The sequence below is a fragment of the Choloepus didactylus genome, chromosome 4 (assembly GCF_015220235.1).
Source record: "Choloepus didactylus isolate mChoDid1 chromosome 4, mChoDid1.pri, whole genome shotgun sequence".
Taxonomy (NCBI): domain Eukaryota; kingdom Metazoa; phylum Chordata; class Mammalia; order Pilosa; family Megalonychidae; genus Choloepus; species Choloepus didactylus.
Window position 1 is genome coordinate 174,824,774 of NC_051310.1, and position 288,358 is coordinate 175,113,131.

At 36.4% G+C, this 288,358-nt stretch overlaps 4 protein-coding genes and 1 pseudogene across 22 annotated transcripts; 2 read left to right on the forward strand and 3 right to left on the reverse strand.

Annotated features, from left to right (window-relative positions):
- Positions 1-20,445: 20,445 nt before the first annotated feature.
- Positions 20,446-42,563, reverse strand: TRAPPC6B (trafficking protein particle complex 6B). 7 transcript variants are annotated; one of them, XM_037834882.1, is made up of 8 exons: positions 42,177-42,563; positions 39,116-39,312; positions 37,679-37,746; positions 35,689-35,806; positions 34,624-34,707; positions 23,872-23,965; positions 23,106-23,116; positions 20,446-20,779 (listed from the first exon to the last, which is right to left on the reverse strand). In XM_037834882.1, the coding sequence occupies exons 2-8, from the start codon at positions 39,212-39,214 to the stop codon at positions 20,777-20,779; spliced, it is 477 nt and encodes a 158-aa protein (XP_037690810.1). In that variant the 5' UTR covers positions 39,215-39,312; positions 42,177-42,563; the 3' UTR covers positions 20,446-20,776. The 7 variants fall into 7 exon arrangements, with proteins under 7 accessions (XP_037690810.1, XP_037690807.1, XP_037690806.1 ...); XM_037834879.1 differs by having other exon boundaries at positions 20,446-21,601; XM_037834878.1 differs by having other exon boundaries at positions 23,058-23,116; positions 42,177-42,562.
- A 2,103-nt stretch (positions 42,564-44,666) lies between these two features.
- PNN (pinin, desmosome associated protein) lies at positions 44,667-52,266 on the forward strand. Its single transcript, XM_037834884.1, has 9 exons — positions 44,667-45,188; positions 45,854-45,925; positions 46,512-46,580; positions 47,067-47,139; positions 47,228-47,322; positions 47,497-47,572; positions 48,695-48,850; positions 48,951-49,089; positions 49,780-52,266. The coding sequence occupies exons 1-9, from the start codon at positions 45,076-45,078 to the stop codon at positions 51,162-51,164; spliced, it is 2,178 nt and encodes a 725-aa protein (XP_037690812.1). The 5' UTR covers positions 44,667-45,075; the 3' UTR covers positions 51,165-52,266.
- A 33,383-nt stretch (positions 52,267-85,649) lies between these two features.
- On the forward strand, positions 85,650-208,018 carry MIA2 (MIA SH3 domain ER export factor 2). 13 transcript variants are annotated; one of them, XM_037834885.1, is made up of 30 exons: positions 85,652-85,897; positions 87,530-87,663; positions 89,548-89,634; positions 92,758-94,000; positions 121,219-121,419; positions 121,526-121,626; positions 137,499-137,630; positions 142,999-143,020; positions 143,104-143,192; positions 147,944-148,015; positions 149,894-149,920; positions 150,514-150,624; positions 151,258-151,329; positions 152,003-152,107; positions 163,925-164,047; positions 165,608-165,713; positions 166,850-166,896; positions 167,635-167,725; positions 170,660-170,798; positions 173,385-173,486; positions 175,163-175,223; positions 175,787-175,822; positions 178,308-178,375; positions 180,064-180,146; positions 181,738-181,866; positions 185,504-185,662; positions 194,864-194,986; positions 205,403-205,461; positions 206,120-206,354; positions 207,458-208,018. In XM_037834885.1, the coding sequence occupies exons 1-30, from the start codon at positions 85,783-85,785 to the stop codon at positions 207,625-207,627; spliced, it is 4,242 nt and encodes a 1,413-aa protein (XP_037690813.1). In that variant the 5' UTR covers positions 85,652-85,782; the 3' UTR covers positions 207,628-208,018. The 13 variants fall into 13 exon arrangements, with proteins under 13 accessions (XP_037690817.1, XP_037690813.1, XP_037690815.1 ...); XM_037834890.1 differs by having other exon boundaries at positions 85,759-85,897; positions 89,577-89,634; XM_037834889.1 differs by lacking the exon at positions 181,738-181,866 and having other exon boundaries at positions 85,650-85,897.
- Positions 208,019-227,554: 19,536 nt separating this feature from the next.
- On the reverse strand, positions 227,555-228,233 carry LOC119530783 (annotated as a pseudogene).
- Positions 228,234-244,236: 16,003 nt separating this feature from the next.
- FBXO33 (F-box protein 33) lies at positions 244,237-271,947 on the reverse strand. Its single transcript, XM_037834900.1, has 4 exons — positions 271,177-271,947; positions 248,868-248,978; positions 247,646-248,331; positions 244,237-246,285 (listed from the first exon to the last, which is right to left on the reverse strand). The coding sequence occupies exons 1-4, from the start codon at positions 271,788-271,790 to the stop codon at positions 246,014-246,016; spliced, it is 1,683 nt and encodes a 560-aa protein (XP_037690828.1). The 5' UTR covers positions 271,791-271,947; the 3' UTR covers positions 244,237-246,013.
- Positions 271,948-288,358: the final 16,411 nt, after the last annotated feature.

The following is a 288,358-nucleotide window of genomic DNA, read 5'->3' on the forward strand; positions in this document are numbered from 1 at the left end:
AACCCTATCAAGTTCAGCAAATGCCACGAGGCCAAAAACAACATAAAATTATAAAGCATATGAAAAAAACAGACAATATGGATAACCCAAGCCCAAGCACCCAAATAAAAAGATCATAAGAGACACAGCACCTAGAGCAGCTACTCAAAGAACTAAAGATGAATAATGAGACCATAGTACGGGAGACAAAGGAAATCAAGAAGACCCTAGAAGAGCATAAAGGAGACATTGCAAGACTAAATAAAAAAATGGATGATCTTATGGAAATTAAAGAAACTGTTGACCAAATTAAAAAGATTCTGGACACTCATAGTACAAGACTAGAGGAAGTTGAACAACGAATCAGTGACCTCAAAGATGACAGAATGGAAAGTGAAAGCATAAAAGAAAGAATGGGGAAAAAAATTGAAAAAATCGAAATGCACCTCAGGGATATGATAGATAATATGAAACGTCCAAATATAAGACTCATTGGTGTCCCAGAAGGGGAAGAAAAGGGTAAAGGTCTAGGAAGAGTATTCAAAGAAATTGTTGGGGAAAACTTCCCAAATCTTCTAAACAACATAAATACACAAATCATAAATGCTCAGCGAACCCCAAACAGAATAAATCCAAATAAACCCACTCCGAGACATATACTGATCACACTGTCAAACACAGAAGAGAAGGAGCAAGTTCTGAAAGCAGCAAGAGAAAAGCAATTCACCACATACAAAGGAAACAGCATAAGACTAAGTAGTGACTACTGAGGAGCCACCATGGAGGCGAGAAGGCAGTGGCACGATATATTTAAAATTCTGAGTGAGAAAAATTTCCAGCCAAGAATACTTTATCCAGCAAAGCTCTCCTTCAAATTTGAGGGAGAGCTTAAATTTTTCACAGACAAACAAATGCTGAGAGAATATGCTAACAAGAGACCTGCCCTACTGGAGATACTAAAGGGAGCCCTACAGACAGAGAAACAAAGAAAGGACAGAGAGACTTGGAGAAAGGTTCAGTACTAAAGAGATTCGGTATGGGTACAATAAAGGATATTAATAGACAGAGGGGAAAAATATGACAAACATAAACCAAAGGATAAGATGGCTGATTCAAGAAATGCCTTCACAGTTATAACGTTGAATGTAAATGGATTAAACTCCCCAATTAAAAGATATAGATTCGCAGAATGGATCAAAAAAAATGAACCATCAATATGTTGCATACAAGAGACTCATCTTAGACACAGGGACACAAAGAAACTGAAAGTGAAAGGATGGAAAAAAATATTTCATGCAAGCTACAGCCAAAAGAAAGCAGGTGTAGCAATATTAATCTCAGATAAAATAGACTTCAAATGCAGGGATGTTTTGAGAGACAAAGAAGGCCACTACATACTAATAAAAGGGGCAATTCAGCAAGAAGAAATAACAATCGTAAATGTCTATGCACCCAATCAAGGTGCCACAAAATACATGAGAGAAACACTGGCAAAACTAAAGGAAGCAATTGATGTTTCCACAATAATTGTGGGAGACTTCAACACATCACTCTCTCCTATAGATAGATCAACCAGACAGAAGACCAATAAGGAAATTGAAAACCTAAACAATCTGATAAATGAATTAGATTTAACAGACATATACAGGACATTACATCCCAAATCACCAGGATACACATACTTTTCTAGTGCTCATGGAACTTTCTCCAGAATAGATCATATGCTGGGACATAAAACAAGCCTCAATAAATTTAAAAAGATTGAAATTATTCAAAGCACATTCTCTGACCACAATGGAATACAATTAGAAGTCAATAACCATCAGAGACTTAGAAAATTCACAAATACCTGGAGGTTAAACAACACACTCCTAAACAATCAGTGGGTTAAAGAAGAAATAGCAAGAGAAATTGCTAAATATATAGAGAAGAATGAAAATGAGAACACAACATACCAAAACCTATGGGATGCAGCAAAAGCAGTGCTAAGGGGGAAATTTATAGCACTAAACGCATATATTAAAAAGGAAGAAAGAGCCAAAATCAAAGAACTAATGGATCAACTGAAGAAGCTAGAAAATGAACAGCAAACCAATCCTAAACCAAGTAGAAGAAAAGAAATAACAAGGATTAAAGCAGAAATAAATGACATAGAGAACAAAAAAACAATAGAGAGGATAAATATCACCAAAAGTTGGTTCTATGAGAAGATCAACAAGATTGACAAGCCCCTAGCTAGACTGACAAAATCAAAAAGAGAGAAGACCCATATAAACAAAATAATGAATGAGAAAGGTGACATAACTGCAGATCCTGAAGAAATTAAAAAAATTATTAGAGGATACTATGAACAACTGTATGGCAACAAACTGGATAATGTAGAGGAAATGGACAATTTCCTGGAAACATATGAACAACCTAGACTGACCAGAGAAGAAACAGAAGACCTCAACCAACCCATCACAAGCAAAGAGATCCAATCAGTCATCAAAAATCTTCCCACAAATAAATGCCCAGGGCCAGATGGCTTCACAGGGGAATTCTACCAAACTTTCCAGAAAGAACTGACACCAATCTTACTCAAACTCGTTCAAAACATTGAAGAAAATGGAACACTACCTAACTCATTTTATGAAGCTAACATCAATCTAATACCAAAACCAGGCAAAGATGCTACAAAAAAGGAAAACTACCAGCCAATCTCCCTAATGAATATAGATGCAAAAATCCTCAACAAAATACTTGCAAATCGAATCCAAAGACACATTAAAATAATCATACACCATGACCAAGTGGGGTTCATTCCAGGCATGCAAGGATGGTTCAACATAAGAAAATCAATCAATGTATTACAACACATTAGCAAGTCAAAAGGGAAAAATCAATTGATCATCTCAATAGATGCTGAAAAAGCATTTGACAAAATCCAACATCCGTTTTTGATAAAAACACTTCAAAAGGTAGGAATTGAAGGAAACTTCCTCAACATGATAAAGAGCATATATGAAAAACCCACAGCCAGCATAATACTCAATGGTGAGAGACTGAAAGCCTTCCCTCTAAGATCAGGAACAAGACAAGGATGCCCGCTGTCACCACTGTTATTCAACATTGTGCTGGAAGTGCTAGCCAGGGCAATCCGGCAAGACAAAGAAATAAAAGGCATCCAAATTGGAAAAGAAGAATTAAAACTGTCATTGTTTGCAGATGATATGATCTTATATCTAGAAAACCCTGAGAAATCGACAATACAGCTACTAGAGCTAATAAACAAATTTAGCAAAGTAGCAGGATACAAGATTAATGCACATAAGTCAGTAATGTTTCTATATGCTAGAAATGAACAAACTGAAGAGACACTCAAGAAAAAGATACCATTTTCAATAGCAACTAAAAAAATCAAGTACCTAGGAATAAACTTAACCAAAGATGTAAAAGACCTATACAAAGAAAACTACATAACTCTACTAAAAGAAATAGAAGGGGACCTTAAAAGATGGAAAAATATTCCATGTTCATGGATAGGAAGACTAAATGTCATTAAGATGTCAATTCTACCCAAACTCATCTACAGATTCAATGCAATCCCAATCAAAATTCCAACAACCTACTTTGCAGACTTGGAAAAGCTAGTTATCAAATTTATTTGGAAAGGGAAGATGCCTCGAATTGCTAAAGACACTCTAAAAAAGAAAAACGAACTGGGAGGACTTACACTCCCTGACTTTGAAGCTTATTATAAAGCCACAGTTGCCAAAACAGCATGGTACTGGCACAAAGATAGACATATAGATCAATGGAATCGAATTGAGAATTCGGAGATAGACCCTCAGATCTATGGCCGACTGATCTTTGATAAGGCCCCCAAAGTCACTGAACTGAGTCATAATGGTCTTTTCAACAAATGGGGCTGGGAGAGTTGGATATCCATATCCAAAAGAATGAAAGAGGACCCCTACCTCACCCCCTACACAAAAATTAACTCAAAATGGACCAAAGATCTCAATATAAAAGAAAGTACCATAAAATTCCTAGAAGATAATGTAGGAAAACATCTTCAAGACCTTGTATTAGGCGGCCACTTCCTAGACTTTACACCCAAAGCACAAGCAACAAAAGAGAAAACAGATAAATGGGAACTCCTCAAGCTTAGAAGTTTCTGCACCTCAAAGGAATTTCTCAAAAAGGTAAAGAGGCAGCCAACTCAATGGGAAAAAATTTTTGGAAACCATGTATCTGACAAAAGACTGATATCTTGCATATATAAAGAAATCCTACAACTCAATGACAATAGTACAGTCGGCCCAATTATAAAATGGGCAAAAGATATGAAAAGACAGTTCTCTGAAGAGGAAATACAAACGGCCAAGAAACACATGAAAAAATGTTCAGCTTCACTAGCTATTAGAGAGATGCAAATTAAGACCACAATGAGATACCATCTAACACCGGTTAGAATGGCTGCCATTAAACAAACAGGAAACTACAAATGCTGGAGGGAATGTGGAGAAATTAGAACTCTTATTCATTGTTGGTGGGACTGTATAATGGTTCAGCCACCCTGGAAGTCAGTCTGGCAGTTCCTTAGAAAACTAGATATAGAGTTACCATTCGATCCCGCGATTGCACTTCTCGGTATATACCCGGAAGGTCAGAAAGCAGTGACACGAACAGATATCTGCACGCCAATGTTCATAGCAGCATTATTCACAATTGCCAAGAGATGGAAACAACCCAAATGTCCTTCAACAGATGAGTGGATAAATAAAATGTGGTATATACACACGATGGAATACTACGCGGCAGTAAGAAGGAACGATCTCGTGAAACATATGACAACATGGATGAACCTTGAAGACATAATGCTGAGCGAAATAAGCCAGGCACAAAAAGAGAAATATTATATGCTACCACTAATGTGAACTTTGAAAAATGTTAAACAAATGGTTTATAATGTAGAATGTACGGGAACTAGCAATAGAGAGCAATTAAGGAAGGGGGAACAATAATCCAAGAAGAACAGATAAGCTATTAACGTTCTGGGGATGCCCAGGAATGACTATGGTCTGTTAATTTCTGATGGATATAGTAGGAGCAAGTTCACAGAAATGTTGCTATATTAGGTAACTTTCTTGGGGTAAAGTAGGAACATGTTGGAAGTTAAGCAGTTATCTTAGGTTAGTTGTCTTTTTCTTACTCCCTTGTTATGGTCTCTTTGAAATGTTCTTTTATTGTACGTTTGTTTTCTTTTTAACTTTTTTTTTCATACACTTGATTTAAAAAAGAAGGGAAAGTTAAAAAAAAAAAAAAAAGAAAGAAAAACAAGGAAAAAAAAAGATGTAGTGCCCCCTTGAGGAGCCTGTGGAGAATGCAGGGGTATTCGCCTACCCCACCTCCATGGTTGCTAACATGACCACAGACATAGGGGACTGGTGGTTTGTTGGGTTGAGCCCTCTACCACAGGTTTTACCCTTGGGAAGACGGTTGCTGCAAAGGAGAGGCTAGGCCTCCCTATGGTTGTGCCTAAGATCCTCCTCCAGAATGCCTCTTTGTTGCTCAGATGTGGCCCTGTCTCTCTAGCTAAGCCACCTTGAAAGGTGAAATCACTGCCCTCCCCTCTACGTGGGATCAGACACCCAGGGGAGTGAATCTCCCTGGCAACGTGGAATACAACTCCTGGGGAGGAATGTAGACCTGGCATCGTGGGACGGAGAACATCTTCTTGACCAAAAGGGGGATGTGAAAGGAAATGAAATAAGCTTCAGTGGCAGAGAGATTCCAAAAGGAGCCGAGAGGTCACTCTGGTGGGCACTCTTATGCACACTTTAGACAACCCTTTTTAGGTTCTAAAGAATTGGGGTAGCTGGTGGTGGATACCTGAAACTATCAAACTACAACCCAGAACCCATGAATCTCGAAGACAGTTGTATAAAAATGTAGCTTATGAGGGGTGACAATGGGATTGGGAAAGCCATAAGGACCACACTCCACTTTGTCTAGTTTATGGATGGATGAGTAGAAAAATAGGGGAAGGAAACAAACAGACAAAGGTACCCAGTGTTCTTTTTTACTTCAATTGCTCTTTTTCACTCTAATTATTATTCTTGTTATTTTTGTGTGTGTGCTAATGAAGGTGTCAGGGATTGATTTGGGTGATGCATGTACCACTGTGTAATGGTACTGTAAACAATCAAAAGTACGATTTGTTTTGTATGACTGCGTGGTATGTGAATATATCTCAAAAAAATGAAGATTAAAAAAAAAATAAAGTCTAGGAAGTGGCTGCCTAATACAAGGTCTTGAAGATGTTTCCCTAAATTATCTTCTAGGAGTTTTATGGTACTGTCTTTTATATTGAGATCTCTGATCCACTTTGGGTTAATTTTTGTGTGGGGTGTGAGATAGGGTTCCTCTTTCATTCTTTTGGATATGGATATCCAACTCTCCCAGCCCCATTTGTTGAAGAGTCTTACGTCCCAGTTCAGTGGCTTTGGGGGCCTTATTAAAGATCAGTCAGCCATAGATCTGGGGGTCAATCTCCAAATTCTCAATTCGACTCCATTAAACAATATGTCTAAGTTTGTGCCAGTACCATGCTGTTTTGACAACTGCAGCTTTATAATAAGCTTGAAAGTCAGGGAGTGTAAGTTCTCCCACTTTGTTTTTCTTTTTTAGGGTGTTTTTAGCAATTTGAGGCATCTTCCCTTTCCAAATAAATTTGATAACTAGCTTTCCAAGTCTGCAAAGTAGGTTGTTGCAAATTTATTGGGATTGCATTGAATCTGTAGATGAGTTTGGGTAGAATTGACATCTTAATGACATTTAGCCTTCCTATCCATGAACATGGAATATTTTTCCATCTTTGAAGGTCCCCTTCTTTTTCTTTTAGTAGTGTTATGTAGTTTTCTTTGTATAGGTCTTTTACATCTTTGGTTAAATTTATTCCTAGGTACTTGATTTTTTTAGTTGCTATTGAAAATGGTATCTTTTTCTTGAGTGTCTCTTCAGTTTGTTCATTTCTAGCATATAGAAACATTACTCACTTAGGTGCATTAATCTTGTATCCTGCTACTTTCCTAAAGTTATTAGCTCTAGTACCTGTATCATCGATTTCTCAGGGTTTTCCAGATTTAAGATCATATCATCTGCAATGACAGTTTTACTTCTTCCTTTCCTATTTGGATGCCTTTTATTTTTCTGTCTTGCCAGATGGCCCTGGCTAGCTCTTCCAGCACAATGTTGAATAACAGTGGTGACAGTGGGAATCCTTGTCTTGTTCCTGATCTTAGAAGGAAGGCTTTCAGTCTCTCACCATTGAGTACTATGCTGGCTGTGGGTTTTTCATATATGCTCTTTTTATCATATTGAAGAAGTTTCCTACAATTCCTACCTTTTGAAGTGTTTTTATCTAAAAGGGAGGTTGGTTTTTGTCAAATGCTTTTTCAGCAACTATTGAGATGATCATTTGATTTTTCTCTTTTGATTTGTTAACGTATTGTAATACATTGATTGATTTTCTTATGTTGAACCATCCTTGCATGCCTGGAATGAACCCCACTTGGTCATGGTGTATGATTTTTTTAATGTGTCTTTTGATTCAATTTGCAAGTATTTTGTTGAGAATTTTTGCATCTATATTCATTAGGGTGATTGGCCTGTAGTTTTCCTTTTTTGTAGCATCTTTGCCTGGTTTTGGTATTAGATTGATGTTAGCTTCAAGAAATGAGTTACATAATGTTCCATTTTCTTCAATGTTTTGAAAGAGTTTAAGTAAGATTGGTGTCAGTTCTTTTTGGAAAGTTTGGTAGAATTCCCCTGTGAAGCCATGTGGCCCTGGGCATTTATTGTGGGAAGCTTTCTGATGACTGATTGGATCTCTTTGCTTGATTGGTTGGTTGAGGTCTTCTGTTTTCTCTGGTCAGTCTAGGTTGTTCATATGTTTCCAGGAAATTGTCCATTTCCTCTCCATTATCCATTTTGTTGGTATACAGTTGTTCATAGTATCCTCTTACAATTTTTTAAATTTCTTTGGGATCCACAGTAATGTCACCTTTCTCATTCATTATTTTGTTTATATGGGTCTTCTGTCTTTTTTATTTTGTCAGTCTAGCTAAGGAATTGTCAATCTTGTTGATCTTCTCAAACAACCAACTTTTGGTGTTATTTATCCCATTGTTTTTTTGTTCTCTATGTCACTTATTTCTGCTTTGATCCCTGTTCTTTCTTTTCTTCTACTTGGTTTAGGATTGGTTTGCTGTTCATTTTCTAGCTTCTTCATTTGCTCCATTAGTTCTTTGATTTTAGCTCTTTCTTCCTTTTTGATGTATGCATTTAGTGCTATAAATTTCCCCCTCAGTAGTGCTTTTGCTGCATCCCATAGGTTTTGGTATGTTGTGTTCTCATTTTCATTTGTCTCTAAACATTTAGCAATTTCCCTTCTATTTCTTCTTTAGCTCACTGACTATTTAGGAGGGTGTTGATTAACCTTCAGGTATTTGTGAATTTTCTAAATCTCTGATGGTTATTGACTTCTAATTGTATTCCATTGTGGTTAGAGAATGTACTTTGAATACTTTCAATTTTTTTAAATTTATTGAGGCTTGTTTTATATCCCAGCAAATGATCTATTCTGGAGAAACTTCTGTGAGCACTAAAGAAGAATGTATATCCTGGTGATTTGGGATGTAATGTCCTGTATATGTCTGTTAAATCCAATTCATTTATCAGATTGTTTAGGTTTTCAATTTCCTTATTGGTCTTCTGTCTGGTTGATCTATCCATAGGAGAGAGTGATATGTTGAAGTCTCCCACAATTATTGTAAAAACATCAATTGATTCCTTTAGTTTTGCCAGTGTTTGTCTCAAGTATTTTGTGGCACCTTGATTGGGTGCATAAACATTTATGATTGTTATTTCTTCTTCTTGAATTGCCCCTTTTATTAGTATGTAGTGGCCTTCTTTGTCTCTCATATCATCCTTGCATTTAAAGTCTATTTTATCTGAGATTAGTATTGCTACTCCTGCTTTCTTTTGGCTATAGCTTGCATGAAATAATATTTTTCCTTCCTTTCACTTTCAATTTCTTTGTGTTCCTGTGTCTAAGATGAGTCTCTTGTATGCAACATATTGATGGTTCAATTTTTTTTATCCATTCTGCCATTCTATATCTTTTGATTGGGGTGTTTAATCCATTTACATTCATTGTTATTATTATGATGGCATTTCTTGAATCAGCCACCTTATCCTTTGTTTATGTTTGTCAGATATATTTTTCCCTCTCTTTCTTACTGTCTTTTAATGTACCCATACTGAATCTCCTTAGTACTGAATGTTTCTCCTTATCTCTCTCCTTTCTTTGTTTCTCTGTCAGTAGGGCTCCCTTTAGTATCTGAAGTAGGCAGGTCTCTTGTTAGCAAATTCTCTCATCATTTGTTTGTCTGAAAAATTTAAGCTCTCCCTCAAATTTGAAGGAGAGCTTTGCTGGATAAAGAATTCTTGGTTGGCAATTTTTCTCTCTCAGAATTTTAAATATGTCATGCCACTGCCTTCTCACCTCCATGGTGGCTACTGAGTAATCACTACTTAGTCTTATGCTGTTTCCTTTGTATGTGGTGCATTGCTTTTCTCTTGCTTTCAGAACTTGCTTCTCTTCTTCAGTATTTGACAGTCTGATCAGAATATATCTTGGAGTGGGTTTATTTGGATTTATTCTATTTGGAGTTTGCTGGGCATTTATGATTTGTGTATTTATGGTGTTTAGAAGACTTGGGAAGTTCTCCCCAACAATTTCTTTGAATACTCTTTCTAGACCTTTACCCTTCTCTTCCCCTTCTGGAATACCAATGAGTCTTATATTTGGACATTTTATGTTATCTATCATATCCCTGAGGTCTATTTCGAGTTTTTCAATTTTTTCCCCATTCTTTCTTTTGTTCTTTCATTTTCCATTCTGTCATCCTCTAGGTCATTGATTCACTGTTCAGCTTCCTCTAGTCTTGTACAATGAGTATCCAGAATCTTTTTAATTTGGTCAAGTTTCTTTTAATTCCATAAGATTGTCTATTTTTTTATTTACTCTTGCAATTTCTTCTTTGTTGGGGACAATTAAGGTAGCATGTATAAAATCCACCCTCAGCGATGCCGGAGATATGCAACATGACCGCTAGGGCTGATGCAATAGCGGCTTAAGTTGCCCTCAGCCTTCTACGGAAGTGATAGCCATTCGCGCCTAAGATTTGCGCCTAGAGTGCTAGCTTTACTACCTGCCTTCTACCCCAGCAACAGTAGCCACCAATCCTGTGCTAGCCTTACATCTGCCATCCGCCCTAGCAACAGCAGCAGCCAATCCTAGACTGCCACCCGCCTTTGCAGCCACCAATCCTAGGCCGCCACCCGTTCGTACTAGCCACTCCCTCTACCTTAGGGTATATATACCCTGCCTCTTCAATAAAGTTTTGCAGCTTGATCAGAAACCTGTCTTGCTGTCGTTCCTCGCGTCTCTTGTCCCATACCATTCCTCCCTCACAGGATTTGGAGCTTCCGTTGAACGTCCCGCCGGCCGGGACACTTCTTTATGCTCTTCTAGGGTTTTCTTCATGTCCTTTATATCCTGTGCCATGCTCTTCTTCATGTCCTTTATATCCTGTGCCATGGTCTCATTGTTTGTCTTTAGTTCTTTGATTAATTGCTCCAAGTACTGTGACTCCTCTGATCTTTTGACTTGGTGTTTGGGCTTGGGTTATCCATATCATCTGGTTTTTTCATATTCTTTAAATTTTTCTGTTTTTTTTTGGCCTCTTGGCATTTGCTTAACTTGATAGGGTTCTTTTAGGATATGTAGACTGATTCAAACACTTATCTCTAATTTGTCAGATCTACAGCTTTGTGGAGTACACTTTAACCAGCAGGTGGCATCCACTAGCCACCTATTCCCCTCAAGCCAGTTCTCCCCCACTTTGTCTTTGTGGTGAGTGGAGGTGTGAGTCTTGTGGGGTCCAATTGGTGCACAAAGCTTGTGTGTGTAGTTGGTGTTGCCCGCCCTGCATATGGGGCGTGTGTCTAAGCGGTTAGGGAGGGAGGGTGCCTTTAATAATCAAATCTCCCAGGTGTCCCTGGAGATTTAAAGCTGTTGCAATAGTCTAATCCTTCAGTTCAGTCTCACCACAGTTTATCTCTGTCGCTGACCCACAAGTCCTTGGTATTGGCATATCGTCCCTTGGACTTGCGAGTGGGTCCCTCTTTAAAGCCGTGCACTCCTAGGACCTCTGCTGAGGGATGACTGTGCTATGTCACAGGTGCATGCCATCCCCCAAGGGAGGTTCTGGGCTGCAGGGCTGTGTAGGGACATTCTCAGTCTGCTGAAAGAATGGCTGAATGGGGTGTGTTAATTTCCTCCTTTTCACACAGCTCCACCTTCCCAGCTCCGGGACAATTAGCTGATGGTGCGGGAAAGGCTATTGTCCACACCTGATATTGTGGTGTGTGCATGTGTCATAGGAAACACTTCCCATCATACAGGGTTGTTTGGGGTAGCTCTGGGCTGTGGTGCTGGTGCCGGGCAGCAGTGTTCCCAGCCCACCAGGAAGATAGCTGTTAAGGGGACGCCCCCCTTTTCTTGGGAAGTTGTGGTGTTTAGCAAATTTTCTCTGCCACCGGACTTATTGCTTTGTGTCTCAGAGCTCTCTTAGCTCTGCTCTTGTCTGGGCCCAAATTGCAAGTCTTTGATGCTTTCTGTAATGGGCTTCTTAGAGTAACTGTTTTTAAAAAAAGAGAAAAAGATAAAAAAAGAAAGAAAGAAAGAAAAAAAGAAGGGCCCTGCTTGCAGATCTAATGGGCTATTGAAATGCTAAGAGACAAGGAGATTAGGGCCATTAAGGAACAATCAAGAAAGCAGGGAAACCGGCTCTTCAGACAAGGAAACTCACTCTCTGGATTTGCATATGAGCATGATTCTGTTTGAGCCCTGCCCTTCTCCATTCTATGTTCACCAGAACTCCAAAAAGTCTCTGTTTTTATTTTTGTTTTTTTTTTGCTGTTTTTGCTAGCCTTATCTCCTCTTCGCCAGGCTGACTTCTCTTGGATTCTCCAGTGTCTGGTCTCTATCTATGTTTGGAGTTTGGATCAGCAGTCTCAGTTTTCAATAAGAGCTGCAACTGCAGTTCTCCCTCCTTGTTCCCAGCAACAACAGCCTCTCCTCCCATGGGACTGAGCCTGGCAGGGAGGGGCATGGGTCCCCTGGCCATGAGAACTTACAGATTTCACTGATCTCAGCTGATCCACGCATTCTTGAGTGTTGTATGAAGTATGTCCAAAGTCAAATTGCTCTTGGGGGTCCGGTCCATGCATTTCCTGGCTTTCTACCTACTGTCCTGGAGAAGTAACTAAAACCTACACCTCACCACTCCACCATCTTGCCCTGCCCCTGACCTTGATTCTTGAAGACGATTATATAACTTTGTAGCTTGCCCAGTATGACTGTGTGGCTCACATACCCTTTACCCAGTGTCTGGACAGATGACTGGGGACATGGGGACAAAAATTAGATGAATAGGGTGGGATGGAGGCAATGGAAAGATCTAGGTGTTCTTTTTTGTGCTTTTCTTTTATCTTGGAGTAAGGAAAAGGTTCAAAAATTGATTCTGGTTATGAATGTATAAATGTATGATGGTACTGTGAATAATCTATTGTACACTGTAGATGACTTAGGGTGGGTGAATATATCTCAGTAAAACTGTATTTTAAAAAAGTAAATGAAAACTGGGGGTAGGAGGGAAATGGGATGTTTCAGAAACTTTTATTTTAATTTTTAGTTCTTGTTTTGGAGAAATGAAAATGTTCAAAGATTGTGGCAATGAATGCACAACTATAAGACCATACTGTGAACTACTGATTGCACTTTGAATGATTGTATATTATGTGAATATATCTCAATAGAATTCCATTAAAAAAAAAAAACACATTATTCTGAGAAGGGGTCTATAAACATCAGCAGACTGCCAGAAAATGTTAGGAAAATTTTTTGGCACATAAAAGGTTATAAGATCCTACACTGACATCACACAAAATGACAGAACAGGAAGAGCTTTAGGGGTCGATCTCTCCATCTCTTGAGCTGGGAAAAATGTTTGGAATGAACTATTTTGCAACTCTGGAACATGATTAGACACACTAACCAGGGGAATGCTTTAGGAAGAGAGATGCTGCTAATGTTCCATAAATGCAGAGCCTGCACAAACCAGTGACTATTCCCACTCCTCAGCCCTGCCTTGAACTATGAGGACAGCATCCCTTGTTCTGGGTGTGGCTGGCAAGTGCCAAGACAGGTAGTAGAGACTTTACCCTCCAAAAATTGGGAGTTGTGCATTTTGGTTGGACTGGAAATGCCCTGAGGGATAGAAGCAGACATTTCCATTCGTTTCCACTCTCTGGCTACAGCAGCTTCCCCAGAAGCATCAATCAACAGGTTTAAAGATTAAAGAAGAGATTGTATGTGCTTGTTTGTTTTTACCAGTTTGTCCTTTCTGGAGCCAACATTTTAAGAAAATCTTTGTCAGGTCACTCACTAGCTGACTAACAGATATAACAGGATATAAGTCTTCAGAGATCAGAAACTTTACTTCCAAAACTGACTTAAGAACAAATAGAAAATTTGTTTAGACCTATAACAAAGAAGGAGGCTGAAGCAGTAATCAAAACCCTTCCAATACAAAAAAGCACAGGACAGGTTAGTTTTTATGGTGAATTCTACCAATCATTTAAAGATGAGTTAATACCAGTCCCTCTTAAGTTCTTTCAAAAATAGAAGGGAACACTTCCAAATGCATTATATGAAGCCAGCATTACCCTGAAACCAAAGCCAGAGAAAGATACTACAAGAAAAGAAAAACTATAGGCCAAAATCCCTTCTGAATACACATGCAAAATTCCTCAACAAAATACCAGCAAACTGAATTCAGCAGCATTGTAAAAGGATTATGCACCATAGCCAAGTGGGTTTTATTCCTGGAATGCATATGAAAGTCAAGCAAGGTAATACACCACATTAATAGAAGGGAGAAAAAAACCCACATGATCATCTTTATTGATTAAGAAAAAGCATTTTACAAAACCCAATACCCTTTCATGATAAAAACAGTAAACTAGTAATACAAGGGAATTTTTGCAACATGATAAAGGCCATATATGAAAAGTCCACAGCATTATACTTAATGGTGAAAGATTGAAAGTTTTTCCCCCTAAGATCAAGAAGACAAGGATATCTGCCTTTGCCACTTCACATAGTACTGGAAGGCCAAGCCAAGCAATTAACAATTAAGAAAAAGAAATAAAAAGCATACTAATTGGAAAGGAGGAAGTAAAATTTTCTCTCTTCCCAGAAGACTTGATCTTATATGTAGAAAACCCTAAAGACTCCAAAAAAAAAAAAGACTCTTAGGGCTGATAAACAAATTAAATAAAATGGCAGGATACAAAATAAACACACAAAATTTCACTTGTATTTCTGCTCTCTAGCAACAAACAATCCAAAAACAGTACCATTAAAAATAATATCAATTGGCTTGGTATATTCACATGAATAGTGACAGATAATCTAGCATAGGCTTGACTTCCACATGGCAAACAACCTGTTCTATGTGGGGTTGGGCTTAATGTATTACCCAATTGCCTTGTCCCTAACTCCAGACTTCCCCCAGGTGGTCCCTACTAACAACCTCTTGTTTCATGGCTGTACACCTGCTCCCAGTCAGCTCCCAGTTTATGTTACAGTGGAACCCTAGAACTCTGAAAAACATAGATGAAAATTCACTGGTTTATCATGTTTTCTGTCCCTAAATAGAAAGATCTTTATTGAAAACAAAACAAAACAAAAAAAAACAAATAATGTAACAATAAAAAGTCAAAATTGCAGAGAATTCCTATACAATTTACTTATAACTTTCCAATATTTTTGATACACTCATAGTCATGTATATTTATATATATTCACAATGCATATTTATTTATTGCATGTACAATATTCTGTAACAAACTTTTTCTCTCAATATGCCAATTAACATTTTTCTATGTAACTGCATGTAGAACTACTTCATTTTTTTAACACCTAGATAGTATTTCTTTGTACCATAATTTAATCAAGTGCTATCACTGAATACTTTTAACTTTAAAAACAGTGAAAATTCTTAAACATACAATTTTGCATATTCATTTATTTCCTTAGAAATACCAAGTTAAAGAATATGTACATTTTAAATTTATACCTGCAGATATTAGTTTTATCTCCATATTTTGTCTTCATATTGTGTGCTATTATTTTCAGGGTGTTTTCTGCCATGCAAACATTTTTCATATTTATGTTATTAGAGTTTTTTATGATATTCTCCTTTTTTTTTTGTTTTGTTTTGTTTTGTTAAGCCCTTCTCCCACAAGATCATAAAAGTAATCCCATATTTTCTTTAGTATTTTTACTTTCATTGTTTTACAAGTAAACCTTTGTTTCTGTTTTTCCTAGCAGAAAAAGTAAACTCAATTGTCCACTACCGTTTTTTGAATAGCATCTCTTCCCCTTGTTTTTGCTGAAATATCTTTTTTGGCTACAAATAACAAAACATGCAAGCAAAAGTGGATTGAGGGGAAGCGGGGCAATATGGTGGCACAGGAAGGTGTGGAATTTAGTTACTTCTCTGGATATATAGCCAGGAATAACCAGTAAACAGTCTGAGAACAACTGTTCAGGGACATGTGTGGCCGGACAAATGTCGTACACCAGTCTGGAATGGGTGGGATGGCTGAGATTGCAGCATAAGAACTGTAAGTAAAGCTCCCCAAACTGTGGAGCTGGTGTCCCTCCCCCACTGGCATGGCAGGCTGACAGAGAAGACTTCCCTGTGGGAAAAAGAAGCAGTCTACTAGGAGGAAGGGACAGTAGCTCAACCAACCTCCAACTGCAGTTTTAATTAACGAATCTGGACTACTGAATACAAGCTATCAGCACAGATAAACCCAGAACAAACAGGAAAAGAACCCAGAGGTTACTCCTGGCAGAGAAGAGGTGGGGCTGATGGAAAAAAAAAAATCCATAAATACAGAGGGTTTTGGAATCAGCTAAGCTCAGAACACTGGAAAAGGGCAGTGTCCCACGAAAAGGGGCACCAACTCTGGTTCTTCTCTGCTAATGGGGGGGGGGGGGAGGGAGGCCTGGGACTTGCTCTGAAAAGGGGATTTCTTTTTTTTTTTCTCTCTCAGTCTAAGTAGCTCATTAGAAAAAGCCTCAGGCATTTTCAATTGTCAGTGCTGACCCAGGTAAGGGTAGAGTTAAAGATAGTCAGTGAGTCCAAGGAAAAACTCAAGTGCATAAGATAAATCCCTAAAGGGCTTATCTTCCCTAAGAAAAGGGGGAGGCAGGGCCCAGTTCAAGTGGCTGCCCTCCCTTAGAGAACCTGGACCCTAGGGCCTGGGGAAGAAAAAAACAGAAATAGCTTAAGCTTGGCTTCTGACACTCTCAGCACCTGGCAGGGACACGGTCTACTGAGAATTAAAGGCAACACACATTTTTACACTGGTGGGGAGCTGGGAGCTGTGAGCTGACAAGTCCCACCTGCTGGGCAGCATAGAAAAAGCACAGCATGTAGAGGCCTCACAGGAAAGTCTGACAACTTCCTGAGTCTCACCCAAAAGGAAACCTGATACTGATGACACCCTCTTCCTGACACCTGGGCCCATCTGGTTTGGGAAAATCTAATTGGGGTAGTCAAGGAAACCAGATACATAGACAACAAGAAATTATGAATCACACTAGAAAAAATGAAGATACGGCCCAAAGGAATAAACTTACAGTCAAATGAGATACAGGAGTTGAAATAGCTAATTAAAGATCTTCAAACAAATATGCTAAATGAATTAAAAAATGAAATCAATGAGTTGAGGGAAGATATGGCAAAAGAGATGAAGGAAAAAGAAGACATGGAGAGAACATAAGGAAGAACTCGAAAGTTTGAAAAAACAATTGGCAGGACTTATGGGAATAAAAGGAACAACAGAAGAGATGAAAAACACAATGGAGGTACACAACAGATTTGAAGAGGCAGAAGAAAGGATTCAAGAACTAGAGGACAGAACATCTGAAATCCTACACAAAAAAAGAACAGATAGGGAAAAGAATGGAAAAATGAGTAGGGTCTCAATCATAACATGAAGTGCATGAATATATGCATCAGGTAACCCAGAAGGAGAAGAGAAGGAAAAAGGGGCAGAAACAATAATGGAGGAAATAATCACTGAAAATTTCCCATTTCTTATGAAAGACATAAAATTGCAGATCCAAGAAGTGCAGTATACCCCAAACAGAATAGATCCAAATAGACCTACTCCATGATACATAATAATCAGATTATCAAATGTCAAAGACAAAAAGAGAATTCTGAAAGCAGCAAGATAAAAGTGATCCATCACATACAAAAGAAGCTCAATAAAACTATGTGCAGATTTCTTGGTAGAAACCATGGAGGCAAGAAGGCAGTGGCAGATATATTTAAGATACTGAAAGAGAAAAACTGCCAATGAAGAATTGTATATCCAGCAAAACCATCCTTCAAATATGAGGGAGAGTTTAAAATACTGTCAGCAGACACTGAGAGATTTTGTGAACAGGATACCTGCTCTATAAGAAATACTGAAGGGAGCACTATAGGAAGATAGGAGAAGACAGGAGAGAGAGGTTTGGAGAAGAGAGCAGAAATGAAGACCATCAGTAAGAGTAAAAAGAGAGAGAGAAAATAAAAATAAGATATAATATATAAAATCCAAAAGACAAAATGGTAGACAATAGATACTACATTGAGTGAAATTAGCCAGAAACAAAAGGACAGATACTCTGTGGATTTACTAATATGAACTAACATTGACGAGCAAAATTTGAGAGTTAAAGTTGAGAACACAGGTTGTCAGGAGATAGAAAAAAGTTAGAAAATTGGGCATTTGATGCTGAAGGAGTACATAAGGTTAAACAGGATTGTATAGATCTAGAAATAGATAGAATAATACCATGTGATGGTAGCACAATATTGTAAGTACTCTGAACAAAGATGAGTGTGAGTATGGTTGAAAGTGGAAGGAGAGGAGCATGTATGACACCAGAAGGAATGACAGAAAATAAAGGCTGGGATTGTATAACTTAGCGAAACCTAGAATGGTCAATGATGGGTGATCAAATGTACAAATATAAGAATGTTTCTAAAAGAGGGAGAACAAATGAATGTCAACATTGCAAGGTGTTCAAAATTGGAAGGTATAGGGGAAAAAATACAAGCATTGCAAAGTAGTCTATAGCTAACAGTAACATTGTAAGATGCTTCTATTAATTGTAACAAAGTCAATATACCAAAGCTACATGTCTATAAGAGGGTGATATAAATGAGTGATATGGGATACTTGATGGTGGTCGTATCTTATCTTTCCATTGTATTTTATTTTTCTTATGTCTTTTATATTTTTACTTTTTTTCTCCTTTTCCTCTTTGTTTGCAGAAAGATGGAAATGTCCTCATATAGATTGTGTTGATGAATGCATAATTATAAACCAGGAATCACTGGTTACTTAGAATGGATTGTATGGTGTGTGAATAAAACTTGAAAAAATAAACAGAAGGATACAAATGCTGGAGAAAATGTGGAGAGAGGGATGTACCTAATCACTGTTGGTAGGGAACAGAATGAGGCAGCCGCCCATCTGGAGGGCAGTGTGGTGGTTCCACAGGAAGCTAACTATGGGGTTGCCATATGGTCCTGCAACATTGTTATTGAGCATATACTTGGAAGAACTGAGAGCAGGGACATGAATGGACACTGCACACTGGCATTTATGGTGGCAGTATTCATGACTCGCAATCGACGGAGGTGATCTCAGGGTACATCGACCAATAAACAGAATGGTGAACTATGGTGTACACATACAATGGAATATTGAGTGGTAGCAAGAAGAAATGAAGTTATGAGGTATGCAACTAGGTGAATGGGCCTTGAGGACAGTACATTGAGTGAAATAAGTTAGAATCGAAAAGAAACATTGCAACACCTCACTAATGTGGACTAACTATAATGTTCAAACTCTGAGAACTGAAACCGGGAGCTATCAGAGGAAAGCTTAGGGTAAAGTTTCCTAGACTGTTATCTCTTACAGCAGTCACATCTATTCATGAGTTGTAATGGTTATTTCTAAATTCTGAGATGCTGAGCTGTTTGTGTATAAGCTGGTTGGTCCCTGGAACTTCAGGTATCTGTGTGACACCTGACACTCAAAGCCAGAGTTCGGCAGCTATGAATGTCAGCATTACCCCATACAGCAAATGTTAAAGAAGCTGAAAAAGAGATTAGACGTTAATTAGAAATATGAACAAAATGGACTTGGTTAGGACTAAGGTAAACCAGATTAAAGGGAAAAGGATTATATTGACTGTGTTTTCAAACTTCGACCTCTGTGTGAGACCAAAGGAAGAGATACTTACTTGGTGGAAAATCTAGAGTTTCTGTAGCATGCTATGTAATGTAACTTGTAAGGTCAGTTTACTCAAACACCATAATTACATGGAATCTTGAATAGGGGGGCAGGATCTGGTTGGTTTCTACAGGTTAGCATGAAACACCAATACATCCCAGAGTAACATGGGCAGAGAATAAAAAGTATTTGCAAAACCCCCTTGAGGGACTGGGGGAAAATTGGCAATATTAAAGATCCCCACCTGGGGAATTCCTGATATTCTCGCAAGCATTGGGGACTTCTATCGTAGTAAGTCAAAACCTCAAACTTGGGGTTTGCCTGTATGAAGCTTGTTACTGCAAAGGAGAAGCTAAGCCTACTTATAATTGTGCCTAAAAGTCACCCCCAGAGAACCTCTTTCGTTGCTCAGATGTGGCCTCCCTAAGCCAACAATGTGTAAACTCATTATCCACCCACACCCCTGCCACTCCATGGGACATGACACCCAGGAGTGTAAATATCCCTGGCAATGTTGGACATGACTCCTGGGGATGCTCCTGGCCCCACATCGTGGGATTGAGAGAGCCTTCTTGACCAAAAGGGGGAAGGGAAATGAAATCAAGTTTCAGTGGCTGAAAGATTTCAAATGGAGTCGAGAGGTCATTCTGAAGGTCATTCTTATGCATTATTTAGATATCCCTTTTTAGTTTTTAGTGTATTAGAATAGCTAGAAGGAAATACCTGAAACTGTCGAACTGCAATCCAGTATCCTTGATTCTTGAAGACAATCCTATAACTATATAGTTTATATGGATGACTGTGTGATTGTGAAAACATTGTGGCTAACACTCCCTTTGTCCAGTATATGGACAGATCATTAGAAAAAGGGGGGAAAAAGTAAATGAATAATGGGGGGCGGCGGGGAGTATGAGATGTTTTGGGTCTTCTTCTTTACTTTTATTTTTATTCTTATTCTTTTTATCTTTATCTCTTGGAGTAATGAAAATGTTCAAAAAATTGTGATGAAGGCACAACTTTTTGATGATACTGTGAACTCATTGTACACTTTGGATGATTTTATAGTATGTGAATACATCTCAGTAAAATTGCACTTAAAAAAGGGGGATTAAACAATATGAGGGATTTACTATCTAATATAACAAAAAGTCCAAAGGTTAGCAGTTCCAGGCTTGCTTCATTCAGCAGCACAATTCAGGTACTTTCTACATGCATCCTGCTATCCTTCACGTAATGGTTTGCATCCTCATGCTTGTCCTTTTGTGGTTATTAAATGGCTGCTGCTCCAAACATCCATCATCACACGTCTTCACTGAGAAGCAGAAAGGGGGCAAAACCCTATCTCGTAACCATTTTTTTAAAGGCAAGAAAAAATTTCCTGAAAGCACTTCTGACTTTCCATTTGTCTCATTAGCCAGGCTTTCATTGAATAGTCATGGATAAACTAATTATCATGATTGACTTTGAGTCTAATCAAGTCACCATCTCTGGAACTAGGGAAGCACCGTCTACAGGAGAAGGCCATAGAGGGTTAACACCAAAACAAAAGTAGAGCTCTGTCAGCAGGGAAGGTAGGAGGAAATGGCTGAAGGCTAGGCAACTAAGAGTGTCTAACAAACCCAGTGCTTTGAAATACCACCTTTCTCATACACAAAATTCCTATATGCTATACTTGTTTTGTTCATTTTGAAGTTCTTTATTTTGTTCCATTTTCATTGACTCACATATCATTAGCAATTCCAGGGTCATTATGACCCCTTTTAATCACTGAGCTTTATATTTATATTTGTAGGGGCTTTTCCTGAATTTCTTTTTCAAAAATCTGAAAAAGAAATTATTTTCTTCTACATTATTTGAGAATTAGGATTACTTCAATTTAATAAAACAATCTGAATAAAACTGACATCTTTATAACACTGAACATTTCTATGAATGGAAAATGGTATGCCTCTACACTTGAGTTTTCTTTTATGTAACTAATGCAAATTTCTATAGGTTTTATTTCATGTTTTTAATATATTTCTGGCTCATTTTTATTACAAGGAGTTGCTCTTCTTAATATGTCATCTTAATGGCAGAGGACCCAGTGAAAACATCTTGTTTGGTGTTTCAATCACCCCCTTTTGCAGAGTTCCTGTCAAACAAATATATGCACAAGGGTAATAATTAAATGAGAAACAATGCACAGCTTTAATAATCAAAGTGCAGATACTCCAGCAGGCAGAGTCCCAACAAAAGCTGTATTGGAGATATCTGCTTAGGCCAGATCATTTAAGTTATGTAAGGTCTTTTGCTTATTCCTCTTCTCTAATTTACTTTCAAATCTCAAGAATGGGATTGGCATTATAATATGATTTAAGGCCAATCTGAATCAGACTGATGAGCAGCAGACAAAAAAGAATGAAGCTGACACCAAAAAAAGAGTAAGTTTGTGTCCAGTATCTTATAGAACTAAGTTAGGATTAAGCAGATCTAGGTTCCTTAACCTGGCTAAACTGCCTTGTAAGAGAAGAGAGAGCAGAGAGGAGATGGACAGCTTTCCTTCCCCAAGAAATAAAAAAATCCCTGGCCTTCTCACCACACAAGTAGCATAGATAGATCCTAGAAGTGAAAGAGTGGTTAAAAGAGACATATTAATTGAGCACTGACCCCAACCAACTGAGAAGATAATGGCTCAGTGAGTATCGGTCTGACTAATTCAATTATCCATGCTTCTTCCCTTGGGGAAGAGTGAATAAGGGAATAAATTTAAAGATGGAAGAAACTTCACCAGCAATTCCATGCACGACTTTCAAAAAAAAAGGTCAAGATTCTATAACAAGGAGTGAGAAATAAAAAATAAAAATCATTCCTAACATACCTAACATTCTTTGGCCACAGAGTTGCTGAATTCACATGTAAACTAATACATTTATTTTATATTTCACTTTATTACGTTAATAGAGTGCTCAAGGACTGAAATCTATTAAAGTGAAATTACGTTTTTAAATAATTTAGCCAGTCAGATATATATTATGTAATAACATGCATATGTAATGTATACATGAAATCCTTATGTAAGTATAAAAATTCTCTTCATAGAAATAAATTAAAAGCAACATAATAAAAATTAAGTTTCATTTAATTTGCTGCACTCTTTGCTTTTCCTGAATAACTAAAACAAACTGATACTTCATTATTCGTTAATTCTTAAACAAAGGATTCTGATTGATGCACACTTTTCTTAATGGCGATTCAACAAACCCTGAGTTTTGCTTCTCCATCTGTTGTTAAATAAATACACATCACTCTAAGTAAATAAAAATGTTTAAAATAAGGGTCCTATGTCTTCAGGTCTGGTTATTGGCAATAAGGTTTTCATTCTAAATAATATCAGTCAAGAGTATGTGATGGTAGAATGTCACACTATCTGCTTTAACTTGGTCTGTGCTAAACTGATTTAAAAAAAAAAAAAAACACCTTACTCCTGCTTAAAAGTGCATCTTTCATCACATAATGTAGCAAATAGCTTATACTAATACAAGCTTCCAACAATGTAATAAATTATTGCTACTTGAAATACTTTATACATGAATAATTTATCTCTTTACACTTTTGAAGTCTTGAATTTCAATGTTCTACAGCTTCTGTATCATCACCTGAAATTTGCCTAAAAAAGAAAACATGAAAAATCATTCTTTGATTTTAGTTATAAGAGAAGCAAGTCTAACATCAATTTTCTGTTTTATTTAGGAAGTAGTTTCAATCAAGAAACTTGCTATGTCAAACAACTTTTTATACTCTTAGCAATATTCAATAAAGTCAATTACATTTATATGTGATGCTTATCAGATTTGTAAGCAGACAGATGTCTGTTTTTCTTTGTGATTCCTACCATTTAGTTATTTCATTGCTGATTATCCCTGAATGGAAAGGAAATACAATTAATCTCATGTCAATTTTATTCTTGATTGGTAGCTTTGATAAAAAGACCTTTTGAAAAGAGTTTAGTGATAAAAGACTGAGTTGACCTTATCTGGTTTTACCATAATATATATATCCTGGAAAGCTTTTAAAACATAAAAACATTTTCAATGCTATAGGGAAATTTCCTAACTTAAAAGAACACAGCAGAAAATTTTCCTTTAAAATAAGAATCAGCCCTTAAGTTGATTTTGGATTGTAAATTTTGGATTGCTTAAGCAGATTTTCATAAATTATGGTCCATTTTGAATAAGAATTCATTGAATATAAATATAAGTAGGCTAAATATTACAACATTAAATGTTAAAACTGATAAAAGTAAACAAAATAGTTTGGGCATTTTAAATTTCCTTTAAATTACTTGAGAGACAGAAAGAGAGAGAGAGAGAGAAAGACAGCCCTGAAAAAAAATCCTTAAGAAGAAATGTGAATTCAACTTACAGGCAGGCATTGAAGACACTTCAGCTGTTACAATACTTTTTATCCCCAAGTTTGATAAGCCACCTCTGATTAAGCCACATGTAAATGCTAAATACTGAAAGGGAAAAAAATGTAAGAAATATTAAGGATTTACTAAAATAGTAAGGCTATTGATAAATATGACATTTAGCTAAGCCTTGCCGACTGTTTAAATAACAGGGGAAAGAACTGTTCAAATTATTGAAAAATGTGATTGTTAGATTTTGGTGGCTTCTATAGACATTCCTTCCAATTGCTCAAAATTCAAATGTCTTCCTATTATAGGGGACTTTCAAGATAGGCGGGAAGCAAAGCCCAAGCCAAGCTTCTCACTGATGGAAGCCATAGCTGTTAATGACATGGAGCAAATATTCTCTTTCTTAGCTCCTTGGAGACTAAAGTATAGACACACAAATTAAGCTGAGCCAACTGGATTCTCCAGCCCAGGATTCTGAATCTGGAGTTAATGACCCAAACAAGCAGAAAACTGGTTAGAATTAGTTCTGGAGGAAGCAAAGGTGGCTGTATCTACTGTCAGTGTTGCCTACAGAATTCTAACCAGACTCTCCCCGTAGGGTGATTTTGGCTCTATTTCTGGCTGCTCAAACTGCTATAAATTTGCCTATTTTTTGAGTGGTCCCTGCCTGTTTTCTCAGCCTGGTTCTTCAGCTTTCCAATCAATTCTGTAAGCTAACATTATTCCAATAAATCAGAGTTGGTTTCTGCTATCTACAATCAAGAAACTTGACTTGTTCAAAGAAACAGACATACAACTTCTAAGACGTATGTAGATCATTTTCCTTTTAAAGAATAGAGCCAATAGGTCAGAAATGAAGATGGGAAAAGAAAAAGGCTTAAGAAAACAGAGATAGAGTGAAAATGGAAGATAGATTCCATACATCAGTGGTTCTCGACTGGGATGAGCCCCTCACACCCACCCCCATCCCCAGTGGATATCTGGCCATGTCTGGAGATATTTTTGGTTGATACCACTGGAGAAAACTACTGGCATTGAGTGGGTACAAGCCAGAGATGCTGCCAAACATCATACAATGCACAAGACAGCATTACCTCCAACAAAGAATTACCCAGTTCAAAATGTCAAAAGTACCAAGGTTGAGAAACATATCATATAGAAACAAAGAAAAGGAATGGGACTGAGCTATAGCAAAGAAAGCCAGGACAAGAATGGAGACTGAAAAATGAATAATTCAAGGATTTTTTGATTATCCACATTTTGTATTGCAGGATTTCAACAGTGCCATATACTAGAAATAATATAAATTATTATTGCTAGTTTATAATTAATATACATAAATGTATATTGATAAATAATTAGACACAGATTCATTAAATTTTGGGCTGGAAAGGACCTAGAGATTATCTATCCCAAGAGTTCTTAACTTGGGAACATATGAACACCCTGAAAATCAAAATCATGTATATGTGCATATTTATAGGGAAAGAAGGTCCAGAGTTTTCATCAAATTCTCAAAGATGTCCACAACCACAAAATAAAAATCACTGACCTGTTCAACTTCTACTTTTCAGAGCTGAAGACACTAAGACCCCCAAAAGTTAAGTAAGACCCAAAAAGGTTAAAATGAGATAAACTAGAGGGAGGCAGGGAAGAAAGGAGGGAGGAAGGAAGAAGTATACATATTTACCATAAAAAAATTCCTCTGTAATTAGATCCTGGCCATCCCCAAAATACAGAAAATAAGCAATTCTGAATCAGTGAAACTAAATTATGAAAAGAAAGTTATCTCCATTCCATTAGCTCAAAGACATCTTACAGCCTATATAAAGAACCATTTAGTACATATATCCTATGTGCAAAGCACCATGGGAAGTACTTTATATATGTTTAAACTTCAAAACACCCTTGTAAGATAAATATTATTATACCCATTCTATTAATGATGGTATAAAGGTTATGTTACTCAAAGTCACAAATCTATAAGTTGTCAGCTTTCTTTAATACATCTGCCTACCTATTCTTTAATTCCTACATGAGATTAAAAAAAAACTGCACAAAACTCAGAAACACATAGATACCTAATACAAAACATGTATCCTTAAAAACAAATGTTAATTACATATTTTTAAAATTTTTAATCTACTTCAGGAGATCCTAAATAAAACTAAGGCAAATACATTTACAGAGCTAACATCAGTTTTATAAGCTTGAGTATATTTTTTGACATAACTATTCTATATTCAAGAATCTACCACAAATCTACAGCTCATTTTCAGTGGTAGCGCTTCTTTAATTAGTAATCATAAGCCGACTTAGCTATAGTAATGTTATTTTAATATGAACATCTGTCTCCTACTTCACTGGAAACTGTTTAAGAGAAAAGAACAACTTTAAAACCTATTTTTAATTCAAAAGTATATCATGTGGATTTTCTTCTTCATCCAGCCAGCGAAGCATCTACTGGGGAGTTCATCGAACACTTTCTTCGGAGTTGCCAATTCGCTGCCTGCTCTATGGAATTTGGACTCGTGCATTCCCACAATACACTGGATAAAGTTATGAGAAAGGGATGAGTTGAAGGCTTCAAATTTGCAACTAAAACTCCGTATCACAGATGTAAAGGTTTCCATGTGTGCCCTGAAAGATGTAAAGGTTTCTATGTGGCCACAGACTTGAGATCTCTGATAACCAGACCCAGAGTCTCATTGTGCAGGTAGCAGAGTTACAAAGTAAACTAAAATCTCAACCTCACAGTATGTCTGCTGTTAAAGTAAAGGCATTTATTGGAAAAGAATGGGATCCTGAAAATTGGGATGGGGATATATGGGTCATAATAATGGCAGTGGGGACACTGGAACCCTGGATTCTGCTGAGTCTGCTAGATATACCTGTAATGGTCTGTCCTGAAAAAACAGACCCCTACCACCAGTCTGCCCTGAGACTGCTACCCAACCTCCAGCCTGCCTTGAGGAAACAGCTTCATGACCTCCAGTCTGCCCTGAGGAGCCGGCCATCCAACTTCAATCCAAAAAGATTAAGCCTTCAGTGCCTTCTAAACCTGTAACCACCTCCTCTGAGAAAGCACCCCTCACTCCTCCATCTGGAGAGATTAACCTGTTTCACCAGATGAAATGACAATGGAATGTCCTGAGAGAACCCTAACTAATACTTGGGCTATTTGGGAAATGTAAATCAAAACCACAATGAAATATCATCTGACACCAATAAGAAAGGCTGCAATTAAACTAACAAGAATCTACAAATTCTGGAGAGTATGTGGAGAAATTGGAACACTTATTCATTGCTGGTGGGAATGTATAATGGTGCAGCCACTGTGGAAGACAGTTTGGTGGTTCCTCATATAACTAGATATCGAGTTATCACATGATCTGGCAATTCCACTTCTTGGTATATACCCAGATGACTTGAAAGCAGTGACATAAACTGACATTTGTACACTGATATTCATAGTGGCATTGTTCACAATTTCAAGAGATGGAAACAATCCAAGTGTCATTCAACAGACGAGTGGATAAACAAAATGTGGTATATACATATGATGGAATACTTTGCAGCAATAAGAAGGAACAAGGTATTGAAACATATGACAACATAGATGAACCTTGAAAATATAATACTGAGTGAAATAAGTCGGATACAAAACGAGAGATATCACGTGTTACCACTTCTATGAACTCCCTGAACAATGTAAAATCAATGTCTTATAATGTAGAATATTGGGGAGCTAGTGATAGAAGCTAGTGGAGGGGGAATGATAATCTAATATGTTCAGATATGTTAGTGATGATGAATTCAAAGGTATGGGAATGGATAAGGGTGATGACTGTTTGTTAATGGGATTATAAGTATCAGAGCTGTATTGAAAGTGAATAGGATTGAAAGGGGTTGTTTAAAGGTATGTATCTTCAGACCAGCACTACAAATATAGACAGATGCCTGCATGATATATTTCTAAGGTATGACAGTAGTACAGAGAGTTGACAACAGAAATGTTTATGGGAAAAATCTATCTATTGCATACTAGGGACTATAATTAATAGGGGTACCATACTAGTACCACACAAATACTAGGGACAAATAATTGAGAGCTGAAAAGAACTACGAGGTGTTTGGGTCATGAGAATTGTTTAAATTGGAGAGTGATGAGGATTGTACAACTAAGTGATGATAATGTGAGATGTGGATGGATTATTGTGGACATAACATATGCTATGTGAACTCAGGAACCACCTACTAAATAAGTCAAGCCCTTGATCTTGAGGCTTGCTCTTGTGAAACTAATGGTTGTAAGGGGGAGGCTAAATCCACCTATAATTATGCCTAGCAGTCACCTCCACAGAACCTCTTTTGTTGCTCAAATGTGGACTTTCTCTCTCTATGCCTAACTCTGCAAATAAATTCACCACCCTTGCCCTGACATGGGAAAGAATCCCCCCAGGTGAATGAGTCTCTCTGGCAACATAGGACTTGGATTCCGGGAATGAGCCTGACCCTGGCATCAAGGGTTTGAGAATGCCTTTTTGACCAAAAGGGGAAAAGAAAGGCAACAAAATAAGGTTTCAGTGGTTAAGAGAATTCAAATAGAGCCAAGAGGCTGTCCTGGAGGTTACTCCTATGCAAGCTTCAGCTAGATTTGCTAAATGACCACAGTATGATAAGCCTAAGTTAACAGTAGTCCCAAAAACCCTAAAGAATACCCAGATCCCTATCTGAGACTCTATAAAAAGTTTTACTCATTAAGTTTATTCTTCAGAAACTTAAATACTCCAAAGAACTCCTAGGCCAGCTAAGGCCCCAAACCCAAAGGCCTGTTCAAGAAAATCAACCAAATGTGTCCTCTTTTCCCATAATGTCAACACCCCTTATCAACATTGAACAAGTTAGGGTGGTCACAGCCTAGACATCCCTGAAGATCAGGAAAGTGATTAAATTAGAGGAAGCGGTAGCAACAGACAAGATGGAATTTAACAAAGGATTATAAATACTGAATCTCTATACAATTTTCTTCTTAGTCGCTAGGGTATTAGAATAGCTAAAAGGAAAGAATCGAATTGGTGGAGCTGTAACCCACAATATCCTTTGAAATTTGTTCTATACCTAGTTGCTAATTTGAAAGTTATTACCTTTTTGTATATATATTTCACAATAAGGAAAAAACTGAAACTATGGTACTGTAACTTAACATTTTTGGAAATTTACTATATAACTACTTGTAAATCATACTTTGAAAGATATTATCTTTTTGCATATCTGTTATATTTCACAATAAGGAAATAACTGAAACTGTAGAAGTGTAAACCATAACATTCTTTGAAATTTGCTAACTGCTTGTTAAATTGCACTTGGTAAGTTAATACTTCTATGTATATATATAAATTACACAATTTTAAAAATATGATTAAAAATGGTTTTAAATATACTCAAAGAGCTAAAGGAAAACATGGACAAAGAATTAAAAGAAATCAGGAAAACAACTGATGAACACAAAGAGACTATCAATAGAGAGATGGAAATTATGAAAAGGAATCAAACAGAACTGAGGCCACAGTAACAGAAATTGAAAATTCTCTTTTGGGGTTCAAAAGCAGATTGGAGCTAGCACAACAAAGAATCAGTGAACCTGAAGATAAGTCAACTGAAATTATTCAGTCTAAGAAGCAGAAAGAACAAAGAATGAAGAAAAGTAAACAGAGCCTGAGGAACCTGTAGGAAACTATCAAGCATACCAATATATGCATTGTGAGAGTCCCAGAAGGAGAAGAAAGAGAGAAAGGGACAGAGAGATCATACGAGGAAATAATGGTTGACAACTTCCCAAATTTAACAGAAAACACAAATACACATATCAAGGATGCTCAACAAATAGGTCCATGCTATGACATATTATAATCAAACTGCTGAATGCCAAAGATAGAATTCTGAAAGCCACAACAGAAGAGCAACGTTTCATATACAAAGGAGTCTCAATAAGATTAAATGCCAATTTTTCATTGGAAACCACAGAGGCAATAAGGCAGTGGGATAACTGACTAATTCAAAGAACTAAAAGCAAAAAAAGTGCCACCCAAGAATTCTATATCCAGCAAAACTGTCTTTCAAAAATAAGGGAGGTTTTTTTTTTTTAATTAATAATAAATTTTATTTTGAAATAAGTTCAATCTTACAGGAATAGTTGTAAAAACAGTACAAACCCCCTACATAGAATTCCATCATACCCTGACCCCCCTCCCCCAATACCCTGATCCATCACCTTTAAGATCCTGTCACACCACTCTTTCTTTCCCTCCCTCTCTCCCTCCCTCCCTCCCTCCCTAACATCCACCATCTATTGTTCTATCTTCTGAACATATGGGAGCAAGCTGCACATATTTTTGAACAGGCAATATAATTCACATATACCTTTCCCATGGACAAGAACATTATTTTATGCAATCTCATTAAACGCAGCTAAGAAGTTCAAGAAATTCAACACTGATATAAAGCTTACATTCTATATATTTCTTTTTTTTTTCCCTTGTGTCCCAGCTGTGTCCCTTTGAGCCTCCTCTCCTCCAGCCTCAGATCCCATCCAGGATCATCCTTGGGATTTAACTGTCATCTATTTAGACTGTCTTATTTTTTTTTTCAATTTTGGAAAGATATATATAGCCTAGATCTTCCTATTCCACCCCTCCCTAGCATTCCCTTAGTGGGATTAATCACATTTAGAATGTTGCAATGCTATCACCTTCCGACCATCCATTTCTAGAAGTTTCCCTTCACCCCAAACCAAAACCCCTACTCTCATTTCTTAACTCCCCATTGCTCCTTCCCCCACTTCTTGGAACCCCTACTCTACTTTTCATCTCTTTGGTCATATTCTTTGATACTTTCTTTGTGTTTACCATGGGGCTTAAATTTAACCTCTTAAATCTATAACAATCTTGTTTTTCTTTGAAACCAACTTAACTTCAATAGGACATGTAAACTGTGTTCCTATACTCCTCCATTCCCCCACCTTTATGTAGTTCTTGTCATGAATTACATATTTTACATTGAGTCCAAAACCACCGATTTATCATTACAGTTTAAGTATTTTAGATCCTGTAGGAAGTAAATAGTGGAGTTATAAATCAACCATACAGTAGTATTGGTCTTTATATCTACCATGTGATCTTTACTGGAAATCTTTATTTCTTCATGTGGTTTCAGTCAATTGTTTAGTGTCCCTTCCTTTCAGCCTGCTTAGGACTGATCTACTGGTGATGAAGTTCCTCAGCTTTTGATTGTCCAAGAATGTTTTCATCTCCCCCTCATTTTTATCTTTCAGGTGTTTGTGAATTCTCCAAGTCTCTGATGGTTATTGACTTCTATTTGTATTCCATTGTGGGCAGAGAATGCTCTTTGAACAAATTCATTTTTATATTTTTTATTTTATTGAGGCTTGTTTTTATGTCCCCGCATACAGTCCATTCTGGAGAAAGCTCCGTGATCACTAGTGAAGAACGTGTGTCCCAGTGACCTGGGATGTAGTATTCTACATATGTCTGTTAAAAGTCTCCATGTCTCTCTTTCATTTCTTTGTTTCTCAGTCAGTAGGGCTTGCTTCAGTATCTGAAGTAGGGCAGGTCTTTTATTAGCAAACTCTCTCAGCATTTGTCTGTGAAAAATTTAAGCTCTCCCTCAAATTTGAAGGAGAATTTTGCTGGATAAAGTATTCTTGGTTGCAAATTTTCCTCTCTCAGAATTTTAAATATGTCATGCCGCTGCCTTCTCACCTCCATGGTGGCCACTGAGTAGTCATTACTTAGTCTTATGTTGTTTCCTTTGTATGTGGTGAATTGCTTTTCTCTTGCTGCTTTCAGAACTTGCTCCTTCTCTTATTTGACAGTCTGATCAGAATATGTCTTGGAGTGGGTTTGTTTGAATTTATTCTATTTGGAGTTTGCTGGGCATTTATGCTTTGTATATTCATATTGTGTAGAAGGTTTGGGAAGTTTTCCCCAACAATTTCTTTGAATACTCTTTCTAGACCTTTACCCTTCTCTTCCCCTTCTGGGACACCAAAGAGTCTTAAATTTGGACGTTTTATTTTATCTATCATATCCCTGAGATCCATTTTGATTTTTTTCCATTTTTTTCCCCATTCTTTCTTTTGTTCTCTCATTTTCTGTTCTGTGCTCCTCGAGGAGGTTGAGTTGTTGTTCAACTTCCTCTAATCTTGTATTATGAGTATCCAGAGTCTTTTTAATTTGGCCTACAGTTTCTTTAATTTCCATAAGATCTTCTATTTTTTTTTATTTACTCTTGCAATATCTTCTTTATGCTCTTCTAGGGTCTTTTTTATGTCTTTCATATTCTGTGCCATGCTCTTCTTCAAGCCTTTTATATCCCGTGCCATGCTCTCTTTGCCTGTCTGTAGTTCTTTGATTAATTCTGCCAGGAACTGTGTGTCTTCAGATCTTTTGATTTGAGTGTTTGGGTTCGGGTTCTCCATGTTGTCTGGTTTTATCATATGCTTTAAGATTTTCTGTTGTTTTTGGCCTCTTGGCATTTGCTTTACTCGATCTTTAATTTGTTAGAATTGCAGTTTGGTGACATACACTTTCTCTAACTAACCAGCAGATGGCATCCGTGAGTCACTTATTTCCCTCAAGTCAGTTCTCCCCAACTTTGTGGTGTGTGGGAATCTGATTCTTTTGGGGTCCAATTGGTGCACTTAATTTGGGTGTGCTGTCAGTGCTGTCTGCCCTCAATGAGGGGCGTGTGCCTGAGTGGTTAGGGAGGAAGGGCAGGTTTAACAATCAAACCTCCCAGATGTTCCCAGAGATTTAAGGCTGTTCTCTGCCGCTGACACAAAAGTCCTTGGTATTGGCGTAGGTTCCCTGGGATTTCCAAGAGGTTCCCCCCACCGCTGTGCTTTTCCAGGACCTCTGTTGAGGGGGGGAGGGCCGTGCCACATCACAAGTGAGCGCCAGCCTCCAAGGAAGCCCTAGGCCGCTGGGCTGTGTAGGGGGGTTCCCAGCCCACTTCAAAGATGGTTGAATGGGACGTGTTAACTTCCCCCTTTCCGCACAGCTCCGCTCTCCCAGCTCCGGGACAATCAGCTGTGGGTGTATTCAAGGCCACTGTCCACGGCCGATACTGTGTCATGTGAGCGGTGCTGCAGTAAAGACTACCTGTCAGGCTGGGTTTCTTGTTTCGGTTCTGTGCTGTGCGCTTGGGCCCGGGCAGGAGCAGCCCCGCCCACTGGGGTGATGGCTGCGAGGCTGGGCCTCTCGGCTCGGCTCCGCGCTGCGCGCTCGGACCCGCGCTGCGCGCTCGGCCCCGGGCAGGAGCAGCCCCGCCTGCTGGGGTGACAGCCGCGAGGCTGGGTTTCTCCCCTTTGTTTCCCTGGACCCGAGACAATCTGCAGTGGGTGTGGGAAGGGGTATCCTCCGTCCCAGACACCGAGGCGCTACTCCAGACCGCTCCCGTCTTATCTGCAGCTGTTCCCGGGCTTCTCTCTTTTTTTTAAAAAAAAAAAAAAAAATGCCAGCCCAGCGTCTCCCCCCACTGCAGCGCGGCCAACAGATCAGCCTACTCACTCACTCGTTTCAGAATGCAGACTCCTGGTTTCACCAAACGCACGTTCCCTGTGGCTTTAGCAGAACTTGTCCGTCTGGTGCTACTTTGGAAGTGGTGTTCTGGGTCCTTTCTGGTTTTTTATCTAGTGTTTTCCACGGAGATGTTTTTTTCTCTGTCTCGCCTAGTCGCCATCTTAGGTTCCTCCTCATAAGGGAGGTTTTAAAACATTCCCATATAACAAAAGCTGAGGGATTTCATTACTATTAGACTGGCCTAAAAGAGGTGCTGACGAGAATTCTGCAGGTTGAAAGGAAAGGACAACAGACAATAGATCAAAGATGCATGAAGAAATAAAGATCTTGAGGGTAATGACATGGATAAATACAAATGCCAGTATTATGTATTTTGGTTTGTAACTCCCCACCTATATTTCCTACAGGATCTAAAAGGCAAATGCACAAAAGGTAAAGATAAATCAATGGTTTTGGACTCATAAAGTATAAACACATAATTTGTGACAAGACCTACATAAAGGTGGGGATACAGACAGGTATAGGAAAATGTTTTGTATATAATATTGAAGTTAAGTTGGTATCAAAGTAAACGAGATTGTTATCGATTTAGGATGTTAAATTTAAGCCCGAGAGTAACTACTAAGAAAATATTGGAAAATGTGCAAGTTCATAGAGGCAGAAATCAAGAGTACAAATTGCCAGGAGCAGGGGTGGGGGGAATGAGGAGTTAATACATAATGGGTTTAGGTTTCTGTTTGGGGTGAGGGGAAATTTATAGTAATGGGAGGTAGTAGGAATACCACAATATTGTGAAGGTGATTAATCCCACTGAATGGTATGCTTAAGAGTGGTTGAGATGGGAAAGTGTACATTGTATACATGTTTGAAAATCAAAAAAAAGAAAAAAAAAGAAAGAACAACTAAAGAGCCAATGACAATTAAATGGAATACATGATCTTGGATAGGATCTAGCAAGGGAGAAGAAAAGGCTCAAAGGGACATTATTGGTATACATGAAATAATTGGAATATAGACTTCAATTTTTGAAGTATTTCAAGTTCAAGTATGAACATATTTCATAATAAAAAGTTTAAAATAAGTCTCTTATGATCGGTATTGTATTTTCTACTCTTTCCTTAACAGAAAACCCCAAGCTTCTATTCCATTAAATACCTTAGATGCATGTTCTAAATATTGTTTTCCTGCAGACATCTGAGTAAGCAGACGAAATTTGTTGTCCTGAAGCACATAGATGCCCTGTTCCAAAAGCAGAAAAATCCAAGTCAATGTAGTTCATAGTCCTTAAAAGTTATCTTATCCTTACAAAATGCTTTTAAGAGATTTTTTTAAGTTATGAAAACTCTCCTTTCCATTGGTCAAATTTTTCTTTAAATGAAGGAAATTTGAAATGTTTAAGCTTAAGAGCTTTAGCTTCACTATTTCATAACACTAATTTTTTTAATCCTTTTAGACACTGAAGAGACAAATATACATAAGACATAGTCCCTATCCTTAAAGAAATCACAGTCTAGTGCAAGCAAATCAGTAATACATGTCCAGGCAAAATTAGCTGTCATATATTATTAAATCATCTCTAGAAAGTCAATAATCAGAGTCAATTCTTACCATTAGCATTTCAAGTAATTCCAAGCTAAGAATGGTACTGTTATAAGAAAAAATTAATTCTATTTGATCAAAATATCAAATCTACCTTAAGTATTTCTTTGAGTTTCATAAAATAAAATGAATCTATTTTAAATGCATACTTTTCTATGTGACCTATTAATTTTTAACATAACAATGTATTGTAATAATAGAAAATGATAGCAACTAAACAATTCAAGAGTTATTTCAGAGTCAAATATGCCCTATAAACTAGACTTTAAACATTACTCTAAAGACAGAAATATGATACATCTGTGATGCTGCATATTATCACAACTAAGTAAAAATAATTAAGGAACGAAATCCTGAAACCTGTATCATTTTGACATTTGCTACGTCTTAAAAATTTAAATAACTTATTCAATTGTGGAAAAGGAACAGCTACCATTAACTGATAACTGTCCCTTTGTCTTTATTTCCTATACCATATTAGAGAAAAAAACTAATGACTAATTAACAACTTAAAAGATAGGAGAAACTTCCAAAGTTCACCAGAAATTAAGTTTTAAAATATGTAAATCACAAAGTAGAACATATATATTAAATTAAAAGGACTTAAATTTAACTAAATACCTGGTGATTTGTCCTTAGATTGTCAATTTGTTTCTTGAATACTGTAGTCCAAAAATCTTTACAAATGAACTTCATGATATCCAACTCATCCTTGAATCTTGCAGTATCTTTTGTGAATCTAAAAAGATCAACTAGAAGTAATACACTATCTTTTCTCCAAAGAAAGCAAGAGGGGAAAATCATTAACAAATCTCCAAATGCTAGAAGAGCATTCAGCATTTATTTATAGTCATAAAGTGGTAAGCACCAAATGATACCATCTCTTATGAATTCATTATATAATTACGGAGCCTAAAATTAGTGACGTAGTACATTAGTCTAATGGTACAGCTTCAATTTCAGGTACAATTATTTCTACCACATCAAAAAGGAATAAAAAACAAAACAAAACAAAACAAAAAATAGCTGAACATGATCATAGTATTGTTATATAAAATATGAGTTCAATTAGTCAGATAATGAGAAAGAAACACTAAAAAGAATTGTTCTATAAATTGGAAGATTATTACATGCACAAACATATTGTAAGGCATTTCCATCCTTATGCATTTAAATAAAATTCCATTTGGGTTAAAGAACCTACTAGATGTTAAGTTAGGAAATGCAACAAGATTTTAAATATTTGTTTCAACACACCAAAGTTTGCAGAGAGATATTCCAAAAAATATGAAATACGTATTTTCTTCAAATATTAAAACATAAAAGTTAGATAAAGGAGTTAAAATAGCATCATGACCTGGGTTGAGCCCTCTACCATAAGTTTTACCCTTGGGAAGACGGTTGCTGCAAAGGAGAGGCTAGGCCTCCCTGTATTTGTGCCTAAGAGTCTCCTCCAGAATGCCTCTTTGTTGCTCAGATGTGGCCCTCTCTCTCTGGCTAAGCCAACTTGAAAGGTGAAATCACTGCCCTCCCCCCTACGTGGGATCAGACACCCAGGGAAGTGAATCTCCCTGGCAACGTGGAATATGACTCCCGGGGAGGAATGTAGACCCGGCATCGTGGGATGGAGAACATCTTCTTGACCAAAAGGGGGATGTGAAAGGAAATGAAATAAGCTTCAGTGGCAGAGAGATTCCAAAACGAGCCGAGAGATCACTCTGGTGGGCACTCTTACGCACACTTTAGACAACCTTTTTTAGGTTCTAAAGAATTGGGGTAGCTGGTGGTGGATACCTGAAACTATTAAACTACAACCCAGAACCCATGAATCTCGAAGACAGTTGTACAAAAATGTAGCTTATGAGGGGTGACAGTGGGATTGGGAATGCCATAAGGACCAAACTCCACTTTGTCTAGTTTATGGATCGATGTGTAGAAAAGTAGGGGAAGCAAACAAACAGACAAAGGTACCTAGTGTTCTTTTTTACTTCAATTGCTCTTTTTCACTCTAATTATTATTCTTGTTATTTTTGTGTGTGTGCTAATGAAGGTGTCAGGGATTGATTTAGGTGATGAATGTACAACTATGTAATGGTACTGTAAACAATCGAAAGTACAATTTGTTTTGTATGACTGCGTGGTATGTGAATATATCTCAATAAAATGATGATTAAAAAAAAAAAAAAAAGAATTATGGAGAAGTCACTGCCAAGACCAATCTTGTTTCACAACAATAGGACATTTTAATTTAAGTCCAAAGTCCAAAAGGATCAGTAATTATTCAAGTTAGACTAGAAGATAGAAAACAGACGGCACTCCAGGAAATACTGATAAATCCCGTCCAGATATATCAAAGTTATTATTTTTAAATTTATACCTTTAAAACAGAAGACTATGAAAGCGTAAAAGAATAAAGAGAGTCACAAAAAAAAAAAAAAAAAAAATAGCATCATGACCTAAAAAGAAATTTCAGCTTTTGAATTAAACAGAGAGGAATTTTAAAATCCGGGATTAAATTAAAATGTTTTCTCAGTTTTATGCAATCTTTTGAAATGGGTCATCTTTGTTCATAACCTACCTGGAAGAAAATTTTCAAATCCATACTGCTCACCTTTCTATCAATCCTTGTCCCACTCGAAACCCCATGTTTTCCAGCTTAGTAATACATCGTCCATTTTCCTATTTTAAAAAATAGTTTTAAATACTTAATTTAGAATGTCAGAATTTTAGTATTCAAAAATTTTTAAAATATTGCCTAAAAATATTAACGTAAATATTTATGCTTTTTTCACCAAAACATTTTAAGGAAATATGAATTTTTAAACATTCTTGAATTTTCTTAGTACTAATCATTTTCATAAGGCAATAAGATGAACAGGTAATTGTTGCTTATTATTCCTTTTCAGAATTGTAAAAGCCTCTTCCTAATCATTTCCCCATTTTTCTGTCCATTTTCAACCATTCTTTCTTTCGCCTAGTATATAAAACCTGGTATCACTTTGACTTTTTTTCTGTCAGTTATTCTCTTTACGTTGTCACTAAGCTCTATTGTTCCTTGCTTCACAATGTCTTAGTAATCCAAGCTTCCTAGTTTTCAGTGTATCTTAGTTGATGACCCCATCATCCTACATCTACAATCCTGTGATTGCTTGGCTCTTCCTTCAATAATCTCATCCTATCTGAAGACTTTAAATACCACCTCTATGCTGAAGATACCTTGAATCCTCTATATGACCTACAAAGGTCTACACAATCTGGACTATACATCTCTGGCCTTAGCCTTCTACTCCTTGTCACATTCATTTTGCTCTACCAAAGTTAAAAACACAACTTATCTAGTCCTGCCTTGACTTACTAAATCAGATACTCTAGGTGTGGAATCAGCAATCTTTTGTTTTTTTTTTTAATTAAATTCAGTTTTACTGAAATGTATTCACATACCATACAGTCATCCATGGTGTACAATCAACTGTTGACAGTACCATCTTATAGTTGCGCATTCATCACCACAATCTATTTCTGAACATTTTCCTTATATCAGAAAGAATCAGATTTTTTAACAAGCCCTCCAAATGATTCTGATGTCCTAGCCTACTAACCTGCTTAATATGTTTCCAAAGAACTTCTTTCCCCATTTAACATACTTTATATTGCATGTAGCCAGAGTCCTCCCATCCCCATCCTCTGCTAGAATACAGCTCTAAGAGAGCAGGGATTTTTACATATTCTGAAGCCTGTTGCATCTCCCTTGCAAGGAAGTGCATCATAGGCCTCATTATTTGCTGAACTCTCTTCTCAGGAACCATGCACTCCATTTATGGGCTGTGACTACTAAATCTGTATTTCAAATATAGGCATTGGACACAGCCATCTAGCTGTTCCTCAGCCTCCTTAAATTAGACATACTCAAAATGATATTCATTATCTTAGGTCCTTGGCCTACCTTTCCTCAAAAATTTCCTAGCTTCATTAATGCCCCCATCATTCACCTAGTTACCCCAACCAGAAAACTTCTATTTTATTCACTCCTTTGCTTCCAACCACCCACCCCGCAAAACACGGCAGTTTTGTAGAATCTATCTTCTACATATTTTTCAAAATCCATCTTCTTCTCTCCATTCCCACTGCTCAAGTTAGCCCTTGTCATTTTTGTCTTGGATTACTGCTACAGTCTTCAAACTGGTCTCCTTGTTTCTAGTTCTTCCCACCTTTGATTCATCTTCCATGTTCCTGGTAGAAGACTCTCTAAAAAACAAATCATGTTATTTCTTTACTGGATCTTTCCAAGCCCGCACCCCCATCCTCTTCTTCAGAATAAAATCCAAACTCAGTTTGGCATTGTATGCCTTTCCTTCAGTGGCCCGTCTAGTTAACCAGATTCACTAACAGCCATATATCCACAAACATACTTCCCTTCTACCGCTCTTAAATTTCTGCAGCCAACTCCAAAGTACCATCTCTCTTCTGCCTGCTGTTTTGCTGGTTCTGGGAATGTAAATCCTTTAAGAATCAGCTCAAGTATCACACTCTCCCAGAAGCCTTTCATGATATTCCTTGGGGCCCTATATTATCATAAAACTCTCTACATACATCTATTATACTTATCACTATCCCTGGTTTTTCTGTTATTCACTGTACTCATTCCCAAATGTGTTCAAATGGGATGGGTACCTGTAAGTCATAATGTTCTTTAAGGAACATTTTGCTCTTTGTAGAATCATCTGGCAACATATTTAGAAGCAGGAGATATGCACATATGTAGACATTCTCAAACTTGAACTATGACCACAAAGCTTTCGAAATTAACGCTACTAGATACCTTCTGATTTTGCTACTTATTCATTCACTCTGGCATTTGACTGTTTATTAGCAAGTACCAAATGTTAAGAAAAATTAAATTTGAGAAAATTTATCCAATCTTATTTCATCCGTTCTCCATAAATTGGAACATGCCCAATTATTCAATTTTTAGAGATTTAATTTCTCTTCAAGCGTAATTTGAAAGTCACTGATGTGAGGGGTGAGAACATTGGTTCTTTCCTTTACTTCATTTCAAAACGTATGACCTTATGTCTGAAAAGATATATAAAAACCATGTCTGGATGAGAAGATTTTAAGTGTCTTTCATCTACATTTTTTATTTCAAGCACAAAGTAGAGACAATAATATGATGAATCTGCACATACCCAGATTCAACAGTTATCAAGACTGCCACATAACTGTTTTTTTAAATATTTTTGCTTGTATGTACTTCCAATTTTTTTCCCACCATTAACAAATTGCAATAGGAAAAGAAAGTTACATTTTTAGTTTATTTGATCAAAACATATGGATTTCCTCTTATATGACTAGCACACTTCCTAAAATTATCAGCCATGATTATCTTGGGTTAATCCATTGGAAAAAAGAGTGGTACTCAAAAACCAAAGACAGAATTTCATGGGCAAGAGTTAGAGAAGGAAAAGGAAGTAGAGTGAAGAGAATAAAGAGAATTGAGTGCATACTTGCTGGAGGTGGGGGCCGGGGGGTATGATAAAGGACTACAAGGGGTATATTGCTAATTGCTCTTTGGGAAAAATAGTAGAGGGAAAGCTAGCTTTGCACAGACAGCAAACATCTACTACTCTGAAGTTAGCACAATGTCGTTTGTTGATGATAAAACCAAAGTTTGTAACTTGGAAAAATCTCTACTATAGATTGTTCTGAATAAAAATATAATTTGCTTCCTGATCTCTTCAAATACATCATGCCTATCTTTCTTGTAGTTTACATGCTGACAGCACCATTTCTTGGATATTCCATCCACCTCTCAAGCAAAAAAACCAAGGATAATTCAGCAGTCACTCACAAGCCTAAAAAAGACCTTTATTTTCTACCTCCTCTTCTCAAACTGTTCTCTCTTCTAGCTATCCCTGTCTTAACTCAGATCTTCATCATTTCCTGCCTGAACTCCTGCAATAATGGATCTTCTCAATGCAGTGATGTTCCCTCTCCAATCCAAATGCTAGTTATCTTTCTAACAAGAAAATGGGCCCATGTCATTCCCCTCCTTAAAAATCCAAAGAAAAGGTTCAAATTCTTTAACTTACCGTCTAAGGCTCTTTCTAGCCTCAACTCTCAATACTTCTCTCTCGACCTATTCAATCAGTTCATAATGAAATACTTGAGCATATTTAAATACACCACACTCTTTCATACTTCTATGCCTTCATGTTTGCCTATGATGCTTTCCTACCCCTAACCTCCACCCCTCTTTATCAATATATTGCATTATGGATAAGGATCTTGACTCTGGAATATTTCATTTCTAAAATTCCTTGCAACTCTATGATTCTATGCCTAATTAATACCAAATACTTTAAATATTCGTTAAATACCTATTTCCCAATGACTGTGAAGCAGGGATTTTATCATATTCATCTAGCATAGTCTAGCCCACAACACAAGATTAGTAAATGTTTTCCGAGGGAATTAATGAGTAAATGAGGCCTCTCAAATAAAATGTAACCTCCTCCAGGATGGAGTCATTGTTTCTTGTTCATTACTATATCCCCAGCACCTAAAACGGGCCCTAACATATAATGGAATCTAAATATTGTGAATCAATTAATTTGTATTTTCTCATTATCATAATCCCTGCAAACTTTCCTTACCCTCATCTGGTTTCAGCCCTTGCCTTGTGTGGTATGATAGAGGGAAGTGGGATGGGGAGGGAGGGACAGGATTCTCAGGCTGGGTCAGGTCTGGCACAGCTCGAATTGTTGGAAGTGCCAGCAAAAGGAAGGAGGGGTGCCAAAATCAACTCTGCATTAACCCTGCGGTAAATCATGGTAGGGACAACACTAAAAGTAGCTGTGGCCTGCAGGACATAGGTATACGAAAGGACAAAAAAGAATCAAATAGAAGACAAGAAATAGGAAAAGGATGAAAGACGGGAAGTATCAAAGGAGACAACCGACAGGTTTTAGGTCTTAGGATTCTAGGAGGCGGACCAGTTTGGCTACACCTCGGGAGGCATCTGTGACGACGACACCGGTCAGAGGAAAGAACTGAGGGAAAACAAGGACTGTCACCGCAAAAAGACCTCAAGAGCGTGTAGCAGCACTCACCACCTCCCCCTGTTCCGCGGACTTGTATACACCAGACACCATCTCGTTATGGAGAAGCAAAAACAGCGCCTCGTCCGCCATTTCCTCCCGATTCTTCAATGCTCCAGGTTTCTGTTCGTTTTGGGGTCAAGTCCGCCGTCCGGGCTCGCCACGGAGCGAATTGGCCGGCGCCGCTGCTCCCTCCGGCCGCGGCCCAGCCCTTCGTTGCTAGGAGACCGAGGAATTCACACTGATTGGCAGAGGCGAGTGCTGGAGTGAACCCAGTACTAGGACGAACCCACCCCGGTCCCACCAAGCCCACCGGCAAAACGTAAATCTGACAGCGGCAGCAAACCAGCCAGCCAGCCGAGCCCCGATCCAGCCCCTGGGCGGGGGGCGAAAAAGCAACTTCCGGTCTCCTCTACCCCCGCATTCCGCCAGCTCTATGATCGCGAACTTCCTTCACCCGGCGGGGAGTGAATGGGCCGGCGCGTAAATATGAATGTTCCTATTCCGTGTGAAATGGGCCGGGGTTAGGAGTAGTGGGGGGGAGGGCAGAGCGCCCGCTTTCATCACCATGTTAATTCGCTATAAAAGAATTAACAAGAATTTCCATTAGCTTCATCAAAAGCTTCCTTTTCCTGCCATATGTTCCTCAATATGAAAAGATCGAGTAAATCATCAATTTTAAACTGTAAAATTTTAGATCGAGATACTAAGAAATTATCCCAATCCATATTGGGTGAAGCCCGGATATGCAAAAACATTTAGAGCCATTTTGGCCACCAGGAAGTTTACTTTTACTGGGAGAGGGGTGTAAGGGCATGTGCAGGGGTGAGGGTGAGGGTGAAGTAAGAAAAGAACAAGGTAACCAGAAAATACAAATTAATCATAGGATTACCTGTTATTGAAAAATGCTAAAGAATTGAAAGAGTGACATAATTGTAGGATGGAGTTCATAAAGACTCTATGGAGGATGTGGAACTTAAATCCTACAGAGCTGCAAATATATGTGCTAGATTATCCTTACAACTTAAAGTTGGCAAACTCTAGCTTTTACATGTTGCATTGCCTGCAATTAGTTCTTCTCTCCGTCATTTACAAAAAAAAATTTTTTTGCAAATGAAATTCATTGCACCCCTCCCAAATTACTATATTAGGTTTTCTCAAACCCTTCAATTCTTCATGCCTTTTCACAGGAATTTAAGATAATGTTCCATAATTGTAATTATGGTAGGGTTTTTATTTTTACGTGTTCCAATGTTTCTCAGTTTATTCAATACACGTAAGTCAAGCATAAAAGTTCCACCTAAGCTTTTGAGAACAATAATGTAATTTTAGAGTGCTTTGCCACCACAATCTTATTTTTCCAGTACTAAAATTTGTCCAGATTGCATCCTCACTCATCATCACCGAAGAAAGCAATCAATCAGAATTTTACAGTTATTTGTAAGTCTCCATCCCTATTACCCAGCTCTACTTTTTTTTTTCTAGTAGCACTTCTTTCTTTCTAACATGCTAGATAATCTACTTATGTTTATTGTAGATTCTGGTCTCCCAACCTCCATAAGGGCAGAGATCTTTATAGTACACTGATGTACCCAAGTTCCTAGAACAGTATGAAGCGCATAGTAGGAGCTCAACAAATATTTGTGGAATAAAGGAATGAACTCTTGATGAATCTTTGCTCCCTTTAGGAGACTACGAATTTCACGAAGCTTGAAACCTCAAAGCCTGGCTTAATATTAAAACACAATAGGACCTTGAAAGGGTGGTTAGATGAATTAAAGTGCTTTGAAAACTGAAAGTTTGTGAGATAATGAAACATTATGGTAGCTTCAGTTGAATACACTTTGTGCGCTAATGCGTTGATCGGAGAGGATGCCGGGCTGAAAGGAGAATCCAGCGATTATTCATAATATTCTTTCTGTGGAGAAATGTTTTCTGGGATACAAAAAATTCCTGGAGATATGTCTTAATCAAAACCGCCCCGGCTTTGCGCTAAAAAGAGGATCCGGGCACCCCCAGCTAACGGGGAAGAGAGACGATCGCCTGGTTGGCCGTGGAGGTAAAGCAGAATCAGAATACCCCTGTCAATAGGGCTGTTTCCTCAGAGCCGGTCTTAAACCAACGAGCACTAGAACAAGGGTGGGCGCTTAAGTCCATCGGGCCGTGATTCTCGGCTGACGTGACTGGTCAGTTACATCATCTCGTTTCATACTTTCCTATCAGTAATAACCGGCATTTTACTAAAGCTTTTCGTTTGTAAGGAATAAGGCATGTAAAGCATTTCACACAGAGTCAAAAGCCAGGCCAGCCCATAATTATTGTTAGTTACTATGATTAATGACGTTTCCTATTTCTCGCTTCCTTGCTTCCCTCTGCTCACTTTAGTTTAACCTAATCAAGGGAGGCACGCGCCCGCCACCCTCTCTCTGAGCATGCGCACCAACAGAATGGCCACGCCCTCTCTCTAATCGAATATTTGGGTGGAGGGAAGGAAGGGAAAATAGACTCGTCTCTTCCCCACACTGATCTGATTAAGTGGTTAAAACGATGTCAACAGCACAGCTTAAAACAGCTGGAAAACTCTGCACTCTTTGCCAAAATACAAGGTTTTTGAGCCTACGTCCCCGAGGACGCAGCGCTCTCAAACCCGCCTCGGCTCTGCGCTAAAAGAGGATCCACGCACCCCCAGCTAACTGGGGAGAGACGATCGTCTCGCAGGCTTTGCATTGGCCCAGAGTCACAAAGGCCGGCAGCTTCTCCCCTCTTCCGGACGCTGAGTGGTTGAGGCCGAAAAACAACGCTTATAGCCATTGGCTGAATACAGCTGTCGCTCTTTACGTGTCTCGCGGCGCGGCGCGACATAGCCAGGCGCGGCCTATAGACCAGTCTCGAAGCCAGCTGCAGGGAGAAGATGGCGGTCGCAGTGAGAACTTTGCAGGAGCAGCTAGAAAAGGCCAAGGAAAGCCTAAAGAACGTGGATGAGAATATTCGCAAGCTCACCGGGCGGGATCCGAATGACGTGAGGTGAGGGCCGGACGAGCACTGCCGGTTCTGAGGGAGCCACCAAGCCGTGTACAGTGGGGGTGGGGAGGGCGACCATCCCTGAGAAAGCTGGAACCAGAGGCCTACCCCCCGGGCGGCGGTAGAACTCCGTCTTTGGTGAGGTGGGGAATTACCAGGCCCCCGCCGTAGGGTCGTGGGCTCAGGTACGTGAGGAAGGAGACAGCCCTGGGTATGCCGGGATGACTTTCCCGCCTGTGGTAATACCGGGACTGCGGATTCCCGCCCTCGTCCCCGCAGGCTCGGGACGGCAGCACAAAGCCCCCTTCCCCTATCGGCGGCCACCCTGCGGGGCCTGGCATGAAGACTCCCGGAGCGCGGTTCCGTCTCCACGTCCTTAGGTTCTTGCCCACGGGCAGCTCCTCGGGGCGAGCAGAAATAGGACCAGATCCAGGCATGTTTAAAGTGTGGTGGCATCGAGGTAAAAATAAATGATGTGGTATTGGTCCTGGGAAAACAGAAGTTCACCTAAAACAGTACTTTCTGCCCTGTTCCAAACACGTGAACTTGAAACCATCTTTTAGAGCTGCACCAATTATTTTTACTTTATGAGAAATACTATGATAGTATTTGGTTCCATTAGATGGGTCTGCATATGATTTTTGTATTGATTTGTAAATCTCTTATAGGCCCATCCAAGCCAGATTGCTAGCCCTTTCTGGTCCTGGTGGAGGTAGAGGACGTGGTAGTCTGTTGCTGAGGTAAGATTTCCTTACAACTTACCCACGTGTTAAAACTTCCGGCATTTTTATACGAAGTTAACATTTACTGGTTTAAACAAAATTTGTGATAGAGGCAATGTTAGAAACGTTTTGTTTAAACTTATGATTAGCTGTAATTTTCTGATTAAATCTAGCTGTTCTGAAACTCATTTGCCTGCAAACAGAACTTCAGGTTGAAGCATTTATCATTGACTATACACTTACCTCTTTTTTTTAACTTCAGCATATTTATTTTAGTTTCAAAAACATGATGTTCAACCAAGTGTCTAATTTTAAATGAATGCAATGTTCAATTTTACTGTATAGCCATATTATGTAAACTGCAACCAATGTTGCAGATCTTCTAAAAACTAAATTAACTTGCATACTTTTCTGATGTTTGAAGATTACAGCCTATTTTGTATATACTTATTGTTATTTAAAAATGCTATAGAAGCATTTTGAAGTGAATGCCCATTTAAAGTATGCTTTAATGGAAAGAGTTTTCTTTTTAATTCAACTGAATTCTTTTGCTAAATAATAATAACAATTTTAAGTGCTTTGTCTTGGACATTTTCATTTGCAGGCGTGGATTCTCAGATAGTGGAGGAGGACCCCCAGCTAAACAGAGAGACCTTGAAGGGGCAGTCAGTAGGTATGTTGGAAAGATGTCTGAAAGAATCCTATGCTCTTTATTTTCTAAATTAGTAAACAAATATAGATACTTAACCAGTGTCAAATTGAGTTGTATTAGAGTTGATACTTCCCTTGAGTCTGCTTGGCTTTGACTGAACTGAGACAGACAGTATCCCTCAAAGCTCAGTCCTTCAGTGATAACACTAAAAGTCATGAGAATAAATGAGATTAGGGAAAAAAATGTCAGTTTGTAGTCCTTTTTCTGTCCTGTACTACAAAAAGTAACCAGCTTGAGAAATATTTAGATATTATAGGAGATTGAAGTTTGGTTTGAGCATTGGTGACACATTTTTTCCTTTTACTGCCAGAGGAAAGAGTAAATTGAGATGGAGACTGATAGAATGAGGCTTTTGAAAATGAGTCCTAGAGAAAGGGGGTATTTGCCCTCAGTATGCACGTAAATCACATTCCACAGTGGTCATTGAAATTATTTTTTCTATGACAGGCTGGGCGGGGAGCGTCGGACGAGGAGAGAATCACGCCAAGAAAGCGACGCAGAGGACGATGATGTTAAAAAGGTATTGAGATTGAAAGAACTTATTACTACATTTAATAGAGCACCACCCATATGCTAGTAAATTATTGAGATTTTCTTTTCTCCCACAGCCAGCGTTGCAGTCTTCAGTCGTAGCTACCTCCAAAGAGCGTACACGTAGAGATCTTATCCAGGATCAAAATATGGATGAAAAGGGAAAGCAGAGGTATCTTTAGTACTCTTCTGAAGGAAAAAATTTCTGTCAAATTATGATAGCCATGCAATTTTAAGAAAAATTAAGGGGTTGTTCAAATGCCTGTAATATCTTTCTTTTGTAGAATGACAATTTTAAGTGAAGCAGATCCTATTTAAATTGAATTCTGTTTCTTTCTTTTTCAAGAAATCGACGAATATTTGGCTTGTTGATGGGCACCCTTCAGAAGTTTAAGCAAGAATCCACTGTTGCTACTGAGAGGGTATTTATGCTTTGTTTTGCCTGCCTGTTGCTTGAGTTGTCAAAGTAGTCAGTTACATGTTTTTTAAAAACTTACAAACTCTTTTAAAGACTTCATTGCCAGCCTGAAATGGAGCCAAGGACAAACTTTAAAAACTTCCTGAAGTTACTACATTAACTGATTTTTTTTGAGATTCTGTGAAGTAATGAGTCAAATCTCTTTGTTGTATGAAGAACCCTGCTCTGTGACTCACGAAAACCCAGGTTCCATGTATGAGCTCTTTAACAACCTTACTGTATGACCTTGGACTCTTGGACAAGTCCCTTTATTTCTTGAGTGCTTTCTCTCAAACAGGGAATTAGAATCCCATGATTCTTGCAACTAGTTCAGGGATTGTAATTTTTAAAAAGTTATTTACACACTCAAAGATAATACTTGTTTAGTACTCTAGAAGCAAAAACATAAACGTTCTCTGTCCTCCACCCTTGAACTGCATCATCTTTCTACAAGTTTCTTTTTCTTTGAAGCTACAAAATTATGCCTGTTAAGTTGACCCTCCCCCCCAGTTGTTTTGGGGGGATAACTATACTGGAAAGGGAGATAATTCAACTAGAGGAAATTTTAAAAGTGATAAATAAAATTTTTGTTTCAGTGATGGAGAATATAATGTCGATATATAAAGTTGGTTATTTTCTGAAGTAATGGAGAGAACATATGACTAGTTTGTTAGTTATCAGGACTTTGTTGATAAAGTCTGTCAAATTCTTTGACTTGGAAAGAATAACTGAAGATTGCCTGTCTTTTTTTTTTTTAGGTTAATTTTATAAAAGAAACTTAAATGTTATATTGGCATAGAACTATTGTTATGGCTAATGGCCTTGAAATTTTGATATATACATGGAAAAACCTTAAACCCCATTTCCTGAAACAAATTGCAACAGCTTCTAATGCTAAGTTTGAATTAGTTGGTATCCTGAATTGAAAGTGTGAAACATGCACATAAATTTGCTTAGTAAAATTGTGATTTTTCACGTAATCAGGATGTGCAGAAAGCTTTTTTGTTATAATTGAACTGAAAGCAGCTATGCCTTGGTTATATTTTACTATCAAGCATAAATATTAAAGAGGGTTACTTATTTTTAGCAAAAGAGGCGCCAGGAAATTGAACAAAAACTTGAAGTACAGGCAGAAGAAGAGAGAAAGCAGGTTGAAAATGAGAGAAGAGAACTGTTTGAAGAGAGGCGTGCTAAACAGACAGAACTGCGGCTTTTGGAACAGAAGGTTGAGCTTGCACAGCTGGTGAGTAGTGTTTCGGAATTATGAGATTAATAAGCTTTTGTGTTTAAGATTGATAATCCTTTGTGTTTACAGAAGCACTGACCTTTTACCTTTTCTTCAGCAAGAAGAATGGAATGAGCATAATGCCAAGATAATTAAATATATAAGAACTAAGACAAAGCCCCATTTGTTCTACATTCCTGGAAGGATGTGTCCAGCTACCCAAAAACTAATAGAAGAGTCACAGAGAAAAATGAATGGTAAGTGTACATGAAGAGGTTACTTGAAATTGTCCTAGTGGATAGGATAATGTACATCACACACATTTATTTTTTAATGTATTTGTGACTGTGGTGGAGTTGTCTTTCTTTTTTTAATATTCTAAGATGCTAATAAGTTTGGGATACAAGTATATTTGTTTAATAATGGAGTTTAACCTGAAACTTATGTTTTGTAGGTGGTGCATATGTATTTCTTAAGCATTTGAGTAAGATGACTTCTTTTTTGTTTGATATTCTTAGTAAATCATATCCTGTAAATGCTTATGAAGCAAGGGGGAGAAAAGTGAACAGATACAGTACATAAAGGGAGCACACATGGAAGGGTAGATACTGCTAAGATGGTGATCATCCTCCTTGGGATCAGAAAATTAATGCACGATATGTGATAGGATAAAATTGGTTGTTAAAAAGTTTTGTTTTTTTCATCTAGTGTAAAGTTGAATAGCAAAAGGTTGTCCTGTTCTTCCATCAGTTAGACAATGTATAGTTTTGTCTGCTATTAGTTTCTCGGTGTATAGTTTCCAGTAGATCTTTCACTTTTGTCGTTTTCTGTAATTAATTTGTTATAATCAGTTTTTTGTCATCTCTTTACAAAAAGACGTTTAGGTGAAGCTTAATGACACTTTGTGACCAGATGTAAACTTGTGATTCCAATTTTCTTGTTCTTAGCTTTATTTGAAGGTAGACGCATTGAATTTGCAGAACAAATAAATAAAATGGAGGCTAGGCCTAGAAGACAATCAATGAAGGAAAAAGAGCATCAGGTGGTGCGTAATGAAGAACAGAAGGCGGAACAAGAAGAGGGTAAGGTGGCTCAGCGAGAGGAAGAGTTGGAGGAGACAGGTAATCAGCACAATGATGTAGAAATAGAGGAAGCAGGAGAGGAAGAGGAAAAGGAAGTAGGTATAGTTCATAGTGATGCAGAGAAAGAACAGGAGGAGGAGGAGCAAAAACAGGAAATGGATGTTAAGATGGGGGAAGAAACTGAGGTAAGGGAAAGTGAGAAGCAGCGGGATAGTCAGCCTGAGGAGGTTATGGATGTGCTAGAGATGTTTGAGAATGTCAAAAACGTAATTGCTGAGCAGGAGGTAATGGCAACTAATCAAGTTGAAAGTATGGAACCTTCAGAACATGAAACTAGCAAAGAAATGGAGCCAGAGATGGAATTTGAAGTTGAGCCAGATAAAGAATGTAAATCTCTTTCTCCTGGGAAAGAGAATTGTAGTGCTCTAGAAATAGAAAAGGAGCCCGAGGAAAAAGAAGAAAAAGCATCTGATCCCCAGCCAGAGCCTATGGCTCAACCTCAACTTCAACCTCAGCCCCATTCCCAAACCCAGTCTCAGCCCCAATCTCAGTCTCAATCTCTGTCCCAACCAGTACTCCAGCCCCAGTCTCTCTCTCAGCCTGAGACTTTGCCATTAGCTGTTTTACAGCCACCACCTCAGGTTACTCAGGAGCAAGGGCATTTACTTCCTGAGAGGAAGGAGTTACCAGTAGAATCTGTAAAACTCACTGAGATGCCAGTAGAGCCAGTCTTGACAGTACATCCAGAAAGCAAGAGCAAAACCAAAACTAGGAGCAGAAGCAGAGGTCGAGCTAGAAATAAAACTAGCAAGAGTAGAAGTCGAAGCAGTAGCAGTAGTAGCTCTAGTAGTAGCTCAACTAGTAGCAGCAGTGGAAGCAGTTCCAGCAGTGGCAGTAGTAGTAGTCGAAGTAGTTCCAGTAGCAGCTCCAGTACAAGTGGCAGCAGCAGCAGAGATAGCAGTAGCAGCACCACTAGTAGTAGTGAGAGTAGAAGTCGAAGTAGGGGCCGGGGACATAATAGAGATAGAAAGCACAGAAGGAGTGTGGATCGGAAGCGAAGGGATACTTCAGGACTAGAAAGAAGTCACAAATCTTCAAAAGGTGGTAGTAGTAGAGATACAAAAGGATCAAAGGATAAGAATTCACGGTCTGACAGAAAGAGGTCTATATCAGAGAGTAGTCGATCAGGCAAAAGATCTTCAAGAAGTGAAAGAGACCGAAAATCAGACAGGAAAGACAAAAGGCGTTAATGGAAGAAGCCAGGCTTTCTTAGCCCATTCTTTGCAGCAGAAGATTTCTTGATGAGTAAAAGGATTACCTTTCCTTGTAAGGAGGATGCTATGCTGCCTTAAGAATTGCATGTTGTAAAAATTCTTTTTGGAAAATACAGACTGTTTGTTTACCAGACATTCTTGTACTTTTTGCATAATTTTGTAAGAGTTATTTATCAAAATTATGTGAGGTTCCAAATATGTAAAAATAATAATAATAAAAAAAGATTAACATCCCTTGTCATCTTTTTTAAATATCCTATTCTCGTCAGTAAGAATCTGTATATTTTAATAGGTAAATAAGTCTGTTCCCTTCTAATTCTGTATGATAAATTGCTTTTGTAGAAATAAATGTGCATTTCTTTCATTATTTTTGAGATGTCCTTGTTGACACTTGTATAATAAATATCCTCGGTATCATTTTCAACTTTTATCATTAGATACTGAACATGATTTGAATGTTTTTTGAAGGTTACCACACTTTTTTGCCTCAGATATTTTGCGTTGTTGGATCTTTGCAGCTTTGAGGGACAATATAAATTGTTCTCTTCTTTACTTTAAAAATCATTTTCCATTTTCTCATATCCCATGTTATTTAAATTTAAGCATTTTCCCATTTCTCATGTTTAAACCATATATTAAGGTTCAGCAGGTAAAACAATATGGTTTGGTTAGCATTTTCTTCCTGATTATGGGAACATCATTCTTTTGACTCCATGGTTGTGTGATACAGCTTATATGTCTTTTAACAAAAATAATCACTTTCTAGTGGAGGGAGGTAGAAAAATTTCTTCTGAACTTGGTTTTTGAGTTTGTGGTCTTGTCTTAACTTTTGTGTTGGTTCTAACTGGAACATGCCCAATATATGTTTTCAAGAATTTTGTTTAAGGAAGTATTGTATGGAAGTTTACAAACTGAGGGAAGTTCACCTAGACTTGAATATGTAAGCAACATAACACACAAGTGTACCAAGTGATTATTAACTTTGTTGTTTTATAAATTTGTATGAACTTGAAGTTATCTGTTGCCCATTGCTATATATGTGCAAATAAATGTGGCTTAGACTTGTGTGACTGCTTAAGACTAGTGCTTGTATTAACTTTTGGATGCTGTATATATGAGACTGTTTAAATAGCAAATGACCGTCTTTCAGTTCATAATTTGACATTTATTCTAGTTTTAGGTGTGACCTATTTATGCCTTCCCCTGACAAGTCAACATTTACAGTGAAAATGTCAATAAGTATTTCCGGTTCATTTTTATGTCTATACAATTCACTTGTACAAGTGTAAGTGAATGTGTTCAAAAAGTCAAAACAGTCCTTTCCTGGAGTAATTATTGAGTAGTAAATAAGCAGAGCTTTCATGCTGTGTAGAGCCACCTGCATCTCTGGACCTATTTTCCACCAAGGGTAGCTTCATCTAAGGCTTTTAATATTCTCCAGTTTACACCAGCATGCATTATAAATGTTATTTTCCTGTGTGCCATGATGGGGAAAAGATTGATAAACACTGATAAAAGGGATAACCATAAAATTAACCTAGTTAAACAAAAATCCTTATTTAATTAATCTAAAATAATAGTATACAGTAAGATTTTGCATATAAATTAAGTTTTGTTCACTCATTTCTGCTTGGAATTGAAAAACCATTTTCATGATTATGGAAAGATTAGTTATGGCTTTTAAACTTGATTATTGGTGATAGAATTGGAATGTATGGAAAAAAAGGAGACAAGGACTTGAGATGAATATTGAGTTGTGCTCTAATGTATATAGAAAGAATTCTAATGACTAATTTTACTAATATTAAGTCGCAGGAATTTTTAACTTTGAAGAGTCAACTTTTAAAATTCAGATTTTAGTTTTTTGGGTTTTCCCAGTTCTTTGTATTTATGGAAAATTTAGGAGTTTAAAGGAGGGTAGCACTAGTGACTTAAGGACTGAAAGCAGTTTGCAGTTCCATTAATAATTAGCAAACAAAGATATCTAAAGGGCAGTCAAAGAAGTACCTAGTTACACAGATCCCAAGGTTTGGACAGCAGCAGATTTAGAAGACTGATCTTCAATAAGCTGTTCCTCAAATCTAGGGCCCTTTTACTGTCTCTAGAACACTTTGGTAGCTATGTGACCTTAACATGGATTTGTAAAAATTCTTGAAATCAGACTGAATAAAAGTAAGTCTTAAACCGATTTCCTTTCTTGAGATAATACCATTAAAGCAGTTAGCCCAGAAACTATGTTACCTATTTCTGTGGCAACTGCAACTTGGTAAAAATAAACCTTGAGAATGTCTTTTAGCTTAAATGCTTTTCTTTGTCTCACCTAGCATGATCTATTCAAAACAAAAAAAAGAAAACACTTAAGTGCCTACAACTCTTGGCTTCCTATTGCTATTTTGACTACCCATTTAAATTTCTAACAACCATTATTCCTTCAATATTCCTTTTCCCTGATTTATTTTCTTTCATAACATTTAGAACTATATTATATAGTTGAACTTGTGTTTATTGTCTATGTGCCAATAGGTCAATGAGGGTGAAGATAGAATTCATTGGATTAAACAAGACAGCCACAGGAGATCCAAATAATGGTGTTAAGAGAGATGGGTTTTAGAGATAACCATGCTTAATACATTTGAAGAACAAAGATAAGACTGAGAATTTTTAACAGAGAATGGAAAACTATTTTTAAAAGACCAAATGGAAATTCTAGAGCTATAAGGCACTATATTTGAAATCAATGAATGCAAAACCTGAGAGAATTTTGAGTTTTTTTCCCCCCATTTCAAGTACTAGAATAAGGCCCTGCAGTAACAGGCACTCAAGTATGAATGAAGGATGACAAGTCCTTAACATGGCTTAGGAGATTCATCTTTCCAACTTTTTTTGCCTCTCTCCAAGCAAATGCAAATATGTGTTTGAAACAGTGAATCCAGTCTTAGCTCCTCGATTTTGTCCTCATGTCAGATTATGAAGATAAGTTTCTGTGCCCTTTTTGCAAATAGTTTATATACCTTGTAATTAAAGGGTGATTAGTGCTCCCTGTTAAACAAGTACATAGTATGAATCTGAAAAGTCAGAGTCCTCTGGGACTTCTTAGCAAATTACCAGGCCTTTTTAGAGATTTCAAATACAGCCCAATTCCCTTTCAGAAATCTGTTGTCTTAGTGAACCAATGCTAACTCTTTGCCCTGATACACTCAGACTATTTTTATCCAGGTACCTAGCTCCTCACGTCACACTCCTCCCCTCCAGGTTTCTGTATTATCTCAAGACCTGCCAGGTATCTGTGATGCCCTCATCAAGATATTTTGATTCTTTTAAAAGTTTGCATTTTGATACAACCAACAACTTGACTAAAAGGAATGGCCTTTCATAATGGAATTAGTATGCTCCAGACTTGTAGGAATCCTTGGGGGATGGGCCACAATATACAAGCACCCTTCAAATTAGTTCTTCTATTCTGTGTATTTGGGGTTTCCTCTTACACTATTTTGTATGAACTTCTGCAATATTTTGGATACATTTCCACAGAGTGGTTATGTTCGAGACTACTTACCTTTGTGTTAAGAATACAAAGCTCTAGTCGAGAAGAAATGATAGAAAAATTGGGTCATAGAAAAGGCTTTGAAAATGAAGTAATCTTGAAGAATAAAGAGAAAGGAAAGGCTGTTTGTTCAATAATTATTGAGCATATGCTGTACGCCAGGTGCTGATCTAGGTTCTGAGTTAACTGAACGAAAATCCCTGTCCTTGGAGGGCTTACATTCTGGTAAGGGTTTCCACATTTAAATAAGATCATCAGGGACACCCTCATTGAGGTGACATTTAGAAATGTGAAGGAGTAAGCCATTTGGATGTTGGGAGAAATGAAGGTGTAATGGCAGTTGGACATGTTTAAGTTCAGGAGAGAGTTCTATGCTGCAAATAAAAATGTGAGTCTTCTGAGCGTGTCAATGGTTAAGATCACCATTGAGGATGAGGAGCTGAAAAGAACCAGCAAAGGATGATGAAAGCAGCAATCTGATAAAAACAAACCAAAAGAGTGGTTTTAAAGGTAAGGGAAGAAAGTGTTTCCAAGGAGCAAGGTGTAAACGTGCCAGTAGGTCAATGAGGGTGCAGATAGTATTGACCATTGAATTAAGCAAAACAGGTCATTGGTGACCTTTAAAAGAGCAATTTCAGGAAGATGATGGGGGCAAGAGCCTGAATGGAGTGAGTTCAAAAGGAGGAAAAGTAACACTGAAGCTGACCTCTCAGTATTTTGTAGCCTGTTGATTAGTTTCAAACAGGTTAAAAAAATGGAGTTAAGGGTCACTTTCAGTTATGGTGGATAATTTAGTCTACTCCACTGAAAGCAACTGGAAAATAAATTGGGGGTGGGGTGTGGCAAATCTGAAGGCTTCCGAAAGAATTACAGAAATAAGTTTTGAGAAAGGAGGAAATTTAAACAGACATATGAGCCTATTTTCCTCCTACAGCCTATTATGGAAAGGGTTGTTGAGAAGCTGAAAACTGAAGAAGAGTTGTTTCTACAGAATCAAGGGGCCAGGCAGATAAATTTTGGAGTTGAGCAATTGCCAAGATGCAAGCCCTGTAACCTGGCCACCCACGTGCCCTTCAAGGGGCTCCCACATGCTCCTGAGGTGTCGTGGCCACACTTCAGCCTCCCCTGAGGTTTGGGGTTGGACCCCCAAAGTGCTGCATTCTAGGAATAAGGATGAACTAGAAATAGACCAATCTTGAAAGGGACTGACTGAATCCTGATTACATTATTGTATTATGAAATTGGTAATATTTCTGGCCTGTCTACCCAGGAGCAAAGTTAAATTTTCCCAGGAAGATGACGTCACCCTGAGTCTCAAATTATCACTACAATTTTTCATATACAATCAATCAAATACAACCAGGAGTACAAAGAAAGAAGACCATGTCACTGATAGGCAAGAGAATAGGCAAAACAGCCACAGGAGATCCAAATAATGGTGTTAACAGACAAGGATTTTAAAAATAACTATGCTTAATATATTTGAAGAACTAAAAGATAAGACAGAATTTTAACAGAGAATGGAAAACGATTTTTAAAAGACCAAATGGAAATCCGAGAACTAAAAGGCACTATATTTGAAATCAAGAATGTAATGGCTGAACAATAGATCAGAGAGAGTTGATTAATGACTGAGGATTTTCCATTAACTGAAAAAAACATAGTCAAGCCCACAGCCTTGAACCCCAAGTAGGATAAATATAATAAAAATCTATTTGGGCACATTATAGTAAAACTTTTGAAAACCAAATACAAATTCCAAACCTGGAGATTTTCTAGTTACCTTTTACCAAAAATTGATTGCTAGGTTAAGTTCACTATGGTCAAAGAGCATTAAATTTGTTAAGAGTTTCTATTAGGCTATGCGTATGATTAAGTTTGATAAATATTCCTCGTGACCTTGGAAAAAATGTTGCTTCTGTAGCTATTATAGGCAGTTTAGTTTATGTCAATTAGGTCCATTTTATGACGTGTTCAAATCTTTGGTATTCTTATTGATTCCTTGCTTGTTCTATTACCAAGAGAAGTGTGTTAAAATTTCCCATTATTATTGTAGACTTGTTTTTTTTCCTTTCAATTTTTATCTCTAAGAATGCTTTTGTCTTAAAGTCTTCTTTGCCTGATATTAGTATGACTGTACCAGCTTTCCTTGTGATAGCATTGTCATAGTTTATCTTCTTCCATCCTTTTACTTTCATCCTTTCTGTAATTCTTAAAGATGTATGTTATATGCAGGGTATTATTTTTTAAAACAAATATAGCAGCCCTTTTTCATTTGTTTAATTTAATTATAGACATATATGCATTTAAATCTGTTGCACTAATTGCCTTCTATTTTTCTATTCTATATTCCTTTTTCTTTATTTTCTTGCCTTCTTTTGAATTGAATGAATCATTTTTAATAATCTGTTATCCCCCTCTATTTTTTTTTCTGAACTCAGTGCCTTCGAATAGGCCATGTAGACCCCAGTCATCCTGGAGAAGAGTCAAGAATCAAGCATCTAGACTGCATTGTGGTTTTAGCTGCTACAGATTTTTACAATTTTTCTATTACAAGAATATTTACTAAAGGTTGCATCATGAAATCAGTTTGCCATATGATAATAGTGTTCATTTAATGAATACATTTTTTAAGTTCTTATAATGAGAATTAATTATTCTATGCTGAGAAACTTTTTTTTCAGTTTTACTGAGATACATTCACATACTATACAATCATCCATGGTGTACAATCAACTGTTCACAGTACCATCATATAGTTGTGCATTCATCACCCCAATCTTTTTTTTTTTAATTTTATTTTGAAATAAATTCAAAGTTATAGGAACAGTTGCAGAAACAATACAAACCCGATACACAGAACTCCAGCATACCCTGACCCCCCTCCCCCGATACCCTGATCCACCAACTTTAACATGCTGTCACTCCACCCACTTTAACATGCTGTCACACCACCATTTCTCTTTCCCTCCCTCCCTCCCTCCCTCTCTATCATCCATCATCTGTTGCTCTGTCTTCTGAACATATGAGAGCAAGCTGCACACATCCTTGAACAAACACTATAATTCAAATATACACTTCCCATGAACAAGAACATTCTTTTATGTAATCCCATTAGGCGCAGCTAAGAAGTTCAAGAAATTCAACCTTGATACAAAGCTTACATTCTATATTTCCTTTTTTTTTTTTTCCTTATGTCTCAGCTGTGTCCCTTTGAGCCTCCTCTCCTCCATCCTCAGATCCCATCCAGGATCATCCTTGGCATTCAATTGTCATCTATTTAGACTGTCTTTTTTTTTTTTTTTTCCCAATTGTGGAAACACATATACAGCCTAAATCTTCCCATTCCACCCCCTCCCTAGCCTTCCATTAGTGGGATTAATCACATTTAGAATGTTATAATGCTATCACCTTCCCACCATCCATTACTAGACATTTCCCTACACCTCAAAAAGCAACCCTACACTCATTTCTTAACTCCCCATTGCCCCTTCCCCCACTTCTCATAACCCATACTCTACTTTTCATCTCTATGGTCATATTCTCTGATAATTTCTTTGTGTTTACTGTGGGGCTTAAAATTAACCGCTTAAATCAGTAACAATCTTGTTTTTCTTTGATACCAACTTAACTTCAATAGGACACGTAAACTATGTTCCTATACTCCTCCATTCCCCCCACCTTTATATAGTTCTTGTCAAAAATTACATATTTTACCTTGAGTCCAAAATCACTGATTTGTCATTAGAGTTTGTGTATTTTATATCATGTAGGAAGTAAATAGTGGAGTTACAAATCAAAAATTATTGACTTTTATTTGTATTCCATTGTGGTCAGAGAATGTGCTTTGAATATATTCAATTGTGGGTTTTTTCATTTTGTTTTGTTTTTCATTTATTGAGGCTTGTTTTATGTCCCAGCATATGGTCTATTCTGGAGAAAGATCCGTGATCACTAGAGAAAAATGTGTGTCCTGGTGACTTGGGATGTAAGGTTCTATATATGTCTGTTAAAATTTTCTATATCTCTCTCTCCTTTCTTTGTTTCTCTGTCAGTAGGGCTCCCTTTAGTATTTGAAGAAGGGCAGGTTTTTTAATAGCAAATTCTCTCAGCATTGTTTGTCTTTGAAAAATTTAAGCTCTCCCTCAAATTTGAAGGAGAGTTTTGCTGGATAAAGTATTCTTCGTTGGAAATTTTTCTGTCTCAGAGTTTTAAATATGTCATACCACTGCCTTCTTGCCTCCATGGTGGCCACTGAATAGTCACTACTTAGTCTTATGTTGTTTCCTTTGTATGTGGTGAATTGCTTTTCTCTTGCTGCTTTCAGAACTTGCTCCTTCTCTTCAGTATTTGAGAGTCTGATCAGAATATGTCTTGGAGTGGGTTTATTTGGATTTATTCTATTTGGAGTTCACTGGGCATTTATGCTTTGTGTATTTATATTGTGTAGAAGGTTTGGGAAGTTTTCCCCAACAATTTCTTTGAATACTCTTTCTAGACCTTTACCCTTCTCTTCCCCTTCTGGGATACCAATGAGTCTTAAATTTGGACATTTTATTTTATTTATTGTATCCCTGAGATCCATGTAGATTTTTTCAATTTTTTTCCCCATTCTTTCTTTTGTTCTCTCATTTTCCGTTCTGTGGTCCTCGAGGAGGCTGAGTTGTTGTTCAGCTTCCTCTAATCTTGTATTATGAGTATCCAGAGTCTTTTTAATTTGGCCAGCAGTTTCTTTAATTTCCATAAGATCTTCTATTTTTTAATTTACTCTTGTAATTTCTTCTTTATGCTCTTCTAGGGTCTTCTTTATATCCTTTATATCCTGTGCTATGCTCTTCTTCATGTCCTTTATATCCTGAGCCATGCTCTTGTTGCCTGTCTGTAATTCTTTGATTAATTGTACCAAGTACTGTGTGTCTTGTGATCTTTTGATTTGGGTGTTTTGGTTTGGGTTCTCCATATCATCTGGTTTTGTCATATGCTTTAAGATTTTCTGTTGTTTTTGGCCTCTTGGCATTTGCTTTACTTGATCCCTAATTTGACAGAACTGCAGCTTGGTGGCGTACACTTTCTCTAAGCAGCAGATGGCGTCTGTGAGTCACGTATTCCCCCCAAGTCAGTTCTCCCCCACTTTGTCTTTGTGGTGTGTGGGGGTCTGATTCTTGTGGGGTCCAATTGGTGCACCAAGTTTGGGTGTGTTACTGGTGCTGTCTGCCCTGAATGTGGGGCATGTGTCTGGGTGGTTAGGCAGGCAGGGCAGCTTTAATAATCAAACTCCCTGGTGATCCTGGAGATTTAAGGCTGTTGCCAGAGCCCAAGCCTTCATTTCAGTCTTTCCACCAATTGTCTCTGCCGCTGACCCACAAGTCCTTGGTATTTGCATAGGGTCCTTGGGAGTTCCAAGTGGTTCCCCCTTCTCAGCTGTGCTCTTCCAGGACCTGTGCTGAGGGAGGGCCGTACCACGTCACTAGTGCATGCTGGCCCACCAGGGAAGCCCTGGGTTGCTGGGCCCTGCAGGGGCGCTCCCGGCCCGCTTCAAAGATGGTTGAATGGGATGCATTAACTTCTCCTTTTTCGCACAGCTCTGCCCTCCCATCTCCGGGGCAATCAGCCATGGGTGTATTAAAGGCCACTGTCCACGGCCAATATTGTGGCTTGTGTGTAGTGCTGTGGGAAAGATTCCCCGTCACACTGGGTTTCTTGGCGCGGCTCTGGGCTATGGGTCTGGCCCCGGGCAGGAGTGTCCCCTGCCCGCTGGGGAGATGGCTGCAAGGAATGCAGTTTTTTTTCTCCTTTTGGCTTCCCTCTGCTCCCCTGGTCTTGAGACAGTCAGCAGCGGGTGTGGGAAGGGGTATTCTCCACGCCAGACACCGAGGCATTAGCCCAGCCCACTCCCGCCGTGCTTCACTGCGCGGCTCTCCCCGTCGTATCTGCAGCCACTCCCAGGCTATTTTTTTTAAAGAACTAGTCCATCTCCAAACACCAGCCCACCATTTCCCCACACCGCAGCATGGCTGCGGAACTTTCAGCCAACTCACTCACTCATTTCAGAATGCAGGCTCCTAGTTCCACCAATGCACGTTCCCTGTGGATTTAGCAGACCTTGTCCAGCTGGTGCATCGCTGGCAGTTCTGGGTCACTTTCTGGTTTTTATCTAGTATTTTTCACGGAGGTGTTTTTTTGCCCTGTCTCGTTTAGCCGCCATCTTAGATTCTCCCCAATCTGTTTTTGAACATTTTCCTTATACCAGAATCAGAATAAGAATAAACAATAAAAATAAAAAAGAACGCCCAAATCATCCCCCCATCCCATCCTATTTTTCATTTAGTTTTTGTCCCCATTTTTCTACTCATCCATCTATACACTGGGTAAAGGGAGTGCGATCCACAAGGTTTTCTCAAACACACTGTCACCCCTTGTAAGCTACATTGTTATACAATTGTCTTCAAGATTCACAGCTATTGGGTTGGTGTTTGGTAGTTTTGGGTATTTACTTCCAGCTATTCCAATGCATTAAAACCTAAAAGGGGTTATCTATATAGTGCATAAGGATGTCCACCAGAGTGACCTCTCGACTCCATTTGAAATCTCTCAGCCACTGAAGCTTTATTTTGTTTCATTTCGCATCCCCCTTTTGGTCAAGAAGATGTTCTCAATCCCACAATCCCAGGTCCAGATTCATCCCCAGAAGTCATATCCTTCATTGCCAGGGAGATTTACACCCCTGGGAGTCAGGTCCCATGTAGCGGGGAGGGCAGTGAGATCACCTGCCAAGGTGGTTTAGTTAGAGAGAGGGCCACATCTGAGCAACAAAGAGGCACTCAGGGGGAGCCTCTTAGGCAGAATTATAAGCAGGTTTAGCCTCTCCTTTGCAGTAACAAGCTTCATAGGGGCAAGCCCCAAGACAGTGGACTCCGCACGTCAAGCCATCAGTCCCCAGTGTTTGTGAGAACATCGTATGCTGGGAAGTTTTTGAAAAAAGAAAAATGTGTTAGAATTTTTCCTTTTGGAAGAAGTAAATTGGGGAGATAGAAGTTTCACAAAAACAGATGTATATATCTTCAGAATGTGAAAAATTTATAAATTCTAAGGATGTGAGCCAAGCCTAGAAGAGTGGGCTGAACTTAACAGATCAGAGACAGTCAATAATTAATGACTGAGGATTTTCCATAACTGAAAAAAACATAGTCAAGCCCCTTCCAGCAGAGGTACCCAAGGTCAAATAATTACTAATTGGCAGAGCAAAGGCTAAAGCAATTTTTTATTCTTGAGCGGATACTGTTGTCTTAATACTGAAGCTTTATATTAAGGCTCAGTATCACGAATAGCAAATTCTCCCACCTGATTTTTCTTGACTCTCCAGGTTATGCTTGACCATCTGCATTTAAAAAGTTTTAAATTTATCTGACATTTATTTAGTTTATATATAAAGGTGGAACTTTATTTTTTACTTCAAATTGCTATTAGTTGTCAGAACAATTGTATAACCTTTGTCTTCTTACCTGAATTGAAATGCAACTACACAGCAAATTACCATATGCCCTTGGGTATATTTATGGGCTCTAGTATATTCAATTGAGTGGTATACAGTATTTATTAAAGTTACCTTATAGTATACTAGTTTTACCATCTAGTGTAATAAGTCCTCCTCCAATTATGTTTTCTCCCAAATTTTCCTAAATATAATTACATGTTTATTTTTAATCAAAACTTTAGAATCATTTTGTCAAGTTCTCCCAAATAGTTGTAATTTTGATTGGAATTACACTGACTTCATAGATTAATTTAGTAATAATCAACATCTTTAGAATATTGAGTCTTTATAAACTGAAACAAGAGTATCTCTCCATTTATTCTAGTCATCTATATTCCTTGGTAATATTTTATAGTTTTCTTCATTCAGGTCTTGCACAGGGCATTCTTGTTTCATTCTTACTCACATATTCCTCATCAAACATACTTTCAGTCATTTTCAAAGCATTGTGATGCCTGGGTTTTCTAGCCCAGTGGGATAACCGGCCCCTTTTCACAATGTCCATTGGGCCAGGAGGAAACACACCTCATTACTGTGTCATGTAGTGGGAACATGGGCTGATGTGGTACCCGCCCCCCACCCCCATCCCGCCATCCAAAACTTTCTCTTTCTCTTCCTTTATTTTTTCTGGTTAGCAGCAACAAACCTGAGACATTAGGCCTTCTGCTTCTTCTTGATTCAGCAATTTTTAAAAGAGAAGAGATTACCAGGTCCTGATTTAATAGAGGGGGTAGTTTGAATATCCCCAGTCATAAAGCAAGGGGGAAGTAAACTGAATGGTGAACCACCTGCATGTCCCATCCCTGTCCAGGAGGAGAGTGTGAGAAGAGATGATCACCATCACCGTGAACTTTGTGGGCCACCTCCCTGAGCTGGATTTACAGAAAATCTTTACAGAGGTTACTGGACTCACATTGTCAGTTTTCTGGCATTAGAATGTGAGAATAAGCACCATTTTTGTTCTCAGCTGTGGGTTCTGTTAGGAAATTGATGGAAATAGAAAAGAAATTGTTTGACATATTACCATGTTGCACATATAAACTCAAGAAATGTGGGAAGCTATAATATTGCCATGGGTACAAAAGAAGAGTGAAAGCTAGTCAGTAGAGAAAGAATACAGCCAACTAAAAATGAAAGAAACTGTAGAAAGAATATTACTTGAGTTACTAATGGCTTTTCAGCTTCTACTTCAAGTTCATTATTGCCCTTGAATTCTATGACACTTCTGATCCTTATAATAAATTGCCCTTTTTTGACTCTTAAGTAGCTGGACTTAAATTCTGTTACTCATGGTCAAAGATTTCTAACTAGTATAGTTTTGTAATTCATCATCCTACTAAACTCTCTTATTTAAAAAAATAATTGATTTTCTTGGATTTTTCAAGGAATGGAATCATATCATTTGAGAAATAACAATAATTTCACTTCTTCCTTGCCACTACTTAAATTTTATTTAATTCTCCTATCCATTTGCATTGGCTAGTATTTTTTGAATAATTAAAATTCCCAGGCCCTTCTAGTCCTTAGCTGTAAAATGGGCTTTCTTCTAGGCTTCATCCATGCCAGTTGGGAACAGCCAGGAAAAAAAATAGCACTGCTTAGTTTCTAGCTAAATTACATGTTTGTATACCTTTAGATCCAGAAAACCTAGTTCTAGGAATCTGTTTCAAAGATATGCTAGCAAAAATATTTAGAAATTACATATTCCCAGGGCTAATTGTTGTAGCACTATTTGTAATAGCAGTTCTTGGAAACAATCCAAATGCTTATGAATAAAAGACTAAATGAATAAACTTCATACATCCATATGGCAGAGTGAAGTGTAGATACAAAGGGAATGAAGATTACTTTATACTGCTATGGAGTGATCTCCAGGTGTATTAAATGAAAAAAAACAAGGGGCAGAAAAGGGTGTAGAGTTTAGAGACCATGTGGGAGGGTGGGGTGAAATAAGATATAAATAAATAAACACACATATAAACATTTGCTTATATTTTCAAAAAAATTAATGAATAAACCAAAAATTAATAAAATGATTATGGGAGGAGAGACAAAGAGGGATGAGACTTTTCTTGTTTTATAGTTTTGACATTGGAACCATGTAAATGTTTTGTATAATTAAAATGCTTAAATCAAGAAAAAAAATTCCTAAAAATCTGAAACTTAGGGAAACAAATGACCCTCAGAGTATATCAAATTGATGGCAAAGTTATGGCACAGAAAAGAATTACTCAAATGGCTTTAAGACACAGCCATTCAATATCGTTTCCTAGTGGAATGTATCCTAAGGAGAAAAAAGAACCACATTGAAATCTTCAATTTGCAATTGGTAGTTCCATTGTTAGTAGTAATAGTTACTAGTAATATGGGTTTTGTTACTATTTTACATATAATATATATTTATATATTATATATACAACTGCATACACAAATAAGTAATTATGTTAATGTTATTAGAACTGATATAAAAAGAAAGAGGTCAAAATATAAAAATGAAAGAATTTAAGGAAAGATGCTACACTATTTCAGTTGAATTGGAAAATCCATATGAATGAATGATATTTCCTTTCTAAAATTCACATATTTCCTACCGCTAGCTACTGTAAAGGTATAGAAGCAATGACAGTCTAGTAGTGATGACTACCCCATTGCCAAATGTAGTCTCTAAATGCTTTTTTCCCAATAGAAGAAAGCAAGGCTTGAAGGAATGGCTGATTCCAGCTTTGGGGCAGGAAAAGAACAAGATGAGCTTGGGACATCTTTTCCTGACAGAAAGCAAGGATCTGTGGACACAGGGGCCAACTTTAAGGAGTTCACACTTGCCAAATTCGGGACAAAAAGAATAACTGCTATGTATTAAAACATGAAATATATAAAAATCCATGTGTTCTCCAAAAAAAAAAAAAAAAAAAAAAAGACACCTTTAGCGGTTGTTGTTAGGATACTAGCTCATTTTAAAAATTGATAAATAAAGGAAATGAAGTATTTGTTTTGCTGCAGTGTCAGCCATGTAGTAAACAAAGTATATGATGCAGCATGATTACTGTTGGTAGTTTATCAGATTTGCGGAGAAGAATAGTTTCTCTTGTCATCAAAAGTAAAGAAACTCTGGTTCAAAGTGGGCAAACTCCCTTTGTAGAAATCTGACGGTGGACAGTTGTGGGGTCTCCCAGTTTATCTACTCCAACAGCCCAGCATTAACAATGTGACATTAGCATAATCTATGTCTTCCACTCCCCTGTACTCTCCACATTTTTATTTGAATGAAGTACTAACACCCTGAGTTCCCTTATAACACAAAAGCATCACATTTTCCCAGGCATCACGGCAGTTAAAATTTTTCGGCTCTTTGAGATTTCAAGATTTTTCAGCATGGGATATTAAAATTATGCTTACATTGCTTTTGAATAGTGTGCTTAAAAAAGATCTCCAAATCATAGTTAAATTAACAGTGCAAGAGACCACACTAACATTTATTCTACTCCCACCTCCTTCCTTATGTCGAGTACTCTGCTTTAGAAGCACAATTTAAGTTTCAGAAGAGCCACTGGCAATCTGAAATATGAAAGAATGTGGCTGATTTTACCCTTGGCTGTCCTTGTCTGAGTGGGGCAACCCAGCGTGGATTGGCACTCTGGAAGTGACCAAAATAAATCTGTGCTTGTGTCAATTTATATCTCCTCTTACTGTCTCCTATTTGTCCTCTTTGAGAAAAATGAGGCAACTGATCACTTTCTTTTATTTCTAATATATGTGTAATATTTTATGAACTGCAAAGCTCATTGTAAACACTTCTAATGGATTTACAGTTAAACCTACATAAAAAATTCAATTTATTCAGTTACTTATTTGTACATTTTGTAGCCAGTTATCCTAAAGCATTTACCAGGAAGTTGTATTGCACAAGTTAGATGCTCTATGGGTACTTTAATGCTTGTGTGAAAAAAAAAAAAAATTAAAAAAAAACAAAACATTTTAATGTCTGGTATAAGCATTTGGTTAAATATTTTATGGACTTAAAGTATTGCTGCCCTGTTCTATACCTGTGCTGTCCAATATGGTAGCCACTAGCTACATATAGCTGTTGAGCCTTTGAATTGTGGCTAGTTTGACTGAGGAACAGAATTTCTAGTTTTAAAGTTAATAATCTTAATATACCACATGTAGCTAGTGACTAGTGGCTATTGGATTGGGTAGCACAAATAGAGGGCATTTCCATAATCACAAAAATTTCTATTGGACAGCACTATTCTACACTAAATGCTCAAAAATACTAGTTCAATATGGGAGCCACTAGCCTGTGGCCACGGAGCACTTGAAGTACAGCTAGTCCAAATTGAGATGTGCTGTAAATATAAAATACACATCAGATTTCCAAGACTTAGTACAAAGAAAAGAAAGTAAAACATCTCAATAATTTTTGTACTGGTTACTTGTGGTATGCAGAATAATGTTCCCACTAATAATGTCTGTTCTAATCCCAGTTCTAAGGCCCATTAATTTATGTTACATAAATTATGCTAAATGGCAAAGGGGAAATAAGGTTGGTAAGCAGCCGACCTTGATATGGGGAGATGATTTTGGGCGATCTGGGAGGACCCAGGATAATCAGAAGGGTCCTAATAAGTAGAAGAGGGAGACAGAAGAGAGAGAGATGTAAATGCGAAATTTGACTGCTAGCTTTGAAGATGGAAGAAGGAATGCGGGCAGCGTCTAGCAGCTGGAAAAGGCAAGGCAATGGATTCTCCCCTAGAGTCTCCAGAACAGAATGCAATCTTACCGGTACCTTGATTTTAGCCCACTGAGACCTATGTAAGATTTTTGATCTATAGATAAATTAAGCCACAATGTTTGTGGTAATTTATTACAGCAGCAGTAGGAAATTAATGCAATTATATAATTAAATAATGATCTTTTGCATAAATTTTCTTAAATAAAATGTACTGTTGAACATAATTTTACCTGTTCATTTTTACTTTTTTTAATGTGGCAACTAAAAAATTACATATGTAGCTCACTATCAATTTCTATTGGACAATGCTGATTTAGAACTTTATGGCTTGATCAACTATTCTTCTGTGTGTTGGAGCAGATATAAAATTACTTTTTGAGAAAACTTTTAACCTGTCCTTAGTCCTTCTTTGACTTAATTTCAGGATGGGGCTAGGAAATGACTTACAATTTAGTTACTTGATCTCTTGGAACTCCTCAGCTTTCAGTCTCACCTCTGCTCTGCTCTGAGTTAAAGCATATGATTCAGCTAGTATCTTTATTAAACAAGCAATATAGAACAGTTACATTCTACATATTATCTGGGAACATGATCTAGATAGTTGTACATTACTTACATCACAACTTAATGCTTAAGGTGTCATAATTATTGCTGATATCACAGAGGCAAAAATGAGTGACACGTTTTTCTGTAGGCCTCGTTCAAAATTAGCAATAGATATTTGCACAAAACCATGTTCTACTATAGAGGTTTTTGTGGCAGAAACTAGCTAGACTGATACCAATGATTCCTTCTTCCTAGGTACACATTTCTTAGCTTTCCTTTCAGTTAGGTTGTAGCCATTGTGATTGGGTTCTGCTCAGTGGGATTTGGGCAGAGGTGATATTCTCCCAGGCCTGGCCATAATAGCTCATGCATGACCGTCCACACCCTCTCTTTCCATTCTGTGATGACTTCAGAGGCCACACATTTAAGATGGAAGGATCCTGCAGCCCTGAAGGAAAGTCTCATGACCAACTTTGTGCATGAGAAATAAACCATTGTTGTTTTAAGTCACAGGTATTTTGTGATTATTTGTTACCAGAGCACAACTTAGTTTACCCTAACTAATATAGTTGTATTTAATGATGACTTTTTAGGAGTTTTTAAATTCTGGAAACTTCATGGGTAAGTTTTTTTACAATTACACACAATTGTTATAATTTGCAAAGTATATATGCCTGTCTTCCAGAAGATAAAAGTTCTTGAAATATATCTAATACAGAAATGTGAAAATGACCCACATGTCCTTGGGGCCTGATACAATGATTCATAAATTCAAAGCAGGGCGGCATTATCAATTTTCTTATAGCTGCGTGCAGTTGTAGTTTAGTGATCTATCAGAAGCAGGATACTTACGAATTCCTAAGCAAACAGAAATAGGACAGATGGCACATCTCTTATTTCTATCCATATTTTCAGGGTCTCAGTATTTTTCCAACTAGAATACTCTCATGGTAGCTTCTTCAGTTAAATTTTGATTAATTCAAGTTGTGCTCCCAAATTCTTCTGGGTAGTCACATTGTCAAATCAAGAGCATTTTGAGTATTTCTGGATATTTTGGAAGCTTGCACAATAAAGGCAAAGTTCATCAGCCCTTTTTGTTTATTTGTTGTTATCATTTCACATAGTTATTCTTTAACCAATAGGAATTTTAATTACAGGTCAAAGCTAACTCTATTACCAAAGCTTTTAAAGTCTATACAGTATTTATACTTGTTTTAGACAGGGTTCTCTAGGGAAACAGAACAGTAAGTATTATGAGATTTTATAAGAATTGTCCCATGTAACTGTGGGGATGGGCAAGTTCAAATTCCCTAGGGCAGGCCGCAAACTGGGAATGCCAATGAAGGCTTTTGATGAATTCCCCAGAAGAAGCTGGCTGGCTAAAGTAGAGATGAAAATTCTCCCTTCTGACTACTGAAAGCATCACTTCTCCTTTCAAGGCCTTCAACCAATTGGATGAGACTTCTCTCATTGTTGAAGGCAATCTCCTCAGTTGATTGTAGATTTTATAAGCCATAGACACAGCCAATTACTGATGATCTAAGTCCACAAAATATTCTAACAGTAACAGGCCAGTGCTTGCTTGACTAAACAATGGGAAAAATAATGTGTCCAAGTTGACACACGATCTGAACCATCACAATACTCATAATAAGTTGATGAGGTTCTTGAAACATTCCTTTCTACATGAATAAAACATTTTCAATATTTTTATCACCTAACTGCAGTGAAAAATGACATTCAGTCCAGATCCTGGGTTAATGTGACAATTGCCATAACCTCATGAAAGGGTCCTACTTCCAATGGATTCACATCCACAGGAATGGATTAAGTTTAAGAACCTCTTTTTCTGGGCTATATACCTCCAAACCACCACACTGATATTAGATGTTCCTCTAGTTAGAGAAGACTGCTTAGGCCAGGGGACTAACTCACATACAATGAGAAAATAATTAGGAAGAATAAAGGTGATATAATAATGGAGACCATTTGGAATTTCCTCCAAAGATACCAACATCTGCAATGTTGAAGTGAACAAGAACATAATTAACATGCTATTAAATTTTAAAACTAGGAAGGGAATTTGGTATTCCTAAACAAACCACAATAAGCACAATATCCAGAGAATTCCAGAAATACCTGAAATAGTGGAGCTTCTGAAGATGAATTTCCAATATCTCACTCATCACATGGAGGAAGATAAAAAAAGAAAGCAATCCCATAGGATCCAGGAAGAAATCACAAGTTGTTACTGACTTGTCAGGATGACATCATGCCACATGTTTCTGGGATCTCAACTAGTAACCTTGTCCCACAAAAGTTAAACTGGTAAAAATGGCCCTGGATGCTCTGCCCAACCTGACTTTCCCCCTGAGTAATCTTTACAGTTATTTCCCTCATTTTTGTTAAATCCAAGTAACACCAGGCTCCACCTTAAGTTGCAATCAATCCTACTCTTTCAAATCTTTTTCACAAGCTTCAGTCTAACTTGTCCCAGTGCATGGACCAAATGGAGCAATAATCAGCTTTACCACTAATAAAGTGGACATATTATCCCAATTTAATTTCATCTCTCAGGTTCTTCTCAGATTGAAGAAAAGCATTTTTTACTTTGAGTTGTCAGATGTGTGACAGCATTTAAAGGAGTTTTTCCTAATAAATGTTAACTTCTATTTTTGTGGGGTCATATTTTCCAGGGAATGACCTACAGCAAGGAGTTCTCTTTGAACTTGCAGAAGTTTTACACTGAGAATAATGTTTTAAAGTTTATTTTCTCTGTTTTATACATAAGGGTGTTTATGAAGAGCTGTGGCATTATGCTGAAGCCCATTATATGAGTCTAGATAGACAATGCCATAATAAAAAGAAGGTATGGTTTTTTTGGTATTTCCCTTGGTAGGTATTGCTTTTTCCTATCAGACTGGTACTCCAGGGGCCTCAAAGACTAAATTAGCCTTTTGGCTCAAGCCATTCTTTGCAGCTGCCTATCCAGGAACATGTGAGATTATGTGAGTTGTCTGCAATGGGGCCAGAAAGTTTGGTTCTCTGTCCTAAGCCTTCCCCCCTGAGATAGCTCCTATCCCTGCTCACTGTTGTAAGCCAAGCACCTGGCAGAAGAGACAAAAAGATCACCAACTTCTATTCCATCTGCATCTTTACTATCATCTTGTCTGTGTAGTGGCTAACAGCATGGGCTTTATTTGCTGGGTTTGAATTTTAGTTCTGCCACTTTACTATCTGCCTAATTTGGGGCAAATTGTTTAACCTTTCTGTGCCTCATTGTCCCCAGATTGGTAAAGTTTAGTCATGCAATGTCTACAAAGTTTTAAGATCAATCAAGAGGTCAAATCCAAAATGATTATGATTTGATGTAAATTAAAATATTATATGGTAAAGGAAACAAACCTAAAAAGTTTCTGTGAAATCTTATGATGATGAAAACTGTAGACTCATACACATCACGAATGATAAATAGTATTTGAAAATATTACGAGTCTTAAGGAAGTGTAAAATGAAGTCCTAAAACGAGTCTTAAGGAAGTGTAAAAATAAACTTCTAAGATGTTTCTATAAGGCTACGGTGAGTTCAAGTAATGGTTGCCCCTGAGCCTAATCAGATGGATGTGTTTATTAGTATAATTCTAGTGGTTAATTAGATTAATTCCTGTTGGTGGGAAAGGCCTTGGAAAGCACCTTCCAAGTGATTTCTTGTTGTCTTTACTAGCAACAGTTCATTGTTGATCATTAAGATTCTGATGAATTAAAATGGTTTTATATGCTTAGCATTAAGGTTGATCAGAGCATACCTGATATCTCTTTTTTCCAAGTAACTTTTATATCTATATATATATTTTTAAATTCTGTTTTATTGAGATATATTCATCCACAGTGTACAATCAACAGTTCACAGTACTATCATATAATTGCACATTCATCACCATAGTCAATTTGTAACTCTAAGAAAAGGACACCCAAAACATTCCATCCCTCCCATTCCACCCTATTTTCATTTAGTTTTTGTCCCCATTTTTCTACTTATCTGTCCATACACTGGACAAAGGGAGTGTGAGCCACAAGGTTTTCACAAACACAGTCACGCTGCGTAAGCTACAGAGTTATACAATCGTCTTCAAGAATCAAGGCTCCTGGGTTGCAGTTCAACAGTTTCAGGTATTTCCTTCTAGCTATTCAAATACCCTAAATACTAAAAAGGGATATCTATATAGCGCATAAGAATGCCCTCGAGGGTGACCTCTCGACTCCATTTGAAATCTCTCAGCTGCTGAAGCTTCATTTTTTTCATTTCTCTTCCCCCTTTTGGTCAAGATTTACTCAATCCCATGATGCCGGGTCCAGACTCATTCCTGGGAGTCATGTCCCACATTGCCAGGGTGACATGATATCTTTTTGACTAAATGGTAGGTTTGCTTGTGGGAGGTCATTGAGTGTTATACTGTAGCTACAGGCTTTGGAGAAAAATAAATTCACATGTTTGAATAAGGGTACCACCTGCTGTTTCCACTCGTCTCTAGTCCCTCTGTTACCTGAGGCCACCCAGGGATCTGAGGCTGCTAGGGACTGAAGCTTCTTCTGTTCCTTCCTTCCTAAACAGGCCACACTATCTGTAGTTCCTGACCTTCCTGCTTTTCTATCTTCCCTCCCCACTACGTCCTCCTGCCGCCACCTCACTAGTTGGTGAGCCTAGTTGGAGTATGGTTATGCAAAAGCAGAGGAAGTTGCCTGGCAGTCTATTGGGATCAGAATGGGTCATGGAAATTATTTTTGTGAGAACATTTTTAAAAGCAATTTTTATGTTTCCAAATATATTTTAATTAAATTTGATGAATCTAATAATTGCTTTTTATTTTGTTTCTTTTTGCATATTCAATGTCAGATTTGTGTGATTGCTCTGATCCCTGGCTAATGAAAAAACTCACTAAAGATATGTCTATTTGTTTAAGCATTCTCAACTTTGAACTTGTAGAAAGGCTCAAAGGTAACCTTTATTGGAGGTTTATCTTGCAAAGAGTAAAAAGGACAAAGATACATTTATTTTGCTTTCAACTATCTTATATTAAGTAGCTTTCTATTCTTGCTAAAGGATTAACAAGCCTCATTAAGAGAATCAGCAAAGTTAATTCTCCACAGAATTCAGGTAAAACAAATTTTCTATTTTAACTGTTGACTTTAAAATGACTCCTAACTGCATGGTACAGTGGTGGTAGATACATAATTATGCATTAATAAAAATCCATAGAACTGTATGCTATAAGGAGTTCATTTTACTGTATACAAATTTTAAAAAATTAACTAGAATGGCAGGGCATTTTAAACAGCAAAATCACCAATAACAAAGTACAAAAATGCAAAAAAAATTGCAGTAAATATACCACAAAAAGGACACTTGTTTATAGTATGAGAGCTGAAACAAGAAACATCAGGACCTCAGCTGGGAATGTGCATACAGTGCAACTGCAATTTTTCACTGCTCTATGCATGTCTGCAAATGACAGGAAACATGTCACGAGTAAAGACGACTAATATATTTTAGCAAGTGGGTGAATTTGCAAATACAGTTTTCGTGAAAAATGAGGATCAACTGAATATACAGGTAGACATGCAAAAAATATACATGTATGTGTATAGTATACATACATTTCTTAGCTTTGCCCACTGAGTGGGCTTAGAAGCAAGCAGTGGCATCCTAGTAACAACGAGCAACCTAGTAACCTGATGTTGGTTTCTAAATATCATTTTCTAAAAAAAGGAACCAAGGATCCTTGGAGAAATGGCTAATTCTAGAGCTGGGGCAGACAAAATACAAGATGAGTCTGGAGCTTCTTATGATGCCAGAAAATAAGGAAGTGCTCAAAACAAACAAACAAAATGGTAGGGATTTGACAAAAGGACACAGGAGTAATCCCAAAAGAGTTCCCCATAACCAAAGATGGAACACTTTGGGCAACAAAATAAATAGTTCTATCATTGAATTATAGCCTATAAAATAAATATCTACAAGTCCACACTGATATAAACAACTGAATGAATAGGTAAACAAATGGGAGAAAAGGGACTTCTCTTCTTTACAGAAGAATTGCAATTAATAAATGCAGAAGAAATGAGAGCAATAGAAAATTACCATTAGAACACAGTAATGATTGTTGCAGACAAAATCTGATAAATGCTAAAATTAGTGGGCAAAACTTAAAAGAGAAATGGGTTATCTGCACAGGGTAAAGTATCTCCCCCAAATATGTATTAATTACTGTGGTGATTTTAACCTATGTCCACAAATTCTTTGATACTCCTACCTCCAAGAGGCAGAGCTAAATTCCCTTCTCTTGAAAGTGGGCTGGACTTAGTAACTCCCTTCTAATAAATAAAGTATGGAAGAGAAACATGGTTTCTTTACACTGGAGACACCTGGCAGACACCACCTTAACTAAGTAATTACAAGTAACACCACCAGTAATTAGACATATCGTGTACTCACGTGATATGATGCAATGAGAAGGGCACATCACCTCTGTGCTTTTCCCCCAAATATACAACTTTGATCGAATCATGAGAAAGCATCAAACAAACAAAAATTGAGGGATAAAAAGGTTTCAAAGTCATGACAGACAAGGGAAAACTGAGTGACTGTCACAAATTACAGAAGACTGAGAGATATGATAACCAAATATAATGTGGTATCCTGGATTAGATCCCAGAACAGAAAAAGGACATTAGTCAAAGAACTGGGAGAATCAGAATAAAGTCTGTAGTATAGTTAATGTATTGTACCAATGTTAGTCGGCAGCTAGGTGAAGGCTCTACAGGAACTCTTTATTTGTGACTTTTCTGAAGATGATTGTTTCAAAATAAAAAGTTAAAAATGCCTTCTGAAAAACAGGCTTACAAGTACTTTTCCAAAATCATTAAATTTTGATTGGTTCCCTGCAAATAATTTGCATTTGCATTGCTTTGCTTTTGTTGACTATTAGACTGTAACTTCATTCATTCCCTCATTTATTTATTCAGTGAATTAATAAATATCATCTATTAACTAAATGCTAAGATGTGAATTCTTATATAGTTGTTTTAAGTTTTGATCAGTGTTTGAATATGCTGACACTACTAATACCAACCCATCACCAATAAAACTTTTGTTTTGAATAGTTTAATTCCTATATCAATAATAGTCACGAATTTGCAATTGGCCATCTATATTTTCTAGCTAATTTTTCTTATAGTCAAGGATTTTTACTGAATCAAAAGGTTGACATTTGAGTAAGAAATTTGTGATATGCCTAAGCTTGGAAAAATCCTCAAGTTTATACTGAGAAAAACTAATTAAAATTAAAAACAAATTAATATTGAGATACATATTTTCACTCAGGTCTTTGATTCTAGAATTTTATTCTAAGTGGAGAATCCTGAAACCTTAGAACTGGTGAAGTAGCACGGTAGAACAGAAAGACCAATAAATTTAGGAAGTCTGGGTTCTAATTTTAGCTTTGCCACTAACTAGTTATGTGATTTTGAATGAATTCCCAAATCCTTCCAGTCCTCTATTCTCCCCTGCCCCTTACCCTCTCTTTATGTTTCAAAGAACCTTAGAGATCATCTAGTTCAAACTCCTGCTGAAATTACAGTATATTTAGAGAATGCCCCCCAGTGCCCCAAACATCTAGAAAGCCTGAGTTTCCAGCACCCTTTGCTTTGGTCTGTGGTTTATTCCCTGCTGCTAGACCAAGATCTTCAAATATGAGTAGGACGTTTTCTGTTCCCAACATAAATTGTCTATATTACTGTTAACTATAGTCCATAGTTTACATTAGGTGGATTTTTTTCCCCCATATACCACCCTATTATTAACACCTTGTAATAGTGTCATACATTTGTTATAATTCATGAAAGAACATTTTTTTATTTGGACTATTAACCACAGTCCACCATCCACAACAGTGTCCACTGTGTTATATAGTCCCATGTTTTGGTCTCTAACTTTCCTTCTAGTGACATATAAGACCCAAAACTTCCCCTTTCAACCACTTTCACAAACATAATTTAGTACTGTTAATTACACTCAAAATAAAGTGTTACCATCACCACCAACCATATCCAAACATTTACAATAATCTAAATAGAGATTCTGCACAAAAAGCATCAGTTCTCCATTCTCTACTACCGTTTTCTCCCCTGGTAACCTATATTCTAGATTCTAACTCCATGGGTTTATTATAATTAGTTCTTACCAGTGAGATCATACAATATTTATCCTTTTGTGTGTGGCTTATTTGGCTCAACCTAAGGTCCTCAAGGTTCATCCATGCTGTCACATGAACCAGAACTTCATTCCTTTTCAATGTTGGATAATATTCCATTGTGTGTATATACCACACGTTTTTTATCCATTCATCAACTGATGGACACTTGGCTGGCTTCCATCTTTTGGCAATTCTGTATAATGCAGCTATGAACGTTGGTATGTAAATATCTGCTCCAATCCCTGCTTTCAGTTCTTCTGGGTATATACCTAGTAGCCTAGTAGTGGGATTGCTGGATCATAGTGCAATTTTATGTTTCACATTTAATTCTTCAGGGATGGCATAAACATTAAGTTACAGACTCCTTTGTGAATGTTTATTTTTTCCTTAAAGAGACTTGGTGGCACAGGGTACCTAGAGAAATGGACACCAAAAGAGGGGGGAAGGAAAGAGTACATAATTGGGGGTGGGGCATGGCAACAAGGGGTGAGGGACAACAGTTTTGGAGGGAATGGTGTTATTTTTAGAGTAGATAAAAGTAGCCCATATGGGTTCTTAATAGATATTCAGGCTACTGTTGATTGGAAATAAAGAGTACTAAATATTTTTAGATTGTTAATGTTCTTTACTTATTCGTATGTAACAGCTTGTCAAGCATCTCTGAAGTATTTGGTGATCTAAAGGCTTTTCATGTTTTTGCTTGCTGGATATTTAGACTTCTACTTCTACCAACTCTGTGAAAAAGAAGAATATGGGAACAGCTGGATCCTATTCTTTTTCTCAAAATTTTTTTTCAGAACAGAACATTTAATCAAAAGGATTACTTGAATTTCTTTTTGAGATGAAAGAGAGAACAACTTTGAGCTAAAGATTGCAACACAGCTAAAGATAGTCATGAAAATGAAAAATCTTGCTCTTGAAATCAATCATTTATTCAATCATACATTCTTTTATTCCTTCAATAAAAAGTTATTGGGTAATATATTTATTAATTAATTTAACCTAAGAGACCTGAAGGATAAGCAGGAATTAGCAAAGCAAAAAAATGAAGACATTGTATAAAAACAAATCAAATCATGTCACTCCCTTCTTTGAAACTTCCTATGGCTTCTGTCTGCACTTAAAATAGAACCCACACTTATTTCCACAGCCAAAAGGCCCTGTGTGTTTGGACCCCACCCTATGTCCTCACTTCATCTCCTTCCACTCTTCATCTGAATCACTGACTGCCTTTAGGTTCCTTGAATATAACAAGTTAATTCCCACCTTAGAGTCTTGTTTCTGACATACAGGAATGCATCCATATTCTTCCTTCATTAAAAAAAATAACTATGATAATCAAACTTCAGACAATTAAGTATGACCTCCTCATTAATTCTTCCCTTTGCACAGATTGTTCTTCTGGTTATCCCTATCTTAAGTCAAGCGTCACTCTCCAGAGAAGTTTCCTTGATGACCTTATCTAAGCAGTTCCCTTCATACTAACTTATCACTATCCAAAGTTATCTTGTTCATTTATTTGCTTGTTTTTGTCTGTCTCCTCCATGCAAGGTCCATGAGAGCAAGGACTTTGTCCTGTAGACTCCTGTATTCTGAGCCCAAGAAGAGTGCCTGATGTATCATGGACATTCAGTAAATAATACCTATCCTGGAAAGGGAGATTTGTATGTAAAATATTAAGCCCATTAGTACAAAGCTGATGCTCAAAAAATATGAATTTCCTTTCCTATCCAGACTATCTAATTAAGTTTCCTAATCAGCAAATATATACATATCTTGGATATAGAGGATGTTGCATACTATTATTCTAAAATACATAGTAAAGGAATAATGACAATGTGTAGGGTATTCTCTTTTTGTTCCTCCCAATTCACTCTCTACTCTTCGCTACCCTGCCCTGTGTCTCCAGAAGCTGACCTTTATGACTGCTTCCAAGTTTCCCTTATTCTTTGGTATGTGGCTGGGTCTGGTTTGTGAGAGGCACTATCAGGAGATGAGAAAGTGAGAGAAGAGTGTGGTTTCTCTTGACTGAAATACTTTATTGAAGACTTTCAGCAGTCCTCTCCTACAGTTCTCTCTCTCTTTTATTTTTATTACAGAACTTATAGATTTATGGAAAAATCATGCATAAAATACAGTTCCTATATACCAGCCTATTATTAACACCTTTCATTAGTGTGGTACATTTGCTACAAATGATTAAAGAACATTTTTATACCTGCACTATTAACTATAGTCAATGGTTTACAGTAGGGTTCTCTGTGGCATACAATTCTGTTTTTTTTTTTTTTTTAAGTTTATTCGAGTAACACTTATACAACCTGAAATTTCCCTCTTTTAACTGTATTCAAGTATATAATTCAGTGCTGTTAATTATGTTCACAATGTTGTGCCACCATCACCAGCATCCATTACCAAATCTTTTCCATCACCCCAAATAGAAACTCTTTACAATTTAAGCATTAACTCACCATTCCCTACCCCAACCCAGCCCCTTGTAACCTATATGCTAGTTTTGGACTTCATGAGCTTGCTTATTCTAATTTTTTTATATCAGTGAAATCATACAATATTTGGACTTTTGTGCCTGGCTTATTTCACTCAACATAATGTCTTCAAGGTTCATCCATGTTGTCACATGTATCAGAACTTCCTTTTTACAGCTGAATAATATCCCATTGTGTGTTTATACCACATTTGATTTATCCATTCATCGGTTCATGGACACTTGGGTTGCTTTCATCTTTTGGCATGTGTGAATAATGCCACTAAGAACATCAGTTTGTAAATATCTGTTTGAGTCCCTACTTTCAAGTTTTTCTGGTATATACCTAGAAGTGGGATTGCTGGGTCATGTGGTAATTCTTTACTTAACTCTCTGAGGAACTGCCAAACTGTGTTCTACAGCGACTGCACAAGTTTGCCTTCCCAGCAACAATGAATGAGTGTTCCTATTTCATCACAGTCTCTCCAACACTTGTGGTTTTCCATTTCTTGAATAGTAGCCATCTATTGGGTGTAGAATATTATTTTATTGTGGTTTTGATTTGCATTTTGCTAATAGCTAATGATGTTGAGCATCTTTTCTTGTGTTTGTCTTTTTCTTTTTCTTTTTTTTTGATCATGTGTATATCTTCTTTGGAGAAATATCTATTCAAGTCTTTTGCTCAATTTTAATTCAGCTGTTTGTCTTTTTGTTATCAAGTTGTAGGATTTCTTTATATATTCTGGATATTAGACCCTTATCAGATATGTGCTTTCCAAATATTTTCTCTTAGTGTGTAGGTTGTCTTTTAGCTTTCATGATGAAGTCTTTTTCTTTTTTTTGTAAATTTTATTTTGAAATAAATCCAAACTTACAGGAACAGTTGCAAAAACAATACAAACCCCATACACAGAACTCCAGCATACCCTGACTCCCCTCCCCTGATACTCCAATCCACCAACATTAACATCCTGTCACACCACCATTTCTTTCTTTCCCTCCCTCCCTCCCTTCTTCCCTATCTATCATCCATCATCTATTGCTCTGTCTTCTGAACATAAGAGAGCAAGCTGCACACATCCTTGAACAAACAATATAATTCACATATACATTTCCCATGAACAAGAACATTCTTTTATGCAATCCCATTAAGCACAGCTGAGAAGTTCAAGAAATTCAACGTTGATACAAAGCTTACATTCTATATTTCCTTTTTTGTTTTTCTTATTTTCCATCTGTGTCCCTTTGAGCCTCCTCTCCTCCATTCTCAGATCCCATCCAGGATCATCCTTGGCATTTAATTGTCATTATCTATTTAGACTGTCTTCTTTTTTTTTTCTTTTTTTTTTCAATTGTGGAAACATATATGCACCCTAAATCTTCCCATTCCACCCCCTCCCTAGCATTCCATTAGTGAGATTAATCACATTTAGAATGTTGCAATGCCATCACCTTCCCACCATCCATTACTAGAAATTTCCCTTCACCCCCAACAGAAACCCTACACTCATTTCTTAACTCCCTATTGCCCCTTCCCCCACTTCTCATAACCCATACTCTACTTTTCGTCTCTATGGTCATATTCTCTGATACTTTCTTTGTGTTTACCGTGGGTCTTAAATCTAACATCTTAACTCTATAACAATCTTGTTTTTCTTTGATACCAACTTAACTTCAATAGGACACATAAACTATGTTCCTATACTCCTCCATTTCCCCACCTTTATGTAGTTCTTGTCAAAAATTACATATTTTACATCGAGTCCAAAACCACTAATTTATCATTATACTTTATGTATTTTAGATTCTGTAGGAAGTAAATAGTGGAGTTACAAATCAAAAATACAGTAGTATTGGTATTTATATTTACCATGTGATCTTCACTAGAAATCTTTATTTCTTCATGTGGTTTCAGTCAATTGTTTAGTGTCCCTTCCTTTCAGCTTGCACAATGCCCTTTAGCATTTCTTATAGGACCAATCTACTGGTGATGAAGTCCCTCAGCTTTTGATTATCTGGGAAAGTTTTCATCTTCCCCTCATTTTTAACCTCCAGGTGTTTGTGAATTTTCTAAGTCTCTGATGGTTATTGACTTCTATTTGTATTCCATTGTGGTCAGAGAATGTGCTTTGAATAAATTCAATTTTTTAAAATTTATTGAGTCTTGTTTTATGTCCCAGCATATGGTCTATTCTGGAGAAAGATTTGTGACTACTAAAGAAGAATGTGTGTCCTGGTGATTTGGGATGTAATGTTCTATATATGTCTGTTAAATTTCTCTATATCTCTCTCTCCTTTCTTGTTTCTCTGTCGGTAGGGCTCCCTTTAGTATCTGAAGTAGGGCAGGTCTTTTATTAGCAAAATCTCTCAGCATTTGTTTGTCTGTGAAAAATTGAAGCTCTCCCTCAAATTTGAAGGAGAGCTTTGCTGGATAAAGTATTCTTGGTTGGAAATTTATCTCTCTCAGAATTTTAAATATGTTCTGCCACTGCCTTCTCTCCTCCATGGTGGCCGCTGAGTAGTCACTACTTAGCCTTATGTTGTTTCCTTTGTATGTGGTGAATTGCTTTTCTCTTGCTGCTTTCAGAACTTGCTCCTTCTCTTCAGTATTTGTCAGTCTGATCAGATTATGTCTTGGAGTGAGTTTATCTGGATTTATTCTATTTGGAGTTTGCTGGGCATTTATGCTTTGTGTATTTATATTGTGTAGAAGGTTTGGGAAGTTTTCCCCAACAATTTCTTTGAATACTCTTTCAAGACCTTTACCCTTCTTTTCCCCTTCTGGGACACCAATGAGTCTTAAATTTGGACATTTTAGTTTATCTATCATATTCCTGAGATCCATTTTGATTTTTTCAATTTTTTTCTCCATTCTTTCTTTTGTTCTTTCATTTTCCATTCTGTGGTCCTCAAGGACACTGAGTCATTGTTCAGCTTCCCCTAGTCTTGTACTATGAGTATCCAGAATCTTTTTAATTTGGTCAACAGTTTCTTTTATTTCCATAAGATCATCTGTTTTTTTATTTACTCTTGCAATTTCTTCTTTATGCTCTTCTAGGGTCTTCTTCTTGTCCTTTATATCCTGTGCCATGCTCTTCTTCATGTCCTTTATATCCTGTGCCATGCTCTCATTGTTTGTCTTTAGTTCTTTGATTAATTGCTCCAAGTACTGTGTCTCTTCTGATCTTTTGATTTGGATGTTTGGGTTTGGGTTCTCCATATCGTCTGGTTTTATCATATGCTTTAAATTTTTCTGTTGTTTTTTGCCTCTTGGCATTTGCTTTACTTGATAGGATTCTTTCAGCATATGAAAAATACCAGTCACTAATTTGTCAGATCTACAGCTTCGTGGCATATACTTTCTCTAACTAACCAGCAGATGATGTCCACAAGTAACCTATTCCCCTCAAGTCAGTTCTCCTCAACTTTGTCTTTGTGGTGTGTGGGGGTCTGGTTCTTGTGGGATCCAATTGGTGCACTATATTTGGGTGTGTTTTTGGTGCTGTCTGCCCTGAATGTGTGGCATATGTCTGGGTCATTAGGGAGGCAGGGCAGCTTTAATAATCAAACTTCCCAGGTGTTCCCAGAGATTTAAGGCTATTGCAAGAGTCTAAGCCTTCATTTCAGTCTTGCCACAGATTGTCTCTGCTGCTGACGCACAAGTCCTTGGTATAGGCATAGGGTTCCTGGGATTTCTGAGTGGGTCCCCCTTCTCAGCCATGCTCTTCCAGGATCTCTGCTGAGGAAAGGGTGTGCCATGTCACAAGTGCACACTGGCCCTCCAGGGAAGCCCTGGGCTGCCGGCCCATGCAAGGGTGTTCCCAACCTGCTGTAAAGATGGCTGAATGGCATGTGTTAATTTCCCCCTTTTCACACAGCTCTGCTTTCCCATCTCTGGGACAATTAGCTGTGGGTGCACTAAAGGCCACTGTCCATGGCCAATATTGTAGCGTGTGTGTAGTGTTGTGAGAAACACTCCCCATCACACTGGTACCCTTGGTGAGACTCTGGGCTGTGGTTCTGGCCCCGGGCAGGAGTGTCCCCAGCCCGCCGGGAAGATGGCTGCAAGGGGCGTGGTTTCTTTCTCCTTTTGGCTCCCCTCTACCCTCCTGGCTCCAAGACAATTAGCAGCAGGTGTGGGAAGGGCTATCTTCTATGCCAGATATTGAGGTGTTGGCACAGCCCGTTCCTGCCACACTTCACTGTGCAGTTCTCAACACCGTGTGCACAGCCGCTCCCAGTTTTTTTTCATTTTTTAAAAAGAACTAGTCTGTCTCCAAATGCCAACCCATGGTTTCCCCACACCTCAGCACAGATGCTGGACTTTCAGCTGGCTCACTCACTTGTTTCAGATGCAGACTCCCGGTTTCACCAAATGCACGGTCCCTATGGATTTAGCAGAACTTGTCCGGCTAGGGCATTGCTGGAACTGGTATTCTGGGTCACTTTCTGGCTTTTATCTATTATTTTTCACAGAGGTGTTCTTTTGCCCTTTCTCACCTAGCCGCCATCTTAGGTTCTCTCCACAATGAAGTCTTTTGATGCACAAAAGTTTTAAATTTTGATTGGGCCCCATTTATCTATTTTCTCTTTTGTTGCTTGTGCTTTGGGTATAAATTCTGAGAAACCATTGCCTAACACAAGGTCCTGAAGATGCTTACCTATGTTTTCTTCTAAGAGTTTTATAGTTATGGCTTTATATTTAGGTCTCTGATTCATTTTAAGTTGGGTTTTGTATATTGTGTGAGGTAGGGATCCACCTTCATTTTTTTGCATATAGACATCCAGTTTTTCCCATCCTATAGTTCTCTTTAGGCCAGGGTCACTGTTCCTTCGTGCTCAGAGATAGTGTATCCTTTGCTGGTTTCCCTTAACCCTGTTCATACCTTTGTAAATAGGTTAAATAGATTAAAATCTCCTCAGTCTTTGAAGAGGGAGGCCTTCCCCTCAAAATTGAATGGCCATATGTTTCCTGGTGGGACTCTGAATGGTACAGACAGAATGAGAGAAGGTGGAAAGAATTGCAGAGTGGCCTTCAGCAATGCCAAAACAATAAATGTAAGAAAAGCCATAGAGTGACTAGCACAAAAAGTAGGCCAAAATATTTATGTTCTGTCATCTCTTCCTTTTGTCTCTGTGGATCACCAGCTTCTGAGGTTGGGTCCTCTAAGCAGACACAGAGATGGAGTTTGGGATTCAAGATGTTTATTAGAGATCAACATCTATGAAATGAAGTGGGAGGATTGGGCAGAAGGAGAAGTCAAACTGCAATGCAGTTATAACAAAGTTCAGACCAACTCAGCAGGGAGTTCTGGAGTGAGAAATGCCCATTAGAGTGTCTCACATTAGGCTGAAATGGCCATGTTTGTTCTCCCTCCTTGCTTTGCCATTGGATGTGGACTGTCCCAGGAAGAGGTTTTCTTGCATTAAATAACAAGAAAGTGGGAGCATTTCTAGTGGGAGCGAATCTCTCTAGGCTCGTACCTTGGCAAGAATTTTTCTCTTGCTTTTCTTAGCTCAAATCTCCTTCAGGCCAAATACTAGACATATTTAAATTTAGCTGGGCTCTTGTCTCTCTTAGCTTAGAACATGATTAAATTGATGAGTTCAGGATTTAGCAGTAATGTCTTAATGTTGAGTACAAAATGAGGATGGTTAAACTATATTAATTACTAAATATTCTTGATGTGATATTAGATTCCATCATGCAAATTATGCAAATAATCCTGTGCCACGTTTTGATGCTAAAGAGCTCATCCTTCTTTAATGGTCTTTGACGACATAGCTTACAGATTTGCAAAGGTGTTCAGGAAACTAACTTACACTTTTTTTGTGTGTGGGGGTATATATGTACAACTATGCAGTGCTCTGATTACAAGCCAAATGATGTAGATCCAGACCCTCATCTGCATGTTCTATCAGATTCTTTCTAAGGATGTAAAAGCTTAGATCTGAGAGATCAGGCTTCCTACTGATCATTTTTGTTTGTTTGTATTTTTTCTTTTTAAAACAAAAACAAAACCAGGAGCACAGATTTCATTGTTTAGGGATGTGAAAGCAAAAGTCCTTCACTTTAGCTTGCTCAGTCAGGTACTGGGTATTTTTCTTGTTTGTGTCAGACACTAGAGGGAGTATGGTGTCACACAAGTGCTAGGTTCTAACTTGAGTCCCAGAGTTTGCAAACAGATTTTGTACACATTGGCAGGCCCAAATACAATGTAAATGTACAGCAAAAAAAAGGGTTTATAAAAAATATTTACTCAAGCTTGAAATAGGGCAACCATGGCTTCGCTAATCTACTGGAATCTTGTGTTTTACACAGAAATGTCTAATACAGGCCTTTGATCCTCATTAAGCAACAGTAACATTCAAAAGACTTGATTTTAATAGCTTTATTGTTATTTAAAAATTATCTATGCTCACTGACTTAGAAAAAAAGGGTCAAGCAATATATAAAAGTATGAAGAATAAAGTGAATACCACCTGAAATCACACTACACATTCCTATCATATTGGGGAGCAATATTTCAGACATCTCTCCTTCATTCTCTCTCTCCATTTGCAGAATTATGCCTACAATTTTAAATACATGGAATCATACTGTTCTGCTCTTCTGGAATAGTATCGTTTCAGACAGAGTAGACATCTGTCTGTGGCAAATGATTTGATTCTTGGTGGTAAAGCAGAGTGGTTAAGAGTATGAGGAATCTTGGGACCTAGGCTAAAATTTCTTCACCACCACCAAGTATGCGGCACTGGACAAATGATCTGACCTATCTCTATGTGCCTCAGTTTCCTCATATGTGCAAATGGGGATGATAATATTACCTACTTCAGAGGTGCTGTTAGGATTAAATGAGATCATATATATAAATGCTTAAAACAGTACCTGGAACATAGAAAGTACCTAATACATTTTAACTATTATTATTAACTAAATGTGACAATGTTCAACTTCATAGTAACACTGAAGAGTTTTTAATATGAAAGTGGGCAACTTTTTCAAATAACTTTTATCATGACATTTCAGAACTTATACCTGTAACATAAATATTTCATTGCTGTTTCTTCATGTAACTATACACATTTTCCATTGATGGTATGTACTTGTTGACTGATCTACCTGTAGACTTTAATAGGAGAGATTAAAGGCCTGTTTGAGAATTGTCCTGTTGAGTGCCAGTTGCCTAAGTAACATGGTTTTACATGGGTCACCTTGATAAAGACACTAGTACAACTAAAAAAATCCTTGTTAATTATTAATCTCTTATGTATCATCTGGACACCTGACACTGCAGATTGAGAACTGAGAGTGTTTGTCCCTCAAGTGAGGCCTAAAGACTGATAGAAAAATGTAGTTATCAAGGGATTTTTTAAAAACCCTAACCTTTTTCTCATATATTTAGTGAAGAGAGCAGGGTATCTTCCATGTTGGCTGGCAGATCTACAATCTTTACAATAGGTGTAAACCTTGTTTGGGATTCCCGGTTGTTTGTTTCACCATGGCGGAGCTCGGAGTTCACAGAATCCTTCTTTTGGTTATTGCTTTGACAAAGAGTCTGGAGAGTACAAAACTGCTGGCAGGCTTTAAAAAATGTGGTGACCTGGAATGTGAAAGTGAGTTTGCCTTTTTCTTTCCTTTTCTACTTCAGTTGATTGAAGCTCTGAAATGAGATAAAATGTCATTGTGGATGTGTATGATAAAAATGAGCATTAATATCATTGAGAAATATTTGAAATTATAAAGTATAGCTTGCTTTAAAAAAGAAATTCTGGAAGCAAGGCATTTTGTGATAGGATTAATGTAAATATACAAAGGGGCAAAGATCAGCCTGATAAATAAATATATCAGAAATTGTGATTTTAATTTGTACTTGCAAAGCAAATTAATCAGCCCTTGCTATTTTTTAAGATAAATATAATTGATTGTTATGAAAAAGATATCAGACCACTTGATACTACTTCATTTATGAAGTGCTTATATTTTTTTACTTTCTATTTCACAATCAGAATTTTCCTATTCTCATAAGTTTTCTAAAAACATTTTATTTAAAACCACTGTGATTTATTCTGTCTAAGCCTTATCAAATTAATCATTTCTGTGTTAATTTATGATACAAAAATATGATATGCAAAATATTGTTAGTATAAGCATCAATAATATATAAATAAAACTTTTATTTGTAAACATTTTCCTTAACACTTCGATATATGATTTAATATAGAAAGGTTTACCAGACAGTGTTTTATAATAAAAATCTTTGTTTCCTCTTTATATTACAACCTAATTTTAGTATCTTCAGGACCAGACACAGAACATGGAAACATTCATGTTTATAATTTATAATGTTATTTTAATTTTAACTGCATCATAATCAAATATATTTTACACATAGTTATATAATTATTATAGTTAATATGGCATGTATATTGCTTCATGCAGTGAAGGGCTAAATCCAGCATATTTGTTTTTGATTAATTCATAGCTACTGAGGGCATACTACGTGCTGGGGCCAGGGGCAGGTGGTGTACATCTAAGAGGAATCAAAATGAAATGAAAGATAAGGTTCAGGAATTTTCATTCTAGTGAACAGTAGCAAAATAGGTCTATTTGAAACAATGACACAATGTAGAAAAGGTAATAGGTAATACGGAAGTTCAGACAAGGGGCAGTCAGAATGGGCTGGAGTTAGGTGCCTCATGGAGGAAGCAGGGTAGGAGTTGAACATGAAGAGAGAGGGAGAGGTCTCTAAACTGAGGAATGAGCAGAAAGAAAGGTCCAGAATAAGGAAGGTGAGAATGTTACCATGGAAAGAACCTCAGTACAAATCAGCTCTATGAGCAACTCTCTGAGCCTTAGTTAAATGGTTGGAATATGGCAGGTGCCAGGAAGCAAACTAATTATCATATCCTTCCCTACATTCTCTCTACAGACTGGAGAATGATAGTGGCATACTTTAGGGACAATGGATACAAGAGTTTTGCTGTAGCCCTGGGTAGGAATGAGTAGGAGGAGGTACTGTTAGATAGGGAAGGTGGGACTGGATTGTGGACAACCTTGGATATCAAGCCATAGAGCTTAGACTTCATTCTATGTGCAGTCTATGCAGGTTTTTAAGGCCATAAATGATATATAAGGAAATTGGTGTTTGGTAACTTCTATAGGATGGATTGGAGGAGGGCAAGGCAGGAGGGGGAGAACTGGCATTTGAATTTAAAACGTGTTTTTTTCTTCACATGTTTACATAGCTTTAATAAGCAGAGTCTTAGCTGTGAGAGATTACAGAGGATCTGACTGCCGATACCTGAACTTCACTAAGGGAGAAGAGATATCTGTTTATGTTAAACTTGCAGGAGAAAGGGAAGATTTGTGGGCAGGAAGTGTAAGTATCTAATTTGAAAAATTTAATGCAGAGTAAATGACCAGCTTGCACAAGGATGCTTGCTTTACATCTCTGAGAGAACTTTAAGAATTGCAAAGCACTTGTATAAATATTACAAAAAACACCTTAACGTATTTAAACAAATAAAAGATGGTCATATTTGGTGGTGGTTCCAGAATTTCTATAAATAAGGCTTCTAGGGAAGCAGTCTGGTTGGCATGGAGGACTAAGAGAATGCCTTGAAATTATTTTTACATAGCATGCATACTTTTTAAACTTATATTTTACATTTATTGGAGTGACCTGAGGAGTATTGAAGGAGATTATGGGTAGGCAACCCCAGCCATCCCTTAGGATTGTCAATGGTTAAGTATAGGAGAGACTGGAAAATTTTAATCAAATTAAAACACATGTCTTTCTGAGCAAATAAAGGACTGAATTAAGATCCTCAGAAAGTTTAGTAGCCTAGAGAAGCTAGGTGTATGAATTTTTCATAGAAAAAATAACAGCTGGGAAAGACTTTTTATGTAAACCAAAGTCCCAGAACTTTGAAATTCCTGGAAGCCTGAATCATCTCTCTGATTATATAACACAGGAAAATTAATGATGAATGTTTTCGGCTGAAGTTAAGTTTGTGCCTTTGGTTGTATCATTATATTTTATAATAAAAAGATGCTGTGGTAAGTGATTTTACTCCCAAACTTAACCAGCATGACCAACCTGATGTATACATCACTTCCATGTTGAATATTCATGCAATTTGCTGGTTGGTCACTGTTTGAAGTAGCAGATTCCATTTGAAATGCTGCTTTTTCCCATTAGGGCCTTATGACTGAATCTCTGACTACTGCTGGCCATAACTGTTTGCCGGGCTCTGCAGCTCCCAAGATTCCTTACTACTCAGGGCTGCCCTTCTGTCTTGAATGCCTGGAGATCTCCAAGGCAGTTATAAGAAAAATGACACAGCTGGTGTCACAGAGGCAAAGACAGCATTCTTCCTTGTTTACTATGAGTGAATATAATAGTTCCACACAAAAGCAGTGTTTAATGCATGGAGCTAGGGTGAAGTTGCAGGCACACTTAGTCTTGTACATTAGTTATTTAGTGGATGCAGACAGCTGTTTTAGGAACCATAGTGTGGAGTCTACCCATAGGATGTTAGCTTCCATATAGCTGAAGCAACTGGAGGGCTGGAAGATTCACAATTGAAGTGTTATGATGTTGGATCAGAGGACTAAAAGGAGTATGTTCTTTAAACTTTGACAGGGCTAGCAGATGGGCTGAAGAGGTTGTGTGAAGCCTTCACTCTCGAGGGACATTCTGAATGTACTGAGTTAAGACAATCTCTGTTATTAAGTTAGTCCCAGAAAAGTTGAATGGAGCCAAATCCTCTTTGGTAGGCTTGTGGACCTTTACCATCCTGATGAATCCATCTGTGGCCTTTTCAGAATTTAAATCTCTTACCTCAGTTTGACATCTCGAAAATGCTGAATATATGTCACAGCTCCATCTAGCTTGGCAACTGCTGCCATTTGCTTGCCTTTTGATATTCCAAGTCTACCGGTTCATATCTGTGGTCCACCTGGGTAAGGAAGGTCATTAAGGGACAGAAGGAAGAAAATGAGTATGTGGGATGATTTTCCTTTCAAAGTTTGAAAAAGTAGCATTTTACAATGTGGCTCTCTGTTCTTTTAAATTAATGCTGACCTTTTGAATAATAAAAGGAATATGATTTCACTCACTTTCTTTTAGTAGGCAATTGAAAGCCAGTTAATATTTGTGATTTGAAGTAGATGTAAGCCAAAGACATGGGGCAAAATTACACTCAAGTGTCTATTGCTTTGATCACTCTTCCGTTATAATTTCTCATCTTCATTTTGATAGAAAGGAAAGGATTTTGGATATTTTCCCAGGGATGCAGTCCAGATAGAAGAGGTGTTCGTATCTGAGGAAGTTCAAGTGTCAACTAAAGTGAGTAAACACATTCTTAGTTACAAATTAATGTAAAATTTCTTGTCAAAAAATGGTTTTCCATAATATAAGTGAACCTGGTTATGTACCTTGTGTATCAAAGCATAAAATATGTAGCCTGAGAACTTAATCTAGGAATAGATTGAGTATCTGAATAAAATTGGGTAAGACAGACAAAGATTTTGCTTTCTGAAAAATTAAGACAGTAGAGTGAAATGGTTAAGAGCATGGATTCTGGAGGTGGACTGTCCGAGTTCAAAACTTGACTCAGCCACTTACAAACTATGTGGCCACATGTGCCTCAATTTCCCCATCTGTAAAATAGGGGTGATGATTATAACACAATGCTACCTTGTAAATTTACTAAGGAATAAATGAGAAAATATATGTAAAATGGGTTTATTTTTACCCATTATTACTGTCCTAGTTTGCTAATGCTGCAGAATGCAAAACACCAGCGATGGATTGGCTTTTATAAAACGGGGTTTTATTTCACTACACAGTTACAGTCTTAAGGCCACACAGTGTCCAAGGCAACACATCAGCAATCGGGTACCTTCACCGGAGGATGGCCAATGGTGTCCGGAAAACCTCTGTTAGCTGGGAAGGCAGCCGGCATCTGCTCCAAAGCTCCAGCCTCAAAACAGCTTTCTCCCAGGACGTTCCTCTCTAGCAAGCTTGCTCCTCTTCAAAACATCACTCCCAGCTGTACTCCCTCAGTTCCCTCTCTTTGAGTCAGCTCATTTATATAGCTCCACTGATCAAGGCCCACCCCGAATGGGTGGGGCCACGCCTCCATGGGAACATCTCATCAAAATTATCTCCCACAGCTGGGTGGGGCACACTCCAAGCAAATCTAACCAGCACCAAAACTTCTGCCCCACACAAGACCACAAAGATAATGGCATTTGGGGGACACAATACACTCAAACCAGCACAATTACTAATAATTACTAATTTTTGTCCTGTTAGGACCAAATTTTATTTCCCACCATAATTCCTTGGTCTCTTATATCTGTGAAACCTCTTTTGCTGTTGGAATTTTTAATGGGCCTGATAATATTAAGCATGCTAGTGAGAAAGAGAATAAGAAGGGGGATTTTTCAATATGTTAACTTGATTAATCCATTTAATTTAGGTTCCAGGTTAAGACAATTTACCTTAAGTTAGGTCATTGTGAAGTCAGTTAAGCAAACTTCCTATTATTGCTCTTTTCTAACACAAACTCTGAGATTAACTCTCCATTCACTTGGGCCTATTGGTTCTACCTCCAAAATTTATCTAGAATATATTGTCATCTCTCCTTTTTTACACTCACCAGAGACCTCATCCATGGCACCATCATCTCTTAATTAGAATTCTACAGTTGCCTTCTGATTGGTCTCCTTGCCTCTACTTTTGCCCTCTTCCAATCCATTTTCCAAACAGCAACATATCTTGTACAAACAAAAACAAAAAGTCAGATCATGTCATTCCCTCGGTTAAGCCTTTAATTGGATTTTCATTGAGCCTGGGATAAAACCCAGACTCCTAACCCTAGCCTCAGAGGTCCTACATAATCCATTTCTGCCCCCCTTGTTGACCCCACCTTGGGCCATTCTCCCCTCACTCACCACACTTCCAGCCACCTGTTCTTAGGACTTGCCAACTTCTTCCCTGCCTAAGGACCCAAACAAACTGTTTCCTCCAGTTTAAATGCTTTCCCACGTTTTTCACTTGGTTAGTTCCTTCTCATCATTTAGGTCTCAGCTTAAACATCACTACTTAAAAGAACACAGCTCCCTCTTCTTTTCCTCCATAGGACTTATCACAATTTATAATTACCTTTTTCCATTATTTACTGTTTTCTGTTGTTTACCTAGCACAATGTCACACACATAGTAAGCTTATATCAGAAGCCCCAAATTCTTAGATGAGGTTCCTGGGAAATAGACTCAGAAACAGATCTTTGCGTCCAAAATGTTTACTGGGGATTTCTCTTGAGTATAGCATCTGTGAGGAAATAAAAGCAGGATTGGGCAGGCAGGGAAATTGAACTGTGATGCAGTTGCAACAAAGGCCTCAGTCAATTCCACAAGTATCTCCGAAAGTAGGATGGCCCTTCAGAGTTGTCCTGAACAGATGCAAGGAGGTTGGGCTTTTGAATCTCTGCGTTACTGGCTGCATTTGAGGGGTGTAACCTTGGGCTAGGCTAGTGTTTACTAGAGATAGGTACTATTCTAAGTACTTGACTCATTTAGTCCTCACAGTTGCACTGTGAGGTAGGTACTGTCATTATTGCCATTTTATAGATGAGGAGACTGAGGCATAGAGAGGTCACATAATTCATCCGATGTCACAGAGCTAGTGGATGGCAAGGTCAGAATTGAACCCAGAGAGTGTGGCTTCAGAGTCTGTTCTTAATCACCTACTATGTTGTAATCCCAAAAATATTTTGTAAAATTGCAATTCTGAAGCTAATTAAAAAAATAACTGAACTTCATTCTCATTTCATAATGGTAATATCCAAAAAGCAGCACACTTCACTGTTTCTAAACTTCAGATTTAAAAAAAAAAGCCTTCATCATTTTACTTCCTGATGATTTGGTTATTCTGAGAGATGAGCAAGTGGGTCTTCACCTCCATTGGCTATATGCAAGACTTCAATCAGATAAGTCTAAATGTTTTGGTGCAACTTCCAACCAGACCTTTATGCTGCAAGAGCCTTTGGTCTGCTTGAGCTGTAAAGACAATTTTGTATGTGATCATGAACACTGAAAGTTCCCTCCCTCAAATCCCCAAATGAATGCATGTGTCCACTCAGTACACTCTTAGGAGGTACAAGATTTTTTTGGACATTTATGCCACATTTAATTTTAGAATATACTCAAAACACTGATTATCCATCTCAAAATCTTCATGTATTTGATAACAAATAAACTATAAAGTAAAAGGATTTCCCTTTAGGTTTATTTTGTTAAGCCTTAGAAGTCAGTTATGATAGAAGAATTTGAGAATGGATGATCTTCCGCTGATCTACTGTGTTGTCTTGGAAAGTCACAGTCATCCATTTAAAATGATTTAGGAAGAAACAAGGAGATTTAGTGTAAATATGCTATCATATTTTTTTTTTTTTTCTCTTAGGAATCTGACTTTCTTTGTCTTCTTGGAATAAGCTACACATTTGAAAGTGAAGATAGTGAGTTAAACAGTGGTAATGATGAAAATATATATCCATATGAAGAAGATAGAGACCAAAAATCTAATGTATATGAAAATGATTTGCAGATAGGACCTGGATTTTATTCCACTTTTGAAGACCTTTTGTCAGAAGGCCAATTTCCAGCCTCAGAGGCTCCAGAAGATATCAGAAGTACCAGTGAATCAAATAGCTGGGAACAAGTACAAGCTGGAAGCATGGAACAGAATATAATCAAAGAAGAAACCCCAAATCGTATTCTAGAGGTGGATCATGTCCTATCATCCTCAACTGTATCTGAAGTGAAAGGGTGGTTTGGATTGGAAAGGGAACAAGCTGAAGAGAAAGCTATTGAATCGGTTATTGAACCTCTACAAGAAAGCTCATTTCAAAGTAGAAAGATGGCAATGGAAGATGAGAATAACCTAGAGGAATTAAATAATGGTAAGCCTCAAACAGAACATAAACAAGAACCTGAACCAGAATTAGATTCAATGCCAAAGAAACTGTCTGAACTAGAGTCTGAATCAGAGCACATTCTCAAACTTCAATCCACTGGTTGGTTTGGTGGTGGATTTACAAGTTATTTAGGCTTTGGAGATGAGGATACAGGGCTTGAATTATTGCCAAAAGAAAGCAATCAACTACTACAAGATGTTCCCAATTCCATATCACCTGATGAAGAACCCATATCACCTGATGAAGAACCCATATCACCTGATGAAGAAACGTTAAAGGAAAAAGAAGACCCAAACACTAATGATAGTTCAATCCCCAAGACAAGTTGGTTTACTTTTGGTTTTGGTATGCTAGGTTTTGCATATGCCAATGAGGATAATATTATAGCAGATGTTGGGAAAAATGAAGAAGGAGATGGGGTAGATAAACATGAATATCCTCTAGCAAGTGAATTTGACCCTGATGAGGAACAAGAAATAGAAAGAATAAAAAATATGGAAAATGAAGGTCAAATGGATAAGAAAATTGTCTTAAAGAAAAAAAAAGATTCAGATACTGTACCATATTTGAAAAATTTCTTGAATAATTTTAAAACCCCTTGGAACCTCCAGAACATTCCAAAGGAAACAGAAGTTGCAATTCCTGAACAGATACTTGATCAAGATAATGTGGAAAATAATGAGAGAGAAGAAATTTCAGTTGAAAATGATCCCGCAGATAATATGAAAGGTATGATGCTAACAAGCCAATATAGTCAATCCAGTTAATATGAAACCATTCCTAATATAACTATTTTTATTTTTAAGTGTAATTTACTTATTTAATATTTTTATGGTGGTAAAATATATATAACACAAAACTATTTTACCTTTTAAAATATACAATTCAGTGATATTAGGTACATTGGCAATATTTCACCACTATTTGCGAACATTTTCATCATTCCAAATAGAAACTCTGTGCCCATTAGGCAATAATTCCCCATACCCCCCATACCAGCCCATGGTAACCACTGTTCTACTTTCCATCTCTATGAATTTGCCTATTATGAATACCTCAAATAAGTGGAATCATACCACATTTGTCCTTTAGCCTATTTCATTTGGTATAATGGCTTATTTCACTTAGTATAATATTTTCAAGGCTCATCAATGTTGTAGTATGTATCAGAACTTCATTCCTTTTTTCTGGCTGAATAATATTCCACTGAATGTATATACCGCATTTTGTTTATCCACTCATCAGTTGATTGACATTAGGGTTGCACCTATCTTTTGGCAATTGTGAATAATGCTGTTATGAACATCAGTGTTCAAATTTCTGTAAGGTCCCTGCTTTCAATTCTTTTGGGTATATACCTAGAAATGGGTGTGTGGGTCATATAGTAATTCTATACTTAACTTTCTGAGGAACTGCCAAACTGACTTTTGCAGCAGCTGCACCATTTTACATTCCCACCAGCAATTTCTCCACATCCTTTACAACACTTGTAATTTTCTGGTTTTTTTTATTAGCAACCATTCTACTGGGTGTGAAATGGTATCTCACTGTGGTTTTTTTTTTAAACAGCTTTATTGAGATATAATTCACCTGTTTAAAGTATACAGTTTAGTGGCTTTTATTCACAAAGTTGTGTAACCATAATGCATTTTTTTAAATGCAATTTTATTGAGATATATTCATACACCATACAAACCATCAGAAGTATACAATCACTGGCTCACAGTAGCATCACAGTGATGCATACATCCGCATGATCAATTTTAGAACATTTTCATTACTCCAGAAAAGAAATAAAAATAAAAAATGAAAACCCAAATCCTCCCATACCCCTTACTCCCCCTCCCCCACTCCATTATTGATCCATAGTATTGGATAGTATTGGCATGGTACATCTGTTACAGTTAATGAAAGGATATTAAAATATTACTGTTAACTGTACTCTGTAGTCTGCAATAGTTACATTATTTCCCATATACCCCTCTATTATTAACTCCTTGTAATAATATCCTACATTTGTTCTAGTTCATGAAAGAACTTTTTTATATTTGTATAGTTACTTACAGACATTGTCCACAACAAGATTTACTGTGTTATACATTCCCATCTTTTCACCTCCAACTTTCCTTCTGGTGACATCATGACTCTAAACTTCCCCTTTCCACCGCATTCACACACCAGTCAGCACTGTCAATTATTCTCACGATAATGTGCTACTGTCCCCTCTGTCTATTTCCAAATGTTTAAGTTCAACCTAGCTAAACATTTTGCACATGTTAAAGCAACCGCTTCACATACTTTAGCCTCATTCTATATTCTGGTAACCTATATTCTCCATTTTATGCCTTTGAGTTTGCATATTATAATTAGTTCATATCAGTGAGATCATACTATATTTGTCTTTTTGTGTATGGCTTATTTCACTTAACATAATGTCCTCAAGGTTCACCCATGTTGTCGCATGCTTCAGTACTTCATTCCTTTTTACTACTGAATAATATTCCATTGTATGTATATACCACATTTTGTTTATCCATTCATCTGCTGATGGACACTTGGGTTGTTTGCACTTCTTGGCAGTTGTGACTAATGCTGCTATGAACATCAGTGGGCAAATGTCTGTTACTGTCCCTGCTTTAAAATCTTCTGGGTATATCCCAAGTAGCAGGATTGCTTACTCATCAGGCAACTCTATACTAAGCTTGTTAGGAACCGCCAAACCGTCCTCCACAGTGGCTGTACCATTTTATATTCCCACCAGCAGTGAATAAGGGTTCCAATTCTCCACATCCTCTCCAGCACTTGTAGTTTCCTATTTGTTTAATAGCAGCCATTTTAGTAGGTGTGAGAAATCTTATTGTGGTTTTGATTTGCATTTCTCTAATATCTAGTGAAGCTGAGCATCTTTTCTTGTGCTTTTTAGCCATCTGTATTTCCTCTTTGGAATTGTCTATTATGTCTTTTACCCATTTTTAAATTGGGTTTTTGTCTTTTTATTGTTGAGTTGTAGGATTTCTTTATATATTCTGGTATCAAATTCTTATCAGATATGTGGTTTCCAAATATTTTCTCCCATTGAGTCGGATGTCTTTTCACCCTTTTGACAAAGTCCTATGAAGCACTGAAGTATTCAATTTTGAGGAGTTCCGATTTATCTGTTTTTTTCTTTTGTTGCTTGTGCTTAGTGTGTAAAGTCTAGAAATCACTGCCTCTCGCTAGATCTTGAAGATGTTTCCTTATGTTTTCTTCTAGGAGTTTTAAGGTACTGGTTTTTATATTTAGGTCTTTGATCCATTTTGAGTTAATTTTTGTATATGGTGTAAGATAGGGGTCCTCTTTCATTCTTTTGGTTATGGATATCCAGTTCTCCTGACACCATTTATTGAAGAGACTATTCTGTGCCTGAGAGACATGAGAACCTTGTCAAAAATCAATTGACCATAGATCTGAGGGTCTATTTCTGGGCTCTCAATTCAATACCATTGATCAATATGTCTGTCTCATCCCAGTATCATGTTTTTTGACCACTGTGGCTTTATAGCATGCTTTAAAGTCAGGAAGCATGATAACCCACCCACCCCCCACTTCATCCTTCTTTTTCAAGATGTTTTTGGTTATTCAAGCCCCCTTACCCTTCCAAATAAAATTGATAGTTAGCTTTTCCATTTCTGCAAAGTAGTCCGTTGGAATTCTAATTCGTATTGCATTGAATCTGTAGATCAAATTGGGTAGAATTGACATCTTAACAACATTTAGCCTTCTAATCCATGAACATGGAATGTCTTTCCATTTATTTAGGTCTTCTTTGATTTCTTTTGGCAATGTTTTGCAGTTTTCTGTGTACAAGTCCTTTACATTCTTGGTTAAGTTTATTCCTAGGTATTTGATTCTTTTAGATGCTAGTGTAAATGGATATGTTTTCTTGATTACATCTTTGGATAGCTCATTACTGGTGTATAGAAACACCATTGATTTTTGCATGTTGATCTTGTATCCTTCCACTTTGTTGAACTTGTTTATTAGCTCAAGTAGCTTAAGTATCATTATTTCAGGATTTTCCAAATATAGGATTGTGTCATCTACAAATAGTGAAAGTTTTACTTCTTCCTTTCCAATTTGGATGACTTTTATTTCTTTTTCTTGCCTAATTGCTCCAGCCAGAATTTCTAGCACAATGTTGAATAGCAGTAGTGGCAGTTGGCATCTTGTTCCTGATCTTAGAGGGAACATTTTCAGTCTCTCACCATTGAGTATGATGTTAGCTGTGGATTTTTCATATATGAGCCCTTTATCATGTTGGGGAAATTTCCTTTGATTCCTACATTTTGAAGTGTTTTCATCCTGAAATGTCAAATGCCTTTTCTGTGTCAATCGAGATGATGATGTGGTTTTTCCCTTTTGATTTGTTAATGTATATTACATTAATTAATTTTCTTGTGTTGAACCACCCTTGCACATCTGGAATAAAATCCACTTGGTCATGATGTACAATTCTTTTAATATGCTGTTGGATTTGATTTGCAGGTATTCTGTTGAGGATTTTTGCATCTATATTAATAAGAGAGATTTGTTTGAAGTTTTCTTTTCTTGCATTTTTATCCATCTTTGGTATTAGGGTGATGTTGGCTTCATAGAATGAATTAGGTAGTGTTTCCTCTTCTTCATTTTTTGGAACTGTTTGAGCAGGAATGGTATTAATTACTCTTGGAATGCTTGGCAAAATTCTCTGTGAAGCCATCCAGTCCTAGGCTTTTCTTTGTTGGTAGGTTTTTGATTACTGATTCAATCTCTTTACTTGTGGTTAGTTTGTTGAGGTCTTCTATTTCTTCTTGAGTCAGTGTAGGTTGGTTGTGTGTTTCTAGGAAGGTGTCCATTTCATATAAGTTGTCTAGTTTGTTGGCATACAGTTGTTCATAGTAACTTCTTATGACCTTTTATTTCTTTGGGGTCTGTAGCAATACCTCCCCTCTCATGTCTGATTTTATTTATTTGCATCTTCTCTCCTTTTGTCTTTGTCAGTCTAGCTAAGGGTTTGTCAATTTTATTGATCTTCTGAAAGAACCAACTTTTGGTTTTATTGATTCTCTTTATTTTTCTTTTTTATTCTTCATTTCATTAATCTCTGCTGTCATCTTTGTATTTTATTTCGATCTGCTTGATTTGGGATTAGTTTGCTGTTCTGCAGTTTATCCTCTTATTCACTTAGGTCATTGGTTTCAGCTCTTTCTTCTTTTTTAATGTAAGCATTTAGGGTTATAAATTTTCTTTTCAGCACTGCCTGTTGTGTATCCCATAAGTTTTGATACATTGTGTTCTCGTTTTCATTTGTCTCAATATGTTTACTGATTTCTCTTGCAATTTCTTCTTTGACCACACTGATCGTTTAAAAGGTTGTTGTTTAACCTCCATATATTTGTGTATTTTCCAGTTCTCTGTTATTGATTTCCAGGTTCCTCCCATTATGATCAGAGAAAGTGCTTTGTATAATTTCAATCTTTTTAAATTTATTAAGACCTGTTTTGTGCCCCAGCATATGGTCTATTCTGGAGAATATTCCATGAGCACTTGAGAAGAATGTATATCCTGCTGTTGTGGGATGCAATGTTCTATATACATCTATTAGGTTTAATTCATTTATCATATTACATAGGTTCTCTGTTTCTTTATTGATCCTCTGTTTATATATTCTATCTATTGGAGAGAGTGGTGTGTTGAAGTCTCCCACTATTATTCCCTTCAGTTTTGCCAGTATTTGCTACCATTGAGTAGGTTGTCTTTCACTTTCATGATATAGTCCTTTGATGTGCAAAACTTTTAAATTTTAATGAGGTTCCACTCATCCATTTTTAAATTTTGTTGCTTGTGCTTTGGGTTTATAGAAATGATTGGGTCTAAGAAATGATTGCTTAACACAAGATCTTGAAGATGGTGCACTATGTTTTCTTCTAGATGTTTTATAGTCCTGGTTCTTATATTTAGGCCCTTGATCCATTTTGAATTAATTTTTGTGTATTGTGTGAGATAGGGATCCTCTTTCATTCTTTTGCATAGAGATATCCAGTTTTCCCAGCACCATTTGTTGAAGAGACCACTCTTTCCCAACTGAAAAAACTTGGCAGCCTTGCCAAAAATCAATTGGGCATAGATATGAAAGTCTATTTTTGAACTCTTAGTTAGATTCCATTGGTCCATATATCTATAATTGTGCCAGTGCCATGCAGTTCTGACTTTGTAATATGTTTTAAAGGCAGGAAGTGTGAATCCTTCAATTTTGGTCTTTTTCAATGTGGTTTTGGATATTTGAGGCCTCTTATCCTTCCAAATAAATTTGATGACTGGACTTTCCATTTCTGCAAAAGAAGGCTATTGGGATTTTGATCGGGATTGCATTGAATTTGTAAATCACATTGGGTAAAATTGACATTTTGATGATATTTAGTCTTCCAATTCATGGGCATGGAATATCTTTCCACTTATTTAGATCTTCTCTGACTTCTTTTAGCAATGTTTTGTAGTATTCCACGTATAAGTCCTTTATATCTTTGGTTAAATTTATTCCTAGATAGCTGATTCTTTAAGTTGCTATTGATTTCCTGCTCAGAGTGTTCTTACTAATGTATAGAAACACTATGGATTTTTATGTGTTGATCTTGTGCCCTGCCACTTTGCTGAATTAATTTATTAGCTCTGGTAGCTTTGTTTTAGAGTTCTCGGGACTCTATACAGGATCGTGTCACCTGCACATAGTAGAAGTTTACTTCTTTCTTTCCGATTTGAATGCCTTTTATTTCTTTTCCTTGCCTACTTGCTCTGGCTACAGCTTTCAGTACATTGTTGAATAACAGTGGTGACAGTGGCTATCATCTTGTTCCACCATTGAGTATGATGTTAGCAGTGGATTTTTCATATATGCTCTTTATCATCTTGAGGAAATTAACTTCTATTCCTAGTTCTTTTCTTTTTTCTAAAAGATTTTTACCAAGAAATGAGGCCATATTTGTCAAATGCCTTTTCTTAGTCAATTGAAATGATCATGTGTTTTTTCCCTTCATTTTGATAATGCGATGTGTTACATTGATTGATTTTCTTATGTTGAGTCACTCTCACCTTCCTGGGATAAAATCCACTTGATTGTGGTGTATAATTATTTTGATGTGCTGTTGGATTCAATTTTCTAGTATTTTTTTTTTATGATTTTTGCATCTATATTCATAAGACAAGTTGGTCTGTAATTTTCTTTTCTTGTAGTATTTTATCTGGCTTTGGTATTAGGGTGATGTTGTCCTCATAGAATGAGTTAGGTAGTGTTCCCTCCTCTTCAGCTTTTGGAAGAATTTGAATAGGATTGGTATGTATTCTCCTGAAATGATTGGTAGAATTCACCTGTGCAGCCATCTGGTCCTAGGGTTTTTTTTGTTGGGAGGTTTTTGATGAATGATTCAATTTCTTCACTTGTGATTGGTCTGTTGAGATCTTCTATTTCTTCTTGAGTCAGTGTAGGTTGTTTGTTTGCTTCTAAGTTTCATCTAAGTTGTCTAGTTTGTTGGCATACAGTTGTTCATAGTATCCTCTTACAATTCTTTTTATTCTTGTGAGTCAGTAGTAACATTCCCCCTCTCATTTCTGATTTTATTTATTTGGGTTCACTCTTTTTTTTCAGTTTAGCTAAAGGTTCGTCAATTTTATTGATCTTTTCAAACATCCAACTTTTGTTTTTTTTAATGTATATTGTTTTTTATTCTCTCATTTATTTCTGCTCAAATCTTTGTTATTTCTTTCCTTCTGTTTGCTTTTGGTTTACTTTGGTTTTTTTTTTTTTTTTTTTTAATTCCTCCAGGTTTGCAGTTAGGTCTTTGATTTTAGGTCTTTCTTCTTTTTTTAATGTAAGCATTTAGGGTTACAAACTTCCCTCTGAGCATTGCTTTCACTGCATCTCATAAATTTTTATATGCTGTGTACTTGTTTTCATTCCTCTCAAGATATTTACTGATTTGCCTTGTAATTTCTTCTTTGACCAACTAATTGTTTAAGAGCGCATTATTTAACTTCCATATATTTGTGGATTTTCCAGTTCTCTACCTATTGTTGACTTCTACCTTCATCCCATTATGGTCAGAGAAGATGCTTTGTATAATTTCAATCTTTTTAAATTTATTGAGACTTGCTTTGTGACCCAACATGTGGTCTATCCTGGAGAATGAGCCATGTGCAATTGAAAAGAACGTATATCTTGCTGTTTTGGGGGAGCAATGTAATCTATTTGTCTGTTAGGTATATTATTAAAGCTCTCTGTCTCCTTATTGATCTTCTGTCTAGATGTTCTATCTATTGATGAAAGTGGTATATTGAAATCCCCAACTATTATTTTAGGGGTGTCTAATTCTCCCTTCAGTTTTCCCAGTGTTGCCTCATGTATTTTGTAGCACTGTGGTTAGGTGCATAGATATTTATAATTATTATTTCCTCTTGGTGGCTTGACCTTTTAATTAATATACGGTGTCCGTCTTTGTCTCTTGTAACAGTTTTTGGCTTAAAGTCTACTTGTCCAATATTAGTATAGCTAACCTATGGCTTATCTTTTTCCATCCTTTCACTTTCAACCAATTTGTGTCTTTGGGTCTAAGATAAGTCTCTTGTAAACAACATATAGTTGGATTTGCTATTTTATCCTTTCTGCCAATTTGTGTCTTTTGATTAACATTCATTGTTTTTACTGATAAGGCAGTACTTATTTCAGGTATTTTCTCCTTTTGTTTTTGTATGTCTTTTATATGTCTTATATTTTTTAGTTTAATTTTTTTAAATTAGAGAAGTTGTAGGCTTACAGAAATATCACGTTAAAAATTCAGTGTTTGCATATACCTTCCCCCATTATTAACACTTTGCATTTGTATGTTAGGTTTCTTACAATTGATGAAAGAATACTATAATTGTACTATTAACTATATTCTATAGTTTCCATTAAGGTGTATTTTTCCCCCATATATCACCCTATTATTAACCTTATGTTAGTGTGATACATTTTTATAATTCATGAAATTACATTTTTATAATTGTATTATTAATTATAGCCCATTGTTTACAATAGAGTTTTCTGTGTAGTGATATCATTTTTCCTCTCTTTTTCTTTATTGTAGCATCCTTTTCTGTATAGTGATCTTTTATGATGTACTTGACTGATTCCTTTCTCATTTCTGTTTTTGTATATATTATAAATTCTTTGTGGTACCTTAGGGTTTCTATTACACAACCTGTATCTATAACCTACTAATTTGAAAAGATACCAAGTTAGCTTCAATAGCATAGACATTCTCTGTTCCCACATCCCTTTGTTTCCTCTCTTTATGTTGCTTTTGTCTCATATTATCTCTTCATATTTTGTGTGTGAAATATTAGGAAATATGATTATTTCTTATTTAATTGTTAGCTAACTCATAGGAATTAAAGATTAGAGTTATATATTGAGAATACAGTACTGTGGGTTTTGCATTTATACTTTTAGTTACCTTTATTGTAAATCTTCTTCACATTGCTCCAAGGCACTCTCTCCTGTCTTTTCCTTTCAATGTGAAGGACTTCCCTTAGCAATTCTTGTATGGCAAATCTTTTGGTTATGAACTCTCACAGTTTCTGTTTAACTGTGAATGTTTTAAATTCTCCCACATTTTTTTTTTATAATCTTCATTTTATTGAGATATATTCACATACCACGCAGTCTCCCACATTTTTGAAGGACAGTTTAAAAATTGTTTAAAGGACAGATAAAGAATTTGGGGCTGGAAATTTTTCTTTTTTTTCAGTACCTTAAATATGTCACATCACTGCCTTCTCACCTCCATGATTTCTGATAAGAAATTGACTCTTAATCTTATTGTAGATCCCTTGTATGGGACAAATCACTTTTCTCTTGTTGCTTTCAAAATTCTTTTTTTTTATTTTTGGCATTTGATATTCTGATTACTATATGTCTCTGAGTAAGTCTGTTAGGGTTTATTCTGTTTGGAGTACATTGCACTTCTTGGATATGTATATTTATGTCTTTCATAAGAGTTGGGGTATTTTGGGCCATTATTTTCTCAAATATTCTTTCTGTCCCTTTTCCCTTCTCTCCTCCTTCTCAGATTCCCATGATACATATGTTGGTATGCTTCATGCTGTCACTCACGTCCCTCAGACACTGCTCTTTTTTTTTCTATTCTTTTCTCTACCTGTTCTTCTGACTGTATGATTTTGATTGTCCTGTCTTCTAGTTTGTTGATTCTTTCTTCTGCCTGTTCAAATCGGCTATTGTATGTCTCTAGTTTATTTTTAATCTCCATCATTGTGCCTTTCATTCCCCATAATTCCTGTTATGTTTACTTTTAAACTTTCTAGGTCCTCTTCATACTCACACATTGTCTTCTTTATATTCTTTGGCTTTATATCCATCATTAATTCATTTCTATCCATATTCCACCTCACTTGATCCTTCATCTCCTTGAACTGATTTAGGAGATTTGTTTGAACTTCTTTGTTAATTGTTTCAAAATCTGTGCTGCTTTAAAGTTTGAATTTGTTCTCTCTTCCTGTTTCTTAGTATGGCTTGTAATTTTTTTTTTTTTTTTTTTGCTGCTGATATCTAAGCATCTGATTATTTTGATGTGCTGTCTCTGAAAGTTTGTTTCTCCATCTTGCCTACAGTTTTATTGTAGACTGTCTATGTGTTAAAGCTCTTCTTTTATGCTTGATCCAACTTATGCTGGACCTTTACAGTGGCCCTTGTTTAACTTTTCATATTTTCTCAGGTCTGCTGCAACTTTTTCTTGCCCTAGCAATGTGGTACAAGTTTTATGTTCAATTGTTTCACATATTTTTCTCTGTTCCTTCTCTGGGAATCCTGATCTATTATGTGTGTTTTAATGCAGAATTTTCTGCAGAAATTTCTCATATGATTTGTTTAACTTCTCTCCCTCTTTCAGTGCCCCCTCCACTTTTTTTTTCTGTGTTCTTTCCAGTTCTGGAATCTGTCCTGCCTTAGAGCAGTTATTCCCCCCACTCCTTTTCCCCATGAGGCTTTTCTGCTCCTGGTACTTTCCCATTAGGGTATCCCACCATGGGGAGCCAGATTGGGTGAATCCAAAAAGGTCTTTTTTTTTTTTTTTTTCTATTTAGGTGATTCAGCAATCAGAGATTTGTCTGGGTGTGTGTGCACCTCTTGCCAATAGTTCTGCCTCTGTTTCTTTTATTTTCTGAGGTACTTTTTGTATGCAGGCACTAGTCAGCTGCTTGTCTTCCACCCTGGGATTCTGCAGACTTCGGTCCCTGTGCCTAGATATGCATGCTGTGAGTGGCTTTAGGGTCTGAATCCATGGCAGGAGTCATCCAGGTTGTGCCCCCTCTGTGTGACTCTTAAGTTGCATAGGATCAAGTGAGGGGGAAGGGTCTGGACTAGCAGATTTGGTCATTGATTTCCTACCTTTTTTGGTGTTTTTTTTTTTTTTTCTTTGATTCAGCAATTGTGGGAGTTTTTTTTTCCCCCAAGTCTCTATCTTCTTCCAGAATTCCAAGCAAGTGGCATATCCTTTCTTAAGTTGTCTCTGAGACAAGACTTTTCCAGGTGCTGTCTTATGTCACCATGTGGATCTGCTATTCACTTTAGTCACTGTTCTAGAGCCTAGTCCAGGGTGAGTCTTACACTCAGCCCTCAAGAACCTTGGCCAAAAGCTTGAAGCTGGGGATTGCTGTTGATACCAAGATCTTTATTTCCACTATCCCAAGCAATGTTGGGACTGGAGGGGAGATGGGGTGGGGGCAGCATTGGGTCCTTTTGCTCTTCTGAGTCTGCCCTTTTTCCAATTTTAATTGGGTTTTTGTCTTTTTGCTGTTAAGTTTTAATAGTTCTTTATATATTCTGGGCATTAAACCTTTGTCAGATATAAGACTACCAAATTTTTCTCTCATTATCTATGTTGTCTTTCAATTTTCTTTAAGTCTTTTGATGTACAAAAGTTTTTAATTTCAATGAAATCCAATTTATCTATTTTTGTTGTTGTTGTTTTTGCTTTCGGTGTCTTATCTAAGAATCCATTGTAAAATTCAAGGTCCTGAATATTTTCTCCTATGTTTTCTTCTAGGAGTTTTATGATTTTAGCTTTTGTATTTTGGTCATTGATCTACTTTGAGTTAATTTTTGTACATGATGAAAGGTAGGAGTTCATTATTTCTGTGTGTGGATTTTCAGTTCTCCCAGCACCACTTGGTAAAGAGCCTTCTTTCCTTTTTGAATACATTTGGTAGCCTTGTCAAAAATCATATGGCCACAGCTATGTGGATTTATTTCTAGAAGCCATATTCTGTTCTACTGTTCTATGTCTATCCTTATGCCAGTACCACATTGTTTTAATTACTAGCTTTGTAGTAAGTTTTGAAATTGGGTAATGTGAGTCCTCCAACTTTGTTCTTTTTTAAGATCGTTTTGACTATTCAGGCTCCCTTACAATTCCATACAAATTTGAGCATTGGCTTTTTCACTTTTTGCAAAAGAGCCTGCAAAATAGGGATTGCATTGAATCTGTAGATCACCTTTGTGGTATTGACCTCTTAATATTAAGTCTTCTAATCCATGAATATCAAATGTCTTGCCATTTATTTAGGTCTTCTTTTATTTCTTTTGGTAAATGTTGTAGTTTTCAGTGTTCAAGTCATATCTTCTAGGTTAAATTTATTCCTTGGTATTTTATTTTTTAGATGGTATTGTGAATTGAATTTTTTTCTTCATTTTCCTTTCAGATTGTTTATTACTAGTGTATGGAAACACAAATGGTTTTTGTGCATTGACCTTGTACCTAGCAACTTTGCTGAATTCAATTATTAGCTCTAGTCACTTTCTTGTGAACTTTTTTGGGTTGTCTATATATAGGATCATATCCTCTGTGAATAGAGATAGTTTTACTTTTTCCTATCCAATCTGATTGCCTTTTGCTTCTTCTTCTTCTTCTTCTTCTTCTTCTTCTTCTTCTTCTTTGTGTGTGTGTGTGTGTGTGTGTGTGTGTGTGTGTGTGTGTGTAGTTACTCTGGCTAAAATTCTCGGTACAGTAAAAGTGGAGAAGTGGGGATCCTTGTGTAGTTTCCCTATGTTAGGGTAAAAGCTTTCAGTCTTTCACCATTGAATATGAATTTCATAAAATGTGATTTTTTCATAAAATGCCTTTTATCATGTTGTGAAAGTTGTTTTCTATTCCTAGCTTATTGAGTGCTTTTATCATGAAAAGATACTGGATTTTGTCAAATGCCTTTTCATCATGAACTGAGATGATCATATGTTCTTTTTCCCCTTCATTCTGTTCTGGGGTATGTTACACTGATTTTCGATTTTGAATCACACTTGCATTCCTGGAATAAATTCCTCCTAGTCATAGTGTGTAACCTTTCATATACTATTGGATTCAGTTAGCCATTATTTTGTTGAGGATTTTTGCATCTATATTCATAAAGGATATCAATCTGTAATTTTCTTTTTTTGTGCTGGCTTTATATGGCCTTGATATCAGGGTAATACATAGAATGAGTTAGGAAATGTTACTTCCTCTTCTTTTTGGGTGGCGGGGGGCAGAGTTTGAGAATGATTGGTGTTAATGCTTCTTTAAATGTTTGGTAGAACTCACCAGTGAAGCCATCTGGGTCTGGACTCTTCTTTGTTGGGTATCTTCTGATTAGAGATTCAATGTCTGTACTTGTTATTGGTCTGTTGAGATTTTCTGTTTCTTCCTGAGCCAGTTTTGAAAATTTTTATGTTTCAAGGAATTTTCTTTCATTTCATTAAGTTACTTATTCTGTTGGTGTACAATTGTTCATCGTATTTTCTTATAATCCTTTTTATTTCTGTACTGTTGGTAGTAATTTTCCACTTTCATTTCTGATTTTAGTTATTTGTGTTTTCTCTCCTTTTTCCTTTGTCAGTCTGGCTATAGGTTTGTCAATTTTGTTGATATTTTCAAAGAATCAACTTTTTGTTTCACTGATTTTCTCTATTGTTTTTTTCTATTTCTATTGTGTTTTCTAATTCTATTGTGTTTTCTCTATTTCTTTATTTCATTTACCACCATTCTAATCTTTACTATTTCCCTCCATTTTATAACTTTGGGTTTAGTTTGCTCTTCTTTTCCTAGTCCTTCAGGTATGAAGTAAGCTTACTGATTTGTGATCTTTCTTCTTTTTTAATGTAGGCATTTACAGCTATAAGTTTCCCTCTGAGCACTGCCTTTGCTTCATCCCATGTGATTTGCTATGTTGTTTTTGTATTTTCATTGATCTGTAAAGTATTCTACAATTTCCTTTGACACTTCTTTGCCCCATTTTTTTGTTTTCTTAATTCAATTTTATTGAGATATATTCACATACCATGCAGTCATACAAAGTGTACAATCAGTTCACAGTACCATTATATAGTTGTGCATTCATCACCAAAATTAATTTTTGAACATTTTCATTACCACACACACAAAAATAATGAGAATAGAAATTAAAGTGAAAAAGAACAATTAAAGTAAAAAAGAACACTGGGTGCTATTTTTTTTTTTTTGCCCCCGTTTTCCTACTCATCCATCCATGTACTGACAAAGGAGAGTGTGATCCACATGGCTTCCCCAATCACACTGTCACCTCTCATAAGCTACATTGTTATACAATCGTCTTCAAGATTCAAGGGTTCTGGGTTGTAGTTTGATACTTTCAGGTATTTACTGCTAGCTATTCCAAGTCATTAAAACCTAAAAAGGGTTATTTATATTGTGTGTAATAGTGCCCACCAGAGTGACCTCTTGGCTCCTTTTCGAATCTCTCAGCCACTGAAACTTATTTCATTTCATTTCACACCCCTCTTTTGGTCAAGATGCTCACCATCCCACTATGCGGGGTCTAGATTCCTATCCGGGAGTCATATTCCACATTGCCAGGGGGATTTACACACCTGGGTATCAGATTCCCCATAGGGGGGAAGGCAGTGATTTCACCTGCCAAGTTGGCTTAGCTAGAGAGATAGAGAGGTCCACATCTGAGCAACAAAGAGGCATTCAGGAGGAGACTCTTAGCACAATTATAAGCAGGTCAAGCCTCTCCTTTGCAGTAACGGTCCTCCCAAGACCAAGTCCTGTGATTGAGGGTCAGCCCATCAAACCACCAGTCTGCAATGTCTGTGAGCACATCAGCAACCATCGAGGTGGGGAAGCCTAACACCCTGCATTCTCCATCAGCTCCTCAAGGGGGCGCTGCATATTTTTTTCATTGTTTTTTTTTTTAATTAACTATTACCTATATAAAAAAATTTTAAAAAACATAAAATTAAAAAAACATTTCAAACAAACCAAAACAAGGGAATAAGAAAAAGACAACTAACCAAAAATAACTACTTTACTTCCAACATGTTCCTAGTCTACCATAAGAAAGTAACCTAATATGGCAACATTTCTGTGAATTGTACCTACCCTACCCACTAGAAATTAACAAACCATAGTCATTCCTGGGGGTTCCCAGGAGTTAAATTTACTGATAGCTTATCTGTTCTTATTGGGTTATCATTCCCCCTTCACTAATTGCTCTCTAACACTAGGTCCCCTACATTCTACATGATAAACCATTTATTTTATGTTTTTTAATGTTCACATTAGTGGTAGCATAATATTTCTCTTTTTGTGCCTGGCTTATTTCTCTCAGTATTATGTCTTCAAGGTTCATCCAAGTTGTCATATGCTTCAGGACATTGTTCCTTCTTACTGCTGCGTATTCCATTGTGTATATATATCACATTTTATTTATCCACTCATCTGTTGAAGGACTTTTGGGTTGTTTCCATCTCTTGGCAATTGTGAATATTGCTGCTGTGAACGTTGGCATGCAGATGTCTGTTTGTGTCACTGCTTTCAAATCTTCTGGGTATATACTGAGAAGTGCAATTGCTGGATGAAAGAGTAACTCTTTATCTAGTTTTCTAAGGAACTACCAGACTGTCTTCCAGAGTGGCTGAACCATTATACAGTACCACCAATAATGAATAAGAGTTCCAATTTCTCCACTCCTCTCCAGCATTTGTAGTTTCCTGTTTGTTTAATGGCAGCCATTCTAATTGATGTGAGATTGTATCTTGTTGTGATCTTAATTTGCATCTCTCTAATAGCTAGTGAAGCTGAACATTTTTGTTTCTTGTCCATTTGCATTTCCCCTTCAGAGAACTGTCTCTTCATATCTTCTGCCCATTTTATAATTGGACTATCTGTACTATTGTCATTGAGTTGTAGGGTTTCTTTACATATGCAAGATATCAGTCTTTTGTCAGATACATGGTTTCCAAAAATTTTTTCCCATTGAGTTGGCTGCCTCTTTACCTTTTTGAGAAATTCCTTTGAGGTGCAGAAACTTCTAAGCTTGAGGAGTTCCCATTTATCTATTTTTTCCTTGGTTGCTTGTGCTTTGGGTGTAAGGTCTAGGAAGTGACCTCCTAATACAAGGTCTTGAAGATGTCTCCCTACATTATCTTCTAGGAGTTTTATGGTACTGTCTTTTATATTGAGGTCTTTGATCCACTTTGAGTTAATTTTTGTGTAGGCTGTGAGGTAGGGGTCCTCTTTCATTCTTTTGGATATGGATATCCAACTCTCCCAGCCCTGTTTGTTGAAAAGACTATTGTCCCAGTTCAGTGGTTTTGGAGGCCTTATCAAAGATCAGTCAGCTGTAGATCTGGGGGTGTATCTCTGAATTCTCAATTCAATTCCATTGATCAATATACCTATCTTTGTGCCAGTACCATGCTGTTTTGACTACTATGGCTTTATAATAAGCTTCAAAGTCAGGGAGTATAAGTCCTCCCACTTCATTTTTCTTTTTTAGAGTGTTTTTAGCAATTTGAAGCATATTCCCTTTCCAAATAAATTTGATAATTAGCTTTTCCAAGTCTGCAAAGTAGGTTGTTGGAATTTTGATTGGGATTGCATTGAATCTGTAGATGTGTTTGGGTAGAATTGACATCTTAATGACATTTAGCCTTCCTATCTGTGAACATGGAACATTTTTCCATCTTTGAAGTCCCTTTCTATTTCCTTTGGTAGAGTTATGTAGTTTTCTTTGTATAGGTCTTTTACATCTTTGGTTAAGTTTATTGCTAGGTACTTGATTTTTTTAGTTGCTGTTGAAAATGGTATCTTTTTCTCGAGTGTCTCTTCACTTTGTTCATTTCTAGCATATAGAAACATGACTGACTTATGTGCATTAATCTTGTATCCTGCTACCTTGCTAAATTTGTTTATTAGCTCTAGAAATTATATCATTGATTTCTCAGGGGTTTCCAGATATAAGTTCATATCATCTGCCAATAATGACAGTTTTACTTCTTCCTTTCCAATTTGGATGCTGTTCTAGTTTGCTAATGCTGCAGAATGCAAAACAGCAGAGATGGATTGGCTTTTATAAAAAGGGGATTTATTTGGCTACACAGTTACAGTCTTAAGGCCATAAAGTGTCCAAGGTAACACATCAGTAATCGGGTACCTTCACTGGAGGATGGCCAATGGCGTCTGGAAAAACCTCTGTTAGCTGGGTAGGCACGTGGCTGGTGTCTGCTCCAAAGTTCTGGTTTCAAAATGGCTTTCTCCCGGGATGCTTCTCTCTAGCAAGCTTGTTCCTCTTTAAAATGTCACTCACAGCTGCACTGAGTTCCTTCTCTTTGAGTCAGCTCATTTATATGGCTCCACTGATCAAGGCCCACCCTGAATGGGTGGAGCCATGCCTCCATGGGAATATCTCATCAGAGTCATCACCCACAGCTGGGTGGGGCCATTCCAAGCAAATCTAATCAGCACCAAAACGTCTGCCCCACAAGACTACATCAAAGATAATGGCGTTTGGGGGACACAATACATTCAAACTGGCACAGATGCCTTTTATTTCTTTGTCTTGCTGGATTGCCCTGGCTAGCACTTCTAGCACAATGTTGAATAACAGTGGTGACAGTGGGAATCCTTGTCTCATTCCTGATCTTAGAGGGAAGGCTTTCAGTTTCCACCATTGAGTATTATGCTGGCTGTGGGTTTTTTCATATATGCTTTTTATCACATTGAGGAAGTTTCCTTCAATTCCTATGTTTTGAAGTGTTTTTATCACAAAGGGAGGTTGGATTTTGTTGAATGCTTTTTTAGCATCTATTGAGATGATCATTTGATTTTTCTTTTTGATTTGTTAATTGTGTTGTAATACATTGATTGATTTTCTTATGTTGAACCATCCTTGCATGCCTGGAATGAACCCCACTTGGTCATGGTGTATGATTTTTTAACGTGTCTTTGGATTCGATTTGCAAGTATTTGTTGAGAATTTTTGCATCTATATTCATTAGGGAGATTGACCTGTAGTTTTCCTTTTTTGTAGCATCTTTGCCTGGTTTTGGTATTAGATTGATGCTAGCTTCATAAAATGTGTTAGGTAGTGTTCCATTTTCTTCAATGTTTTGAAAGAGTTTAAATAAGATTGGTGTCAGTTCTTTTTGGAAAGTTTGGTAGAATTCCCCTGTGAAGCCATCTGGCCCTGGGCATTTATTTGTGGAAAGTTTTTTGATGACTGATTGGATCTCTTGCTTGATTGGTTTGGTTGAGGTCTTCTGTTTTCTTCTCTGGTCAGTCTATGTTATTCATATGTTTCCAGGAAATTGTCCATTTCCTCTACATTATCCAGTTTGTTGGCATACAGTTGTTCATAGTATCCTCTTATAATTTTTTAAATTCTTCAGGATCTGCAATAATGTTACCTGTCTCATTCATTGTTTGTTTATACGGGTCTTCTCTCCTTTTGAATTTTGTTAGTCTAGCTAGGGGCTTGTCAATCTGTTGATCTTCTAAAACAACCAACTTTTGGTGTTATTTATTCTCTCTATTGTTTTTTTGTTCTGTATGTCATTTATTTCTGCTTTATAATCCTTGTTATTTCTTTTCTGTACTTGGTTGAGGATGGTTTGCTGTTCATTTTCTAGCTTCTTCATTTGAATCCATTGGTTCTTTGCTTTTAGCTCTTTCTTTCCTTTTTTATATGTGTTAGTGCTATAAATTTCCCCCTCAATACCACTTTGCTGCATCCCGTAGATTTTGATATGTGTGTTCTCATTTCATTCATTTCTGTATATTTAGCAATTCTCTTGCTATTTCTTCTTTAACCCACTAATTGTTTAGAAGTTTGTTGTTTAACCTCCAGGTATTTGTGAATTTTCTAAGTCTCTGATGATTATTAACTTCTAATTGTATTTCATTGTGGTCAGAGAATGTGCTTTGAATAATTTCAATTTTTTTTTTTAAATTTATTGAGTCTTGTTTTATGTCCCAGTATATGGTCTATTTTGGAGAAAGTTCCATGAGTACTAGAGAAGAATGTGTATCCTGGTGATTTGGGATGTAATGTTCTATATATGTCTGTTAAACCCAGTTCATTTATCAGATTGTTTAGGTTTTCAGTTTCCTTATTGGTCTTCTGTCTGGTTGATCTATCTATAGGAGAGAGTGATGTGTTGAAGTCTCCCAGAATTATTGTGGAAACATCAAATGCTTCCTTTAGTTTTGCCAGTGTTTTCTCATGTATTTTGTGGCACCTTGATTGAGTGCATAAATCCCATTTGTTTTTTAAAGTCCTTCTTTAATATCCACATATCTTAATTTTAAAACTTTATTTCAATTATTGATTTCTGGCTCCATTCCATTGTGGTCAGAGAAGATATTTTGTATGATTTGAATATTTTCAAATTTATTGAGTTGATCTGTGGCCTAACATATGGTCTATCCTTGAGAATGATCCATTGCACTTGAGAAGTATGTGTATACTGCTGATGTTTAGGTGGCGTGTTCTACATATTTCTGATAAGTCTAATTGGTGTATGGTGTTGTAGAAGTTCTCTATTTCCTTACTGATCTTCTCACTAGATGTTTATTCTTTATTGATAATAGTGTTATGAAGTGTCCAACAACTATCAAACTGCCTATTTTCTCTTCTCAATTCTGTCCAATTTTTGCTTCATATTTTGGTGCTCTGTTGTTTGGTGTGTATATGTTATAATTGTTATATCTTCTTGCTGGAATGAATATTTTAACATATATACTGTATTTTTCTTTTTTGCTTTATTTTTTATGACTTGGTGTCTAAGCAATTTTTTTCCCCTCTTGCCATCTCTATTCCCACCTGTTCTGATTTGCTAATGCTGCCTTCTCACAAAACACCAGAAATGGGTTGGCTTTTATAAAGGGGGTTTATTTGGTTACAAGGTTAGTCTTAAGGCCATAAAGTGTCCAAGATAAGGCATCAACAATCAGGTACCTTCACTGGAGGATGGCCAATGGTGCCTGGAAAACCTCTGTTAGCTGGGAAGGCACATGGCTGCCATCTGTTCCAGAGTTCTGGTTTCAAAATGGCTTTCTCCCAGGACATTCCTCTCTCAGTTCCTGTGCATTCTTCAAAGTGTCCCTCTTGGCTGTAGCAAGCTGGCTCCTTCTCTCTGAGCTTTTATAGGGCTTCAGTGAACTAATTAAGGCCCATGCTGAATGGGTGGGGCCACACCTCCATGGAAATTATCCAGAGTTATTACCCACAGTTGGGTGGGTCACATCTCCATGGAGACACTCAAAGAATTACAATCTAATCACCACTAATACATCTGCCCACAAAGGATTGCATCAAAGATAATGGCATTTTGGGGGGCATAATACATTCAAACTGGCACACTACCTTTGTCCCTGAGACAATAATTCCCTCCCTGCCTTTTTTTAAAAAAAGAGCAATTTCCTCTTGGTATTTATCTCTAGTTTTCTAAAAAAGTCATTATACTTTTGTGCTTTGATTCACCTATTTTAGGTAGTGCCTATTTATTTCCTTTTCTAGTAGGTAAGAATTTTCATTTCATTCACTCACATTTTATCACATTTACACTTTCCCAATATATGTATTATTGAATGATTCTCTTAGAAATCTAAGCTATGGGAAACTTCAGCAATTCAAAGTAGTTTTGATTAATAAATGATAATTTATTCTAGGCCTATAAAATTTCTTTACTTTTTTCCTTTGAAAATGAGCCATGATAACAAGGGTTTTTTATTGTAGAAGATAATAAGGAAACTCAAGCAAAAATCATATTAAAAGTTTTCAACATTGTCCTTCATGACTGTCAATTCTAGAAGCTTGAGGTGTCCAGGTATATAGAAACTCCTATGATTAAAGTCATGTGGATTGCATTTTAAGCAAAGAGTTATATAATGTGACTTTCCTACAGGCCCATTCTGTTGTGTTTATGATGGACAGATTAGAAACTCAGCAAATATTGGATGAAAATACAGAAACAATTAAATGTTTGGATGACAGGAAATTCTTTACAGGACAAAACCAATAATGTTGAGAACTCAGAAAGAAACCCACATTTCCATTAGAACTTGTTGATATTCCTGAACTTTCAGAAGAATCATACATCATTCCATAGTATTCTGCAAAATATGAGCTCTTTGATGGTTCAACATCCTCAACCAACATTTAGATTCTAATCCTTTTCTAAATGAGAAGGAGGTGGATATGATGCATTTCATGATAAAATCATTAGAGATCTAAATTGTCAAAGGCTAATTAAAAAGGAATTTCTCTTGTTCTAAATGTGTTAGTTCCTAAAGGAATATTTGTGGAAAAGTGGCTGAAAGTAATTGTAAGAAAGAGAGACTAAAACAAAACAAAACAAAACAAAACAAAACATCTGGTCCAGAAATACAGAAGATTCAAAGATTAATATATAAAAATATTTAAAAGCATATTTATAGAAACTCCAGGGCATTCTGAAAGTAATATTAGAAAATTTTATTTGTCATTTCATATAACAATGCCGGGAGAATTCCTAAATATGAACAATTTGGTGACTAGTCAAATGAGAATACAGCATTTTTGCAATTATCACTGGTTTTGAGGGACTTTCATGAAAACATTCAGAAATTTCTTTGTTTCAGAAAAAAGACTTTTCAGATTACATAAACAAGTTGGATTATTCCAAAACATTACTACATAATGAAACAAAAAGCAACCTAATGTCATGCAAAAATTTGTTTTTTAAAAAAATATTATAAAAGAATCAAATAAAGCCATAGGCCTATTTTCTGAATATTGGAGTAATAGCCAAAACAGATACACAATTAACTTTTCAGATAATTTCCACAACTCTTACAGGGAATATCAAAACCTGTCTTAATTAGAAAAAGTGCATGAGAAAAATGAAACACTAATCCTGTAGTAATGCTTGTGAGTAGCTGAGACTTGAGATAACCACATTTACAGAAAAACCAATGTGCTATATGAATTTACTATAGACATAAATTTGGAAACATTTATATTACATTACATTACTCTCTACTTCACAAAGGGATTTCAATTGAGCTTATTTAAATAATGAATTTCCTGAGTACAGTTAAATATAAAAAATAAGCATTATTTTGTTTTGACTTTTAAAACTCTCTATATAAAAAATTATAAAGGATAGATATACATATATATATACACACACATATATATACATATATATACCAAATGTAAATCTTAAAGCTCAATATTAAGTCACATGAAAATACCTCAAAAATGTAATCAAATATGAAAATGTTATAAGGAATATTAATTTTTTCTGAATATGTATTTATTTCATATGCAGTTTAAAACAATATTTTAAAAGAATCATATAGCCACATATAAAAGTAGAGTGTAATTCATTACTGAATAAGTCTCTTTTTCCTAATGGCATTAAATGTTATTGTAGATCACTATTTGATTCTCTCTGTTTGGAAAAATCCCATTGTATTCAGACTCCTGACTTGATAACTCATTGTTAATTCCAATGTCTATACATGGTATTAAGTTATGATGTGTGTTTGCTCCATTGGGACATTCATCTTTTAAATAATGCTAAATAAATGACAGCATCAAAGTGCTATGTTGAGAATCATACTCTCAAAGATCAATAGGAGACATTGAATAATTCACCTATTATACTTTATATTTTGGTTTGCTAAAGCTGCTGAAAATGTGATATGCCAGAAATGAGCTGGCTTTCAGCAATGTGGATTTATCAGTTTACAAGTTACAATTCTAAGGTCATGAAAAATGTCCAAATTAAGGCATCAACAAGAGTATACCTTCTCTGAAGAAAGACTGCTGGCATCCTGGGTTCCTCTGTCACATGGGAAGGCAAATGGCAACATCTGCTGGTCCTACTTTCCTGGGTTCTGGTTCCAATGGCTCTCTCAGCTCCTGTGGGTTCCTTCTTGCTTCTCTGGGTGTTTCTCTGCCTGAGGTCTCTCCAAATGTCTCTGCCTTTTATCCTCTCTTAAAGGACTCCAGTAAAGGATTAAGACCCCCTCCCACCCACCCCCCCACCCCCGCCGCCCCTTGAATGGGCTGGGTCACATCTCAATTGAAACAACTGAATCGAAAGGTTCTACCCACAATAGGTCTGTACCCATGAGAATGGATTAAAAGAACATGACATTTTCTGGGGTATATAACAGCTCCAAACCAGCACACTTTAACATTGCTTTTCAAAGCTGCACTGATACTTTTCTATCCTAGTCTTAAAAAAAGTACCTGAGAAGTATATCCCACAGCTTTCTTGGATATGGTACTTCAGGCTAGGACTACCTAGGGCTTTTTTTTTAAACTTTGTTTGGCTAATCAATTCAACCAACCAATAAGCTTAAACTATGTTTAAAAATTGAATCAACTGTTTTCAAATAATTTGAGGCCTATGTTGGCATAACATGAACTTAAGTACATGATGCAAAATGACAAACTGGCAAATTTTGACCTATATGTTTCAAATTGGAAATTTATCATTAATTTATGGGAATGATAATCCTTTTTTAAATGAAAATTCTCAAAAAGAGATGCATACTTTATTTCATTTAAAATCTGAATTAAGGTGCTTTATGATTCATTTAAAGATTTAATATAGGCGAACTTTGGAGATGTTGTGGGTTCAGTTCCATACCACCACAATACACTGAATATCACAATAAAGTGAATCACATACATTTTTGAGATTCCCAGTGCCTATAAAAGTTATATTTACACTATAATACATAATTATAATAACTAGTCTAAGTGTACAATAGCATTATGTTAAAAAATGTACATACCTTAATTTAAAAATACTTTATTGCTAAAAAATGCTAACAATCATCTTACCCTTCAGTGAGTCCTATCTTTTTGCTGGTGGAGGGTCTTGCCTTGATGTTGATGGCTGCTGACTGACCAGGGAGGTGGTTGCTGAGGGTTGAGATGGCTGTGGTAGTTTCTTAAAATAAGAGAACAATGAAGTTTGCCACATTGATTGACCTTCCTTTCATGAAATATTTCTCTGTAGCATATGATGCTATTTGGAAGTATTTTACCCAGAGTAGAACTTCTTTCAAAATTGGAATCAATCCTCTTAAACCTTGCTGCTGCTTTTTCAACTAAGTTTATATACCCAAACCATTGTTTTTTTTTAATTTTGTTTTATGCATTTGCTTTTTAGATTTTCTAGGAAGTAAAATGTGGAGTTACAAATCAAAAATACATTAGTGTGGTATTTGTATTTACCAATGTCATTAACTTTACCAGAAGATTTTATTATTTCAAATGCCTTCAGTCAATTGTCAAGTGTCCTTTCTTTCAACCTGGAGACCTCCCTTTTGTATTTCTTGTAGGGCAAGTATAGCGGTGATGAAGAAGGTTTTTGTTTCTCTAGGAATGTCTTAATTCCTCCCTCATTTTTGAAAGACAGTTTGCTGGATATAGAATTCTTGGTTGGCCATCTTTTGCTCTCAGCACTTTAAATATGTCTTCCTACTGCCTTCTTACCTCCATGAATTCCAGTGAGAAGTCAGCACTTAATCTTATTGAGGTTTCCTTGCATGTGACACATTGTTTCTCTTTTGCAGCTTTCAGAATTCTCCGTTTTATCTTTGGCATTTGACAGTTTGAATATAACACAGTGTAATGTGGGTCTATTCATTTTTCCTGTTTGGAGTTTTTTGAGCATTTTGGATATATATATATTCATGTCTCTTTTTTTGTTGTAAATTGGGCAGTTTTCAGCCATTATTTCCTTGAATATTCTCTCTGCCCTTTCTTTCTTCTCCTTCCATGACTCTCATAATGCACGTACACTTGATGATGTTCACAGATTCCTCAGGCTCTATTCACTTTTCTTCATTCTTTCCTTTTTCTGCTCCTCAACTTGATGATTTAAATAGTTTTATCTTAAAGCTCACTGAATCTTTCTTCTGCCAGCTCCAATCTGTGGTTGAACACCTCTAGGGAATTTTTAATTTCTGTTACTGTAGTCTTCAGCTCTGTTTTGGTTCCCTTTCAAAATTTCCATCTGTTCCGGCTTGCGAATGCTGCCATTTTGCAAAACACCAGAAATGGATTGTCTTTTATAAAGGGGTTTATTTGGGTACAATGTTACAGTCTTAAGGCCATAAAGCGTCCAAAGTAAGGCATTAACAACAGGATACCTTCACTGAAGGATGGCCATTGGTATCCGGAAAACCTCTGTTAGCTTGGAAGGCATGTAGCTGGCGTCCACTTGCTCCCAGATTGCGTTCGACTGGTGTTCTCCAAAACGTTGCTCTTGGGACATATTGTCCTCTCTTAGCAGCAGCTCATCTTCAAAATGTCACTCTCAGTTACTCTGAGGTCCTTCTGTTTGTGAGCTCTTTTTATAGGACTCCAGTGAACTAATCAAGACCTACCCTGAATGGGCAGGCCCACATTTCCATGGAAACATTCAATCAAGAGGTCACACCCTAATCAAATGTATGAATCACAGTTGGGTGGGTCACATCTCCATGGAAACAATTAGAAGGTTCCAACCTAATCAACACTAATGCATCTGCTCCTGCAAGATTGCATTAAAGAATATGGCTTTTTCTGGAGACATAATAAATACAAACCAGCACACCATCTCTCTATCAATATTTTCTTTGTGTTTATCTATCATTGTCCTTATTTACTTCAGCTCTTTGTGCATGTGTTCCTTTAGTTCTTTGAGCCTATTTAGGACCATTTTTAAAAAAGATTTTGCCTGGAATGTTCCAGGCCCAGTCTTCTGCACTGGTGGTTTCTAATGCTTTAATCTTCTCCTTTGTCTGGGCCATCACTTCCCATTTCTTTGTATGTTTCAAAATCTTTTGTTGAAACCTGTGTCTTTTGATGTCTTAGTGTGTTACAACTGGGATTTAGACTCTGAGGTGACTGTTCCTTAAGCTTGTAGTGAGTTAATGTTATGACATAACTTTCCTTGAATGCCTGGAGGTAAAAAAAAGAAGGAAAAAAAGACAATATCTTTCCCAATCTTTGCATTTTTACCTCTGTAAATGCTCTCTTTCAGTGCTTATCTATAAATTCTAATATTTCCTTTCTTTGTGCAACTGGCAAACTTTGTTCTGTTTATTAAATGAAATTAACTGTCAATACCAAGTGGGTTATAGATACTGTAAGGAATTTTGGCCATTTTTACTTTCTTTCTGGTCCTCTAATAGATAAAGTAACAAAAATCTATCATAAATTTTCTTGAGAGATGAAGATATTTGTTTTTCTTTAATGGAATTTAGATAGTACATCCTCTTTGATAAAAAAAATTTATCCAAAATAAATCTTATGGGTATCTAATTATTGTCTTATACTTAGTCATAAGTTTATATAGTAGAAAAGACTTATTATTGACAATTATGCTAGTTTTTTTTTTTTTAAATAGTTTTTAGGACAAAAAGGCCACATAGAGAATAGAATTGTGTACAGTTTTTGTAATCATCCCTTGTCCAAGGAATAAAGGAAAGGCTATGTGGTATGCTGAATGATGCTGACACTCAAAGATGTCCATGTACTCATCCTCAGAACTTGTTTTCATTTTCTTGGCTGCTTAAGCTAATACCATGCAATGGGTTGGCTTAAACAACAGGAATTTACTAGCTCTCAGTTTTGAGGTTAGGAAAATTTCCAAATCAATTCCTCATCAAGGCAATGCTTTCTTCCTGAAGACTGGTGTTCTGGGGCTGGCTGCTGGTGATCCTTGGTTCTGGGCTCCTCTGTCACATGGCAGTGCACATGGTGGCCTCTCCTGGCCTCTCCCTTTTCTTCTGGTTTCTGATGATGTTCAGCTTCTTGTTTCCCATTGCTTTCTCTTCTATGTCTGAATCTCATTCTGCTTATAAGGGACGCCAGTAATAGGATTAAGACCCATTCTTATTGAGTTAGGTCTCACCTTAACTGAAGTAACCTCATCAAAAGTTCCTAACTACCATGAGTTCACACCTATAGGAATGGATTCAGTTTAAGTGCATGTTTTTCTGGGGTACATAGCTTCAAGCCACCATACCTGTGAATATATTACCTTGCATGGCAGAAAGGACTATGCAAATATGATTAAGAATCTTTAGATGGGGAGATTATTCTGTAGGCCCAATATAATCACAAGTTTCTTTAAAAGAGGAAGGCAGGAGGTCAGAGTAAGAAACACACAGAGAGACAGGAAGATGCTATGTAGCTGGCTTTGAAGATGAAAGATGGGCTATGAGCAAAGGAATGCAGATGGCCTCAAGAAGGTAGATGGGCTGTGAGCAAAGGAATGCAGATGGCCTCAAGAAATGGGTTCTTCCCTAATTCCTCCAGAAGGATCACAACACTGCCAACCCCTTGATTTTAGGACTTTTGACCTCCAGAAATGAAGGAGAATGTATATTGTTTAAGCCACTAGGTTTGTGGTAATTTATTATATCAGCAGTAGGAACCTAATACAAGCTACAATTTATGTTTAATGAGCTCTTTGAATGAAGTGTCACAATGATGAGAGAAGTTCAAAGAATGACCTGCCTAGAAAACAAAAGGGAAGTGTACAACAAAGCAGATATTAAACAATTACATTTCTCCTTATTCATTTGCAGATGTGGTCTCTAAAATAGAGTTACCTATGAGAGTTCATGAAGAAGAACATTTCAAAACCTTATCTTCTAAAAATAATGCTGAAAAATCAAAAATATCACTAGAGACTGAAGGGCCTACTCAGGTCGAAATGTACATATCTGTGGAAAATACCCTATTAAACAGTCAGATGCTTTCAGTTAACTCTTTTTCTCTTCAAAAAGGTAAGAAAGGGGTTATTTTTTCTCTAATATGGCATTTAAGAAGAAATTTAGATTTAAATGTTACATAATACTGAGTGTTAACATGTTTTTATTTATAAATCAACAGAGGATGCTACTAAGTTTCAGATACTGCAGTATTTACTTCAAATAGATGTTTTCAATTTCATGAATTCTGCATTTTCACCAATTCTAATTCTTATAGAAAGGGTAAGTTGGCCTTTTAAATCTTTTGAAAAAATTTAAACCATTTTTACCAAATATAGGAGGAGAAGCTGCAAATTTTATTTGAGTGAATCCTCTGTATATGAGCCTTACATAATGTTTCTCTTTCCGTGAAATCTTACACAAAAGATTTCTCCAACCTGAATATTTTGTTGCATGAATATTGTTAAGGATTTTTAAAAAATCTTTCCTTAAGTTTTGTTGAGCTGAGCATTGGTTTTCTATCTTTTTTTTTCAAAATAGGGAAAACCATGCTAAATGCATTAACTATAAAATAATATGAATAATACGAACTAAAAATGACTCCCAACTAAATCATTAGTATCTGAAATGACAGTTACGACTTCAAAATGGTATAAGGTGAAGGTCTAACAAAAGCAAGTCATATCTCAAAATTTAACCAAGCTGTTACTAAAATTACAAATTCTGTCCACTTTTTCAATTATTGTAAACACTAATATTGAATGAGATAATGCAAAAGAACCTAGCTGTAGTGCTTGGCACTTAGAAGGCATTTTACAAATGTTAGCTCTTTTTCTCCTCTATTGCTACCATATCAATAATTGAGGTAGTACTATTTACCTTCTCATTTAAATAAAAAAAACACATTATTGTAGTAACACATGTACAAATCAAAATTTCCCATTATAACCACTTTCAAGTGTATGATTCATTGGTATTAGTTACAGTCACAATATTGTGCTACTATCACCAGGATCCACTACCCAAACTTTTTCATCACCTCACGCAGAAATTCAGCATCCATTAAGCAATAACCCTCCCTTCCCTGTATGTCCCAGCCCCTGGTAATCTGTAATCTACTATCTGTCTCTATGAATTTGCTTATTATAGTTATTTCATATAAGTGAGATCATACCATATTTGTCTTTTTGTGTCTGGCTTATTTCACTCAACATGATGTTTTCAAAGTCCAACCATGTGGTAGCATGTATTAGAACTTTATTACTTTTTGTGGTTGAATACTACTACATTGTGCGCACACCACATTTTATTTATCCCGTTCATCTGTTGATGGACACTTGGGTTTCTTTCACCTTTTGGCTATTGTGAATAATGGTGCTATGAACATTGGTGTACAAGAATCTGTTTGAATCCCTGCTTTCCAATTATTTTGCATAGATAACAAGAAATGGGATTTTAGGGTCATGTGGTAATTCTATGTTCAACTTTCTGAGGAACCACCAAATTGATTTCCAAAGCAGTAGCATCATTTTACAATCCCACCAATAATGGATAAGCATTCTGATTTCTCTGCATTTTTGCCAACACGTGTTCTTGTCTTTTGTTTTTTTCATGAAGCCATCCTAGTCCATATGAAATGCATTTCCCTGAAAACCAATGATGTAGAACATCTTTTCATGTGCTTATGGACATTTGTGTATCTTCTTTGGAGAAATGTCTTTACAAATTCTTTGCCCATTTTTAAATTGGGCTGTCTTTTTATTGTTGACTTGTAGCAAATTTGAAATATTCTGGATATTTTATCTTTAGCAGCTATATAGTTAGCAATTATTTTCTCCCATTCTGTAGGTTGCCTTTTCACTTTCTTGTTAATCTTTGATGTAAAAAGTTTTTAAATTTGATGAAGTCCCGTTTGTCTCTTTTTTCTTTTGTTGTTTGTGTTTTTTTTGTGTGTGTCATATCTAAGAAATCACTGCCAAATCCAAAGTTATGAAAGTTTCTTCCCGTGTTTTCTTCTCACAGTTTTATGGTTTTAGCTCTTAGGTTTAGGTCTTTGATCCATTTTGAGTTAATTTTGCATATGGTGTGAGGAATGGGTCCAACTTCATTCTTTTGCATGTAGATATCCTGTCTCCCCAGAACCTTTTGTTGAAGAGACTGTTCTTTCCCCAATTAATGTACTTGGTACCCTTATTGAAAATCAATTGGCCATAGATGTGAGGGTTTATTTCTGAACTCTCAATTCTATTCCATTGGGCTATATGCCTTTCTTTATGCCAGTACCACACTGTTTTGATTAGTGTGGCTTTGTAGTAAGTTTTGAAATCAGGAAGTGTGAGACCTCCAGCTGTTTTTCCTTTTCAATATTGATTTGACTGTTTGAGGCCCCTTTCAATTCCATATGAATTTGAGGTTTGGCTTTTCCATTTCTCCAAAAAAAGGTTGCTGGGATTTTGATAGGTATTCCATTGAATCTGTAGATCCCTTTAGGTAATAATGACATCTTATATTAAGTCATCTTATCCATGAACATGGGATAGCTTGCCATTTATTTAGGTCTTCTTTCTTTCAGCAGTGTTTTATAGTTTTCAGTATATAAGTCCTTTACCTCCTTGGTTAAATTTTTTTCCTAGGCATTTTATTCTTTCAGATGGTATTGTGAATGGAATTGTATCTTTAATTTCCAATTTGGATTGTTTTTTGCTGGTGCATGGAAACACAACTGATTTTGTATGTTAATCTGTAGCCTGCAACATTGCTGAATTTGTATATTTGCTCTGGGAGTTTTCTTGTGGATTCCTTGAAATTTTCTACATAAAGGATCATGTCATCTGTGAATAGAGACAGTTTTACTTCTTTCTTTTCAATTTGGATGCCATTGGGTTCTTTTTTTTGCCTAATTGCTCTGCCTAGAACTTCTAGTACAATGTTTTCTGGCAGTGGTAAAGGAGGGCATCTTTATCTTGTTTCTGAGAAGACAATGTAAATTTTAGGATGAAATTTAACAGTGGTTGCCTTCAAGGAGTTCACTCTAGTTGGAGAATAAAGATAAGAAAAGCAATAATTACAATATAGGACTATAATATCTACAGGATGCTACTGATACACAGAACTGCCTAGTGGACAGATTGGAAGTAGTTGGTAGAGATGGTGGGGAGGAGGATCCTGGGAAAGCATCCTAGAGGAGATCATACTTAACCTGATCTTGAAGGAAGGGTAGGAGTTAGCCAAAGAACGAAAAACATTTAGGTTGAGAAAACAGCATTTTTGAAAGTACAGAAGTGGGGGAGAAGATGGCAACTGTGGAGAACTATAAACAATTCACTCTGACTAAATATAGGGTGAGGCTGAAGATGTATAAAGGAATCAAATCAGGAATAGCTTTGTATGTTATGGTAGAGGGTTGAATTCCTGTAGATAATGGGAAGCTACTTATGAATTTTAAGAGGGGAATAAAATGAAAAAGTTTCATGATAACATTGTCAAATAAGGATTGAAGGTGTAGAGACAAGTGGCAGGGAGCCCAGTCAAGCAGGTATTGCATTCGTTCAGGAAATAAATGGTGAGATTCTAAATCAGGGTTTACAAACTCAAATGAAATGAGTGAAGCAGAGGGAAAGGTGAGACCTATAGTCAACTATATATGCCTTGTCTAAAGGACTTAGCTAATATTTACTTCAACCTCGTTTTGCTAGATCTTCTGATTTCTCCAGAAGAGTGGGAAATCTGGATTTTTGTGTGAAATCTCCTAGTTTTTAACGCTGAAAAATATTCAGATTAAAAAAAAAAAAAATACCTGGCAGGCCAGATGAAACAATATGTGGACTGGATTTGGCACATTAGCAACATTTAAAAATCTTTGGCTTAATAATACATGATGGTATTTGTTGAGATGATTGGAAAGACAAATTGGAGAGATCCTTTGTAGATAGAATTCATTGAACTTAACGATTGATTGAATGTTGTAGGAAGTGGGAAAGAAATAATGAGGATAACTGTAACCAGGTTTTCAGTTAGGGTGACCAGATAGATGATGGTGCTACTGAATGTGATGAGTTTGTGAAAACTGAGCTTAATGAGATACATTGTTTTGCTTTCTGAGGCTTCCTTCTCACTTTATTTCTTTACTAAGCTCCAGAGAGTTGACATTACCTGGTAAATAAGCTCAGAGAAGTGATTAATTTGCAGTATATGAGTTGGCCTTGAAGATGCTGAACAAAATCTTTAGCCAGCGATCTCTACCATCATAGGAGGGGAAAAAAATACAATAATAATGGTGATTATAAAAATAGTAATAATAAAATTTTCAACTCCCATGGAATTAATTCTACTTACTGAAATGTTTTGCTGACATATGCTCCACCTGTAATCCCTTTTCCCCAGAAATTATACTTCCCTGTTTGAAGAAGACGAAAAAGTAGTTTATTAATCAGTAACATGATATTTACTTCTATATAAAGGTACTTGTTTAATAAATCTATACTCAGTATACTTATTTTTGTGGACTCAGTAAACGTAGTCAAATACATTTTACTTTAACCATTTTGGTTGAAATTCTTTAGACATGGAAACATTGAATTTAAATTTATGTTCATTAATTAGTTACCTTGAAAAGTCACATCTTCTGGGAGTTTCTTAGCTTTAAAACTCTTATATCATGAGCTGAGACTAGATCACAGGCTGTTGGTCAAAACTGAGTTGAGTACTGTTCAAAAAATTGTGAATCAGTTGTCAAAATTAAAAAAGGTGAGTATATATAAAAACTTAATATTCCTGGGTTCTCTTGAAAAAGTAGAAGACTGCAAAATATAGTCTCTCATTCTCATATGGCAACAAGAATCTCAAGTTGACATGAAATTCTTCAATTTCTTATATTCATTTGAACTGTTTGGCCTCTATAGGGCTTTAATTTATAATCCTTGGACTAAATGTTCTGAAGAGTTCCTGCCGGATCTAGAATACTAAAATCTGAGTGAATCTATTATATAGTTTTGAATAGCTGCAGTTAATGGAAAATTTGAGCAATTTTCCAGTTAAATTTAGGTGAAAAGTTTTCCTTTTTCTTCTTGCCTAAATGTTTCAGGTAATTGTTTCAATTTGCTGGTAATTTTAGTTAGGTTTTATATAGAACATACTTTTGTTGTATTGTTCAAGTAACAGGAATCAACACTTTTTTTATCTACTTTTTTTTTTACAATTGAGGAGGCTGTTTTAGTTCTAACATTTATACATTCTTAACTAGAATGCTTCATTTATATGTGGAATAAGCAATTAAAATTAGCCAGCTCTTGTTCAACTGGTAGTTCCTGATTCAAAATCTTTGGAGAACAACTCTTACATCACCAGTATAGAGAATGAAAATGTGGCTCAGCAATTTTGTTTGATTTTCTGCCAAAGGACTAGATCTTATAGCTTTTAACATTGCTGGTTTAATTAAATGGGAATGACTAGTACTTATAGCTTTGAAACAGGGCCCTTCATAAGGGAAGTCAGTTCCTACGTTGTGAATCAAATTTACTGATTAGCATATTTCCATTGTTCTTGGAAGCTTTCTGCAGCTATCACAAACACTAAAAACATATTTCTCCATTTTCTTTAAAGCAGGTCCTGTGTAAGACAGTAAAACCCATGTGTACTTATGGAGAACAGTCTTTGAACTTTTACATGGTAAAAATTAAATACTTTAATTGAAATGAATCTGTTTCTCACAGACCCATAAATATAAATAGTCACATGTATTAATAGACTGTAGAATAAAATGCTCTTTTTTGTTTTATTAGTTATCAAATTCAGGATTAGCCCTATTATAAAGAGGATGAGAATATATATAATATTTAAAAAAATACTACAGTTAAGAAGTAGCGATGCCCATGAAATTGGATTTTGAGTTGGTAGTCAAAACTCCACCTGTTGCACCCCTTTACCACACAAGTGTCAAAACAGGATCAGTCAGTGTGGAGACAGAAGAGTAAAGGGCACATTAGAATCTGGAATCTTTCTCAAGGATAAGAGGTGCTTAGGAGAGCTTTTGTTTACAAGTTAGGATATTTTAACATGAGCTTTTTAAAAAATGGAATTGAAAGATCCAGAGGAAGAGGTAAGTTTCTATATGACTACTAAGTGTATAGAAAAGAAATTAGGTTTGGAATCTGGTACTGAGTTTGTTAAGTTTTGCTATGAGAGAAGCTTTTAGATTTTTCTTTTGGATTTCATTTATTCTTTTGTCATCAATCTATGTTTTTAATATTTGGATTGTAATCGCCTTAGGTTAGGAGGGCCAAGGGGTACCTTTTTTTTTTTGATGTTTTATGTTATAAATAAACAAGTCCTAACAGCTGAAAGTGATTATGGAGTTCCCTGAAAATGCTTCCACCTATTGACGAATTTTTAGAGTGATAACAACATTCTAATCAATGCATACATTGTTCCAGGATTCTTTGAAGCTCAAAACATCAACTTCTGATTTTGGTTTTGTTTTGACTTTAATAAGCCAACCACGTAACTTAATTTCAATACACTGTCCAACACATTTTAAGGTTGTGTAATAACTTAAACATGGAGAATTATTAAGCAATTTCTGCTACTCTCTGATTCTGGAAGTTCCTCAAACTCTGTAGGCTGATGTGGCAAACCAAGAGATAGCAGTTTAAGCTTCAAAAAGTAGGCTGCATTTTCATCCTAACAATCCCTTGCTGTGAACTTCGGCCATTTATATATACTTTTTGGCCCAACAGTTCTGTTGCTACAAGAACTTTCATTAGGGAAACCTAATTCTGTTAATCTCTTGCTTAGGAAGAAGTATCTTCCTTTTTTTCTTTTTCTTTTTTTTTCTTGAGTTTCTTCATTGAGGATTAGCGTTGGAAGGCAGAATTTGGAGTGAATTATTTTGATGGCATTGAAGACTTAGGAGAGATGGGTTATCTTTTACATCTGTCAGCTAAAACCCTCTGCCCACACAAATCCAGCCCTTGGTACTTTATTTGACAAACCTAAAAATAGGGTCCTAAATTTAGTGGGTAAGTTGCTTCTTTTAGCTCCCCATCTCAATGGAGAACAGTGTACTCCCGGTCAAGGTCCAAACAGGCTTGATTAGCATTTAGGTAACTAGGAAATAATGGAGTCTAAGATAGTTCTGTCCGGCAAGTGCCCAGGTGACTCAGGTAAAAAAGTCTGTAACCCTCTCCAACCGTCCTCTGTTCGGTAGACTGGACCCGATCGTTGTTCTCTCGCGTGGGAGAGGTTAAACTTTGTCCAGACCACAGCTGACCTGCGATGCCTTCCTGTCCAAAGTATAAAGTCCGGACACGGCTGGCAGGACGCACCGGTGCAGGCCCCGCAAGCCGTTTTCTGACAGGAATGAAGGCAGCGGCCGGTTTCCCTGGGCCGGAGAGGTCCTCCGGGGTACGACGCTGTCAGGGGTCCCTGCGGGGGTGCAGATGGCAGGCTCCAGGGGGCAGCGAGAGGAAAGCGCTGGGGGTTGGGGATGCGCCAGCCCTGGGCAGAGGGGGTGCGTCGCGCTCAATCCGCCCGGCCGTGCTGAGGGGCCTCCCGGTGAAGCCTCTCACGGCCCAGCTGAGTCGGGGGCCCTTAGTCCACAGCCACTGCCTTCGGGACTGGGCGGCCCCACACCACAGCGCAGAGCCAGAGGCTGAATCTCACATTCTGAGCCTGATCCCCTGACCTTCAAGGGTGGGTGGCTTCGCCAGGTAGAGAGCCGGCCCCTTTAAGAGCGAACGGCCCGGACACGTCTACGAACCTCGCGCGAAGGAGGAGGGGAAGTTTATTGCGACCAGCGCTTCCCCGCCTCCACGCGGCGACTCGGCTGAAACCAAACCGAGGGGGAGGTGTGCGGCGAGGTGAGGAGCGTCGCAGACTCGCGCGGGATGAGTTCGGACCTACGGAGTCTCGGGATATAAGTGTAAAGTGCGGGCCGGGTCTCCAGGATTGGTAGTAGAGTGGGCATGTGAGGTCTGTCGGCGCCTCCTGCATGTCCCACGTCCCCCCAGCCGGCTCCGCAGTGGTCTGCTCCGGTTGCCTGGTGCGGGTGCAGGTTCGGGTTCCGGACTGAACGCTGTGCGTTCGCCGGCGTTTGTTGTGGCCGGGCAGGCGACGGCTACGGTAGCGGTAGCCGAGGCAGCCTTGGCGCCATGGAGGGGCCCAGGGCTGCCCCTCAGCCGTACTTGGGGCTGGTCCTGGAGAAACTGCGCAGGGTGAGTCTGGGCGCGATCAGGGTTACGTGGCCCCAGAGTCGCAGGAGCCGCTCAGAGGAGGAAGGAGTAGCCTCTGGCTTTGGGGTCTGAACAACCGAGGTCCGAGGTTCCTATTTCAGTCCTTACTTGTTGCCGGGCTCCGGCCTGCGTCTGGGTGGTAGGGTACGTGGTGGAAGGGTACCTGGGGATGAGAGATACAGAGTGAGCTTAGCTGGGTTTTACAAAGGTGTGGTAAATGTTTCCCGATTCTTAAAATGAATTACCCTTCCTGTCATGTTATTTATTTTGAGCATGGGTCAGTGACACGTGGTTCCTCCGACACTGAGAAACTTGAGGACCAGTCCTCTGAAATGAGTTCCTTTCAATGATGAAACTTCTCATTGTTTTGAAAGGACATCTAAGTTTGGGCAGGGAGTTGGGATTCTAATTATGAATTTCTTTCAGTTAAAGAATGCCTTCCATAGGTAACATTCTGTGTCTTGTTGATGTAAGATTTGGAGATTTCCTCAGGTTTAGTTTTATGATCAATTTCAAAGAACTTTCTCCCTGTTTATAGGTGTTTTTGTTGACATGTTTGGGGGTATTTATGTCGGCGTGTTTTTAAAAAGTTTGCATTAAAATATTTAAAAATTCACTTAAACGATGAAGCAGTTATGATTATGGTTCCTTTTTATGTGAATAAAAATGTGATGTTGCCATGCTATTTATTCATTCATTTCTGCATTCATTTAACTCTGCCTTGTGCTCCTATGTAGGTGAAAGGAACTGCTGTGTGGAGATTTTAAATGTAATAGTTTTGGCCACTAACATGCAATGTCTGTTAAAGGAGAGAAAACAAAACAGTAGTACAAAGTAAAAAGTTATAAAGTGTTTACCCCAGTTATACACACCAAGTGTTAGGGACACTCAGGGATGGGAGAGATTACATTTTCTTGAATGGTTAGAGAGAGCTTCCAGGTTAAGGGAATAGCCTAAGCAGAGGAGGTATTAAACAACGATGGTGTGTACAGGAAACTACAGGCTGAATTACTAGAGTGAAAAGTGGACTCAAGGAGTGGTGGCAGTGATGCTTGCTGGAGACATAAGTAGGCTCCAAGTGCTATAGGTTATGGAAAGCCATTGAAGTATTTTCAATAGTTAGACTTTCAGTTTAGACAGATCTTTCTGATAGTACCATGGAGGTTAGATGTAAGGGGAGACAACTAGAAACAGGGCCTAAGGGAGAGATGACAGAGTAACCATAGGAGGGATACCAAAGAGGGTACTGGATGGAGGAAATATTTAGGAGCTAAGAGCTAAAATGGGTAAGACTTGATAATTCTTTGGATGAGAAGGTGAGAGAGAAGTCTTCTAGACACTCGGGTTTCTGGCTATGGCAACTTGGTCCTTAACTGAGACAAGGTTTATAGAAGAGAGACATACCGTGGAGTGAGAAATGAGATTTGTTTCCACATATTGGGCAGGTCCTTTTTAAATCTAAAAACAACAGTAACCTTAGGTTTTTCAAGACTGGCAATGGTAAGAGACATGGAGAGGGGCAGCCAGATTTTGCAGCATTTTCTCTAGTCCTGTGAACAACATCTTCACGTTGGAGGTTTTTTTGCTATGTGCAACTACCCTCACCATACTGGCCTGGGGACTAGAATGGCACAACACTGCTCTGCTTAAAAAATAATAATAAATTTAAAAAATTTAATTATTTAAAAAGTTAAAATTTTTTTCTATTAACATAATTTACGTAACATAAAATTCATCCTTGTAAAGTGTCTGTATCCTTGGGATTCCTTGGTTTGTCTCTCTGCCTCCCATTTCATGGTGATGTTCTCTCTTTATTGGCTTTTGTAACTTCTGGGTTCTTTTTATAAGTCTTTCAGTAAAATAGATTAAGATCCACCCTGATTCAGTTGGCCGCACTGAAAAATAAGTAAAAATGGTATATTCAAAAGACCCTATTTACAATGCATTCACACTCACAGGGATGTGGATTAAGATTAAGAACATGTGTTTTTTGGGGTACATAATCCAGTTTACTAAAGTGTCCATTTCAGTGGTTTTTAGTATATTCACTATGTTGTGCAACCATCACCACTACAATATTCCAGAACATTTCCATCACTCCAAAAAGAAACCCAATGTCTATTAGGAGTCGGTCTCAGTGCTCTTTTCCCCATCTTTTTACAGCCTTGAATCTACTTTCTATCTATGAATTTGCCTTTTCTGAATATTTCATATAAATGGATTCATACAATATATGGTCCTTTGTGAGTCGTTTCTTTCACATAGCATAATGTTTGCAAGGTTCATCCGTGTTGTAGTTTGTAACAGTACTTCTTTCCTTTTTATGACTGAATGATTTTCCATTGTATAGATAAAGCACATTTTGTTTATCTAGTCATCAGTTGATGGACATTTGGGTTGTTTCTACTTTGGGCTGTTACGATTAATGCTGCCATGAACATTTGTGTATAAGTTTTTGTGTGAACATATGTTTTTGTTTCTATATCTAGGAGTAGAATTACTTCATCATATTTATTATGTGTTTAGCTTTCTGAGGAGCTGTGAAATTGTTTCCACAGAGGCTGTACTATTTTACATCTCCACCAGCAATGTAGGAGGGTTGTAGTTTTCTACATACTCTCAATACTTGTATTCTGTTTTTTTTTTTTTTTTAATTATCTCCATCATTGTAGTTTTGATTTGTATTTCCCTAATGCCTAATGATATTGAGCACCTTGACATGCTTATTGGCCATTTGTATGTCTTCACTGGAGAAATGATTATTCAGAGCCTTTGTCCATTTTAAAACTTGGTTATTTGAGTTTATTGTTGAGTTATAATACCTTTTATATATTCTGGATTTTAGAATTTTATCAGATAAAAGCAATCTTTTACCATTATATAACCTTTATCATGTTGAGGAAGTTCCAGTCTATTCCTGGTTTTTGTATGTTTTTAGAAAGGATGATGAATTTTGTCAGATGCTTTCCTGTGTGTATTGAGATGATAGTGTGGTTTATTTCCCCTCCATTCTATTAATATGGTGTATTATATTGATTTATTTTTGTATGTTGAAGTAACCTCACATTCCAAGGATAAATCCCACTTTGCCATGGTATGTAATCCTTTTGACATGCAGCTGGATTCAGTTTGCTGGTAATTTTTTTTTTTTTTTAGGATTTTTCCGTCTATGTTCCTCAGACCTGTTGGTCTGTGGTTTTCTTGTGATGTAGTAGTGTTTTTATCTGACTTTGGTATCAGGATAATACTGGCCTCTTAGAATGATTTAGTAAGTGTTCCCTCTTTTATTTTTGGAAGAATTTGAGAAGGATTTTGTTCATTCTTCTTTAAATATTTGGTAGAAATTACTAGTGTGCCCATTTATCCTGGAGGTTTAAAAAAAATTTTTTTTTTTTGGATATTTTTGATTACTAGTTCAATCTCTTGTTATAGGTCTGTCAGATTTTCTATTTCTTGAATATGTTATGGTGGTTTGTGTGTTTCTAGGAATTTGTCCATTTCATCTAGGTTATCTAATTTGTTGGCATACATTGTTCATGGTATTCTCTTGTAATTCTTATTTCTACAAGGGTTGTAGTAATGTCCCTCTTTCATTCCAGATTTTTGTAATTTGAGTCTTCTCCTTTTCTTTTCAGTCTGGCCAAAGGTTTGTCAACTTTGTTGATTTGTTGTTGTTGTTGCCCTTTTCAAAAACCAGCTTTTGGTTTAGTTGATTTTCTCTGTTGTTTTTCTTTTCTCTATTTGTTTATTTTTGCTCTAGTCTTTTTTATTACAGCTCTAAATTTCTCTCTGAGCTCTGCTTCCACTGCATCCCCTCTGTTTTTATAAGTTGTGTTTTGTTTTCTTTCATTTCAAGGTATTTTCTAATTTTCCTTGTGATTTCTTCTTTTATTCATTGTTTGAGTGTTGTTCAATTTCCACATATTTGTGAGTTTTCCAAATTTCCTTCTGTTATTAATTTCTGATTTTATTCTGTTGTGGCTAGAGAACATACTTTGTATGATTTCAGACATTTGAATTTATTGATCTTGTAAAGACTAATAGATGTTGCATCCTAGATAATGTCCCATGTGCTTTGGAGAAGGATGTGTATTCTGTTATTGGGTGGTGTGTTCTGTAGCTATATGTTACGTCTAGTTGGTGTCTAGTGTTCAAGATTCCTGTTTCCTTGCTAATCTTCTAATTGTTCTATCCATTATTGAAAATGGGATTTTGAAGTCTTTATTGTTGAATTGTCTATTTTTCTCTTCAGTTCTGTCAGTTTTTGCTTCATGTATTTTGGGGCTTTGTTGTTAGGTGCATATATTTTTATAATTGTTGTACCATATTGCTGGATTTACTCTTTTTTCATTATATAGTTTCCTTCTTTGACTCTAGTAACAATATTTGTCTTAAAATTTTTGTCTTATATTAGTATTATTACTCCAGGTCTCCTTTGGTAATTCTTTGCATTGAACATCTTTTTCCATCCTTTTGCTTTCAACCTATTTATGTCTTTGAATCTAAAGTGAGTCTCTATAGATAGCATATAGTTTTATGTCTCTTTTGTTTCTCAATTCCTAATTTCTGCCTTCTTTTTGTTACATAGATATTTACCAGTGTACCAGTTGAATTCTCTTGTCATTGCTTTCTTTTCCTAAATATTTTTGAGTTATTTTCTTATTGATTGCCTAGGGGATTATAATTAACATCTTAATTTATAACAGTACAGTTCAGATTAATACAACTTAATTTCAAAAACTTTATTTCTGTAAAGCTCTGTCTCCCTCCCCCCTTGCCATCAGTGTCACATTTTACATCTTTGTATGTGTGCCCATCAACAGGGATTTGCGATTATTAGTTTATGCAGTTAATCTTTTAAGTCACATAGAGGAAAAGGAGTTACAAACAAAAAATACATTCGTAACCCTGCTATGCTTTTATTTAGCACAATAGCCCAGGCCAGAACATGATTTCTCTCGATTCCTCAATGCAGTTGAAGCAAGACTGGGACATTTTAAGTAAAACTTTGCTAAGTGTTTGTGATAATAAAAGAGAAGAAACCACAGAGAATAAGATACAGACAGATAATTGGCCTACATAATATGCTTTGCTGTCCGAGGTCCTAAGCTCTCCATTTCTAGCACCTGGCTTATTTTTATGTTCTGGGCTCCATTATAGCACCCATCACTATCTTACACAAAGTCTGAGTTCCAAGATAGGATGACCGAGGTAGTAATAGGGATTTCTACCAGCTTCAGATCAAACTGATTTCCTTATAGAGGATTCCTTTTGGAGAATTTGTTTTTAGAGGATTCTAGATTATTGACCTTACCAATCCCTAACTCCTCATGAAGGGATATACCATTTGCAGGATTTTTCCCCATTTCAGTAGAACACAAACTATAGCAAATATTCTTCTGTACGAGGACCCCACCAGGACATCCAAGTAGGTTTGTGTAGTATTTTAAAGCTCAGGGTTGGGAGTTGCAGATTAGTGGTGAGTTATCATTGTAGTGGTAATTGAAACCATGAAATTGGATGAGATTATCTAAGGAAAATACGTAAAAAAAATAGTGCCTGAAATATAATTTGTCAATAAATATGGAATTAGTGGATGGATGGATGACTGAATAACAGCTCCTCATGAGGTAATTATTTCTTTTGCAGATCCTGTTTCACCTTGTTCAGTGAACAGGTGAATTGTCTTAACTCTTTTTAGATCAGATGAATCTAAAGCTTTTCTAGTTTCTTTTTAGGGGAGATTTCTTTTCTTTTTTATGGTCACACGTTTCCTTTTATGTAAAATGAAAAGACCCAAGAAAATTGGGAGGCACACTAAGAACTTGCTTGCAAATAATGAATGAATCAGTCTTTGTTTTAAACTTTTTAGTGGGTTTCAATCAATTACATGGGAAAAAATCTCAAATTTTTAGCAGGCCTTATGTAAAGAGGAAATTGTTTTCAAGCTTTATATCTTGAAAATACGTGGAACTTCCTGGAACTTTGTAATATAATCAGGAATTCTCAGGACCTGTATGTTAACATTCTGTTATGTTGTCTTTATTAATATATATTATGTTTATTTGAAGTTAAGTGAAAAAACATTTAATTTAGCCTTACTATATTTTTTTCCAACTTGTTTCTTTTAAAATACTTGGTTTAATCTCTTTTAGTACTTGTGTTTTTGGAATGGAATAGTTTTAAAGTTTTCTGTGATTAGTGACTACCTTATTTCATGGAGGGTAACCCATCACTTCTAAAATTTATTACCAGTTTACCAGGTCATGTGCAATTCTATATTGCATTACAGTTACTGGTGTTTAATAAATTTGGTTATTCCCTCTATACTCTAGTGAGATAGGGTGCCTATATTATAGTTAAAATGTAGGGATGAGAAAGCCAGAATAATTAAGAGCAGAGCAATGGAATTGAGATGAATCCTAGAGACTCAGATTCTTTGCTGTTCCTCAGTCTACCAGGTCCAAGCAGATCAAGTCTTTAGCCTAGAATTTACCATCTCCTCTTAGAGTAGAAGAGCTGATGAAATGCTGTGGAATCTAAGAAATATCATTATGTTAAAGATTACTTAAAAATTTGGTCTGAGAGATGCTTTTAGAATTGTCCCTTAAAGTGTAATAGGATTGTAAAGAAATCATATTGATTATTAGATTTTTGAGATAGTGTGTGTTTTATATTTTGAATAAATTAGATGAAAGTAAGATGCTTGGAGGAAATGTAAACTGTGAAGAAAACTTCTTTTCTCCCCAGTATTATGTATTGTGTGATAACTTCTTTTTCCAGAGGCATAAATAAATATTTTTATTATTGATTAACTAGTAATGTCACATTTTGGTGAATTGGTAACCGGGGTCATGTGGGAAGAGTCAGAAGCAGAGGTCAGAGAAAGGGATGCTATTTTAGAAATATAATCAGGTTGATTTGATACAGGTTAATGAGTTATGGATAGCAATTTAGCAGGAGTATATATATATATATATGGATCATCACTATAAAAAATTCTGTTGGAGAATAGAATAGCCATTGTAGACATTGTAGAATGTTTTTTCGGGGCAAAAAGACCTAAAAGGGAAGATTTTTTGTAGAGGTTTTGGGTTGAACTATGGGAAGAATCAAACCTGATCAGACTTTAGCTTGTTCTTAAAGGGATATTTTTCTTTTTTTACTCTGCCTTCCTCCTTTCTGTATGAATAAGTAATGGTATCAGAGAACAGAATAACACCATTGGATGAGTATGAGTAATGAGTTGAGAAAGGTGAAATACAAAAGGAACTGTAAAAACCTTAAACTGAAGATCTCCTGGGGAGGTTAAGTAATGTGGAAAGACCTTGGCTACAGGGCTGTGGTCCTTGGAGGAGAAATAAAAGAAGTTAACCTTTTTTGAGTACCTACCTGCCCTGCATGTTCAAACAGCATTCCCAGTTACAGAAAGACGAGGGAGCTGGCGGTAGGGTAGAGGGATTTAAATTCCAAACCAAGCTCTATCCAGTGGTTTTCAAACTTTTTTTTCCCCAAATCTGCAGAACTATTTTTCCCCCTTTGGGAAAATCTTATATGGAATCCCAATATATTCTACTGATAAAACCTAAACTGGTTGAAATCAGGGTAAGAAGATCTGAATCTCGGGTGGCTCAGCTTTTTCTTTTGCCTTTTCTTCTCTTGCTCTTATCCCCTGAAGCTCTGTGGCACCTCTTTAGAATTTGAAGATCCTTGCATTTCACCATGCTGCTGTGCTTTATCACTTGGTGATAGTTGCAAGTCACCAGAAAAATATACTCAGTTACCTTCTGTTTGGTGGTGATCTGGTAGCCCATTTCATTAAAAGGATGTTAATAGAGTCGATCACATAAACTTGTACCTGTGTTTGTAATCAACACTTTTTATCAAAAGTGCATGTTTAAGGACTCCATTGTCTTTGTCTTGAAGGTTGTGGCAGTGTTGCCTGAAGATATGAGACCAAGTCCTAGTCCTTACGGTTTTCCACGGGAATTGGTGATATGTACAGTTATTGTTGGATTTTTTGCTGTTCTCTTGTTTTTGTGGAGAAGTTTTCAATCGGTAAGTAACCACTGCTCTACTAAAAGAACGTTCATTCCTATGGTCTGTTAATTTCTGATGGATATAGTAGGAGCAAGTTCACAGAAATGTTGCTATATTAGGTAACTTTCTTGGGGTAAAGTAGGAACATGTTGGAAGTTAAGCAGTTATCTTAGGTTAGTTGTCTTTTTCTTACTCCCTTGTTATGGTCTCTTTGAAATGTTCTTTTATTGTATGTTTGTTTTCTTTTTAACTTTTTTTTCATACAGTTGATTTAAAAAAGAAGGGAAAGTTAAAAAAAAAAAAAAAGAAAAACAAGGAAAAAAAAAGATGTAGTGCCCCTTGAGGAGCCTGTGGAGAATGCAGGGGTTTTCGACTACCCCACCTCCATGGTTGCTAACATGACCACAGACATAGGGGACTGGTGGTTTGATGGACTGAGCCCTCTATCACAGGTTTTACCCTTGGGAAGACAGTTGCTGCAAAGGAGAGGCTAGGCCTCCCTATGGTTGTGCCTAAGAGCCTCCTCCCGAATGCCTCTTTGTTGCTCAGATGTGGCCCTGTCTCTCTAGCTAAGCCAACTTGAAAGGTGAAATCACTGCCCTCCCCCCTACGTGGGATCAGACACCCAGGGGAGTGAATCTCCCTGGCAACGTGGAATATGACTCCCGGGGAGGAATGTAGACCTGGCATCGTGGGACGGAGAACATCTTCTTGACCAAAAGGGGGATGTGAAAGGAAATGAAATAAGCTTCAGTGGCAGAGAGATTCCAAAAGGAGCCGAGAGGTCACTCTGGTGGGCACTCTTATGCACACTTTAGACAACCCTTTTTAGGTTCTAAAGAATTGGGGTAGCTGGTGGTGGATACCTAAAACTATCAAACTACAACCCAGAACCCATGAATCTCGAAGACAGTTGTATAAAAATGTAGCTTATGAGGGGTGACAATGGGATTGGGAAAGCCATAAGGACCACACTCCACTTTGTCTAGTTTATGGATGGATGAGTAGAAAAATAGGGGAAGAAAACAAACAGACAAAGGTACCCAGTGTTCTTTTTTACTTCAATTGCTCTTTTTCACTCTAATTATTATTCTTGTTATTTTTGTGTGTGTGCTAATGAAGGTGTCAGGGATTGATTTGGGTGATGAATGTACCACTATGTAATGGTACTGTAAACAATCGAAAATACGATTTGTTTTGTATGACTGCGTGGTATGTGAATATATCTCAATAAAATGAAGATTAAAAAAAAAAAAAAAAGAACGTTCATTCTAAGTTTTCTGATTGAACAGGTAATATGGGGTTTAATAAAAAGTTATGTGGGTTACTCATGTAAATATATGGCTACTAGAAACTTAGTATGGATTCAAAGGAATTTATGTAGTTGTAAAAATTTTACAGAATGTCTTTGTAGAAGTATTCTACTCCAATATTAAAACCCTACGTTTTATTTTATTTATTTATTTATTTTGGGGTGTGTTTGTTTTTAATAATATACTAAACATCTGTGAACACACCAACTAACTTATAATCTAAAACATTGATTGTTGTTTATATTTAGGTGGTTCTCCTTTGTTTTGTCTCCCTGTCTCCCTATACTAGAGGTAAACCCTATTCTGAATCCTGTGTTGACTATTCCTTTGCCTTTTTAATTTTTTTAAAATGTTGTCATACCTACATATATTCCTGAAAAGTATGGTATACAGTTTAGTTATTTCCAGTTTTATTAAAAGAATATCATGCTGTATGTCATCTTTTGGAACTTTCTTTTTTTATTCCATCCTGTACTGCTAAGATTCATCTATATTTTTGGATAAGGCTATAATTTCTCACTTTACTATAGAATATTGCATTGTATTGCATTGAGTACACTATAGTTTATTTATCTATTTTATGGCCTTGGGCATTTGGCTGGTTCCCAGGTTGTTTCTGATGCAAACAGTGCTGCTGCTGTACACATTTTTACATGTATATTTGTAGAAGTGTCTTTTGGGAATATACTGCGTGTGAAATTACTGGTTTATGGGGTATTTTCTGGTTTGCTAATGCTGCCGTTAAGCCAAATACCAGAAATGGATTGGCTTTTATAAAAGGGGTTTATTTGGTTACACAGTTATAGTCTTAAGGCCATAAAGTGTCCAGAGTAAGTCATCAACAGTCAGGTACTTTCACTGGAGGATGGCCAGTGGTGTCTGGAACACCTCTGTTAGCTGGGAAGGCACATGGCTGGCGTCTTCTCCAGAGTTCTGGTTTCAAAATGGCTTTCTCTCAGGACGTTCCTCTCTAGGCTGCAGTTCCTCAAAAATGTCACTCATAGTTGCTCTTGGGGCGTTTTTCCTCTTTCAGTTTCTCCAGAGCAAAAGTCTCCTTTCAACGGCCGTCTTCAAACTGTCTCTCATCTGCAGCGCCTCTTCTCAGCTCATGTGCCTTCTTCAAAGTGTCCCTCTTGGCTATACCAAGCTGGCTCCTTCTGTCTGAGCTTATATAGTGCTCTAGTAAACTAATCAAGGCCCATGCTGAATGAGCGGGGCCACACCTCCACAGAAACTATCCAGAGTCATCACCCATGTTTTCCTTTTGCATGGTTTTTTGTTTTCTTATTTATTTGTAGAAGTTCTTTGTATATTCTTGATGCTGTCTTTGTTTGTAATGTGTTTTGCAAATATCCCAATTTGAAATATCTTTTCATTCCTTGAGGTGTTTTCTGATGAACAGAAATTCTTGAAGTTTTGCTGTTAACACTGAAGTGCTTACTCCATCTGGAGTTAATTTTTTGTCTGGATGAGGCAGAGACACAGTATAATTTTTTCCCAGAGGAATAGCTGTTTTTTTCAGTTTCTTTTATTGATTTGTCTCTCCTTTCCCCACATGTGCCATATTAGGTTTCCACGTACATGTGGATATTTTCTGCCCTCTTTATTCTTTTCATTGGTTGTTGTTGGAAACATATACATGAATATTATTTTATCTTCATCCATTAGGTCAAGCTTGCTAATTGACTAACTGTGTTGTTCCAATATTTTATATGCTTGTTTTTAATTTTTTCTTTGATCTATCAAGAATGAAGAAAAGTGTACTGAATTCCATTGTGATGGGGGATTTAGCAATTTCTTCCTGTTCTGTCAATTCTTGCTTTATATTCTTGAAGACATTTTGTTAGGTGCATCCATGTTTAGAACTGCTATATCTTCTTGGTGAATTGAACCTTTTGTCAATATATTGTGACACTCTGTAATGCTTTTGTCTTAAGATACCTTTTGTCTGATGTTAATATAGCTACACTAACTTTCTTTTGGGAGATATTTGATATGTCTTTTTCCATCTTTATGCTTTCATCCTTTCCATGGCCTTCTACTTAAGAAATTAAGAATTTTTTTTTTCCCATGTAATCTGACAATCTGATTTTGCAATAGTGAGTTTAGTGTATCTACGTATATTGTAATTATTAATGTATTTGGACTAGTTTCTTACAGCTTAGTTTATTAATTTGTCTACTTTTTATATGGTTCTTTTACATTTTTAAAAAATTGATAAGTAAATCTCTGCTAAGAAGAGAAGAACCTTAGCAGAGTCTCACATCCCTTGGTTTCTCCTTTCACTTTCCAACCTATATCATGTTGTTATAATCTACAATTATAGTTTTGGGTTATTAAAGGTATATATCTTTTTCTTTGCTTTGCTCCTAAGTTTCTCCACCACTCCTCCCCACCACTCAAGACAATAACTTATATTACCAAGGTATGTGATCATCCTTAATTGACTTAACTCTTGCAGTGTCTCCTGGATTTAATTCTTCTCATAGTGTGGGTCTTTGTGTGGCAAACTTCTTGAGACTTTACTTTGAAAGCTTGAGGATGTTTGAATTAAATCTTCACACTGGAATAGTAATTTGTCTGGCTGTAAGCATTCTAGGTCCAATGTCCTAGCTTTTTGATATTTTAAAAACCTTGCTGCCTTGTCTTTTTGCGTCTTATGTTATTATTGGAAAATCTACTGTCAATGTGATTCATCTTCATTTGTCAGTGATCAATTCTTTTTGGAATCTTTTAGAATCTTTTAATATTCTTATTTCAATATAATGTATCTAAGTATGAATAGTTTTTACTTTTTTGGATTTCTTCTTTAGAATTCTCTGGAGTCTTTTTAAATTTTTTCATTAGCGAAATTGTGGGTTTACAGACCAATCATGTATAAAATGCAGGATTCCTGTACACCACCCACCACTGATGCTTTTCATTGGTATGGAACATTTGTTACAAATTGATGATAGCACTTTTTTGTAATTATACTTTTTTTTAACAGTATTTATCTTTGTTACAACTGATGAAAGATTATTAAAATAGTATTATTAATATTGTCCATAGTTTAATTTAGGTGTGCCGTTTTTCCATATACCATCCTATTATTAACACTTTATATTAGTGCTGTACATTTGCTATAATTCACGAAAGAACATTCTTATACTTGTACTATTAACTCTAGTCCATCATTTACAGTGGGGTTCACTGTGTTACACAGTTGTATGTGTTATCTTTTAATTTTTATTCTAGTGACATATATGACCTAAAGTCTCTTCAGAATCTTTTAATATGAGAACTTTTATCTTTTTTTTTTTTAATTCTGGGAAATTTCTTCTCCATTTTTTTTTTTTTCTTTTTCTTGGACTACTACTGTGCCCTTCTACTTTTGACCTCCATATCTCTTAACTTTTATTTTTCAATTTCTTTATGTTTTCCTGTTACCTTTTAAGAGAGTTTTTCAATTTGATGTTTTAATTCACTAATTTATTCATCTGTATCCATACTACTGTACCTAGTCTTTAAAATTTTTCCTTTTTAATTTTTATCCCTATTTATTTCCTTCGATGATTTAAGTTCCCATTTCTTTTTTACTTAATACTTGCTTATGTATACATTACCTCAGTCCTAAGACTGATCTCCTTACTAATGGAATTTTTCCTTCATTGTTTGAGACAGAGAGAGAGGTAAAAGAAGATTTAGTTTACAGTTTATAGTCAGTTCAGATCCATGGCACTATGGTAACATTTCTCAAATTGTGTTATTTTGGATATTAAGAGGGATGTTAATAAAGAGTTGCTGAAATAGGTGGTTTTAGGATGACATGTTGGGGGAACAATGGGTTAAATGAAATTAATCAGGTATCTTTTTGGCAGATTTATTTCAGAGTCTTAAATATGCTAATGTACAATGTGAATCTTCAATAAGGAGACTTTAATAGGTAGCATTTTTCTCGTTGGAAATAGAACACTTTCAGGTATTTTGTGATGATAAACCTGTTATTTTTAAGTTGGCAATAGAAGTTAAATAAATTGGATTTGCTTGAATGTACATTGTTTTAATGTAATTTTTGTCAAAATTTGTTTCAGGTTAGAAGCCGGCTTTATGTGGGTAAGCTCTTTTTTCTCTTTTAGATATTTTCATTGTTTGTAATTTTAAAACTTAATTGACAGGATAATATTGACTTTTTTTAGGAAGGGAGAAAAAGCTTGCTGTAAAACTTTCTGCACTAATTGAAGAAAAATGTAAACTACTTGAAAAAATTAGTCTTGTTCAAAAAGAGGTAAGGCATTTTTGAAAATATTAACATTCATGCTCGAGTCAAAGGACTTTATACTTCTCAGTTAGGTATTTCTAAATGTTGTTACTTCCTTGTAGATTTAAGATTATCAGTACTTAGCAGATTATGAGAACGCACTTGCTTCTCACCTTCAATATTTAATATTACCAGTCTTACTAATTTAAATCATTGTGGTAGGTGCATAGTGGTTTCTTGTGGTTTCAGTTTGCATTTCCTTGACTAGTAAGGTTGAGTGCCTTTTCATATATTTATTGGCCATTTAGATATCTTTTTTTCTGAAGTTGTCTGTTCAAGTCTTTTTCACATTTTTAAGGTATGGTGATCTGTTTTGACATGTAGCGTTTTTTTCCTGTATATTTTGAATATGAATCCCCTGTTGGGATGCATGTATTGCAATCATATTCTTCCACTCTGTGGCTTGCCTTTTTGCTTCAAATGGTGTCTTTTTGGTAAGCAAAAGTTTTTAATTTTGACATAGTACAACTTTTCTTTATGATGAATGCTTTTTGTTTTCTATTTAAAAATTTTTGCCTTTCCAAGGATCTAAAGATATCCTTCTCTATTATCTTTTACAAACTCTTTTGTTTTGTTTTTGTCATTTTATCTGTAATCCTTGTTGAATTGATGCTGTGGTGGTGTAATCTAGGGTTCAAATTTCAATTGTTTTCATGTATATCCAATTAACCAGTACTGTTTATTGAAAAGACCGTCTTTTCTTCATTGAATTGCACTGTCATCATAAATCAAGTGACAAAATATGTGAGTCTGTTTCTGGAGTATCATCTTTTCTCTCTCTCTCTTTTTAATTCTTGCTCCAATATCATGGTGTTTTACTCACTATAGTTTTATAACAAGTCTTGATATCTGACAATGTAAACTTACAGCTTTGTACTTCTTCAAGATTGTTTTGGTTATCTTGGCACTTTGCTTTCTCATATAAATTTTCAATCAGTTAATCAGTTTACACACACACACTCACTCACACACAGACACAGCCTGTATGATTTTGATTGAGATTGTGTTGAATGCATAGATCAATTTGGAAAGAATTGGCATTTTTACAATATTAAGTTCTTATTCAGGGACTGTGGTATATCCTTCTATGTCTTTTTAAAATCCAATACTGTTTTATACTTTTTCATGTTGAAGTCTTGTATATCTTTTCCTAGATTTAATCCCAGGTTTCTGATGGTTTTTAAAACTATTGTAACTGGTATGGTTTTGTTTTTGTTGTTGTTTTGTTTTGTTTTTTATTTTTTTATTTTATTTTTAACAGCTTTACTGAAATAAAAGTCCTCTAAGTCTTCTGGTCCATGAACATAGGATGTCTTTCCAGTAATTTAGCTCTTTAATTTCTTTCAGTGTTTTATAGTTTTCAGAGTGTAAGTTTTTCACTTCATTGGCTGAATTTATGGCTAAATATTTTATACTTTTTGATGCTATGGCAAATGGAATATTTTCTAAATTTCATTTTCAATTTTTAATTATAATTCTTTTGCTTTTTTTTAACATTTATGGGATCTTTATTGAGATTTACCTTTTTGCTTCTGATATTTGAAGTTTGTCCTTCTTGCTCTTTCTTTTTATACCTTGATGAACCTTGACAGTTTATCAATTTTTTTTACTGTTTTCAAAGAAATACCTTTTGGCTTAGTTGATTGTTTTTATATTATTTGGTTTTTATTTCTTTAATTTCTCTATTTTTTCCTTTCACATTTCTTTGGCTTATAGCTCCTCTTTTTCTCACTTCTTAGAAGGATGCTTAAATCATTGAGTTTTCAGTCTTTTATAATTTCTGCATTAAAGCTAAAATTTAAGTTTGGCTTTCATTGCATCTCCCCAATTTTATCTAAAACATTTTCCTGATTATTAGTTTAAAATATTTTAAAATTTTTATTGTGGCATCTTTTGAACTGTTGGTTATTTGGAAGGGTATTTCTTAATTTCCAAGCATATGGTGGTTTTCCAATACTTTCATTGTTATTAAATTCTGGTATAATTCTACTTTATGCAGAGAATATACTTTGTAGTATTTTCAGTCCTTTGATGTTTGTTTAGACTTAATTTATGGCTTGGCATAAGGTCAATTGTGGTAAATGTTTCATATGCATTTAAAATAATGTAATTCTGAAATTGTTGGGAAGCAGTATATATATATACACACACACACACACACACACACACACATACACATACAATATGTTTACTACACTTTTATATACTCTTGTTTATTGATATATAAATATAAATATTAGACTGTTTGTTAGTTGGTTCTTGAAAGTAGTGTGTTAAAATTTCCCACTATGATTGTGGACGTGTTTTGCTCTTTTTCTTTTGTCAGTTTTATGTATATTGAGGCTCTGTTACTATTAGATGTATACAGATTTAGAATTGTTCCGTCTTCCTAGTGGGTTGACCCATTTTGTCGTTATGAAAAGTCCCTTTTTATCTCTAAAATTCTTTTTAACTTTGTCCAGCTTTCATTTGGTAAGTATTTGCATTGTAGAGTTTCCCCCGTCATTTCATTTTCAACCTTTTTGTATACTTATATTTAAGCTGTTTCTCTTGGAAACGACATATATTTGAGATTTGCTTCTTTATTCAGTCCAAAAATGAAGTTAATTAGAGTATTTCACTTGCATTTAATGTCGTAAAAATGATAATTTACTGTTGTAAAAATGAGAATTTACTGTTATCTTCTTGTAGATAGCTAGGCTAGGGATGTTAGAAATCTCAGATCACCTTAATCCAATCACAGGTTGAGATAGTTGGAAGTTGGACCTCAGTTCAAAGGATTAGTCTGATTCTGGTTTAGACTTTCTCATAAGGTAGCCAGTTGGGTCTTTTTTAGTTTACTATTGCCTCTGTAATAAATTACCACAAATAGAGGGGCTTAAAACAATACATTTTTTATACTTTATTTATCAAAAAATTAAAAACAAAAACAAAACAATTCAAACAAAACAAAACAAAGGAATAAGAAAAACAAATAACCTAAAATAACTACATTGCTTCCAACATGTTCCTACATATCCCAAGAAAATTAACAAACCAAAGTCATTCCTGTATCATTAAGATTACTCTCAATATCTTATCTGTTCTTATTAGATTATCATTCCCCCTTCACTAGTTGTTGTCTATCTCTAGGTCCCCTACATGCTACAATATAAAACATTTATTTTACATTTTTCACAGAGTTCACATTAGTGGTAACATACTATATATCTCTTCTTGTGTCTGGCTTATTTCACTCAGCATTATGTCTTCAAGGTTTACCCATGTTGTCATGTTTCACGACCTTGTTCCTTCTTACTGCCACGTTGTATTCCATTGCGCGTATGTATCACATTTTGTTCATCCACTCATCTATTGAAGGACATTTGGATTAAAACCATACATTTTTATTGTTTTACAGGTCTGGAGGTCAGAATTCTAAAATCAGTTTTTTGGGGCTAAAACTAAGTTATCAGTAGGGCTATTTCCTTATGGAGGCTGCATGCGAGAGTCTGCTCCTTGCCTCTTCCAGCTTCTAGAGGTTGCCAACCTTCCTTGGCTCTTAGCTGCATCACTTCAATCTCTGCTTCTGTGTTATCACCTTCTCTCATGATTTGATCCTTCTTCCTCTCTCTTATAAGGACCCTTGTGATTATATTGGGCTCATCTGGATAATACAGGGTAATCTCCCCATCTGAAGATATTTTACTTAATCACATCTGCAAATTCCATGGATTAGGACATGTACATTTTTGGGGGCCATTATTCAGCTTACCACAGGATCCCATCCTAAAGCCTAGGCTACATGGCTCAAGCTACTTGGCAGTCCCTGTACTCCAATTTTTGTCTTCTCAGTTTCCAGGTCTCCTGAAATCTCTGCTCAGCTTCTCAGCCTATCAAACTATCAGCCTCTACTTTCAGATGGGAAAAGAAACATCAAATGCTGGATTTGGTTTTTCTAGGAATTACTGCTTCTCCAAATTTTTATTGTTTTGGTAGTTGTCTGAGGCTTTCAGATAGATCTTTTTTTTTTTTTTTTTTGGCATTTTGTCCACCTTTTTTTCTTGGTCCCAGTAGGAGGATTGATCCAAAATAAACTTGTCTTACATTTAATCAGTTGTATTTGAAGCACTGAAGTAAGTGCATTTTGCTAAATTTTATAGCATTGTATGTTTCATTGTCCTTATTTTATATTTGTTGATGGTTTTTTTTTTAAAGATTTTTAAAATTTCCTACTTGCTTTATTTGTTGTATGATTTGAATTAGTATTGAAAAATTGTGATTGCCAGTTACTATCAAATTCTATTTAATGCACAGGTTTAAAGAAGAGTTTTACTTGTTAGAGGGATAATAGACATTGAAACTTACATAAAAAATATACTCTGAGTAAAATTTTGGATAATCTTTAGTACAACCCTACCATTAGAATTTTTACTCCCTTTCAAGCAAAGAATGCTGAGTCATAGTTCTTGTGTTTTCTTAGAGGCAGATTTTGGGCAACATTCTTAGACTTAAGGGAGAAGTTCTGCCATTTGTTGACTGAGCTCCTGGGTAGTGATATGTTAGCTGCCCTGGCATGGTTTGTGGCTACATTTGAAGAACTCAGGAATATGCCTTAGAGCTGATGAGTAAATTTAAAATACATGTGGAAGTAGATTCTCCTTGCTTCTTAGGCACCTGTCCAGATAAAATTTGGGATAAAATTTGTAGAGTTTTTACCCAGTGTTGCTTTGTTTCAGTACGAAGGCTTAGAGTCATCTTTAAAGGATGCCAGCTTTGAGAAGGAATCAACAGAAGCCCAAAGTTTGGAGGTAAAAACAATGGTATAACTTAAAAAGCTGGGGAAAAGATTCTTATATAGCAAACCTTTAAAATAATTAATGTATGTATACTCTCAAAAGTAAACATTTCAAAGTAAATGTGAAAGAGCATCTTTAGATGTTAAAACTTAAAGAAAAATGCTAAATGTAACAATTAGAACATTGGTGGGTAGCAGAAAATATTTAAAAATGTTGAGCTTTCATTGCTAACCTGCTTGAATGAGGCACATTAAGTTCACTGGCGTCTTTAGCTATATACAAGCTCTTCGCTCTTTATTCCTGGGAAAGGCATTAAGCTTACCTTTTTCTTCTTCTTTTTTTTTTTTTTTTTTTTGACTCAGTTTTCTCCAAAAAGGAGAAATAAAATTCGTTTTCACAAATTTAGGAACAGTTGGCAATAATAAATATATAAATATTGGTGATACTTGCCATTACCTCATCCCTAGGATATTAGGAGTTGACTGGATTAGAGGAAAAGATTTGTAACATAAGCAGTGGTGTGCTGGTCAGTGTTTAACAACTGGCTCTCTGAAAAGCAAAGTCCTTATTTATAGCATTTGCTGAGTTCTGTGATATAAATTCTCTCACTCTGGTCAGTTTTAAGCTACCAACATAATGTCCCTGAATGTGGAGTTGGAAGAGATGGGCATGGTTGGCTCTCTTGAGCCAGGTATGATTGAGCTCCAGCATAACACTAATTATAAGGAAGTAAAATGTGGTAATTTGTAATTTAGCAAAGTCAAGATAGATTAGCGTAAGCAGTGGGAGTGCCTTCCTACCGTTTTAGAGATAGAAGTGTTGTAAGAAGGTTAGTAGTGATAAAGGACAGGAGAAGCAGCCTGCTTCTGCTAATAATAAAAGTAGAAAACTTTAGTCTTTGTACCTTTGTCTACGTGTTAGTCCGGGCTGGCGGTTCTCATCACTGATTTTATCATCGGAAAGTCTATGTATCGTGATTCAGAATTTTCTAGTAGAGTCCAAAAGAGGTTATAAGTTTGATTCCAAATAAAATAAACTTCTATATCTTTTCTTTCTTTCTTATCTATTAATATCCTGAAGAATTTTTTGAAATTGTTGTATTTTATTTATTGACCCTCTGTTTTAACTATTATTCTAGTAGTAAGTTATTACTATTTGATAAATAAGATTTTTAGGAGACATTGGCATGCTAACAGAGAAGCAAAAACTGGGAAGCAAAGACATTTACTCAAGCTTGATGATAACTGTGCATTTAATTTTAGTGATTTTTTTTTCATATGGTGTCTTTTCATGATTAGTAATTGCGATTGAATACAAACTGTAGTGTGATGTAAGTTTTCAGTATTTGGTTGAATCTGCAGATAAAATCAAAACATTAATTTTGGTTCAAGTTAGAAGATTTGTACACTGAAATAGTCAAATTTGGGAAAATATATATGAACAAATTTATTATTATTAAAAATATTTTTCTTTGAGAAGTTGTGGGTTTACAGAACAATCATGCATAAAATACAAGATCCTGATAAAACCCTATTATTAATATCTGGCATTGGTGTGGAACATTTGTTAAAATTGATGATAGCGCATTTTTATAGTTGTACTATTTACTGTAGTCTGTGGTTTAACTTAGGGTTCACTGTGTAGTTCCATGTTTGCTTGTTTGTTTAATTTTTATCCTGTTAATATATATAAAATACAACATTGTGAATGTAACTAACAGCACTGATATATATATCTGAATGTGATTAAAAGAGAAAATGTTAGATTGTATAAACACATTTTTTAACAACTATAAGGTAGTATGTATTTCTCTTGCTTTTATTTTGGCCTACATTAAATTCTTTGGATCTTTTAGTAGTTTCTTTTTTTTTTTTGTTGTTAATAAACAAGTTTGTTGAAGAATCACTAATATCAGAGGTATGTTTATTACAGCAGTAAAAACCAGTTGGGAAAAAAATCCAATTGGAAGAATCTAATAACTAATCATTTTAAATTTAAAAAGTCAAAGAAAATGTTTCTTAATTCAGTGTGGAATGCTAACTTTGAAAAAATCTTGATTGGCTTTTGGGTTTATTTTTTATTTTATTTCTTTCAATGATCTTAATTATACTTATTTCTCATTTTTTTTCCTTTATAATGCTATAGAGTAAGGGTTGGCAAACTACACTCAATGGGCTCCCCACTTGTTTTTGTAAATAAAGTCTTTTTGGAACATGGCTACACTCATTTACATATTGTGATTTTGCTTTCTCAGTGCAGTGGCGCTAATGAGTAGTTGCAACCTAAAATATTAGGCCTCCAAGCCAAGAATTTTTATGGTCTGGCTATTTATAGAACAGTTTGCTGACCCCTGCTAAACTTGTTACTTTAATATTATAAAATGATCGAATATATAAATGTATATTCAAAATATGTAAATTGAACTTACTTAACCATTTGATTGTACTCATCTGATTTACCCTAAGCAAAAATTCCCATGTCTTTTTTATAAAGTTTCCTTCCTCTTTTAGGAAACCTGTGAAAAGCTGAACAGGACCAATTCAGAACTTAAGGATGAAATAGTCTTTCTAGAAAAAGAATTGAAAGAAGAGAAATCTAAACATTCTGAACAAGATGAATTGGTAAGGTTTTTCTGTTTGAGGAGAACATAAGAAAAAAGAAAGTAATGGCATTTTTAAAAATTAATATGATACAGGTTAAAGTATTATATACATTGTAAAAAAACAAAACAAAAGAATATAGAAGGCTATAAATTTAATAACAAAATTTTCCAGATCCACTAGCCCTTTTTACTTGTTAGAGGTTACCATGTTAAATTTCTTGCATATTCTTACTTAAATTTTCTATAAGTACTTACTTATATTTACTTACTGTGGAAGTAGCACACATAAATAATTTGTTGAATAATCACATACATAGTGGATATTGTTCAGTGCTAAAAAACTATGTTAAGAACATTCATTCGTCTATTTTTAAATCCAGCTTAAAGAATATCTTGATGTGTGTGAGACTGTTTAGAATGTGATATTGATGAACTTAAGTCTATGTAATTTAAATGTTATGGAATGTTAGAAGTTGATAGAAGATAATAGGGATATCTAACTTTCATATACAATCTCTTTAAGCATATGGCTAAATAAAGCTAACAGGGTTTCTTAATTTGAGTTCTTAACTTATGGAGCAAAAGAGTTAGGTTTAACAATATATCTAACAGTATCTAAATATGTGTTTGTTGATTGGTGCTGTCTTTCTAGATGGTGGATATTTCAAAAAAGATACAGTCCCTAGAAGATGAATCAAAATCTCTCAAATCACAAGTAGCTGAAGTAAGTTGAATTAGACTTGATAGGTCTGTTACTTTAAAAAAAAAAAAAAAAGTTAGAGTACTTGTAGGTTTACAGAAAAATTGTGCAGAAAGTGCAGAGTTCCCACACCTTTCATCCAAGTCTGTTGCTTTTGAAAATCATTTTAATTTTACTGTTATTTTTATTATTTGGGAATAAGATATGTAATATTATAATTTGAGATATAGGAGATATAGGAGATCTTAGATATGTATTTTTGTACACAAGGCACCTCAAAGAAGTTTTTTCATTGGACAGGTATTTATTGAGCTTTTCCTATATACTGGGCAGTGTTGAAAGTATTTGACACTTAACATATAGAGACAGAATAGGCAAATACGCTCTCATGGAGTTTATATTTTAGCAAGGATGCACAATAAATAATATAATTTGCCATAGTTCATTAAAAGGTTATAAGAGGGCAAGTCATTTGTTCAATTTTACATGGCAAGTTAGTGGCAGAACCTGATCAGAACTCGAATCAGGAACAAAATGATCCTAGGCCAACCTTTTTCTGTTATGCCATGCTGACTCTGCTGTTAACAGTGGCATGTTTTTTACTTTGTTTCAATCTGTGTTCTAGGAAGTATGTGTAAAAATGAACTATTGTATTAAATTAAATTGTTATAAACTTGAAATTTGTTGTTTTACTTAGGCCAAAACAACCTTCAAAATATTTCAAATGAATGAAGAACGGCTTAAGATAGCAATTAAAGGTGCTTTGAATGAAAACTCACAACTTCAGGAAAGTCAGAAACAGGTTTGTATGTATAGGTATTCTTTAGATTGTGCATATAGGTATTCTTTAGTTTATAAACATATAATCATAAATATTCCAGGCATATTCATTATGGACCTACACTAGACCCCTCTTCTTGGCCAGAATAGGCTTTTCCTGGACAGCAAGAGAGCAGGAAAATCTCCCATGTGTCTTTTAGTGCCTCTTGTATAGGATACAAAAGAGTAGACTCCTGGCCTCCTCTTTCCCCATGAGTAAAAGTAAGCCAGGGTAGGTAAGTTTGACATTTTGGTAATGATGGCAAATATTATTTGGCAATATTTCCTCAAAGCCAGTTGGAAGGGGGCCAGAGAAAACCCATGAGGGTTGCTGAAATTATAGATCTTGGGGCTTAAGGGTAGAAGCAGTTCTGTTGGTGGAAAGATGAGGATTTAGCTTTTACTTTCTTCGTCCCCACATATATAGATTCTCCCACACATCCACTTAAATTTCCTCTCCCTATGTTCTCCCAATATAGTTATAATTTTAATGTTAAATTTAAATTTAATAATTTTATTTAATAAATTTAAGTTTCCTCTCCCCTTGTTCTCCCAATATAGTTATAACTTTAAAGTGGGAAATTTTTCAGTGAGTACTTTGATTATCTAAATATTCTGGGTGAGCCACGTGGTATACTCTGATTATATATTCTCTTATCCAACATTTTATTTTCCCTGGAGTTAATAATTGACCTGTTTCTGATATACCTATCTCTAATTTATTGTAACTCTCTACCAGAGATGTTAATATCTTTTACATGCCTTTAAATGTTTTGGTGAATCTATTAATTTCATTTTTTCCTTGAAGCATTCCTTCCTGGGGCCTTCCATTCTCCTGTTAAATAAGAATTTGTTTGTCAGGTTCTCTAGGTACTTCTGTTGTCTTGGGATTTCACTTCACCCCCTTCCTCAGGATTCCCTCTTTCTCCTGTGTAGGATCTTCTGTTTCCTGTCTCTAAGATTTGCTCTTTTGTGGTTAATTCTCTTGATGAGCTTCCTGAAAGATGGGTATGGGAGGTAAATTTTTTAGAACTTGCATGCCTGAAAATGTCTTGTTCTTCTCTGACACGTATTAGTAATTTGGTTGGACATCCTCTGGGTTAAAAATTTTCCTCAGAATTTTTGCATTGTTTCTCCTTTTCTTTACTGTCCAGTATTGTTTTTGAGAAATTAAATGCTATTTAGATTTCTGACTCTTTTTGTGATCTGTTCTTTTCCTCCCTGGGAGCTTTTAATATCTTATTTATTTTCATTTCTCAGAAATTTCATGATGATGTGTCTTGGTGTGGATCTTTTTACATCTGTTGTTGGCCACACTCGATCTGGAAGCTCTTGCCCTTGATTCATTTCTGGGAAATTTACTTGAATTATTTCATACTTTTTTTTTTTTATAATTCATATGATATATGATAATTATTTGAAAATGTATTTTCCTTTGTTTTCTTTGTTTCTATGGAACTTTTTTGTGTGTTTGTTTTTTCTGATATTGTTAATTTCTAGGAGTTCTTTTTTTTTTTTTTTTTTTTTTTGGTGTTCTTTTTTGCTTTTATTTTTATTTTTTTTTATTTTTTTTTAATCATCATTTTATTGAGATATATTCACATACCACGCAGTCATACAAAACAAATTGTACTTTCGATTGTTTACAGTACCGTTACATAGTTGTACATTCATCACCTAAATCAATCCCTGACACCTTCATTAGCACACACACAAAAATAACAAGAATAATAATTAGAGTGAAAAAGAGCAATTGAAGTAAAAAAGAACACTAGGTACCTTTGTCTGTTTGTTTGCTTCCCCTACTTTTCTACACATCCATCCATAAACTAGACAAAGTGGAGTTTGGTCCTTATGGCATTCCCAATCCCACTGTCACCCCTCATAAGCTACATTTTTATACAACTGTCTTCGAGATTCATGGGTTCTGGGTTGTAGTTTAATAGTTTCAGGTATCCACCACCAGCTACCCCAATTCTTTAGAACCTAAAAAACGTTGTCTAAAGTGTGCGTAAGAGTGCCCACCAGAGTGATCTCTCGGCTCCTTTTGGAATCTCTCTGCCACTGAAGGTTATTTCATTTCCTTTCACATCCCCCTTTTGGTCAAGAAGATGTTCTCCATCCCACGATGCCGGGTCTACATTCCTCCCCGGGAGTCATATTCCACGTTGCCAGGGAGATTCACTTCCCTGGGTGTCTGATCCCACGTAGTGGGGAGGGCAGTGATTTCACCTTTCAAGTTGGCTTAGCCAGAGAGAGAGGGCCACATCTGAGCAACAAAGAGGCATTCAGGAGGAGACTCTTAGGCACAAATACAGGGAGGCCTAGCCTCTCCTTTGCAGCAACCGTCTTCCCAAGGGTAAAACTTATGGTAGAGGGCTCAACCCATCAAACCACCAGTCCCCTATGTCTGTGGTCATGTTAGCAACCATGGAGGTGGGGTAGGCGAATACCCCTGCATTCTCCACAGGCTCCTCAAGGGGGCACTACATCTTTTTTTTTTTTTTCCTTGTTTGTCTTTTTTCTTTCTTTTTTTTTTTTTTAACTTTCCCTTCTTTTTTCAAATCAACTGTATGAAAAAAAAGTTAAAAAGAAAACAAACATACAATAAAAGAACATTTCAAAGAGACCATAGCAAGGGAGTAAGAAAAAGACAATTAACCTAAGATAACTGCTTAACTTCCAACATGTTCCTACTTTACCCCAAGAAAGTTACATAATAAAGCAACATTTCAGTGAACTTGTTCCTACTACATCCATCAGAAATTAACAGACCATAGTCATTTCTGGGCATCCCCAGAACGTTAAATAGCTTATCTGTTCTTCTTGGATTATTGTTCCCCCTTCCTTAATTGCTCTCTACTGCTAGTTCCCCTACATTCTACATTATAAACCATTTGTTTTACATTTTTCAAAGTTCACATTAGTGGTAGCATATAATATTTCTCTTTTTGTGCCTGGCTTATTTCGCTCAGCATTATGTCTTCAAGGTTCATCCATGTTGTCATATGTTTCACCAGATCGTTCCTTCTTACTGCCGCGTAGTATTCCATCGTGTGTATATACCACATTTTATTTATCCACTCATCTGTTGAAGGACATTTGGGTTGTTTCCATCTCTTGGCAATTGTGAATAATGCTGCTATGAACATTGGCGTGCAGATATCTGTTCGTGTCACTGCTTTCCGATCTTCCGGGTATATACCGAGAAGTGCAATCGCTGGATCGAATGGTAGCTCTATATCTAGTTTTCTAAGGAACTGCCAGACTGACTTCCAGAGTGGCTGAACCATTATACAGTCCCACCAACAATGAATAAGAGTTCCAATTTCTCCACATCCCCTCCAGCATTTGTAGTTTCCTGTTTGTTTAATGGCAGCCATTCTAACCGGTGTTAGATGGTATCTCATTGTGGTCTTAATTTGCATCTCTCTAATAGCTAGTGAAGCTGAACATTTTTTCATGTGTTTCTTGGCCATTTGTATTTCCTCTTCAGAGAACTGTCTTTTCATATCTTTTGCCCATTTTATAATTGGGCTGTCTGTACTATTGTCATTGAGTTGTAGGATTTCTTTGTATATGCAAGATATCAGTCTTTTGTCAGATACATGGTTTCCAAAAATTTTTTCCCATTGAGTTGGCTGCCTCTTTACCTTTTTGAGAAATTCCTTTGAGGTGCAGAAACTTCTAAGCTTGAGGAGTTCCCATTTATCTATTTTCTCTTTTGTTGCTTGTGCTTTCGGTGTAAAGTCTAGGAAGTGGCCTCCTAATACAAGGTCTTGAAGATGTTTTCCTACATTATCTTCTAGGAGTTTTATGGTACTTTCTTTTATATTGAGATCTTTGGTCCATTTTGAGTTAATTTTTGTGTAGGGGGTGAGGTAGGGGTCCTCTTTCATTCTTTTGGATATGGATATCCAACTCTCCCAGCCCCATTTGTTGAAAAGACCATTATGGCTCAGTTCGGTGACTTTGGGGGCCTTATCAAAGATCAGTCGGCCATAGATCTGAGGGTCTATCTCTGAATTCTCAATTCGATTCCATTGATCTATATGTCTATCTTTGTGCCAGTACCATGCTGTTTTGGCAACTGTGGCTTTATAATAGGCTTCAAAGTCAGGGAGTGTTAAGTCCTCCCACTTGGTTTTTCTTTTTTAGAGTGTCTTTAGCAATTCGAGGCATCTTCCCTTTCCAAATAAATTTGATAACTAGCTTTTCCAAGTCTGCAAAGTAGGTTGTTGGAATTTTGATTGGGATTGCATTGAATCTGTAGATGAGTTTGGGTAGAATTGACATCTTAATGACATTTAGCCTTCCTATCCATGAACATGGAATATTTTTCCATCTTTTAAGGTCCCCTTCTATTTCTTTTAGTAGAGTTATGTAGTTTTCTTTGTATAGGTCTTTTACATCTTTGGTTAAGTTTATTCCTAGGTACTTGATTTTTTTAGTTGCTATTGAAAATGGTATCTTTTTCTTGAGTGTCTCTTCAGTTTGTTCATTTCTAGCATATAGAAACATTACTGACTTATGTGCATTAATCTTGTATCCCGCTACTTTGCTAAATTTGTTTATTAGCTCTAGTAGGTGTATCGTTGATTTCTCAGGGTTTTCTAGATATAAGATCATATCATCTGCAAACAATGACAGTTTTACTTCTTCTTTTCCAATTTGGATGCCTTTTATTTCTTTGTCTTGCCGGATTGCCCTGGCTAGCACTTCCAGCACAATGTTGAATAACAGTGGTGACAGCGGGCATCCTTGTCTTGTTCCTGATCTTAGAGGGAAGGCTTTCAGTCTCTCACCATTGAGTACTATGCTGGCTGTGGGTTTTTCATATATGCTCTTTATTATGTTGAGGAAGTTTCCTTCAATTCCTACCTTTTGAAGTGTTTTTATCAAAAAGGGATGTTGGATTTTGTCAAATGCTTTTTCAGCATCTATTGAGATGATCAATTGATTTTTCCCTTTCGAGTTTTTAATGTGTTGTAATACATTGATTGTTTTTCTTATGTTGAACCATCCTTGCATGCCTGGAATGAACCCCACTTGGTCGTGGTGTATGATTTTTTAATGTGTCTTTGGATTCGATTTGCAAGTATTTTGTTGAGGATTTTTGCATCTATATTCATTAGGGAGATTGGCCGGTAGTTTTCCTTTTTTGTAGCATCTTTGCCTGGTTTTGGTATTAGATTGATGTTAGCTTCATAAAATGAGTTAGGTAGTGTTCCATTTTTTTCAATGTTTTGAAAGAGTTTGAGTAAGATTGGTGTCAGTTCTTTCTGGAAAGTTTGGTAGAATTCCCCTGTGAAGCCATCTGGCCCTGGGCATTTATTTGTGGGAAGATTTTTGATGACTGATTGGATCTCTTTGCTTGTGATGGGTTGGTTGAGGTCTTCTATTTCTTCTCTGGTCAGTCTAGGTTGTTCATATGTTTCCAGGAAATTGTCCATTTCTTCTACATTATCCAGTTTGTTGCCATACAGTTGTTCATAATATCCTCTTATAATTTTTTTAATTTCTTCAGGATCTGCAGTTATGTCACCTTTTTCATTCATTATTTTGTTTATATGGGTCTTCTCTCTTTTTGATTTTGTCAGTCTAGCTAGGGGCTTGTCAATCTTGTTGATCTTCTCAAAGAACCAACTTTGGTGATATTTATCCTTTCTATTGTTTTTTTGTTCTCTATGTCATTTATTTCTGCTTTAATCCTTGTTATTTCTTTTCTTGTACTTGGTTTAGGATTGGTTTGCTGTTCATTTTCTAGCTTCTTCAGTTGATCCATTAGTTCTTTGATTTTGGCTCTTTCTTCCTTTTTAATATATGCGTTTAGTGCTATAAATTTCCCCCTTAGCACTGCTTTTGCTGCATCCCATAGGTTTTGGTATGTTGTGTTCTCATTTTCATTCGTCTCTATATATTTAGCAATTTCTCTTTCTATTTCTTCTTTAACCCACTGATTGTTTAGGAGTGTGTTGTTTAACCTCCAGGTATTTGTGAATTTTCTAAGTCTCTGATGGTTATTGACTTCTAATTGTATTCCATTGTGGTCAGAGAATGTGCTTTGAATAATTTCAATCTTTTTAAATTTATTGAGGCTTGTTTTATGTCCCAGCATATGATCTATTCTGGAGAAAGTTCCGTGAGCACTAGAAAAGTATGTGTATCCTGGTGATTTGGGATGTAATGTCCTGTAGATGTCTGTTAAATCTAATTCATTTATCAGATTGTTTAGGTTTTCAATTTCCTTATTGGTCTTCTGTCTGGTTGATCTATCTATAGGAGAGAGTGATGTGTTGAAGTCTCCCACAATTATTGTGGAAACATCAATTGCTTCCTTTAGTTTTGCCAATGTTTCTCTCATGTATTTTGTGGCACCTTGATTGGGTGCATAGACATTTACGATTGTTATTTCTTCTTGCTGAATTGCCCCTTTTATTAGTATGTAGTGGCCTTCTTTGTCTCTCAAAACATCCCTGCATTTGAAGTCTATTTTATCTGAGATTAATATTGCTACACCTGCTTTCTTTTGGCTGTGGCTTGCATGAAATATTTTTTTCCATCCTTTCACTTTCAGTTTCTTTGTGTCCCTGTGTCTAAGATGAGTCTCTTGTATGCAACATATTGATGGTTCATTTTTTTTGATCCATTCTGCGAATCTATATCTTTTAATTGGGGAGTTTAATCCATTTACATTCAACGTTAAAACCGTGAAGGCATTTCTTGAATCGGCCATCTTATCCTTTGGATTATGTTTGCCATATTTTTCCCTCTCTCTATTAATATCCTTTATTGTACCCATACCGAATCTCTTTAGTACTGAACCTTTCTCCAAGTCTCTCTGTCCTGTCTTTGTTTCTCTGTCTGTAGGGCTCCCTTTAGTATCTCCAGTAGGGCAGGTCTCTTGTTAGCAAATTCTCTCAGCATTTGTTTGTCTGTGAAAAATTTAAGCTCTCCCTCAAATTTGAAGGAGAGCTTTGCTGGATAAAGTATTCTTGGCTGGAAATTCCTCTCACTCAGAATTTTAAATATATCGTGCCACTGCCTTCTCGCCTCCATGGTGGCTGCTGAGTAGTCACTACTTAGTCTTATGCTGTTTCCTTTGTATGTGGTGAATTGCTTTTCTCTTGCTGCTTTCAGAACTTGCTCCTTCTCTTCTATGTTTGACAGTGTGATCAGTATATGTCTCGGAGTGGGTTTTTTTGGATTTATTCTATTTGGAGTTCGCTGAGCATTTATGATTTGTGTATTTATGTTGTTTAGAAGATTTGGGAAGTTTTCCCCAACAATTTCTTTGAATACTCTTCCTAGACCTTTACCCTTTTCTTCCCCTTCTGGGACACCAATGAGTCTTATATTCGGACGTTTCATATTATCTATCATATCCCTGAGGTCCATTTCGATTTTTTCAATTTTTTTCCCCATTCTTTCTTTTATGCTTTCATTTTCCATTCTGTCATCTTCCAGGTCACTGATTCGTTGTTCAACTTCCTCTAGTCTTGTACTATGAGTGTCCAGAATCTTTTTAATTTGGTCAACAGTTTCTTTAATTTCCATAAGATCATCCATTTTTTTATTTAGTCTTGCAATGTCTTCTTTATGCTCTTCTAGGGTCTTCTTGATTTCCTTCATATCCCGTACTAGGGTCTCATTGTTCATCTTTAGTTCTTTGAGTAGCTGCTCTAGGTGTGTCTCTTCTGGTCTTTTGATTTGGGTGCTTGGGCTTGGGTTATCCATATCGTCTGGTTTTTTCATATGCTTTATAATTTTCTGTTGTTTTTGGCCTCGTGGCATTTGCTGAACTTGATAGGGTTCTTTTAGGGTTTGTAGACTAGTTGAAGTCCTTATCTCTAATTTATCAGATCTACAGCTTCGTGGAGTAGACTTTCTCTAACTAACCAGCAGGTGGCGTCCACGAGCCACCTGTTCTCCACAAGCCAGATCTCCCCTGCTTAGCCTTTTTGGTGAGTGGGGGAGTGAGTCTTGTGGGGCCCAATTGGTGTACCAAGCTTGCGTGTGTAGTTGGTGTTGCCTGCCCTGTATGTGGGGCGTGTTTTCTGGGCAGTCGGGGAGGGGGGGTGGCCCTAACAATCAAATCTCCCTGATGATCCTAGAGTTTTAAAGCTACTGCAATAGTCTAATCCTTCAGTTCAGTCCTGCCACAGTTTGTCTCTGCCACTGACCCACAAGTCTTTGGTATTGGCGTATGGCTCCTGAGACTTGCAAGTGGGCCCCTCTTCCAGGCTGTGCACCCCGGGTCCTCTGTTGAGGGATGACTGTGCTATGTCACAGGTGAGTGCCGTCCCCCCAGGGCAGTTCTGGGCTGCTGGGCTGTGTTGGGAGGCTCCCAGTCTGCTCAAATGATGGCTGAATGGGGCTCTGTTAATTCACACTGCTCCCCCTTCCCAGCTCTGGGACATTCAGCTGAGGTTGCAGGGAAGGCTAATGTCCACGCCCAGTTTTGTGGTGTGTGCCTGTTATTTGAAGCACTTCCGTCACACTGGGTTGTCTGGGGCAGCTCTGGGCTATGGGGCTGGTGATGGGCAGGAGTGTTTCCTGTCCACCAGGATGGTGGCTGTGAGCGGACACCCCCTTTTTCTTGGGAAGTTGTGTTGTTTAGTGAATTTTCTCAGCCACTGGATTATTGCCTTTTGTCTCAGAGCTCTCTTAGTTCTGCTCTTGACTTGACGTGCCCAAATTTCAATTCTTTGAAGCTTTCTGTATTGAGCTTCTTAGAGTAATTGTTTTAGAAAAAGCAAAAAGGATTTAAAAAAAAAAACAAAAAACAAAAAACGGCCCTCCTCAGAGATCTAATGGGTTATTGAAATGCTAATAGACAAAGCAACCAGGGCCATTAAGGAAAGGTGCACAGGGCAGAGAGATCAGCCTTGCTTCGGGATTTGCATATGCGCCTCAAGGCCTGATCTCCGCCCTTCCCCTTTCTGTGTTCACCAGAACTCCAAAAATCCTCTGCTTTTATTTTGGAGTTTTTCGTGTTGTTTTTTTTCTATGCCTGTCTCCTCTCTGCTGGGCTGGCTGCTCTCAGAGTCTCTGGTGTCTGGTCTCAGTCTATCTATGGTTGGAGTTTGAATCAGTAGAATGAGTTTCCGATAAGAGCAGCCACTGCAATTCTCCCTTCTCCTTCCTGGAGCTGACAGCCCCTCCTCCCCCGGGACTGAGCCTGGCAGGGAGGGGTGCGGGTCCCCTGGCCGCAAAAACTTACAGATTTCGCTGATCTCAGCAGTTCCACGTTTTCATGGGTGTTGTATGAAGTATGCCCAAAGACAGATTGCTCTGTGGTGTCCAGTCCACGCAGTTCCTGGCTTTTTACCTACTTTCCTGGAGGAGTAACTAAAACATACAGCTCACCAGTCTGCCATCTTGCCCCTCTAGGAGTTCTTTTTTGATTTGATTATGTCTTGCCTTATCTATCGCCCTTTTCTTGTTTCAGTGAATGTAGTGTCTTATTTTGGTGAGGATATTATTGACAGTTGTTTCAGTGTGTGGAGTTTTTTTCAGTTCCCTGAGTTGTCTTGTTTTCTTTGAGTTCCATTATTTTCTGTTTGTTTTGGCCTACATGTCTTTTATCTAAGAGGCTCTTTTTTCAGATGTCTGGAATTCATGGCTGTCTGCTCATTTAATAGTGAAGCTTTACAAATCTAATTGAAAACTCTGTTTGTTACTGATGGGCTCTACTATAGGGTACTCTGGCTAGGGTGTTTCTTTGGAGGATTTAAAGTTGTATCTTTCTGTCACTTTCCATAAGTTATCCACAATTTCCATTTGAGAGGTGTACACCTGTTTGCTAACATTTGTGGAGGCAGGGATTGCTGTTATCTTCCTGTTTATTAAGTCAACTTTCATTTAATACTTTTGTATTTTAGGATGTTACTTCAATCTTTCCCTGAGCCAGGTGTTCAAGAGTCTGTCAGTTTCCACCTCTCTGGAGAATAATAGGCTTTTGCCACTGTGTGTGTGTTTGAATGTGTGTAGGTGTGTGTATGTGAAAGAGAGGGAGAGAGAATGGGAGGGAGGGAGAAAAAGGGAGAGAGGGGAGGGGAGGGAAAGGAGAAAGAACAAGGGGGAAAGAAATAGAGAATGAGAATGAGTGTAATATATATGTGTTAGGAGAATATGGGGGCTTTCTAATTGCTTTTTATACAGATTTTTGCCCTGTATACCTCTTTTCAGTCCAACCTGTACCCCCTGTACTTGTGCCTCCAAATTGTGAGCCTTTCTGGGTGGTATAAATTCAGCCTGCTCTGGCTTCAGTTTCAGTTGTCTTTGGTCTGCTAAGTCTTTACAACTCTTTCATCTATCACTTCCCACTTAAACTCTTCTTTTGCCTCATCTCTTGTTATCTTTTTTCCTTGTGGTTTGTGCCTCCTCCCTTTATTAAAAATCTCTTTACTGTCATTTTAGTAGATTTCCAGAAAAAGTGGTGGTAAATCCTGTTTTAAGTTTTTCATGTTATAATCAGAAGGGGTTTCTCCAACGTTGAAACAAATTTCACCTAGATCCTTTTACTCTCTATATCTGCTTTCATCTAACTCTTTCTTTTTTAGTCATTAAAGTTCTTGAAATGAATTATTCTGTATTCAGCATTTCCATGTTCTAACACACTCCTTCTTGACCTTTTAAAACTGCCTGCTACATGTGAGATCGCCAGACTCTTGATCACCAAATCCAAATTTTTTTTCTTCAAATCTCATTTGTTTTTACCTGTCAGTATCATCTGATTCTCTTACACATGCATAGAAAAGAATTTGTGTTCTTTGTAGTAGGAAGTATGCTAATGAAGCCTTACTTTTCATGAGAAATCCAGTGATTACTGTTTGATAGAAAAGTTTTAAAGACTTTTAAAGATGCATGCTTATGATTCTGGATGTTTTAAATTTTTCCTCTTTTTGCTTGTCACTATATACTGTTTTATGATATGCCCCTAAATATAAAAAAAGTATTGATATATTGTGCATATATTTAATATAGTAAATAAATTTCTTTAATTTTCTCCTTAATAGTGGTATAGTATTTAGACGCTTGAATATACCATGATTCTGCTAATATCCTATTTTATTTGACATTTAGATTGTTTTTTAGGTTTTTGCTGATATTAAACATTTCTGTGGTTATCTTAGTAGCTAAGACTTTGTTTATATCCTTGATTACTTCTTTAGGTTAATTGGAGTAGAATTCCAGAGTCTAATGGCATATAATTTTTTAAGCTTTTAAAACTTTCTGCATACTGGCAAAGTGATCACTGGAAAAATTGTTTCAGTTTTCATTCCTACCAGTGACATATTAAAGGACTTATTTACTTATTTTCTTGCCAAGACTAATTACTACCTTTTTTATGTTTGCTATTTTGATAGAGAACAGTATTTACCTTTTCTATCATGTACAAAGAGTCCTTTGCTGCAGAAGTATGTACTGTAGAAGATTGTTTAGGCAGAGTCTCATCTGTTCCAGATTTGTATTTCTAAACAGCATAATGATTAAAGTAAATTTTAATACAAGTAAAGTATACTATAATATATGAGATGTAAAAATGACCAAATCTAACAAATAGGTATGTCTTAGAAAACCTTTTATTTGATCTAAATTTATTATGTAAATCAGTTGAAGAACAGATCTGTTATTTTACATTACCCCTGTTTGATAAGTTCTTTGAAACTGATACCATCATTTTTTTAAAATCATCAACATAGTGCCTTCTATAATATGTCTTAATGATCCCCTAAATAAATGAATAAGTGCATCTCCACTTAATTATGAAGATTGTTTATTTTTTTAATTTTAGCTTTTACAAGAAGTTGAAGAATGGAAAGAACAAGTGAGTGAACTTAATAAACAGAAAATAACATTTGAAGACTCCAGAGTACATGTGGAACAAGTTTTGAATGAGAAGGAAAATCAGATCAAGGTAAATGGCTCTGGTTTTAGTGACTGATTTGGTCAGAATTCTATACGAATTCTGTAATTTGAAAATTTTTGTTTTAGAAGATTTTATTTTCATAATTTATTTGGCCAAATTTGAGGATGTATACTTTTTTGGTATACTAGTAAATTATTGTCATCCTTGCTGCCAAATGCTCCTTGAAGACTCTTAGACTTGTAATTCAGTTCTGTGTGTCCTTATTTTCCTCTTCTCTGTATTTACGTAGGTATTTAGAAAGAAAGAAAGAACAGAAAATGAATTTTACTTTTTCTCTTAGGTTGCTCTTTGTTTTTGTTGATAAGAAGAGGTTGGATAGAGTTTGAGAAATCAGAGATAGTTTATATATAGTGATTAAATATCTTTAATACCTAGATTAGCTGGTGTATGCCCTTTTCACAGAGATAAATACTTTTTAAAAATAAATTTAACTGGAACTTGACTAAACATAGGGATAAAATAACCGATATTACTCTTCAGACTTGTTGATATTTTCCTACTTCTCTCCCATCCTACCACCTCACTCCCTTGTCCTACTCCTCTTTTAAATTGAATTCTTTCAGCTGCAAGCATATACTCATGTGTGAGTATCAAGTAATAAGATGTAAAACTAACATTCTGTAATCTGCGTAGTCAAGTGGATATTGTCATCGTGAAAGCTATACAGTTATGCTAATTATTTTGCTTCTACTCAAAATGTTTTCAAGATTCCAGTGTTAGGAATTTTATTTAGAATTTGGCATATTGTTTTTTTTCCCCCCAAACGTACTCTACTAAAGGGTTTAGGGTTCTTCCTATAGCAAGAATGAGATGCTACCCTCAAGCCCTGCTAAAACTTGTAAGCCATGTTGTTTGTGCCTGGAACCCTCAAGAGAGGAGATCAAAGGGTATAAATTGGAAAGCAGGGTGGGTTATAAGGTGGGTCATTCCACAGAAATACATGACAGAGTCATTTGAATTTGTAATATTAGAAAATCTTCCTTTATTCAAGAAAATTCTAAAAGCACTGTTGGAAAATCTCTAATATTCAGATTCAGATTCTTTTTTATAATGTTTTTTTCTTTAAGTTGAACTCCTCAGCTAATTATTTTCCTGAATAAATCAAATCTGAAATCTGATATTTTCATATATTATGTCTCACTTGCAGATTTGTTTGACTTCGCACAAAATTGACTTTTATGTTAATGGCCACTTATTAGGGGCATATGAAAAAAAATGCCACATAAGAAAATGTTTTATTGTTTTATAGTCACTTTCTTAAGAATGGACCATATCAAGTATTGTTTTTGATTTAGGAATAACTAGTTTTGGTTTTTAAATAGCGGGGTTAGATAGTCAATCAGTGTTATTTTGTAAGGCTATTTACATATTTTAATAACAGATAGAGAATAAGAGCTCAGGTACCATTATCTCTGGATTGATTTTTAAACTCTAACTGTATATAAACTAATTTTATATATATATATATATATATATTCAAAAGTTGTAAAGTGGTTAGTGTAAGGCATTACCCTTCCTCTTTTTTTTTCCCCTTTGCTAAATGTCAAGTCTCTGACTGAACGCTTGTTAAAGATGAAAGACTGGGCTGCTGTGTTTGGAGAAGACATCACAGATGATAACTTGGAATTGGAAATGAAGAGTGAATCAGAAAATGGTATGTCCTTAGGTATTAATCACGAATCCTCCTCTTTTGCTAAAAATAGTGACTAGCTCTTTCATTTCCTTTTAGTTCCCCATGTATACCATGTTCTTTAAACACTTGTGCTTTGGCACATCCTGTCCTTCTATAACACTCTGCCTGTCTCTCACTGCCCCTTATATTTCAGCTTCAGCTGGAACACTGCTTTTTAAGTAAATCTTTCTCCATCTCCTAAAACATACCTACAGCCTCCTTCCCCTCTGTTCTCTTTATATGTCATTCATAGCTTCATTATGGTGATTTTCATGTTGCACGATAATTGTGTCAATGTCTGTATTTCCCTGTACTGTAAGCTAATTAAATACGTGGATGAGTAGTTTGAAAAAATGAGTGAATACCTCAGGATACTTTAATCTCGGCCACCCCAAATTGTTATTCCCATTCCTGGTTGCAGTCTGGAGTTGTCAAAACTTAAGTTCACTGTAGATACCCACTGTGGTATCACACCAATTTCCTGACTTTTTTTTAAAACTTATTTTGAAAAAATTGCAAATTCACAGGAAGTTGGAAAACTAGTACAGAAAGCTCCCATGTATCCCTCACCCAGTTTTTCCCTGTGGTAGTTCTTCTCACTTTTCTCTCCTCCTGCATAATTAACAAATTTATTAAGGGCAGATGGTATGATTTTCTTCTTTTAATTTCCTTCATGATACCATTAACACAGCAGAAGAAATTTACAATCTCAAACTAAATACATATAGTTCTATCTGTACATTTTCAAATCTCCTTTTTCTTGTAAGTAATAATTTTTTTTCTAACAGAAAAGGCATGCTTCCACTCATGTTTTAGATGCTGTAGGGAATCCAAGAACAGTTAAAACTGTGCATTGTGTTTAGATGAATACCAATTCTTGTTAGAACTCTGTCCTTGAAATTGGTGCAGAAAAACCTTGTTAAATGATATTATGGTATTTATGGTGCTTTTATTGGTTAGCTTCCTGGGAGCTGGTACAAGGCCATTCTGTTTTACACCTAAATTCATTGTATCAAGAAGAGGGATTATAAGATTCTAGTTTAGTGAACTAATAAAATCATTTGGATGACTGTTGCGGCATTGTACAATTGACTGTTACATTTTTGTTTTTACTATAGATAATCAGCCAAGAGGATCTTTGAAGAAACTGATTCATGCTGCTAAGGTTTGCGTTATTGCATAGATAAAGAATTTGAAGAAAAAAATAGAACATGGATTAAACCATGTCCTTAGTAACTATCTTAAAAGTCCATTTTAGTTTCCATATATATTTAAGAAGTGATCAGAATTTTCTTCATCGGTTACTATTTGCCTTTTAATATTAACTTTAGAGATTCTTATTATTAATTTTTAAAATTTATCATAATAACATCTTCCAAGTTCTGCATTCATTGCTTTGGATTAGGAATATTTAAAAATGTTTATTTTCTCCGATACTTTCTTCTTTGTGTATTCTTCTCCCTCTTCTTTCCTATCCCTACTGCCCCAGATCCTTTTTTGAGAAGTAAATAACAGGTTCATTTTCTTCTGGTCCAACCCTTCTCCCTTCCGTCTTGGTAATGGTATCCTGATCTTTGCTGATCTCTGTGAAGTATGGGTAAATGTGATTTGAAAGCTACTTTAATCAAAAATTTATTTGTTGAAAGTAAATAGAATGAAAATAACTACTGTTTAAGCATCCTTCACTCCTTTTTTCTATCCCTATTTTGAGGTTTACAACTGTTGATGACTTTGATAGCTTTCCAGGATGGAAACTGCATTGTTGGTTTTTAGGCTGGCAGATAATTTCATCAAAGTGATACATTAGCTTCACAGGGTTAGGGATACTCTATATTGAGGCTTTAAAATTTTTTTTTTTAATAACTAATTAATGTTTCTTTTTTCCTTCTCCCATCTTTTAAAGCTAAATGCTTCTTTAAAAACCCTAGAAGGAGAAAGAAAACAAATTTATACTCAGTTATCTGAAGTAGATAAAACAAAGGAAGAGCTTACAGGTAGGAAATTGATATACTTAAACCTTTTCTAAATCAATACATCCTGTAGAGAATGGTACCATTAATTGAATCAATTTTGGAAAGATCCAATTTGATTGACTTTTACTTTGGTTAGCAGTTTGTGAAAAATTTATCCTGATTTTGTTGTTGTTGTTAATGCCTTATCAGTTTCCTTAATATTTATATAAAATTAAAATAATGAAATTATTTAAAAAAACATGTAAAATCATACTTATCTTTGAATTACAGTGTTATATGTTTGGTATGGTTTTGATGTTAAAAGTAGCACTTTGAAACTGTTATTTTATAAAATTGAGTTTTTTCCATCAGTAGCGTCTATTACTTCTGGGCCTTTTAAAGTATTTATTTTACAAAGGTTTTTAAAATAATCTTTAATTACAAAATTGATCTTCAGGCTAAGTATAGAACTACCATATGCTCTGGCAATCCCACTGCTAGGTATATACCTAAAGGAATTGAAAGCAGGGACTCAAACACATATTTGCACACCAGTGTTCACAGTGTTGTTACTCACAATTGCCAAAAGATGGAAGCAACCCAATCATAAGTTGAGAACTTCCGATAATCACATAAGCCAAATAAAATGTGGTATATACACACAGTAGACTATTACTCGGTATAAGAAGGAGCAAAGTCCTGATATGTGTTGCAGCATGGATGAACTTTGAAGACATTATGTTGAATGATATAAAATAAGCCAGACACAAAAGGACAAATATTGTATGAGTTCACTGATTTGAAATAATTAGAATAAGCAAACTCATAGACTCAGAATCTAGAATATGGGCTACGAGGAACAGGGTGGGGATGGGGAATGTGAAGTTAAGGCTTAAAATGTACAGCTTTCCTGTTTGGAATGATGGAGATGTTTTGATGATGGATATTGGTGATGGTAGCACAGCAATGTGAATGCAATTAACAGTATTGAAATATGTATCTGAATATAATTAAAAGGGGACTGTTAGATTGTATGGTGACAGAATAAAAATTTTTAAAAAAATCCTTGGAACTACGCTATACAAACAGTGAACCCTAAGTTAAACTATGGACTATAATAGTACAATTATAAAAATATGCTGTCATCAAGTGTAATATGTTCCACAGCAATGCAGTGTGTTGGTGGTACGGTGATATACAGGAATCCTGTATGTTATGCATGATTGTTCTATAAATCCACAACTTCTCTAATAAAGAAAAAAAATTTAAAAGAACACAGAAATCCACAATAATGTTGTATGAGGTTAATAATGTATCAACTAAATCTTAACAGTTTAAAGTGTTAAAATTTTTTCCTCATGGAATTAAAAATAAAATTTATTTCCACTTTTAAAAAAATTGATCTTCAGTAGTGGTACTGCTCTAGTTTATAGATCTTGCAGCATAGTTTGTTCCTTAAACATACATGTACAGTGTATTAACACATACAGGAGTGATGCTAGACCTATAGAGCTATTTTTTGTTTTTCATTGAAACATTCCTATTTTTTGCTGATAGGGTTTTGTATTCTTAAAAAAGTAAGCAGGTTCTACCGGTTGTGTTTGAAATTTTTTTAGATTGGTATAACATCTCATTTTTGTAAAAAAAAAAAAAAAATCTACCACATACATTTTCATAACAAAAGATTATCAGGGCATATGTAAATGTCAGCAGTGATTATCTTTGAATATGGGATTATAGGCAACTTTTAATTTTCTTTTTGCTTCTCTGTGTTTTCAGATATTTCTTCAATGAGTGAACTGTATTTATAGCAAAATACATTTTTTAAAAGGTTGTATCACTGAAGATACAGATTATAAAAAAATTATCATAGCCCTCTTCACATGATACTGATAGTTGGATTTGGATTTTGAAAAACATTAGCGTTAAATTCTTTAAAAGTTTTGTTATATATAAAGCATAGTGCCAGAAGCCATGGAAGATTCACAGAAGGAAAAGATATGGACCCTGCTTTCGAGGAAGCTTTATTTTCCTATAGTAACAGATTTTCACTGAGGGGCTGTGTGTAGTAAGTGATGGAGTAGTAAGGCATTTGCTCACCAGTTACTCCACCCCTGAATACCATTTCTTGGCAAATCTTTATTCTTTCCTAAAAGTAATATTTGGACACACTATTTCTGCCTGTACCCTTCTTCCAAATCTAACTTTCTATTTTTAATAAACCATGGAAGATAAATTTCTGTAATTGATCTTCTATTCATAACTTTAAAGTTTTCTTCTAAACTCATTTCCCCTTTGCTCCCTACCTTTTTTGGGTAATTATTTACATTGCTTCTTTAAGATACAGAAAATTTGAAACAGAATAGTTACAGTAGAAGTACAAAAATACAATGGAGATTTAGATGTTAGTTTATATGTTTTGTTTTCTTTTGTTTTTATAGGAGGATCCAATTCTTTGTTAAGTGACTGTTCTTAGTAATGGTTTTAGAGCCTAGGCCAACAATTTTTTTCTGGTATGGATTTGAAAATTTTGGTGGAAAGACAGATAAATATAAGTTTTTGCACATTTAATCATTTAATATTAACACATTTATTTAAAATATCATTTTGGTCTGTACTTTTAATTAATAAATGTTTTAAATGATTTTGTATTGTATTAAGATTTGTGGTGGTGAGTTACATCATATTTTGGAAAATGGTGTCTAAAAAATAGGTGCTAGAATTAGAATATTGAAGGTTTTGGGAAACCTATAAATAACAAAAAAATTTAAAACAATTTATATTGCACTTTAATGAAAGTATTAAAAATCGTTTGGTGAACAAAAATACCTCAGATTGTTTTGTTGTTGGAAAGAAGAGTGTACAGCCTTTAATTTAATAATAATTTATTTTTCATAATTTTTATCTTTCTGAAATGTTAATGTGCAACTCAAAATATTTACTCCTTTAATTGTGACTTTAAAAATTTTTGTATAGAACGTATGAAAAATCTCCAGACTGAGCAGGCATCTTTGCAGTCAGAAAATATACAAGTTGAAACTGAGAATCAGAAGCTTCAGCAGAAACTGAATGTAATGACTGAACTATATCAAGAAAATGAAATGAAATTGCACAGGTAATAAAAATTACATTGATAACTCTATTGAATAGTAAGTAAAATAGCTTAAAATTGTATATTGCACATTTGGCTTATGTGATTATTGGAAGTTCTCAATTTATGATTGGGTTATATTTCATTAATTCATTATTAAGAAAGTTCTTTGATCTTGAACCTTTCTTCATAAAAGAAAATGTTGGTAAATGATGTTGGAATTCCTAGGCTAGGTCACATAAGTCTATAACTTTTAATAAATAACTAGCAAATTCTTGCCTTAAACTACCTAATGTTGGCAGGCTAAGTCAGGGAATCTGGGTGGATGTGCTAGTGATTAACCTACCCATTAATTCTATCTCTGATATATCTAAAATCGACCCCAAACCCATGGTGTTCAACTTGCTTCTGCCCCATTGTGTCTTCTCAGTAAATGGCAAAGTCATTTGCCTAGTTGCTTAGGGCAGCTTTTCAAGCCATCTTTGACTTCTCTCTTTCTCATATATCCCATATTCATTCTATCATTAAATCTTGTCAGCTTTCCTATATCTTGAATCTGATCACTTTTGACCACCTCCTGTGTTACTACTCTGTTCCAAGTCAACCTCCTTTAGTACCTGGTTTATTGTAGTAGCCTCATGAGTGGTCTCCCTCCCTCCACCCTTAACTTCCTGCACAGTGTTTTCTATGCAGTACAGAGAATGGTCCTTCTAAAACATAAATTATATGTCTTGTCACTCTCTTGCTCAGGATCCCCAAGAGCCTTCATATCACATTCAGAGTTTAATTTAAAGTTTTTTTTATCATGGCCTACAAGACCCTACAAGATCTGAGCCCTGGCTTCTTCTTTAATCTTAGCTTATTCGTTTTCTTTTCTTCTTACTACCCTTGAGCCACATTGACCATCTCCATGATCTTTAGCATTCCAGGCACATCTGTACCTTAGGGCATTTGTGCTTTGCTTTTTATTCCTAGAATAGTGTTCCTTTATGTATTTCCATGGTTTAATCCCTCATTTCATTTGGATCTAGGTTCAACTCCTCAGAGAATCCTTCTCTGACTACTGTAACTAAAATAATACCTGCCATTCTCTATTCCTTTATCTTGTTTTATTTTTCTTCATAGCTGTTATCATTCTTTGACATTTTATTGATTGATTGTTTTTATTTTCTGTATTCCCATATTAAATGTAAGTTCCAATAATACTTTATATTCTTCTTTTCTTTATTCCCGGAGCCTAAAACTATGCCTGGCTCATAGTAGCTATTCATTAAGTATTCGTTTCAGATCACTGGGTTTCCTTTTAGAGTGTCATTTCCATCATTACTCAGCCCCCTAGATTCAAGGAGAGGGAACATAGACCTAATCTTCCAGTGGGAAGGATGTCAAAGAATTTCTGGCCATCTTTCATCTATCTTGTCTATAAAAATTCACCTCCCTCCCTATCATACAATCTTACTTTTCCTGAGAGAGAAGATGACTTTTCTTTTCTTATGACACTATATAATGATTGACCTAGGAGGCGGTTACCTTGTAAGCAACAAGTAAATGTAACGGTAGAATATAAAACATTTACTGATGTCCTGTGGGATTTCTTCAGCATTTTGTCTTGTTCTTCTCCAAAAGTTCATGAAGGAGTGGCAACATCCATAGTTAGGACTCCAAATGTATTTCCTCTGGTGTTCAATAACTATTTCTTGAGTGATCACTGTTATTAATGACGACTATGTGAAAGAACATAGGCAATATAGTATAGTGACGTCACTACTTGCTAGCTGTGTGCCTTGATCCAGTTAGTCTCTGTGTTTCATTTTCTTTTTGTATGATGGTAATAATAATAAATGCCCTTCTTATAGAGCTGTTGTGATCACTAAATAAGATAATACATGTAAAGTTCTAAGAGCAGGTTCTGGTACATACTCACTGCTCAATAAGTTAGCTATTATTATTAAAGTGCTAGAAGTAGTAAGTAGGACTACCATGACTACTTTTACTTACTTTATGTTCATTATAAGTTATTCTTTGTGAACTGTCTCAGACACCTAATCATTATTTTTTAACAATCCCAGTTTAAAAATTATAAGAACACAGTTCATTAGTTGATCAGTTTTTATTTAATACATTTAATCCTGCTTTATACAGGAAGGCATGATAAATGATACAATAGTCATAAGTTTTTATTGGTATTTACCTTTGATAATCTTATTTTCAAGATAATTTTTATAGAAAACTCTCTTGAAAGTTACTATAAACTGGTGATCGTATACAAGCTGCTTTATAATTTGAGTTTATAAGTTAAATTTTACATAAGGTAATGAATGGTGGTGATAGCACAACATTGTGAAGGTAATTAACATCTCAGAATTGTATACTTGAAAGTGGCTAAAATGGGAAATTTTCTGTTGTGTATGTTATCAGAATAAAAATAATAGAAAATATAACCATAGAATTGTAAAAAATATCCCATATGAATATTTATACAGGTACTTTTTTTTTTCTTGCAGTAATGTTTCTAGTGGCATTATGCGAATTGCTTTATGGGGCACACCCGTTGTGATATAATTGATTATTTTATGACATATATTAAAAAAAAACACTTTTTGTTTTAAGGAAATTAACTGTAGAGGAAAACTGCCGATTAGAGAAAGAGGAGAAACTTTCCAAAGTAGATGAAAGGATCAGCTGTGCAGCTGAAGAGCTGGAGACCTACAGGTATTAAATCTATTTTGCCCCTTCCTTTTTGGGGTGAGCGGGTTATCCAAAAATTCAATACCAGAAAAAATTAGAAAGCAACCAAAAATAAATAAAACAACTTATTTTTAATTACTTTTTATTAGATGTCTTGCTCTTATGCAAATATACAGCAAGCATAGAAAGGAAGAAATGTCTTCCTTTCAATGTGTGTGATTTTAAATCTCACATTAGTTAGACTTTGAATATGGGCAATCCTATTTTATGTAATGTCAAGAAAACTGAATAGCCATTCATTTCAAGGTCTTTCCTCTTTGGTTCAGTTGGGAAAGAATGTATACAGTATCAATGAATTTTAAAAGCCTTCGACAAAAAGAAGAGTAAGCCAAAATTAACTCTCTGATGAAGTGTTTATAAGCTTATATATCAAATTTCTACCTTGGCTTAATCCTCATTGGATCCAAGGGAATAATGGAAAATTTAGAAATAAAAAGGGGCACAATTATACAATTATCTGCAGTGCCCCTCCATTTTACCATAGGAAGAGAAAGCTTGGGTTTTATCCAAAAGAAGGAATTATCTTATTAACATTAACATAAGATAATGTTAATAATTCTCTTAACATTTTTACTTACTAAAGGTCTTTAATTTCCTAGAATTCTATTAAGATTACAGATATCTGAATAATTCTCCCAAAATTATGTGTCTTAAAAAGTAAACCAACATAGCAAATAAATCTTTGCAGTAACCTTTGGATTAGGTAAACCCATGTAGTATTCTTAATGCTTAATGTTAAAAATATACCAGGAAGGAATATACTTTAGAATCTTTCTCTTTTTTTAAATTAGTGAAGTGGGTTTACAGAACAATCTTGCATAAAATACAAGTTTCCCATTACCACGTTTTAGTTTGCTAAAGCTGCCAGAATGCTCCAGAAATGGGTTGGCTTTTAACAATGGGGATTTATTAAATTACAAGTATAATTCTAAGGCTGTGAAAATGTCCACATTAAGGTAGCAATGAGAGGATACCATCTCTGAAGAAAGGCTGCTGGCATCTAGGGTTCCTCTGTCAGAGAGCAAGGCACATGGCTGCCGTCTTCTGGTCCTTTGCTCCCGGCTTTCCTTGCTTTCAGCTTCTAGTTCTAGTGGCTTTCTCGCTGAGCATCTGTGGGTCCTCTCTTAGCATCTCTGGAGTATTCTCTCTAAACTCCCTCTCTCTCTGTGTGTTTTCTGCTTTTTAATCTTCTCATAAAGGGCTCCAGTAAGGATTAAGACCCACCTTGAATTGGGTAGGTCACATCTCAGTTGAAACAATATAACCAGAAGGTCCCGCCCACAATAGGGTCTTGCACCTACAAGAATGGATTAAAAGAACATGGACTCTTATGGGGTACATAACAGCTCCAAACTACCACACCACTCTATTATTAACACCTTGCATTGGTGTGGTACATTTGTTACAATTGATGAAAGCATATTTTTATACTTGTACTGTTAACTGTAGTCCATGGTTTAACTTAGAGTTCACTGTTAGAACCTCTTAAAGGTGGTTATTTCTAAACAAGTGGAGTTCTAAATTTATTTTTCACATGATATAGCACTCTGGGTGTTTTAATGAATATTTTTAGTAGGGACAGTGCATGAGATCATTTCTTAGCATATGTTAATAGTAGAATAATTATTTGTTTTTTATAGAAAACGAGCCAGAGATCTTGAAGAAGAATTGGAAAGAACCATTCATTCTTATCAAGGGCAGGTATATGTGTGTGTGTGTGTGTGTGTAATTGTGTGTAAAATAATTCTAATTTGTTTGAATTGGTATCTTTATTTTCGTGCAGCAGTATAGGTACTTGACTAGTTTTACACCTCACCTGAGGTGTTTGCATGTAGCTGTAGAACGTTAACGGGGAGACAGGGATTCTGGGGAAAGAGACCTTGTTCAAAGTGGTCATGTCTCCTATTTTGGAAACATGGACTGCATCATGTAAATAAACATATATCAAATATGGGGTCTCTCATTCAGTCAGGCTGGATTTCTTATTTCTTAATTGGCAACTCGTGTTGTAATTGGTTATTGCATAAGGTGGAAATTTTTTAGACAAAAGTTTTAATTGTCTTTGTTTTTTTTTTTTTAAGTTTAATGGGGTTGATCATGTGTGCATAAAAATTTGCTTTAAGGTTGTTCTTACTAAACTTTTTAGAACTGCTTGGAAATTTTTGAATTTATAAGTGAAGCACTAAATCTTAGTGGTGTATGTGAATATTTTTTAACTTAAGAAAAATATTTTTCAGGAATGTTTTAATCACTTTCTTTTTCAGATTATTTCCCATGAGAAAAAAGCTCATGATAATTGGGTAAGTTAAATTCTCCTACACTTTTCTGTCAAATAGTGCTTCTTTTCAGAAAATACACTGCTCATTTAAATTAGGTGGACATAAAGGTAGTAGTTAAAAAAAAAACAGCTTCTTTTAAATTTGCCTATGGTGAAATTATGTTCTTTTTGAGCTAAATAGTTGGCTACAAAACAGTCATTCACAAAATCTGGCTTTTCCTTCTCTGCTTTCAGCACATTGCTTCTTTGCAGGAAGCTTATACATTTTCTGGAGTGAGGTCAGGGTAATGTAATGTTCATGGATTCATTGTTTTAGGGCATTAGCTTGCCACTAATTAGTTGTGGACGAACTACTTAAAATTCTCTGGGCTTGTTTATTCATTTATAAAACAATGGGATTGGATTTAGTGACATTTAAAGTCCCTTATAATCACTTTATCTGATTCTGAGTGTTGTATTACTTGGTGCACATTAAGAAAAGGGCCATCCTGAGAAATAGCATGCCAGTGCTCCAGAGGAACTATATGAGGAAATGATAAGGATTTAGATTTTGAGTAGTTACAAGAAAGACCTTTCTAACATGTAGAACTTTGTAAAGACCTGTTGTATTTTAATAGGTCATTTGGAGGAGCTGTTAACTATAAGTGTTCAAGGGGGAGGCAATTTGTACAGAGGGTGAAGACATGGGGTCTAGGATCAGCCTGTCTTTGTTGGTATCCTGGCACCATTACTTAATGCCAGTTTCCTGCCTATCAGATAGAGATATCAGTAGTATCTATTTCATAGGGATATTGTGATAAGTAAGATAATCGAGTTAAGCCTGTTAAAAACTTTGTTTGTTTCTACATTTTTGTTACAATTTCAAGTTACTTCTCCATTGAGCATTTCTTTGATCCATCCTGTTAGACTTAATCTTTTCTTCCTCTGAATACGTTGTTTTTATGTATCCTATGGCAAGTATCCTATCTTTACTGAGATCATTTATGCTTGTCCTTGCTGAAAGATTTAAGCTCCGTAAGTTAAGATCTATAACATTTTTCTTAACACCTGCACCTAATAGAATGCTTTGCATGTTTAAGTATTCGATATTTGAATTCAGTGCTTTAGAAAACACTGTGGTCATTCACTGAAATTGAAGTTTTACCTAGCTTTTAAATATGATTTCAAACATCTGTAATCATTTACCGTCAGTTTATTTTACATTTTGTTGAGGTATAGCACTATACATTGATAACACTATAATGATAGTAGAACTTACTTATGGCTTATTAACTGTGCATTTTTTGTTACTTACACTTAAGAGTAAATAAGTTATACTGTACTGTGTAAAAACATTTTAAAGTAATTTTGGTTCTGCTCTGTTAAAACTTAGTATTTTATTAACTAAAATTGTAATTGTTGTAATATTTTCTATTTTATTAATATGACATTAATTGTATGAATATATGTTAGAAAAATATATGAATAGGATCTTTTTGATAGGGAGTGCTAAAATGATTAAGCTGTGGTTTCCATGAATATTATAATAATTTATTCTTTGACCAGTTAAAGTCAGTTCTCATATGTAGTTCACAATTTTCAGTGAACTCAAATTTGATAGTTTAGATTTTTTTCTTGTGAAAACATATGATTATAGTACTTTTACCTGCCTTCATGTGATAGATTTATTTTCCCTAATGGATTGCATTAGTTTGGAGGCCTGATGTTCCACACACTGCTGCTTCTAATCTGGAGAGTCCACAGAATGACTGGGAAACATGCAGTATTCCTTACAGATTTAACCTTTGCCCACAACTATTTGTGAATATTGCGTGTTCTTAGTACTTACTATAGGTTTAAGCATTGTTTTCTACAGCATAAATGCTCTCATTTTCTAACTTCTTATTTTATTAAAAGTGTTGTTTTCTACAGTATTTTATTAAATAAAAATGTTACTAAACGAATATAATGTTTTAGGAATATATCTACAGTGCCATGTAATTAATAGGCATTCAACATGCTTTGATTTTATTCAGCCATTTAAATAACGGCCTGTACTACCATGCTGTGAAAGTCATTTGGACCTTTACGGTTTCACAGAATTATAGTGGTTTCTCTCGAGAGCTGGTTACCTTGTTCCATAGCCTTTACTGCATGCTAATGATTGTGAGTCTCATTTCCATTGCCCCAAACCTGGGTCCTCTGCATTGTTCTTTTCATGTTATGGGGATATTACAGTCTCTGATAATGTTAATTCTTGGATTTCACATCGTATAAACAGCATTCAATGACAAATACATGATTAACCTCCAGCCTGACAGTTTTTTAGGCTCATGTCCTCTGGTTACATGAAATTCATTACCTTTTTAAATAATTCCCTAAATTAAAAAAATTTTACATTGAGTTTACTGAAATGGATACTTAAGTGACTGTGATATTTGTTATACCGTCAGTGTGATGTTTATATATGCCTAGAATTCATTTAACTTTGTATAAATGTATTTTTAAAATATATTATTTGCTTTAAGTTGGCAGCTCGGACTGCAGAAAGAAACCTCAATGATTTAAGGAAGGAAAATGCTCAAAACAGACAAAAGTGAGTATCTTTGTGAGAACACTTTTAAAAACTTTAAATTAGGTATTACTTCTATAAGGATAAACAAGAAAATTTGCAGTGATCCAGCATATCTAGTTGTGAAATAGCTACTAGTTTTATAGTGGCTAGTTTTTGGTTTAAAATACTTGCCTTAGGGAGGGGACTAAAATGGACTTAAGGGAAACTGTTCACAGATGCTTCTGTAAAAGTATAACTTAAAAATTTTTAAAAAGTCAGTACAGGTGAAGGGAGATTAAGAGGTGTTCTAGTTTGCTGATGCTGCCCATTTTATGCAAAATACCGGAAGTGGATTGGCTTTTATAAAGGGGGTTTATTTGGTTATAAAGTTACAGTCTTAAGGCCATAAAGTGTCCAAGGTAAGGGAGTACTTTCACTGAAGGATGGCCATAGGTGTCCGGAAAACCTCTGTTAGCTCAGAAGGCTCATGGCTGGCATCCACTTGTTCCCCAGGTTACATTTCAAAATGGGGCATTTTGTCCTCTCTTAGCTGCAGCTCCTCTTCAAAATGTCACACTCAGTTGCTCTAGTAAACTAATCAAGGCCCACCCTGAATGGGTAGGGCCATACCTCCATGGAAATTATCTAATCGAGTTATCACCTACAGTTGGGTGGGTCACATCTCCATGGAAACACTCAAAGAATTACAATCTAATCAACACTAATAAGTCTGCTCACACAAGATTACATCAAAGATAATGGCATTTTGGGGGACATAATACATTCACACTGGCACAGAGGGTTGGAAGAGAATGGATGAATGTCTCTGATATGGTATTTGTCAGAGTGTCAGCATTTCTTAGTGGATAAGTAGAAAGAATACATGTTTATTATCTCTCTTACCCCCTGGTTTTATTGTATTGAGTGGCATTGTTTTACAACCAGAAAGTGAAAGGGAGAATAGAAGTATGCAATGTGCAATAGAATGGAAGAGTAAATGTTTCTCTTTGAAGATGGTAACAGTCTTCCCAGAGCGTTATTTCTTACCAGAATGTACTATTGCCATTATCCATTATTAGTTTTATTCTACTTGCTTATCTTTTTTCCTCTCACAAATTAAAATCAAATGATTAAGTGTTGTATTTCAGATGTGATGTTCAAGAACTAGGAATAAGTTTCTATTAAGATGTCATATTTCATATAAAAAGTTTAGGATTAAAATAATAGGATGTTGGCTTTCCAATTTTATATTATGATTGGAATCGTACGGGTCACATTACAATGGAAAGCATGCATGACTCAGAGCCAGGAACTCTGTGTTTTAATCCTGGCACATTAATTTTGAATAACTCAAACTCCTAGCCTCAGTTTCCTTAGTTGTAAAATGAGAACCTTCAACTGGTTGACCCTGGAAGTTGCTTTTATTTCTAAAATTTGGATTCTATCATACAGTATTTATTGCAGTCTCGTTTTGAAAAAAGAAACAAAACAACTCCAAATGTCAACAAAACATTTTTTGTCATTAGACAAAAATAAAACTTGTTACCCCAAAATAAGGAGAGGGAGGTAAAGAAAGGTGTTTTGGGCAGAATAATTTTAGGGGAACTGTTTCTTCTGTGCATATCTTGAGATAGTGAAGAGTAGCTTGTACTTGGCAGTGGCATTTTTCTTGTAATGTGAGTGCCTTCTGTTGGATCAGTAACTTAGCAATGCTTGTTCTTTATTTGCAGATTAACTGAAGCAGAGTTTAAATTTGAACTTTTAGAAAAAGATCCTTATGCGCTTGATGTTCCAAGTACAGCATTTGTCAGAGGTAGTCTTTTTTTTTTAAATCCCTACTTTAAAATACATATGTATCTATCTATTACACATATAGTTTATATTAGTGTAAATTAATGCTATTATTTATAAATACAGTAGATTTAGGATTCTAGTCTGAGCCTTCCAGCAAACTCAAAGTGTCTGCGTTTTGTTTCCCTCGCAATAATGGAAATAACTTCTGTCTTTTTTTCAGTGGGATTTGTAAGATGATATTTATTTAGTATCTTGAACTCTAAAAATGAAGTACCTGGCACCTAGTAGGTACTAAGTAACTAGTTTTTGGAAGAATGAATGAATAAGAGAATATGGAATAGCATTGTGACTCTTTACTTATAATTGTAATGGAAAAATGAGGATTAAAGAGTCTGCTTTAATTATTGAAAGGTATTAATTTAAAAAGCTGGGAATACCTTAATAATCTGAGTTTTGATTGTTTAATTAAACCCAATAGAGGGCCACTTCTGTGGAAGATGTATGTAATATTTCTGTCAATTCATTACTGAGTTAGCATTTTTAATGATCTCATACTATTCCAAATAGTTTAGATTTTTCAAAATAATTTGGTTGAATTGGAATTAAGCTCCTGAGGCAGTGAAAAGAAACCTATCTTTTACATGGGTAGAATCCCATTTTAATAACGTTTGAAAAGTTATAAAAACCACTTTGTTAATAGTCAAATTTTATTAAAATGAAAGTCTTATCTCTACATTTAAAAATATCAGATTACTGTGAATTTCAAATAGTAACAAAGCTTTGAGTAGGAGAAATTATACAGAATGGAAATTTTGTTTGAACCCAGTGCAAAAGCCTCAGGGTATATAATGTTTTGATCTTTTGTTATAATTGCATTTGAATTTTATATGAACTACACTTAATAAAATTTAGCATGTTTTATAAATGTTATTTTGGTGATATTTTAAGTTTATTGTTATGTTTGAACTTTAAAAGCATACCGTTATTTGGGAATGGTGAAGTTTGTAAAATGATAGGGCTCTTGGTTAGAGATAGGGTGATTTATTCCTTGAATTAGTATATGTAAACTGAGTTTTAGTCAGTCAAAAGTGATTTCTAATGCTTCAGAGTATTTTGTGCATTTTTCTCCTTTTCAAAATGTGAACTTTCCTCAAACAGTTCATGGCCCAAAGTAGCCCATTTGGCATAGCACTGATTTAAACCGAGTTTTTCCATGTTATAACCTTCACCAGCTGAAATATCTGGAAGCATTGTGCCATTAAAAACCAAACCAAACCTTACCCCTCCCCACCAATCCTCTTATAACTCTAAAATATCATCAATATCTTATTGCTTAATATTGTATGATGATTTAACTATGTCAGTTACCAAGGGGATTATGTTTGTATTGACTGAAGTGTCCATTTGGTAGATAAATTTTACAATAGAGGGTTCTGTATTTAATTCTATCCCATATTAGCACAACACTAGGCAGAGTTAGTATTCAGGAGATGGATTAAATTTAAATTGGCAAAAGGATGACTTGATGGTAATTATTGAAATGGGATTCTAACTCGGCAGTGTAGTTAACTGAAACTATGAATTAAAATATGTTGTTTTAATTATTCCAGAACATTCCCCATATGGTCCCTCACCATTGGGTCGGCCTTCATCTGAAACGAGAGCTTTTCTCTCCCCTCCAACTTTGTTGGAGGGTCCTCTCAGACTCTCACCTTTGCTTCCAGGGGGAGGAGGAAGAGGTATATTGTTTAAACATCTTTATTACTCTAGATTTCTTCCTTACTTGTATTTTCATCTCACTATCTTTGAAATGATCTGTAAAATAAACGTTTGAAAAATACAAGTATGCCTTGCACTTATTATGGGTTACATTTTTGGTAAAGGAGCTCTATGATATCTGATTTTAATATAGTGTTCTCTTAGAAACAGTGTTATAATAGATTACATTTTGATCAAAGATTTGATGCATATCTTTTTAAACCATATTTTTGACTTCTTAAAAACTAATATACTATATAATATAAAACTTTATAAAGAATACATAAAATAACAGAATAACCTAGCATAAAATTGTATGTTGATGAACCATTATTACAGTGTAGAATATTTTATCTTTTCTTTTTTAACTCACTGTCATGAGAATCTGAAAGTTGAAAGAACGCTTTTTTGAGTTAGGGAATTCAGAAAAGCTCTTGTGGGCAGAGTTTTGATAAACATCTTTTGGGTACCTAAATCATTTGTTACTATGTTGAGAAACCAACCCAAAGTCGTCTTTTTTGTTACCTCCATACAGGTTTTTTGAGACTGTCCCTAGCTGTAAACATTAGTGCTTGTTCTTTCTGCATTCACCTCATCAATACAGATTCTGGTATTAAAAAAGGCATTTGTACCTTTAAACACTCCTGTGTGCCTGGAGTTTTCCTCTTTCAATCTCTCACCATGCTTTTTCACTTTGTCAAGTTGCTTTAATGTTTTACCTTGAATTGTGGCAAAATTTAAAAAAAGTAGAGCTCTATTTATTCCAAACTCATCAAAATAAAAAGTCTTAGTTTTTCAGCCCCAACTCTGTTTTGTAAGAGCTGATAGTATTCTTCACCAATGAAATGTCCTTTTCCCCTTTTTTTATCAGTTATTTTAACAGATTGAATCTGACATGGGAGCATCAAGTTAGAAGACTAAATAAAAGCACTAAATCAAACTCAACATACCAAAGCTCATGTATTCAAATGGATATTTACTCATTATAGTAGCCTTTCAGGGAGTCTGTGTACTTCCCTGTTGAAGCTGCCATTGCTCTAAATATTTTTTAAAATTATTCCCTTGGAATTATATTCAAAGAATATGAGAAAATCATGGGCTGTTCTCCTTTGTCCATTTCCTATTTGTGCCCTCTTTTCCCATCCTCATTTTGCTCCACTTAAAACTATTACTTCTCGCTTCACGGTCCCCCCACACATTGGGCCCACAGTCTGAGGACACCTCAGAGAGTATCTTTGCTTGTCTTAGCTTTGTACTGAGAACTCCTAGGAAAGGGACTGACTTGCAGTCAGATACTTGGAGCTCAAGGGGAGCTTTTCTCTGAGCACTCCAGGAAGCTGACTAATTTTGAAATTCACATGTTTGCTATAAGTGCCCCAAGTCCATTTTTTTTCCCCAGAAAGTTTTGATCTTGACCTAGAGTAAGAAATATATTTTATATCATGTCATATTATACACCAATCAAATATAATTTCAACTAGTTACATGAAATGGTATTTACCCTTACTATTTTTGAGCTTTCTGTTATTTTCTATTTAGTTCCATTCCATTTCATGCAAAAAAGAATGTTGAATGAGTCTAAGTTAGTTTCATACATCACAAATGTGTTGCAGCTAGCAGTCTGAAAAACAAAGTACCATAGAGATAAGAGTGTAATGGCTAAAATGTGAATCACTAGAAATTGAATAAGTCAAGGATTACTTGTATTCAATTGAATATTTGGAATATGAGTTAAAAATTACCTTTGATTTCTCCTCTCCTATTTAAATTACTTTCTTCTCCTATTTGATTACTTTAAAGATACAATGTGTTTAGATTATTTACAAGAGTGTTTTACTGTTTGTTAGAAAAGCTTCAGAAGTTCTAGGTAAGTTATCAGCAGGTTTTAAAAGAGTTGCTTTGAACTGAAAGTTTTATGACTCACCAAAGAAGGATGAAGAATGCCCTTCTTTTTTCTTCCTTTTTATTTATCTTTTAAAATTTTGGATGAGATATATGCTGGAATATGATTGAATATAAGGAAAATAATTTCTTTTTAAGGTAAATTGTCTATTTTGATCTGAATGAGCAACTAACCTTTAGTATTTTCAGGTTTGTAATTTTCAGCTAGCTGTCTGTCTGCCTGTAGTTTTTATCCCCTGGAAGTAAGCAATCAGGACAAAGTCTTTTCTTTGAATATCTCCTTTAGAGCCCTGTGCTTCACTCAAGATGAACTCGCCTTATTGACTCCTGTTTTTAACAAATTTAATTTTCTGCTTTCCCAGCCTTCGGCTTCTAATGGATTGATTAGAAGCCACAACCTAACAGGAAAAAATTTGAGGAATTTAATAGGATGTAGTTGTAGAATGTAGTAAAAGTGGTAGTTGATCTCCTGACTTAAAAGAAGTAGATGGGAAATTTTAAAAAAGATTACTATATATTATAAGATGAATGTTTGTATTAGTCTGCATAAGTTACCAAGAAAAGGTCAAATTAATTTTGGTCTCTTCTCTTAAAGGAGGTACTGAAATTTGGGTAGCATTTTAGAAAGACTTATTGAAAAAAAATAATTTTTGAGCTGTTCCTTGAAAGCAGTAAGCTTTTGCTTTCTGGAAAATATAATTTTGAGAAGTTCTCATTCTCCTCCATAACAGATAAATGAGGTATTACTATGTTTTGTTATTGAATTTTTAAAATATTTTGTTTTGTCTTTTCCATTTTAATTGACTATAGGTTTTAAATCAAGGCACTATCTTTTCTTTGGCCAAAAGAAGGGAATGTTAAAATGATTTCCCCTTTTGTAATGAAAGCATACTAGCTTTTTGTAACTCCATGAGTGTTACTTTATTGAAAGTATTTATTCCAATGATGCTGTACTGTTTTGAAACTTGTTATTGGACTTGGATTCAGAGCTTAAGAGCTCTGTTTTTGAAGGTGAATTTAGTATTTAGAAACTGCTAAAAGCCACTCTAGAGCCAAGTTTTTCTGGTGGGTATAAAATTTGTCATCAGGCTGGTTAAAGCCATTTTCAGGCAGAAGAGAATCATGTTACAGTTGAGACTAAGTTTCTTGTATGGCTTTTATGCTAATTTGAGGACATTTCCAAAAGAGTTGTTCTAAAAATACATTGAGTAGAAACACAATTACTGAAATAAGTATGTAGCCCCTAAGATGACTGTTTTAAAGAAATCATGCATATTTTGATATAGAGTATTGGTATATTCATTTAAGCAATTAAAAACTTCAGATTATAATCATTTTGTTAAATCTGGTATAGAAGTCTTTGCAATTTCCTTCTCCCCTGATTTTTCAGACTTATTGCTTATAATTTATAATTTAATGGCTGATTTTATGTATAAATTTAGTTTTTTTAAAACAAGTAATAAATGATAGTAATAACATTTAAAAATGAATTTTATATGGAAGTGTTTCTTATGTACTTGCCAAAATTGTTTTTCTCTCATTGTCTTAGAAATGGCTTTGGAAGGATAGAGTTAATAATCCAATATTTCTTAGGAAAGCTTTGTCAGAATTTGATTAAATTTTCACTTTTTAAAAAGTGTGGATTTTACTTAATGATTGATCTTATAATAATTTTTAGATATAAACAGAATTGTAATTGTTTTTTTCTTTAATTAGGCTCACGAGGACCAGCGAATCCTCTGGACCATCAGATTACTAATGAAAGAGGAGAATCAAGTAGTGAGAGGTTACCTGATCATCATAGAGCACCTTCGGACACAGGATCCCTGTCTCCTCCATGGGCACAGGATCGTAGAATGATGATCCCTCCATCAGGTATGTGAAGAGTATAGTGATTATTTATAGTTGAAAGTCAGCCAGTATATGAACTATACAGGAATAGAAGAAAAGACGTTTTTCTCGGTTACAAGAAGAGCCTTGATACATATTAGAAAAACGACAATAGCACAAATTTGCTAACAAGAGTAATTAGGGGTAGTTGTTCATATTATAGAGGTTTTTGCCTTAAAATGAAATGTCTTTATTGTTTTGTTGCTTATAGAAGTAATACATGTTTATTTTAGAAAATCCAAACAATGCAGAAATGTGTAATTAGGAAAGTGAAAAAGTCCTGCTTGTCATCTTAGTATGTCCATCCCAGAATTTGACTGAATATCTTTCAGAGATTTTGTTGTGTGCTTTCATAAATTTATAGGTATACAAATTTGTACTGCTCTGCTGCAGCTATACCCTTCATCCTTCTTTGTAACTGTCATATTTTCACTGAACAATGTATCTTGGATATCTCACATACATACATGCATACATACATACATACATATATATATATACCAAAAGAGCCATAGCAGAATTTCTTGAAATAAGGCAATAACTACTGTTCCTCTAAGTTGCTAAACTTTTATTTATGCCCACTGTTTCATGGACACTGTTATGTGAAGTGGGTTATGCTTGCTTTGCCTAAATTAGTACGTATTTGAAAATATGCTGCTTCATAACCTTTCCTGAGACATTAAAGAGTGAAAAATATTGTGTTAAAAAAAACTAATTTCAAGAGTTAGTTTTTGCTGTGGTGGTGGTATGTCTGTGAAGTGATGGTCACTTATGGTCTAGTATCCTTTGTTTGTTATCACTAAAATATAAGCCTATTGAGGACTGAATTTTGCATCACTTTTGTTTAGGACTGTATCCCTAGCACCCAGAACAGTGCTAGGCACATAGTATGTACTCAGTACATTTTTGTTGAAAGAATGAATACTTGAATAATTCTGAGAAAGCTATATATTTTTTCCTGTCATTTTTATATTTAGAAATATATATGCTATGACTTCCAAACTTAGGATTTGAAGGAGAATCTTTCAAAGATTCTTTCTTTGCCTTTAACTTAACATTAATTATAAAAAAATTTAGTTGTGATAAAAATAAAGATAAATAAACTGCAACCTTTATGTCAAGGGACTTGATTGCAAGATTTTAAGGGATACTGTATCTCAACAAATGTATAGAGGACCTTTCTTTAGAGAACTCCCAAGTTATTAATACCAGGAGTTTCTGTCACAAGTGCTGCCTGTCTCCCCCAAATGTTGGGTAGTGGTTCTCAAACATGGCTGATTATCTGGAACCGCTTAGGAAACTTAAAATAAACACACAAATACTTGGGTTCCGTTTCAGACCAACCTTCTGAACATGATCTCTGAAGATGAGGCCTGTATTTCTAAAAAAACTCTTTAGGAGATTCTGAGGATTAGAATAACTTTAAAAACCAGAACCCTTACTATACACACAAGGGCCCTGAGTCTTCAAAGAGATGAGCTGGCATTCTTGAGGTAAAATAGCTATGTGAATCGATGACACGAGACTTCAGATCTTCCAATTCCTAGGCCATTGTTCTTTTCACTCCTCATGGTTCTTGTAGTAATGACTTTATTATTGCTTTTCCATAAAAGTAGGAAATATTCTACATGTCCTTTTAGAATTGCCTGAAACCCCTAATTCTCTGGCCTTCTTTTCAATATTGTCCTACAAATCCTTGAGTCTCCAATTTTTTTGACTGGTTAATTTCTTCAGCTTTCTTCAAGTTTAATGACTCTCCCCTCTATCATCTCCATTCTATTAAATCCATTCAGTAAATGTTTTATTTTAGATACTGTGTTCTTCAATTCTAGAATATCCACTTGGTTCTTTTTTATATCTTCAGTTTCTGTGCTGAGATTTCTTATCTTTTTATTCATCATAAGCATTTTTTTAACTTCATTGATCATAGTTTTATAATAGCCACTTTAAAGTCCTTGTATGATAATTTCAACATCAAGATCATTTTGCAGTTGCCTCTACTGATTGTCTTTTCCTTTAAGAATGAGTCACATTTTCCCGTTTATTGGTGTTTTGAGTCATTTTGAATTCTATCCTGGGTGTTGTGGAGATTCTGCATTCTATTATATTCCCCTGAAGAATGTTGGTTGGTTTTGTTTTAGACAGTTAACTTGGTTAGACTCAAATTGCAGACTTTTTCTTTCCTGTGATGGGCAGCAGCTCAAGTATTAGTTCAGTTCTTTTAGTCTTAGCTGAAAACAGCTTCAGTTTACCTAAAACACATGGGGTTCAGGGGTCAGCCATAGATTTGGGCAGAATTTATAGAGAATTTTGTGTTCCATTTCTCTTGCTCTCTGCTTTCTTGGATTTACTGCTGCCATTGCCTTGGGCTCTGTCCTCTGGTTCTTCAGTCCAGAAGGAAGACCACTGTTCTGTTGGAGTTTTAGCTGCTCTGTACTGCAGCTGGCTGTGGTCTGCCTCCAGGCTAAGCCATAAAAATGGGAAACTCATCCATTTTTCTGAGTCTTGACCCCTTTCCCAAACTGCTTGCTTTTGTTCATACTTTGGAGCTTTCAGTTATTTTTTGTATATTGTCCAGAATTTATAGTTATTATCTGTGGGAGGGAGTGTCTTTTATGAGCTTAATCTGCCGTACTGGAAGTGGAACCTAATTTCTATAATTTCAGAGCCTAATAAAAGTTAAAATTTGTGAGCTTCTAAATTGATAAGTCTTCATGGAAGATGTATGTATCCATTCTATCAAGAGTGTTTAGATACCACACCTGCTCCATTTGGTTTGACACAGGGGTCATCTATGTCAACTATAATCTCAAAGAAATATTCAGACAATGGTAATTTTGTAGACATAGGAAAGCAGTTTTACATACTATTCTATTCTAAACTTTATGACTAGGTAAGTGAGGTTAAGAGACCCTTAAGGCTCTAGCTTGGATGGAATAATGCTGATAAATGCTTTGAACCATTAGTCCTGTTCCCACCCAGAGTAAATTTATGAAAATATTCTAGTTTTGCCTTTGATATATTCCATTCTATCTGAATGGTCCTTCTGTTTTAAGTTACATATAGCTAATTGGTAAATTTGAGTACTGAACAAGAATGAGGGGGACTAGGTTTTTATTTTAGCATTGCTGCTAATTTTTTGGGTAACTTTGAGCAAGTTGAACAATTTTTACGTTTTCTCCATTCCATAATATAGGCTTTCATAAAATAGGGGTGGTAATATTTTAGAGTAACTCCCCCACCTTTTATATCAGGTTGAATTATTGGGGCTTATGAAGAGCCCTGCTTCCTGTTAATAATTGTCTTTAAGATTTGTCTTAAGTTTTCAACTATTTTAGATTGAAGTATTTGTTATGTTCAATAATGTAACTAAAATAACTAAGCTTCAGAAGAATATATGGATTCTGTAGTTGAGGTTTATCTATCATTTAGTCCTGTTAAACATACTTTGTAAAATTCATATATTCCCCTAATTAGTGGTATTTGGCAGAAATTTTTTAGATTTCTATTGGCTGAAGAAGAGTTGGCAGAAATAATTTTAAATGGTTTTGTAATACTGATAAAAAATTGTTTTTGCACTGTTAAATACATTGAAGGGGAAAAAGCTTTTTTACTTTATATATAGAAAAAATATACTGTAATTTGTCCTTTTTTATCATATATCCAATTCTGTTTTTACTGATTAGAAGTTTTGTTAGCAAGTATAGAACCACTTTCTTTAAATAATCAACATTTTATTTTCATTACTTTCAATAGCGGACTCAATTTTCTTAGAACAATATAGGTTTAAAAAAATTTTTTTAGAGAAGTTGTAGGGTTACAGGAAAATTATGGAGAAAATACAGCATTACCATATTCCCTCCAATAATTAACACTTCGCTTTAGTGTGGTATCTTTGTTACAATTGATGAAAGCATGTTATAATTGTAATATTAGCTACAGTTAATAGTTTACATTAGAGTGTATTATTTTCCCCAGATATTTCTGACTAATACCTTTCTCGTTTCTGTTTCTATTTTATTTTTTAAATACCTTCTTTGTGGTTACCCTGGGGTTTTAAATTCACAACTTACGACCTAATTTGAACAGATACCAACTTAGCTTCAATAGCATACATGTTCTCTGCTCCCATATTTCTCTGTTTCCCCTCTTCATGTTATTTTTGTCCCACATTACCTCTTCATATTTTGCATGTCCATTATTAGGAAATAGGACTTTTTCTTGTTCAATTGTATTCTGACTCGTATAGGAATTAAAGAGTAGGGTTGTACATTTAGGATACAGTACTATTGGGTTTTGCATTTACCCTTTTAATTACCTTTACTGAAGATCTTCATTTCTTCACACTACTCCAGGCCACTCTCTCCTGTCTTCCTTTCAACATGCAGAACTCCTTTTAGTGATTCTTGTAGGGCAGGTCTCTTTTTGATGAATTCTCTTAGTTTCTGTTTATCTGTGAATATTTTAAACTCTCCCTCATTTTTGAAGGATAGTGTTGCCTGTTAAAGAATTTTTGGCTAGCTGTTTTTCTCTTTTAGTATCTTAAATATATCATACCATGGTTTCTGAAGAGAAATTGGCACTTAGTCTTATTGCGAATACTTGAATGTGACAATCGCTTTTTTCTTGCTGCTTTCAGAATTCTTTCTCTTTGGCATTTGTCATTGTGATTAGAATGTATCTTGGAGTAGGTCTGTTAAGGTTTATTCTGTTTGGAGTATGTTGTGCTTCTGGAACATGTATATTTATGTCTTTCATAAAAGTTGGGAAATTTTTGGCCATTATTTCCTCAAATATTCTTTCTACCCCTTCCTCTCTTCTCCGTCTTCGACACTCATGATGCATATGTTTGTGTGCTTCATGCTGTCACTCAAATCCCTGAGACACTGTCTTCTGACTGTATCTGTTCTTCTGAATGCTGATTTCATTTGCCATGTCTTCTAGTTTGCTGATTCTTTCTTTGCCTGTTCAAATCTGCTGTTACATGCCTCTACTGTATTTTTAATCTCCATTATTGTATCTTTCATCCCCATATTTGTTATGTTTCTTTTTTAAACTTTGATATTCTTTTTTATGCTCGGACATGGTCTTCTTAATATCCTTTAGCTCAGTTTCCATATTTTCCTTTGTCTCCTTGAATTGATGTAGATTTGTTTGAACTCCTTTGATTTGTTGTTCCAAATTCTGTGTCTCCTCTGAAGTTTTAAATTGTTTCCTTGACTGAGCTATATCTTCCTTTTTCTTAGCATGGCTTATACTTTTTTTAAAAGCAGTTTTATTGAGATACATTTACATACCAAACTGGCTTGTAAATTTTTTACTGATGTCTAGGCATCTGAGTATTTTGATTTGCTAACTGTGAAGGTCAGTTTCTTCCTCTTGGTTAGTGTTTTATTTTTGATTGTGTTAAGGCTCTTCTTTGATGCTTTGTACAATTATTCTGGACCTTTAGAGTAACCTGTGTTTAACTGTTTAGATTTTCTCAGGTCTTCTTCACCAGAATCTTACCCTTAATATGCAGTACAATTTTAAACTGCACTTTTTGTGGAATTGTTTCATCTCCAGGAGAAAGCTTCCTTTCCTATATTCCTTTTCTGGGAATCTTGATCTGTTTTGTTTGTTTTTGTACAGAATTCTTTCCCCAGCCTCTGTAATTTGTTTAAATTCTCTCACTTAGTGCCCCCTTTTCATTACACTTTTCAGTTCTGGGACCCATCCTGTCTTACAGCAGTTCAATCGCCCCTGCCCCCGCCCCCCGTTTTTTTTTTCCTGTAAGAGTTGTCTGCTTCTTCTTTCTTCACCATTAGGGTATCCTTCCCTGGGGAGCCAGGTGGGGTCAATCCAGAAAAATCCGTTTTGTGTGTTTAGGTAGTCCAGCAAAAGACTGGATTGAGTTTGCACACCTGTTGCCACAGTTCTGCTGCGGTCTCTCTCTCTCTCTCTCTCTCTCTCTCTCTCTCTCTCTCTCTCTCTCTCTCTCTCTCTCTCTCTCTCTCTCTTTCTGTCTCTCTCTTTTTTTCCCCTGGGGACTCTCTTGTATGTGGCAATCCTTAGCTGCTTGCATTCTGTCCTGGGTATATTAAACAGTATTCCTAAGTTCTTATATCAACTTACATTCCCACCAATAGTATATCAGCCTTTTAAATTTTAGCCACTTTAGTCAGTATGTACTGATACAATTATTTAATTATTTATTTCCCTGATTATTAATAAGTTTGAGCTCCTTTTTTATACATTTATTGGCCATTTGTGTTTTATCTTTTGTGATGTACCTTTTATAGTTCCATGTTCATTTTTTATTTGCAATTTGACTTTTTTCTCTTGATTTTTAGTAGTTCTCTTATATTTTCTGGAAATGAGTTCTTTCCATTTATAATTATATGTATGACAGATATCTTTGCCAACTCTTTGGCTTTCCTTTTCACTTGATAAAGGTGTCTTTTGATGAATAGAAGTTCTTGGTATTAATATGGTTCAATTTATCAATCATTTTTCTTATGGTTAGTTTTTTTTTGCTTCAGAAATCTTTCCACTTCCCTTAGGCATGAAGATAATTTCTTGTTATATACTAAATCATTATTACACACTTCATATTAGATCTGTGATCCACCTGTAATAAATTTTGTATGTATGGCATCTAGTAGGGATCAAGGTTCATTTTGTTCCATATGAATATTCAATCAATTTAGCACCTTCAAGTGAAAAAACTCTCATTTCCCCACTGTTCTTCATTGCTACCTTCATTTTAAATTAAATGTCTGTATATGTGTGAATGTGTTTCAGGTTTTCTATTAAGTTATTTTAGTCTCTTTTTCTTATCCGAACCAATACTAGATGATCTTAATTTCTATAGCTTTAGAATAAGTCTTGGTATTTGGTAAAGTCCTTGTTCTTCTTCTTGAGGATTATTTTGACTATTCTTGCTAAAATTTCAATTTGATATAAAATTTAGAATCTTCAGGCCAATTTCTGAAAAACTTTCTGATGGAATTTAACCTGGTATTACCTTTATCTATAGATAAATTAGGTCCTCTTTAATTTATATCAGTGCCTTGTATTTTTCTGTGTGGAGGTCTTGTACATATTTTGTTAGGTTTATTTCTAGGCATATGATATTTTTGACACAGTTGTAAATTGAATCTCAATTTTTTTCTAATTGATTTTGTGTATTGTTCTTGTATCTAATAACCTTATCTGCATTTGACAGATACAGTCATGTTGTCTGTGAATAATGATAGTTTTATTTCTTCGTTTCCAATATTTGTATATGTTTATTTTATTATGTATATATGTATGTATACGTTTATTGTTAATTGCCTTATTGTACTGGCTAGTACCTCCAGTGCAATGTTGAACAGAAGCACTGATAGCAGGCATCCTTGTCTCATTCCTGATCTCAGAGGGAAAAGATTCAATATTTTAACATGTTGTGATGTTCTCTATAGATTTTTGTTGTATACTCTTTGTCATGTTTAAAAAAAGCCCCTTGTATACTTCTTTTGCTAATAGATAGCAATTTTATCAGTTGAATTTTGTCAAATGCTTTTCCTGCATGTTTTGAGAAGATCATGTGATTTTTGTTCTTCTTTTCCTGTTAATGTGGAAAATTATATTGATTAATTTGTGAATATTAAATCAAACTTTCCCAAGAATAAACTCAACCTGGTCAGGATGTTTTATCTTTTTACACATTGCTGAATCTGGTTTGCTAATATTTTGATCATGAGACAGATTGGTCTGCAATTTTTATTTTTTGTAATATGGATGAGTTTGGGAATCAACACTTGCTGGCCTTATAAAAGGAGTTTGAAAGTTTTCCAACAAATTTTTGTCTTTTGGGGGTTGCTGATATTGTGGGGATTTATTTTAGAAGTAAAATAATGATACGGTATCTTTGCTGCCTGATTAAGAGTTGGGAAATTTTCACGTTTCCCTACTTTATCCATTTATCCAGTTCTGCCATTTACTTAATCCCATATTTCAAATAGAAAGGGATAACTCAGTTTAGACTGCAGTGGTTGGTATTGACCTTTTTTTCTACTGGGCTAACTCAGATCTGTTGAGCCAACTCTTTGCTAAGCTTCTGAAAAAGGAGAAGAAATGAGCCTTCAAGACCATCTAGGTCTTTCTCTCTTCAATTACATCCCCTACCCCTTGCGAACTTGCTAATTATAATTCTCTCTCCATTGACTCTAGTTGATGCCAGGTGGTTTCCTTGATTTTGTCTGGAAGGTGGGTGTATCAATAAGTCCCATGTGGCTTAGTCAGATGGAAATGACATATCAAACGTTCATGGAGTTAACATTATGTACTATTGCCTAGGACAGTTATAGAAGGCAGTTTGTTTGTCCATTATCTATAAAAGGATAGGAGAGAGTATGTTCCTCATACTTCCAGAACGAGACATGCACACTAATTTAATGGAGTCTGCCATCACCTCTCAGGGATTAGATAGATTGCCTATAGATTTTCAGGGATTATAAATTCTATAGGAACCCAGAAATTGCCATTTTGTCATCATAAATGACTTCTGGGGACAAAGGAGGCATGGCTGTAGAACCACCTGAGTTCAGAGTCTTGTCCAAATTCATGTCTATTCAGATGTCCTTAATCTGAGCAGTGTGAACATTCTATTCATCTGCTGAGTTGTAGGTCTTTCTCTTTAATGTTGAATGGATGCTAAATTAAAAAATGTGACAGTTACTGAAAATTTGGTCACTGATGACTTCTGAATAATAACCCTTCCTGCTTTAGTGACAATTTCTTTTATCATCCCTGTTCTGCTTAATTTCTTGTTATGCTTACAACATTTTATGTTTTTTCTTTTTTTCTTATAGCTCTCTCTCCAAAGCCTTTTTGATATGTTGATGTATCCACTTCATCCACTATTATGAAAATTGAGTTAATATGAATTTATGTACTGGCATACATATGTATAATTAAGTTCTATTCACATGTCCTAATTTACACAAAAATAATTGAAAACTTCAAAGTCCAAAGTAGCATACTTATGTTTACTGCAAAAGCAAATAAAAATTATATTTAGATGCAGTTTTACTAAAATTGCTTACTGTTGTCTACTAAGAATATGGAAGCAAGAGAAATGTATAAGTTCAATCTATTAAACTTTAAGTAAACTTGATTTTTTTTGTACTAATGAAGATATTTTAAAAACTTCTTTTCTAGGCCATATGTATCCTGATCCAGCATTTCTTGCACAAAGACAAGACAGGTTTTATTCTAATTCTGGTAGATTATCTGGACCAGCAGAACTCAGAAGTTTTAATATGTCTTCTTTGGATAAAATGGGTAAGAAATATATATATATGTATTTTTTTTAATAATTCAATTTTATTGAGATATATTCACATACCATGCAGTCATATAAAGTGTACAATCAGTTGTTCACAGTACCACTATACAGTTATGCGTCCATCACCAAAATTAATTTTTGAACATTTTCATTACCACACACAGAAAAGTAATAAGAATAAAAATTAAAGTGAAAAAGGACAATTAAAGTAAAACAGAACACACTGGGTGCTTTTTTTTTTTTTGCCCGTTTTTCTACTCATCCATCCATCCACTGGACAAAGGGGAGTGTGATCCACATGGCTTTCCCAATCACATTGTCACCCCTCATAAGCTACATTTTCATACAATAATCTTCAAGATTCATGGCTTCTGGGTTGTATTTTGATAGTTTCAGGTATTTACTGCTAGCTGCTCCAATGCATTAAAACCTAAAACGGGTTAATCTATATTGTGCGTAAGAGTGCCCACCAGAGTGACCTCTTGGCTCCTTTTGGAATCTCTCAGCCACTGAAACTTATTTCATTTCATTTCATATTCCCCTTTTGGTCAAGAAGATGTTTTCTATCCCATGATGCGGGGTCTAGATTCCTCCTTGGGAGTCATATTCCATGTTGCCAGGGTTATTTACACCCCTGGATGTCAGATCCCACGTAGGAGGGAGGGCAGTTATTCCATCTGCCAAGTTGGCTTAGCTAGAGAGAGAGGGCCACATCTGAGCAACAAAGAGGCGTTCAGGAGGAGATACTTAGGCACAATTATAAGCAGGCCTAGCCTCTTCTTTGCAGTAACAGTCTTCCCAAGGGCAAGTCCCATGATGGAGGGCTCAGCCCATCAAACCACCAGTCCCCATTGTCTGTGAGCACATCAGCAACCCTTGAGGTGGGACAGCCCAACAGCCCTGTATTCTCCCCCAGCAATGTTCACATTAGTGGTAGCATATAATATTTCTCTTTTTGTGCCTGGCTTATTTTGCTCAGCGTTATGTCTTCAAGGTTCATACAAGTTGTCATATGTTTCACGACGTCATTCCTTCTTACTGCTGCGTAGTATTCCATCGTGTGTGTCTACCACATTTTATTTATCCACTCATCTGTTGAAGGCCATGGGTTGTTTCCATCTCTTGGCAATTGTGAATAATGCTGTGATGAACACTGGCGTGCCAATATCTGTTTGCGTCACTGCTTTCAGATCTTCCGGGTATATACCGAGAAGTGCAATTGCTGGATCGAAGGGTAACTCTATGTCTAGTTTTCTAAGGAACTACCAGACTGTCTTCCAGAGTGGCTGAACCATTATATAGTCCCACCAACAATGAATAAGAGTTCCAATTTATCCACATCCTCTCCAGCATTTGTAGTTTCCTTTTTGTTTAATGGCAGCCATTCTAATTGGTGTGAGATGGTATCTCGTTGTAGTCTTAATTTGCATCTCTCTAATAGCTAGTGAAGCTGAACATTTTTTCATGTATTTCTTGGCTATTTCTGTTTCCCCTTCAGAGAACTGTCTCTTCATGTCTTCTGCCCATTTTATAATTGGGTTGTCTGTATTATTGTCATTGAGTTGTAGGGTTTCTTTATATATGCAAGATATCAGTCTTTTGTCAGATACATGGTTTCCAAAAATTTTTTCCCATTGAGTTGGCTACCTCTTCACCTTTTTGACAGATTCCTTTGAGGTACAGAAACTTCTAAGCTTCAGGAGTTCCCATTTATCTGTTTTTTCCTTTGTTCCTTGTGCTTTGGGTATAAGGTCTAGGAAATGACCTCCTAATACAAGGTCTTGACGATGTCTCCCTACATTATCTTCTAGTAGTTTTATGCTACTGTCTTTTATATAGAGGTCTTTGATCCACTTTGAGTTAATTTCTATGTAGGGTGTGAGGTAGGGGTCCTCTCTCATTGTTTTGGATATGAATATCCAACTCTCCTAGCCCAATTTGTTGAAAAGACTGTTATGTCCCAGTTCAGTGGCTTTGGGGGCCTTATCAAATATCAGTCGGCTGTACATCTAGGGGTCTACGTCTGAATTCTCAATTCGATTCCATTGATTGATATATCTATCTTTGTGCCAGTACCATGCAGTTTTGACTACTGTGGCTTTATAGTAAGCTTCAAAGTCAGGGAGTGTAAGTCCTCCCACTTTGTTTTTCTTTTTTAGAGTGTTTTTAGCAATTCAAGGCATCTTCCCTTTCCAAGTAAATTTGATAACTAGCTTTTCCAAGTCTGCAGAGTAGGTTGTTGGAATTTTGATTGGGATTGCATTGGAACTGTAGATGAGTTTGGGTAGAATTGACATCTTAAGGACATTTAGCCTTCCTATCCATGAACATGGAATATTTTTCCATCTTTGAAGGTCCCTTTCTATTTCTGTTAGTAGAGTTATGTAGTTTTCTTTGTATAGGTCTCTTACATCTTTGGTTAAGTTTATTGCTAGGTACTTGATTTTTTTAGTTGCTGTTGAAAATGGTATCTTTTTCTCGAGTGTCTCTTCACTTTGTTCATTTCTAGCATATAGAAACATTACTGATTTATGTGCATTAATCTAGTATCCTGCTACCTTGCTAAATTTGTTTATTACCTCTAGTAATTATATTACCAGTTTCTCAGGGTTTTCCGGATACAAGTTCATATCATCTGCAAATAATGACAGTTTTACTTCTTCCTTTCCAATTTAGATGCCTTTTATTTCTTTGTCTTGCTGCATTGCCCTGGCAAGCACTTCTAGCACAATGTTGAATAACAGTGGTGACAGTGGGCATCCTTGTCTCATTCCTGATCTTAGAGGGAAGGCTTTCAGTCTCTTACCATTGAGTACTATGCTGGCTGTGGGTTTTTCATATATGCTCTTTATAATTTTGAGGAAGTTTCCTTCAATTCATACCTTTTGAAGTGTTTTTATCAAAAAGGGAGGTTGGATTTTGTCAAATGTTTTTTCAGCATCTATTGAGATGATGATTTGAGTTTTCTTTTTTGATTTGTTAATGTGTTGTATTACATTGATTTATTTTCTTATGTTGAACCATCCTTGCATGCCTGGAATGAACCCCACTTGGTCATGTTGTATGATTTTTTTAATGTGTCTTTGGATTCGATTTGCAAGTATTTTGTTGAGAATTTTTGCATCTATATGCATGAGGGAGATCGGGCTGTAATTTTCCTTTTTTGTGGCGTCTTTGCCTGGTTTGGGTATTAGATTAATGTTAGCTTCATAAAATGTGTTAGGTAGTGTTCCATTTTCTTCAATGTTTTGAAAGAGTTTAAGCAAAATTGGTGTCAGTTCTTTTTGGAAAGTTTGTTAGAATTCCCCTGTGAAGCCATCTGGCCCTGGGCATTTATTTGTGGGAAGTTTTTTGATGACTGATTGGATCTCTTTGCTTGTGATTGGTTGGCTGAGGTCTTCTGTTTCTTCTCTGGTCAGTCTATGTTGTTCATATGTTTCCAGGAAATTGTCCATTTCCTCTTCACTATCCAGTTTGCTGGCATATGTTCATAGTATCCTCTTACAATTTTTTAAATTTCTTCCGGATCCGCAGTAATGTCACCTTTCTCATTCATTATTTTGTTTATATGGGTCTTCTCTCCTTTTGATTTTGTCAGTCTAACTAGGGGCTTGTCAATCTTGTTGATCTTCTCAAACGATCAACTCTTGCTGTTATTTATTCTCTCTGTTGTTTTTTTTGTTCTCTGTGTCATTTATTTCTCCTTTAATCCTTGTCATTTCTTTTCTTCTACTTGGATTAGTTTGCTGTTCATTTTCTAGCTTCTTCAGTTGCTCCATTAGTTCTGTGATTTTAGCTCTTTCTTCCTTTTTGATGTAGGCATTTAGTGCTATAAACTTCCCTGTCAGAACTGCTTTTGCTGCATCCCATAGGTTTTGATACGTTGTTTTCTCATTTTCATTCATTTCTATATATTTAGCAATTTCTCTTGCTATTTTTTCTTTAATCCATTGATTACTTAGGAGTGTGTTGTTTAACTTCCAGGTATTTGTGAATTCTCTAAGTCTCTGATGGTTATTGACTTCTAGTTGTATTCCGTTGTGTCAGAGAATGTGCTTTGAGTAATTTCAATTTTTCTAAATTCATTGAGGCTTGTTTTATGGCCCAACATGTGGTCTATTCTGGGGAAAGTTCCGTGAGCACTAGAGAAGAATGTGTGTCTTGCTGATTTGGAATGTAATGTTCTATGTATGTCTATTAAATCCAATTCATTTATCAGATTGTTTAGGTTTTCAGTTTCCTTATTGGTCTTCTGTCTGGTTGATCTATCTATAGAAGAGAGTGATGTGTTGAAGTCTCTCACAATTATTGTGGAAACATCCATTGCTTCCTTTAGTTTTGCCAGTGTTTGTCTCATGTATTTTGTGGCACTTTAACTAGGTGCATAAACATTTATGATTGTTATTTCTTCTTGTTGAATTGCCCCTTTTATTGGTATGTAGTGGCCTTCTTTGTCTCTCATAACATCCTTGTATTTAAAGTCTATTTTATCTGAGATTAATATTGCTACTCCTGCTTTCTTTTGGCTGTAGCTTGATGAAATATTTTTTTCCGTCCTTTCACTTTCAATTTATTTGTGTCCCTGTTTCTAAGATGAGTCTCTTTTATGTAACATATTGATGGTTCATGTTTTTTGATCCATTTTGCCAATCTATATCTTTTAATTGGGGAGTTTAATCCATTTACATTCAACATTATACTGTGAAGGCATTTCTTGAATCAGCCATCCTATCCTCTGGTTTATGTTTGTCAGATATATCTTTTCCCCCTCTCGCTTATTGTCCTTTAATGAACCAATGTTGAATCTCTTTAGTGGTGAACCTTTCTCCATGTCTCCCTGTCCTTTCTTTGTTTCTCTGTCGGTAGGGCTCCCTTTAGTATCTGAAGTAGGGTAGGTCTTTTATTAGAAATCTCTCAGCATTTGTTTGTGAAAAATATAAGCTCTCCCTCAAATTTGAAGGAGAGCTTTGCTGGATAAAGTATTCTTGCTTGAACATTTTTCTCTCTCAGAATTTTTAATACATCATGCCACTGCCTTCTTGCCTCCATGGTGGCCGCTGAGTAGTCACTTCTTAGTCTTATGTGGTTTCCTTTGTATGTGGTGAATTGCTTTTCTCTTGCTGTTTTCAGAACTTGCTCCTTGTCTTCAGTATTTGACAGTCTGATCAGAATATGTCTTGGAGTGGGTTTATTTGGATTTATTCTATTTGGAGTTCACTGGGCATTTATGCTTTGTGTATTTATGTTGTGTAGAAAGTTTGGGAAGTTTTCCTCAATAGTTTATTTGAATATTCTTTCTAGACCTTTACCCTTCTCTTCCCCTTCTGGGACACCAATCAGTCTTATATTTGGACGTTTTATTTTATCTATCATATCCCTAGGTTTATTTCGATTTTTTCAATTTTTTCCCCATTCTTTTTTTTGTTCTTTAATTTTTTGTTTTGTTGTCCTCCAGGTTGCTGATTCATTGTTCAGCTTCCTTTAGTCTTGTATTATGAGTATCCAAAATCTTTTTAATTTCATTAACAATTTCTTTTATTTCCATAAGATCATCTATTTCTTTATTTACTCTTGCAATTTCTTCTTTATGCTCTTCTAGGGTCTTCTTCATGTCCTTTATATCCTGTGCCATGCTCTCGTTGTTTGTCTTTAGTTCTCTGATTAATTCCAAGTACTGCATCTCCTCTGATTTTTTTTTTTTTTATTAAATTCAGTTTTATTGAAATACATTCACACACCATATAATCATCCATGGTATACAATCCACTGTCCACAGTATGATAACATAGTTATGCGTTCATCACCACAATCTGTCTCTGAACATTTTCCTTACGTCAGAAAGAACCAGAACAAGAATAAAAAATAAAAGTGAAAAAAGACCACCCAAATCATCCCCCCATTCCACCCCATTTGTCCTTTAGTTTTTATCCCCATTTTTCTACTCATCCATACACTAGATAAAGGGGGTGTGATCCCCAAGGTCTTCACAATCACACTGTCACCCCTTGTAATCTACATTATTATATAATTGTCTTCAGGAGTCCAGACTGCTGGGTTGGAGTTTGGTAGTTTCAGGTATTTACTTGTAGCTATTCCAATACATTAAAGCCTAAGAGGTGTTATCTATATAGTGCATAAGAATGTCCACTGGAGTGACCTGTCGACTCCATTTGAAACCTCTCAGCCACTGAAACTATTTCATCTTATTTTGCATCCCCCTTTTGGTCAAGAGGATACTCTCAGTCCCACGACGCCGGATCCACATTCATCCTCGGGAGTCATATTCTGCATTGCCAGGGAGATTTACACCCCTGGGAGTCGGGTCCCACGTAGTGGGGAGGGCAGTGAGTTCACCTGTCGAGATGGCTCAGTTAGAGAGAGAGAGAGGGCCACATATGAGCAACAAAGAGGTACTCAGGGAGACTCTTAGGCACCATTACATACAAGTTTAGACTCTCCTTTGTGGTAATCTGCTTCATGAGGGCAAGTCCCATGCTCGAGGGCTCAGCACATCAAACCGCCAGTCCCAGTGTTTGTGACAACATCAGCATCAGTCCAGGTGAGGAAGTCCAGCACTTCTGCACTTTCCCCCAGCTCCTCAGGGGGGCCCTGTAAATATATTATTATTCTTTGCCCAAATTACTTTGGGATGTGTCACTATTTCACTCTAACCTATACTAACCTACCATATCTCACTGATACTGATTTAGGTGTTTGGTTTTGGATTATCCATATTGTCTGGTTTCTTCATATGCTTTAAAATTTTCGGTTGTTTTTGGCCTCTTGGCATTTGCTTAACTTGACAGGGCTCTTTTAGGATATGTAGGCTAATTCAAAGACTAATCTCTAATTTGTCAGATCTACAGCTTGGTAGCTGGCGTACACTTTCTCTAACTAACCAGGATGTGACGTCTGCAAGCCACCTATTCCCTTGAAGCCAGTTCTCCCCAACTTTGTCTTTGTGGTGTGTGGGGGTCTGATTCTTGTGGGGGTCCAATTGGTGCACCAAGTTTGGGTGTGTTGTTGGTCTGAATGTGTCCACCCTGAATGTGGGGCTTTTATCTGCGTGGTTAGGGAGGGAGGGTGGCTTTAATAATCAATCCTCCCAAGTGTTCCTGGAGATTTAAGGCTGTTGCAAGAGTCCAAACCTTCAGTTCAGTCTCGCCACAGATTGTCTCTGCCGCTGACCCACAAGTCCTTGGTATTGGTATATGGTCCCTGGGATTTCTGAGTGGGTCCCTCTTCCAAGCCGTACTCTCCTAGGGCCTCTGCTGAGGAAAGGCTGTGCTACGTCACAAGTGCGCGCTGTCCCTCGAGGGAAGTTCTGGGCCACTGGGCCGTGTAGGGGCGTTCCTACCTTGCTGAAAGGATGGCTGGATGGGACATGTTAACTTCCCCCTTTTCGCACAGCTCCGCCTTCCTAGCTCCAGGACAATTAGCTGTGGGTGCGTGAGAGGTTGCTGTCCACGCCCATTGTTGTGGCGTGTACGCGTGTTGCTGCAAACACTTCCTGTCACACTGGGGTTTTTGGCGCAGCTCTGGGCTGTGGCGTCAGCACCAGGCAGGAGCATTCCCAGCCCGCCAGGAAGATGACTGCAAGGGGCTTGGTTATTTTCCCCTTTTGGCTCACCTCTGCCTTCCTCACTCCGAGACAATTAGCAGCAGGTGCACGAAAGGCTATTATCTATGCCAGATATTGAGGCGTACCCACAGCCCATTCCTGCCGTGCTTCACTGTGCGATTCTCGCTGCTGTATCTGCAGCCGCTTTTGGGTTTTTTAAAAAAGAACTAGTCCAACTCCAAACGCCAGCCCACGGTTTCCTCACACTGCAGCATGGCTGCCGGATATTCAGCAGGTTTACTCACTTGTTTCAGAATGTAGACTTCTGGTTTCACCAAGTGCGCCGGTCCCTGTGGATTTAGCAGACCTTGTCCAGCTGGTGCATTGCTGGAACTGGTGTTCTGGGTCACTTTCTGGCTTTTATCTAGTATTTTTCACGGAGGTGTTTTTTGCCCTGTCTCTCCTAACTGCCATCTTCCAGAAGTCCTATATATATATTTTAATAAGGGTAACATACTAAAAAACTAGAAACTGAATAAAGGACTAATGTAATTGTTATCTCTAGTAGCTCTTAAGGCCAAAATCTTCTTCTTAAAAACTTCCTGGTTTATGTTTTTTGTTATATCATACACTGACTTAGCATCTGAATATATGTGGGTGGTTGGTTTGAACATCATGGTAATAAGTTTACTCTATGCACCTATGATAAATTTTACTCGGTTTTTTTCATGACTAATTTTAGTTTTTTCATGACTAATCTTCTAATTGTTACAGTTTGTTTACATATATCCTGTTTAGTAAGTGGGGGAATCAGTCAAGCAAGTATGAATGAATATGTGAAAATCCACCAGAAAAATAATTTGGGTACATACTCTGTTGATGGTATAATCAGTTACCTTGATAAACATTGCATACTTAGATAGATTTACCTAACATTTACTGAGCAGCCTACTATTTGTCAGGCATTCTTGTACTTAAGTACCTCACAGCAACTCAGCTGGGTTGAGAAATGTATGTACCCAGTGTATCGATCGGAAGATAAAAAGATATGCAAGTGATGACTCAATATAGCTGGCTAATATATTTAAGTAGAAATTTAAATAAATGTATTGATAAAAGGAGATGTTGATAAAAGGAAAAGGGTATATATTTGGGAGGCATCCCCCAGTTGACATATTTATTATTTTAGAAAAATCAGTCTTTTGAATACCAAAACAAAGAAGTAGGCTCATGGTATGGATTGCTATTAGGTAGATGTAGTTAATTCTGTTTGGCTTTTGAAAATTTTCCCTCCATTAATTCTAGCTTAATGGAATGAAAGTATATGTGTGTGATTGAACATCCACTTCTAAACACACACTATTTAAAAATTTTTACTTCTCCATTTTTTTCTCCTTACTTGGGAAATATCCAATTTAGCAAAGATTTATTAAGGGCCTACTGGGATATCATTCATTGCTCTGGGGATAGGAACAAACAGTAGCAGCAAGTTTGACAGGGAAAATTTATGAGTTTCATTTTGAACTTACAAAATTAGCAGCATCTGTGATACACCTGCATGGATATTCAAGTAGGCAGTTCAAGCTTTGAAGTCCTGGGGGAAATATCTGGATCTGAATTATATAGTTGGACATCTTTATTAGTATATATCTAATTAAAGCTGTAGGAGTGGATAGTATTTCTCAAGGAGAGAATGAGAAGAGGCCAAGGGTAACTCTGAGGATTCCATCATTTAAGGGTGGTAAGAGGGAGTAGAGCCCACCAAAGAGACTGAGAAGGAACAGCTAGAAAGGTAGGAGGGACACAAAGAAGGAAGGGTCTTATCATGGGAGTTGAAGGAAAAGGAAATTTCAAAAGGGAGGGAGTGGTCTGCAGTGGTGGGAAGTAATGTAAAATAAGAACTAAAAATACCTTTTTTGATTCAGCAAAAAAGAGACTATGGTCTTGAAGAAAATAATTTCAGTGGAGCAGAGGATGTTGGAAATAAACTGCAGTAAATTGAGGGCTTTTGAATGGGAGGAATTGTGAACAATGTATATTGAACAATCCGTGATTGTCAAAGAGAGAGGTAGCTGGAGGGGAATTCTCTTATTCTCTCATTTTAAGAAAGTAGTCAGGAGAGACTTGCCGATAGGATGGACCTGGCAGAAAGGGAGGAGAGAGCCAACAGACAGGAAGCTCCCTGAGTAGGCTGTAGGAGAGGGATTCTGAGCACAGGATCAGGGTCGTGAATTAGCTAGAAGCATCCTTTTCCATTATCATAGTAGGGAAGGTCAGAGAGAAATGGTTGCAGATACCTATGTCTGGCCACAAAAAGTTAAGGGAGTTTCTCAGTGATTGGTTTAGTAGGTTTGAGGAGAATGGAGAAAGTTTGAAATTGCTGAAGAGAAAGCTGGTAGGGAGATACAGACAGAAGGCCAGGAACATGCAGCTGAAAGTGTGACTTGAGAGCCATCTATAGTGGTGCCAGTCTACATGGCTCTATATTTTTGTTGTTGTTTTAGGAAGAAAGGGAACAATGCAGGGAAGTAGTAAAGAAAGGAAGGAGGGGAAGGATGCTACCTCCCAGTCATAGATGTCTCTCCTTATGATGCTGTTGTAGCAAAATTGCCTAGCTAGGAACTAGCTGGGGAAGTTACTGCCACAAGCCTTTGCAGAACTCTTAAACTGCCTAAATTTTCAGGAACCTTAGGCTGTTCATTTTTGTGATCCTAAAATGGATGCTGGTATCAAGCTGGTTTATGTGCAGACAAGGGTTGTGGGGTAATATCAGTGTCCTTTGTGACCTGGATATATTTTAGGCATGGTGTGATAAATCATATATTTTTCATGGTTTAACTTTTATATCTAGATGGACCAATGTCTTCAGAAGTGGAATCCAGTAGAAATGATACCAAAGATGATCTTGGTGTAAGTACCGAAAGTGGAATTTTATCCATGTATTGATTTTAATTTCTTGGTTTACTAGAAAAGAAATTTACCAGCAGTCTAGTTTTTGATATATATAAAGCTGCTTCTCTCTTTTTGACGAACTTACTTCCTACTTAGTATTAAAGCTTTTTCTTTTCTGGATTGTAACCTTTGGTAATAAAGTGCAACTTGCAGAGTAATGGTTTGAGTTAGTTTACTACTAAAAGAAGAATTTGGATTTTCCCCTTGGATTTTTATTTGAATGTTTTAAAGTATTTTTTGTTTACTGTGTTTGCAGTCTTGGTTTTAATGCTCTTGAAAATACAAATATAGGCATCTTACCTTTTCTTTTTTTTCAGTATCTATTTGATAAAACAATGTATATTTGGTACTCTTGCATTGCACTTGTATTTTAGCTTTTGCCAGAATATGTTGGGTAAACTGTTTGCTAATGAATTAGTAAAATATTTGTGATAGTTAAAAACCATCTGACATGTTAATGTGGAAAACTGTTTGCATCTTTCTCTGGAGCCTTAAAGACTACCTTAGACTGCTTTCTGCTTAGGTGCTGAGGTTTCTTCTAGGCTTAAGATTTTTAGGAAAACTGTTACAGACTTTGCTGTTGTTTTAGTGACTGCCATATGTCGATTTGTTACAGAATTTAAATGTGCCTGATTCATCTCTCCCTGCTGAAAGTGAAGCACCTGGCCCTGGCTTTGTTCCTCCACATTTTCCTCCAGCTAGAGGTCCATTGTATCCACTGGATCCAAGGGGACCATTTATAAGAAGAGGGCCTCCTTTTCCTCCACCTCCTCCAGGGAGCATGTATGGAGCTCCCCGAGATTATTTTCCACCAAGGGACTTCCCTGGCTCATCACATCCTCCAATAGCAAGTATGTTTTTTTATTTCCTTTCTTTTTAAAGCATAATATGTGTTTTATAGAGTAAATTAGGGATATTAATTTTACTGTCTATTCACATAGTAATGCAGTAGAAAAATTTTCTCATGTTTTGTAAGCATACCATTACTTTTCCAAATTGGGAAGGCAGCCAGCCCTCAGTAGACTGTAATGAGGCATCAACCTGATTCATTTTAATATTATGGAATTATTTGTGTATTCTAGTAGTCAAGAAAATTATAGGTTTTTAGCAGCATCTTAAAGACTAAAATTATTTGTAGCTTATTTCATAGAAACTGGTTTCTGTGCAATTGATAAAAATAATTACAATTTATATTTTAGCATTAAAATTGCTAAAGTATTTTTTAAAGTGTTTCCGTGTGGCCCTACTTATTTCACATGAAAATGTGTTTTCATGTTTGTCCTAATTGCTTATTGAATTTATTGAAATTCTTTCATGACCACATACAAGAAAAAAGGAATAATTTATGATTTAATACCCATATATTTCCATTTAGAACTATAGGTTTCTGCAAAATAAATACATTATGATTGAATAGTAGGTAAAAGCCTATTATTTACTTGATGTAGTCATTCCTTCCCTCATTCTCTGTTTTTTAAATGCATTTTTGAGATCTATTCACACACCATAGCCTTCTCTATTTTTAAAATTAGGCTGAATTAAAATGAATTTTGTTTGAAGAATTTCAAGACAGTCTTTGATATAACTGGAAATATTTTAGAATAATATAAAAATCAGAATTGGAAATCTCTGGTTTGAATTTTAAATATGGTGAAAATTATATTACATGAAAAGTTTTGTGAAGTAAGGTTGATAAATTTTGAAATAGTTTCCCTCCTTTTTAAAAACGTATTAAGATATTAGAATTCCATAGGACAAAAATTGTGTCTAAAATTAATGATATTGCTTGTTTTCTCAATGTTATGAAGATTAATTTGTTAAATCAGATAATTATTCTCTTGTCAGTTTTTGAATATAAAGACAGGAATTGAAAGTTGTAAGCTAATGATTCATTAGGGCTGCAGTACAAGTGTTTGAACTTAAAAAATGTCTTTTTGCCAATCTCTTTGAACAGTGAGAAATGTCTATTCACCAAGGGGTTTTCCTCTTTATCTTCCCCCAAGAGCTGGATTTTACCCCCCACCCCCACATCTTGAAAGTCGAAGTGAGTTCCCTTCAGGGTTAATTCCACCTTCAAATGAGTCTACTACTGAACATCCAGAACCACAACAAGAAACTCGATAATATTTTTGGTGTCTCTTCAAAAGTAATTTTTACTTATCTCTCCTTTTCAGTTTAAGTAACTGCTGTTACTTAAGTGATTATACTTTTGCTCAAATTGAAGCTTAATGAAATGATCATTCTCAGGATATTATTTTGTAAATAAAGATGATTTAAATATGAATCTTATGAGTAAATTATTTCCATTTTATTTTATTCTAGATAGTATCGTTATTTTAATTTGATTTTGACACCATCACATAAATGATAATGGGAGTTTTATATACATAATCTTGCAGTTGGGGATGTTTTAAGCTCCAAAGCTTGTGTCTCTATGCCAAGAATTGTATTTACATTAGTTGTAGACATATGTGAAAGTAACTTTATGCTTAATTAAATTTTTAATTGGTTTAAAGATTTGTTTGACTTTTATAAAAAATAAAATCAGCTAGTTTTTCCATAAATGTGGCTCCATTCATTAGTTTTTTTTTCTTTCTACCATTAACTGTGAGGCTTAAAACTAATGCTTTCTATGGGTCTTTCTGATTCCATTATCCTACCAAAGATGTGCCTTCTTTCTCGCATATAAACATGGATGACCCAAAGCAACAGATTAGTACACCTTTAAAAATCAAAATTAATTATTTTTTTTGTGGGTTCCTAACTTTACTTAATATGTATTCTATCCCAAAATAAATGGTCAGTTTCTTACATTATCTTCACTTAGTTGCACAATCATCACTCTCAACTTTAAATAATTATCATAACATAATACATCCCAGAGCTAGTACCAGCTGCTAATTATTCATCCCCAGTATAAGTGTAGTGTTGGTAAGCTATTCCTTTTAAACATAGTTATTAATACATAATTGGTAATTTTTCTGTACCACTCTGTTGTTAACCCTCTGCACCAATGTCATATCTTATAAGTATATTATACTAACACTTATTTAGGTTTGTGGTGCTACTCTGTGGGTTACATGCTGTTAAAAAACTATTTACAAACATGTTTGCCCTCAGTGAGTCACTGATACTTACAAACTCATTAATGAACTATAGTCACACCTGACCGTTCCCGTACTATTAAGATCACCCTCATTTTCATGTCTGTACATATTAGATTATTGTTCCCCCTTCACTGGCTTCTGATTATCTCTAGGTCCCCTATATTCTACATTATAAGACATTTACTTTACATTTTTCACTGAATCCACATTAGTACCAAAATAAAATATCTCTCTTTTTGTGTCTAGCTTATTTCACTCAGCATTATGTCTTCCAGGTTCATCCATGTTGTCATGTGTTTCACAACCTCATTCCTTCTTACTGCTGCATAGTATTCCACTGTGTGTATATACCACATTTTGTTTATCCACTCATCTGTTGAAGGACACTTAGATTGTTTCCATCTCTTGGCAATTGTGAACAATATTGCTATGAACAGTGTGCAAATATCTGTTCATGTCACTGCTTTCAGATCTTCTCGGTATATACCGAGAAGTAAAATTGCTGAATCGTAAGGTAACTTGATATCTAGTTTTCTGAGGAACCACCAAACTGTCTTCCAGAGTGGCTGTACCATTATACAGTCCCACCAGCAATGAATAAAAGTTCCAATTTCTCCACATCCTCTCCAGGATTTGTAATTTCCTGTTTGTTTAATGGCAGCCATTCGTATTGGTGTGAGATGATATCTCCTTTTGGTCTTGATTTGCATCTCCCTAATAGCTAGTGAAGAGAACCTTTTTTCATGTTTTTTAGCCATTTTTATTTCCTCTTCAGAGAAGTATCTTTTCATTTCTTTTGCCCATTTTATAATTGGGCTGTTTGTACTATTATCGTTGAGTTGTGAGATCTCTTTATGTATGCAAGATACCAGTCTCTTATCAGAAATATGGTTTCCAAATATTTTTTTCCCATTGAGTTGGTTGCTTCTTTATGTTTTTGACAAATTCCTTTGAAGTACGGAAGCTTTTAATTTTAAGGTGTTCCTATTTATTTTTTCTTTCTTTGATTATGCTTTGGGTGTAAGGTTTAAGAAGAGACCTCCTAATACTAGGTCTTGAAGATATTTCTCCACATTATCTTCTAGTAGTTTTATGGTACTGTCTGTTATATTGAGGTCTTTGAATCACTTTGAGTTAATTTTTGTGTAGGGTGTGAGGTAGGGGTCCTCTTTCATTATTTTGGATATGGATATCTAGTTCTTCCAGCCCTATTTGTTGAAGATACTGTTATGTCCCAGTTCAGTGGATTTGGGGGCATTATCAAAAATCAGTCCACTGTGGATCTGGTGGTCTATTTCCAATTTCTCAATTTGATTCCATTGATCAGTAGGTCTGTCTGTGTGTCAATACCATGCTGTTTTGACTACTGTGGCTTTACAGTAAGCTTCAAGGTCAGAAAGTGTAAGTCCTTCCATTTCATTTTTCCTTTTTAGTATGGTTTTAGCAATTTGAGCCATCTTTCTCTTCCAAATAAATTTAATAACAAGCTTTTCCAAGTCTGCAAATTAGGTTGTTGGAATTTTGATTGGAATTGCATTGCATCTGTAGAACAGTTTGGGTAGGATTGAAATCTTAATGTTTAGCCTTCTTATCCATGAACAAGAAATATCTTCCCATCTCTTTAGTTCTCCTTTTATTTCTTTTTGTAAAGTTATGTAATTTTCTGTGTAGCAGTCTTTTACATCCTTGGTTAAGTTTATTCCTAGTTTCTTGATTTTTTTAGTTGCTATTGAGAATGGAATCTTTTTCTTGAGTGTCTCTTCAGTTAAGTCATTTCTGGTGTACAGGAACATTACTGACTTATGTGCATTAATCTTGTATCCGCCACTTTGCTGAATTTATTAAATAAGCTCAAGTAGCTGTGTCATCGATTTCTCAGGGATTTCCAAATACAAGATCATATCACCTGCAAATAATGACAGTTTCACTTCTTTTCCAGTTTGGATGCTTTTTATTTCTTTGTCTTGTGGGATTGCTCTGGCTAGAACTTCTAGCACAATTTTGAATAGTAGTGGTGACAGCAGGCACCCTTATAATGTTCCTGATCTTAGAGGGAAGGCTTTCAGTGTCTCACCATTGAGTACTATGCTGGCTGTGGGTTTTTCATACATGCTCTTTATCATTTTGAGGAAGTTTCCTCCAATTCTTACCTTTTGAAGTGTTTTTATCAAAAAAGGATGCTGAATTTTGTTAAATGCTTTTTCAGCATCTATTGAGATAATCGTTTGATTTTTTCCGTTTTGATTTGTTAATGTATTACATAGATTTTCTTATGTTGAACCATAACCCCATTTTGTCATTGTGTACATTTTTTTTAAGGTCTTTGGATTCAGTTTGCAAGTATTTTGTTGAAAATTTTTTTTTAACATCCAGGTGTTTGTGAATTTTCTAAGTCTCTGATGTTTATTGACTTCTATTTGTATTCCATTGTGGTCAGAGAATGTGCTTTGAATAAATTCAGTTTTTTAAAATTTCTTGACACTTGTTTTGTGTCCCAGCATATGGTCTATTCTGGAGAAAGATCTGTGATCACTATAGAAGAATGTGTGTCCTGGTGATTTGGGATGTAATGTTCTATATATGTCTGTTAAATTTCTCTATATCTCTCTCTTTCTTTGTTTCTCTGTCGGTAGGGCTCCCTTTAGTATCTGAAGTAGGGCAGGTCTTTTATTAGCAAAAACTCTCAGCATTTGTTTGTGAAAAATTTAAGCTCTCCCTCAAATTTGAGGGAGAGTTTTGCTGGATAAAGTGTTCTTGGTTGGCAGTTTTTCTCTGTCAGAATTTTAAATGTCATGCCACTGCCTTCTTGCCTCCATGGTGGCTGCTGAGTAGTCACTGCTTAGTGTTATATTGTTTCCTTTGTATGTGGTGAATTGCTTTTTTCTTGCTGCTTTCAGAACTTGCTCCTTCTCTTCAGTATTTGACAGTCTGATCAGAATATGTCTTGGAGTGGGTTTATTTGGATTTATTCTATTTGGAGTTTGCTGGGCATTTATGCTTTGTGTATTTATATTGTGTAGAAGGTTTGGGAAGTTTTCCCCAACAATTTCTTTGACTACTCTTTCTAGACCTTTACCATTCTCTTCCCCTTCTGGGACACCAATGATTCTTAAATTTGGACATTTTATTTTATCTATCATATCCCTGAGATGCATTTCAATTTTTTCAATTTTTTTCCCCATTCTTTCTTTTGTTCTTTCATTTTCTATTCGGTGGTCCTCGAGGACACTGATTCTTTGTTCAGCTTCCTCTAGTCTTGTACTGTGAGTATCCAAAATCTTTTTAATTTCGTCAGCAGTTTCTTTTATTTCCATATGATCACCTATTGTTTTATTTACTCTTGCAAGTTCTTCTTTATGCTCTTTTAGGGTCTTCTTCATATCCTTTATATCCTGTGCCACGCTCTTCATGTCCTTTATATCCTGTGCCATGCTCTTGTTGTTTGTCTTCAGTTCTTTGATTAATTGCTCTTTTGATTTGGGTGTTTTGGTTTGGGTTCTCCATATTGTCTGGTTTTATCATGTGCTTTAAAATTTTCTGTTGTTTTTGGCCTCTTGGCATTTGCTTTACTTGATAGGGTTCTTTCAGGTTATGAGAAACACCAATCTCTAATTTGTCAGATCTACAGCTTGGTGGTGCACACTTTCTTTAACTAGCCAGCAGATGGCATCCGTGAGTCACCTATTCCCCTCAAGTCAGTTCTCCCCAACTTTGTCTTTGTGGTGTGTGGGGGTCTGATTCTTGTGCGGTTCAATTGGTGCACCAAGTTTGGGTGTGTTGTTGGTGCTGTCCACCCTGAATGTGGGGCATGTGTCTGAGTGGTTAGGGAGGCAGGGCAGCTTTAATCATCCAACCTCTCAGGTGTTCCTGGAGATTTAAGGCTGTTCCAAGAGTCTAAACCTTCATTTCAGTCTCGCCACTGATTGTCTTTGCCGCTGACCCACAAGTCCTTGGTATCGGCGTAGGGTCCCTGGGATTTCCAAGCAGGTCCCCCTTCCCAGCCGTGCTCTTCCAGGACCTCTGCTGAGGTGAGGGAAGGCTGTGCCATGTCACAAGTGTGCGCCGGCCCTCCAGGGAAGCCCTGGGCTGTCGGGCCATGCAGGGGCATTCCCAGCCTGCTATAAAGATGGCTGAAGGGGGTGTGTTAATTACCCCCTTTTCGCACAGCTCCGCCTTCCTGGATCTGGGACAATTAGCTGTGGGTGCACTAAAGGCCACTGTCCACGGCCGATATTGTGGCGTGTGCGCCGTGCTGTGAGAAACACTCCCTGTCACACTGGGACCCTTGGTGAGACTGTGGGCTGTGGCTCTGGCCCCGGGCAGGAGCGTCCCCAGCCCGCCAGGAAGATGGCTGCAAAGGGCGCAGTTTCTTTCTCCTTTTAGCTCCCCTGTGCCCTCCTGGCTCTGAGACAGTTAGCAGCAGGTGCAGGAGGGGCTATCTTCCATGTCAGATATTGAGGCATTCGCAAGGCCTGCTCCTGCTGCACTTCACTGCACGGTTCTTGCTGCCATATCCACAGCTGCTCCCGGGTCTTTTTTTTTTTTAAAAAAAAAAGAAGTAGTAGTCTGTCTTGAAATGCCAACCCATGGTTTCCCCACACTGCAGCATGGCCACCGGACTTTCAGCCGGCTCACTCATTCGTTTCAGAATGTAGACTCCCGGTTTCACCAAATGCATGGTCCCTGTGGATTTAGCAGACTTTGTCTGGCCGGTGCATGGCTGGAACTGGTGCTCTGGGTCACTTTCTGCTTTTTATCTAATATTTTTCACAGAGGTGTTTTTTTGCCCTTTCTCACCTAGCTGCCATCTTAGGTTCTCCTCCCCATTAGTTCTTTGATTTTAGCTCTTTCTTCCTTTTTAATGTAGGTATTTAGAGCTATAAATTTCCCCCTTAGTACCGCCTTCACTGCATCCCATAAGTTTTGAAATGTTGTGTTCTTGTTTTCGTATGTCTCTAGATATTTGACAGTTCCTCTGGCAGTTTTGTCTTTGACCCAGTGCTTAGGAGTGTGTTGTTTAACCTCCAGATATTTGTGAATGTTCTAGATCTTTCATTGCTGTTGACTTCTAGTTGCATCCTGTGATGGTTAGGTTCATGTGTCAACTTGGCCAGGTGATAGTACCCAGCTGTCTGGTCAAGCAAACACTGGTCTAACAATTGCTGTGAGGATGTTTGTGGCTGGTTAATAAACCAACAGGCTGGTTTATTAAATCATCAGTCAGTTGACTGCAGCTGTGACTGATGACTCACCAAAGGGCATGTCTTCCACAATGAGGGAATTCAGTTGTCTGGATTTAATCCAATTAATCAGTTGAAGACTTATAAGCAAAACAGATAGAGGACCTTCACTTCTTTGGCTGCCCAGTGAAGCATTTCCTGAGGAGTTCATTGAAGTTGCTGGTTTGTTCCTGAGTCCATTGAACACGTTTGTTGAAGATTCCAGTTCATTTCCTGAGGAGTTCGTCGAAGTTGCTGGTTCGTTTCCTGAGGAGTTCATCAGACATCTTCCTTGGAGTTGACAGTTTGCTGACTGCCCTACAGAATTTGGACTCGTGCATACCCACAGTTGCGTGAGTCACTTTTATAAATTTGATAGTCAGAGACACCTCTCATTGGTTCTGTTTCCCTAGAGAACCCTAACTAATACATATCCATTGTGGTCAGAGAATGTATTTTGAATAATTTCAATCCTCTTAAATTTATTGAGGCTTGTTTTGTGCCCCAGCATATGATCTATCCTGGAGAAATTTCCATGAACACTAGAGACGAATGTGTATCCTGTTACTTTGGGATGTACTGCTCTATATATGTCTGTGAAGTCTAATTTGTTTATCACATTGTTTAGGTTCTCAATTTCCTTATTGGTTCTGTCTGTTGCTCTATCTATAGGAGAGAGTGATGTATTGAAGTCTCCCACAATTGTGGAAACATCTTTTGCCTCCTTCAGTTTTGCCATTTGTCTCATGTACTTTCAAGCACCTTGATTGGGTGCATAAACATTTATGATTGTTATTTTTTCTTGGTGAATTTTTGCATTTATTAGTATATAGTGACCTTCTTTGTCTCTTATGACAGCCTTTCATTTAAAGTCTATTTTATCTGAAATTGGTATTGCTAACCCTGCTTTCTTTTGGCTGTAGCTTGCATGGAATATTGTTTTTTCTATACTTTTACTTCAATTTCTTTGTGTCGCTGTGTCTAAGATGAGTATCTTGTAAACAACATATTGATGGTTCATATTTTTTAATCCTTTCTGCCAATCTATATCTTTTAATTGGGGAGTTTAATCCATTCACATTCAGTGTTATTACTGTGAAGGCAGTTCTTGAATCAGCCATCTTATCCTTTAGTTTTTGTCAGATTTTTTTCCCCTCTCTCTCTTTATTTCCTTTAAGGTACCCTTACCAAATCTCTTCAGTTCTGTGCGCTTCTCCAGATCTCTCTCTTTTTTTTTCCCTCAGTTAGTAGAGCTCCCTGTAGTATTTCTTGTAGGGCGGGTCTATTACCAAATTCTCTCAGCATTTGTTTGTCTTTGAAAATTTTAAGTTCTCCCTCAATTTTGAAGGAGAGCTTTGCTGGATAGAGAATTCTTGGCTGGCATTTTTTTCTCTTTTAGTATTTTAAATATGTCATAGCACTGCCTTCTTTCTCACCTCCATGGTGCCTGCTGAGTAGTTGGCACTTAGTCTTATGTTGTTGCCCTTATATGTGGTGAATTGCTTCTCCCTTGCTGCTTTCAGAACTTTCTCCTTCTCTTCAGCATTTGATAATCTGATCAGAATATGTCTTGGAGTGGGTTTATTTGGATTTATTTTATTTGGAGTTTGTTGGGCATCTTTGATTTGCACATCTATATCGTTTAGAAGGGTTGGGAAGTTTTCCCCAATAATGTTTTTGATACTCTTCCTAGTGCTTTACTCTTCTCTTCCCCTTCTGGAATACCAGTGATTCATAATTTGTGCACTTCATGTTGTCCATCATTTCCTTGAAATCCATTTCAAATTTTTTGATTTTTTTCCACCATTCATTCTTTTGTGCTTTCACTTTCCAACACCCTATCCTTGAGTTTGCTAATTCTTTCCTCAGCCTCTTCAAATCTGGTATTATGTGTCTCAAGAATCTTTTTAAGTTGGTCCATAGTATCTTTTATTTCCATAAGATCTATTTTTTTTATTTACTCTTGCAAATTCTTTATGCTCTTCTTCATATCCTTTATATTCTGAGCCATGATATTGATGTTTGTGTGTACTTCTTTGATTAATTGCTCCAAATTCTGTGTCTACTCTGGCTTTTTATTTTGGGCATTTGGGTTATCTGTATCTTCTGGTTTCTTCATATGCTTTATAATTTTCTATTGTTTTTGGCCTCTTGGCATTAGCTTATCTTGATAGGGTTCTTTTAGGGTGTGCAGACTTATTTGAACATTTATCTATAATTTGGCAGAGCTACAACTTTTTGGAGTGCACTTTCCCGGGCCTACCAGCAGATGGTGCTCCTGAGACACATCTTACCCTCAAGCCAGTTCTCCTCAACTTTGTCTGTGCACTGAGTGGGGGTCCAAACCATTCGAAGGTCCAATCTGTGAAGCAATTTTCTGTATGCACTGGGGAACGTCAGTCCTGTGGGGCGAGGGACATGCCTTGTGTAGTTTGGCAGGGAGTCTGCTCCAGGACACAGTGCTTCTGGCTGTGTGCTGCGGGTAGAGTACTCTGGGGCTGTAGAGCTGCTTGTCTCACCGTCCAGCTCAGTTGCCCCACAATCCCTCACTGCCTATGAGTCGCTGGGGTTGGGGGAGGGTCCTGTCACTTCCTACAGCACCCTGACCCCTAGTCTACCCACACAATGAGCTTCCTTGGAGGATGAGTGGATGCCAACACAGGCCCAGAATCCCAAATTTCCTCAAGGAGGCTCGTGGCCACGGGCTGTGAAGGGTTGTCTCCCAGCCAGCTGCAAAATGGCTGCATGGGGCATGAAGACTCCCCTTTCCACGATCATATACCTACTCCAACAGTCAGTCCCTGGCTTGGGGGCTCCTGGCCATGGGACTGTGAAGTACCCATGCCAGGTACTAAGGAGTGTGCCCAAGGCATGGAAAGTCACTCCCCTTCTGTTATCAGCCGGCTCCAGCTGCCTGTTCCTTGGCAGCTTTCTGGGCCGAACACTCTCCTGTCTCTAAATGGAGCCCCTCAGTTTCTCCAAGTGCACACTCACTATGGGTGTAGAAGTCCCTGCCCAGGCAGTGGAACCCTGGAACTGCTGTTCTGGAGCACTTTCTGTCCTATATCTAGTGTTTTTGATGGAGGAGAATTTTGCTCTATCATAATCTGCCATCTTGGGTCCTCCAAAGTTGATTATATTTTAAAGAAAAACAGAATATTGTGTAATGGTGAATATCAGAATTTGGATCTTCTTAGGTCAATAACTGGTTTTCTGTATAGTTTTCTTTTTTCCTTTTTTTTCCCCTTCATTTGTAAGATAATGACTTTTCTGTGAGGAATGTTGAGATTTATTACAGGATAACTGTATTGAATCAGTGTGTCATCATTTTGAGCTTTGGATTCAATTTAAAGTCCTTATAGTTTTCTTGTGCCTTGCATTCATTTCCTTAATGCAAAGGCTTAAAACAACTGAAATTTATTCTCTCACAGTTTTGGAGCCTAGAAGTTAGAAGTCAGGTTTCAACAAGGTCATGGTCTCTGATGACTCTAGGGAAGTATCCTTTCTTGCTTCTTCCTAGCTTCTGCTGGTGGCTGACATCCTTAGTGTTCCATGGCCTGTGGCTACGAATTTCTAGTCTCTGCCTCCATCTTCACATGGCTTTCCCTTGTGTGTCTCTTGTTTCTCTTCTCCTTTTCTTATAAGGTTACTGGTCAGATTGGCTTAAGGAGAAACCCTACTCCAGTATGACCTCATCTTAACTAATTACATCTGCAGTGATTCTATTTGGGGTTAGGACTGCAACATATCTTTTCAGAGGACACAATTCACAATTCAGCCCTAACACATATTAACATGATTATGGAAGGAAAATGCAAGTAAGTTTAGCTAATAAAATCATGTACTTATGCTGACAAGGTTAGTTATTTAGTTTTAGTTCTGCCAAAAGGCAGAATATGAAATATTCTTGAACAAAAGCAGTGATGCATTTGTAATTGGAACACTTTTTTCAAGCATTTTTCCAGATATTCCTTGGAACATTGATCTTGTGTGATATTTCCACCCCCTTCTCATTCTCACTCCACTTTAGAAAAAAAGGCTGAAAAAAGGCCTCTTGTGAAATGCTTGGAGAAATGTAAAGTAGAATGAGGTCTAAAGGCATCATTATATTTGGTGTGTAAAAGCCACATTTCAAGGGAAATAAAGATTACTTAAGTTGGAAAGTGAAAAGAGAAAAAGGAAAGAGTTATATGCAGAACATTCCAATCAAGTGAAATTTTTTTTTTTTGTTTTAGGATAGGTGAGATTTTTCATGGCTTAAGAAAGAAGGGAAACACAGAGGAGAAGGTAAAATCAAACATTATGTAGAGAGAGCAAAACCGTAAACTGAGAAAGCAAAACCTTACCTTAACTCTCTCTCCCACCATTTACGAATAATAGCAATAATGACACATTTTAGTTTGCTTTTTATGTTTGGGCCAAGTATGCACTATCTCATCCCACTTTTCTAATCTGCTTTCTTTTTTCTTCTTTTATTGTATGGCTTAATTATATCCTGATTTTTAAAAAATGCTCTTTCATTTTTTTTCAGTTGGGTTTATTCTTTTCTTAGAGAACTTTCTCCTCAAGGCCTTTGTCCTCTTGTGGCTGACCAGACTGGTTGCTCTCTAGACCTGAGAACAGAGCCTGCATTTTTACTGATATGTGATGGCTCTACTGTTTCATCAATCTCTGTCTTGCTCTTTTTTTATTTAAAGTCCCTTATTTTGCTAGAGATCATGCTCTAGTAATTTCCTAAGAAAGGATATATGGAATGTACAACTTATGAATTCTTGCATGTCTTAAAATCTCAATTTACCCCCCCAGTACCCCTTTTGAGAATTTTTTTATTCTAGTAACAACATAAATACAATCTAAAGTTTTCCCTGTTAGCCACATTGACGTATATAATTCAGTGCTATTAATTACACTCAGTGTTGTACTGCCACCGTCACCACCATCTATTTCCAAAACATTCCACTACTCCTAAAAAAACTCCATACGCTTTAAGTATTAAGTCCTTTTCCCCACCCCCACCCCAGCCCCTGGTAACCTGTTATTGATTCTATGAATTAGCTTATTCTAATTATCTTATATAGGTAAGATCATACAAGGACATATTTGTCCTTTCGTGTCTGGCTTATTTCATTCAGTGTGATGCCTTCAAAGTTCATCATGTTGTAGATTCTATCAGAGCCTCATTCTTTTTCACAGATGAATAATATTCCACTGAGTGTATATACCACATTTTGTTTATCCATTCATTGGTTGATGGACACTTGGGTTGCTTCCATATTTTGGTAAGTGTGAATAATGTCACTATGGACATCTATGTGCAAATATCTGTTTGAGTCCCTGCTTTCAAGTCTTTTGAGTATATACCTACAAGTGAGATTGCTGGGTCACATGATAATTCTACACTTAACTTTTTGAGGAACTGCCAAACTATCTTCCACAGTGGCTCCCACCATTTTACATTCTTACCAACAGTGAACAGGTGTTCCTGTTTCTCCACATACTCTCCAACACTTATTTTCCCTTTCTTGATGGTAGCCATTCTGGTGGCTGTGAAATGGTGTCTTGTGATTTTAATTCGCATTTCCCTAATCGCTAATGATGTTGAGTATCTTCTCGTGCTTTTTGGCTATTTGTATATCTTCTTTGGAGAAATGCTTATTCAAGTCTTTTGCCCAATTTTAATTGGGCTGTTTTTCTTTTTGTGGTTGAGTTGTAGGATTTCCTTATATATTCTGGATATTAAACCTTTATCAGATATGTGGTTTCCATAAATATTTTCTCCCAGTCTATAGCTTGACTTCTTACTTTCATGAAGTCTTTCTAAAAAAATACTTATATATTTAATTTCATTAAATACAAAAACAAAATTTAATTGTCACAAAAACCCATAGTAATCTTATGTCAATTTGCAATGTAATTCACATATCACATAACCTTAAACAGGAAAAGTTTTAGCATACAAATACCTTGTCAGAATTCTAATTCCAATAATTTTATAGGTAGGGCTTTTGGATTAAAAGTATAGTTATCATTTCCTGTCCAAATTTTTAATAAAAATTAATGATATTAAGTGGAACATTATCATTTTATATCAGTATGGGACTATATGCAATTAGAACAGTTATTGAACATTAAGTATTACATCCAGGCATTATGTATTACACTTAAGGAATGGATTTTAAAACATCTTAGAATAGATAATGGAAGAAAGCCTGCTTCGTTTATACTAAGTCAACCAAGGAGAAATTTAGAGAACCTTGTATCAAGAGAGACATTTATACCTGGCATTTTCTTCCGATGAAAGTATAAAGCCATGTGTCAACACCTTGACTTTACTTAAATGTGTATAAAAAGCACTTACGGCACTGATTCTCAATTTTGGCTGAACACTGGATTCATCTACATACTATCTTTGAAAATTTGGATTTATTTGTTATAAGGTAGTGTCTGGGCATATGGATTGCTTTAAAACTCTCCAGATGATTCTAATGAGCAGCGAAGTTTGAACCAGTAGCTTAGAGGACTGCCCCACAATCATGGAGGTCAGTCTTCAGCTGAAGGATTCCCCATGTCTTGATTTCACAGGATGTATTGTTATTTTAAGTATTTGATAGGTACATCTCCCTATATTAGAAAATAGATATCAGAGGAGGGATATTAAAAAAATTTTCTGTTTTTAACCTCAATGTCCCCCCATATCTAGAACAATGACAAGTACATCACAGTTGCTAAATAAATATCTTTTGAATGAATACATGATTGCCTTATACTTCTTTTATATCTCCATTTTCTAGTACATACATGAACATAAGAATTCAAAGATATTTATTGAAAAAAACAAAATTACTGCAACTGTGATATATGTTTAAGGCAAAACCAAAATCATATATATATGTGTGTATATATATATATATACACTATAGTATATACACACACATACGGCTTAAAAACATACATGGATAGATCAAAATTAGAAAAAAATGTACCAAAGAGTGCAATGTTCAGCAGTTGAGAATTAATTCACTGCGTTTTCCAATATTCTTCACATTCTTACTCTGAGAAACAAGTAATCCTAAACAACTAGTACTTTAGCTTAACATCCATAAGTACATGTGCAGGTAAGGTCTTTTCTTTTGAAAACAGAATTACAGGTTAAACTTGAATACATGTCAGTTTTCAAAATTCAAGTAAATAAAATTATAGCATACATGATACGTTTATCAAATAGTGTATAAGAGAGAAGACTTTCTGGTTAAATATTTGGTATTACTTATTCTCACTATTATTTGCTCTTAGTTGAGATCCAATAGTTTGTTAGCAGTCTCACATTGAAAATGTGTTTATTAAAATATTTTGGCACCTCCTTACATATAGTTTGTTTATTTAGGAAAACTTTGTTAATAATAAGCTTGTTTTATAGTAGCTGGATTCTCAGATATAGCTTATTTATCAAAATTCCACAGGTATTACATAATTTTTAATTCCATTAAAACTTAGGCTACAAAAATTTGTTTATATATGTTATATATCACAATAAGGAAATAACTGAAATTGTAGAAGTGTAACCCAAAACATTCTTTGAAATTTGCTAAGTACTTGTATAAATCATACTTTGAAAGTTACCACTGTTCTGTATATATATTAAATTTCACATAAGAAATGTGTTAAAAATACATAAAACCTTCATAAAAGGTGTGAAGTGGTATCTCATTGTTTTGATTTGCATTTCTCTATTTACTAAAGATATTGAACATGTTTTCATAGGCTTATGGTCCATTTGTATGTCCTCCTTGATGAAATGTCTATTCAAGTCCTTTGCCCATCTTAAAAATAGGTTGTCTTTTTTTTTTTTTTTTTTTTTTTTTTGCTGAGTTCTAGAAATTCTTTATATATTCTGGATACTAAACCTGTATTGGATATATGGCTTCCAAATATTTTCTCCCATTGTGTAGGTTGTTGTGCTGGTTTGAATGTATTATGTCCCCCAGAAAAGGCCCTATTCTTTGATGCAATCTTGTGTGGGCAGATGTATCAGTGTTGATTAGATTGTAATTCTTTGAGTGTTTCCATGGAGATGCGCCCCACCCAATTGTGGGTGATGACTCTGATTGGATAATTTCCATGGAGGTGTTACCCCACCCATTGAGGGTGGGTCTGAATTAAATCACTGGAGCCATATAAATGAGCTGACAAACAGAAGGCACTCAGTGCAGCTGAGAGTGACGTTTTGAAGAGGAGCTACAGCCAAGAGGGACACTTTGAAGAATGCACAGAAGCTAAGAGAGGACAAATGCCCCAAGAGTAACCAAGAGTGCCATTTTGAAGAGGAGCTGTGACCTAGAGAGGAACATCCTAGGAGAAAGTCATTTTGGAACCAGAACTTGGAGCAGACACCAGCCACATGCCTTCCCAGCTAACAGAGGTTTTCTGGATGCCATTGGCTATCCTCCAGTGAAGGTACACTTTGTAGATGGACACTTTATGGCCTTAAGACTGTAACTGCGTAACCAAATAAATCCCCTTTACAAAAGCCAATCCATTTCTGGTGTTCTGCATTCTGGCAGCATTAGCAAACTAGAACAGTTGTCTTTTCATCTTCCTTGATAATGTCCTTTAATGCATAAACATTTTTGAGTTTTATGAAGTCCAATTATCTTTTTTTTTTTGCTCATGCTTTGGTGTAAAATCTAAGAATACATTGCCAAATATAAGATCTCCAATCTCAAGATTTTCTCCCATGTTTTCTTCTAAGAGTTTCATGGTTTTACCTCTTAGGTCATTGATCCATTTTGAGGTAAGTTTTATATATAGTGTGAGGAAGGGATCTGGTTTTCTTCCATTGCCTTTTAATATCTATTGGTGAGAATTCTGAGGCAAATTTATAATTCTTTTGTTGGTAATCTAATTTTTTTGTTAGCAACTTTTAGGATTTTTTTCTTTATCATTGTTGATCTGAAAATCAAAATGTGATGTGGCTATGTGTGAAACTTTTTTCATTTGTAGTTGTTTTAGTTCATGTTGTCTGAGAAGCAGATTAGATATTGGAGAAATTTATTGAGGGAAAAGACCTGTGAAGAATTTTTGGGAGAAAGTGTAGAATTAAGTGGAGAGAGCCTGAAGCTATCATATAGGTCTGCCATCTGTGAACAGAAAGAGGGAAGGATGGAGGATTGGGTAGGCAGTGCCTTAGACTACAGTGTATCTCTGAGAAAGTCTCAGTCTGGCCAATGGCAAACTCCATCCTGGCCAATGGCAAGTTCCAGAGCAAAGACCGCCTGTTGAAGGAATCTTTTAGTGGATGATAAGGGCTCTGCTCTGGTACCTCTGCTGTGGTCCGTCCTTGGCTGGGAACAGCCCCTAGGGTGGATGTGGTGGTGTTGTGTATGCTGATGATTTGGCATCCAGAGGCTGTCAGCTAACTACATTTCTTGCAGCAAGCTACCTTTTAAAGGGAGATATGATTGGTTTGCCCCTCTGGCTTCCACATTATGTTAGGCACAATGAAGACGCATGTCCTGAACCTCTGGGAAGTTCTATTATCTTTGATAAATTTGTTTTCTGTTTTTTCTCTCATATTTTTCATCTCATTTTCTTTTGTTCTGGAAAATTCTCTCAACTATGTATTCCAATCCTTCTCTTGCAAACTTTATTTTCAGCAATCATGTTCCATCCTTAAGAGCATTTTTCATTGTACTTTGTTCCTTTTTCATATATTCTGTCCTTTTGTAAAGATCTAATATCTAATAGAATTTCTCTTATTTAAGTTAGAGTTTATTAAAGTTGCCTTCTGAATTATCTCTGTTTCTTCTGGGGTCAATAATTGTGTTTCCTTTTCTTGGGCTTTCTATCCTCACATGCCTGATAAGTTTTAAGTTGTTTGTATTTAAGAAAGATGAACTGGCTAACTGGTTCCAGTTTCTACATTTTTTATGAAAGAAGGATTGTTTTCCTGTTAAATCTCTTTCTGGAGTGAGTATTCAGACTGGGTGATCTTTATGTGTATGTACCTCTGTTGGGGGCGCTAGTATCTGTATCTGACAGGCTTTGCCTTAGGGTAAGCAGTTATGGAGGGGGCTGATAGGGTGTAGGCCCTCCAGATGCCAGAAAGAGGAAGGCTTTATCTGGGGCACTTCAATCCACACTAGAAGCCTAAGCTGGGCTCTAAACATTTTAATTTCTTTGGGAAGATCTAATGTTTCCACTGGAGGCAAATCATGGCTCATTGCCTTGTGCTTGGGATTGTTGAAGGGGGATGTGATACCAACTGTTAGTTATTCTTTAGATAAATCTTCAACTAATATCCCTAATTTCACACTCACACTTAGTTCTGTGCAAGAGCATTCCAACTGTCTCTGAGCCCCTGGTAATAGAAGCCAGGCTCTGTCTGTCTCTCTTTCATCCTTCAAGCTATTCCCATCTGCTCCTTCTGACCTCCAGAAAATTCTGAAACCACTCATTTGCTGGTGATCTCCTTTATCCTCACTGCTATGGAGTTTATTCCTCCTGGTTCTTTTTTGTGTTTATTTAAGTGGGATCTCAGGAGGAGCAGGTAGTAAATGCATGTGCTTAGTCCACCATCTTGAAGCTTAAGTTTTCTATTATTGTTGCTATTGTTGTCACCATCCGAAGTGGAATGGTGCTAATGTAGTAGGTCAGGATAATGGACTGAACATTATTTTGGACTGATACACAATAGGTTTGGTCATTTCAAGAAGGAATATTTCTGGGTTCTGGTTGGATAACTTTTCCCCCTCATTTTGATCTTAAAATTTTTTAAATAGAGAAGTAACATATGATCCTTCAAGAAAATTCAGAAAATGGTCAAAATCAGAAGAAGAAAAAAATAGAAAAATTACCCAGGTTTATCACCAAAACAAAATCATTGTATTTATGTTCTATTTCCTTCAAGCCTTTTAAATTTATGCATGGGATTGTTGTTTGTGTTGTTGTAATTGTGTGTATATAAATTTATGTGTTTTTCTTAATCTTCTAGCATAAATAATTATGTTATATAGTCTTTGTAAACTTCATTTTTAATGGTTGTATAACTTTCCAGTTTTCTTCTTGATGAACACTTAAGCTGTTTCCTTTTGTTGTAAGAATTATATATGATACTACAATGTATAGTAACTACTTTGACAGCATTTGATATGAGTGCTGCAAAAGAGATGTTTGTGTGTGTGTGTGTGTGTGTGTGTGTGTGTGTGTGTGTGTGTGTAATATGAGTGCACTCTGGTAACTTTCTGTAAAAAGAAGTTATGCTTACTACAATGCATTAGGCTTCTTGCTTGCAAAACAGAGAAATGCAGTTCAAACCAGTTTGAGAAAAAATGTAATAATGTTGTTTTGTATAACTAAGAATTTCGGTGATTTCATGGTTAAATCCAGTGGTTTAAATTATATCATCAAAACATGGTTTTTCTCTTCCAGACTCTTGGCTTTGCTTTTCTTTGTTAATTTTATTTTCAGGCATATCATCTCTCCATTCTGGATGTCATATGTTAAGAGTGCCTGAAGGTTGTATGAGCTCAGTAATTTTTTTTTTTTTTTTTCTTTTCTCCTTGAAAGACAGACCCCAAGGCCTCCATTGCACTTTTATTTGTATGTAATATTTGGGACAGTTTTCCAAAAGGGCCAATATTTCACAGTTTAATCCAAAGACATAATAGAACATCAACAAAACAGTATTTGGGATTTCAGTTTCTCACCCTTATCATTAAAGCTCACTGCCTCCCATCATCAATATTTATTGAACATTTACAGTGTACTAGGCACAATAGAACACACAGAAAACATTGTCCCTGCTCTTGAGGAGCTTACATTCTAAAAAAAAAAAAAAGATACCTCTTTTAAAATTTTTTTTTTTTTTTTTTTTTTTTTTTTTTTGGTGTTTTCTGCAAGGTACTGAGGAAATAGTCTGTAGGGTGAGCTTTGGGTATAACAGCCCCATCATTATTTAGAGAATAGATGAAGAAGAAGTATTTAAAGGCAGATAATGACAGACCATTCAAGATAGGTGGGGCTTAGAGGAAGATAAACACAATCTCATCGACTAAGGAGAGATTTGCTGCAGTTAATAGGATGAGGGAAAATAGTCTGTGGGATGCAAGCAAAGGAAGTAGGGTAGTATCTTAGACATACCAGAAATATCATGCAGCCTTTTCCATGTACACGTCCACCAAGTAGGAATGGTTGGTGACAAGACAGAAGATGGGTAAAAAAGGAAGGTAATCCTGTGCATCTGACAAATAGAAGGAATAAAGGATCAAAATTGAAGGCAGGGTACAAGAGTATCAAGAAGTTCTTAAAAACCAAAAGTGGAAGCACAAAACTTACAGTTAATGCTACTCAACATCATGGTGGGTCAAGAACATTGTGGCTTGTGGCTTCCTAAGTTAGAAAATGCCATATGCAAAAACTTAAATGAAATGAATTACTTTTATCCAGTTGACACCCCCCCCAATAGAAATTGAAGGGGCGAGGGTGTGAGGAAGAATGGAAAGGCGAATGGGACATGGTTGGGAACAGTAGTTACATGAGTAGTGTTTTTGTCATTATGATAAACTTCTTATTTAAACTTGGTAAAAGCCCATTAGCTGCCAAAAGGGAATAAGGAATAGATTTCCAAAAATGTACAATTCCTTTTAGAGAAGTTTTAAAACCAAAAGACTAATTTACATGAACAGCTGTAGAGAAAGTAGTTGAAAAGTCCATTTATAAAACTTTTATTCCACTTACATCAACTTAATACACGTGTATTAATTATGCTTGGATTGTTCATGAAAATTTCATAAGACATTAAACAAAACTAGCCATCATCAAGTTATTTCCCTGTTAATTATTTTTACAGTGCATGCATATTAGGGAAGTATAAAAAAAAAGTCACAAAAGCAAAACCTAAAAAAAATTAAATACATGGGTTTTTGTTTTACTGCTGTGCTTGATATACACTAAGTAATGGATATAAAGCAACTCATTTTTATTGCATTGTAACTTGTACATTTGTTCTTAGGTTTCCTAAAACATTTAAATACAAATAAAATGAGTGTAGCAAAAATAATGAAAGCAAACAGCAGGTAACTTTACAAATAATGGAGTGTAAACCATTTCTGCCCTTCTTCAGAGTAAACTGTGTCACAACTTTTATCTAAAGGAACGCTTCTGCAGCTCTAGTCAAAGGTGTTCACATTGAGACTGTGTATTCCACAGATACACATGGTTCAACATGTTGTATCCATGGGATATCTTTTCTATCACAGCCTTGAAAGTGCTCCAAACCTTAAAGTAACCGCAATAACTACACTTGAGACTGAAACCAGTTATCCCTTTTATCCCCCACTACGACAAACCAATATGTAGGCAGTTTTCTTTGCTTAGACATGGAAGCAGATTTAACACTGGCCCTTGTGAAGCCACAAATTACAAAAAGTACTATGCCAAACATTTATAACTTGTATAAAAATTCCACTTCCACGTATTGGCCACCTCAAGATGAAAACAGATAACTTTCTAATGTTAACTGGCTTTACCCCCCTAATATTAAACATAAAAACCACATGGGAAATACAGAAATTCAAATAGAAGTAACATAAACGTGTCATAATCGTAAACAAAAAATTATTTATGGGACAGCATGGATGACAGTCTACTATGTAAATTTTAGAATGAGGCAGACAAACATTGTACAGCCAGTTAATTTTTCCCTCCTTCTGCTTCAGCTTTATCTCCTTAGGTATCCGATGTCCACAATGTCAAGTTGTCACTCAGTAATTGCACTATTAGTATGCTGTCTTTGTGTGACTCTTCACTTAATGTATCAAGTTCAGCAATGATGTCATCAAAAGCTGTCTTTGTAAGAGAGCAGGCTTTCTCTGGGGAGTTCAGAATCTCATAGTAGAACACAGAAAAGTTAAGGGCTAGACCCAATCTGATAGGATACGTTGGTTGCATTTCCTTTTTGTTGATTTCAAATGCTTCTTGGTATGCTTGTTGTGGCTGATCCACAATCCCTTTCTTGTCATCACCAGCAGCAACCTCAGCCAAGTAACAATAGTAGTCTCCTTTCATTTTCAAATAGAAGACTTTGCTCTCTGCTTGTGAGGCATTGGGGATCATCCGCACATCATTGCAGATATCTCTTAGCTCAGTCTCAATTTTCTCTGTATTCTCGAGCCATCTGCTGTTTTTTCTCAGCACCTTCTGTCTTTTGCTCAATACCTGAGAGGACCCTCCAAGATGACCTATGCGCTCCTACAACATTTTTATAAGCAACTGAGATAAGATTCTTCTCCTTACTGGATAATTCAGCTCCTTGCTCAGTTACAGGCTTTCTGCAGGCTGCCATGTCATCATATCGCTCAGCCTGCTTGGCCAGTTTGGCTTTCTGCACCAGCTCATTTTTATCCATGACTGGATATTCTGTATCCGGAGTAGGTGGCGGCAGACAGACCAGGCTCAGCAGTCTCTGGGCGGCGGCAGCTGTGAGGCTCGAGCTTAGTAAACTTTAAATGACTGAGGGTATGTGTGGTTGGGAAGAGAAATCTAAAAGTGTAGAAAAATTTAAGGGTGTCAGAAACAAAAATGGATCTTAAAGCCTGATAAATCCTGATAAAATGGACCTGACAATGCACTGAAATAAGTTCTTAGGTCTGATGTTTTTGGGTATAGAGATTTCTGCACAAAGCTTGGGTTCTTAGAGGAATACTAAAAACTGAATGAGTAAAATTTTTGGAGTACTTGGCTGAAGCTGCTCTGTGGTAATACTTTCATGAGCTGTGCCTTGAAGGATGCCCATAGAAAAACAATTCCTATTGAAATTGAGCTCACAATAAAAAATAACAGTGTGCCACTGAAGGAAAAACAGCAGATACAACAGACAGGAAAACCAGCAACCCAAACACTTGAGTTATGGTGTTGAGATTATAAAATAATTTGAGAGAGAAAAGAATTAAAGCCACAAAGAAATAACAGGACACTATGAGAAAGGTTGAGGCATAGTTGATAAAGAACCAAATAGAATGTCTAGAACTGAAAAAAGGGTCATCAAGAAAAGGAAGAAGAAAACAACTGAAGGGATGAATGAAAGAGTAGACTGGACCAAACTAAAGAGAGAATCTGAACTAAAATACAGTTCTGAGGAAGTTACCAGATTGTGGTACAGAGACAGAGGCGGAAATTATGGACAACGTTAAGGGACAAAGAGGACAATATGAAAAGTCTAATAGGAGCTTTATACAAGCTCCAGAGGGAGAGACTGGATGAGAGGCAACATTCAAAGAAACAGTAGCTGAGAATATCCCAAAATTAAAAGATAAAATACTTCAGATTGAAAAAGAACTCCAAGTCCAAAGCATATTAATAAAAGTAAATCTACACCTAGACATATTGAAAATCTGCAGAATGCCAAGGAAATAAAAGAAAAAATCTTAAAGTAACCAGTGAGAAAGACAAATTACCTATAAATAAATAATTGTGTGATAACAGCTTTCTTGTCAACAATGAGAAATGTCCAAAATAATATGCGTGAGAATTCTAACATGGTAAAAGCTCAATAGGTGGTAAAGTATTAATATTGAGAAGAAACAGGATTATGATTATCTTTAAACATTTAGAAGGAAATACATTTTTTTTTTTTTCAGGAAGAAACATCAGAAAATCTTGAGTTTCTAGGGGACTGAAAAATGACTTGGTTTCCTTTTACAAACATCCCTAAGATGTGGCTGTCTTGCTTAACTAGGGCCAGTGGGTGTTCACCCCAGAGAACTTATCTAAAAATGAAACAGACAATCAGAGGAGGCTCTCGTATTCCTGTCAAGGATGTGTTCACATGGAGGCTGATCAACCGTGGGATGGGGGGGACAGAAAGTATTTCTGTATTGAAAGGTTACACCATGTAACCTTTGAGATTACTTCCCAACTTTGATTCTCTGGATATCAGTAATAGTAAGAAAAACTCATTTTTGTATATAATACTTCATACTTAAAAAAAAAATCCTGTGCAGTTAAGGCAGGTATTTCTACCATTTTTGATACAGTTTTAGAAAGCAGGTCTTCTTAATTTGGTCTTTAGAACTAAAACTGCGGTTCATGAGAATGTACTTTATAACTTTCAGAGTCTGAACTGTACCAAGTTCTTTTTCATTTCTGAGTTGCAAAAGTCTGGATGTGGCAAAGGGAACCAGGTGTCAAACTTGGTTTGAAGTGTAGTATGAGGTAAAGGAAATGTGTAATTATAAAGAAAATATTCATCTTACAGTGGGATCATTAATAGGGGAAGAAGCGTTTGCTCCTAACTGAAAGAAACTTGGTAAGAGCCTGTGTTTTCTGAATTGTTTTTCATTTATGGAAGAAGGCTAACACATCAGTTTTAAAAAATTGGCTAACTATATGTAATAACTTATCTGTCAATTAAAGTTACATTTCTAGCTTTTTTGTGTGTGTGTGTGGTATTACTTCTTCTGTGGATTAAAGTAGCATTTCTAGTATTTTTTGTGGTATTACTGAAAATGGTGTCATAATTCATACCTGCATTATTCATTCTTTACCTTGGATATAATTTGTGTCATGTTAAGTTCAGCCTGAAATTGTAAGACTTTTAGAAATTGTCTAAAATGAGAGCATTATTAAAATTGCTGACCAAGTTAAAAGATAAAAAGTTCAAAGAAATACCTTCAACAATTAATATTTTATTATTGTTTCAGGGAACAAAATTACATAACCAACTAAAGTTTATCTTTCATAAACTTCTGAAAATATGAGCCACATTTAGAAAAAAATCCATAGCCTCTTGTAGGTTTTTTTTTAAATTGGCATATTGTTATTTTAATTACATAATTTTTGATTGTAACCTGTTCTAGTTTGCTAATGCTGTCGGAATACAAAACACCAGAGACAGATTGGCTTTTATAAAAGGGGGTTTATTTGGTTACATAGTTACAGCCTTAAGGCCATAAAGTGTCCAAGTTAACACATCAGCAATTGGGTACCTTCACTGGAGGATGGCCAATGGTGTCTGGAACACCTCTGTTAGCTGGGACGGCACATGGCTGGCATCTGCTCCAAAGTTCTGGTTTCAAAATGGCTTTCTCCCAGGACATTCCTCTCTAGGCTGCAGTTCCTCAAAAATGTCACTCTTAGTTGCTCTTGGGATGTTTTTCCTCTGTCAGCTTCTCCAGAGCAAAAGTCTGCTTTCAACAGCTGTCTTCAAACTGTCCCATCATCTGCAGCTCCTCTCTTCAGTTCCTGTGCATTCTTCAAAGGGTCCCTCTTGGCTGTAGCTCCTCTTCAAAATGTCACTCACAGCTGCACTGAGTTCCCTCTGCCCATCAGCTCATTTATGTAGCTCCACTGATCAAGGCCCACCCTGAATGGGTGGCGCCATGCCTCCATGGAAATATCTCATCAGAGTTATACCTACAGTTGGGTGGGGCACATTTCCATGCAAATAACCTAATCCAAATGTTCCAACTTAATCCCCACTAATATGTCTGCCCCACAAGATTGCATCAAAGAAATATGGCTTTTTCTGGGGAACATAATACATTCAAATCAGCACATAACCTAAAATACAAGAAATAGGAAATAGTGAAAATTGATTGCATGAATTTTAATTTCTTTATTTGTAAATTGAGGGAATTAAACAAGTTGACTTCTAAGAGATCTTTCAATATTGAAATTAAATGAGTCTAACGATAAATTATCATTGTGTTTTATTTTGTCAATTGATACAGTATTTTTAAAATTAAATATATCAAGCAAAGAAAATTTAGGGTCCTCTATCTAGCATTTAAAGAAATCAATTTATCATTAGATTTAATAAAGAATTTTAGAAGCATGGCCAATTTTGGTTCTAAATTATTAAGTGAAAGTGAAGCATAAGAAAATGTACCATTTCAAGCCCAAGATAAACTGAGTATTTAGGAAGAGAATTTGTCTTTAGAATCTCATAAGACATGTACTAAACAAAAATATTTCCTAGTTTATTATTTAAAATGCTATTTGTTATTTGTAAGCACAATAAGTAGGTAAGGATTGGAGCTTTTTATTAATTTTAGACTTACATATCTGCTATGGCCAAAGTTAGTTGTTATAAGAGAATTAACAAACATCAGATAGAACTTTTGTTTCATACACCATTCTTCTATGTGTTCTGACAAAATTCCCAAATGGGATGGTGCAAATTAAAAAGAAAAGAGCTATATGATTATCGTCTGTAATTTACAATGATCAGAAACATGGGCCCATAATGCCAAGCCCATGTGCTAATCATTTAGTCCCTTACCAAGAAACAACTGTTTTTTAAGAAAGTCAACTTTTACTTTGGTCAATATACAAAAAAAACTCTTAATAAAGTATTGCATACTCACCTAGAGTATCCATCAACATCCATCCAAATAGCTCATTTTTTTTTCTTCTATGCTCAATGTTTTTTCTCTTTACAGAGGCAGTTTATTTCTTTTACTTCTTGTCACTGAAATTTCAAACCGCACAGTTTATGCCTGCTTTCCGATCTCTTTGCACATCCTGTTAAGTCCAATTTCCATGCCCTTACCTGATTTCCTTCCTCATTTAAGAATGTTTTTCAGACATACTGATAGCAATGCTAAACCAAATGTAATGTCTCTCTCTTTCAACAAATGTACACTGAGTGTCTACTATGGGCTAGGTTCTAAGTGCACAGGAGACCATCATCAACAAGAAAGCCAGGTCTGCCGCCATGGAACTTAGTATTTTCTGGGGAGACAGAGTATAACAAAGAAAATGTAAAAAAAGGCAACTGCAAATAGTGAACTCTGAAGAAAATTAAAAACAGGTAATAGAGTGCGTCAAAGAAAGCTGCTTTGAGGAAGTGATTTTATATACACATCTTAAATATATATACATGTTTTTGTTGCAGAAAATATATAGATGATCAACGAAAGACTTCCTAACAAGAATATATTACATTAGGAAAAAATGCTGTGGGATGATTGGAAAGGATAAATGTAGCGGTCTGGGTTGAATCAGGAGACAGAAACTGCACTGTAGGTTAACGCCAGGGAAGTTTAATATACAGAATTGTTAGCTATGATGAAAAAGTAACTGTAAGATATACGGAAATTCAATATGATACCATAGGATCGAGAGAGTACCCAAGGATGAACAGTCTTGGAAGCGGTTCAGACCTGTGGGAGAACTTGCGGTTAGGCGTCCAGGACAGCCTAGCCGGAGCAGATCTGTAGTTGCTGGGCAACAGGCACCCTCCGGAGTGCAGGAGCGGGGAGCAGGCGGTCAGCAAGCGTGCAGCGGGAGTACGGATGCGGGTCGGGGAGGAGGCATGCAGTAGGAGCCATAGTTCGCCTTTGACTCTCCTGGCTATAGGCGCTGTGCAGAGGCTGCTCCCGGGCTTGCCTTTGGAGTGCGCCACTGAGTGTTTCTGGTTTCTCTGACCAGAGAGTTGCTAAAGATTATCGCCAGGCGGATGCTGCAGGATGGCAGAGAGATCGTGTCTGCGGTAGGCTTCACCTTTGTCTTCACACCCGCACTGCCTACCCGGCCTGCTCTGAAAGCTGCAGGAGAGCCTTTTGCTCTTGCAAAGTCCCCCATCACCCCTCTTGAGAAAACTTAACATCATGTTCACTTTTTTTTTTTTTTTTTTTTTTCATTTTTTCATTTTTATTGAGATTGTTCAGATACCATACAATTATCCAAAGATCCAAAGTGTACAATCACTTGCCCCTGGGTACCCTCATACAGCTGTGCATCCATCACACTTAATTTTTGTTCAATTTTTAGAAACTTTTCATTACTCCAGACAAGAAATAAAGTGAAAGATGAAAAAAGAAAAAAAGAAAAGGAAACTCTAATCCTCCCTTATCCCTAACCAACCCCGCTCAATTGTTGACTCCTAGTATTGATATAGTACGTTTGTTATTGTTTATGAAAAAATGTTGAAATACTACTAACTGTAGTATATAGTTTGTAATAGGTATATAGTTCTTTCCTATATGCCCCTCTATTATTAATTTCTAATTGTATTGTCATACATTTGTTCTGGTTCATGAAGTGATTTCTAGTATTTGTACAGTTGATCATGGACATTGCTCACCATAAAGAATCAGACAATACCACCAATGTCAAGTGTCTAACATGCCTCTCCTATCCCCCCCTCTTATCTGCATTTACCTTAGTATATCACCTTTGTTACATTAAAGGAAGCATAATACAATGATTCTATTAGTTACAGTCTCTAGTTTATGCTGATTGCATCCCTCCTCAATGCCTCCCCATTTTTAACACCTTGCAAGGTTGACATTTGCTTGTTCTCCCTCGTAAAAGAACATATTTGTACATTTTATCACAATTGTTGAATACTCTAGATTTCACCAAGTTACACAGTCCCAGTCATTATCTTTCCTCCTTTCTTGTGGTGTCTCACGTGCTCCCCATCTTCCTCTCTCAACCGTATTCATAGTTACCTTTGTTCAGTGTACTTACATTGTTGTGCTACCATCTCCCAAAATTGTGTTCCAAACCACACACTCCTGTCTTCTATCACCCTGTAGTGCTCCCTTTAGTATTTCCTGTAGGGCAGGTATCTTGTTCACAAAGTCTCTCATTGTCTGTTTGTCAGAAAATATTTTGAGCTCTCCCTCATATTTGAAGGACAGCTTTGCTGGATACAGGATTCTTGGTTGGTGGTTCTTCTCTTTCAGTATCTTAAACATATCACACCACTTCCTTCTTGCCTCCATGGTTTCTACTGAGAGATCCGCACATAGTCTTATTAAGCTTCCTTTGTATGTAATGGATTGCTTTTCTCTTGCTGCTTTCAGGATTCTCTCTTTGTCTTTGACATTTGATAATCTGATTATTAAGTGTCTTGGCGTAGGCCTATTCAGATCTCTTCTGTTTGGAGTACGCTGTGCTTCTTGGATCTGTAATTTTATGTCTTTCTTAAGAGATGGGAAATTTTCATTAATTATTTCCTCTATTATTGCTTCTGCCCCCTTTCCCCTCTCTTCTCCTTCTGGGACACCAATGATAACGTACATTATTGTACTTTGTTTCATCTTTGAGTTCCCGGAGACGTTGCTCATATTTTTTCATTCTTTTCTCCATCTGCTCCTTTGCGTGTAGGCTTTCAGGTGTTTTGTTCTCCAGTTCCTGAGTGTTTTCTTCTGCCTCTTGAGATCTGCTGTTGTATGTTTCCATTGTGTCTTTCATCTCTTGTGTTGTGCCTTTCATTTCCATGGATTCTACCAGTAGGTTTTTTGAACTTTTGATTTCTGCCGTATACATGTCCAGTGCTTCCTTTACAGCCTCTATCTCTTTTGCAATATCTACTCTAAACTTTTTGAATTGATTTAGCATTAGTTGTTTAAATTCCTGTATCTCAGTTGAAGTATACGTTTGTTCCTTTGACTGGGCCATAACTTTGTTTTTCTTAGTGTAGGTTGTAATTTTCTGTTCTCTAGGCATGGTTTCCCTGTTTATCCAAATCAGGTTTTCCCAGACCAGAACAGAGGGAAGAAATATTCAGTATCTGGTTTTCCTGAGGGTATGTCTTAGAAAATTGCTCCACCCTTTGATGCCTCGGGTCACTGTGCTTTTCTGCCCAGCAGGTGACGCCTGTTAGCCTATAATTCTTGACTGGTGTGAGGAGGTATGGCCGTGTTCCCCCAGGCTCTGGGGTCTGGTTCTGAATGGAAAGGGCCCCACCCCTTTCCTCCTAGAGAAGACAGACCCCTCAGGTGGAGGTCATTAGCATTTCAATGGTCTCGCTCTCTGCTTGTGCTGTCTCCGCCCTTCCCCAAGTCACAGCCCTGGAAACTTAAAATGACTGGGGCTTTCTCCACTGAGCCGAAAAAGAAACAGATAGTCCCCTTCAGACCCAGTCAAGGCGACCCTCCGGCTCTCCCAGGTCAGTCGTCACCCAAAGCCTCTGTCTGTTTTTTGGGGCTGTGTACCTGTAGTGAGCAGTTCACACTCGCTACTTAAAACCCCAGTTGGAGCTCAGCTGAGCTGTATTCGCTTGCTGGGAGAGAGCTTCTCTGTGGCACCAGGAGGCTCCGCAGCTCGGGCTATGGGGGAGGGGGTCTCCCGACCTGGTTCCGCAGGTTTTACTTACAGATTTTATGCTGTGTTCTCGGGCATTCCTCCCAATTCAGGTTGGTGTATGATGAGTGGATGGTCTCGTTTGTCCCCCCACAGTTATTCTGGATTATTTACTAGTTGTTTCTGGTTTTTTGTAGTTGTTCCAGGGGGACTGCTTAGCTTCCACTCCTCTCTATGCCGCCATCTTGCCCCTCCTCCTCATGTTCACTTTTAAAGGAGCAATACTTAAAGGAATTCTACTGTTAGTCATAAAGCATATATTGAAGAGCACATTCAGAGCTGAGGCAATAAGTTGATAAATGTGTTGGTTTGGATCTGTTATGTACCCCATAAAAGACTATGGTCTTTTAATCCACTCTTGTGGGTGCAGACTGTTAGGTTCAGAGCCGTTCAAGAATCCACACAAACGCAGTGAGTCATGGTTTAAGTAGAGAGTTTAAGGTTTATTAGAGGAAGAAAGCGGAAGAAAGCAGGTGGGAGCCATCACGAAAGAAAGGAAAAATGGCTCTGGCCCTCTTTCTGAGAGCAGCATTTTTTAAAGGAAAAACCCGCGTTGGGTGTTGGGGGGGAAGGGTCCTGCTGAGTGTGTTCTGGGCCTCGATTGGGTGGGTGTCTGTCAACTTCTAGGCTGATAGGTTGTTAGGATTCTAGCCCATTATTCTTCTCAGAAAAGCAGCTGCGTTATCTATCTAGGGAGAGCAGGCCTTTTCAGCTGTTCATCTTTTTGGACATATCTGACCTTGCTTTTACCCACCTTTTGGGATTGGGGTGCCACTGTGGCGGGGACAGCCTTAAACAGCCTTCATTCTGTAGTTTATGGAGCGCCTGTTTTCTGTGAGATAACCTGTAGGGGCCTCTGGGTTAGAAACTCTTCCTACATGTTAGTTCCTTTCTTTCTGGGATCTAACACGGACCTATTGTGGATGGGATCTTTTGATTAGGTTGTTTCTACAGAGATGTGACCCACCCAATTGTGGGTGGGACCTTTTGATGAGATTATGTCTATGGAGCTGTAACCCTGCTCATTCAAGGTGGGTCTTAATTAGTTTACCGGAGTCCTTAAGACAGCTCAGGGAGACAGATTTTAGAGCACACACACACACACACACACACACACACACACACACACACACGCACGCTTGGAGATGCAGACAGAAAGACATTTGGAGATGCTAAGCTAAGAAAGGAAACTAAGAGATGAAGCCCAGAATTTGCCCTGGAGAAGGTAAGTGAGATGCTTAAAGAGAAAGCCACTGGAATCAGAAGTAACCCAGGAGCAAAGGACCAGCAGATGCCAGCCATATGCCTTCCCAGTTGACAGAGGTGTTCCAGATGCCTTTCTTTCTTCAGTGAATGTATCCTCTTATTGATGCCTTAGTTTGGACACTTTTATGGCCTTAGAACTATAAATTTGTAACCCAATGTGGCAACCTGTGGCCTGAGGAAAACAGGCCTGCAGATCTTTGGTGCATAGCAGTCTGCATGACTTAGGCAGCTAAATGTTTAACCTATTGTCTTTCTAAGCCAGTAAAGAAAAAAAAGGGTAAATTGACCTTAAAATGTAACTTTATGCAAGCAGGCAGGAAGTGAGAGGCTCTTAGTCTCACAAAAAGAGCAAAATGTAATTGTTCAAGTGTTATTCTAGTCCTTCCTGCACCACCCCCCAGGTCAGAGTGACTTGTTCCTGCATCTATGCTCCCCCCCACCCTTAGGAAGGCCTTTGCCTTAAACCCTTATACAAAGCTTTCTGCCCTTTTTGCATTGTTTGATTGTCTTCCCTGCGAATGCGATGCCTGCCCGGCCTGAGAGAGCCATCATGATCTCTCCATGATTTCTCACCCTGTAAGTAAGCCCTGAATAAAAGTTCATGTATCAGAAAATGCTTGTTGTCTTCTTTGGCCTCTGGACTGGCATGGCTCTCTTGGGCTGCGACAATTGGCAGAGCCAGCCTGGAGAATTAAATAGCTGCCAGCCAGAGACTAAGGAGATCCCGGGCACCGATGACATGAATTTGGGGAGGGGAAAGGAGAAGGCCCCGGGTGGGATACTGGGGAGGCCTGCGACATTTATGTGGGAAGGGCTGCCCACCCTCCCAGTGGAATGGATGTCTATGTGGGGAGGGGTGGCTACCCTCTTAGATGAGTGGAATCTGCCAAGGGAGTATGGAAATGTTTATAACTCTCTGGCTGGACAAATAGCCGTCCTGTATCAGGCCACAGGACCACTGGGGATTCAGAAAGAAAAAAAGGGCCACCAGATTGTGGCTGCAGTGGGCTGGCCATTGTTAGAGGCCGTATGCGCCACTACTGAGGAAGCTTTAGCAGCAAAGGTGGCTGTAAGCCACCTGGGAGGTAAATTAAAGGTAGAGAAAGATATGAGGCTAGCACAAGTGGGATTGAAAGATGCTCTAGATAAGTGTTTAGAAATACTGGCATACCAGCACACTAGAGCAAGAGGGCATAAGCTGCCCAAAGGACAAGTTAGGCATATCCTGGCTTCCGCTGACTGGATCCATAAAATGTGGGACCCTGTTAGTTCCTCATTAAAAGATGATGCGCCCCTGTCTGACTGGGGAATTGATACTAAGGAAAGTAGGTGTACTTGACCTCTGTTCCAACAAAGGGTTAAAGCAGAGGAAGTTCAGCACCCTGATCCCCCATGGAGGGAGGAAGATGGGGCAGTGGCAGCAGCTTCTGATGGGACGCTGCAGTGCTCGTTTCATCCTGGGAATTTTCCCCAGGGGAATTAGGAGATATTACTAACTAATATTGACAGAAACCTAGGGAGCCATTAGTGAACTGGTTGCTTCTGTTTAGCTTTGTGTTAAACCTTGCTAATGTGTTACTTAGAATATTTTTAGATTTTTTTCCAGTCAACCTGTTAGGCTTCATGTGGGGAAAACAACAATGGACATTTGCTGTGCGTCCACAAGGATACCTTCAAATCTGGACACTTCCAGAAGAGCCTGACTACTCTATCAAGTTCTTGGGTATTGTCTGGTTAGGTAAAACTAAGGCTAGTCCATCAGCTGTTGTTAAAATGCAAAGTAATCCCAGATTGCTTACTTCTGAACAGTTGATGGCTTTTCTTGGTTTGTTAAGTTATTGGGAAGTGTTTATACTCTATTTAGTTTAAATTTTAAAACCTTTGTATACCCTAATTAGAAAAGGAAAAGTGTGGGAATGGGATTTTCCACAGCGGGCTGTGTTTAAAAGACTAAGTGAACTATTATGCAAGCAAAGACTTTAAGGGGGATGGACCCTGATATACCGTGATTTGGATGTGGCCAGTGCCAATATTGGCTTTGGGTGGGGTTTGTGGCAAAGGCAACAAGCTAAATGTGTACCTATTAGATTCTGGTCCCAACTATGGAAGGTCACAGAACTCAGATATAGCCCTTTAAAAGAGCAATTGTGCACAGTTTGTAATCCTCTGTTTCAAGTGTTGAAGGTCTAACTCAGGCGCCCAGTGACCTTACAGAAGACCATACCCATACAGGTATGCGGATATGGGACACTATAAATAAGCCCCACTTGGGGAGTGCTCAGGTGAGCACACTGACAAAATGGAAAGTTTACCTCCTACGATGTGGCATTTTTAATAATGACTCTTTAAGTACAGAGATGCATGAAATTTTAGGACCAGCCTCCTATGAGAAAGAGCAGCATGCCCTGTTTCCTGTTGATTCTCTACAGGTGGCTCCTCCCATGCCCACCATTGATGGACAAGGAAATACACCTGACTCTGCATTGATTGGCACATGGGCAACCTGCTACCTGGACAACCTGCTACCTGGACAGCCCGGTACTGACACCATCTGGTGGGAAAACATCTGGACTGCCTGCCACAGATACAAGGTAACTGTTTTTCATGTTTCTGCCCACAACACCAGTTAATTACTGAGTAACATGGAAGCCCTAGTGAAATTCCACAGCCTAACACCAACGACACATGAAGTGGCTGAATGGCTGTGCCGGAAGACTGGGTACTGAGGACACCAGATTCCTGTCACCTGGTAGCAAGCAAACTATATTGGCCCCTTTCCTCTGTCCAAAGGGACAAAATATGCCTTCACCGCCATGGATACAGCTAAACACTTAACGGATGATAGAAACAATGGACCGAAGGACTGTATCAGCATTAACTCCAGATAAAGGGTCCGGCTGCTTTCAAGCCACAATGGGGCAATGATAATAACTTTCTTTTGCCTGTGCCACAAACACTAGAAATTGGGGAAAATAAGGTCAATTGGCTCTGGTTCTGGGCCATGCAGCCACGCTGGTTAAGAATCCTAAGCCCATGGATAGTAGAATTACATAGGAAACTAACTGTAGATCTGACACTGAAGGGCTCCCTGCAGGGGAAGGAAACATAGTATTTAAAACCCCCTCACTTGGAACCCTTTTATCTACTATGAAGACCCAGTTTACATATATTGTTAAACCACTTAGCTGTCCAATTTAATGCTTATGTGTGTTGTTAATTCTTGTTAAAAAAAAGTTACTATTTTCAAGTCAATAATGCAATGACTAAATGTTTTCAGTATTTAGCCTTCTAACAAGTGTAATGTTATTGGTAATAGTATGTTGTGAAATGCTTAAGAACAATTTCCAGACTTATTCTGATGACTTGAATGTAGAGGGAATGAGGGATGTCTTTTTTTAATTGAAGGAAGAGAAAGTCGTTTTTTTCCTAAATGGTTGTATCAGAATAAAAATAGGGGTTATGGAACAAAACCTGAACGAATATAGAAAGTTGCAGAAAGCTAGTAGAAAGGGAATTTTATTTCTGTAATCAAAGTTGAGAAAATGGTAAAAACTAGATATAAAATAAAGCCGAATGCCTGGTAGTGTTATCCGTTAGCTATTTTAGCCCAGGCAGTACTTGTGCTAAATGATAAAACTCATTAACCTGGCTATAGCACCACTTGCTAATAGATTTATTATCTCTCTGTACCAGTGTATTATTACTATGTTGTTTATTGTATTGTTGTGAATTATAGAAGTAGTCTGTCCTATGGTCAATGCAAACTGTTGTGCAGGGGTGGATTGTGACAACCTGTGGCCTGAGCAAAACAGGCCTGCAGATCTTTGGTGCATAGCAGTCTGCATGAGGTAGGCGGCCAAATGTTTAACCTATCTAAACCAGTAAAGAAAAAAAAAGGGTAAATTGACCTTAAAATGTAACTTTTTACAAGCAGACAGGAAGTGAGAGGCTCTTAGTGTCACAAAAAGACCAAAATGTAATTGTTCAAGTGTTATTCTAGTCCTTCCTGCACCACTCCCCGGGTCAGAGTGACCTGTTTCTGCATCTGTGCTCCCCCCACCCTTAGGAAGGCCTTTGTCTTAAACCCTTACAAAAGGCTTTCTGTCCTTTTTGCATCGCTTTGTCGTCTTCCCAGTGAACGCGATGCCTGCCCGGCCTGAGAGAGCCATCATGATGTCTCCATGACTTCTTCTCACCCTGTAAGTAAGCCCTGAATAAAAGTTCATGTATCAGAAAATGCTTGTTGTCTTCTTTGGCCTCTGGACTGGCATGGCCCTCTTGGGCTGCGACACCTGATAAATCCCCTTTATAAAAGCCAATCCATTTCTGGTATTTTGCATTCTGGCAGCTTTATCAAATGAGCAGTAACAGACATAATTTTTTAGTTTAAAGAACAAAATGAACCATAGAAAATTTAAATGGTGAAGAGCTTATTGCATTTTTAAAATGGATAGATGATAGGAAGTATCAAACTACTAGGGAATTGAGATTCTATTACGTACCTTTAAGAGAGTGATATTTAAAGTTCATTTTAAAATGTCAATGTTTTTATCCACTAATATTATGACAAATTTTAGATGTTTACCTTAAAAATGTACAAAGGGATATATAGGTTTTCAAAAGTCTTTTAGGGGTTGTGAGGAAAAAGTTTGGAGACATGGTGCTGTAGAATATACCTAGAAGTGAGATTGTTGGGTCATAGGGCAATGGGCAATCTCAGCTTTATGATGTCGCAAAATTTCTCTCTAAAGTGGATACACCAATTTTAAGACCTAGCTCTGTTTTTCCCTCTTCCTTGCCAACACTTGGTATTATCTTGCCCTCATTTGTTTGTTTTCTTTTAATCTTTCAGAAAGATCCAAGGTTTCTGAAATTTTATTCAGACTTTCCATTTTGTTTACAACCAGCAACTTAGAAAATGTACCATAAATTGATGCTCCTCAGGGCCATGTGTTGAGCATGGGGTAGCCCAGACTGGTTGCCTTGTGATACATGGAGTCTCTTCTTGGAGAGCAGCTGGAGTGGAGCTGCATCTGACATTTTGCCCAGAGTAGAGAGCAAAATTAGACACTCACAAAGGGGTTTGTGAAGCTGTGGGAGAAGTATGTTCCAGAAGTCAAAAGAACAGATAGGAAACCCAGGTTTTGTGAAGCCCCAAGTGTAGCTGGTTGGGTGTGTCGGAGTTTGGGAGGCTGGAAATTGGGGAGGGCTCTGGGCAGTTACGGTTCTAAACTGTAGCCTCAATTGTCTGCTTTCGTATATATCAGATATTTCTGTCTGATTGTGGCTGATGTGCCATCACAGGTGCCTAAACTAGCAGCAGGGTCATTGTATGAGATAACTACAAATTCAAGATCTTCATCATTATTTTGATGAATTTCATTTTGTAATGAAATAATTACTTGAATTTGAATGAACTTGCATTATAAGAAACCACATTACGTTTACCAAAGAAAAAGAAGAGCTGTTAGATTTCTTAAGTATAATTTCAGCAGCAAAAATTGTTGAATGATTGTTAAGAAAGGTTTTAAAAGTATCACCTATTTGTGGAATGTTTTTTATTGATGGCAATATTAAAATTTTGAAGAGGTAGTAAATTAAAACCTTTGACAAGATTTTATTTTAAATTTCTATATGAATTTCATATTTATTTCCCCAAATCCTCTGTATTTTATTTTTCTCATAAGTTATATAATAAAGAAAATGTAATTTTTTTTTTTTTTGCTCCAGTTTCTTCCTTTTTATACCACTATGCTGTCCAATATTTTCTGTGTGTGTCAGGATATCAAAAAGGTTAGGAAACACTGATCTAGACACCATTTTGTATTACTGACTTCAAAAAGATCCAGTCTGATTCACACTTATAAGCCCCAAGCAAGTTAGCTTTTCTTCTATGTGTTCAACTGTAATCACACCATCCTTCCTAAGCTCCATCTCACCAACCCCCTAACTTCTTTATTCCTAGGGTGGTGGGGGAAATGAGAAAGTAATTTTAGATATGTAAATTTCACAGTTTACTAAGCTATGTTTTGAAAATATTTATTCCATACATTCGTTCAAAGATGATCTTGTATGTCCAAGAGCTACTGGATGAACAGCAGTTGAAAATTTTAATGAAGAATCAAAGTTTTAGGTAACCAAATCCAATCCCTTATTTCACATATCAGGAAACTGAAGCTCAACAAAGTTAAATTTATGCTCAAGTAGCATTAGAGCCAGAGGTTAGACTAGAAATTAATGTTGAGCCTCTCAGTCTAGTGTGTTACTTCACCAATCTTCACTAGCATGCGATCCAAGTATATGAATAGATTGCTTTTTCATAAATTTTGAGTACTATTTTGGTATTTTAGAAACGTACTTAAACATATTGACCCATTGAACAGAGTTAGATGTGTCCTTGAAATAAGGAGGCAGTACGTATAGTGACAGTTTCTCATGAACACCAGAAGATTCCAAGAAGAGGCAGTGCCTGGAATGATTAAGAAAGAAATAAGGAGGCAGTACATATAGTGACAGTTTCTCGTGAACACCAGAAGATTCCAAGAAGAGGCAGTGCCTGGAATGATTAAGAAAGTAAAGATGGAAGCAGGAAAAGAAATAATTTTCTTTCTCATAAATGAGAAAGGTTTGTTCATAAAAAAGAACTGTTTCAATGCCCAAATGAAGCAATGATCTATTTAATACTGAAATATCTAAAGTATTTTTGCATCTAGTGTAGGAACTTTTAAAAACAAAAAGTTCCTATAGTCTATAAATTAAGTTTTACTATATCAGTAATGCATTCTAAGTGCATAATGCACTAGGATTTTGTGCTAACCAGTCTAGTAGTTACCTTAAGCCTGTATTTTGCCAAAGCTGAGTTTAGGAAAAAAACTGAAACTCAAACTATTTGGCCTAAGACTTTTTTATGAGATATTCGTAAATTTAAGCTTTGCTACATCAGAATACAATAAGAGCTAACATGATTATACACAATATAAGGATTATTGCAGTTTATTTAACACTAAAAGTTTTCATGCTTCATCATACAATAAAATATATTACAATGATCACTTTTTAATGCTTTATTCATTGATTAAAAGAATATACATTTAACATAAACCATACAACATCAGTCATCAGGTCAACATTCAGCTGGTTTCCTTACAATTTCTGTCAGGAGTTATTTTATCTGATCACATTTATAAGATAAAATCTCACCACATCTGGCATTTACACACACTGTGCCAGTGGATTCACACTACTGATGTACATAAAAAATCCGCATGGTATGTGCTCACTGGAGACAAAACAGTGCACACCTGTCAAAAGGTCATTTTAATATAAGATGGTAAAACCATTTGTAAAACACATATAAACTTTTTTCCATAAATAGAATCATATCTGGACATCTGTTGCATAAATTGTGTTTCCAAAGCTTACAATAGAGCAGCCAGGTCTCAGCACTGCTGGGCACCCACGTTGGCTACTAACTTTATTATTGCAGACTGTCCTTTAACATTAAATGTACAACATTCGTACCACTTAAAACTGGGGTCAGGTGGAAGTCTCACAGAGACCACGTCTGTACCGCGGTTGCCCTGAAACAGTTAAATCGGCTTTTAAAGCCTCTCAGATATAACAAGGTTTTAAAACATACTTCATGGAATGTTCTTCATGTATCATAGCAGCTCATACCTGTGATAGAACAAGCTTTCAGTTTTTCCTTTCCTTTACATTCACTATTCACAGTGAAACAGGTGCATGTTTTTTTTTTCTTTTTTTTGTTTTGTTTTTTTTTCAGAGTTCTGAGGTTGCTGACTGAGCCACAGCACAGCTGTGTACCACAGGTCGAAATTCGACCTTAAATATGACAATCCAGCAGTATCTGGCTGGCCAGAGTGGGCCGGCCCCTGCCAGCATGTGGGCACTTCTTCATTTAAGTCTATTCTTTGGCAGCTGACACGCGCGCTGACAGAGAAAAACCCAGTGACTTGTTGCTAGGGATTTCACGACTAATGTTTGCTTGAAAGCATGTGTGTTTACAACTTTATGTTATGATTTTCTTTTAGGAGGTTTTACCCTGGAATGCAGTTTCTTTCTTCCTCCTATTTGAAATCTGGGCTAAAAAGCTAACTTGAATGTATAAGGTAACTGATGAATAAAGTTGAGTCAGAAACAGTTTAAAAAAATCCAACAATTTGAGTTTTCATGTTTATGTAAATGCAGTTTTTAAAAAAGGATAAGGAATGTTCTCTACCTTGTACTATTCAAAATTCAGAATGGTAATAGATGATATAAACTATTGTAAGTGTAATGAAAGTTAAAGTCTTGGCTTTTAAAGATAACTCATTTGGGATCAAATTATCCTCCCTTCTTCCATTTCAAATCAAAATTAATGAAATGCTGTCAGAATGCATGAATGCAATGCACTGCATACAAATCCACCAGGCTATGGATATATATCTATATATGTATAAAAATAATTGGGCTCCTGAGCTCTGAACTCTTGATATACAAATATTAAAAACACCAAAAAGGCAGAGTAACTCAGTGAAAAACAAAGTTAGCCAGCAACCTCAGATAACCTTCGGCTGTATCTCCCTAAGGTTTGGTAACAAGTCCATTAACCGTGAAAGCCCTACACATTGTCACTTTGAACTTCTAAACCAATACCCGACTACGTTCTTTGATCAAGAAGTAGAATATACATATATAATTCTATAAAGCTAATACTGATTAAACACAGCACAAAGGGATTAAGTCACACTACTGGAAAAAAAAAAAAAAACATAATAGGACCCTACTTGCATATGTAACCACAGGAATTGTACATTTTAAAAAAAGCTAAATGCCTTCGCTGAAGCTTTGCATTTCTCTGTAAAAATGACGATTTGGTTCAGTGAAGACACTGAGTGATTCGATGTCCATGACTGCATGCCAAGGTTGACCCAGGCCCAGGGATACCTGTTCAATAAGGTTATGCACTGGATCCACATCCTGGTCAGCCAGTTCACCTTGGTCAAAATCAATGCTTTCTTCGGTGACTTCAAGCATTTTTAGATCAGAGCCACGAAGACGAGCAATGGCAATGAGGTTGTGTGCCCAAACTGTGTAACCTTAAAAATAATCAAAGACAAGCACAGTCATTTCCTTGCATTTTACTGTGTCCAGTTGGTAAGTTAGTTACTCTTTTTCTTTAGAAATATACTGAAATTAGAAAAGGAAGCATGATTGTTTATCCCAGAAAAAAAGGGCTAAAGGTTTGATATTTTCTCCAAGAACACACTCGGGAAGGTGAAATGGTAGATAATGTAATCCTATTCTGATATCATTGCATTCAGTAAAATAGAAGACACTTAAAAGTTTAAAGTATAACTTTATGTCTTTGGAAAATGATATATCAAAGGGAACACATTTTAGCTTCATAAATATGTATCCATTAACAATATATGGTAACTGGTATTTTCTATATGTGAAAAAGAATTTCCAGTGATGCTTGACAGTCCAAAGTTATGAAGTGTTACTTTAAACTTTAAAGACAAATTGTTAACTGTCAGTAGCAAATATGTAAAGTATAAAAAGTCATGGTAATGATATGTATCAGCTTTAGAACAATGGTTACCTCTGAGAAGAAATGGGGGAAGGGCTTAGCAGCATCTAATATTTTATTTCTTAAAATGAGAATAAAGCTTTATGAGTTTGCTTAAAATGACTTTAAATAACTTGACATTTCTCTATTTTATACAAAAATCTTCACTTTATTTACCACTTGGAATACTGATCTATTATTTGCCACTGTCTTAGATGACTGGTCAAATTATAAAGTAAAACTTGAAAAACAAGATACATACAAGTGCTGGCCACAAAACTAATGAAACAGGATTAATAAAGAGACTTCAAGACATTCATATAGACTTTCTATTTTGTATCCTGCAATTGTCTTAAAATTATCAGAAAAGCAAGTAAAATGTTCTCCAGTGTGTCAGAATAGCAACTCTCTCTCCAAGTCCCCAGTAAGAAAAAAGCATAGGCTTAATCAATGGAACCATCATTTAAAAAATGGATACAAATTAATATTTTGGTACCTAGAATCTAGAAGATGAGGCAGTGAGCATAAAAGGAACCATCCTTTCTCTTCCTCCTGTGCTATGATTTTAAGGGATCTTTGGATTAAAGGGAATATATCTACTTCAAGTAGACATATTAATTTCAAATACCATTTTTATGCAATACCACCAGTCTCATGGTAGAAGAAAAAAAATAAAAGGAAAGCTGGAGCAGAACACTTGGGGTTAAGACAACAAAGACATCCATTTGTTGGTGATATATCTTATAAACTTTAAAAGGATAAGAATTTGCAGATCACTTTGTTATAAGATTTCTTGACATTATAGAGGTCGATGTCATCTTTTTACTGGCATAAAATGTTTTAGGTTTAATAACAGTATCAAATTAGAGTGGACAAAAATCACCTACCATGAACTGCAAGAAGAGAGAGCTTTGTGCACCTCCATGCTAATAAAACCAATGGATCTTCATTTCGGTTGTCACTAAGATCTGGAAAACCAGACGTGTCAATCACATCATTCATTAATATAAAATGGCTGAGGTACTTATCATACTGCCTGGATATGAGATCAACAATAGCCCCTGAAACACAAGTGATGTAGCTGTCAAAATGAATCCTCTCTAGTGGTATACTGGGTTTCAGAACCTTTAATATATCTTCACTCCTGATATCAAAAGCCATGATATAGACCCGAAGGTTGGTGCTCTTTCGTGACAGGGCTTTCCAATGCTCATCATTCGGCATGTTGTCCAGAGATTTGTGCATCACAGAAACATTGTGGACAAGGAGAGAAAGTCGCTGCAAAGGCACATGGTTGCTATCAGTTAAGACTCTTGCCATCTCAGCTGTAAAGTCACAGAAATCCAGGGCAAGTGAGTGTAGATTCACAAATCGCTCCAGTTCAACTGCAGTGATGAGAGTGCTGTTCCCAGGAATATTGTTGTCCAGTAAACTCAGGTGCTCCATGGTGTTGGCAATAGAGTTTGGGAGAGATGACAGTGATGTTGGGGTTACTATTTCCAGCATAAACCCACAGGACAGCCATTTCAGTTGCCTGCTATTACTCAGTATTTCTTCAAACAGCTGCTGAATTCTGTAAGAAAAAAACATATCACAATGATTCCATTAGCATTTAACTCTAATTGTTTAACACTGACTTTTGAAAACAGGTGATAAATGGCATGCCAAGTTGAGATCCATTTTCTCTCAATTAACATCTATTCAACCCACACGTAATATCATAAATACTGTTAATATCAGCATGTGAATATAATAAACAAGATGTATTAAACATATAGAAATATGTTCCACATCCAAGGAAAAGTAACATTTTATTTACATCAGTGTGGTAAATGAGAGTGATGCGATTTATGACACAGAAAAGGCAAAAAAGAGAAATAATTTTAAATAGCAATAATTATTTAGCAAGTTCTTTGGTTTGTCTTAAAGATTTATGACATGGAATGACATACGTTAATTACTATATTTCATAGTTAAGACATTTCCAGGACATTATATTCGTTTTAGAAAATAAAGATCATTACACTTCTGTCTTACAATTTCTCAGAGAGAATTTAGAAAAACTAAAATTATTAATATAAGCCCCCTTTTGCCAGCTATATAACTTACTGTTTGATTTTTTTGCCATCAGGATCCACCTTGCTGAGGTATGTATTTGACAAACTTCCTTGCTGTTGTAAAACACTTATATCTCCAAAAAGACTAAACTTCTGGAGGTTCCTACAAGAAAAATTTTAAAACTTATTTTCTAAATAAATGATACATGAAAATATCATAGCAGAAGGGATATTCCAGAAAAATTTCCACCTTGTAACTCATTTGGAATCCAATTAAGTACTTTTGGATTGCTTTACATATACAATGAAAAGCAACATAGTGCAGGGGAAATAGCATAGGCTTTTAAGAATGAGGATTGGGTATGAAGTTTGGTTCAGGAACTGAATATTTTAATGATCACAGATAAGTCTTCTAATGTCCCTAGAACTCATTTTCTTCATCAGGAATAATAATGCTTACTTTACAGTGTTTAGGGATGAGTAAATAAGAAAATGACATATGGAAGAACTAAAAAACCTCTAAGTTTTATACAGATGCTAATTATAACAATTTCTGAAAGCAGTTAACTTAGTCATCTTGGTAAATCCTGAAGGGTAGGGCACTGCCTTGCAGATATCTTCTCAGTAAGGAATACTCTTTGACTAAAATCCAAAGAGAACCTCCTCAGTTTTATGAACATACAGCTTATTATCAAAGGAGGTAAACAACCATGTTAAAATCTTTACATTTTAGATAATTTTGGTTGTAAATCACTCATATACTGTTCTAAATAAAGTAGGAAAAGAAACAACAAAAAAACTGGATAAAGATAAAGACAAATTAATAAAGCTCCTAAATGCCAATAATAACCAATGAAAGATTCCATTTATAACACAAAACTTTTGGGATAACTCTAATAAGAAGCATACAATGTACAAGACTGATAAGATTTTGAATAAATGAAAAATAACATTTCTTGATAGTATGTCACATTTTCCCAAACAAATCTTTATTTCACGGAAAGCCCAGTGATTCAAAAATTTAGCCCAAAGAATAATCATTTATTTATTCATTCAACCAAATATTAACTGGGGACCTACAAAGTACCAGGGCACTGTGCTATAAACTGAACACACAATATCATCAAGTGTTGTGAAGGACAGGTAGTACATGGGTGCTACACATCATGGGAGTCTGTGTAAATCAGAGAAGATTTTCCTAAACGAATTGATTAAAATGGGATCATAAGGATGAGTGTTAACCAGGAGATGGTGGGGGGGGGGGCGGGGAGAGACTGTCACAGGGAAAAGAAAAAGCATGTGCAAAGCTCCTGAAGTTGAAGGTAGCAAAGTGAGCTTTAGACACTGGAGTAACCGTGTGACTGGAGTCCAGAGAGAGAGGGTGAACATAAAATGAAATGAGGCTGTGGAGGTACATATGGCCCTATGTTGAATATAAAATTTTGGTTTATTCCTTAAAAGCAAAGAGATGCCCAGTAAATGGTTTCAAGCAGGGAATAACATGATTAAATCTGTGTCTGGAAAACACTGACATCAGAACAGCCTGGAAGGAGGGCAGCATCAAAGTGGCAAGAGTAGTTAAGAGGGTATTTTAGTAATAGAAATGAGAGATAACTGTAGTTTGTACTGGACTTTTGGTGGTAGAGATGGAGAGAATGGACATTCTGGAGATATATTTAGGAGGTAAAATGGACAGTAATGGGTGCTGGATTAGCTATAGGGGGTAAGGGAGAGTGAGTAGTCTAGAATAACTCCTCAATTTTCTGGTTGTGGAACTGAATGGATGGTAGAAGTTTTCACTGGGATAGAGATTACTAGAAATGAAATAAAAAATTAAATGGCTTTTTTGGGGGTGGGGGTGGGGAGACTGTGAAATGGTTGAGTAGTTAGTTTATGACCTGTATTTTAGACATGTTGGGTGTGAGGTACCTTTAAGATAGTCAAGTTAAGATGTCAAGTGGGTTATTCCAAGTCTGAAACTGAGCAGTTATCTGGGTGATGAGTGAAGACATGATGTGGGCAATGATGCTTAGTGAAAGTAAAATGAGAAGAAAAGTAGGCAATGAGGTAAGCTGTGAGGAACTCCAATAATTAAGTCATTGAAAGATGATGATGCAAAGGAGATTAAGAAGGCACACCCAGGGAAGTTGGAGTATGAAACCAGAGTATGAAAATCACAGAAACCAAGGGAAATGTGTTTCACAAAGAATGGAGTGATAAATTGTCAAATATGGCTATGAGATCTTCTAAATGGGAAATAAAAAATAAGCATTGGTTTAGCAACATGGTGATCAGAATGGAAGTTGTTTTGTGTACACTGCAATGGTCAGACTGGAGTGGAATGAGAAATAAATAGGAAGTGAGGAAACAAGAGATATCAGATACAGACAAATCTTCCAAAAAACGTTGCTGTGAAGAGGAGAGATGGAACAGACGTTAGCCAGTTGAGATACAGAGGTTGTATATACAAGAGAATGGATATGGTGCCTTGTAAGGACGGTGAGGAAAGAGGAAGGGCCTTCGATACCAGATTGTGGCTGGGCAGCCACAGTATCAAAATCAGTAATGATATTGGTAGACAAACAGGAAGACAAGTCAATGGAATACAACGGATAGCCAGAAATAGACATTGCTATCTGGAAGAGTTTAATAAATGACAAAGAAGGTATTAACAAAATCAGTAGAGAAGGGGAAAACATTTAATGAATGGATTAGAACAAGAGATTAGCAGTTTCAGAGAAAAATTAGAGCCAATTCTGATGCAACAGATCAAAGTAACCTGCAGAGCTACTGTTACACACACAAAAAGTCAAATCAACATAAAACTAGTATGAAAGTAAAATGAATTTCATCTAATTTCTGAAGGAAAAGACTTTCTAAATTTAGAAGTAATGGAACAAATTAGAAAGGGAAGAGATCAATTTCGACTATATAAAAATGAACAACAATAGGGTATACAACAGCATACCCTATTAAAAAGGACAAACCAATAGAGAAAAACATGTGAAACAAATTTAGTCATTTTTTATATATAAAAGAACCCTACATAAATCAAGAAGAAAAACATTAAGAATCCAACTGGTAAACAGGAAAAGATTATTCAACAGCCAGTGTAGAACATGTCAAGGAAACCATTAGAGGGATTACTAATGGAAATAATCCAATTCTTCCTGACCTTTAAAACATTTATTAGTCATTCTAGTAAACCTAATCAACTCTCCTTGTGACTACCAGACAAACTGCATTCTTAAAAAAATTTCAAAGGTAGACAACAAACCTTTTTAAAAAACACTTTGCCCCTTAAACAACAAAAATGGTTCTTGAGAGGAAGGTCACTACATCAGATTCTAAAGGTCACATCATCATAATACGTAACTATGTTTCCTTTTACAAGTAATTTCCCTTTTCTTTTTTCTTTCTCAAGTTGCCACATTTACGAATATAAAGGGGTCAATTTGTTTCTTATAACCTCCTCTAGAAAGTAAAAAATCAAAAATTTAAAGACCTAAAAGAATGAAAATTACCTTTTGGAGAATATGAGTTCTAGTATAAAGTGGAAAAAAGGAATTACAATCAATTTCCAACAAATTGAGGGAGAAGTCCTGTATAAGTCATACTTTTCTGTATCTGTAACACTGTTAATGTGGGGTTAAAACACATACATAAAAGACTTTTACTTCTTCCATGAAGGATTAAACAGCTATGAAAACTGCTCTTCCATAATAAACAATGAGAAAACTGGACAAAATATACGAAACAACTGTTTTCTGTTTCTGGACAATAAGCAATGAGGAACTGAGATCCCTGAAAGATGTGGGAGAATGAGGTGATCACTACGATTGCCCTATATTATGGCTATAGAGTTGCCAGATTGCAACGCCGGGTGGGGGGACCCAAACAAAGCCCAGCAATTTCCCAGAGTTGAGGAGACAGAGTTTGAGGGGAACAAAATGGCTAGAATTTGCAGGGCAGAGACAAGGGAGCTCTACAGATTACAGCTTCAAGTGTGGTTGAGTAATGATCTGCATCTGCGTGGAGTGAAACCCTACAAGGCAGAAAAAGCACCACTGGAAAGTAGTAGAACACAAACAACAATGAGAAGAGATTATTCCCCCACAGCCAGAATTAAGAGATCTCAAAATACAGGGGCACTGGGTAGAGTCATCAGAAAAGTCATGCTTCAGTAGGGGGATAAAGTAACCCTAGAGTAAATGCTGCTCTAGTGCTCCCTAACAAAAGTTACAAACACAAGGAAAGGATCAAACTGATTTCACGTTAATTAATTATATGTCAGAACAAAGTTCAAGACAACTGAAAGGAATACAACAAAATGCAATACTTGACCATGTAAAATGAACAATATTTGTCATCCAATCAAAAATTACCAGACATGCAAGGAAAAAATAAAAATGATCCTTAAGTAGGAGAAAAAATGAATTAATAGCAACATACACAAAAATGACAGATAAAGGAATTTGTAGACAAGGAACTTGAACAAGTTACTAATAATGTACTCCATGCTATTGTTCACCAATAAAAAAGGCATATGTATTTTAAAGGAAGAAGTGAAACTGTCTTTATCAGCCAATTACATGGCCATTTACATATAAAATTCTAAGGAATCTAAAAAAAGGTACCAGAACTAATAAAAGAGTTTAGTAAGGTAATAGGATACAAGGTCAATATATAAAAAATCAATTACATTTCTTTACATTAGCATCGAACATTTGGAAATTGAAATAAAAAACTAATACCATTTAAAATAGCACTAAAAATATGAAGTAGGGTTAAATTTAACAAAAGAAGTACAAGAGCTATATATTGAAAACTACAAAACATTGTTGAGAAAAATTAAAGAAGGCCTAAACAAATGGAGAAATACACCATGTGTGTTGATTAGAAGACTCAATATTGTTAACAAGCCAATTCTCATCAAATTGATCAATAGATTCAACACAATCCCAATCAAAATCCCAATAGGCTCTTTATAAAATTTATAAGAAAAAGCAAATGAATTAGAGTAAGAGAGCAAATTTGGATATGGTCATTCAGAAGCCAGAAGTCAGAAATAAGTGACAATAGGAGACCAAGGAGACAGACTGCCTGCCATGTGTCGGAGGCACAATGGCAAGCCACTTAATCCCAAGAATTACAGTAAGCCAGCACCAAAATGCTACAGACTCCAGGAGAAAACATGTGCTGCCAAGATCTTAATTTTGGATTTACAGCCACCAAAACCATAAGACAATTCCTGTTCTTTAAGCCAATCCATTGTATGGTATTTGTCTTAGCAGCTATGATGGTTTGGAGCTGTATGTATCCAGAAATGGGTGTGGACCCATTTTAAGCAGGATCTTTTGGTGAGTAGGATCTTAAATTAAGAAGTGACCTACCTCATTCAGGGTGGGTCTTAATCCTCTTACTGGAGTCCTTTATAAGAGGATAAAAGTCAGAGAGAAGACAGAAAAAAGCCACAGAAACCGAGAGAAGGACCCACAGAAAACAAAAACGCTTCCCTATGTTTTCTTCTAGGAGTTTCAAAGTTTTGGTTCTTTTACTTAGGTCTTTGATCCATTTTGAGTTGATTTTTTGTATATGGTGTATACATATACAATATATATTATATATATATAAAATATATATATATAAAATATATATTGAGACAGGCATCCTCTTTAATTCTTTTACATATGGACATCCAGTTTTCCCAGCACCATTTACTGAAGAGACTATCCTTTCCCAATTGAGTGGAATTTGGCGCCCTTGTCAAAGTTCAACTGGCCATAAATGTGAGGGTTTATTTCTGAACTCTCAAATAGATTCCATTGGTCTATATGTCTATCCTTGTGCCAATATATGCTGTTTTCAATTGATATGGCTTGCTAATAAAATTGAAAACCCAGATGTTTGGAGTCCTCCAACTTAATTCTTCATTTTCAAGATGGTTTTGCCTATTCAGGGCCCTTTATTCTTCCAAACAAATGGCTTTTCCATTTCTGCCAAGAAGGCTGTTGGAATTTTTATTGCGACTGTGCTGCATTTGTAAACTGCTTTGGGTAGTATTGACAGCTTAACAATAGTTAGTCTTCTAATGCATGAACTCAGAATGTCCTTCTATTTATTTAGTTCTTCTAAGTGTTTTTATCAAAAATTGAGGCTGGATTTTGTTAAATGCTTTTTCTGCAACACCTGAGATGATCATGTGGTTTTTCCTTTGTTCTGTTAGTATTCTGTTAATGCATTACATTACTTGGTTTTCTTATGTTGAACCACACTTGCATGGCTGTGATAAATCCCATTTGATCATAGTGTATAATTCTTTTAATGTGCCATGGATTCAGTTTGCTGGTATTTTGTTGAGGATTTTTGCATCCAAATTCACAAGAGACATTGGTCTCTAATTTTCTTTTCTTGTGATATGTGTATCTGGCTTTGGTATGAGGATGATACTCATTTTCACTTTTTTTGGAAGAGTTTGAGCAGTATTGGTGTTAATTCTTCTAGGAATGTTTGATAAAATTCCCCTGTGAAGTAATTTGGTCCTGAGCTTTTTTTTCTTCGGAGGTTTTTGATTACTGGTTCAATCTCTTCAATTTTTGGTCTGCTGAGATCTATTTTCTTCTTGAATCAGTGTAAGTGCTTTGTGTGTTTCCAGGAAGTTGTTGATTTCATCTAGGTTATCCAATTTGTTGGGATACAGTTGGTCATTGTATCCTCTTCTAGTCCTTTTAATTTCTGTGGAGTCAGTAGTAATGTTGCTCTTTTCATTTCTGATTTTTTCCTCTTTTTTTCCGTTCAGTCCAGCTAAAGGTTTGTCAATTTCATCAATCGTTTCAAAGAACCAACTTTTGGTTTTGTTGATTCTCTTTACTGTTTTTATTCTCTATTTACCTCCACTCTAATCTTTGTTATTTTCTTCCCTCTTCTTGTTTTGGGTTTAGTTTGCTCTTCTTTTTCTAGTTCTTCCGGTTTTGTGGTTAAGTCTCTGATTTGAAATCTTCTATACTGTAAGCAATTAGAGCTATACATTTCCCTCTTAGCACTGTCTTCACTGCATGCCATACGTTTTGGTATGTTGTATTTTCATTTTCATTTGCCTCCTAATTTCCCTTTTGATTTCTTTCTTTGAGTTACTGGTTATTTAAAACTAAGTAATTTAATTTCCACATAACTGAATTTTTCAGTTCTCCCTCTGTCATTAATTTCTGGCTTCATTCCACTGTGGTCAGAGAATATACACTGTATGATTTCAATATTTTTGAATTTATTGAAACTTGTTTTGTGACATAGCACATTGTCTATACTGGAGAATAATCCATGTGCACTTGAGAAAAATGTGTATTCTGTTTTTGAAGTGTTCTATATATATCTGTGAGGTCTAGATGGTTTCAAATATTGTTCAAGTCACCTATTTTCTTGTGGATCTTCTGCCTAGATGTTTTATTCATGGCAGAGTTTTGTATGTTGATCCACCCTTACATTTCTGGGATAAATCCTATTTGGTCATGACGTATAATCTTTTAAATATGTTGTTGGATTTATTTACCAGTATTTTGTTAAGGAAATATATATCTATATTCATGAGGGAAACTGGTGTGTAATTTACTTTTCTTGTACTATCTTTTTCTGACTTTGATATTGTGGTAATGCTGGCCTTTAAAGAATGAGTAAGGAAGTGTTCTCTCCTCTTGAATTCTTTGGAAGAGTTTAAGAAGGATTCTTTTAAAAATGTTTGGTAGAATTCACCAGTGAAGCTGTTTATCTGGTCCTGGACAGTTCTTCTTTTGGGAGGCTTTTGATTTCTAACTCACTCTCTGTACTTAAGAGTCCTGCTGAGATTCTCTATTGCTTCTTGAGTCAGTTTAAGTAATCTGCATGTTTCTAGGAATTTTTGCATTTCATTTACATTATCTAATTTGCTGACAGACAATTGTTCATAGTTTTCTCTTACAATATCTTTCATTTTACTGAGTGATAAATGTTGCTAAACACCAAATATAATAGGTTAATTTTTCTTAACATAGTAATGATGTTGGAAAGTATTGCATTTGCTTGGTACAAATCACTTAAGTATTTATAAATTGTTTTATTTTTATAGTGACCACACTGTCCTGAATGAAGCCGTCATTGTTTCCTACTGAGCAAGCAACATAAGCCACGCTATAATCAGTAAGGATTCACCCTTTAAACAGTTGCCCAGGAGAAATTAAAGGAAATGCTGAAAGAGCAGTGAATGGGAAATCAGGCTCTTGTCACTAAATCAGTTATGTAAAATGTAAAAATTTTCTGAATTTCAGTTTTCTGATTTGTAAAATAATTTCTAAGTTATTTAGAAAGAAAAAAATACTATCACATTATTAACATCTAATTTCTTCTCATCAACATCATGATACTTAGTCATTGTGGTGGCTTAGAGCTATGTACCCCAGAAAAACATGTTGTTAAACTTAATCCATTCCTGTGGGTGTGAAACCATTGTAAGTAGGACTTTTTGATGAGGTTATTTCAGTTAAGCAGTGGCCCAAATGAATCAGCATGGGTCCCAATCTTATTACTGGAGTCCTTGTAAGCAGAATGAAATTCAGACACACAGAGAGGAAGTCAAAGGGAAAGTAGCCAGAAGCCAGGAGTCAAGGGAACCTGGAAGAAAAGCCAGGAGAAACAGCCATGTTCACCAGCAGCCAGCCCCATAATGTCATAGTCTAATGGGAGAAAGCATCACCTTCATAACACTTTGATTTTGTACTTCTCCTAGCCTCAAAACCATGAGCCAATAAATTCTTGTTGTAAACCAATACACTGTGTGGTATTTGCTTTAGCAGCCAGGAAAGTAAGTCATATTATTTGAAATTTTGCTCAAAGTCATAGGCTCACGTTGCTAAGTCTTTGGCATATGCCAAGTTCAACTTTAAATTTTTCTGATTACATAAATTCATGGTTTATGAACTTTGAGAACTGAGAGAGTATTCAATTAGTTAGAAATAAAAACAGAGAAAGTTATTTTAAAAGCTGTGATTTTATAGTACTGAGTACTGAACATCTTTTCCCGTAAGTTAAAAAACTCTTTTGCCATTTTGACTGAAATTATCATCTGTCTCTTTTGGAATATTCTTGAAATTCCACAGCTGCAGCATATACCAGTAGTGCTAGCTCACCCCATTTTTCTCCAAGTTTCTAACACTGTTGGTATTAGCACTATTATTGAGAATAACCTTCTCCATTAAGAGACTACCCATTTTATTTCTTTGATTGATGAGTACGGGTTCCTCACTGATAAATATTAAAGCATTTTTCATTTATGTAAATCTAAACTGAATTACTTTTTCCCTTGGTTCTGACTTAGTTTATAGCTGGAATTAGGACAGAAGAGGAATGAATGAAAGATAGTGTAGGTAATAAGGATATGGTAGGTATCATATGTTGATGGTATCTATTCTCTGATAACATTATCTATTTACCAATTTTTACACTTCAGGTTGTTACTGCAAAACATTATATAATAATGTTATGAACTGGAAAAATTAAAAATATAAGACAAAACACTTTATAAGGAAAATAGTTTATACTTTAAAAAAATTTAAACCAATATTAGATAAATTTATACATATATATCCAAATGGTACAAAAATGAGGATTTATGGACTCTTAATCTTGGATCCCTGTTAGAAACTGTTGCCAAAATTTTGAGTTATTTGCATTTTCTTGGAGAAGGATCACAAGCTTTCATCAGGTCTTCAAAAATTAACCAAAAAGATTAAGAACCACTGACCTAGGCCTAGAGTCCTATAGGGATATGAAAAAATATAACACAACAATAAAACAGAACAACCAAAAGAACTCTAGATCTAAATACATGATCTGCCCACATCTGAAATTTAATATTTACCATATTTACCAAAGTGTGCCCCTTCTCCTCTCAACTCCCAAGTTCTAACAACTACTTCCCTCCAAATTTAAGTTAAGAAAATACATGTTGCTAGCAGTCAATGAGAGGGATTACTAGTAAAAGATTAACTCAAAAGTAGCTAAAAGGAAAAGCAAAAATAAGTACATTTATGGTAGAACCAATACTTCTTTTATTTTAGGTCTGGGTCAAGAGCCATGAGTGTGTGCCAATTTTGCTGGCAAGCCTTCAAATCTGAGAAAAGGATTTTCCTATCAGATATATTACTTTTTTAATCAACCTAAGCCCCAGCTGTCAAAAACTAAACTAAAGCAAAATAAAGCAACAACAACAACAACAACAACAACAACAACAAATGTGAAATTTATCAGTAGTTTCCCAATCTCTGGTGAAAATAAAGACTTTACTTTGGAAATTCTTAAAGAACTGTGTCACAAAGAAAGTGCTTGATTACTCAACTTTTGTAACCCCAAAAAAGCGCTGGATTGTCTACTTTTCAGAAAATAAAGCATCTTAAGTTTTGGCACTTTAAGGTTCTGTGTGTGTGTGTGTGTGTGTGTGTGTGTGTGTGTGTTTTGGTATTATTCATAACAGCTCCCAGGGTGATTTCAATTTAGGATTTGTAAAAGACAATTTACATGTCTATTTTTAGGCTGTATATCTTTCTAAAGTCTACATCAGTAAAAATTTAAGCAAATGTGCAAATTTCATTTTCCCTATTGGGTTCTTTTGCTGATAATTTGATATGTAAATAAGCCTAATTTAATAATGTAAGTTTTAAGTATTTCCTATTCACTTTTTAGTGAAGTATATTCTTGGATTCTGGGAATATAGCAACCCTTTGCATTTGAAAATATTCCTTTGTAAATGCAAGGAAGCACAGTTGGAGTTGAGGGTCATATGTTTTAGATTCAAATTGGGAAATGTTTGGAAAGCACATGGAATTTATAAACTTTTTTGTCTACGAAGAATGCAGGCTTAATTAAATCCTGGGTTTTAAAAATCTGATTATTTCTTTTAATAAAACCAAGATAACTAATTCTCATGTCATGAACTAATACACAAAGTTGACTGCAGTATAAACAATTTCAGGGCTAATCTTTCTTTTGGTTATATAGTTTATATCTCTGAAAACAAATGGTCAGAAAATGTTTTATCAATTTAATCATCCTTTACAGCACATTTTAACATATACGTATCTTTAAAAACTCTCCTCTACAGTATTTACATGCATAAGCCATTCCAATCAGTAACAGTTCTTTTTACAAATGATTTTCAGCAGAGGTGGGGGGCATGTGCCCTCCAGAGAGATTTTACTGCCTTATAGGGACAATAGATATGAAATACTAAATGCACTGAGTTTAAGATGGGGAAATTGATAGATTTTTAGTGTAAATTCTATATTTACTTACCCTTGATGACCAGGATATTTAGAAAAGATGAGTATATTATGTATAATTTGACTTAGGTTTGTAGGGGGCTTACAAATGTTCAATATAACTGAATGTTTAAAATAAGAATGTAAAAAAAATCAACATTTACTTTATTGTACAGCCAATACATATTACTTTGACAGGATTTTTGATGTGAAAAATATACATGATATAATATCAATGGAAAAAGGTACAAAACTACATATGAATTATTATTCCAAATTTGAAGAAGGATGCATCAAGTTTTATCAGTGATTATCTGTGTGGAGAAATTTTGTTTTCTTTATTTTTCAAATTTTCTGTTATTACACATATTACTTAGATATTCAGGAAAAAAATAATAAATTAGCTTTACATAGCTTTCATCTTTATAAGAACTTAATTCACTCTAACATCATTTAAAAAAATTATCAACTTGCAACACAGTAAAATTTAACTGAGGCTAATACAAGGAAATTTTGGAAGATTTCTAGTTTTAGGTCCAGCTGTACAATATTTAAAAATTTTCTAGCAATGTTATAAACATGCCACTCAGGGCATTTTAACAAAAATTCTATTTGCCCTAATGAAATGGTAATAATCTTCTTAGAGTAGAACCAATAAAATGTGCAAACTTTCCTTATGGATGTAATCATAGACACACTTTAGAAGCTGGAAAGGTTTGTGGGATCATCAAATTCAAACTCTTCTCTTTACAGATGAGGAAATTGAGACTTGTCTAAGAATAGAGGGCTGGGTATCTGACTCCCACTTTGTTCATGCTGTTTCTTATAATTAAACTGTGCCTTTGAATACAATTGTCTTGCCAAAAGTGACAGGAAAAATTGAGTGACATATTTTTAGAGCACTGTATGATGGACAACTGTGGGAAAAAGTTTTTAGGTACTTACTTTTCCATTCAAAATGAAAATTTATTTAATGACTGACATGAAAAACAATACGCTTTAAAACAGAAAAAAAAAAAGACAACTTAAGGGCAGCTTTCAAATACATCATGCTGAAATGAGATTATAAACCATATGGCAAAGCCAAGGAAACTGCACACAGCCTGCAGGTGGCTCATTATTGTATCGGCTGGTAAAATAGGGACTAAAAAGAACATCCAGGCAACAACCCTTAGAGTGAAACTACTGAACCGTGGCAATAAACAGATGCCTCATTTTCTGGCCAGGAGACCATACCGGTAAAAAAGAATTGTGCCACATAATCCTTTTAATTAAAGGTGAATTCTGTTACCTGAGCTTTATTTATTTTATTTATTTATTTATTGTTGAATCAGCAAGTGCTCTGAAGCATGATTCTTTGCTGCAGGATATCCACATCATGCACTTGTGCAAAAGGCATGTTAACAAAAACATAGCAGGAAAACACTGCAGTTGGTCAGAAAGTTTTTCTTTTATTTTAATTCTTCAAATTAATTTAGCTTGGTTCCTATGGTAATATTAAGAGCATACAACCTGTCTCCTAGCTGCTTTGCAAATCCTAAAATGTTGTGAAACAGCACAAAATCATAAACAGTGTTCGACAGTCAATCTTTCTGAACTATGCAAAAGGCATATTGCCAAAAGAGAATAAATTTCTTCAACTTAATTGTGTTCTTCAACTGTATTTTAAAAAATCAGTAGCTCCAGATTCAGAGCTAAATCAGATAATTAAGTACCTACAACTTAGAAACTCAGTTAACAGACTGCTTTCCTAGTTTTCTGCTCATTTAATTATTAAATGTATTGTGTGCTGATGATGTGAAAAGTTATGACAGTTAATTTCCAAGTGGAAATAAAAATTTTAAAAAGACTTTTTTCTCTTATATCAGATGAGACTTTGTTAATAGCTGCATGTTGTAGGGTAAAAGGTACACTGATATCTAGGATTTGGTCTAAAATACATCAGCAAAGAAAGAAAGAGATAAAACAAAAAATCTATAAATTAATGAATCTGGGTGATGGGTATATATGGGGGGGTTCACTGTGTCTAGTTTTTATTTATGCTCAAAAATTTCATAAGGAAAATTAGCAAACAAGGCAGTCATTTCTTTAATTATATAACCCTGGTGAGTTCACTTACCTACTCTATGCTTCTATTTCAACTCCCTCATAGGGTGGTTGAATACTGCCATTTCTCTGGAAAAAATTAGTTGAAGATTTTAAGAGATGTCAGGAACACATTTACTCAGCCCTCTGCAGCACTGGCAATATGACAGGCCCTTACTCAGTTCCATGACCCTGGTAGTAACTCCTGTGGAGAGTTGTTTAGACTTGTGACCTGAGGAAGTAAGGCTAAGCTATAGAGCCTCACAGTCTCTTGCCTCAGGTGACTACCTTTCTTTTTTACCTTGAACCAAAATTGTCCTTTTGAGGTTTCTAAGACTGGGGTTCTTTTTTGAAGTTACTAGCAACGTCTGAAAAACAAACTAGGTTAAAAGACAGGTCAACTCTGGCCCCTGCCTTCTCCCTTTTCTTTGTCCCCTTACAAAATAGAGTAGAAAAAGAGAACACATGAACATGATGGGTAGAAAAACAGACTTAATTGGGCCTAGTGTTTTGGGTGATGAGACCAGTGATTTGTGGGCAAGAGAAGGGAAGAATCCTTGTGTGGAGTACCACTCCCTTCTTCCTTTTCATTTAGTCCTACCATCTTGAACCCATAGCTCATGAGGGGGCTAGATCAAGGCAAGTTTCAAGGAGTAATGAGTCTATATCAAGCAGAAGAGTGAGGGAGGAGAAAAGAGGGAAAAGAAAATTCCAGTTGTCTGCAAAAGAAGACCAGTAAGGTTCTGGGGCATTCATTAATTGACCCAAATTTATGTAAGGTCTATAAGAACAGGGCACTCCTTGTACATGTACTTAGTGGTAAAGGGACTAAACACCAAAGACAAGCCATGTTTTCACAAAATAAATTGTGTTCAAACCATAAGTATTTTAAAAAAGAGAGTGCAAATAAATTACACAAAAGGAAAATGAAATAAATAAGACTAGCTAAAAAGGAAAAATATTTTCAGATATATTTGTGGAAAAACAATTAACAGGGTAATATAATGTTAACAAAAAAAATTATATCTAATACTTTTATACTCATATTCTACTTCTAGGAGACCTCCAGACAAAAATAAATATAGAATATGACCACTCATCACTTCTACTGATCACACCCTAATCCAAGCCACCATTATCTTTTTGCCTGGATAACTACAAGAGCCTCTTGTTGAAATTTCACCTTCCCTCTTACCTGTCCCACTCTTTTGTATCTCATTGCTTTCCATGCTGTTTTTTGAACAAACCAGTCATACCCTCACTGCAGAGCCACTCTACTTACTGCTACTTCTGTCTAGAATCACTTCCTCCAGAGGGATACATGATTTGCTCCCTCCTCACTTCCTTCAAATACCATTTCAGTAGATAAGACCTTCCTTAACTGCCCTTTTTTTTTAAATTCAATTTTACTGAGATATATTCACATACCATGCAGTCATACAAAGCGTACATTCAGTTGTTCACAGTACCATTACATAGTTGTGAGTTCAGCACCAAAATTTAATTTTTGAACATTTTCATTACCACACACACACAAATAATAAGAATAAAAATTAAAGTGAAAAAGAACAATTAAAGTTAAAAAGAACACTGGGTGTATTTTTTTTTTTTTTGCCCCCATATTTCTACTCACTGATTCATACACTGGACAAAGGGGAGTGTGGTTCATATGCCTTTCCCAATCACACTGTCACCTCTCATAAGCTACATTTTTATACAATCGTCTTCAAGATTTAAGGGTTCTAGGTTGTAAAGTTTGATAGTTTCAGGCATTCACTGCCAGCTACTCCAATTCAATAGAACCTAAAAAGGGTTATCTATATCGTGCATAAGAGTGCCCACCAGACTGATCTCTCGGCTCCCTTTGGAATCTCTCTGCCACTGAGAGATTTCGTTTCATTTCACATCCCCCTTTTGGTCAAGAAGGTGTTCTCCAACCCACGATGCCGGGTCTAGATTCTTTCCCAGAAGTCATATTCCACGTTGCCAGGGAGATTCACTCCCCTGGGTGACAGATCCCACATAGGGGGGAGGGCAGTGATATCACCTGCCAAGTTGGCTTAGCTAGAGAGCGAGAACTGCCCTATCTTAAAGGGCAATACTCCTTCCCATCTCTACCATTCCCTAACTCCCTTCATTATTTTTTCTTCATAGCATTTTTTACTAACATAGATACAATGTATTTTATGCATTTGTTTTTGTTTTATTTTCCTAGTAGAATAAGCTCTATGAAGGCAGGACTTTTTGTTTTGATTACTGCTGTATTCCTAGTCACTAAAACAGAGCCCAGGACATTAGTAGGCATTAAATAAAAATTTTTGAACAGTATATTTAAGTAAGTTCATGACAAAAATTAGAGTCTATTTAGCTACTCATCACACATCACAAATTTAGGCTACAGGCCAGTTTTCAGTTACATTACATATTAGGAATGCATCTAAAATAACTTATTTGCCCAGAAAACTGAAAATTCTTTTTTCAAAATCTATGATTTGCACTTATCTTCTCAGCCACAGTTACTGAAAAACATACAACTCAAATATGTATATTAAAATACCACTGAAAATAAATGTATTATTTTCTTTCTTCATAAGAATTTATCCATAAATATTGAATAGCCCAATTTTTGATAAACACAAGTATAGATTGAGTGGGCTAGTTCAGGTAATTATCCAAAAACAATAACCATCTAAGAGCCCACCATTTATTCCACAAAGTCTAAATGCAGAGGGCTAAAATCCTTAATCTTTGGACTGTTTACCACAACTGAGATCCAAAAGGCTTCTGAGATCAGGCATGATAACCTTGTTCTCTCTTCCATGATTCAGAATTGGGGAACTTCACCTTTGGCATCAACTTGGCATGTTTCCTTTCATTCAGAGGATCCAGAATTATTTCTTTGATGTCATAAATAGTATCAGCGGAAAAATACCAAACTCAGCCACCTTAAATTAAAGTTAAAACAGCTATTTCTAATTATCTGTGGCAAAAGGAGAATACATAAGAATCCGGTATTTTTAAGAAGATGCTCTTAAAAAGGTTAAACCTTTCTGAATACTGTAAAGGACTTTATAAAACACAACTTTTTTTCCCCCTTTTCTAAACTGATAAAAGCTTGAATAATCTACATCATTGCATGAAATTCTTTCAGGCCAATTCTATTCTTCTTAGTTCATGTTCACTATCAAGTGTAATTATCCACATAACAATGTTTGATAATGTTATTTCCTCTTCTTGCAAATGCTAATTGACTTAGTTTGCCACAATTGCTGTAACTAGTTGGTTTAAATTATAGGAATTTATTGTTTCTCCGTTTTGGAGAAAAGAAGTCCAAAATCAAGGTGTTGGCAGGGCCATGCTTTCCCTTAAGTCTGCCCCAATCTGGGAGATGGCTTGCAGGCAATTCATAACTCAATCTCACTCAACTCCATCACATGGCTGTTTCTTTCCCTGTCTCCTCCTGCCTGTGTCCTAACTTCTGCTTATAAGGACTCCAGTCAAATTAGATTAAGGCCCACCCTGATTCAGTATGGCCTCATCATAACTAATAACATCTTCAAAGAAGCTATTTACAAATGAGTCCACATTCACAGGACTAGGGGTTAGGACTTGAACATGTCTTTGTAGGGGATATGATTCAATACACAACAATAATGAACAACCACAGCTAAATCAAACAAACAAAAACACTTGAGAGAAATGTTGTCCAACAGAGCTTTCTGCTATGAGGTAAATGTTCCATTCTATGCTGTGCAGTATGGTAGCCACCAGCCACATTTGGCTATTGTGTACTTGAAATGAGGCTAGTGAGACCGAGCAACTGAATATTTGATTTTATTTAATTTCAGTTAATTTGAATTTAAATAGCTTTGTGTGGCTAGTGGCAAAAGGATTGGACAACACTACTTTAGAGTCCAGAAATATGTCACTGGCTTAGAACAGTATTATTCACTAGCTTTATTAGAATCCAGTAACTGAAAGCTATTTCCTAGAACTTGTTTTACAACTTCACTTACTCAATTAACATGTAAAAATTACTGGAAACCTAAAATCTCAAAAGTTACACTCAAAAGTATTTTTAAATGAGATTCACATTAAAAAATTGCTATTTAACATTAAGAGATGATTTTTATGCAGTAAGGACAAGAAAATTGAGTATGTCTCACAGAGAAATGACAGAAACTAATTGATTCTTTTTTTGCACTACCCACATCTAATCACCAAGTCCTCTTGGCTCTACTTCCAAAATATATTCCAAATCTCTCTGTTTTTCTTCATCTCCACTGCTGCCACCCTACTCCAAGCTACTATCATCTCTTGCCTAGATTATTGCAAGAGGTTCCCAACTTGTCTCCCTGATTCCTTTCTTGCTCCCTCTTCTAATAATCTATTCACCACACCACAGCCAGAGTAATTGTCTTAAAATGCAAATTAGATCACATCATTCCCTTGTTCAAAAATTTTTAATTACTTCTATTCTTAGAATATAGTGAAAGCTTCATTACATGGTTTACAAGGCCACACAATCACATTCCTCCTTCTACCTCTAAATGCTTATCGTGACACCAAGCTCACCCTCACTCACCAGGCTCCTGCCACAGTTTCTTTCCTACTGTTGGAACAGGCCAAATTTTGTCTGGCCTAAGGTCTTGGTGCTTACTGTTTCTTCTACAAGAAATGCTATTCAATCAGATCTTCAGATGGCTAACTCTCGTCATTCACGGTGCAGCTCAAATGTCCTTCTGAAAAGAAGGACCACTATCTAATGCTGCTACCTAGTCACACTTTATTACACAGTCCTCTTTTGTTTCTAGACTGTGCCATTTTCACAACCTGAGATAACATCTTTCTTTCATTTGTTTACTTGTTTCACCCCGTCTAGAATGTAGACTCCATGAGAACAGGGAGCTTGTCTTCTCTGCACAGCACATAGCAGGTCCTCAATATTTGGAGGAAAAAAAAACAGCTAGATTTTCTATAACTATCATTTTAGGTCCTATATAAATATGTCAAGCTGGGTGAACTCTTCCAAGGTTGCCTCAGAATTAACACATTAAAATAGAAATAATTTAATCACTTTACTCAACAGTGTCATTTAACATAGTGGGAAAAATAATATTTTACTTAGACATTTTTGGTCCATTTCATCTTTCATCCTCCACCTATCAGTTCTTGATAACGGTAAGAATGCAACTATGGACTTGGGAGCCCCAATCCCTCTCATAGCAGCCTTCTAGGGAGGTTAGTTTTTTAGCAGGTTAAGGGTCCCCTCCCTTCTCAATTAAAGACTTTGAGGCTCTCTGTATGGAACCACTTTAATTTGTCAGTTTTAAGCTAAGGAGTCTGTTGGGAATGCATAACCTCACTTCCCTTCTCTATAGGCAACCACTTTCTTGGGCAGTGTAGGCTGGTCAGAGTCCCAATATATTTTAAGATGTTTATTCTATAAATGGGCTTCTCTAAGTAAATAATAATAATAATAATAATAATTTCTTAATAGTGAAATACTGTTACATGTATTTGTTATACTATAATGGGGAAATATTTCAAGAAAAATAAGGATGAGGGTTGTCAGGGATCACACCTTCATCAAGGCATTTCGTGAAAGACAGACAGTAATCTAAAATGTCCAAAAAATTTAATCTATTTTAAGATCTATATTTAAAAGGTCTTATCAGATATTGGACCTTGGTAGATTGATAAGACTAATAATAACAGGTAAGACTCTCCTTCACTGTGCATGCCAAATCACTAAGACCAAATCTAAGAACTGATAACAGACTCTCCCCACTACTAAGAGGGTAGATAAGCAGAGATGGTCATGAAATGGCCAGTCCATGGAGTTCACGTACAATCTCTCTGGCGTGTTGCAATGTTCATTCTTTTAAAAAAGTACTGCTCAAAATACAGCATTACATAAAGAAAAGTTTATGTAAAATATTTATATATTCCAGAAAAGCATAAATCAGATGATGATAATGTAACTATGGCTACTGTCTGACAGTAAGTATTTTTAGTCACTGGATCTATTATTATCTTTTATCATAGACCTTATTGACCATGAACTTTCATTTTTCTGAAATGAAATAAAGCATTTTGACAGGCTGTACTCAACTTGACAAACAGATTAAATCCCCAAAATGCATTTCTAAGTACAATTTCTTGTAGAATGATCGCAGAAGAAATTCAGCTTATTTAACTTCTAATACAGCTGAATGAATACTTACTGTTCATGAATACAGCAGAGATCCTAGCCCCCTTTGGAAAAGGGAACTCTGAAACCAGGAAGACTGTATTTTACCCTCTGAGAGTCATTTCTATACCTCTCCTACTTGATCCTCATCAGTTGCTCCTAACATCCAGAGTATCAGTAAAGCAGCTAACATTACTCTGAGAATACATGTACATATGAAATGCAGGAATTAAGTACAACAAAAGTCAATTTTCCTCCCAGAAGAACAGTACCCTTGAGGAGTCCCCACAATTCAAGGTTATAGCTCTAGTCCTTTTCCTGTGGGACATGAAAATAACCAGTACACAACAAAAAACAATCTGAGCTGTATAAAGGAATTTAGCACAAAAGCTGGAACCAGAAAGTTTGTGATTTATTTTATACTCCCTTTAAAAATTTATAGCTGGCAGAAATCATAAGCCAAAACCACTATAAACTTAACTCAAAAATGTGAACATTCTCCTTGTTAGTTACTAAATTGTATGGTTAAAAAAAGCCATAAGTATACTAAAAGAAATTATTTTATCCTATGTTTTGGGCCTTCAGTGAACCTGAAGTCTGAAGTTTAAGGGGTGACAGAAGGAAATAAGGATAGGCTTTATCAGGGTTACTTAACAAATAACTTGGTTTAAACGTTTCGAATTTGTTAAAACTTACAAGAAATCATTTATATTTTTAACATTCATATTACTACTTTCAATAGTATCTCAAGACGTTTAAAATAAATAAAGGTGGGATTAATTTCTTTCCATACATGCAAAGAAAATTTATTTTAAAATATCCTTTGCTATATCTTAAGTAGAAATGATACATATAATTCTGCTACACTTTTAATTTCAGACATACACAGTGAATATGATACCAGAGCAGCACAAGATGCAGGATCCCTACATTAGATGATAAGAAAACTTAAAATCAGGGACCTTGTATTTGTATACAAGCAAGAGCTGACCCAGAAGGACAGGTAGATTGGGATGCTAATAAAACTGGTAGAGGTAAAAAAGGGAGGGAGAGGAGAATTAAACACACAGACAAACAAAAATGATAAAAAATAAAAATAAAAAAGGGAAGATGAAATATACCAGTATTTTGCCTATAAAACATTATTCATCCATCCATCCATCCACTCAGCTATTAAAGTACTTAAAAGAAATTAGGCATTACGCAAGGCTTGTTCTTTCTTGGAACCAAAGGCACACATTTTTCAGATGGTTGCACAGAAGTGGTATCTGATCTCAGAACAAAAAAATCTAATGGATACTCAATGAATTAACTCTCAATCTCAGTTTCATTATTAAGTGCTCACTGACATTCTTTCCAGCTTCTGTGGTGAGTTGGTCTTCAAGCTATACATTCAACCCTGGGAAAGAGTCTCTGATCTGGTCAAGACTAATTTATAGCCTCAATAGCTTCTCTTACCAGATAAAATAAAAGTAAGGAAACGTAAAGGGCTTGCAACTTGAAAAGCTGGGGAAATACACAAGACCACTGTGATGATGCAGTCATGTTCCACATACAATTTGGAGCTCTTATCTCCTTACCTGTCTTCAGATGCAAAATTAAGGATACACACAGATACACACACACACACACAAGCATTAAACCAGATCCTGCTCTCTACTCCTTTCCACATAATGCTGGTAGTGTATTTACTATAAAAGGAAGGCCACTGCCCTAGGAGAAGAACCGTATGGTCTGACAATGTGATTGTCACTTGATTCTGTTAAATATTAGTTTCATTTCTACAAAACAGAAGGATCTTTGGAAGGATCTAATGAGACAGCGAATGTTAAAGGTACTTATAAACTGCTAAATTATTATTACTAAGTTGCTCCTGTGGTTTATTCTGACATTCCACTTTTGAACTTCCTTCCAATTTACAGTTTAATTCTAAGGTTAGTTAGAATATCCAAATACAGAAAATCTAAATTAATCGGATTTTGACGAGGGGGGTGGGGAAATAAAGGAAAATGCTGACTGGGATATTGGATCAGCACATAAGGAGTTAAGTCTCAAAATCACAGTAAATTCCTAATGCAAAACAAGGAGTTACTCGCTTACCCTCTGCAGACACTGACCGCCCCCCTCAACCCCCTCAAGATGTACTGTCTACTTATGGGTGAATCACTGAGGACAAGTTGAGTTCAGAAGACCATCAGAGTGACTTCCAACCTTGATGATCAACTTCTTTCCCAATCTCTTTAAAGAACATCCCTCCTATTCATTGGGATTGGCCCAGTTAATCAAAATCATTCTCTGAAAGAAAAAGGCTTTCAAAGATTTCTTTTAGGGACAGTTTTGTTACTATGAGCACACCTACTCACCTCTTCCACCAGAAATTACCTATTTCTAATAGACAGATCCAGAGTAAAAACAAAAAACCCGGGCTATGTTTTGTTTCTCCCAAGACTCACTCACAGGCCTCACCCTCCAAATCTCAGCTCTCCTATCTGGGAAATGAATGACGTCGCCGGTCAGGTCCACCCTATGGCTACCAAAAGGATGAATGAGACAGTGCCTTGAAGGCGCCAGAGATGGTGTCTGGTAAACACCGAGTTCCATCGCTGTTTATAAAGTATTATGATGGGTCCCATTACACCCCCCCCCCCACCTCAAGGAAATTGCCGGGTCAGAACTAACACCCATAGTCACCAAAGAGGGCGGACGCATCTGCACTGAATCTATTTCGGAGTGGGGAGGAAGGAAAGGAGGTGATCCAAGAGCGGGGTAGAGAAGGGAGGAAGGACCCAGGACGAGCGTACCTGTTGTTCCGGATGCTGACAAGTACGCACAGAACCAGTTCCAAGTAGATGCGCACCACTTCCAGCCAACGGGTTGATAGCTGCAGGGCCTCCACTTCTTCGACAGCCCCCGTGTCCGCACCGCCGCCGTCGCCCGGGCCGCCGCCGCCGCCGCCGCCGCTCAAGTAATTCTCCGCGGCAAACTCAACACGCAGTTCCCGCACGAACCAGCCACACTTACGCATGAGGAATTCGAGCCGGGGCTGCTCGGCGGGCGAGACGCGGAGACTGATGCGGAGCTGCGGCCAGAGCGCCGGGTAAAAGAGGCACTCGCGCCAGTGCGAGCAAGAAGCAGAGGCCCGCAGCCGGTCCGGCGCGGGCAGAAAGGAGAAGATGTGCACGATCAGCTCGCTGGGCAGCGACGCGGCGCCCACCGCCTGCCCGCACAGAGCCATCCGGCCCCGCCGCGGGCCGCCGGTTCCCGGCCGCCCCCCCAGCCCCCGGAGCAGCCCCCGTAGCCGTCGCAGCCGCTGCAACCGCAGCCGCTGCCGCCGCCACCGCGCTACTCGGGCGGCCCCGGCTCGGGTTCGAGCTCCCGGCGGTCCGGGATGCGGCACTGACAAGAACAACAACATCAATGACAAGGAAGAAGGGGGCGGAACCGTCGTGGGTCCCGGCGGAACCAAGCGGAGCACAAGCAGCGGAAAGGGGGAAAGGCCTCTGAGGAGGTGGTTTCTAGACAGTCAGGTTCTGACCTTTCAAGCTTTACTCAAGTGCATGCCAAGGTTACAACTACGTTACCTCCAAAGTCCTCCCCTGTACCGCTTAGGGTCATGGAAGTGATAGGGCTTACGGTAAGGAAAACGCACCCCTCCCCGCGCCTGGAGGCGGAAGCAGAGGAGTGGTAGAAGCTGAGTTTGACGTCACTGGCGGTGGGAGGAGTCCGGCACCGACGGTCGCGACTTCCGGAAGAGGGGAGCGGCTGGTTGCCGGTAGGGAAGGGAGAGGTGGCACGTGACTCCTGACGCACGCCGGCTGGCCGCGCTGGGGCAGTTCCCGCGCTGGGCGCTTCTTCCGGTCTTCGGTGGCCGGTGCGTCTTTTTGGCTGCCTAAGTAGGTTAAGTTGGATCCTCAGACGGTGGAGGTGGTGGGAGTCGGTGTTAGTGTGAGGGGTCAAGACGTTTCACTTTAAAAGTTCTCAGTTGCTGAATTGAGGGCTCTGAGCCAAGTGCCACCACGCACGGTCTTTCTCGTTGTTCCACCCTCCCAGAGTTAAGAATTTCTGAGTGAGCCTCTAAGAACGAGAGAGCAGTCTAACGGTACAGGATGTATGGGGAGAGGAAAAACGCTGGTCCAGGGCGGCGAAGAGGCTCTTCAAACCTGGCAAGTGGACCTTGCTCCCTGATCAGTGTGCAGATGGACCTTCGTGCACACCCCGCTGTGTGGGGAAGGATTGAGGACCACGCCACCCTTCAGATTTGGAGGGAGGGGGAAAAAGGCAAATGACTCTTATAGCTGCTGGTTAAGTATCAACGCCTCACCAAGGCCTGAGGGAAGGTCCCAGTAGTACTGAGATTTGAGGCCCTCGTTGTAAAGTAGTCGGTGGTGATAGTAGTAAAGGTATCCTTTAGCTTCGTACCCCAAACTTGAGAACGGCAATTTTCGAAAGTGTCCCTTAACTTTATCACAGCCTGGTCGTGAGGGGTAGTGAAATCAGAAAGCATTAAGTTGTTTTATGTAATAATTGAGGAGTGCTTTATAATGAGGCTGCCCCTGTGATCTTGGAACAGCCTTGTTCCCTTGTAACACCGAGCAGCTCTTTTAAGAGATGTTTTTTTTATCTCTGAGAGCAAAGCTCTCGGTTCGTCCTGCTTGATGTCTTTTGGTACCTTGTATATACTAGGTTGCCAGTAACATTGTCTGTTACCTCTGGGTTCCCTTCAGCTCAGTATCTGAAAAAAAACCACTATCATGGTCATGGTAGGTCATTTCTCTGAACCCTGTCAGCAGGGGTTCTTTGTATGTTTATGTAGATGTTGTAATTTATTAATATTTAAGCAGCAGTGAATTAGGAAGCAGGGACCTGGATTTTAATTTTTTATTTGTTAAACTCATTGAAATAGTTTGAAGTGAACCATAGACATCAAGATCTTCCACTTCTAAATCCGACAGTATGCATCTCTATAAAAACATTCCCGCATATCAAAAATAACATCACACCTTACAAAATAAATAAGAATTTCATAATATTATCTACTTGTCCATATTCTGATCTATCCATTTATCCCCCAAATGCCCTTTACTGCAGCTTTGTTCAAACCAGGATCCAATTTAGGGCCACACTTGTATTTGGTTATGCATCTAAAGTCTCTTTTAGTCTAGAGACACCCCGACCTCTTTTTTTTTTTTTTTTAAACTTTGATTTGCCAGAGACCAGGTTAATTGTCCTGTAGAATATCTCACTTTCTGTATTTAACTGCTTCCTCTTAGTGTTAAGCTTATAACTCTAGTCTTGTATTTTATTTTAAACCTGGTCATTAATGCTATAGGCTTGATTAGGTTAAAGTTGGGGTTTTAAACAAGATTTTATCATAGGTAATGTTGAATAGTTGTTATTGGAATCACGTAAGGCAGTTGTACATTATCTGCTTGAACCACTCTCAGTGGTTTTTAGAGAAAGGGACTCCTGGATTCAGTTGCTGACAGCTGGATCCCCTGCCATGTAAAGTTTCATTTTTTTTTCTCCTTAATCAGTGAGGCATTATTTTAATTTCCTATAAATGTCTACTCCCCCATCAACCATTCACATCACAGCTTTAACAAATGATAATTCTTCCCTGAATAATTTTATTAGGTGTTGCAAAATAATTTTCTAATGTTTTCATTCCATCCTCATCAATTGACATTCTTCTGCAGAGTAGAAGCTTGCTATCATAAACTGGAGCCATTTAATTACCCCAAAATACAGCTCCTGTTGGAAAGGCAGAAAAAATGCTAAATTCTTTTTCTTTTATTACCAATTTTAAAAGTGAGTTATACAGCCTCAGAGGGTGACAAGCGAGTTTTTCTGGTTTTTACTTTTTCTAAGTATCATCATATACCCATGGATTTTTTTTTTTTTTGAAATAAATTCAAAGTTACATGAATAGTTGCAAAAACAATACTGGCCCCATACACAGAATTCCATCATACCCTGACGCCCCTCCCCCGATAGCTCAATCCAACAACTTTAACATGCTGTCACATCACTATTTCTTTCCCTCCCTATCATCCATCATCTGTTGCTCCGTCTTCTGAACATATGAGAGTTAGCTGCACACATCCTTGAACATACACTATAATTCACGTATATACTTCCCACGAATAAGAACATTCTTTTATGTAATTCCATTAAGCGCAGCTAAGAAGTATAAGAGATTCAACAATGATACAATGCTTACATTCTATATTTCCTTTGCCTTATGTCTCAACTGTGTCCCTTCGAGCCACCTGTCCTCCACCCTCCAATCCCATCCAAGTTCATGCTTAGCATTCAATTGTCATCTAGTTAGACTGTCTTTTTTTTTTTTTTTCTTTTTTCAATTGTGGAAACATATACAGCCTAAATCTTCCCATTCCACCACCTCCCTAGCCTTCCGTTAGTGGGATTAATCACATTTAGAATGATGTTATGCTCTTTCCCACCATCCATTACTAGAAATTTCCCTTCACCTCAAACAGCAACTCTACACTCATTTCTTAACTCCCCATTGCCCCTTCCCCCATTTCTCTTAACCCATACTCTACTTTTCATCTCTATGGTTATATTCTCTGATAATTTCTTTGTGTTTACTGTGGGGCTTAAAATTAACCTCTTAAATCCCTATCAATCTTGTTTTTTTTTGATACCACCTTCACTTTCATAGGGCACATAAACTATGTTCCTATACTCCTTCATTCCCCCACCTTTATATAGTTGTCTAAAATTACATATTTTACATTGAGTTCAAAACCACTGATTTGTCCTTAGAGTTTGTGTATTTTATATCATGTAGGAAGTAAATAGTGGAGTTATAGTTCAAAAATTATTGACTTCTATTTGTATTCCATTGTGGTTGGAGAATGTTCTTTGAGTATATTCAATTTTTTTTTTTTTTTTTTTTTTAATTTCTTGAGGCTTGTTTTATGTCCCAGCTTATGGTCCCTTCTGGAGAAAGATCTGTGATCACTAGAGAAAAATGAGTGTCCTGGTGATTTGGGATGTAAGGTACTGTATATATATATATATATATATATATATATATATATATATATATATGTCTGTTAAAATTCTCTCTATCTCTTTCTTCTTTCTTTGTCTCTCTGTTGGTAGGGCTTCCTTTAGAATCTGAAGTAGGGCAGGTCTTTTATTGGCAAAGTCTCTCAGCATTTGTTTGTCTGTGAAAAATGTAAGTTCTCCCTCAAATTTGAAGGAGAGTTTTGCTGGATAAAGTATTCTTGGCTGGAAATTTTTCTCTCTCAGAATTTTAAATATGTCATGCCACTGCCTTCTTGCCTCCATGGTGGCCGCTGAGTAGTCACTACTTAGTCTTATATTGTTTCCTTTGTATGTGGTGAATTGCTTTTCTCTTGCTGCTTTCAGAACTTGCTCCTTCTCTTCAGTATTTGAGAGTCTGATCAGAATATGTCTTGGGGTGGGTTTATTTGGATTTATTCTATTTGGAGTTCGCTGGGCATTTATGCTTTGTGTGTTTATATTGTGTAGAAGGTTTGGGAAGTTTTCCCCAACAATTTCTTTGAATACTCTTTCTAGACCTTTACCCTTCTCTTCCCCTTCTGGGACACCAATGAGTCTTAAGTTTGGACGTTTTATTTTATCTATCGTGTGCCTGAGATCTGTTTCGATTTTTTCGATTTTTTTCTCCATTCTTTCTTTTGTTCTTTCATTTACTGTTCTGTGGATTTCTAGGACACTGAGATGTTGTTCAGCTTCCTCTAGTCTTGTATTGTGAATACCCAGTCTTCTTAATTTGGCCAACAGTTTCTTTTATTTCCATAAGATCTTCTATGTTTTTATTTACTCTTGCAATGTCTTCTTTATGCTCTTCGAGGGTCTTCTTTATGGCACTTATATCCTGGCCATGGTCCTCTTGATGTCCTTTAAATCCTTTGCCATGTTTTCGTTCTTCAATTGTAGTTCTTTGATTAATTGTGCGAGGTACAATGTTTCTTCCAAAATCTTGATTTGTGTGTTTGGAGCTGGATTCTCCATATCGTCTGGTTTTAAAATATGCATTAAGATTTTCTGTTGTTTTTGGCCTCTTGGCATTTGTTTTGCTTGATAGGGTTCTTTCAAGTTGCAACAAAAAAGAAGGATATCGATCTAATTTTTCAGAGACACCGTTTGGTGATGTAGACTTTCTCTAACTAACCAGCAGATGGTGTCTGTGAGTCACCTATATCCCTCAAGTCAGTTCTCAACCTTTTTTCCTCAGTGTGTGGGGAAATGATTCTTGTGGGTTCGGTTGGAGAACTCAGTTTGGGTGTGTTGCTGGAGCCGTCCGCCCTGAATGTGGGGCGTGTGTATGGGTGGCCAGGGAGGAAGGGCAGTTCTACTGTTCAAATCTCCCAGGTTCCAGGAGATTCAAGGCCGCCACAAGGGTCTAAGCCTTCATTTCAGTTCAGCCCCAGACCCTCTCTCTCTCATTGTCCCACAAACTACCGGACTTGGCGTAGCGCCCCTGGGTTCTCCGAGCAGGTCCCCTCTCCCAGCCACAATCCTCCCTCAGCTGAGGGAATGCTGTGCTGTGTCATCAGTGTGCGCCATCCCTCAAGGGAAGCCCTGGGCCGCTGGGCTGTGCCGCGGGGCTCTCAGCTCGTTTCAGAATGCAGAATGTCCGAGCCTGTCTTCACTGCAATGCCTTGCGGGCTGAGAACAGCTGAGGTTTTCTCCACAGAGAGAGAGCGAGGGACAGAAAAACTCCCAGGTTAACCCATCATCCAGAGATAGCACCCGATTCTCTGGGCTCCCTATCCTGAGACAGGTATGTCCCCCAATTCTCCCAAGGTCGGTTGTCACCAAAAGCCTCTGTCTGCTTATTGAGGATTCACTGTCTGTATTGAGCAGTTAATATTAAAACCTCACTTGGAGCTGGGCTGAGAGAGTGCATGGTGCGGCTTTCGTGAGGGAGGGGCTCTCGGCTCTAGGTTCTCGGCTCTCAGCGCGGGTCCGCAGTTTTACTTACAGATTTTTTGCTGTGATCTTGGGCATTCCTCCCAATTCATGTCGGTGGAAGTTGAGTGTACTGTCACGTTTGTCTCCCCGCTACCATTCCAGGTTATTTACTGTTTTTTTGTTCATTTATGAATTGTTCTGGGGGAGACTAAGTCTTCCACTTCTTTCTATGCTGCCATCTTCCCAGAATCCCCCATACCCATGGATTTTTGTATGTTTCAGTCAGTCGTTCTTTTTGATACTCAAATTTTGATGCTTCAAGAACACCTCTCAAAAGAGTTCTTTCTTTGTAATTATTATAGTTTGTTAAAATTCATTGAACATTATTTTTAGTAGAAATAACACTGGACTGGGTTGTGGGGTGGTAAAACTAGATTTTGATCTTTTTACCTTTTGTCATTCTCTAGCTAGTTGATCTTTGAAAAAGTTGCTTGACCTCTCTGGGCCTCACTGTCCTCATCTACATAAGTAGAGTTTTTGCGAGAATCCCTGCAGCTCTGATGTTCTCTGACTTTTTAAAAACAATTTTTTGAGATCTATTTTACATAGCCATTCAAATGTTGGATTCAGTGATTTTTAGTAACTACCAAGTGGTGTGACCATCACCATAAATCAATTTGGAATACTTCCATTCCTCTGATAAGATTCCTCATGCCCATTTATGGCTAATCCCTATTCCCACCCTCAGGTAACTATTAATGCACGTATTGCCTATATAAATTTGTGTTTTCTGTATGTTTCGTGTAATTGGAATCATACAAAATAGGTTCTGTTGTTTCTGGCTTCTTTCACATAGCATGATATTTTTGAGGTTCACCCATGATATAGCATGTGTCAGTAATTCATTCCTTTATATTGCTGAATAGTATTCCATTGTATCACTATACTGCATTTTGTCTATCCATTCACTAGTTGATGGACATTTATGTTGTTTCCAGTTTTGGGCTATTGTGAATAATTCTGTCATGGACATTCGCATGCAAGTCTTTGTGTAGACATATGTTTTCACTTCTCTTGGGTAGAATTGATATGTCATATAGTAGTTGTACATTTAACTTTTTGAAAAACTGCTGAACTGTCCAAAGTGGCTGTACTGTTTTCCATTACCTCCAGCAGTGTATGAGGGTTCTGTGTTCTCTGATATTTTAATAATCTGGAGATACTCTCGGACTGATTGGAGATTGGTATTTTGCCTTTTTCTTAGCATTTTACTGGCAACAAGCTACCTTCTCCTTGGATACTATTAGTCAGTTTTTAATTATTAGGAATAGTTCTTGAAGAAAGTAAATGTGTATCAATCTGCCACAAAGTGAGTTTGTACTTCTTAGTGTTATTTTTGAATTTACTGTGTTCTTATGAAATGAAGAAGGGTAGATATACTGTAATTATTGCAGTGTGCTAAGAAATGAATGAATAAGATATGATCTTGCCCAGGTATTATAATCAAACATTAAATTCCAGTGATATAAAATTTGTTTATCTTATCGGCCAACATTGTTAATAAATAATTAAATATTTTTTGAGCATTTATATTTTTGGTATGTTGGGTGACTTAGATAATTTCTCTTGACATTTTTGTATGCTATACCGCTAAAGTAACAAAATTGGCTTCTAAAGGATAGAATGAAGTCACATTTTGTGAAATTATAAAGTCTGATCTATATTCAGAGTGTGGGAGGAAGTACTGACAGTAGGAAGCTCATAAGTATCCAGTACTACTAAACCTCAAGTTCCAAAAGTGGCATATTGTCACTATAGCAACCACCCTTGCTTATTTGGATTTGAAAGCCCGGGCAATGAATGGTGGTTATGTGCTCTGGTGGATTGATAATGCCTTTTGATAGCCAAGAGTTTGTTCAGTTTTTCTTGTTATGTTTATTACAATTTGTTCATTATAGAAATATTCTAATGCTTGTTAATGTATTTTTCTGGGAGAGGAATTAAACATTCAATTTTCTTATATTCCTCCTTTTCTAACATGCTAAGTTTAGTGCTTTTTCCACTTAGGTAATTAGGATATTAAATATATCTTCACTATAGCTTTCTCTCAATTATTGCTACTCAGTTATGGCTACTTGCTTTGGGTTAAATATAATTTTATTAAGCTGAATCACTTGCAATTTTATAGCAAAAAATAATCACAATTCAGATTTTATTTTAGCTACATCATGAGAAGATGTTCAAAGCCTCACTTCATGTATGCAAGTAGAGAGTTTTGGCAAAGATCCCTGCAGAATCTGATGCTCTCTTTCTTTAAATTATTTTTTCGAGATCTGTTTTACATATAAAATTCACCCATTTCAAAGTATACAGTTTAATGGTTTTTAGTAACTTTACTGAATGATGCAGCCATCACCATCAATCAGTTTTAAAATATTTTCGTCACTAAAAAATCTTAAAACTTAAAGGATTTACCTAAGTTTGAACATTTATTGAAAAATTGTTATTTTTCTGAACAAGATCTGGGTTTCAGACACTCTAGGTGGGTAGTGACTACTTAACTCCCTTCCAATTATCTACTAGCATGTATCTACAAATTTACCTAGGGGCACAGAAGCCTCATGGGAGAATGGAACTAGGAACCTGATTCTCCTCTTGCCATCTTTAAGGGTTGGAGTGGTACATAGTGAGGTCAGGTTGTAGGAAAAAGGAAAAGTCTTGAAGGGAATTTGTCCTTAGGGAAGGAGAAGTTTACACTGGTGAGCCAGATGCAGTACAAAGGACCAGGTCTTTGTCTTTTGGTTTTAGTTGTAGCATGTTGCTGGTAACAGAGCTGATCCTAACCAAGCCACTCACAAATTGGTTGGCAAGTTTGTGAATTTTAAGAGCTGTACAAATAAAGCAGGAGTTGATAACCTCATATCCCCATAGGAGTTAAACAGGAACAAAGAGAAAAGAATTGGATCCTGTGCACTATGGGGGGGGGGGGGGAGTGGGGAGGATTGTGGGATACCAGAGGAGGTTCTCCCAAATGGACAGTGGGCTCTGTGTTTCCAGATTTCCTAGTTTTTCAGGAGAAATTAAAAATCCTCATTTTAAAAAAGATCTCTCCTGATTGCCAACTCATTCACATTAAAAGCAATTCTGTGGGCTAAAGAAAACTAGATTTAGTCTGCAGGCCATCAGGTTACAACTTCCTTACCAAAGTGCTCTCATATCTGTGGGCCTCGGGCCACCTTGTGTTCTTATAATTCCTGTGTTTTAAGTCTACTTCTAAGCTTTTTTTTTTTTTTTTTTTTTTTTTTTTAAATCCCTCCCGTTCAGAGTTTAAAACAGAAAGGAAAAGGTTTCTCTTGAAATCCTATTTTATAGCATTACTGATTTTTGCCTTTTATTGAAGAGGATAGGTGTTTTTAGAAATACCTTTTGTAGCTAAAAATATTTTAAAAACTGAGCATTGCTGTCTTTAATGCAGTTGATTCAGCAATGGGACTTCTTGGCTTCTAGTTAAAATGAGTAATTGACTAATTTTAATTATCTTGGTTGGAGTTGTGTAGCAAACATTAGCTAGTGTTTTACAGTGGGCCTCACAGAGGACTATTACCCAAGGGACACAGTTTCCAAGTAATCATTTTAATTGGGTTCCTTTGGTTGCTTAACTAGTTTAAGTAATGAGGGATTTTCCCTCTCTCTCTCTCTCTCTTTTTTTTAAAGGTACTATAGGGAGTTTTGAGGAAATCCACACATATGCATCAAAGCATATTTAGGCCTTATAGGAACTGGAAGGGGAAACTAAAAACGGGAATCAAGATGACTCTTTTCATCTCTCAGAATACCAGAGTTGCTCCTTCCTCTTTCTCAACAGGCTTCCTTTGCTTATTCACTTTGCATATGGCCCCAAACTGCTGGCCCTAACTCCTGATCTACCTGATCTTCTATTCTAGCTCCAGTACCTACTTTGCGCTGCAGATTTGTTCACTGTTTCCAGTTCAGATTCCTGAGAGATTTCAGTTGGGTTATTTTTGGAAGGTAGGCCACAAATCTTAAGTTGATGACATTCCTATTGATTGACTTCATTAAGGCCAAATGTTCCTGTCCTCATCTATTTAGCTGAATTTAGTGGGGTGGGGTAATGTGCAAATGCCTAAAACCGATGGATATGGGGATTAGGGTGGAGAAAGGAAAGACCCTTATCCAGAACAGAATATGGGCCAGCAACCACTCTGAAATCTATCCAGTACAGTAGATATCATTGTTCTGTGACTTTCTATCTAGAGATGCCTAGAAAATGGTCTAGGTTGACAACTGATCCTTTTAGATAATTGTTGAATGGTCTTCCGATAGTCTTTTTGGCTTCTCTTACTCCTGTGATATCCACCAAACTTTTCAAGCTCATACTGGCTGAATAACAATAAAACTTTGTCATTTTTGAGAGATGAGATACATCCTTTGTGGTCAATTACTGCAATATTCTTTTTTTAGAGTTTAATATTTAATCCTTTGGAATAATATCCATTCCATTAGGTGCTGAAAAGAAGAAATGAAGTGAATATTTTTGTACAATAAGCATTGATGGGAGTGTTCTTAATTCTAGGACAAATGGGTTTCACTTGATAAGCCAATTCTAATCAGTTTTGAAGGCTGAGGAGTAATATGTTGAGAAGGATTTTGAGGCTGCTCCTTGTTCGGCTGGAATGAGTATCATGTCTGATTTGTGGTGTCTGAAATGGTCAGAAGGATTTGATTACTTAGTAACCTGTATTCTCCTCTGTGGTCTGGATTAACTAATGTCTAAATGATACAAATATTAGTATTTGCTTTCTACTTTCCTTTTGTTGTATCTGTACATTCTTTAGCAGGATGTATTCATAGCAATTCCTGATGTTTTGTGTAGCAGCAGATCACTTAAATGTTAAATTTTATAAATAAGTTCTTTAAAATTAAGAATTTTCATAAGCAATAATGATATTAAGTAAATTCCTAAATTTAAAAATTTATCAGCTCTTAAACTGGATTTTCTGGGATTGTGACCCACTTCTTCATTTATAGTGAATATTAGGGGGACTTATACTTACATACCACAAGGAAAATACAGCTAATTTTCCTTTTTTTCTCTTGCAATTTTATTGAGATATATTCACATACCATACAATCATCTAAAGTGTACAATCAGTTGTTCACAGTATCATATAGTTGTGCATTCATCACCGCAGTCACTCTTTGAACATTTTCATTATACCAAAAAAAGGTAATAAAAATAAAAATAAAAATAGAAGTAAAAAAGAACACCCAAAACATCCCATTCCCCCATCCCCTGCTATTATTCATTTATTTTTTTTGTCCTCATGTTTCTACTCGTCTGTCCGTATACTGGATAAAGGGAGTGTGAGTCACAAGGTTTTCACCATCACACAGCCACACCGTATAAGCTATATAGTTACACACTTGTTTTCAAGAATCAAGGCTACTGGGTCTCAGTTCAATAGTTTCAGATATTACCTTCTAGCTATTCGAATACACTAAAAACTAAAGAGGGATGTCCATATAATGCATAAGAATAACCTCCAGAATGACCTCTTGACTCCATTTGAAATCTCTCAGCTGCTGAAACTTTACTTTGTTTGATTTCTCTTCCCCCTTTTGATCTAGAAGTCTTTGCCAATCCCACGATGCCAGGTGCAGACTCAACCCCAGGAGTCATGTCCCACAATGTCAGGGAGATTTACACCCCTCGGAGTCATGTCCCACATAGCAGGGAGGGCAGTGAGTCCAACTGCTGAGGTGGCTTAGAGAGAGAGGGCACATCTGAGCAACAGAAGAGATTCTCTGGGGGTGACTCTCAGGCACAATTATAAGTAGGCTTAGCCTCTCCTTTGCAGTAACAAGCTTCATAAGGGCAAGCCCCAAGATTGAGGGCTTGGCCTACTAAATTGGTAGTCCCCAATGCTTGTGTGAATATCAGGAATTCCCCAGATGGGTAAATTTAATTTTTCCACAGTCTAATTTTCCTTAGATTTGAGGATTACCGAGTTGATCCCATAGCACTGTGGTAATATACAGGAAGATTGTTACATCTTTAAAATCAAGCCCTGAGGCAAGAAGTCTCTAGTAGCATTTCAAAACATCTTTTTAAAATCAGAGTAATACATGAACATGGTAACAAAAATGTAGTACAAAAGTGCTCTATGTTGAAAATCAACACTTTCTCATCCCTTTTCTTCCATTGCCAGGCCCACCCCCAGGGGAAAAAAAGCCATTTTGAACTATTTTGGTTTTTGGTTCTTTAGGTAGTTTTAAATAATATGCTTTTATCTATACTTCTTGATTAATTTAGAGACATCTGTTTACTCCCTTTTATAAATGATTAAGATTTAGTTTGTTTACATTATTCCTCTTTCCCATCTTCCTACCAAAATTTTATAGTTAATTATAACTTTTAGTTTTTCTTTTGATTCCTATATTAATCAGCTTTTGCTGTGTAGCAGTCACAACCTTTTGTGTATCAGAGGATAGATTATGGTAGATTAAGTTACTGTTCAGCATCTATTTACTTCCCCCCCCTATTCCATTGGAAGATTATACTTCCTCCATTGATCGCTGATGTTGGGCTTGTTCACTTGACCTGCTTTGGCCAAAAGAACATGGACAGAAATGACAATGTGCCAGTTTTGAGCCTAGGCCTTAAGAGATATCACTTAGAGCTTCCAACCTTTGCCAAAAGCAAAACGTGTTTCAGGTAACTGCTGCCCTCTACCATGAGCCCCAGAAGAAGAAATATGAAGCAGACCTCAATGTAACCTAATGCATAGTTGATGTAGAGCTGCCCCATTTGACCTAAATAATTTGTTACTAAGTGACAAATATATGCTTACTTTTTTTATGCTACTGAGATTTTGTGGTTGGTTGTTATGAAGAAAAAGTTGACTAATATAAAAAATGGGTACCTAGAAGTGGGGTTCTGCTGTAACAAAAATCTGAAATACATGGCTTGGGCTTTGAGACTGGGTGGTGGATGACAAGAAAAACTATTATAGGAGGCTGGAAAAAATGGTGAGCAAAGCATTTGATAAAACTTTTGCCTGTGGTAATATGGAAGACAAAGTATAATTAATGAAGCTATAGTACTGGGCAAATAAACTACAAGATGGACTGTTGAAAGCATGACCTGGTTGCTACTAGCTACATCTGATTAGGTACTATAAGAATAACTCAATCTACCACATCTAACTTCTTGGTTATAATTATTTGGGTCCCTTCCACAATGTAAACCTCTCAGTCAGACTTCATACTCAGGGAAGAAGCTTGTCAGACAGACACGATAGCAGTGGGAACTCATTCCACCTACCTAGTTCTTAGTATGTGTGTGATGGAGCATGCCAGCTGGTAGGCTTTCCTTTAGTGTAGGTGGATAGGAAGCTGACTGTTCCAGTTTGCTAATGTTATCATTATGCAAAATACCAGAAATGGATTGGCTTTTATAAAGGGGGTTTATTTGGTTCCAAATTTACAGTCTGAAGGCCATGAAAATGTCCAAATTAAGGCATCAACACAAGTATTTCTTCACTGAGGGAAGGCCAGTGGTGTCTGGAAAACCTCTGTTAGCTGGGAAGGCACGTGGGTGGCGTCTGCTGATCCCGGGTTGTGTTCGAGCTCCTCCTCAGCTCCTGTGTGTTCTTCAAAATGTTGCTCTTGGGGCATTTTGTCCTCTCTTAGCTTCTCTGGAGCAAAGTTTCAGCAAAAGTCTGCTTTCAATGGCCATCTCCAAAATGTCTGTCTTGGCTGCAGCTGCTCTGAGGTCCTTCTGTTTGTGAGCTTTATAGAGCTCCAGTAATTAAATCAAGACACACCCTGAATGGGTGGGGTCCATATCTCCATGGAAATAATCTAATCAAAGGTATTACCCACAGTTGGGTGGGTCACATCTCCATGGAAACAATCAAAAGATTCCAACCTAATCAATACTACTACATCTGCCCCACAAGATTGCAGCAAAGAACATGGCATTTTGGGGGACATAATACATCCAAACTGGCACACTGACTTTCAGGCTGTTGGTCCCCCAAATGCCACAAAGAGTAAGGCTTGTCTCTGTACCATTAAGATCATAGTATATTTTTCTGATTTTTTTTTCTCCCTCCATGATTCCCTCCTTTCCTTTATTTCAAGAGCAGGACTCTGATTTGTAGGGATACAAGTAAACTTGAAAATTCTTGTGGCTTAACAAAATAGAAGTTTCTTTTTTCATTTAACAGTCCAGTGAGGGTGTTCTTGTCAGCAGATACCTTTTGCTTATGAGGTGATTTCCTGGCCTTCTGATTTTCTGTCACTATAATGGAAGGGGAAGAGAGAATAGAGAAGGCACTTCTTCATTGCCTTGTGTGGAAATGACACATTACTTCTACTTATATTCCATTGGCTAAAACTAGTCACATAGTTCTGCCTAAATTCAAGGGGGTCTGGGAAATGAAGTTTTTAGGTAAGCAGTTATTTCTTAATAAGGACTATACTATGAATAGAGGTGCATGAATTTTGGTCAACAGTTGGCCATCTTTGCCACAAAGGAGGGTTCTTATTTTATTATTTTTGGCTGGGGGTAAACACTAGGCTCCTTGTGTACTTTGTGGGCTGAGGTTTAAGAGGAAGGTGGAGGATCTGATTGATGCAGTTATTCTATATTTAGATCTTCAGTTAATGTCTCTGTCCATAGCCACTGTTTTCACCACCTCTCTAGAGTACTTCAGAGACAGTTCCTCAGTCATCTCTGAGTACAGAACCTCTCTAGGGTTCCAGTGGGAAGGTCAGCGTCCATCTCCATCGCTGTTCCCTCCTAGTGCATTATATTTTGTTTAAATTGTTGAGGCATTCTTGTGTACTTTTTGTCTTTCAGAAATTTTGTTGAAATCTCTTGACAACTGATTACCAACTCTTTTCTAGTTGGGTTCTCTTTACTGTTACACAGGCCTATACATTTTTTTTTTTTTTTTTTTTTTTTTAAGTTCCAGGAATCAGGAGAGGTGAATATAGATTTTTTTCAGTTAGTGCATCTAGCAGAATTTTAATTTTTAAAAAAATATTTGCTGCTTGAGCAAGATGCATTTTCTGTCCACCATGGGCCTAGCACTTTTCTAGGTTCTTGAGGATATGTAAAAAGGTTTAATATGTAATCCCAGCAACTGAAGAATCGTTACTCTACTCCATCTTTGATACTATTAATGGCTTATCTTTCTAAAACACTCATTCTATCATAGAATCAGAAACTTTCATTGATTTTTTTTCCTTGCTCATCTTTCTCTTTGTAATATCTGACTGGCTCTCAATACCCTCCCTATTAATCCTTCCCATATACAGTACTTGCTTCTCTAGAGAGAGCCACTTGGTTCATTGTGTCATCAAAAAGACACGTTCATTCTCACCTCTGTACCTTTGTATATGTAATCTCTACCTTCTATAGTTACCATCCCTATCATGTCTTTCCTCTTTAAATATAAAGGTTGAATTAAAATTCTACTATTCTTTTTCAATTGGCCTATCATGACTACGTCAGACTTTAGTGATCTTTCTCCTTTGATCTGCAACAAAACTTATCTATCCATATTATTTATTGATAATTCAGATTTGTTACTGATCTTTCCCATGAAATATAGACCAATCCTTAAAGGAAAAGCCTTTGTCGTATACCTCTTTGATTACCATCTATTGTCTGGCATAGTAAAGAGTTCATTCTAAGTACCTAATAAATATTTACTGACTGAAGACCTGAGTTGTTTAGACCAGTGCTACCCAAAGTGTGATATGTAGACTGATGCCAGGCCAGAAACTGTTTGTTACCAGTCTCGTAGAAGATGAAAGAAATTAAGAATAAGCTTTAGAAACTTACGGCAGTTGGAAAGAGTAATTTTATGTCTGTTAAAATTTATAATAAAAAATTGGAGCTTCCATTTCGTATGTTACATTTTTTTTTCTGGTAACTCATTTTAATTTTATTTTATAGTAGCATCAGTCCACAGTGGATTATAAATTTTAAAATTTAAAAAATGTTATTTTACTATTCACTAGTTCAGGAAGCACTAGTTTAGACTGTAAGGGATATGAGAATTTAAGAATGAAAATATTATATTTTGGTTAGTAAAAGAAGATTTCATGAAAGAGATAAAAACTCTTCTTGAACGATAAATAGGATTTGGTGGTCATAAAGCACTGGGTTGTTTCCAGCAGGGACAGCAATGTGGTGACTACAGATGGAGGGGAGGAGTGCTAATGTGTTCTTTGGTGACCAGGGAGAATGGAGTCCTGGCAGAGTTAAAATTAAGTCCATAGTGAGCTGACCAAATTCCATTTTCTATTTTTTCATGTACTGCTTGAGCTATGGCATGATGAAGACCTTTAATTCCCTATATGTCTGTTGCTGATTTTTCATGGAACTAGTAGTATTAAGTTTTAATTTTCTGTTTGAAACATTTCTTTTTAATTTAGCCTTTAAAAAATGGATTTTGGCTTATTGATATGTTGTTGCTCAATTTATCCTAGCTTTAATGTGAGAGTAAGTATGATATAATTAAGGAAGAATAATTGATAAAAATTATTTTAAATGAAAAGTTCCTCTTTTCATCTTGCTTTTTATTTTCTTTTGCAAATTTCATCTTGGATCAAAACTTTCCATCCTCATCACTTAATTACAGTAATATGAATTTAGAGACCTGGGATTAAGAAGAATGTTGATATAACCATTGCTCCTGGAGAATTAACATTTATCTTAGAGCAGAAAATTAGAGCAGAGCTAGTTATTTAAAATTTACCTATTTCTGTATTTTCTTACTTTGTCCTGTTTGCTAGCATTATAAATGAATATGTATTGAATACTCCTTATGCATATGGAATTGGGCCCAATACTGAACAGGGTTGAATTATATTTATAAAGAAGGCTGAGCAATTTGCCATGATATTAGGTGGTTTCTCTGGGTGGCAGTCTTATTGTGTCATATTCTGTATCTTACATCAACTTCCGATCCATGAAGTATACAGCTATATTTTTTTTCCAGAGCTTACCAG

Bases quoted from the DNA above. Each gene is read 5' to 3' on its own strand.
- TRAPPC6B (XM_037834879.1), bottom strand. From the start codon at position 39,214: ATGACAAGGGCTAACTTGAGCAGTGGGAATGGAGAGAAGAAGATGGAT. The intron at 35,807-37,678 runs GTGAGCAGTATG...TGATCTTTTTAG, and splicing joins GGACAAGGATTGATAGAAAG to ATTCACAAAAGATACTGCAA. The intron at 23,966-34,623 runs GTATTTAATGGA...TTTCCCTTTCAG, and splicing joins ATTTAGAACATGCATCTAAG to TATTTAGCATTTACATGTGG.
- PNN (XM_037834884.1), top strand. From the start codon at position 45,076: ATGGCGGTCGCAGTGAGAACTTTGCAGGAGCAGCTAGAAAAGGCCAAG. The intron at 46,581-47,066 runs GTATGTTGGAAA...TTTCTATGACAG, and splicing joins CTTGAAGGGGCAGTCAGTAG to GCTGGGCGGGGAGCGTCGGA. The intron at 47,573-48,694 runs GTATTTATGCTT...ACTTATTTTTAG, and splicing joins CCACTGTTGCTACTGAGAGG to CAAAAGAGGCGCCAGGAAAT.
- MIA2 (XM_037834885.1), top strand. From the start codon at position 85,783: ATGGCGGAGCTCGGAGTTCACAGAATCCTTCTTTTGGTTATTGCTTTG. The intron at 89,635-92,757 runs GTGAGTAAACAC...TTTTTCTCTTAG, and splicing joins AAGTTCAAGTGTCAACTAAA to GAATCTGACTTTCTTTGTCT. The intron at 121,420-121,525 runs GTAAGAAAGGGG...ATAAATCAACAG, and splicing joins CTCTTTTTCTCTTCAAAAAG to AGGATGCTACTAAGTTTCAG.
- FBXO33 (XM_037834900.1), bottom strand. From the start codon at position 271,790: ATGTTGTTGTTCTTGTCAGTGCCGCATCCCGGACCGCCGGGAGCTCGA. The intron at 248,332-248,867 runs GTAAGTTATATA...TTTTTCTTACAG, and splicing joins GATGGCAAAAAAATCAAACA to AATTCAGCAGCTGTTTGAAG. The intron at 246,286-247,645 runs GTAGGTGATTTT...ATTATTTTTAAG, and splicing joins CTCTCTTCTTGCAGTTCATG to GTTACACAGTTTGGGCACAC.